General features: G+C 43.3%; 4 protein-coding genes and 2 long non-coding RNA genes across 12 annotated transcripts; 3 read left to right on the forward strand and 3 right to left on the reverse strand.

The window, feature by feature from the left end:
• Positions 1–28,340: 28,340 nt before the first annotated feature.
• CDC123 (cell division cycle 123) lies at positions 28,341–105,589 on the reverse strand. Of its 4 annotated transcripts, XM_053251344.1 has the most exons (14): positions 104,829–105,544; positions 99,865–99,987; positions 97,578–97,649; positions 94,578–94,641; positions 93,455–93,487; positions 88,892–88,987; positions 78,823–78,929; positions 66,198–66,246; positions 65,463–65,538; positions 63,409–63,531; positions 60,517–60,545; positions 39,755–39,880; positions 35,303–35,440; positions 28,341–29,560 (listed from the first exon to the last, which is right to left on the reverse strand). In XM_053251344.1, exons 2-14 carry the CDS (start codon positions 99,936–99,938, stop codon positions 29,528–29,530), a joined length of 1,020 nt encoding a protein of 339 aa, XP_053107319.1. In that variant the 5' UTR covers positions 99,939–99,987; positions 104,829–105,544; the 3' UTR covers positions 28,341–29,527. The 4 variants fall into 4 exon arrangements, with proteins under 4 accessions (XP_053107319.1, XP_053107321.1, XP_053107320.1 ...); XM_053251346.1 differs by lacking the exon at positions 97,578–97,649 and having other exon boundaries at positions 104,829–105,589; XM_053251345.1 differs by lacking the exon at positions 93,455–93,487 and having other exon boundaries at positions 104,829–105,579.
• A 19-nt stretch (positions 105,590–105,608) lies between these two features.
• Positions 105,609–148,256, forward strand: NUDT5 (nudix hydrolase 5). Of its 3 annotated transcripts, none has more exons than XM_053251348.1 (9): positions 105,609–105,764; positions 117,429–117,536; positions 120,234–120,301; positions 133,745–133,797; positions 139,406–139,513; positions 140,467–140,562; positions 141,371–141,472; positions 143,346–144,629; positions 146,086–148,256. In XM_053251348.1, the coding sequence occupies exons 2-8, from the start codon at positions 117,474–117,476 to the stop codon at positions 143,369–143,371; spliced, it is 516 nt and encodes a 171-aa protein (XP_053107323.1). In that variant the 5' UTR covers positions 105,609–105,764; positions 117,429–117,473; the 3' UTR covers positions 143,372–144,629; positions 146,086–148,256. The 3 variants fall into 3 exon arrangements, with proteins under 3 accessions (XP_053107323.1, XP_053107324.1, XP_053107325.1); XM_053251349.1 differs by having other exon boundaries at positions 105,620–105,764; positions 117,432–117,536; XM_053251350.1 differs by lacking the exon at positions 105,609–105,764 and adding an exon at positions 119,128–119,188.
• A 545-nt stretch (positions 148,257–148,801) lies between these two features.
• SEC61A2 (SEC61 translocon subunit alpha 2) lies at positions 148,802–167,308 on the reverse strand. The gene is made up of 12 exons (XM_053251342.1): positions 167,156–167,308; positions 160,171–160,238; positions 159,274–159,339; positions 158,624–158,702; positions 157,484–157,615; positions 157,243–157,352; positions 155,734–155,887; positions 153,630–153,790; positions 151,297–151,494; positions 151,008–151,199; positions 150,784–150,860; positions 148,802–150,133 (listed from the first exon to the last, which is right to left on the reverse strand). Exons 1-12 carry the CDS (start codon positions 167,160–167,162, stop codon positions 149,947–149,949), a joined length of 1,431 nt encoding a protein of 476 aa, XP_053107317.1. The 5' UTR covers positions 167,163–167,308; the 3' UTR covers positions 148,802–149,946.
• Positions 151,490–157,517, forward strand: LOC128325693 (uncharacterized). The gene is made up of 3 exons (XR_008307563.1): positions 151,490–151,628; positions 152,252–152,426; positions 156,854–157,517. It is a non-coding gene; the product is annotated as an uncharacterized LOC128325693 (long non-coding RNA).
• A 43-nt stretch (positions 167,309–167,351) lies between the features above and the next one.
• LOC128325692 (uncharacterized) lies at positions 167,352–171,480 on the forward strand. Its single transcript, XR_008307562.1, has 2 exons — positions 167,352–168,035; positions 171,143–171,480. It is a non-coding gene; the product is annotated as an uncharacterized LOC128325692 (long non-coding RNA).
• Positions 171,481–186,182: 14,702 nt separating this feature from the next.
• DHTKD1 (dehydrogenase E1 and transketolase domain containing 1) lies at positions 186,183–227,630 on the reverse strand. 2 transcript variants are annotated; one of them, XM_053253427.1, is made up of 17 exons: positions 227,370–227,630; positions 216,118–216,273; positions 211,050–211,261; positions 207,651–207,845; positions 206,208–206,477; positions 205,124–205,295; positions 204,455–204,653; positions 202,881–203,193; positions 201,107–201,191; positions 198,197–198,336; positions 197,678–197,828; positions 196,736–196,842; positions 195,437–195,601; positions 191,938–192,020; positions 189,996–190,165; positions 187,983–188,068; positions 186,183–186,782 (listed from the first exon to the last, which is right to left on the reverse strand). In XM_053253427.1, exons 1-17 carry the CDS (start codon positions 227,569–227,571, stop codon positions 186,681–186,683), a joined length of 2,808 nt encoding a protein of 935 aa, XP_053109402.1. In that variant the 5' UTR covers positions 227,572–227,630; the 3' UTR covers positions 186,183–186,680. The 2 variants fall into 2 exon arrangements, with proteins under 2 accessions (XP_053109402.1, XP_053109403.1); XM_053253428.1 differs by having other exon boundaries at positions 216,118–216,187; positions 227,370–227,628.
• Positions 227,631–228,751: the final 1,121 nt, after the last annotated feature.

The raw sequence follows: 228,751 nt of genomic DNA on the forward strand, positions 1-228,751 counted from the left end.
TGGATCCCACCTTCTTACCCAAGGTTAATTCCATCTTTCATAGGAGCCAAGATTTAGTATTGTCCTCCTTGTGTCCTAGTCCTGTGCACCCTATGGAGCGTGCTTGGCATACTCTGGATGTGCGTAGGGCACTTAGATTGTATATTAAAAGATCCAAAATCTTTAGAAAGACGGACTCCCTTTTTGTTTCCTTTCAGCCATCTTCCCTAGGGACCAAGGCGTACAAGGTTTCCGTGGGTTGATGAATCAGAGCTGCCATATCGTTGGCTTATGAGTCTCTTCACCTACCTGTTCCTTGTGACATTTCTGCCCATTCCACTTGCAGAGCCAGCACTTCTGCAGCCTTTTCAGCTCGTGCCCCCTTGGAAGAAATTTCCAAGGCGGCAACTTGGGCATCAGTGTCTCCCTTCATTAGGCATTACAGGATTCCGTCTTTTCACGCTGCTCAAGCGGCAATAGGAAGGACGGTATTGCAACAGGTTGCCTAATTATTCGCTCCCACCCTTGGGATTGCTTTGGTACGTCCCGTCACGTTAGGATGCCCTCCCCATACCAAGGAAAAAGAAACATTGGTAGACTTACCATGAATGGTTCTTTTTCTGGGTATGGGGAGGGCATCCGGCCCACCCGCGAATGTTTACGACGGATATTCAGGGAGGTGGGGCGACTCCCAGGGTTGCTTAGTTCTTTGCTGTCACTGTTTACTGTACAACTTCATCCCTTGTGGACTATTTTTTCTCTCCTTGCTCTCTGTATTTTCTGTGCTCAACAGTCCTGGAACTGGGGATGAGTGACAGCTGTCTGGATACATATGATCGACCTGAATTTTGATTGGTCCTGTCTCGGAGCATGCAGAGCTTGATAACCCGTCACGTTAGGATGCCCTCCCCATACCCAGAAAAAGAACCCTTCACGGTAAGTCTACCAATGTTTCTTTCATTATAGCAGAGTGCACAGAGGCACAATACAGCGGAGATAGGAAAGTGATGAGTTAGGATCTCTAATCTAGCTAGATAGCTGGATGCAGATGGATTCTGCATCTCTGCACACATGGTGCAGGGGAGAGGAGCTTGCATGTTGCAAGGTAGAAGGTACAGGAAGAGAAAAGGGGAGAGAGGAAGTGCAAAGCAGGGAGGAAGGAAGTTAGCCCCTAAGAGTAGCAATCTACATTCCAAAGGGATAGTGTCAGAGCAGTAGAGAAGGAATGACCAATGTCTTGACCCACTAGCCCTCTGACTCACTAGTCTGTCCTCCACTGTCTTTGAGACAAGAGACAGCACATAGTCCTTGACTTCCAACATTAAAAAATAATTTAGGATGATGTTCTATTGTGGCACATAGGTTGTAGATAGATAGATAGATAGATAGATAGATAGATAGATAGATAGATAGATAGATAGATATTTTACTATGCTTTTTGTTACCACTATTCAGCCTCATTTAAGATTTCTTTACTTCATGAGCTGAGCTTCAGTGAGAGGGGGCATTTTAAAATCTTGTCTCTGGGCCTACTCCAACCTTGCTACGCCCCTGGATGACAATGTATGAGAGGAGCACTGAAGGACGACAAGAAGCTGCCTAGTGGTTAAATGAATACTTCACTGCAGAAAATTTAGAGAAGTACCTACATCTGACCCAAGTCTTTTGGGGGAGGACCTCTGAGGGGCTATGTCAAATAACAATGGCCAAGGATTTATAGCGTAGGTAAATCAACTATACACTAGAACTAAATGATATTCACCAAAAAGTTCCATAACTGAACTGAGAAAGATTTTGTTAATCTTTTAACAAAAATGTGTAACATAATTAATGCCAATTTCACTACAAGAGAACTTGTAAGTGCAACACCAATATTTAATAAGGCATCTGGAGTGAATCTAGGAAGCTACAAATCTGTCAGCTTAACTTGTGTTGCTAAGTAAATTGGTAGAAATCATTATCAGAGTCATTACATAAAACAAGCGTTAGTGAAGACAAATCAGCATGGTTCTTCAAAAAGAAGTCCTGTATCAATTCATTGATAATGGCCTACATGAGGAAAATTACTCAAAGTAGTTCATTTCAATGGGACTACTCTGAGTATTTTCCATTTAGCCAGCACCAACAAATCTGTAGAAAAATAAGTGATCTCATCCCTGAAAGACTGAATGCCACATATTGTTTGGAACTTAGCAAATATTTTTGCTACTACTAGAGACAATTGTGATACTGACATCAGGGGCGCAACTATTGGTAGGACAGGCAGGGCACATGCCCTGGGCGCCACTTTGGGAGGGGGCACACCAAGGTGCCATGACCCCCCCCCGGCGCCCCCACCCAAATCAGTGAATCCATAAATTTTTTAAATCAACTTCAAGCAGCCGATGCGGAGCCTCCTCCTCCCCCACCCCGTGCGAGCTCTTATTCGGGCGGGCGATTTCCAACCAGCCGCGCCAGCGCGGTGCCCCCACCCCCACCTGGGCTGGCTCCGGCAGGCTGGCTGGGCGTTTTCTCACTGCTGCCGGGCAGGTGCGGCATTGTTGGTCAACTCATGCATGCATGACCTCTCTGACGGAGTCCTCCTAGTGCTCCCCGCCCACCACTCTGAGTCTCTGACTCACGTGCATGCTCGCTCCTCAAGTTGATAGCATGCACGCACGTGCTGTTGAGAAGCGACGAGGAGAGGGTGACGATTGTACTGTTGCCTGCCTGTTGCTTGCTCTTGCTGCTGCTCCGAGTGGGGAAGAGGATCTGCTCCAACAACATCACCACCAGCACCATCAATAAAGTTTTAACAGGACAGGAGGATCAGGTGTGTTTTGTTTTGTTTTAAAATTATTACTATTATTACAACGATGTCTCTCTTGTCTTTAATTATTGAATCTTTAAAATTCTTGTTGGGGCTGCCGGGGGTGTCTGGGCTGGCGGGGGGCAGCAGTGGCTGCTGGGCAGCTGGAGAGTGGGTGGTGCGGGTGCGGGAAGGGCGGCCTCCCGAAAAAAGCGGCGTGGCGCGGGGCCGTGGCATCATGGGCCACCACGCTGCCACTGTGGGCGGCGGACAGAGAGCAGCGCGGCCTCTCCCTCCCCCTCCTCCTGCCCCCCAATTGGTTGTTGCTGGTCACAGTGGTCGGCAACCCTAAACACTCCAGCCGCCGGCGGCGGCCTCCCCTCGCCCCGTCCCCCCTGCTGCCCTTCGCTGTGGTGGGGTGGGTGAGCTGCGGGTGGGGTGGGTGAGCAGGGGCCAGGGCAGGGTCCTCCTTCCACCCCCCGGCAGCGGCGGGCGGCGGCTACGACAGGAGCAACGCCGAGGCCTGCCGTCCGGCCTGGCGTCGCTTCTCAACTGCGCAGGCGCGCGCTGCAGTTGAGAAGCGACGCCGGGCCAGACAGCAGGCCTCGGCGTCACTCCTGTGGTAGCCGCCGCCCACCACTGCCGGGGGGTGAAAGGAGGACCCTGCCCTGGCCCCTGCTCACCCACCCCACCCGCGGCCAAGTTATGCAGTCAGGCAGAGATCTACTTATGTCTTGCTATTGTAGAAAATACAACAGCTTCAGTGGTGGTGGGTGGCAGGGAGAGAAGCTGGGATACTTCTCAAGGAAAAACGTTTCTCTCTCTCCAAGATATTGTCTGCAATAGGATTGTGGTGCAAGAGACTGATATATTCTGAAACATGCGTGTCAGATGTTCGGGGGGGGGGCGCAATTTCAGTGCTTGCCCTGGGCACTGTTTTCCCTAGTTACGCCTCTAACTGACATGCACTCATTAAGAAACCAGCAGAAGTCACTGGAGCTTACCACATGAGTTGGACACATGTTTTTGTTCAAAGACTTCTCTCATACAAATTCTTCTCCTTGTATTGGAGATTATTGGACTTCTCCAAGCTACAGTGTCAAAATTAGCCCAGAGTTCCTAGATCATAACTGGGCACAGAGTAAAATGCCTTTATAATCTGCTGGGTTGTGGCAGCAGTTTCTTTTTCATGGTACATATGGGATCAATCTAAATTCAAATGGTGTATCAGTTGGAAGAGGCTGAAAAAGCAATATTGCCACCTGGTGGCAAAATCTTTCAGTAATTTGTACAAAACCTATGTTTACAATTCAAGGAATTTATTAGGAATCTATTATACATAACCATGTGTTAAGCCACTAGTTTTCATGTTAAACTGTAAATCCTTCAAATCAATTGATGAAAACTTAGTTTGATAAATTTTGTCACACCCATTTCCATTTGAGGTTGTGATTGCATTCAATGCCACATTTTCCTCCAAAGGATCGCTTTATCTGCACACTGGTTTCAGTTCAATCTACCCTCTCCTCCTCCTATTATTTCATTTTATTGGAGGATCCATTTCTGACTGGGTGAAACAATGAACTTTACTCTACACAACAGACTCCATAAGAACAGGTTAAGACCTTTAAATATCTAGGGGTTGTTTTCCAGGGCTCTACAAAACGCCAAGCACATCTGCAATATGTTACCCAAAATGCACATAAATCAGCATTGGCCATTCAATCATATTTCCATCAAGATGGGGCTCAATTTGTACCAGCCGCCGTTAAGCTATTTATGGCTAAAGCCTGCCCTCAGTTGCTCTATCGGTCGCAGTTGGGCCCGTATACTAACTGCGTACCTCTAGATGTAGTTCAGACGAAGTTTTTGAGATCTATCTTACAGATTCCTAGATGTGTTCCCAGTGTAATATTGAGGGTTGAAACTGGTATGCCTAAGATGGAAACCCAGATGTGGTATTTCATTTTGAGCTTCTGGTTAAGGTTGGCTTTTTTCTCTACAGGCCTTGTTCACCTAATTTTTATGGATAAATTTAACTCTAGTTGGAAGCTGTCAATATCTCATCAAATAAGTTTATATGGCTTTAGTCTGGAGTTTTTTTAGAAATGGGTTTTTCTCGTGCAAGACTGATACTAAAGCAGCGGATCTATGACATGGAAATGCAGACTGATCGATCTCTAATCTCTAAAGAAGTTTTTCTGGGATTACAAATGTATAATACTAAACCTGCGAATTACTTGGACAAGATTACGATTACCAAGTACCACAGGATGTTCACACTGGCCAGATTCAGCTGAACTAGAAGGTAAATTTAGAGGGATACCAAAAGAGCAGAGACTATGCCCTTGCGGCTCTGGAGAACAGGAGTCTATCTTTCATATTTTACTCCGCTGCCTCTTCTATAGGGATTTTTGATCTCGTTATATTTCCTCATTACTGGCTGACTTCCCAGGACATACAGATGTATTCTATGTCACAACTATCTGCTCTCAGATCAGAAGGAGGAAGTAACAATTAAAGTTGCTAAGTTTTGTGAGGCAGCTAAGAATGCTAGACAACAGATGGTAAACCAGATTATGCAAACTGGAAACTGCTGATTAGGATGAAATATATTGGATCTTTGTATATATTACTATTATATCATTTGTGTATTATTATGTATGCTTTAAATTTTGGTCTATGACCGTAAATAAACATGACATGACATGACAACAGACTCCATATATCCACAAGAGCCTGAATATATCCTTGCATGCCTTTGAACCTTTCTGTGAAGCCTTCCTTGTTGTCCTGCTTCTACATGCTGACATGTCCTTCCCCCACTGAAACCTGAAATGATGCTTTTGAAAGGCTGAAAGCAGCTGAACAAATTAACTAAATTAATGTTTAATCAAAATGATTGTGTGTTGCTTGACCATGGAGAAAAACAATTGGCAACAATCTTTCCCCCGCTTTCAAATTGCAATTTGAAAGATTAAAAACACATTCTTCTCTAACATCAGAGACAACTTTCATATCACCAGATGTCAAACACACAAGTACAACATCAAAAACAAGATTCAGTGTCCAAATAAGACAAGCATAGCAACAAATCTGCTATATTCAGGCCTAGAAGAACTTAAGTAGGCCACTCCTTCACTGTTCACTCCAGCAGTTTATGTACCTCCTACTTTGCAAAAGTCTCTCTTTCAATAGACTGTGACTGTCCTTCAGGCTTCTTTCTTTGGCACAGGCTTCTTCTGACTCAGGCTTCTCTGGGTCTCCCTCGAGGCTTGACTCTCCTCCTCTCATTTTAAAAACTTTCTCTCCAGTTTTCTTTCATTAACCAATGAAACTGATTTCTTCTTTTGCCCGGAAACAGCCACCCAGATCCTTCTGCCTGGATACAATCCAAAATAACACTCTCTCTTTCGCCCTGGATACAACTGATCCACCTTGTAATGTATAGATAGAAGTTGCATTGCATTGTCTCAGACTACTACAGGGGGAAACAAAATGCACCCTACACTTCTTTCACTTTTTCCAAAATGGAGGACTGAATAAAGTTGTGTTTGTTCCTGGAGGAACATAACATAACATTGTGTCGGAAGAAAAGGAGCACTAAAAGGATCGGAATTTAAGGGATGAGTTAGATCTTCCTGTGCTGGATGGGGTTACACTCCCCTGGAAGGAGCAGGTGCGCAGCTTGGGAGTACCCTGGACCCAGGCCTCACCCTGTTATCTCAGGTGGAGGCTTTGGCCAGGAGCGCTTTCTATCAGTTTCAGCTGATTCGACAGCTGCGTCCATCCCTTGAAGAAAACAATCTCAAAACAGTGGTGCATCAGCTGGTAACCTCCAGGCTCGACTACTGCAATGCGCTCTATGTGAGGCTACCTTTGTATGTAGTTCGAAAACTTCAGTTAGTTCAAAATGTGGCAGCCAGGTTGGTCTCTGGGGTAACCTGGAGAGACCATATTATGCCTGGCTTAAAACAGCTGCCCTGGCTGCCAATATGTTTCCGGGTGAAATACAAAGTGCTGGTTATTACCTTTAAAGCTCTGAATAGCTTGGGTCCAGGCTACCTTAGAGAGTAGGGGTGTGCACGGAACTGGCTGGCCCAGTTCAGTTCGAATCCAGACTGGACTCAAACCAGACCGGCCAAGCTCGGTCGGGCCCCCATCGAACCCCCACCCGGCCTGGTCCGGGGCATGGTTCATGATTTTTTTTTTTTTAATTAGAAATATTTTAAATACGAATACATTTTAGATGGGAAGTACCTGAAGGGGTCTCCTTTTTTTTTTTTTTTTTTACAAGGGGAAGAGGAATAGATTCACAGAGCTCCTCAAAGCACAAGAATTTTGGCGGAAATACAAAATTTTTTTAACTTCTGAGCACCCAGTGCCTTCAACACATAACTCTAACTAGCCAAGATAGATTATAAAATAGCTTCATGGAACGTGAATGGATTAAATAGCAAAACCAAAAGGCTAAAAGTTTTTAATTTTCTTAAAAAACAAAGCTTGGACATTGTATGCTTACAAGAGACACATATTAGAAAACAAGATAGAAAATATTTAGTTAATAAGGCCTTTCCTCTGACAAGAAAAAAAAAAAAGAGGCGTAGTGTTTTATGTGAAACAACAATTTGAACCTATGTTGATTTTTAAAGATGAAGAAGGTATGGTGCTAGCTTTGGAAATCTTAGTTTCCGGAATCAAAACGGTCATAATTGGAATTTATGCACCCAATTTAAAAAAAATAGAATTTTATAAATATTTAGAACAGAAGATGGCTGAGGTATCGAATGTTAATTTAGTTTTACTGGGAGATTTTAATGGGTTTGTTTCTACATCCTTGGATAGAAAATCTGATACGTCTGAAAGGAATCTCCAAGGCAGGCTACCTAAAGCTTTTTTTGATTTAGTAGGACATATGGATCTCTACGACTTGTGGAGAATCAAAAATTCAAATGCAAAGGAGTATACCTATTTCTCTGAAAGATACAAATCTCATTCAAGGATAGATATGGTCTGGACATCTAAATCTATTACACCATGTATGAAAAGAATGGATATCTTGCCCAGAACCTTTTCAGATGATAATGCAATTTGTTTTGCATGGAAGAAGAAGGGAACGGTTTCCATTCACTGGAGACTGAATGAATACTTGCTGGAAAAAGTGGAAGTTGTGGAGAAAGCCAAAAGGAAGTTAAAGGACTATTTTGAACTGAATTTAAACCAAGGAATGGACAATAAGATAGTTTGGGATGCAGGAAAAGCGGTTATGAGAGGGTTTTTTATACAGCAAAATGCATACTTTAAAAAACAAAGGGGACTGAAAAAAGAGGGATTATTGATAGAGATTTCTAAAAAAGAAAGAGAACTTCTATGGGCTAAGGACAAAAAGAAGATTACTCAAGTCATTAAAGTGCTTCTTCAGCAGCTCTCTATGTTACTATTAAATGAAGTAGAACAGAACTTAAAATATGCGAAGCAAAAGTCATTTGAATTTTCAAACAAACCAGGCAAGTTGCTGGCTTGGAAAATTAGAAGTGAGAAAAGGAATAAGTACATATCCAAGATATCAACAAAAAATGGGCTTTCCTATGATGAAAAGGAAATAAAAAGGGAATTTTTAAGATATTATTCTGAATTATATAAATGAAATAAAGTAGAAGATATAAAAATCGACAAATTTCTCAAGGCACAAAATATTCCAAAACTTTCTAAGGACCATATAGAAATTATGAATGCACCGATATCAACAATGGAAATAACAGAAGTAATAAAGCAAAGCAAAGCTAATAAGGCGCCAGGGCCCGATGGGTTACCAGCTTCGTACTACAAATATTTTAAAGATCAAATATTACAGCCTTTGCAATGGATGATGAATGATATTTTGCAAAGAGGAATTATGCCGGAGTCTTGGAAGTATGCCAATATTGCAGTAATTCCAAAACTGGATCAAGATTTAACACAAGTCAAGAACTACAGGCCAATTTCACTCTTAAATAAAGATTATAAACTTTTTGCTGCCATTTTGGCAAGGAGAATGAAGGTTGCATTAAGACTTTTTATTCACGAAGATCAAGCAAGTTTTTTGCCAAAACGGCAATTAAGAGATAATGTGAGAACAGTTTTGAATGTATTGGAGTATTATGAAAAGCACAATGATAAACAGATAGCTATGATCTTTCTGGATGCAGAGAAAGCATTTGACAATGTCTCCTGGCAATTTATGTGGAGGCTACTGGATGTAATGGGAGCTGGTAATAATTTTATTAGGGCTATCAAGACAATATATTTGGATCAATACTCTAAAATTATTATAAATGGGGAATTATTAGATAACTGTAAAATACAAAAAGGAACTAGACAAGGCTGTCCACTTTCCCCATTACTTTTTATATTAGTACTGGAAGTGCTTTGCAGAAATATTAGAGAAAATGATCAAATACAAGGCCCGAAAGTTCGGAAACAAGAGTATAAACTTAGAGCCTTTGCGGATGATGTAGTGTTTTTTCTAGAAAACCCATTAGAGAAGATCGGAAGACTTTTTCAAAAAATACAACAATTTGGCCAATTGGCCGGGTTTTATATAAATAAGACTAAAACCAAGGTGTTGACAAAAAATATGGACCAGAAATCTAATGATAGATTTTTTGAAATAAGTGAACTGAAAGTGGAGAAGAAAATTAAATATTTGGGCGTCTGGTTGACAAACAAAAATTCTTTGTTGTTTTCAAATAATTATATTAAAATATGGAATATAGTAAAAACCGACTTGCAAAGATGGACTAGAATGAACTTATCTTTAATGGGAAGAATTTCAGCTGTGAAGATGAATGTTTTACCTGAAATGTTGTTTCTTTTTCAGACTATTCCTATAATTAACACGTTAGCTTGTTTCAAGCAATGGCAAAAGGACATAACCAAATTTGTTTGGCAAGGGAAAAGACCAAGAATTAAATTTAAAAATTTAACAGATGCTAAAGAAAGAGGTGGTCTTACCCTGCCTGATTTAAGGTTGTATTTTGATGTTGTTTGTTTGACGTGGTTAAAAGAATGGATAACATTAAGAAATCCCAGAATACTTGATCTGGAAGGATTCGATAGAAGGTTTGGATTGCATTCATATTTGTGGTACGATAAAAGTAAAGTGCATAAAGACTTTCTTAATCATTATGTAAGAAGGAGTCTAATGAGAGTGTGGGTAAAATATAAAAAATGGTTGGAATCTAAAACTCCATTATGGCTATCCCCAATTGAAGCTTTAGCACGTAAAGAGATAAATATGCAATCTGAATGGGGTACCTATAGGGATTTGTTATTTTTCCAAGAAAAGGGCTGCAAATTAAAAAACCTAATTGAAGTACAAAATTTGGTTAGTAACTGGTTTCAGTACCATCAGTTAAATGAAATCTATAAGAAGGATCTTAAAGTTGGATTTGAGGATCAAATGTCAAGATTTGAGAAGGAGCTGTGTGAAAATGACGAAAAATTAGTTTTTAAGATGTATAAGTTGTTGCTTTTGGAGGAGACAAGAGATGAAGTGGTTAAAACGACTATGATAAAATGGGCTCAAGATGTGGGTCATAATATAGATATGGCAGCTTGGGGAAAATTATGGAAAATGGATTTAAAGTTCACTGCAAGTTATACTTTAAAAGAAAATTATTATAAGATGATGTATAGGTGGTACTTGACACCCAAAAAATTAGCATTAATGTATAAAAATGTTCCAAACAAATGTTGGAAATGTGGACATTGTGAAGGAACTTTTTTTCATATGTGGTGGTCTTGCGGGAAGGCAAAGGCCTTTTGGGTTATGATATATAATGAGTTGAAGAAAATTTTTAAAATGACATTTCCTAAGAGGTCAGAATCCTTCCTGCTGGGAATAACGCAAGGAGAGTTTTCCAGAAGAAACTTAACATGTTTTATGTACGCAACCACGGCAGCCAGAATAGTATATGCGAAGAAATGGAAGGACAATGAAATGCCCTCAAAAGAAGATTGGTTGATAAAAATTTTGGAATATGCTGAGATGGCAAAACTTACAGTACTGATAAAGGATGAAAATTTGGAATCTTTTAAGATTGGAAACCATTCTTACTATACTTAAAGAACTATTTTTCTAATATGGACCTTTCAGCAGGGTTTGAAATTTAGTAATAATAGCAGGTTGGGTAGAGCAAAATCGAGTTTGCAATGTATAGGATATATGTTTTGAATTACTATAGCAATGGTTGACTTGTATAGTTAATGAATCACGCAGATTGATGAGCAGGAAGTCTACATTTACTTAATTAGATGTAACGGGATTGTTAAGATATTGTAAAAACCAATACAAATTTTAAAAAGCAAAAAATAATATTTTAAATACCTGTAGCCCCTTCGAGAGGCTTCCTGTAGGCCACGGGGGGGGGGTCCATGAAGGTACCTCTCCCCCCGCCAGCCTCTCAAATCACCTCCACAGTCAGGTAAGTTGAGTATTTTCAGCCCTTTCAGACCTCCGTAAAGGCACACGGTGGCCATTTTGGCTGCCACCGTGCATACGTACATGGCCTGGCATGGCCTCTGGCCTCGCAGAGGTCATTTGTGCATGCACGGTGGTCATTTTGTTTTTTCCAAAATGGCCACTGTGCATGCGCAAATGACCTCTGTGAGGCTGGAGGCCATGCCAGGCCTCACAGAGGCCATATATGCATGCACAGCAGTGGCCAAAATGGCCACCGCGTGCCTTTACGGAGGCTGGAAAGGGCCAAAAATACTCAACTTACCCAGCTGCTGCGGTGATTTGAGAGGCCGGCGGGGGGGAGGGGTACCTTCACAGACCCCTCCCCCATGGCCTACAGAAAGCCCCCCAAAGGGGCTACAGGTATTTAAAATATTTTTAAATTTTAAAAAAAATTGCGGACCTGCCTGGAGGTTTGTTTCTGGTCCAGATGAAATCGGGGGCTGGGGGCTGATGGTTTGGTTCGATCCCAAACCCCCAAACCTCCGGACCGGACCGCTGGACCAGTCCACACATCCCTATTAGAGAGCGCCTTCTTCGGTATGATCCCCATCGCTTGTTGAGGTCATCTGGAGAGGTCCGTCTCCAGTTACAACTGGTGCATCTGGTGGTGGCTCGGAACCAGGCCTTTTCTATAGCAGCTCCTGGTCTATGGAATGTACTCGCGGCAGATATCCGCAGTTTAGGCTCACTGTCGGCCTTTAAGAGTACCCTAAAAACCTATTTGTTTGGCCTGGTCTTCCAAGGCTTGTAAAGTGTTGTCATTTTTAAAAAGTACTTTAATTGGTTTTAAATTATTTTAATTGTTTTTGAATTGTTTTTATATTATTTTTTGCATTGTGTTTTGAATTATGTGTTGTTATGTCTGTTGTACACCCAGAGCCTCTGGATGGGGCAGTTTATAAATGTACTAAATAAATAAATTATAAAATAAAAGCTGAAGATGCCATGCAGATGGCCTCCAGCACCAGGCAAGTACCTCCTATGGAAAGGGAACATTGTTGAAAATTGGGCCCAGTGGAGGGAACTCATGGAACTCATTTTTGCAGCCCCAGAAACAGATCAGTGGACTGACGAGCAAAAGGCTGCACAGTTCCAAATCAGCAATGGGCAGGAAGGCAGAGATATCTGCAGGGCCTGAGGAGCTAGTGCAAACAATCTGCAGATGACAGAAAGAGGTCAACAGTTTGCATTGTTTGAAGCATACTGCACACCAAGAAAAAACATTTCCATACAACAGAAATTGTTTTATGAAAGGCAGCAAGGGACAACAGAAACAGTAGATGGGTGGGTCACACAATTATGCCTCCTAGCTAAAGACTGTGCTTTTTATGATAGTGATCAAATTCAAAAGATGCAAGAGAAATTATTGCAGGTGGAGGACTTAACTCTATAAAAAGCATTAAAAATAGTCTCTTGAACACAGATGAAAATATTGCAAAATAAATCCCAAGAAGTGCATGGGATTAAGAAACAAGGGGCAAACCACAGACAGGCAGAAAGATAAAACTGCTAGGCGCATAAAACTACTCTTGAAAAAGTCGAGACAAAAAACTGTAAAAGATGTAGGAAACCACACAGCAAAGTGGAGAAATACCCAGCATGGGGAAAAATTTGCCACAATGGTAAAAAGAGAAACCATTTTGCACAAGTAAGCACGGCAGAAAATAAAATTCTGAGAAAAGTACATGAAATACAGGAGAGGAATCTCCAGATGGAAGAGGCACCACATCTTAGAGATGTGCATGAATCGAGATTTGTGCACTGATTTGAAGTTCAGCTCAGGCACCTTTAAAAGTGAGGAGAGCAGGTCTGCATGCTCCCTACCACCTCTTGTCCAACAGCAGCTAGCAAATGGATGCCAAGCATGCGAAGACCTGTTCTCCTCTCTTTTAAAAGTGCCCGAGCTGAGCTTCAAATCAGTGCACAAATCTTTGCTTGTGCACATCTCTAGCACAAGTGCATTATTTCTGGCAGTAGTAACAAAAGGCAGAAAAAGAAGAAAAAGAGGCAAAGGTGGCTATAAATATAGGCAGAAATAATAAAAACAAAAATAGGCAGAAATAAGAAAAATCAGTTTAAGTTTGATACAGGAGCTGATGTCAACTGCATACCAGGAGAAATGTACAACATAATTTTTGTGGATGAGGCAGAATTAGAGACTACAGATATACCAATCCTAACAGGATATGGAGGGGATTCATTAAATGCACTTGGCAGATGTACTTCGAGATGTGAGTACAACAAAACAGTGTATCCTCTAGAATTCTGTATAGTGGACACTCCCACAAAAGCACTTCTAGGATTAAGCTCATGTAAACAATTAAGTTTTTTTAACCAGTTTAAATTGTTTTAATGTTTTAATTTTGTTTTAATTTGCATTGTGTTTTTTGTAAAATGTCTAGAGACATATGTTTTAGGCAGTTTATAAATATGTTAAATGAATGAAAGAATAAATAAATATATTTGTTGTCCCAGAACACACAGAACAAAGAAAGAGGTTAAAGAATGCTTTCCAGAAGTATTTACAGGTTTAGGCTGTGTACCAGGCCAATGCCATATCAAACTGAAACCAGATGCTAAACTAGTTATTCCTGTACCAAGAAAGGTTCCTATTGCTCTTATAAAGAAAATTGAGAAAGGAGAGCTGGTTTTGTGGTTGCAAGCATGACTTGTCCCCCTAGCTCAGCAGGGTCCACCCTGGTTGCATCTGAATGGGAGACCACATGTGTGAGCACTGTAAGATATCCCCCTCAGGGGATGGAGCCGCTCTGCAAAGAGCATCAAGGTTTCAAGTTCCCTCCCTGGCATCTCCAAGATAGAGCTGAGAGAGGCGCCTGCCTGCAACCCTGGAGAAGCTGCTGCCAGTCTGTGTAGACAATATTGAGCTAGATGGATCTATGGTTTGACTCAGTATATGGCAGCTTCCTATGTCCTATGCACACAGAACATATGGGAGCACTGATGAAGCCCACAGAATGGGTAAGCTCTATGATAGCCATGGAGAAGAAAAATTCTGAACAGTTATGGATTTGTTTGGATCCAAGAAACTTAAATCAGGTCATCATGAGAGAACACTACAAACTTCCTACAAAGCCGTACTGGGGACACTGAGAGGGCAGTGGAATGTATGTGGAGAGGGTGCTGGGTTTTGAGCAGAATGGGTGCTTAAGAGTGGGAGTATTCACTGCTGCCGACAACTCAGCGGGGCACACCGGAAATATGCCCTGCTGCCCTGTGGGCCAGTCCGAGCCTGACTCTAGATGATAGAAACACACAAACTGTCTAAAGCCAAATATTTTAGAGTACTGGAAGCACAATCTGTTTACTGGCAATTGAAGCTATATGAGGAAAGCAGTAAAGTGGCAACTTTCAACTTCCCATTTGGTCACTGGTGCTTCACCAGATTATCTTTTGGAATTTCCTCAGGTCAGGGAATTTTTCACAAAAAAGCCCATTAAATACTGGAAAGGTTACAAGGTGTGGAAATCATTATTTATGATATATAAGAGCCCCTGGTGGCGCAGTGGTAAAACTGCCGCCCTGTAACCAGAAGGTTACAAGTTCGATCCTGACCAGGGGCTCGAGGTTGACTCAGCCTTCCATCCTTCCGAGGTCGGTAAAATGAGTACCCAGAATGTTGGGGGCAATATGCTAAATCATTGTAAACCGCTTAGAGAGCTCCGGCTATAGAGCGGTATATAAATGTAAGTGCTATTGCTATTGCTATTGCTATATTAGTGTATGGCTCCACCCAAGAGGAACATGACAGTAGTCTGAAAGCACTTTTGGAAAGGTACAGAGAGAAAAACCTGAAATTAAACCACAAAAAGATAGAAATTGGAGTCAACAGCGTAAATTACTTTGGTCACTGCTGAAGGAATAAAACTAGACCCAGACAAGATTGCAGCAATAAAGCAACTGAGAATCCCAAAGTCCAGATCAGAGTTGGAAACTATAATGGGAATGCTTAACTACTTAGCCAGATTCTTTCCAGGATTAGTACAAGCAACTACGCCACGGAAAGAACTATTCAAAAAGAATGGGTTTGGAATGAAACTTATGACGGATTGTGAGGAGCTCCAAAAGGATCTCTCCAAACTGGGTGAGTGGGTGACAAAATGGCAAATGTGGTTCAGTGTTGGAAAGTGTAAAGTGATGCACACTGGGATGAAAAACCCCAACTTCAAGTATACGCTGATGGGATCTGAGTTGTCGGTGACTGATCAGGAAAGGGATCTTGGGGTTGTGGTGGACAGCTCGTTGAAAGTGTCCACTCAATGTGCAGCAGCTGTGAAAAAGGCCAATTCCATGCTAGGGATCATTAGGAAGGGGATTGAAAATAAAACTGCTAATATTATAATGCCCTTATACAAAACCATGGTGCGGTCACACCTGGAGTACTGCATACAGTTCTAGTCACCATATCTAAAAAAGGACATTGTAGAACTGGAAAAGGTGCAGAAGAGGGCAACCAAGATGATCAGGGGCCTAAAGCACCTTTCTTATCAGGCAAGGCTACAACACCTGGGGCTTTTTAGTTTAGAAAAAAGACGACTGCAAGGAGACATGATAGAGGTCTATAAAATCATGCATGGTGTGGAGAAGGTGGCTAGGGAGAAATTCTTCTCCCTCTCACATAACTCTAGAACCAGGGGTCATCTCATGAAATTGATTGCCAGGAAATTTAGGTATTTTTTCACACAATGCATGATCCACTTGTGGAATTCTCTGCTACAAGATGTGGTGATAGCCAACAACCTGGATGGCTTTAAGAAGGGTTTGAATAACTTCATGGAGGAGAGGTCTATCATCAGCTACTAGTCAGAGGGCTATAGGCCACCTCCAGCCTCAAAGGCAGGATGCATCTGAGTACCAGTTGCAGGGGAGTAACAGCAAGAGGGAGGACATGCTCTCAACTCCTGCCTGTAGGCTTCCAGCGGCATCTGGTGGGCCACTTTGTGAAACAGGATGCTGGACTAGATGGGCCTTGGACCTGTTCCAGCAGGGCTGTTCTTATGTTCTCTACAGTGTAGTTTATGATGATGTCATCCACCCCTAATTCAAGATGCTGGATGCTTGAACGCTTAAGGTGCAAGTGGGCTAACTTGTGAAGATGGTAATTAATAATCACTAATTATCAATTAAGATGATAGTGAAAGGAAAGTTGGCACATTAGTTCTTACCAGAACTTTTTTTAATCTTACAGTGAGGGAAATAAGTATTTGATCCCCTGCTGATTTTGTCTGTTTGCCCTCTGACACAGAAATGACCAGGCTATAATTGGAATGGTAGGTTTATTGTAGCTGTGAGAGACAGAATAACAACAAACAAACCCTCAAAAGCCCAGTACCCAAAAGTCAGCGATGGATTTGCATTGTAGTGAGGGAAATAAGTATTTGATCCCCTATCAACCAGCAAGATTTCAGGCTCCCAGGTGTCTTTTCACTATATGCAGGTAACGAGCTGAGATGAGGAACACCCTCTGTAAGGGAGTGCTCCTAATCCCAGCTTGTTACAGTACCTGTATAAAAGACACCTGTCCATAGAAGCAAGCAATCACTCAGCTTCCAAACTCACCACCATGCCCAAGACCAAAGAGCTGTTGAAGGATGTCAGGGACAAGGTTGTAGACCTGCACAAGGCTGGACTGGGCTACAAGACTATCGCCAAGACATTTGGCACAATAACTCGCAAATGGAAGAAACACAAAATAACTTTCAATCTCCCTCGGTCTGGGGCTCCATGCAAGATCTCACTTCATGGAGTTGCAATGATCATGAGAACGGTGACAAAGCAGCCCAGAACTACATGGGGGGAACTTGTCAATGATCTCAGGGCAGCTGGAACCATAGTCACCAAGAAAACAATTGGTAACACACTACGCCGTGAAGGACTGAAATCTTGCAGTGCCCGCAAGGTCCCCCTGCTCAAGGCAGCACATGTACAGGCCTGTCTGCAGTTTGCCAATGCACATCTGAATGATCCAGAGGAGAACTGGGCGAAAGTGTTGTGGTCAGATGAGACCAAAATCGAGCTCTTTGGCATCAACTCAACTCGCCGTGTGTGGAGGAGGATCAATGCTGCCTATGAGCCCAAGAACACCATCCCCACCGTCAAACATGGAGGTGGACACATTATGCTTTGGGGGTGTTTTTCTGCTAAGGGGACAGGACACCTTCACTGCATCGAAGGGACGATGGACGGGACCATGTACCGTCAGATCTTGGGTGAGCACCTCCTTCCCTCAGCCAGGGCATTGAGAATGGGTCGGGAATGGGTATTCCAGCATGACAATGACCCAAAACACACAGCCAAGGCAACAAAGGAGTGGCTCAAGAAGAAGCACATGAAGGTCCTGGAGTGGCCCAGCCAGTCTCCAGACCTTAATCCCATAGAAAATCTGTGGAGGGAGCTGAAGGTTCGGGTTGCCAAACATCAGCCTCGAAACCTTTCTGACTTGGAGAGGATCTGCAAAGAGGAGTGGGACAACATCCCTCCTGGGTTGTGTGCAAACCTGGTGGCCCACTACAAGAAACGTCTGACCTCTGTGATTGCCAACAAGGGTTTTGCCACCAAGTACTAAGACATCTTTTGTGAAGGGATCGAATACTTATTTCCCTCACTACAATGCAAATCCATCGCTGACTTTTGGGCACTGGGCTTTTGAGGGTTTGTTTGTTGTTATTCTGTCTCTCACAGCTACAATAAACCTACCATTCCAATTACAGCCTGGTCATTCCTGTGTCAGAGGGCAAACGGACAAAATCAGCAGAGGATCAAATGCTTATTTCCCTCACTGTAACTGTTATGAGATCCTGAGTATGCACTCTTACCCAGTACATTTAAAACACATTGGTAGACCACAGGAATTATAATAAATAATAATAGACCATGGAATAATTGAAATCAGCCCACCTAGGTTATAAAGGAGCTGAAACAACTATCAGCTGGACCGTGAGGCCGCATTGTCCCGAAGAATGTTTACTTCACTATAAATAACAATGACCCCAAACAGTGCATTTCAAATTATACTGAACTAATTTGAAAGGGGACTTGGAAGAATATTTCCTTAGTTTTGACTCAGATGGCAGAAAGGTAGAAACATATTGTGGCATGGCATTAGTTGATTGTTCCTAGGCTGTAGCTCACTTTATTTTTAAAACAGCTTTCATAGGCACAAAGTCATTACATCTCTCATCCCTCACTGCAAATGCCTTAGGCTACCTACCTTACTATGCAGCTCTCGTATACAGAGCGACACACAAAATAATGAAAAAGCACTTCAAAGTGTAATAATAAAAGTAGACTTCCATGGCAAAAGCACATAATTTATAAACTGCCTTCACAGCCATTTGCCAGAGGTAGTAATTAAGAATTATCTTGATTTATGCTTCCTTGTAATGTAATTGATTTTACAAAAATTAAATGCAGAGCTTAGAGAGAGTTAGTTGATCCCAATAGTTTGGAAACATACATCAAAGAGAGCTAGCATCCAACCACCTAGAACCGCTGCAGGACAAATTAACATTCAGTAGTGCAGCTGGAACATTTCTTATGCCCTCAGATCTAATAAACACAGAAAAAATAGATCACACCAGAACATTTGGGTGTGTTATTTCAGCATGGTAAAATTCCAGTAGAGAACCTCGACTCCTTCCCTTAGGATTACAGCTATTTTCAGCTTCCTGCAGTCCAAAAAGGTTTTCTGGCTTCCTGTTAAAGAGGAAAGATGTCCCTCTCTTTAGGCTTCCGTGTGGCCTGGTAATAGATGGGACACTATTGGTAGGCAACTGATCCAAACACCTGGAGTATAGCTCATACCCTGCCAGGGTAGGTGCTGAAATCGTTTTGCCTAGTAAAGGATGCTGAAGGAGAGATGGCAGTTTTGGATTTGGCTAGCATACTGTTGACTTGGAGAGACACGATTGATTTATGACAGGATCTGTTTGTCCATGTGTAAAGAAACAGTGTGTTACAAAGATACTTCTATGATTTACATAAGGAGTCTTCTGTAATCTCTTCTTCAAAGAAAAAATATCAGCATTTGAAACTCATGGCAAGTGACAATTGGATGAAATAAAATCTAGTAACAGACACAAAACTGGCAAAGATGTAGCAGAAACCATATAAAAGTAAGTAGAACGGAGCATTGGTTACTCACCATGAAGGCTCCTTCTTGTCCAAGGGCGTCTCACATGTGGGTTATCTTGACCCAAGTGACTATGATAATTAGCTTAGCTTTTCAGTTCGGGAGGAGCAAGCCCCTCTTCAGTTCTTTTAGTACTAGAGGCGAATGGTACATCAATGAAAACAGGAACCTGGTAGACACCTTTGGACTCCGCAGCAAGAAGGAGCCTTCATGGGGAGTAACCAGTGCTCTGTTCTCTGCTGCTCTGGGTCCAAGGGCATCTCACATGTGGGGACATACCACAGCCTAAGCGCAACCAGGGAGGGTGCCAGTGACTACAGTGTGGTAAGTATCTGCTGGAGGATCCTCCTCCTGAACGCTGCCTGGGCAAGAGCAAAGATGTCTAGTTTATAGTATCTAGTAGAAGTAGAGGGCACCCGCTAGGTTGCTACTCTGCAATGTCCTGGATGATGTGTTAGTAGGGGGGGGGGCGCAGATGGTTGCTGCCCTAGTAGAGTGGGCAAACAGCTTGGCGGGAGCCCTGAGGCTTTGTGATTTGTAAGCCAGAGTATACACGCCTAAAGCCACCTAGCTATGGTGGTAGGTGTGGCTGGTTGTCCTATAGAGAGAGGCAAGAATGAGAAGGGACTCAAAGGTTCTAAGTGTTATGTCTGCTTCATGCATGTTTTAAGGCACCTGCGGATCAAGCTTATGCCAAGCCCTTGCTCCCCAGGTGAACCAGTTTGGGAGTGGGGCAAAAGGAGGGCCAATAACATCCTGAGACATGTGGAAGGAGGACCAATAACATCCTGAGACATGTGGTAAGGCTACTGTTGGTCGGGGGGGGGGAGGGTGTGTGTGTGGGCGGGGGATCAGCTTCACAGAGACCTCCGGAATACTCAAGAGGTTTATGTACAGATAAGGCCCTGAATTCAGACACTCTGTGTGCCGAGGTAATGGCCCGAGGGATCCCAATTCAAAGGAGAAATATGGAGTGGAATTGAGGACAGTGGCTCAAAGGGAGGGCTCTGGAGAGCCTTAAGGATAGTATGTAATGTCCAGGTAAGGAAAGGATGGACCACCAGAGTAGACAGTAGTGCCCTTCAGGCCACAGGTTAAATGGAATTTGGCAACGCCTGGCGCCTTTAGAGGTTCTTGAGATTAGGTCCACTAAGGAGATGCCTTGGCAGCCTTAAGGTATTTGCGGAAAGCCCCTTGTCCGGTCCTTCTTGCAGGAACTGTAATGGGTGGTTCATGGAGGCGGACCCCTTGGGGAACCCATGGCAGGTTGACCAGCACAGGAAGGTACTCCATGTAGATTGGTATATCCTGCTAGTGAATGGCCGTCTGGATGCCAGCATTGTGGTGAGAACCCAAGCTGAGACTCCATGTTGTGTTAGCAGTAGACGTTCAGTTTCCAGGCGGCTAGCCCTAACCATCCTGGACCTGGGTGCCAGACCCGACTTGTGCCGCAGGAGAACTGGTGCCAGCGGGGGGGTGGGGCTGGGGTGGAATGCAACAGCAGGCCCTCCAGCCGTGGTGGCGATAGGAATCTGCCGCTTCTGCCTGTTGGTAGGGGAACCTCATGAAGAAGCAAAGCAGTTGTGCGTTTGCTGGAGTCGCAGATGGATCCACCGTCAGTGTTTTGAAGCGTTCTATGATGTGGAGGAAAACCTCCGGTCAAAGACACCATTCCCTTGGAAGGGGGACTGAGCGGATCAGCCAATCTGCTACTGTGTTCAGGAAGGCCCTGTACATGATATGCCAGCAAGGACACCACATGGTGTTCCGCCCAGTGAATAGCAGCGCTGTTTCCGCTTGCAGGGACATGGATCTGGTTCCCCCTTGCCAGAGCACGTTAGCCTTTGCTGTGGTATTGACCGTGCGAAGGAATACGTGTCAGTGAAGTATCATGGTCTCGAACTCGCAGAGGGCTAGCCGAATGGCTCTGAGCTCGTCAGTTTATACTGCGCTGACACTCTGGGGTTGACCACTTGCCCTGGATGGATCGGTGTTGGCAGTGCGCTCCCCTGCCCCTCCTGCTGGCACCTGTGGTAACAAAGATCCTGTGGGGATCCAGGAATTTCTTCCCCACCCACAAGGGTGGGACGGTGGTCCACTAGCGCAGAGTGTGAAGAACACCTTGTGCTGAGAGACGTGTATGTTGGATTTCACTGCAATGTTATTATTATTTTGTATCCTGCTCTTCCTCCAAGGAGCCCACAGTGGTGTGCTACATACTTAAGACTCTCCTCATGACAACCCTGTGAAGTAGATTAGGCTGAGAGAAGTGCTCAGCAAGTATCCTGGCTGAATGGGGATTTGAACTAGGGCCTCCTCGGTCCTAGACCGGTACTCTAACCACTACAGCACACTGGTTCTACCCCGCATGAATGGGTAGCAGGAACCACTGAAAGGGTCTCAGATGGGAGCACCGCCAGGGGATGGAGTGTAGACTTGCCACCATCAGGCTCAGAAGGCTGGATAGGTCCATGAGAGGCAAGAAACAAGAACCCAGCACCCTGTGGACCTCCTATTCCAGTGTGCGTTTGCGGTCCTTCTGGGCTGACTAATGTGACTTCGACTGGATAAAGGAGACCATCCAGGTACCCAGAAATCCATACACCCCCATAGTCTGAGGTATGCTATCACAGAGGCCAGGACCCTGGTGAGGATGCCCGGCGCCAAAGAAAGGTGCTTTGGATTGGTAGTGCACTCCCACATAAAGGACATGCTGACTGCCCTGGTGGATGAGTACATGTAAGTAAGCCTCTTTGAGGTCTGTGGACATGAGGAGGGCCAGATGATGTAGGGCTTCTGCAATGGATCTTAGTGATTCTGTGCGGAAGGTGTGCTTGCACACAAAGTGGCTTAGATGTTTTATGACCAACACTGCCCATAGTCAGCTGTTCTTTTTTGGTAGAGTCCCGAGCCTTGCTGGTGTCTTGGAACCCGTTTAAGGGCTCCTATTGCCTGGGGTGGCGAATTGCCCCCTGCAAGCCCTGGTGCTTTGTTTTCGGCGGGAGAGGGAGGGGGTAGAAACCTGTGAAGTGGCTGGATGGTGCACCCTATGGAGTAGCTCTCTTTTACTGTGGAGGTCCTACTCTCAGATGGCTGTCTGGTCGTCCTAGCTCTGCCCCAGTAGGGACAATGGGTTCTTGACCCCCTGACTCTGCCCTCCCAGGGGAACTGAAGCGAGTGAAAAGGGCTGAAATGACCACCTTCCTTGAAAGCGGTCCTGTCTCTTAGCAGAAGAGGGCATGACTTCCTTTAGCTCTTGATCCTAGTAGCATTTCATTTAGGGTTGCGTTCCCACATAGCTTGTGCTATCATATGGAACAGAGGCCACGATTGTCCTGGATGCAGCATCTACTTGCCACAATTTAAGCCCCAGATTGTGCCAGCCAATCACTAAGGCCATAGTAGCTTTGAATGCAAACGCAGCCCATCCAGGGCAGTATCCAGATGAACGCTTGTGCCTTGTGCAGTTTTAACAGCGTGTGGCACAGCCTGACCAGATAGGAGGGGGAATCTTGAATTAATCGTCCAGTCAGATTAGAGAAGGCTTGTGCTACCATAGAGGTTGCCGTGGAGGCCCAGAGAGCTGTTTACTCATGTGTGTGTCTTAGGGCCCCCTCCATACATTTGTCTGTGGGATCCTTAAGGGCGGATTCCCCTCTCTGGTCAGCACCGAATTAGAATTAGTTGTACCACTGGTGTCCCTGTAGGGAGCGTAGAGAATGTTTTGCTGCCCTCTTGTTGTAAGAAGCAATCTTATTAGCCACCATGATAGTCCTCTTGAGGGGTGCGGTCAAAAACCATTCAGATTTGTCCGCTTCCATGAACTGATTAGGGGGTGGAAGGGCTATGCTAAACTACTTAGAACCTGGGAAGACCAGTGTGCTGTTTGCCCGCTGGTCGGGCTTCCTGAAAAGCTGTAGGAGCTGGGCCCAGGGCGTGTATGGTTTTGGCCATAAGTGGGGCCAGATCCACCACCTGGAAATCGCCGGGGCGCCTCAGGTAAATCTGGCTCTTGGACACCAGGCAATTTGCCCTCACACCTATGTAGGTCTAGGTCCTCCTGGCCTATCGGTATAGTTGGTGAGTGGAGATCCTCAATGGAGCTAGAAGGTCCTTGTGGGAGAGGGGGCCCTTGTGGGGTTCCAGTGGCCCAAGTTCCCCATACTACTATGAGGGGTAACCCTGGGGTCTGGGGACCCTTGAGCAGATATATCAGAGGCATGAATGCTGAGTTCCCTTTGTCTAGATCTGGGTCTAGTCTTTTGGATCTTTTACCATGTCAATTCTAACTTTGCACTTCTTAGGGGCTGGAGTCTCAGAGGGAAAGGAAGCCACACTGTAAGAGGAAGGGGAGCCTGCTTGATCCTCTTCCATTCTTGGTTTTTTATTTTATTTATTTATTGGGTGTGTGTGTGTGTGTTAATTTTAAAGGCAGCATAACTCTCAAAGATTCTGCCGATAATCCTCAGTGCACCCCCCCCCCCAGGTATGTAGCATATCCCCAGGAACATCAATTAGGCCTGGGCTACCAGGTACTTTTGGATCAGACTAGATGACCCTGTGGAACCCACAGTTGGGAGGTAATACTATGGTAAAAAAAAAAAAAAAACCAGCATGAGCAGAGCTCACCAGTTCCTCCAGTGCCGTCAAGGCTGAACTCCTGGTCCAGACCATATGCGTCCACACATCCATGATAGCCGCCCCAGATCTGGCTGCTAGTGATGTGCACGGTCCAGAGAAGTCCGGACCGGCACCGAAGGGGGGCCTTGTTTTTAGGGCGGGGAGGGCTTGCTTAGCCCTCCCGCCTCCTTGCCCCCGCCAGCGCCCGTATTTTCTAGTATAGGGGCGCTGGAAGCCAGCCGCCCCCGCCCCCGCAGCGGCGGCGAAGGAGCCCCCAATGCCAGCCCTCCCTCCCTCCCAGCTAGCTGCCCGCCCGCCCGCCCGCTCGCTCACCGCTCACCGGATAGGAAACGAGAGGAGCTCCAGCACAGAGCTCCTCTCGTTTGGAAGGCCTCCGGCAGAATGGTGTTTTGCGCGCGCCGCAAAGCACGCCGTTCGCCGGAGGCCCGGTCTACCCGCCGGGAAAGGGCCGGGTAGACCGGGCCTCCGATCGCTGGGTAGACCGGGCCTCCGGCGAATGGTGTGCTTTGCGGTGCGCGCATGTGCGCGCGCGCGCGCAAAACACCATTCTGCCGGAGGCCTTCCAAACGAGAGGAGCTCTGTGCCGGAGCTCCTCTCGTTTCCTATCCGGTGAGCGGTGAGCGAGCGGGCAGGCGGGCGGGCAGCTAGCTGGGAGGGAGGGAGGGCTGGCATTGGGGGCTCTTTCGCCGCGGCGGCGGGGGGGGCGGCTGGTTTCCAGCGCCCCTATACTAGAAAATACGGGTGCTGGTGGGGGCAAGGAGGCGGGAGGGCTAAGCAAGCCCTCCCCGCCCTTAAAGGCATACCCCCCCACCCGGACCCGAACCAGGCAGGGCCGGACCGGTCCGGCAGTTCGGCCATTCTTTGGAATGGCCGCCGGACCGGTTTGGGCACACCACTACTGGCTGCTGGCACTTTCTTGTGGGCCCTAGGGCTGCCATCGCCAGCAGTAGAAAGTCTGCCTGGCCTTCTGCGCACCCTGGTGGCCGCGCTGGGTGAGTGGGGATTGCGGGTACTGCATGCTCAGCAGTCACCCCAGCTTTGATCATTGGCGCCTGCTTATGGGTCTTAGAGCCCGAGGCCACCATTGCCAGTGGGAGTGTGTGTGTCTGCCCAGCCTTCCGCACACCCCGGTTGGCCGCGAAGGTGAGTGGGGGTTGCGGGCAAGTTTTGGCTGCTTTCCTGGCAGCAAGAGGGGTCGGGGAATACGGAGGCGGAGGCACTGCCCGGCCCGCTTCCCCGCCCAACAGCTGAGGCCTTTTTTGTTCAGGGATGCCACCAAACAGCTGGTCGGCAGCATCCACATGCTCCAGAAGCTGCAGCTTAGTGAAATGCTCGCCCACAAACACAGGCTCAGCGGCGGTGCTGCGGGTGGCAAGGAGCAGGCCGGCTATCCAATTCAGACCCCCACAGAATCCGTATGTGTAGTACTCTGGGGTGGGGGGGTCTTCCCATAAAATTATACAGCCCAAAGCAGGGAGGGAGGGAGGGAGGGATAAAACAACGAACAAGGAAAGCGAAAGTAAAAGTGCTGGAGTGCTGAGAAGAGCTGCCTGGAACCTTCAGAGGACTAAAAAGAACTGGGGAGGGGCTTGCTCCTCTGAACTGAAAAGCTAAGCTAATTATCATAGTCCTGCCTTGGAGTCATGTGGGTCAAGATAACCCACATGTGAGACGCCCTTGGACCCAGAGCAGCAGAAAAGGCAATCTGTTAGGCCACTTTGAACACATGCTACTCCCTCATTCAAAGTTTCCTCAACGGATGGGCCCATAATACCCCTTAAATTACATACGGGCTACTTTACTTATGGGTTGTCATCCTCCTCCTCCTCCATACAGCGCTTTAGAATGTTGAAAGCATTTCACATGTACTATTGTCTTGTACTCCAACAACTCTGTAAAGTAGACCAGTATTATTGCAGATGGAGGCTGAGAGAGAGGCTTGTCTAGCAAGCTCACAGCAAACATGAGACTTAAACCAGGGATTACCCAATTTGTACCTTGGTCTCCTAGTCATGACACAACACCAGTGCCACAAATGAGAATGCAGTTGGGATTTGTGGCATGGCTAGACAGCAGCGGGAATGCCAGTGGGCCAGGCCATTGTATGAAATTAGGTCTCTGCTCCTGCCTCTCTTGTGCTATACTGCTTGCTCAGTAAATTAAAGAGGCAAAACCCACAAGACAGGGATGAGGGCTGCATATGCTGTAGGTTAGCAATCTCTCATACTTAGGACTTGATTTGCTGCAAAGTTGCCAAAACAGGTTGATCATCATTAGCTTAAGTTTTATACATCAATCCAAAGCTTGAAAAGGTCTTGAACATGTCCTGACTTGTTAAGATTCAGTATTTGGCTGAAGATCTGTATGCATAAAAGCCAGTCTCAAACATTTGGTCCCATTGCCCAACACTGTCACTCTCTAGGGTGACAAAAAAACAACACAAGGCAAGGCTATGCAGAGGACCAGGCTTGACTCTTAACAAAAGGGGTAGCCCTCACCTCAGTGGTGTTTCTGAGTGCAGCATTTCACTTGCTCCTACATCAATGATTGGCTGTCATTTGTTCCTATGGGGAAAAGTAATGTGATACACTTGCATGTAAGAGACATACAAAAACAGGAGGGATTGAGATGGCAAAGAAAAAAGGCCAGGAGACTTTTCAGGAGATAATTACAGTGTAGGGGAAACCAGGTATGAAGAAGGATGGAGATGAAGGAGTGGAGTGGAGTAGAGTAGAAAGATATTGTGGTAGGGGCTGAAACCCTCTTTCTTTTCAACCCTGTCTCCTTTTATGCCCATGCAATTTCACAAATCAATGTAACCATCATTCCAAAAGGAGGTTCTCCTTTTGGAAGCTACTATGTGCCACACAACAATTCCCTCCAAACATCAAAGGAAACTAATTCTATACCCGGCATTACATGGGATGTGCCAGATGGAATTGAGGTTTAGTTTTCTATTGAGAGAGAGAGAGAGAGAGAGAGAGAGAGAGAGAGAGAGAGAGCAAAAGAGCTACATAAAACCACAAACAGTCCCAATGACTGTTTTATCTCCTGTAGATCGGGAAGGCAAAACAAATGGTTGCTATGAGAAACTAATTGTTATTCATGGATCCAAAACTGTATCAAGTATTAAAGTGGAAGATATGTTGCAGAGACAGAAGAATTACAAACACCAGGATTTTTAATTGTGTTATTGCTTTACACAGATAATGAATTGTGCCCAAGAGAGCAATAAATTACATCTGTGCACTTGGAATGGCTGCAGCCAGAAGTCAAGAGCAATTGCTCAAGCAACATATAGAAGTAAAGAAGCAGAGAGACGGAAAGGACCACAGGCTATGAAACCACGAGGGCTGGGTTACAACAAAGACATGCATATTCATCCTCTGATGATTTCAACATCAATTGTTAGGTTGCATTTATGATGGCCCGCACCCACCCAAACTACATCTAGACATCAGTATGATCCAGATGTTATAAAATTGGAGTGCTGTAGCGGCACTGCTGTACAGCAGCACGAAGAGGGAGGAAGTCCCACTCCCGCTGTGTCAATCACCCTTGCGCACCACAGAGGAAAGAGCCCTAAGCATGATGATGCGTGCTTCCCTGATTGCAAAGCTAGATCAATCAAGCCTCGCAATCACAGAAGCGCCCGTCACCACGGGTAAGGCCCTTCCCTCTTCAGGCAAGCCCCTCTGTAAGCATGAGTAGTGGGGCGCAAGAGTGATTGATACATCAGGAGTGGGACTTCCTCCCACTTTGCGCTGCTGTACACTGCTACAATGGTGCAATTTTATAATGTCTGAATCAAGACTCTTGTAAATCATCTCAATTGCAACTTTTTTTAAAAAGTGCCAATTGACACATTCAGCTGCCAGTATTAATTATACAGGAATAGGGTATAAAGAAATTAAATTATGTACACATCTGCAGAAAGCAGCCCTAAGCCTTCCCTCATCCAGGTACCCCCAGCAAGTATGGAATCCAAGTCATACATGCAGAAAGCAGGTGCACTTACAGAAAGCCATAGCTTCAGTGGACTCACACCAAAGACATGTAAGCCATACGGGGCAAGGAAAAAAGGTTGTGGTTTCAGTACAACTGCAATTTTAAAAAACTTTTCTTTTGCTAATCATGTGAAGGAGCAAGGAGACATATGCAGAGCAATGAAGCCCTCTGCCCCAAATATCCTAGTCACAGCCCTCTTCCTCTCCTCCTCACTCTTGCTTTACCATTGCACTATGCATTGCCTGCGCATTTAAAAAACAATCTTCACAGCCTAAGAGCTAAATATTGCTTTTTATTTTTAAAGATACAAGTGAAGAGATGCTAAATTCTGCATCTAATACCAAATTCAGATCCAATGCAAGTAGGGTTAGAGTAATCCTAATTCAGTCCTACTGGGGATTCTCCACAGCAGCCACAGAGGTGGAAGAAAAATGTCTGCCATAAGTGACCAGCAACCACAATCATATACCGTGAGTGTAAAGGAGCAGGACTTGGGTTTGGCCAGCAGGAAGAAAGAATGGCTCCCTGCACATCAGTGGTGCTCCCCAGGTCACTAGTGATTTGGTTGTTTCCCATCTCTCAAGTCATAGGATCCCTTCTACTGTTGTCAGCTTCCTTGCTAAGCAGTAAAATGGGGCCTAGGCAATGCTACGGTTATAGAAACTCTCTCTTGGTCTTCTGTTGCAGCTTTAAAGACTCAGTATAGGTTTGGAGGGCAGCACTATGGCTCTGCCATTGTGGAGGAGGAGCTGACCACGCGTAGAGAGGAGCAATTCCTTTCCCCCCCCCCCAGTATTTATTTGCAAGTCTGCCAAACATATATTTATTCTGTTAAATAAAAGATACCCAGAAAATACCCACAAAAGACTGACATTAAGGCTGTTCACATAAGCAGCCCTACCCGGGCTTGCACAGCCTACCGGGGTAGGGCTGCTTGTGTGAAGCGCTGGGATTGGAGCAGATTCTGGCACTGCCTCACCAGGTAGCCCAGTTTTTGTCCCCAGGCTTTTACTGAGGAAAGAGGGCGCACATGCCCTCTTACCTCAGTCCCCGGCCATGTGCTTGCTCAGGCTGACACAGAGCTGGGCACCTAGAGCACCCGGCTGGTGGAGAAATCCCTCAATGCAACACGCTCCTCATACAGTGCATTGAGGAATTTCTGGACGCCGGGTTGTGTTTTCCTGGTCTCAAGAGTTCCGCACTGCTCCAAGCAGCACAGCTTGTGTAGACGTGTGAGTGGCACAGCCAAGAGAACAACGATCGTCTGGGGGAAGGTAGGTGCGCTCCTGCTTCCCCCACCCTGTCTGGCTCACAGGTTGTGTCAATGACCTTATTGTCTTGATTTTGTGAGAATACAAAAAGCAGATTTTCTCTGAGCTGGTGCTGTTAAAATGTTAGCCCCCACCCCCCACCCCAGGAAGCTCTGGGCTCATTTCTTGCTTCAATTTCACCCCATACTTCATAATTCTTCATCATCTTGCTGATTTCGTTTCTGGTAAGACAAAGAAAAAATGGAGTTAACAGCTTAGAGACAATTTAAAATTGTAACTAAAAAATCTGGGCATTCAAACAAACAACAAACAGCTAAATAAAATATATTTCTAGGGCATATTTTAAAGCAAAGAGACAGCACTTAGTTATCACTGGCTTTTAAAATGAACTACAGTAACATTCATCTCATCCACAATTAGCAATAGAGGTGCTCTTTGATTATCAACAACAACAAAAAAAACACCGAAAGCCACAGAATTTCAGGGAGGAAAATCAATTTTCAGAGGATACCAACACCAAAATAAAAAATAAAAAAGACTGTGAAAGGAAACCTCCTTTAAAACAGAATACTAATATTTCTTTTTTCTTTTTTAGTTGAATTATTGTTCTCTGGAGACATAATTATCTAAGTTAGTTTGGAGGCTTGCTATAGATACCAGAGATTCTCCTGTTCAAACCTTCTCTTCTTTCTGAATTGATGGATGCATCATTAAATATGCACACCATTTAGTATTTATTTATTATTCATATTTATATCCCACCCCTGCCCAAGGAGTTCAGAGTAGCATACATGGGACACCCCCTTTTGTCTTCCAAATAACTCTGCAAGAGTGCTCAGGCTGAAAAAGTGTGACTGGCACAAGGCACTCTGTGAGCTCCATGGCTGAGGGAGGGCTGGATACAGGTCGCCCTATCCCTAATCCAAAAGACTACACAATGCCATTTTTTGGCTAGAATGTAATGAATGATTTGTCAAGCAAGTTTGCAAATAGATCAACAGGACTGTTGATCCATTATTCTAGCAGTTTTCATAATTTTCCATTAAGGTGATTGATTAAGTGCCGTCAAGTCGGTGTCAACTCTTAGCAACCACATAGATAGATTCTCTCCAGGATGATCTGTCTTCAACTTGGCCTTTAAGGTCTCTCAGTGGTGCATTCTTTGCTGTCGTAATCGAGTCCATCCACCTTGCTGCTGGTTGTCCTCTTCTTCTCTTTCCTTCAACTTTCCCCAGCATTATGGACTCCTCAGGGGAGCTGGGTCTTCACATAATGTGTCTAAAGTATAATAGTTTGAGCCTGGTCATTTGTGCCTTGAGTGAAAATTCTGGATTGATTTGTTCTATGATCCATTTGTTTGTTTTCCTGGCTGTCCATGGTATCCTCAAAAGTCTTCTCCAGCACCAAAGTTCAAAAGCATCAATGCTTTTTCTATCTTGTTTCTTCAAAGTCCAGCTTTCAGATCCATAGAGTGTAACGGGGAAAACCATTGTCCGAACGATTCTAATCTGTGTAGGTGTAGACATGTCACGGGATCTAAATATCCTTTACAAGGCCTTCATTGCAGGCAGCGTATTTCTTGACGGCTGGATCCTTTACTGTTGATGGTCAATACTAAAAGGCAGAAGCTATCCACCACTTCAATGTCTTCAATATCAATTCTGAGCCGGGTTGCTGTACCCATTGTCATTAGTTTAGTCTTCTTGACATTTAATTGTAGTCCCATTTTTTTCACTGTGCTCCTTGACTTTCATTACTAGAGCTTGCAGATTATCTGCATTCTCAGCTATCAGAGTGGTGTCACCAGCATAGTGCAGGCTATTGATGTTTCTTCCTCCAGCTTTAAAACCACACTCATCTTCTTCCAATCCAGCTTCTCTCAGTATATGTTCAGCATATAAATTGAATAAAGAAGGAGAAAGTAGACAGCCTTGCCTTACTCCTTTGCCAATCTGGAACCAGTCTGTCCCACTATGTTCCATCTAGACTGTGGCTTCCTGCCCAGTGTATAGGTTTCTCATGAGAACAATGAGATGTTCTGGGATGCCCTTTTTCCTAAGGATATTCCTTAACTTGAAATAGTCGACACAATCAGAGAGTTTTCTGTAGTCAATAAAGCACATATTGACTTCTTTCTGGTATCCTTTGGCTTTCTCAGTTATCCAGCGTGCATCAGCAATGATGTCTCTTATTCCTTAGCCTTTCCTGAAACCAGCTTGAACATCCAGCATTTCCCTTTCAACGTAGGGCTCTAATCTGTGATGGATGACCCTGAGCATTATTTTGCCAGCATATGTAATTAAGGATATTGTGCAATGGTTTGCGCAATCTGTTAAGTCTCCTTTCTTTGGTATGGGTATGTAGACTGACCTCTTCCAATCTGTTGGCCACTGTGTTGTTTGGCAAATTTTCTGGCATAGCTTGGTTAGAGCCTCGAATGATTCTTCTTCTGTTGCCTGCCATATTTCCGTAGGTATTCCATCAATTCCTGTAGCCTTCCAACTTGGTAATTACCCAAGTGCTGATCTAACTTCATCTTCCTGTACTAGAGGTTCTTGCAAGTAGGGAATATCTTCTAGAGTATCTTGGATGTTGATGTCCCTGCTGTACAGATTTCCAGTATACCCCTTCCATCTCTGTTTGATCTTCTCTGAACCAGTTACTACCTGTCCTTTGGCATCCCTTAACAAACCAGTTCGAGGTTAGAACCTCCCTCTGAGTTCAGAGATCTTTTGGCAAACTTGTCTTGTTTTTCCATGTCTATTTCCATCCTCAAGGTCTTTACAGATGTCGTAGTATTGCTCCTTGTCACTTCTAACAGCTTTCTGACATTCCTTTTTAAGTTCCTTCCTGAATGAGGTCTTTGTCTTTCTTGACTTTTTCTTCTCTCCTCTTCTGGGCAATTTCCACCATCCATTTTGCTTTCTTAAGGTACCAAAAGTCATATTATAAACCAGCCCTAGTTCTTTTAACTCTTACTATAAGTACCAGAAAGGTTCTAACAAAAAGCTCTCATAATCTCCAGGCTAAAACATAACAACAGCCCTGCTGGATCTGGCCAAAGGCCTATCTAGTACAGTATCCTGTTCCTCACAGTGGCCCACCAGATGCCTCTGGGAAACCAACAGGCAAGAGCGGAGGGCATGTCCTCTCTTGCTGTTGCTCCCTTGCAACTGGTATGTAGAGGCATCTTACCTCTGAGGCTAGAGGTGTCCTATATCTACCAACTAGTAGCCATTGGTAAACCTGTCCTCCATGAATTTGTCTAAGCCCCTTTTAAAGGCATCACCACATCCCGTGGCAGAGAATTCCATAGATTAAATGTGAGCTGTGTGAAAAAGTATTTCCTTTTGTTGGTCCTAAATTTCCTGGCCTTCAGTTTCATGGGATGAACCCTAGTTCTAGTGCTCTGAGAAAGGCAGGGAAAAAGTTATCTCTGTCCACTCTTTCTACTCCATGCACAATTTTATACTCCTCTATGATGTTTCCCCTTTAGAGCCTTTGGTGAGGAATTTTGCCAAAAACATTTTTGAAGTCCAAGTATACTGTGTCAACCAGATCACCTTTATCTACATGCCTGTTGACACTTTCATTGGGGCTTTTCAATTAAACTCCGTGCTCCACCACAAGAAGCCTTTTGTAAGGTCTGAAAGCATGAACTGTTCTTAGGCAGGGTTTAATTATACCACATACTGGGGCTGTTCACATGAGCAGCCCTACTCAAGCTTGCAAAGCCCTACTCATAGGGCTGCTTGTGTGGAGTACAAGGATTGGTCCTGATCCCAGCGCTACACTGCTAGATAGCCTGTTCTTTTTACTAGGGCTAAAAGTGGGGTAAGAGGGTGTGCACGTGCCCTCTTACCCCATTCCCTGGTTGTGTGGCGGCAGCTTGCACTGCCTGCAGCCCGTCCTACCAGAGAGGCTGGGAGAAGGGGTGTCCCAGCCTCTAGAATGACTTTAGTGCACTGTGCAAACATTGTGTGCTTTCTGTCCTTCCCCTGGCCTCTCTCTCACAGCATCGCTCATTGTAGTGGCAACTGTGTGGCCACGTGGCAAGAGAGAAATCAATGGCTAGTCATGTGTGGGGAAGGTAAGAAAGAACCTGCTTTCCCCTCAACCCCACCCTCCTCGGCCCCAGGATAAACAGTTGTGAGAACAATCTTGCTGCTTATTTTAAGTAAAGTGATGTTCTTTCAGAACAATACTTCTAAATGATAAAATTTGCTTACTTTTTTTCTGTAGTCACTATCAACTGAACAACATGAAAGTACTCCATGAAACGTGTTTGATCAATTTCAATCTATGCTGTTCTAAGTGCCTACTTCTTCCTTGTGCCTGAGGTGCAGTGTGATTAACCTTGTTAGAATGTCACACAGGCAACCAATTGATTTTAAAGGAAAACCCTGATGCCTTCCACTGTGCAATCAATATACTGAGAACAAACTGGCAACCACTCAGCTGCCTCACCAACCTTTTGGAGTTCTTTGAAAGTGTCAACAGGTGTGTGGATAAAGGTGATCCTGTTGACACAGTATACTTGGACTTCCAAAAAGCTTTCGACAAAGTTCCTCATCAAAGACTCTTGAGAAAACTTAGCAGTCATGGGATAAGGGGACAGGTTCATGTATAGATTGGTAAGTGGTTGAACGACAGGAAACAGAGGTAGGAATAAATGGACAGTTCTCTAAATGGAGGGAAGTAAGTAGTGGGGGTCCCCCAGGGATCAGTACTGAGACTGGTGTTCTTTAACTTGTTCATAAATGATCTAGAAGTTGGGGTAAGCAGTGAGGTGGCCAGATTTGCAAATGACACCAACCTATTTAGGCTAGTGAAATCCAAAACAGATTGTGAGGAGCTCCAAAAGCATCTCTCCAAACTGCGGGAGTGGGCAACAAAATGGCAAATGCAGTTCAATATTAGCAAGTGAAGTGATGCATACTGGGGCAAATATCCCCAGCTTCACATATATGCTGATGGAGTCTGAGCTGTTGGTGACTGACCAGGAGAGGGATCTTGTGGTCATGGTGAATAGCTCGTTGTGCAGCTTGTTGTGTGAAAAAGGCCAATTCCTTGCTTGAAATCATTAGGAAGGGGATTGAAAATAAACCTGCTTACAGTATAATGCCCTTATACAAACGATGGTGCAGCCACATTTGGAGTACTGTGTGCAGTTCTGGTCACCATATCTTAAGAAGGACATTGTAGATCTGGAAAAGGTGCAAAAGAGGGCAGCCAAGATGATCAGGGACCTAGAGCACCTTCCTTGTGAGGCAAGGTTACCTAGGGCTTTTAGTCTAGACAAAAAAGAGATATGATAGATGTCTATAAAATCATGCATGGTCTAGAGAAAGCTGACAGAGAGAAATTTTTCTCCCTCTCTCATAACATTAGAACCAAGGACCAAACTGGCCTGGTTGGGTTCAAGGCCGGTTTGGCCTCGAACTGGGCCAGCCAGTTCTGTGCACATCCCTACTATACAACTGAGCCCTGTCCCATATTATACATGGGAAACCTTTTTAGTAGAAAGAGCACCAGAATACATATACTCTATTCTATATGAAGAAGCTCACCTAAACGCCCATTCTCTATTAAGTTATGAATGTTTTAAATAATCTGGATCGATTCAAGCATGATCATCTCTTGCTCACTGTGCAGCAAGTGGCTACTTGTGTGTATGAATGGGCATCACAGATTAACTTCCACTGTGAAAATCTTTGTATTACCTCACAGCACATTATATACAATGTTCTTTAGGGGAGGTTGTTCACACATTCAGTTCATCAAGTGGCAAAGTCATAGTCATGAGAAATCAAACAATGGACATTAATATGTGAAATAGCCTCTGTCACAGCCTGAACACATGAATTGTTCTAAATTCCAGAGCACAACAAACCTAAGTACTTTTTGCATAAAACAGCCTTACACACCTAAAGACAAACCCCTTTGCTAAAAAATGTGCTTACCAGTTTGAGCAGGTCAATTAATTTGTGAACATCTTCTCCAGTAGAGAGGTCTACAAAGTCTTTGGGTAGTCTGTAGCTGAGATAGGGACTAGGCTGTACTGTAAGGTTACTGTTTGTGCAACGGAATGATGGGTAGTCCTAGTAAAGAGAGCAAATAACCACATTTCATTATGAGAAGAACCATCTGCCTGCAACCTTGGAGTAGCCGCAGCTAAGCTAGTCCATGTGGACAATACTGAGCTAGATGAGCCAATGGTATGACTCAATATAAGGCAGCTCTCTATGTTCCTATCTTGCTATCAATTTACGATCGCTGTTATGTGAATCCATAATTCACTTTGCTGAAGTGATAATTTGACAATTTAGTCTAGAGTATGACCACAGTGGTTTTTCTCTTTTTACAGGAGGCCCAACTCACCTAGGTAGTTAATCAATGGCTCTATTTGTGCACATTATTTACTATGTTTTCTCTTAAGCATACAAGTTTTAGGAAAATATTTCAAAATATTTTAAATAGTTGCTATAGGACAGAACATAAAGATACTTTAAAGTCCTGGTCAATTAGAGTTGCTGAAAGGTCATTTTGAGAATGGAGTGATGAGTGGACAGCTAAGGACCCAACTTCTATCTCTAAAAAGTGGCTTCCTGACAGAACATATGCCACTGCCTCCACACGTTTCTATTGCCCTTTGGCTGGCAATGCAGGAGATGGGCAGGTGGCACTCCTTGCAGAGGCAGGGGCAGACCTTACCTAGGAGCCTCCACAGTTGCTTACTGTGTAGGGAAACTGCACTTTCAGCATCTGAGCTCCCAAATGGAACTGGGAAACACAGACAGCTGGGAAACACAGTGGAAGGAAGCAAACCTTAAGAAGTAAAACATTGCTAAATGTACAAAAAAGGAAGTTCACAAATTAAAGTGAGCAAAGATGAGAATTACATTACTCTTCAAGAATGATGTTAAGGTATAGTTTTTCACTAGGAAAGTGCAGTAAAGTTAGGGAAAGAAACATAAAAGTAAACATCAGCAACAGGCACCGGAGGGATGCTGTGCTGGGCATAGATAGGGCCAGTTGTTCTCCCCCTGCTAAATACAGAGAATCACCATTTTAAAAAGGTTCCTCTTTGCTCAGTCAGCAGGAGTTATTTTCATGAATTGAGGTATTACCCCTGCTAACTGGGCAAAGAGGCACCTTTTACCGTAGTGATTCTCTTTATTTAGCAGGGGGAGAGTAACTGGCCCTATCCACCCGCAGCACAATACTTCCAGTGACTGTTGCTGGTGTGTGTCTTATGTTTCTTCTTAGAATGTGAGCCCTTTGGGGACAGGGAGCCATCTTATTTGTTATTTCTCTGTGTAAGAGCCATTTTTGGAAGGGCGGTATAGAAATTGAAATAATAATAATAATAATAATAATAATAATAATATGGGACTTCCGACTACAAACAGACAAACATCTGCCACACAATACACCAGATATAACTGTAGTCGAGAAGAAAGAAAAACAAGTCAAAATAATCGACATAGCAATACCAGGGGATAGCAGAATAGAAGAAAAAGAAATAGAAAAAATCACCAAATACAAAGATCTACAAATTGAAATTGAAAGACTGTGGCAGAAAAAGACCCAAATCATCCCAGTGGTAATTGGCGCCCTGGGTGCAGTTCCAAAAGACCTTGAAGAGCACCTCAACACCATAGGGGCCAAAGAAATCACCATCAGCCAATTACAAAAAGCAGCTCTACTGGGAACGGCCTATATTCGTCGACGATATCTATAACAATTGACAATAAAATTCAGCCATCCCAGGTCCTTGGGAAGGACTCGATGTCTGGATAAAACAAACCAGGCAATATTATTAATATTAATAATTAATATTAATCATAAATATCAATCTTATTAATATTAAAATAATATCTTTATTTAGCAGGGGGAGAGTAAATGGCCCTATCCACCCCCTGCACAGTACCTCCAGTGACAGTTGCTGCTATCTATCTTATTTTTTTTTTTAATATTGTGAGCCCTTTGGGGACAGGGTTCCATCTTATTTGTTTGTTATTTCTCCGTGTAAACTGCCCTGAGCCATTTTTTGAAGAGCAGTATAGAAATCAAATGAATGAATGAATGAATATCTCACACTAACAAAATATCTTTGGATTTTGACATAGTAACCTGCCATGCATGTGTCTCACTCAACAATACCTAGATTAGGAGGGATGTGCACGAAACAGATTTTGCATGTTGTTTTGAGAGCAAAACAAAATGCAGACGGTCAAAATGTTTCGTCGAAACCACAGTCGAGCTGGTTGTTTCATTGGAAGCAAACTCAAAAAATTTCGAGTGTTTCCGTCATAGGGAACAATGGGGAAATTCCAAACACCCCATTGTCCCTAGGAACATAGCTCCATGGTTCCATAGCTCCTAGGAACACCAAAGTGGGTTGGGTATAGGGCATGAAGAATGCTACCTACCACCCAACCCACAAAAGAACTGGACAAGTGGGTAATTTTTAACCTTTTTCCCTGAACCCCCATGGCATCCTATGGGGGTTTGGGGGAATGTTTAAAAATTGGTTTAAAATTTCCTACTTGCCCAGTTCTTTTGTGGGCTGGGTGGTAGGCAGCACCCTTCATGCCCTACTACCCAACCCACTTTGGTGTCCCTAGGAGCTACCCATGGAGAACAATTGAATGTTTCTAGTTTCTCCATTGTTCCCTATGGCTGGAACAAGCTGCACACAAGAGTGCACACAAACTTTGCACTGCAATTTGCAATGCATTTTGCAACCCTGCCTTGAAAAACAATGCAGAAGCATAAACAGTAAAAGGAAACCTGTCCCTCCCAACACAGAACACACATTTCAAAAGACAGTCCAAAAATGGCTAAAAAAGAATCACTGACCCAGAATCCACTAACAGATACCGTGCCTGTGCTGCAGTAACATCACTGGCACAAGTTGCTCCCTCACACACAATTAGGGCTCCTTACTTGCTAGGATTGCAACAGCTACCACAGCAGCAAGCATAGCCATAAGCTCAACTAGAGCAACTTCAGCCACATTTTGACTGAATACATCTTGCAATGCAGACTGCAGAGTAGACCAGAGCACTGAGAGAAGCACAAGTTAGTCTCAAGGCCAGACATGGAACGTATCACAGCAATCACCAAGAAACACACACAGACACAGACACAGACACACACAGAGCTGCCACTGTCCATTTCCCACCACAACACTGTCTCAAACAAATTTTTATTTTTTTATTTATTTGATTTCCTTCCAAAATGGCTCAGGGCGGTTTACAATTAAAACACACCACTAAAACAGTAAAGAGCTAAAACAAATTAAAAAACAATATAACAATTAACAATTTAAAAACATTTTAAAACAACAATACAAACTACAACTAAAAGGAAGGAAGGCACCCAAGTTCTGCCTTGGTCAATCTGAGATCCAGTAAAACCAGACAGTTATAGCAGCAATAGCTCAGCTTATTACACTCAGTGCTGAGAAAAGAAAACCACAAAATCAAACCTTCCTTCCTCCTCTCCTAATGTATCCTCTTCAAGAGAGGCACACTACAAGGGTTCTCTCTGCCTCCCAGACCCTTCAAATACATTTTAAATTTCCTCCTTCTGGGCTCCTCCCCTGCCTCCCCCCAGCCAATGGGGACACAGTTGCCCATGACAACACTTGATTTGTATGGCAACAAGCCAACCAAGAAGCAAGGAGATAACAAGCCAATCAGCAAGGGAAAAGCAGGCTTCCAAAATGGTGCTCAACGTTTCAAATCAAAACGGGTTTTTTTTTCTGAGCTCGAAACAGGCCCTTTATTTAAAGGGTGTTTTGTTTTGAGCATGAAATGGCCAATTTCAAGTTGAAACATTTTGCACATCCCTACTAGATAGGTAGGATATCATTGCTAGGTAGGCCTAGACCACTTGTGAAGGGGCAAATGAGGACTTGGGGCAAAACAGAGTTACAACTCTCAGTTCTTGGATAAGCTGCTCATCCCTACCTGAGTGAAATTGTGCTTCGTTGTACAAATGAGCCTCATCAGCACATGCACACAGCAACATTTAAGGGGAACTGCTCAAGTTGCAGGATGGCCTGCCAGGTGCTGCTCACAGATAATCAATTCTCATTGAATATTTCCATGAGTTACACATTCATAACATCACTTCAAAATATGAACCTGTGAGCAGAAAATGGACTCTGCCCTGTAGCATTCATTAGCTGTATGAATTCATTCTACATCAATGGAAATTTAATATATTTGTTTCCAACAAGACAAAGCTACTCAAATGGATATTTGAACACAGCAAAATGCAACCTGATGTCAGGTGTGTATATGTGTGCGCGCGTGCATAGGCCTAATGAAACCAGTAAGACTTGCTCATTATCTTTTTTTGGCAACATTAAAATGTGTTATCCCTTCTGTTTTTCCTCTTACCTGTTCCATGGCTGCACCTTCACTCTGATCATCTTTCAAACTGTTCCCAGACAGCTCTTCCCATGTAAACAGCAGAGAATCCGTTACTTCACCAAATGGATTAAAATCAATTAACCACACTCTTCCCTGAAGAAAAATGACAGGCAAAACATATTTGTTTCTACTGATCAAGAAATATGTAATTATGTTTTACATTTATGTTTTAAATGTAATATGGGCACAAATCAAGCTGCCATCAGATTTGCATGCTCAACTAAATGTACCTGTATTTTAAATCATTTTCAGATCCTTTATAAGTAACAGAGCCCTGCCCCTTCAAATAGTTATTCTCTCATTAGAATGAATCCAGACACGAACACAAAGTTCAAACTTCTGCATAGACTTTTAAAATGAGGCCTTGGAAGCATATTGTCAAGATGCCATTTTCCTGGTACAAACCTATATGGAGCTAGAGATTACATTCAGTAGTTAAGATTAAAAGCATCTAGGAAATTTGTTTACAGCCAGTGAGCCTGCTTCCTCTTAGGTAGTTCCAATTAAAATTCACAAGACTGGTGGGTGGAGAGTGGGAAGGTTTACAGAAGTTGACCACACAACAGCTACACACCATCCAAGATCTGGTGCAGACATAACATCAGGCTCTTTTAGCTGTGGTTGAGAATGGAAGTGGGCCTTGGAATTGCACCCCCCCCCCCCAGCGAATTCCTTCCTGCCGCCGTAACCACAGTCAAAGCATACACTGGCATAGACATTCACTGTGCTTTATGCTAATTAAGTTCTCCACTTAACTAGGGTGCTCAGAGCCAAACTAATCATGATGTGGGAAATCTATTACTCCTACTTTTATATTGGTTTTCAACCAAAAAAAGATATTCTCAAAACAGTTTATATAGGGAAAATAAAATAATGGTGCCGTCCCCAAAGGGCTTATGTCTAAAAAGAAACCCGAAGTAAATACCAACAATAGCCACTGAAAGGATGCTTTGCTGATGTTGAATAGGGCCAATTTCTCTCTTGCTGCTAAATATAAGAGAACCACCACTTTAAAAGGTGCCTCTTTGTCCAATTAGCAGGGATCTCCTGATGTTTTTTTCTTTTGCTAAAAATAACCACAGGGGGACTGAATGGAATCATAGCGCTTGCAGGGGTGGGTGGTGGGCGTTGTCTTACAAATGGCCCTTACAGTATCTGATTGCTTTTAGCAAAAAAGACATCAGATCTATCTGTGGATTTCCGACATAGAATCTAGAGTGGTCTTTATACATGGTTTCCAACACTTGGTTGAGTATGGAACTTGGACACCCCTCACCATAGTTATCGTGAATGTAGCGGTGTAGCTATAATGTAGGGGTGTAGCTATAAAAGGGTTCAAAGAACCCAGAACCCCCAGCTCCTCCCAGCTCCACCTCTTCCTATTTTCTTCATTATCTCCCTCATTCTGGGGGGCTGCCAGAGAGGGGTGAACACAGGCCCCCTCTCCTCTAGCTACACCCCTGCATGAATGCATGGTTAAGGAGGGAAAGGGAAATATGGAAGAGAAGGAAGTGTACAAGGCTGCGACTGAATTCAAGTTTCTTAGCTGCAGCCAGAAGAGTCTTGATGTTTTGTCTGCACCAGCCACTATAGGAAACTAGGGATGTGCACGGAACCGGGCGGGGGAGAGTGCACTTACCCCTCCCCCTGCTTTCCCCCCACCAGCGCTCATTTTCCATAAAAGCCTTTGGGGCGACAGTGGACCTCCCTGCCGCCCCTTCCCCCCTTCGGCTGGAAGTACCAGGTGAGCGAAGGGGCAGCAAGGAGGTACACTCTGCCCTGAAGGCTTTTATGGAAAATGAGCGCCGGGGTGGGGAGCAGGGGGGAGGGATAAGTGCACCCTCTCCCACCCTTAAAGTGGCACCCCTCTGGTTTCGAACTTCGACACCCCCCCACCCCCAGTATTCGAACCTGTTCAGAGGCCTGTAAAAGGGCCTCCAAACAGGTTCGTGCACATCCCTATAGGAAACTGCAGTGTGGTGAAATTGTACATAAAGTCACTAAAATGCATCAAGGTCCTTTTGGATGTTGTACAGCACATCTTTTCTTTTTCTAAACATTATTTTCAATAGTCTACATTGTAATGAAACCTAATGGATCAATGCACTGCTAAGCAAGAATATTTTGGTTGCACACATATTTTATTTAATTATTTTTATTTTTTACATTTATATCCCACTCTTCCTCTGAGGAGCTCAGAGCAGTATACATGGTTATTTTCATCCTCACAACAACCCTGTGCAGTAGGTTAGGCTGAGAGATACATGACTGGCCCAGAGTCACCCAGTGAGTTTCATGGTTGAATGGGGATTCAAATCCGGGTCTTTCCGGTCCTATTCCAACACTCTAACCACTACATTATGCTGGCTCTTCATGCTATGACAATTTCCTAGATGTAGAATAGATAACCTAGTTTCCTGCTTAAGGAGAAAGCTTGCATGGTTTGGTAATCATCTTATCTTCAATTTTCTTCGCCTCACTATGTCCATAGGGGTCGTCTTTATCTGTGCCATGTTTTATAATGCATACACATTTTGAAAAAAACTTTGCAATGTTTATCTTTCACTCCAGTGCAACTGTTTCCTGAAGAAAGATTAAAATTCCAAAGTGTTGCTCCTTATGATCGAGCAATATGAAAATATGACTTTTGCAGTTCAGTATTTAGAATACAGTGCCTATGGCTATCCCAACCTCTGTGGCATGAAATAGAAACAAAACCTACAAGGTTCGCTCCATGGCAATGGAAGAGTAGAGCTTGCTGTAGCTACAGATCAAGGATATCTCTTGACTTTGGAGATAATCCTCCTGCTGAAAGATGGATAGAATGGAGGCAACAGTCTAAGATGCAAGTATGTTCTTAAATGTATTTTTTGCCTTATCCCTGCAGGTTCAATGCTGGAGGATCAGAAACAAAGATTATATGCATGGAGCTTGAGGGTGGGGGGAGAATGGTAAATAAGCTGTAGCTGAGGACAGTCAAGCAGGATAGTAAGATAATTTGTCTATCAGTGTATTTTAAAAGACTTATTGATGGGTATGGGTGTGTGTGTGTGAAAATGCCACAAAAGTAACTTCTAACACAACACTGTACATATCCCTGATTATACATTAATTAGCTACAACAGGCAATGAGGCATTTCTACATCCTAGACAGCCTCCCGATTATATGTCCAATTCATTTTAGGATACAGTACCTCATACTTTTTTATTTTTAAGGCATGGGTGGGAGATTAAATGTAACAGGCAAATGAATTAAAAAGGAGCTGTCCCTGGGACAGGTAATCACAAGAAAAGCCTGAGGTGCATTGAGAATGAGGTGTCTTTGAGAGAAATGCTGCTCGAATTTCAATTTCACCAAGATCTAATAGTCTGTTCCTGCTGTTATATAACCAGCCAGCTCACAAGCAGTTATGCACAAACACCACCACCCTTACACATCAACCGGCTATAGATGTCCAATCAGCAGCAGCTAACCAGAGACACATGCCTAATGTTTGCCTCTCCTGCCAGCAATATTCAGTAACTTTAGGTACAGAGCCAATGAGAAACAGCAAGAGAAATAGCAATAGCAATAGCAATAGCAATAGCACTTACATTTATATACCACTTTATAGCCGGAGCTCTCTAAGCGGTTTACAATGATTTAGCATATTGCCCCCAACATTCTGGGTACTCAAATAGCCACTCTTGCTGCCCTAATCAAATCTCCCAGCAAGCAGATATCTGACTTTTCCTCTACCACTTTGAAAACATGTCTAATTTATTCAAACCAAAGAGAAAACTTTAAAGAAAAAGAGGTTGCTCACCTGTAACTTATGATCTGGTTGTATTCCTAAGGAATGGGTTCTGCACCTGCGCAGGGACCTCATGGGTAGACTGACTAGCTCCTCGTGACGCCCACTCCGCCTTGCACATGGTTTGTACTTTGGTTGAAATTGGCAGTTGGGGGCGCCATTTTCTCAGTTTCTGGCAGACTGCCATCTCCTGACAATCTTACAGTGACTACTTGGTAATTTCTCTTTTTACTATTGTTCTGTTCCTACTGTTGCAGGGAGTTTTGGGAGGGTCTTAGGAATACAACGGATCACTATCAGATCACAAGTTACAGGTAAGCAACTTGTTTATTTGGATCATGGTCCATTGCATTCCTATAGAATGGGTAATTAGCCTGCTTTTCACCAAGGTGGCCGGCACAGTAGTCCCTAAAGCCTATGGCAGCACCCGTTTTAAAACAGTCCTCCCACAGTCCATCCGCTTAGCAGATCAATGGCATAAGCTTAATAAACAGCTGTTGTGGGGACCATGTGGCAGCTGCGCAAATGTCAGCAATACAGATTCCAGATAGATGGGCTGCTGAGGATGTGTATGCCCTAGTGGAATGAGCCCGTATAGTACGTGGTGGAGCTTCAGCCTGCAGCTTATACAGGTGAAACTCGGAAAATTAGAATATCGTGCAAAAGTCCATTAATTTCAGTAATGCAAATTAAAAGGTGAAACTGATATATGAGACAGATGCATTACATGCAAAGCGAGATAAGTCAAGCCTTAATTTGTTATAATTGTGATGATCATGGCGTACAGCTCATGAAAACCCCAAATCCACAATCTCAGAAAATTAGAATATTACATGGAACCAAGAAGACAAGGATTGAAGAATAGAACAATATCGGACCTCTGAAAAGTATAAGCATGCATATGTATTCAGTACTTGGTTTGGGCCCCTTTTGCAGCAATTACTGCCTCAATGCGGCGTGGCATGGATGCTATCAGCCTGTGGCACTGATGAGGTATTATGGAAGACCAGGATGCTTCATTAGCGGCCTTCAGCAATTCTGCATTGTTTGGTCTCATGTCTCTCATCCTTCTCTTGGCAATGCCCTATAGATTCTCTATGGGGTCAGGTCAGGCGAGTTTGCTGGCCAATCAAGCACAGTACACTGTATACTTTTCAGAGGTCCAATATTGTTCTATTCTTCAATCCTTGTCTTCTTGGTTCCATGTAATATTCTAATTTTCTGAGATTGTGGATTTGGGGTTTTCATGAGCTATACACCATGATCATCACAATTATAAAAAATTAAGGCTTGACTTATCTCGCTTTGCATGTAATGCGTCTGTCTCATATATCAGTTTCACCTTTTAATTTGCATTACTGAAATTAATAGACTTTTGCACGATATTCTAATTTTCCGAGTTTCACCTGTATGTTTGCACTATTAACTCCACCAACCAATGTGCAAGCCTTTGTCAGGATATCGGCTGTCCCTTGGCTCTTCCCTTATAGGCCACAAACAGCTCTTTCTAATACTCCTGGTTGCCTTGAGATAGTACAGCAGAGTACGTCTTACATCCAGATAATGCAGCGCCTTTTCCAATGCTGTTTCTGGCTTTTGGAAAAAGCTGGCAGAATAATATCTTGGTTTAAATGAAACTGTCACTATTTTTGGATGGAACTGTGGATCCAGGCACATGACTACCTTTTGTGGATAGAGCTGAGTATAAGGAATGTCCAAGTGCAATGCCCTCAACTCACCAACATGTCTTCCGTAGTGACTGCTATAAGAAACACCATTTTCATGGTGACCCACTTTAGTGAAGCTCCATTCAGAGGCTCAAAAGCATTCTCCATGAGTGCTGTTAAAACCAAGGACAAACTCCACTGTTCCACTGATTTTCTTATGGGTGGATATAAATTGTTCACACCTTTCAGAATTTTTTTGCAGTCTGGATGAGAGAAAACAGTAGCATCCCATCCCATTCCTTATGTTCTGAAGAGGCCAAATGCACTTGTGCCTTGGCAGGTGATGGTTGCAGTTGTTTCTCTGTTTCCAGTGGACAGTACAGCAGATCAAAGAGTCTGTTTGTTTTGGTCTTTAGCAGCCCTTTGGTCACTGTCCAAAACCTCTATTTCTTTGATAAAGCTAGTACTGACGTCATAAATCCTTCCTGTTGCCTATAATTGGGCTTTTGGCTCCCATATGGCCGATTACGTAATGCTGTATAGGTTGCAGAAAGCGTAGCCAACAACATTTTAGCTGTATATTTTGATTTTTTTTAAATGACTCCATAGTGGAGCCCTTTCCCATTGTAGGCCAAGTTTTCTATGTGATCATACATATCTTGTTGCAGGTTTGCAGATCTCAACCATGCGTGATGGCGCATTGTCACTGCTGTTACCATGTGACTCCATCTCAGCTAAATGTTTGAAGGTGCTGAGCTGCTGTCTAGTGATGGCTGTTGTCTTCTCATACATTTCAGCAAATTTGTCTTGAAATTTCTCAGGGTTCATTGCAGTAGAGTCCTGGAGTAATACACCCCACAGGTGATGATTATATCTGGCCATGCAAGCCACGTAGTGGGCTATTTTAGTAGCCAAACTAGAGTTGGAGCAGACCTTCTGTCCCATAACATCCATTTTTCTACCTTCCTTATAAGAAGACATCATATGGTGACGGCCCTACTTAGAGGTGGACGAACAATCAACATCCAATGAGTTTGGTATCGGGTGCCATCAGAGGTATGTATTGTTCTCTTCTGGTTTCCTTTATAAGCTCTCTAGGCGCTTTGATGTTGGTGTGGAGGTCTGTAGACATCCCAAGCAGACTGCACTGCCTTACTAATCACAGGCAGCATAGGGAGTGCCATGGATGCACCATCTTGGAGGCTGCCATCATGTTATAAACTGGGTCTTTTAAGATGGCCTCTGGTTGTTTTAAATCCAATCCCAATGCTTCCGCCATCTCCCTAATTTGGACGTGGTAAGCCTTTAGTTCTTTAGAAGGCGATGTAGTTGTTTTAGGTGGCACATCAGATAGCGGGTCTGGGTCAGAGGGATGGTCCATCTGAGTCTTATTCTGTAGATTCAGATGAATAACCATCTTCTCCACTTTCTACTGACAGCACAATTGGAGATGCCTTTTTTCCTTGGCAGTAATGGATGCCTTGTTGTATTTACAGGCGGCTTTGTTGGAGCCACTGCAGTTTCCGTAGGTAGTCGCAGTGGTGTTGGAGGCTGCTCCAGTATCACTGGGTGATATGCTTTCTCAGCTATTGTCAGGCAAGCGGTAGACACAGTAGTAGTGCTAGCGGTGGGTTGCTACACACCCACTTGATGCTCAGCAGCCATTAAGGTCACTGCAAAGCATACTGTGCCTCCCATATTTGGAATTCCGCATATTCTTTGGGCAACACATTCATTGGTGTAGCAAAAACCACATCAATTTGTGTTCTGTCTGACCTTCAATGGGTGACTTCCATGCTAATGCAGTATGCATAGACGTTGGTGATGGTACTGATGGTCGAGTAAACAGTCCCAAAGACCTCGATACTGTTGGCTCTGGAATTCACAATGGTGACCTTAAACAAACAGGAATTGTAGACACGTCGTTATAGTGCACACAGGCAACACCGATGGTGTTTTAGGTACAGGCATTGGAAACTCCTCAACATCCTGCTTGATGTTGAGACCATTACTCAAGAAACCATGGGATGTGGACCCTGAAGGGGTGCTATTTGAAGAATCCAGCGTAGCTAGCATAGTAGTCACAGTGTTCAGATCTAGAGTAACATCATCATGAAGATGCTCAGTAGAGAAATCAGAGTAGCCCCTCTGACCACAGGCTGTTGACGCAAGGAAGTCAACAGTGACTGCACCAGCATTTGAGCTGGAGACAACTGTAGGGCTCTCTTGGGCAGAGCCAAGCCCTTTGAAATGGTCATCAACATTGTAGGCAGCTCCGAAAGAGCAGTCAGTATTGACATCAAGTCTATGTTCTGAAGATCAGCCCCAGTCAAGCCCATGGTTGACAATGAAGACATAGTTCCTGACATCAACCTTAAAGGTCATTCCGTCAACATGGACAGAACTGCTGACGATCTTGTTGGTGGGCTATAGCCTTGTAGAGATGTGAGTGAAGGTGTGCTGCTCTTAGATTTTGACTTGGTGCGATGTTTTCTTCCTAGGAGAATCCATTTCCTCAGCCAAGGAGCACCTCCTCTTTTTGTCTTTATGCCAGTGCCAACTGCAATACCTCTTTTGGTCTCTTGAATAGGGGCTCCGTATCCCCAGCAGAGGTTTTAGACTTTTTTTTTTTTGCAGATTCCTGCATACTCGATGTTGACTTCAACATCGAGCTCAAACCCGACCCCAATGTCGAGGGGTAGTTTGGCCTTGGCATCAGCGGGTGTAACGCCTTGTCGTAAAGCGCTGCACGGAGTCTTAGTACCCAATTTCTTTGCATTTGCTTTGAAAATGAGCAGCATATCTTGCACGCCGTTGGAGTGTGCTGCTCCCCTAAACATAGCAAACATGAGTTGTGGTGGTCTGTTGATGGCAATTTTGCCTGACATTCCACACATCTTCTGAACATTTTCTTGGTTTCCATAGCAGTTAAAGGCATGCCCTGAACGTCAATAGTTAAGTTCCGAAAATGCCAAATCTAGTCCATTATCCGTTAGAAGAATCAAATTCAGTCCAAATCAAATTGGAGAGACAAAACTAATGTCTTTTCTTTTCTTTCCAGTCAAATGAATCTAATTAAACCGAGGAGCCAGCAACGAGGTGTTGACGCATTGGCAGTCAAAAGGTAACTGAGAAAATGGCGCCCCAACTGCTGATTTCAACGAAAGCACGAAGCATGTGCAAGGCAGAGTGGGCATCACGAGGAGCTAGTCAGTCTATCTGCTGTCTCTGTGCAGGTGCAGAACCCATTTCTTAGGAATGCAACAGATCACGATCCAGATCTGCCAATATATTACACAATCTCTGATGACTTATATGCTTCTGCCATTCCACTCTTGTTATAACCCTATGGAAACATCTGCTCAAATACAAATCATGCATTGCTTCCAAGAAGCACTTTGCTTGAGAGTCCTATGCGTCAACATTGATAAGGCACTTCCAATGGAAGCAGATCACTCATACGGTTCCAACAGCTGAGTTTCATCCAGGTTTTAAAAGGGCGTTTCTACAAGATGGCAGATTAGTGGCACCCTAAAATCCATGTACATTGGTTGCAAGCCAACATACAAACCCACCATGTGAAGTGATGTTACTCAAACCTATGTGGGTTTCAGTTTATTGTTAGCACTGTGGCAATGTTGTCTGGTGGTGGTGGAAGCAGCTCTAAATTAGAGAAAAACATACACAATGATTTTCAAATGAATACAAGTGGAGGATTGGGCTATTGATGGCTATTAGCCATGATAGCTAAGTGCAGCCTCCATGTACAGAATCAGCATACCTCTGAAAACCAGATGCTGGGAACTGATCATGGGGCAGCTATGGTGCCTTCATGCCTCGCTTACAAGCTTCTCAAAGGTCTCTGGAGACTAGGCACAGATGGAAACAGAATGCTAGCATTAACAGATCTAGGTCTGATCCTGCAAGGCAATTCTTATTTTTATTTCTTTATTTATATTTAATTGATTATACTTGTACACCGCCCCAAACTTACATCTCTGGACGGTTTACAGCAACAGAAATTAAAAACCTTAGAACAATTTAAAACTACAAATCTAGTTTAAAAGCTTGGCTGAATAAATGTGTCTTTAGAGACTTTCAAAAAGTTGTCAGAGATGGGGGAGGCTCTTATATCAGCAGGGAGCACAGTCCAGAGTTTTGGGGCAGCAACAGATAAGGCCTGTCCCTGTGTAGCTACCAAATGAGCTGGTGGCAACTGCAGACAAACCTTTCCAGATGATTGCAATGGGGCTCATAGTGAAGAAGACATGGAGGCTATTCTCACAAACACGCAAAACTGGGCTAAGGGAGCCCAGCCTGTTTTCGCACAGTTGTGTGCAGAACCGGGAGCCAAGTGGCTCCCGATTGCTAGCCCTCCTAATTCCCCCTTCCTTTAAACAAGGTTAGTGGAACTAGTGTTCTGCTAACCCCATTTCCCTGATTGTGATCTGCCACGGCACAGTTCCGCACCGTGGCAACTCATGAGGAGACCCTGACAGGGATGCTACAACAAGCCTCCCAGTGTCAGGGGCTCCCCAGAATGCCCTGCACACTCATGCGGGGCATTCTGGGACTTCCAGGGGCCAGGCGACCCCCAATCCCCACCTGGCTACTTGATGGAGCCAGTAATTATGTGGGTGGCCGTTCCAGTTGCCCAGTGAGGAGGCAGCAATTATCTGCGGCGAGGTATGTGCTTTCGGGCTTTCTCCCTGCAGAAGCGGGTAGCCTCCTGGAGTGATCGTGAGGATCGCTTCATTCTCTTAAATACCCGGGGCCTAAGCTAATTAGGGCTTTATAGGTTATAACAAGCACCTTGTATGCTGCCCGGAAATTTATTGGCAGCCGGGGTAGTTCTTTTAATATATACTCCTATAATTAATAAATTATATAATATGATATCTCCACGATGACCCAGAGACCAACTTGGCTTCCACATTCTATACCAACTGCAGTTTCTGGACTATATACAAAGGCAGCGCCACATAGAGCGCACTGCAGTAGTCAAGTCTGGAGGTTTCCAGCACATATACCACTGTTCTAAAGTCATTTATCACATGAAACAGATGCAGCTGGCATATCAGCTGAAGCTGATAGCAAACACCTCTAGCCACTGTCTCAACCTGAAACACCAGGGAGAGTTTCAGAATCAGAAGCACTCCCAGATTGTGTAATTGTTCCTTCTGGGGAAGTGTGACCCCATCCAGAACTGGCAGATCAAAACTGTCTCCTGAGTTCCAACCCCAGACAATAAGCACCCCTGTCTTATTTGGATTAGATGTTAAAGAGCATAAACCTGAAACAACAAGTTAGACACTGGCAAAGCAACATTAATTTTTGCCATATAGCAAACAAATGAACCTGCCCTGACCAGTTCAGCCTTCCTCAGCATGCATAACACACGTGCCCTTTGCTAATATAGGGCATCTTGTTATGTTAAAGACAAGATTTAGACCAAACAATGCTGGAAGTCTATATTTTGGACCCTTATTACACTGGGAAACACAAGATATTTATTTATTTTAAAAAATTATATACCACCTCCTCCAAAGACTCTAGGTGGTGAACAACAATACCAATAGCAATTAAACAAAATGAAACAAAACCAAAACCAAAATAAAAATTAAAGGGCAATCACCTAGCAAAACCTGGCAATCACCTAGGTTTTAAGAGGGGCTTAAAAGCAGCTAGGGAGGGGGCTGAATGAGTTGGGTGGTGTTGGGGAGAGTGTTCCAAAGAAGAGTGGCGGCCACAGAGAAGGCACTCCTACAGGCCCAGGCACCAAGCACTACACCAGGGCCAGGGACACTAAGGAGGGCCAGCTGAGAAGACCTTGTAGAATGGGATACAGCCAGCTGAGAGATGTGATCCCAGAGATATACAGGTGCATAAGGGTTTCGTAGGTGAGAACCAGCATGTTGAATTGGACCCAGAAGTGAATAAACAACCAGTGCATCGACCATGAAAGAGATGTAACACTATCAAATCTATGGCCACCCATGAGGAGGCGGACTGCTGTATTCTGGACTAGTTGAAGCTTCTGAATCATTTTCAAAGGCAACCTCAGGTAGAGCACATTACAGTAATCCAAATGAGAGGTGACAAAGGCATGAGTTACTGTTGCCAGGGACTGCAGGTTGAGAAAAGGCCGTAACTGGTGAACCAGTCAAAGCTGGCCAAAGGCACCCCTGGCCACAGCCTCCACCTGCTTTTCAAGCAAGAGCCGCAAGTCCAGAAGGACCCCCAGATCATGAACCGTCTCTCTCAAGGGAAGTGCAATCCCTTCAAGAGATAAACTCACACATGACAATTGGCCAGATCACAAACTGAACAAGAGCAACTTGGTCTTGGAGGATTACATCTGAGCTTGTTTGAGCCCATCCAGGTCCTAACTAGGGGTGTGCACGGAACCACCAATTGCGGTCCGGCACTGGGGTGGGGGGTGGGTCCCCTTAAGAGCGGCGGGAGGGTTTACTTACCCCTCCCGCCGCTTTCCCGATGTTGCGCCATAAAGTTTAGAGTAATTGGGGCGGCAGGACACCTCCCTGCCGCTCCTTCCCCGACGTTGCTTCAAAGGACTCCCAGGAGTCCTTTGCGCGCGCGTTCGCGCACGCCACAGATATGTGCGTGCTCGTCTCTGTGACGTGCGCGCGTGCGCAAAGGACTCCTGTACGCATTGTCACCAGGCAGACAGTTCACAATCAATGAGCCCTGGTTCAAAGGGACAGACAGAGAAGGGCCAGGCAGTTGAGCAGCGTGTATGACGGGTTAGGCAGAAGACAGTCAGGAAGGCCAAGGTCAGAACCAGTCAGAGCAGGAATCTAGAATACAAGGTAGCTGAACCAATCCAAGAAGAGTTCCAGGTTAGCTATTGCTCTGACAGGGACCTGAAGGAGACTGCAGGCTTGTACAAGCAGACCTTGTTATCCGCAAAGGTTAGGTTCTCGGCCCACCACCATGGATAAGGAAACTGTGCCGACCTCCTTGCTAAAATTTATAACTTATCCCTGTAATCAGGCTCTGTATTGGAGGACTGGAAAGGAGCAAATGTAACACTGATTTTCAAAAAGGGATACGGGGCAATCCATGAAATTACAGGCCGGTTAGCTTAATGTCTGTTCCAGGCAAATTGATGGAAAGCATCATCAAGGATAAAATTCTAAAGCACACAGAACAACAGGCCCTGCTGGGAGAGAACCAACATGGCTTCTGCAAAGGTAAATCTTTCTTCACCAACCTTTTGGAGTTCTTTGAGAGTGTCAACAAGTGTGTGGATCAAGGTGATCCAGTTGACATAGTCTACCTGGACTTCCAAAAATCTTTTGACAAAGTTCCTCATCAAAGACTCCCGAGGAAACTTAGCAGTCATGGGATAAGGGGACAAGTACATGTGTGGATTGCTAACTGGTTGAAAGACAGGAAAAAGAGGGTAGGTATAAATGAAGAGTTTTCATAATGGAGGGAAGTAAGAAGTGAGATCCCCCAGGGATCTGTACTGGGACCAGGGTGGATTTGATTTAAATCAAACTGATTTAAATCACTAGCAGGGTGGATAAAAATAAAAAAAATCCGATTTAAATCAAAAATCCGATTTAAATAAAAAAAATCTGATTTTTTAAATTTAAATCGGATTTTTTTTATTTTTATCCACCCTGCTAGTGATTTAAATCAGTTTGATTTAAATCAAATCCACCCTGACTGGGACTAGTGCTTTTTAATTTATTCATAATGATCTAGAAGTAGGGGTAAGCAGCGAGGGGGCAAAATTTGCATATGATCATAGGGTAGCGAAATCAAAAAGATTGTGAGGAGCTCCTAAAGGATCTCTCCAAACTGGGGGAGTGGGCAAAAAAAATAAAAAAAATGGCAATGTTGGCAATACTGGGATGAAAAACTCTTAATTTCAAATATATTCTGATGGTATCTAAGCTGTCGGTGACTGCCCAGGAGAGGGATCTTGGGGTCATGGTGGACAGCTCATTGAAAGTGTCCACTCAATGTGCAGCAGTTGTGAAAAAGGCCAATTCCATGCTAGGGATCATTAGGAAGGGGACTGAAAATAAAATGGCTAATATTATAATGCCCTTATACAAAACTATGGTGTGGCCACACCTGGAATACTGCATACAATTCTGGTCACCACATCTAAAAAAGGGGCATTGTAGAACTGGAAAAGGTGCAGAAGAGGGCAACCAAGATGATCAGGGGCCTACAGCACCTTTCTTATGAGGCTCTAGTTGGCCTGGATCCACATCCAAAACCTACCTTTGAATAATGTGCATTTGAAGGCACGCTTGCGGCAGTATGTAAGTAGTGGCCACCATGTGACCCAATAGGAACTGTATCGAGTGCATGGTCTGCGGGCCGCCAGCCAAGAAATCTATGGCCAGTCTCCTGAGCATAGATATGTGAGCGTCTGGAAGAAAGACCTTTTCCAGTGTCATGTCGAATATCAGCCCTATGAACTATATCCTGTAGGTCAGTTCCAACTGTGATTTCTTGAAATTGATTTGGAAACTCACACCCTGCAGAGTGCCTATGACCAACTGTAGGGCATCCAGGACCACCCACCTGGTGCTTGCCAGGATGAGCCAATCGTCTAAAAATGTCAGCACTTGCAACCCTCTCTCCTGCAGGAAAGCCACCACTGGGGCCAGACATTTCATAAAAATTCTCGGTGCCGTCTTGAGACCGAATGGCAGGGCCTTGAATTGATAGGGGATTCCCCCCAATCTGGAAGCACAGGAAGCGCCGATGTTGGGGGTGTATCAAGACATGGCAACATGCGCCTTTTAAGTCTAGAAAAACCATCCACGTGTCTTTTTCCAGGATGGTCATAATGGTCGGTACCGATAACATCGCAAATCTTTCGTACATCAGATGCCTGTTTAGGGCCCTGAGGTCCAGTACAGAACGTCGACCTCCATCTGGTTTCGGTATGATAAAGTACCAGGAATAGAAACTGGAACTGTCTGGATTGGCAACCTTCTCAATTGCATCCTTTAATAGGAGAGTAGCGATCTCCTGGTCCAACTCTGGAGTGCACAGAGTAGTCACGACCCTGGACACAGGCGGCGTACTGCAGAACTCGAGGGCATAGCCCAAACATATGATCGTAATGGCCTACTGGTCCATAGTCACTCTGTCCCAGCTTGCCGAAAATGGGGCCATACGAGTTCGGAAGTGCCCCGAGTCATTGTTTCTTTTGCAAAGTACTTGGGTGCTGTTTCTGATAGGACAGCTTACTGGGCTGGAGGCCCAACTTGTATCTCTGCTGGAACTTGTTGCCACGAAAGGAACATTCAGATAGAGATTGCTGTTGAGAAGGGTTCTTTTATGGTTGATAAGGCGACCACCTGGAAGTGTTTTGTGGCTTAGGATTTGAGGACGACTACTACATCAAACACACTGTGCTCCTCAACTTCTGAACCTTCTGAAGCATATCATCTGTCTGCCCTGCAAACAGGCTAGAGCCCTCAAAGTGTAGGTCCTCGACCCTAGCATGGGCCTCGTAGTTCAGTCCAGATGACCGTAGCCAAGTTTGCTGTCTAATCGCCACAGACATGGCCATCACTTAGGCTGCATACTCCAGCGAGTGCCTAGCCGAGTAGAATTCCTGCATGGCCACTTGAATAGCCTCTCTGAGGAATGCCTTGGCCGGATCTCTTGTCTTGTGGCAGGAAATCCAAGAACGGACCCACCTTTTCCACACAGAAAGTGGTTATATCGGGTGTTATATATCAGGCATTGCCTGATAGTCAGTCACCCTTAAGTGGAAGGCTGAGGCCAAGTATAGTCTTCTCCCAAAGGAGTTTTCTCAGCTCGATCCTGAGGGGAGTGTTGCGGAAAGCAGGAACGCAACCTCCCTTCCAAATGTGACGGGGGCTCACACCAGCCCCTTCCAGCACCAGGCATCCCATACGAGGGGCCTTCCATGTAACGAGAGCCATATCGAGGCCTACCATAAACAGAATGGTCCAAACAATAGTCTACCTGATATCAACTATACAATCCAGAGTCCTGGCGCCAAGCATTATAGGATGGCTCAACTGCCACCAAGGGAGTATGGTGCTCTGACGCTCGGTACTGATCTGAGTAAACGGACTCATGACGGTCCCAGGCCTGATCCTGCCTATAATCTGATGAGCCCTCTTCTAAGTCCCAACGATCATTGTGGTCCCTAAGAGGGATGTACTCCTGTCGCCTCCGAGGTGGCCAAGGACGCCTAGGGGAATATGCCTCCCTGTCCAATGAAGCATAACCAGGTTCATTAGATGCCACAGAACGTTCTCTACTCGAGCGAACCCAAGCAGGGACCAAGTTCAATGAGTCCTCCTCCACATGCTAACTTGGCAAAGAGGCACTTTTTAATGTGGTGATTCTCTTTATTTAGCAGGGGGAGAGTAACTGGCCCTATCTACCCCCAGCACAGTACTTCCAGTGACTGTTGCTAGTGTGAATCTCGTGTTTCTTTTTAGATTGTGAGCCCTTTGGGGACAGGGTTCCATCTTATTTGTTTGTTATTTCTTTGTGTAAACCGCTCTGAGCCATTTTTGGAAGGGCAGTATAGAAATAGAATGAATGAATGAAGTTCCATACTGCTCACATTGCCAGGCAGTGGACAAAGCATCAGCACATTAGTGGATGGTGAGCTAACTGTGCACTGCATTCTGTTAAGACTACAACTTGGACATAGCTGTCCTCCCTGCGACTTGTTCAGCTTAGGAGGACATGCACATTCACCAGTTGTATCTTCTTGCAGGAGATGGTGCTCTTCTGAAGCATTCTCTGAACACCAGTTCCTTCATCAAGCAAAGGGGTGGGTGAGAAACCTGGAAATGTTGTGTCTCATCATCTTCCTCCTCAGAGTCTATGGAATACAGCACGGACTGAAGTGTCTGTCCATGGGCATCCACAACCTGCACAAGCATAGGTGCATTGCACACTCTGTCTTCCTGGAAAGCCTGTGGCAGCAGCTCTATCCATATGCTCCACAGGAAGAGGGACCCCACATAACTGACTTGCCACCCCAGAGCAACTTGGAACCTCTGTGCCCAGAGCCTGCAACATAGACATGGCTGGATGCTGCGCCATGCCCACAGTTGCTATTGAACTACATGGACGGGCAAAAGAGGCGGTGCTCCCTGGCATGCTGGTTGTTATGGATGGTCCATAAACATATCAGAACCAGAGGTACCAACTCAGAAATATGTGAAATATAGGCCTGTGTCTGATTTCATTTTATATTAAGAAATGAATTAACTCCTGAACTCAAGGTGATCTGGCATACTGCTCTCCCTGCTCTGTGAAGGGAGGAGGCAATCCAGCATTGTATTGTAAAAATGGATATGCAAGGAAACACAAAAGCCAGGCCTGAATGCTGAATGCTATATCCATATGCTAAAATGCCACTGACTACCAGATGTCTGTGGAAGAGGCCAGGGGCTGAATGCCTCTTTTCTGTTGCAAGAAATCCATGCTAATTCTTGCCAAAGATTAACTCAATCGCTCTCTATAGAGATTCAGCATAGGAAGATGCATACAGAGATCCACCTGTAGACTTTAATTCTTACCTCACTGATGCTTCTGCCCTAGCCATGTTACTTTAAATATTCTCTTGTTACAATTACACACTAGATAGAGGTACACAAGAAATAATGTAATTGCTGTCTCACACAAATTCTCTCACTAACTCCTGACTTTTAACACTTTTTGGGGTCAAACTGGCATTTGGAGGGAAGATGCAATTTGTAGCTCTGAAATGCAGATTTGCTTTGGGCAATGTTCCCCCCTTCCTTCCTAAGCGCACAGTTTATGGAAGATGAGATTGAGATCTCTCTGAACTGACCAAATATCCTGAGAGATTTTTGGTAATTAAAAGACAATATTCAGAGGATAACAGGAATAAACGCCTTTTGTGATCCAGAAGACTCAAATGGACATCAAAGGATGGGACCACTATAAGAAGGAGTCTCTGGACATGGCAGATTAGCAATCTTGTGCCTTCAGCAAGATTTGCTCACAGCAATGCCAGAGTTTGCTGCTAAGCCGCGGGGCTAGAGGCAGGAACTTTGTCCATGGACAGGAACTGTCTCCTACAAGCAGACTTATGCCTACGGGCAATCTTGCTCACACAAAGATCCCAGAGGTTGCTGCTAAGCCACGGGGCAGAAGCAGGAACTCTGTTCATGGACAGGAGCTGTCTGTGACTTCTACTGCGCAGTGAGAAGTCAAGACTTCTCCAGCCATGGTGCTCTGGCTCTCAGCCGTGATCTGAGCAACTGCAAACGCTCCTGTCTCCTGCCAAGCGCCTTGCTCCTTCAAGCTGAAGAAGTCCACCGCTCTCAAGTCTCTCTGATCTGGGTAAATATGCTGCTCCATTGCAAGCCTTGGGTCCCTCCATCCTTTTCCCTCCTCCTCCTCCCCCCACCCTTTCCTCTACTGATTCCTGAACTATGCCAGCCCTCAGCTTTTCTCCCCCCCCCCGCTTTTCCATCTATGTCTGAATTGTATTAGGCTTTAGGAAGATTTAATGCACACACATATGGTAGTTAGGAACACGCTGAATATTGGTGCTGGTTAGGATATTCTGTTTAGATGCGGTTAGTAATATATTGATAGAGTGTTCTGCTTTCTGCTAGATTATATTGTTACTCTTTTATACTCAATAAAGCCCATTGAATCTTTGAGGATTGGCTTGATCTCCTTTCTTCCTTGCGCCCAGATCCTACATGGTCATCATATAAAAGAACTTGGTCACTTGGTGACACTATGAGCCAGGCCTAATTTGGTATGCTAGCTAATAAGCAGATTTAGTATATAAATCAGGCCTGGACTGTAACATGGCCAGCCATGCCATCTGGCTTGCCCATCAGCCATGTCATCTGGCTTGCCCTTTGTCTCTTTTGTGGGATGGGGTGTACACTCCCAGCGGTGCTCCCGGGTGTTATGTCCCTCCTATCCAGGAGGACTGATGCCAGCTGGTCATAGTGTGTCATGGTCCTTGGTTCCAATCCCAACATCTTGTTGTGGGTGGTCATCTCTGAATTTCTTCTTTAGGTGCTGGAGTCTTGCACTGTGGCCCAGTGCGTTGGAATCCCCTGTGCAACATCTGCCTAGATATCCAGTTGAACATGGTCTCGTTCCTGCTGCAATTGTGGCTGGACATGGCCAAAGGCCCAGAGGTCCATACCCGAGTTCAAATCCCCATTCAGCCATGAAACTAGCTGGGTGACTCTGGGCCAGTCACTTCTCTCTCAGCCTAACCTACTTCACAGGGTTGTTGTGAAAGAGAAACTCAAGTATGTAGTATACCGCTCTGAGCTCCTTGGAGGAAGAGCGGAATATAAATGTAAAAATAATAAATAATAATAATAGGTTCCTGTGTAAAAGTACTGTTTTTTCCTTTGTGGAAACACCTCAGGGACAATTATATTAAGGCCTGCAAAGTACCCAGATACAGTGGTGACTAATAACTAGGATTCTGCCTATGTTAAAGTCCAGTCATTTATAATAACGGTTAGGTGGCTGGTCTTGGACAATAATTATAGATAGATACTTGTTCTTTCAGAGACTTGCCTTTGTAAGAGAAAACATCTAACCACAAGATAAATATTTACAGGTGAATGATTGACTTTTAAAAAGGCAGAAGCCATGTACTTATGCAGGAGCTAAAGTTGCTATGCAACAATCAACCAATTTCAGAAATTCTTTATGATTTAAGCCCCAGTAATTCACAAAAAAATTAAATCATGCTGTATAATACATTATTAGCTTAGTCAAAAGTGTGCATGAACAAAGTAAATGAGGGTAGAGAAGAAAAGGAAGATTTGACATGGCAAGCTTGAAGTGGCAATTTTAATTTAGTTATTTTTTTATTTACGGTCAATGATTTAAGATATATAGGAATATATAACTTTAATTAATTTTAAGATATATAGGAATACAGCCATTATCACCAGATAAATTAACATGGTTTTAAATAAAAAAATTTTTATGATGATCAACATGATAAAGAATATGAGGTATGAGACAGTGATTCTACTGGCCACATTTGGCTGGACTAGCAACGTTTTGTTTGCCCGTTGAGCAAAGCCTCCAATATTTTCTTCTTCAATGTCTTCAGTGGCCCAGGACCAGTTTATATAACTACTAAGTAAATATGTTTTTGGACTGCACCATTTCAGGCTTGAGGTAGCAATATTGCATGTTTGAATGCACCTCTCCCCTGTGCCCGCCTAAACACCTGGTACATAAAAATCAAACATGGCCAGGGAGAAGGGTTCAGCATAGCCTTCTTTGTGACATGCTGTTTTCCTACACAGGAAGGATTAGTTTGCATGCACACTCTAAACCACCATCAGCACACACACACCCTGCCAAAAGAAAACTAAAAAAACAAAACCACCCACCAATTATGCACAAACCTTCAACCTAAAGTCAGACATACAGTCCAAGAAAAGCTTTACCACATTATTTTGCTGATTGTATAAACTGACTCTAAGCTTGTCAAACCAGTTTTGACTTTAGCCTGTGATTTCAGCTATGTAACAAAGCTTAAAACAGTTATTTCCAATAATGATCTCTCTCTTTAATGAACACTGGGTGCTCTCAACCCCTAGGGTGCACCCAGCTTGGATCCCAGCTTGGATCTCAGCTGTACTATCCATTTATGCAAAAGAAAGGTTCAATGTGAGCACCACTAGGGAGATAAAAATTGACATCAGCTTTGATCGGAGAATCTCAGTTTGTATTCCTCTCCAGCTGTCCAGCCCTTAACAAGAGGGAATCTATATTATTTATATGCTAATAACATACGTATTGCTACTAGCATTTTCTTCCATTTCAGATGAAATGGATTTTTGTTTAAATATAGGCTCAGATCCAAAGAAGCTCTTACTTCATTCTATATGCCCCCAAGGACAGAATCTGTATACCCAAGGATACGTTCCTCGAATAAAAGCTCCTTGTAGCACATGAAAAAACTCTTTTTAAACCAAGGGAGAGTTTCAAAACTGCCTGTGAAATGCTGTTCAAAGAAAAAAGTGAAACACCCCACTGAGTCCTCTCAAACCCTTGGGTGCTCCTGAAGCAGCTGTTTGGACCCCAGCTGTTCTATTCAACACTTGCTAAAAAGTGGCTTTCAAAAACAGTGAGTTATGGGTGACACTCTCTCTAAGAACATGGCAACTTTGTTTTATGAGTGCACACTGTTCTTTTTTTAATGGAAAGGCAATACAGAAATACAATAACAGAAGTATGGTTCACTTACCATGCTGTCCCTATAGACATCAAACACAACTGGAAAGAAAAGGGGAGGGGAGAAGGAAAGAGGTGAGGTTAAACAGATGTTGTATTTATTTATTTATTATTTATTTAACATATTTTTATACTGCCCAAAACTTACATCTCTGGGCAGTTATTTATAGAATTGCAATCCACAGGTAAAGGCCACTTACCGCTTTTTGGGTTTGTTTGTTTTTTATTAAAACCAATGGCACTCTGACATTACAGTGGCAGCATGAGAAATACTCAAATACAGCTGTCTCCCACACCACAGGGGTACAGTGAGATGCTCTGGGCCACATGAAAGAAGTGCATCCTCCGGCTATTTCTGCCAGTGTCCAAGAAACTGGCACAATGTCACGGGGAGGAGATGCTGTGTGGGTTCTTTCCTTGAGGCTCAGAGCACCTCATGTTACCCTGGTGGTGAAGGAAGGTGGTGTGCTACTGGCTCCAATTCCACCAGTATAATGTAAAAAAGGAACGCAAGAGGTTTTTAAGTGTATACTTTAAAAGGTAAAGCACCAATGCAGCACATTTCTCTTTGCAAACACTTGTATCATACAGGGCCTGCTTGTCAGGAAGTCAGGAATGTAACTTATGCATGCTTACTTGGGAGTTAACCTAACTGAAGTGGAATTTACTTCTAAGTAAACACAAATAGAATAGGCTTTCCAAGCTCAAATTCCACTGTTTTCAATTGGATCTGAGTATACTTAAATTCCTCTGGACTGTATCCTAGATCACAAACTTATGATCTTTTGGTTTCTGACATGTTAAGTGCATTTGCTACATAAGGGCTTCCTTTCATTCTTTGTCAGAGAGCCCCTCACAGGAAACCCCTTCAGGGCATTGACTTTTCTTGACCCTCTAAGTATTTCCTCTGAAATATTCCCAGGAAATCTTGTTCCCAACCTAGTTTAGAGAGTATCATGTTATTAACTTTTGAGATATCTGAAAAATCCTAACTGACAAGAATTCAAACATTGCTCTTTAATGCAGTACATGAAATTATAGCTTTATGTAAACGGTACTTTTGCCTGACCAAACAGTAGATCTCCCAGGCAACTCTGGATGCCTTATACATCAGTAGTCAAGGCAACCACTGGTTCTATAATACACTTTTTTAAAAAAATACATTGCCATGCAATTCCCATAATCTCCCACAGCGAAATGTTTGAAATTTAACATTATTCCAATGGCAAACAGTTTGTAGAGATAAAAGATTCAGGGCATCCACAGTGTAGAAAGCTTTCTGCAGCACTATGAAATACAAAAATTCACAATTCTTTATTTCTCCTGGCATAATAAGGGCAAGAAACTGACAGTTTTTCAACTTGCAATAAAATGGTCCAATTAAAAGGATCTGTAGTGGGACTGGTGATTTGTTTGTTTGTTTGTTTTTAAACATATAAGTAGTTTGGAGCTGGGGTGAGCGGTGAGGTGGTATGCCAAGCATACCAAATTATTCTGCATACTTCAAAGAGGACCTCTAAAAGTTGGGTGAATGGGTAACAAAATGGCTAATGAGGGCCAATGCAAGCATAAAGTAATAATTATTGGGGCAAAAAATCCTAAAAAATATATACATTGAACCAATCTGAATTGACAGTGATTAACCAGGAAAAAGATCTTGAGGGTGTGGTGGATAGCTCAATGAAAATGACAACTCCGTGTTCGGCAAGGTAAAGAATAGGGTAACTACATCAGAGGGCTGGAGCACTTTCCTTGAAAGGAATGGTTAGAGAGTTTGGTGCTCTTCAGTTTAGAAAAAAAGATGACTAAGGAGGAACATGACAGGTATATATAAAATTACGCAAGGTGTGGAAGAAGTGGATAGAGAGACATTTCTCTCTCTCTTTTGTACTACCAGAACTAATCAAATGAAATTGATTGGAAGGAGATTCAGGACAGAAAGGGGAAAGTACTTCTTTACATAACAAACCAAAATTAGTTCATGGAATTTTCTGTCATGAGAGATGATGCTGGCCACTAGCTTAGATGTGTTAAAAGGGGATTAGACAAATTCGTGGAGAAGAGGTCAGTCTCCTCCTGGCTACTAGTCATGATGGCCATGTGGAACCTCCAAATTCAGAGGCAACATACTACTGAATTGCAGTTGCTGGGGAGGGACAGCAGCAGGGCAAGTCTACTGCCTGTATGACTAAGCAACTGCATTTGGCTAAGCACAGGGTTCCCGCCCCACATTTTTATCATGGTTGTTAAAGTGGATTTATATCTATGACTTTTCAGTCATCCTGAGAGATCCTTTGGCATTGAAAGTGGGTGGGAACACACATATTTCTGCACACAGATCCCTCTGCCTAACAGCATTCAGTTTTTAAAGTCTGCTAAATATCAGTAGGAAATTACTTAACCAAAGTTCACTATTTGCATCCATTAGATGTCATATGTCCAACCTTCTGTTTAATTTAGAACAGTATTCATTGTTGCTAATGAAGAAAAGAAGAGAAGACACTGCTCCTACAGGACAGAGATAATAACTACTCCTAGAAAGCTGAAGAAAAGAATCAAGTCTTACTTGAGAAACTGAATGGGTGCTTGGTAAAGAACAACTAATTAAAACCAGAAAAGTCTTTGAAGCTGCATGCATGGCTAAACAAGCACACAGATTTTAAACTGAAATGCAATTCAGTTATGTGAATGGCTGCAGGAGAAAAGCTTAAGAGACACTTCCAGCTACAAGTAGGATCATTGCCCCCACCTCCTACCCTGTATGTTTTCCTAGCTTTGTAGGATTGCAGCCCTAGCTATTTTCAGCAGAAATCATCCAGCAAAGAGGATATGGCATTTCATGTTTCCAGAATCTCTCAACTTTAAAAACCACCTGTTTCCAAATGAAAGCTAAAATAATACTTACAGTCTTCGTCAAAGAATTTATACTGTATGTGTTTCTTGAAAAACTCCTGTATACATCGACATATCTCTTCTTTTTGTTTAGAGATATGTTCATAGTATTGAGTGTAGTCTCGCTGGGATATACCTGTCAAGAAAATGTATATTAAACAACCCTAACTAGTGGAATATTTAATTGGAATGCAAATATGTTGGTGGAGTAGTCTGAAATATACTTGCTGTGATATTTTTTCTGATAGACCAAAAAAACCCCGTTTGTTCTTTTTTAAAAAAAACCTTACATACACATAAACCTATGATAGCTAATCTTTTTGAAGGTGAATCCCACAGGACACAAGCAAAGATTCATTTTTTAAAATTACCCCTTTCTTTTACTCTATCTTCAAAAAATATGGCATTTGAAACTACTGCTAAGATAAAAGGTCTGTATGTTTTGTACTGAGATTACCCCAGATACACTAGAAATCTGGCACACTTCCAAAACATATTTTAGAAAGATAGTAGATATATTTTAATAAGACAGCAGTACCAATCTAGAGGCTATTTCTATGTTGCATAACTTGATGCCTCAGAGATACCCAGAGATGTAGAGGAATTAAATCTGGCTAATACAGTTCTTAGCAGACAGACCCCCTCCTGGTACAGAACCTATGAAACATTATTAAATAGAAATTTACTTGACTCAGACACTATAAAACAAACTGGTTTATCTGTTTGATCACTCTTGCAAATAAGGATTTATTTCTATCCTATTCTTACTCCAAAGAGCTCAAAATGGCATTTTAACCTCACAACAGCCCATGAAATAGGACAAGATAAGAGAGCGTGACTTGCCCAATGCCATCACATTGCAATATATCAATCATAGCACCACACTGTTGCCAGTTGCCCATTGCAATTGCCTCCCTCTCCCTTCCTCCAGCTGCCTGTATGCAATCTCTCTCTGCCTGAGGAAACAATGAGGTAGTGTGGCTGCCAACAGTCTGGAGTTAGGCTCCATATTCAGCCAATAAAGCACACAGATGCATTGGAGAGTTAAGGCTGCAGGATTTCTCTGCCTGTGGTTCAAGCTGCTGACTCCTTTTAGCAGAGACAACCTGGCAAGTTCCACATTAAAAGGCTGTGCTAGAATCAGTCTACCACAATGCCTTTAAGCAGAAAACTAGAAATGCTTTAGACAATGGCTGACAACCACACTAACACTGTGCACACGGAGCTCCAAATTATTAATTATTATTATTATTACTATTATTAATTTGATTTCTATACCGCCCTTCCAAAAATGGCTCAGGGCGGTTTACACCGAGAAATAGTAAATGAATAAGATGGATCTCTGTCCCCAAAGGGCTCACAATCTAAAAGAAAAACAAGATAGACACCAGCAACAGTCACTGGAGGTACTGTGCTGGGGGTGGATAGGGCCAAATTAGCTCCAGATTAGTTAGCTGCTGCACACTAATCTCTCCTTTCCCCAGAAGCACTCTGTGCAACTCACAATTATATCCCTGAGGGTTGTGCAGCCCTCAGAGATATCATTGCAGGTTGCACAGCATGCTTTCAGGGAATAATCATAATGGGAAGATTGGCAAAAATTGTTCCCCCTGCACTTGAGCACATGCTTGGGCCATGTTAGTATGGATGTGTGCCCTTGTAGTTAGCTTTCTTTTACTCAGCAACAGCTGAGGTGAAAATGCACACGGCTGAACATGTCAGATTTAATACAGGTCCAGAGTCCAAGGAACACTGGCAGCTGGAATTACAAATAAATACATACATACATAAAGATGTATGTATCAAGCTTCTGATAATTCAGAACGAAAAACAAACCAATTCTACCAACATGTGGCAACATTTTATTTAGGGGCAACAGAAAGAAAGGTATCACAGCTAGGTCTTATGTAACTATTATATTAGATGAAATTTTATAAATATGGAAATCTATCCATAGTTAGTATATAACTATCTGAACTTCGAGAATCATGTTGCCCAGTATGAAAACAAAGAAAAGCAAGTCTGAGAAACCACAATGAATTCAACGGCCATTACCAATAATCTCACCTATAAGTTTATTTTCCTTGACAAAACATCTGAATTCTGCCCCAGGAATCAATTCACACCACTTTCGGAGTACAAGCTGTTGCAGAAAAACAAAATAAAAAGACTTGATAACTATTCATTAACATTAAAAAATCAACATCTGAAATATTTAAAAAGATTGTTTAGATATCTAGAAACAAGACTATTTTAATTTGGGCAATTATCTCAGCAGGATAGTTGCAATGCTGTTTGAGTAAGATATTGTCACTTATTTTTTGTGACAAACACTAAACTATTATATAAAGATAAGATTGTTCTTGCTGGGATCAGTCAAGAGTCCATCCAATCCTGTTTCCAACATCAGCCATCCAGATATTCCTGAAATTCATAAGCCGGGCACAAAAGGTGATGCCCATCTCCTGCTGATTGTCCCCGTCTGGTGTTCAGATATATACCAAGAGTAATGTAAATGGACTCCAGTTTTCAAGAGTGCCCAAAACTTGGCTCAAAGAGGAGGCATTTTCTATACTCCCAAAAGATGTTCACAAACAAACATAATTAGTTCAAACTTAGCTGAAGTGACAGCATTTATTATTTAATCAGAGAGAGCTCATCCAAAGGAAAACCAAAGAAGTTTGCACAATTCTTTGCAGATGAGACTTAGCTATTAATAGCAACTGCATTTAAAACAAACAAGAAAGTAAAGCTTATGTTGTATGTGCAAATATCCATCTAGAAAGAGAAGCTTTTTCTTACTTCATATTCCAAGTTGGGGTCAGGGGAGTCATCATTGCAATGAATAAATCTGAAGGGGAAAGTAAAGTATACACATGAGAAATGTTTTCCATTATCTTATTTGTTTTCAAATGAAGAACCATGAGCGTGAACATCTAGCATGAAAATCTCATGAATGGCATCTGAAAAAATGTTGATCAAAAAGTAAAATCAAGATATGGAAGAGAACATTATATTCTCTCTCTTAACTTGAGTGCAGTGTTCCATATTGCACAAAGCAATATGATTATAAACTATTCAGCATGAAACCTTTTTGTAAGTTTTCTAAGGTAGATTTGCACTGAAAGGAAAAAATATTTATTAGACTTTCACTCTTGATTTGAACCAGCATTCTTTTGTGGATGGGAAAAACAGGTTGCTCACCTGTAACTGATGATCTGGTAGTGATCCGTTAACATCCATTAGAATGGGTTCTGTGCCTATGCGGAAGCCTCTCTGTGTGGAGTTCCACAGCTCCTCTTGGCGCTTGCGCCCTGCCCCACATGACCACGTGGCTATTTAAGGCAGGAGGAAGCGCCAGCACTTCAGTTCCTTGGAGACCGCCAGAGCAGATGAGCATCTTTGGAGCATTAGGTAAGTTCTACTACGTAGACTTGAGCACTACTGTGGAGGGGAGGTTCAGGAGGGTCCAATGGATGTCAACGGATCACTACCAAATCATCAGTTACAGGTGAGCAACCTGTTTATCTGGAGCATGATGCGTTGAAGCCATTAGAATGGGTTTAGTTAGCTCCTTTAGGAGGAGGGAGCAGTAGTGTTACTGTAACACCCTTTTGAGAACTCCTCTCCCAAAATTTGCCTCTGCTGCAGAAAGCAAGTCAATGGCATAATGTCTCACAAAGGGCTGTTCAGATGACCACGTGGCAGCCTTACAAATGTCCCAAAAGGATATGCCAGATAGATGACCTGCAGAGGCACCATAAGCTCTAGTTGAATGTGCCCTGATAGACTTAGGCAGCTGCACCTTTTGCAGGTTATACGTCATTAAGATTGACTCTACGAGCCAGTGGGACAGTCTCTGTCTAGACAAGGCTTGTCCCATCGTTTTCCCCTTGTAAGATATGAATAGTTTTTTTGACTTTCTGATTGCTTTTGTCTTTGATAGGTAGAACAAAAGAGCCCTCTGGACATCCAAGGAGTGTAGGACCTTTTCCAGAGGCCTGTTCGGGAAGTTGAAGAAGGTGGGCAGCACGATGTCCTGGTTTATGTGAAAATCTGTCACAATCTTTGGAAGGAAAGTAACGAAGCAGCACTTTATCTGGGTTGAAGTGCGTATAGGGTCCATCCATCCTCACAGCCATAAGTTCACTTACCCTGCGGGCAGTGGTAATAGCCACCAAGAAGGCTGTTTTCAGGGAAGTCAGCTTTAGACTTGCAGTCTTCATAGGTCCAAAAGGCGCCTCTGTTAGTGCTGGTCACGTGGGATGGCAGGGCGCAAGCCCCAGGAGGAGCTGTGGAACTCCACACCAACAGACTTCCACACAGGCAAAGAACTCAGTCTAATGGATAGTGCAGTTTCCTCTTCTTCTTTTCCCTTCCCATCAAATTAGGTTGCCCATTGGAATTCTGAGTGCTATCTGGAATGTAGTTGCACAAGCATTTGTGCAACTTGCCAATGCCTATGACATCTGACATTAATAAAGCCTTTTGTTAGAGAAGTTCTATTTTCTTCTTTACTACACTTACACCTCATTCTTCCTCAGAAGAGTTCAGAGTAGTTTACACGATTGCTGCTGGTCTCCCAGCCCTGCAACTTACAGAGCCAGACCTGCTTAGTTTACTTCAGCAGTAGAACAGTATCATGTGCCTCCAGACCATTCTTGGAGAGTTGGAATATGCTTAATTCGAGGACAGTTTTAGATACACTGGCAGGAACTGCTAATTTCTATAAGGCAAGGGGATCATTTCTTTCACACATCAGTGATCATACTGTGAAACTGCACTATCTAGCTTACAGCATAAAATCCAAACATCCAGGAGTACTAGCTTTCAATTTGAAATAGAAGAGCATGTTTCAAGCACTAATTGTTACAGACAGAAGCTTGAAAAGGTGAAGGTTATATCTGCTAAAGGAATCAAGACATCCTTTGAAAGGATTTATTCACACTTGGCTCTCTATTCCTATGGATGTCAGTCCTTGTCCATACCTTCTGCCCACCCATATTTCATGAGTAATAGTCCTCTTTCTCTTCTACTATTCCACTACTACACTAATTAGCTACTAATACCTAACAGAGTACAATAGGCATGGGGACTAAAATATGTTAATAGATGGAACTATGAGGTTTGGGGGCATGTTATATGTTTGCAGGTTTTGGAATTGTTCAGTAAGGAGCAATGATAAAATACAAATTGTTCAGTAAGGAGCAATGATAAAATACAATGATAAAATACAATGAATCAGGGCCAAGGGCTACCGAGTCCAGCATCCTTTCACACAGTAGCCCACCAGATGCCTCTGAGAAGCCAACAGGCAAGAGCTAAGGGCAGGCTGTCTCTACTATGTTTTGCCACTGCAACTGGTATTTAGAGACATCTTGTCTCTGAGGCTGGAGATGATGATGATGATGATATTTATATACCACTCTTACTCCAAGGAGCCCAAAGTGGTGTACTACATACTTAATTTTTCCTCACAACAACCTTGTGAAGTAGGTTAGGCTGAGAGAGAAGTGACTGGCCCAGAGTCACCCAGCTAGTATCATGGCCGAATGGGGATTTGAACTCGGGTGTCCCCAGTCCTAGTCCAGCACTCTAACCACTACACCACGCTGGCTCTCGCTATAGGAGATGTCCTATAGCCACCAGACTAATAGTCATTGATAGACCTGTCCATGAATGTGTCTACATTTCTTTTAAAGCCACCAAGGCTAGTAGCTATCACCACATCCTGTGGCAGAGAATGTCATAGATTATGTGTTGTGTGAAGAAGTACTTCCTTTTGTTGGTCCTAAATTTTCCTGCCTTCAGTTTCATGGGATGATCATCCATTGATTTTTAATTATTATTTTTTAAAGTTTTACAATGTTTTAAAAAATTCATTAAAAATAAACAGGTGGACTAATCACTTTGAACTTCCACACATTTACTGAATGGGGGAGAAATTACTAAAGGGGGAAAAAAACCAAAGCAGGTAGCCATGTGGGCAACAGGACACTCAGTCTTTGAGCACTGGATCCTTTCAGACATTGTTTACGCATTTTCAAACATCTCTATATCCAAAAGAACTAGAAAGCCACACTTTTACTAGCAACTAAAATGGGTCTGGCTCTGGTTGCTCTTGAGCCATTGTTTATATCTGCCACCCAGAGACGTAAGTTCGGGCGGGGTATAAATTTAATAAATATATAAAATAATAATATTGCTACTTCTAACAATGAAAACCCCATTCTCCATTCTTTGTGGGTTCTTTACAATTGAGCGAGTGTGTCCAATGAACACAGGTCACCACTAGGGAGCACTGTGCCCAAATTTCCAACATAAATAATAATTTCCCTATAGGAATCAATGGGAAACTCAAAAATATTAATAAATAGTGAATGGCCAGGCAGAAATCTCTGAAATTCTACATGATGTTCCTAAATTAATATAGTAATAAATCTGTGGTTCAAGGAGTTCAGTCCATCCATTGATTTTTAATGAATTTTTTAAAAAGTTGTTTTTAATTTTTTTTAATTCATTAAAAATAAACAGGTGGACTAATCACCTTGAACTTCAACACATTTAATGCTACCACCATGTTCTACTCCCATATGAATTTTGAGAACTTTCTAACCAGCTTGAATGCTGGACAGAGTGGAGAATTCAATTCCAGAACTTTTTATAACTTTCTGCTATGAAACACATAAATTATGCTTTTAAACTGGCCCTACCCACCCCCAGCACAGTATCTCCAGTGACTGTTGCTGGTGTCTATCTTATGTTTCTTTTTAGATTGTGAGCCCTTTGGGGACAGGGAACCATCTTATCTATTTCTTATTTCTCTGTGTAAACCGCCCTGAGCCATTTTTTGAATGGCAGTATAGAAATTGAATAAATAATAATAATGATGATGATAAATAATCAATCAATGAGTGAACCAATATCACTGAAAGTCCACATACATAATGCTATAATCATGTGATAGCATTAAATGTTTAATTTAACTTAATACCATCTCAAATTTCAGAGCCTATAACATGAAAACACAGAATATAAGAACAGCCCTGCTAGATCAGGCCCATGACCTATCGTGAACCAAATCAGGGACAGCTTGCTAAAGAGGGATCACCACGTGCTTGGGCTGTGCTGGTGGGGGAGCAGTGGCACTGGCAGCCGCACTGGGCCAGTAAGCACTTTAAACTACTTTTCTCACTGCCCAGCCCGCCCCAGTCACCCTTTAGTGGATTCCTCCACCCCTTTATTTGAAAAGGGGAATCCTCACTGGATCCTCTTTTACAAGTATAGCAGCTCAAACTGCTGTACCAGTTTGGTCAAATGGGCTGGCCAGTCAGTTCGACTGAAGTGGTTCGGCAACAGGTGGTTGGGTTTGAATTCAATCCGAATTCTAACCAAACAACTTTCCTTGTTTTTCCATGTCTATTTCCAGCCTCAAGGTCTTTACAGATGTCATTGTAGTATTGCTCCTTGTCTCTTCTAACAGCTTTCTGAAATTCCCTATTAAGTTTGTTCCTGAGGTCTTTATCTTTCTTGACTTTGATTTCTCTTATCTGCTTGGAAAACCCCTGCTAACTTGGCAAAGAGGCACCTTGTAATGCGGTGATTCTCTTTATTTAGGAGGGGGAGAGTAACTGGCCCTATTCACCCCCAGCACAGTACCCTCAGTGACTGTTGCTGGTGTGTGTCTTATGTTTCTTTTTAGAATGTGAGCCCTTTGGGAACAGGGATCCATCTTATTTATTTATTATTTCTCTCTGTAAACTTCCCTGAGCCATTTTTGGAAGGGCGGTATAGAAATCAAATAAACAAACAAACAAACAAACCTAGTCTAACCCTTGTCTTCTCAAGGGCTTGCTCCAAACTGAGCCCCCACAGGAATGTGGTACCTCCCACAAGTTGTATGACACAAGCAGTTATTAATCTTTATCTGAGTTATTAATCTTTTTTAGTTCCCCATTGATCCCTCTGGGGAAGTTATCTGATGGGGCTCATGTTCAATTCTTACACACAGGCCTTTTTAGAGTTTGCTAACTCCAATGGTAATCTACCTACTTATTATTTATTGTTCAATGTTTATACTGCCTTTCATAAGGCACCCCAAATGCAGTTTACAAAAGTTAGAATACAAAATCATTTAAATAGTAAAAACCATCACACACACACACACCAACCAGCAACCATAAAATACACACACACCAAAAACCCCAGCAACCATAAAAATGACAAACAGAAGCAGGAGAGCTGAGAGACCTGGCAGCCCCTAAGTCTAAACAAATAAAGAGGTCTTCAGTTTTATGAATTTTTCTTCAAAGCAGCAGCAGGTGTGAAGGAGTAGACATCTCTTTGTCCATTAATCTACATGAATCTAGATTCTGTTCCCACTTCTTTCTTATGTTGGCAAGTCACAATCTCTTATCTCATTCATTAGCCAGCAAAAATTTAAGTATTTCTAAGCCAAGCCTACATTGCAGGGTTATTGCAAGGATAAAATGGGTGTGGGAGCATTATGTGCATTTCCCTGAGCAGCTTGGTATGAACAAAAAAAGTAACGCAACAAGCAATCCTCTCACTGCCAACAAATATGTAATGTGCTTATATTATCAAAGTAATTTTAAATATATTAAATCCTGTTACTTGCAGAAGAAAATGGCATGAGTATAATACCATTTCTATTTCTAAAGATAACCATAACAGTAATTAATAATAATAATAATAATCTTTATTAGCCTCCCCATAACAAATTGTTCTCCAACAAAGCTGACAAAGATTTTCTATGTCAGCTGAACACTGCCATCTTTCGGATATTAAGCGGAAGTAAAATCAGACCACTTGGCCCTCCATCCAAAGCATGCCACAGAAATATCTACCAGAGAAAAACCTTCCTCAGACTTTACACTTACTGTCCTTTGTACTCATCTGAATGCATGTTTCTTAAGTCTATTAAAGCTTTTAATTCTGAAAAAGGTTCATGCTGCACTAATATTTTTGTCCAGGGAAATTCTGAGCCTCTTGGCATTACAAGTTAAAAACAAAACAAACCAAAAATTCCTTTCAAGTAAACTAAGCTTCACAAATGCATGTTTCAAAACATATTTTACCACAGAAAGCGCAGGGACTGAAAATAGTATTAGCTGATCTTAATTATTATTATCCATCAGGCCATTCATATGCCCCAGGAAAACATCTGAGGAGGAGGAGCCCACAGACTCCTGTACTGCAGAAGACCAGGTGTCAGATTTGGACCTGAAACCAACATCTCATATCATTTCCTTAAATTCTCACATTTCCCTGTCAATCCTTGCCTGAAGTGACAAAAGAATAGGTCCACCAACAAAGACCTGAGACTACTGAGCAGGAGTACAAGGCATCAGACCAGAGCATGGCTCCCCTGTTGACTATCCACTGCATTTTGATCTAAGGACTGGTTAACACACGCAGCAAAATGAGGTGGCAGATTCCCAAGGTGGTAAAGTGGGTTGTACCACTTCAGACTGCAGGTGGCGGACATAATGTTTCAATGCTCCCCCACCCAATTAAATACTCCCTGCAATTAAAACACTAGAACATTCAGGGTAAAGGTTTTATCCTAGTCCATTCCCTGGTGTGCTAGTATTCTGCTTGCAGCAAGATTTTTTTTCATAGAGGTGCATTTTCCCCCCACAGAGGTGTATTACTCTGGAGTACTACTGTTCATTGTACCATCTCAGGGCTCTGCCATCTCACTACACTTGTTCAGCTGCTTGAGTACACCAGGTCTAAGATACAAGGGCTCAGTTGAGCTCTGCCACTTGTCAGAACAATTTTTCTACCAACTTGGAGCTGTCCATGGTTTGTCAGATCCCAATGGCACATGATTCCAACCAATTCTCAGAGAATTGCAGAGCATCTGTGGGTCCTGGCCAGCTACAACAGGACAAGTCTTTTACATGTGTGAAATGACCCTTCAGCAGTGGCATTGCACAAGCAATCCTTCCTTATACAGATATCTCTTCAGCATAGGAAACCTTCATATAGGAGTATGTGACAGCATATGACTAAATAAAGCCCAATGGGTTTTGCCCCTCTATTTTTAAACTAAAAGTCTGTTCAAGTAACAGAAAATAACAAATCAAATTTTCATCTGTTCAGCACTTTCCTTCCAAGTCACAATTACATTTTTAATTTTCTCTTGCCAAGGGGTCATGGAGCTCAATCAATATTGCAATTAATGAAGTGATTTACCAGGTCTGTTCACTTAGGCTCTGGCCGCCTATATTGATGCAAATCTAGAAATGGCATGAAGAAGTGAAACCAAATCTCCAGTAAATTATTTGAATGCCTTTTGTTTTCACTAATGTATTAAGAGAAGAAGCTTTGCTTTTATATTAAATTGTGCTTGTGGCAATGAAGTCTTGCCTTGAATGCCAAATTCATCAGGGAAGAAGAAGGGAAAAATAGATGGGGGATAGAGAGAAAAGACCTTGCAGTAAAATGTGGGGACTCTTGTTAGGAAGACTAGAATGCAAACATTTGTTCTTAATACAGCTATCCTTTAGGTAAGCAGAGTTAGGAACACAGGAACATAGGGAGCTGCCATATACTGAGTCAGACCGTTGGTCTATCTAGCTCAGTATCGTCTTCACAGACTGGCCGTGGCTTCTCCAAGGTTGCAGGCAGGAGTCTCTCTCAGCTCTATCTTGGAGAAGCCAGGGAGGGAACTTGGAACCCAGATGCTCTTCCCAGAGCAGCTCCACCCACTAAGGGGAATATCTTACAGTGCTTGCACATCAAGTTTCCCATTCATATGCAACCAGGGCACACCCTGCTTAGCTAAGGAGACAAGTCATGCTTGCTACCACAAGGCCAGCTCTCCACTCCCAGTCTTATATTCTGTAGCCATAACAATCAACACTGTGAAAACATGACATTTATCTAAGGTAGGGAATAGGACATACAAATAGGAACCCGTACCTGACTTCAGAAAGGAAACCTACAGCCTGATCCCAAGAGCTGTGCTGACCTTCCTCATGAAGGGCAGGAGCACAAAGCAAAGATTCTTTGGCTGAAAGAGCAGGATCTATTTTTTCTTCTACATATAAGTCAGGGCTGCTCAAATTTGGCCCTCATGGAGATGTTGGCCTACAACTACCATAATCCCTCGCTATTAGCCACTGTGGCTGGGGATTCTGGGAGTTGTAGTCCAAAAAACAGCGGGGGGGGGGCTAAGTTGAGCAGGCCTGATATAAGTAAATTAATCTTCCATGGCCCAGCATTCCATTGAAAGTGTAGTTTTGCTTGGTCTGTGCTGGACTGATGTTTCTAGTAATCAATGTGCCTTTGGTTATATTAGTTCTAATGCTCATCTTGTCAAATGGTATAGAGCTAACTTAACCACTGGGGTACAATTCATGACCCCATTTTGAAGGAAAGATGTGCAAACATGTTTTTCTAGTAATTAGGGTGTCTTTGACCATGTTTGTACAAAATCTTGGTTTTCTAGGTCATGTAGAGCTCTATAATAAATTTGAAACTTCCATGCTGTGGCAGTTGGTGCTCATTGGGGCTGATGGTATGGAGGGCAGGGCAGCAAATGGTAGGAGAAACCAGGGGTAACAATAGATGAACAAATGATAGGCAGAGCTAACAGTAGTCAAGGCCAAGGTAACAAACAATGGAGTCAACGGCAGTCACTTCTCTCCCTTTGCACAAAGGGAACTTCCTTCTGTGAATGGAAGATGTTCTTGGGACCTAGTGGGACTTGCTTCTGAAGAGACATACCCAGGATTGTTTTGTCAATCTATTCAAAGTCATTGTGCCTATAATTAAGATACACTTTTAAGACACAGTACTGGCTGATATCCAATCTAAATTATTAATGACTAGCCCAACTGAAATTAATAGGACCAGTCATGACGATGTTGCCTCATTAATCTGAATGGGACTTACTAATGAATAATTTAGTCTAGCAGTCAGCCACTATGTTCATTTGAGTCAACTTTTTTCCTTGTCCAATCCCAGGGACCATTTGTGGTGCTACCCTTCCTTGCTGCTCTTACACCTTATGACTAGATACATTTCCCCTGTTTTGCTGAACTTGAATTAATGCATTTTGGAACATAATTTAATTGTTTTGTAAGAATGTCAGTTGGATTTCTGATATCAGAAATCCAACTTTACTAAAGCATGCAGTCTGAGAACAAAGTGAGACGATTCTCACGAGCAGCAGAAACTAGGCTAAGGGAGCCCAGCCTGGTTTCTGCTGCTTGTGTGCAGCATCATAACAGTGTGGCTCCCAGTGGCAAGCCCGCCTAAATGCCCTCCCCCTTAAATGAGGTTAGCGGAGCAAGCGTTCCATTAACCCCGTTTTTTGGGATGTGTGTATGCAGCAGCCACACAGACACACTCGGGGAGAAGGGGATCACAGGAATGCACCGCACACTCATGCGGTGCATTACTAGGGCTCTGGTGGGGGGGGGAGCTGCTGGACGAGCTGCAGGCGGGCACAGGAGCACCCAAGTGAAGCTACCACTCGTCTGGGCGGGCGATCCGCCTGCCCAGGTTGGGGTGGTTGATCATCTGGTTGAGATGCCTGCTCTCCCTGCAGAACCTCGCAGAACCTCTTTTGGCTCTACACACAGATCGTGTGCAGAGCCTTACTAATTTATTCTCAGGAGGTCTTAACCCTCCATTCTTTCAAAATTCAGTCTACTCAGAAAGCTCAAGAAAAGGAAAATTCCTGATTCTTACGGGATCACAAGGCAAACCACATCTCCCAAGGTAATTCTAAAAGAAGTGGGAGGAAAACTCCAGCCCATGGTTTTCTTCAACCAATAAAGTTGTTTACTTGCCTCAACCAAAACCTCTATCATTCACACCAGCACTTGGCAGCCAGCAATTTAGTGCTATTTTCACTCCTTGACTGGCTGAGGAGTAAAATAATTATGCACCTAACCTGTTTAATTGTAGGTGTCGGTGTGGAAAGCGGCAATGCCGCTCCCGCCCCCCCAAGATGTTATTTGGGATGGAGTTCCCAGATCTTGTGTTATTTTGGGATGCAAATCTCTTGATTTTGTTTTATGCATTTTATTTTATGTGGAAACCCAGGTTCTGTCAAGCAATAAAGCAGTGTCTTGCACTCAACACACCATTTGTGCTTTGCTTCTTCATCTCAGGTAAAACAGCACAGTTATAGTCCAATTCCCTTAATTTCCCCCACATCCATAGTGTCAGAGCTGAGTCATGGGCTGTGGCTGCTAGGTGGTGCAAGCTTAGCAGCCAGTACTGTACTGGGAGAGACAGCCACCCACTTGGCAACTGAAGCAAGTTCTTTCTGTTCTAAAGACAGAAAGCCTCTTATGCGCTTCCTGTCTGTAAGAAATCCAATAATGGGTCTCACAGGGCAAGGCCAGCACAGGATCTGGAGATTCAAAAGCTGTCCACCGAGCAGCAAGTCACCACAATGGTAAGTAGAGTTTCAGCCACAGGGAATTCTGAAACAGAGGCGGTTTCCCTATATTCTCTGCTTCCCCTGAAACCACTAATTGACAACAACTCTGGATTCACTACAGTTACCGGTAGTTATCCCTGTATCTACTCCCCTACTCCCACAATATGTTTTTTACTGTAGGCCAGGGGCATAGCTAGGGGAGAGGGGGCCTGTGTTCACCCCTCTCCTTTGAGACCCCTTGAAGTGAGGGAGATAATGAAGAAAATAGAGAGGCAAGCTGCGGGCCTTAGGAGCTGGGGTGGCCGGGTTCTTTGAACCCATCCGCTCAATTGTAGCTACACCACTGGTAAGAGCCAAGTTTAGATGAGATGTGGAGCTAGGACTAAAACCTGGTTTTGCATGTTTTTTTCTAGCCTTAGGCATGTGTACTTCCCCCTCCCTTTCACAAATAACGGAAGGAAGTATTCTGCTTCCAGTCCTGGAACAGAATAAGACAGGATCAGCTGTGACAGTCCAAACTGTGTAATCCTGGCTTATTCTAGCCAATGTTTTTAACCAAACAAGGATCTGAAGCTGGAATTGTAGAATTCTTCCCCTCCTTGCATGTGGAGGGAATAATGTGCACCTGAGGCTAGGGGACATCATGCAAACCCAGGATTTAATCCTGGCTCTGTGTGATGACTAAACTGGGCGAGAGAGAGAGAGAGAGAGAGAGAGAACAAATTATGGCCACACAAACCTAAAAGACGACATGCATACGGCCTGAGGACACAAGAACATTAGAGATGTCTTACTGGACCAGACCAGAAGTCCATCTAGTTCTGCATCCTGTTACCAAAAGGGCCAGCTAAATGCCTTAGGAAATTCATGAGCAGGGCACAAAGGAAAGAGCTTTCCCCTGTCGTCAGGGATAGACATCTAGTATTCAGACATATACTGCTTCTGAATATGAAGGTTCCATTTAACTGTCATGGCCAATATTATATTGTAAAGCCTTGCCACAAACAGCATATTATTTATTTATATACCACCCTTCCAAAAATGGCTCAGGGTGGTTTGCATCAAAATAAAAACAATTAAAATCAATTAACTATATATGTCAGGAAGGAAAGAGTATGGAGATAGATGAGAGAGGGCAGAAATGGTGGGTGGGGAAAATTAACTTCACATTCAAATGTGGGGTCCTTGATTAGGAGAGTAGGGAAAGAGTGGGATTAAAGTTTAGTAACTTGCAAGAGGAAGGTGAAGGAAATGAACAATAGAGACAGCTAAGCAAGGAGTAGGCCGCTAAGCAGGGAGTAGTAAGCAAGTGTGCACATCATGCAGGCATGTCGAGTGCAGACATGTCGAGTACTTCTGGTTACTTCCAGTAAAGGGAGCAATGGGGAGGCAGAGAGATACGCTGCTGCCCCAATAGACTTTTAGGAAACCAAGTGCCAGCAAGGGAAACGCGGGGGATGGTGGTAAATGCACCCTCCCATGCCCTTAAATTTATCCCACCCCCAGCATAGAACCAGCCCCCACCAGATCTGTGCACATCCCTAGCGGGGAGGAGATTCTCTCATGGTCTGTTGATTATGGCAGTGGGTGGGTTCATTTTCTTCACCTTCCTCTTTTTTTGTAATAAACAGAACATTGGCTTTAGATCTCCAATAACTGTTGACAGACCTCTCTTCCTCGAAATTAAAGTCAACTATAGTTAGCTCTACAAAGATAAAACAAACTACCAGCAAATTCATTAAGCAAAGTTGTTTTTAGATATGCAAGAGAACAGCATGACTGGCAAAAACTCTTACTATTTATCTACAGTACAGTGACAACAGATCCAGTCTGGATTTCAGCCAAAGATTCAAATTTTCAGAAGAGGCAGCAATTAAAAAAGAGAGAGAGAGGTGAAAACTCAGCAACAGAACATCACACACCAAGATTGTTCCTAATCTCTTTTACAATAATTGAAAAACTCCCATCCTAAACCAAACAGTATAATACAATTATACTCACGGTTGAGTAAAATCTCGAGTAATGAAATCTGAACTCTTGAAAAGTAAGAAGATGTCGCTGAGGCATTTACACTTCAGAGAACTATTCATTGCGATCCAATAGGCGTCCTAAATGAGAAAATTGTAAAATCGTTCATGTTGGCATCAAACATTAGCCATTGAGCCTGGATAAAATAATGGATTTGAATAGAGAAGCGACTGTTTCTCAGCCTAATGCAAGTAGAGATGTTAAGTTCTAGAAAAAATTGGGGGAGAAATTGATTTTTCCATTTTTTACACAAGGCCAGAAATAGAAAAAAATGGAAAAACTCTAATGAAATATTATCTCTTAGAACAATGAAGTTGTTAGAAGCTCTCCTAGAACAATGCTTTACAAGGCATGGTTTTAAAATATTGTTATCATTTGCTGCCTTTAGGCCTGTGCATGGCGAAAAACGATGGATCAGTTCCACCCAACCCAACCCAACTTCACAGAGAAAATGTCAGGAAAACTGACATGGACACCCTGAAACCATCGGACTGGAATGGATCCAACATTTTATAGGCATTATGTCAAGCCCTTCTCCTCCCCCACACTGCCATCTTCCCATCCACCTCCCTTTTTCTGCTTCTCCATGCTTCCCATTCCCCTCCTTTACTAGGACTTGAGGGCCGCAGCACAATGTCGCTTCTGGAGGATGGAGCCAGCTGCCTGGCTAGTTGCTTGCCCCTTGCATGGCTTCTGTTTTAAAACACACATTGTTTTAGTTAAGGTCTTTATGACCCTGGCCAGTGTGGTGGATTGTGGGAATCATAGTTCTTTTAAGGGATCCAGTTATAACTGCATCCCTGAGAAGAACTACACACTCCACAATCCACCATGCAGCTGAGGACTTAGAAAAACTCAAAGAAAATAAGGGGGGTATTTCCACACACCCATTCCCCCCACTCCCACTCCATGGCTCCTAAATTCCTGGAAATTTTACATCTCTAAATGTAACTCACAAGGCTTTTCTGAGATAGAATAGGATAACCCCATGTCCTCAGTTGGACATGTTGGAGAAACAGCAGGATACAAATAAAATGCCATTGGGAAATGCTGTTTGGAAGGCTGGATTACAGTTCTATTAAAGTTGGCCAGCTTCCTCTGACGAACAACTTTTAAGCATTACTGTGCATGGAACGCGAGCTAAAATGCACACTGACAGCTGAAGGCAACAATTTTAATACCAAACAAAAATTATCTTTACTTCCTTACAATTTACTGTGTACAACCCATCAATCTAGGAGCTAACATGGGGGTGGGCAAACCTGACCCTCCAGCTGCTGTTGAACTGTAACTCCCATGATGGAGTTGTAGTTCAACAACAGCTGGAGGGCTAGGTTTGCCCACCCCGGGCTAACACTTTAAAGCCTAATTCTATGTATGTAGATGCAAAAAAAGGTGGGGGGGGCACTGAATTCAGTAGCATTCACCTGAGCACAGGTCTGTAGCCTTCATGAGAAAGCTAATGCACAACTTATTTACAGTTCAGTGCTCCATACCTCAGCCAACATCAGATTTGGAAACTGTACCGAATAATATTTTTAGCTTTCCACTCAGAAGTGGCATTCAGAAAAACTTGGTGAATTCTTTTTACAACCAGGGGGTTTATCCCTAGGCTGGTCTTCCTAACTGAGGGCATAACTGTGTAAGGCTTTCTTCAGGGTTCAGATACGTCCCTTCAGTCAGCCTGTGCTAATCATGTCTTATCTGTGTAGCAAGTAAACACAACAGCAGGATTAACACAGGCAATGTTCTCTTATACAATCCAAGGTACAATGTCAATACAGAGTTGCCCCATACTACATTAACTTTCTTTGTTAGGGGACTTCAGCCAAACCGGAAGTTTTAAAAGATCTTTTTAAAAACATATGATTCCAGCAGCTTATCAAAAAGGAAAATTATCACTTGCAGATTCCTATTAAAATTATGATAGTGCATGAACGAGTCAAGTAGCAGTATACAGTACCGCATAATAAGTTTGACTACAAACTTTAAAAGTTTGCAATTTATTTGTTTGTAAGTGTTTATAAGTCACTTGCTTATAAGTGACATAGATTTTAAATTGCTATGTCCAATGTCAGCTAAATGATTTTAAGCTGAAATTGCCTAGGCCAAATGGAATAAAAATTCTTGTCCAGGCATACATGTCTGAAGAAAGAAATAACTGTAAAAGTCATATTTTCAATCTGATTTTTAAAAAGTATTTAATTCCTGTTGCATTAAAACAAAATCCACACAAAAAGAAACTCTCCTTGTTGGTGGCTATTTTCGAAGCATTCAAACTCAAGTGTAAGGAGTTAACAAGAAGGTGCAATGCCACATATTATATGCTGTATAATACTAGGGAGGGAGCATAGTTCAAGAGCAAAGTAGATGTTTTATATAGAGAAGATCGTAGGTTCAGCCACTGGCTTCTCTTGTTAAAGGGCTCAAAGCAGAAAGACTGGGAAAGACCTTTGCCTTGGAGGTCTGCTAACTATATCAGGCAAAATATACCAAGAGTCAGATCAGGTAGGTCCTTACAAGGTTTCTCCTTATATGTGTACCCAAAGGCTCAATTCACTCATGGGGGAATTCTCAATTCACTAATGAGATCTCCTTCACTGGTGAAAGGGGTTTCCTTTCCACCATCATATGGAACAGTCAACAAGGTTAGATTTACTCACTATCATTTTGCCCCAGATTCTCAGGCAGAATCAGCTCCTCAGCAACCCACCGCATCTATTTATTTAAAGCAGCAGTTCTTTACTTCTTCCATCAGCAGTTGATATCCTCAGACTACACAAAGGAAATTGTTAGCAGACAAAGAACTGCTCTTTTAAGAAGCCAGAGCCAGCAGGTGAGGACTGACAAATTGGTGTTGTCTGTTATCAACTCCTCCTGCCGTTTTTCTGTTAAAAGTGAGAATTCAATTTAAAGCATTGCTCCTAGCACCACGGTAACCTTTTATGGCCACTAGAGGCACGATGAGTCATGTTAATAGATCTCTCTTGGTCAGTTAATAGTCAATTAGAATTGTTCAGTTGTTGAAAGCTAGTGCCTGTTCGGGTATGTTGTTCAATCTCTCTCTCTTAGTATGAGATGTTTAGTTTCTTAATCAATCTTTGTTTGTTTTTGTTTTTAACTCAGCCTACTCTACCCAGATAATCTCTTGGGCTAGACTTCTTTACCACCACAGCATACTCTGCTGGGTGAGGACCAGTGTTCCCTCTAACAGGGATTCCCATATGTTGTTCACTACAACTCCCAGCATTCCCAGCTGCAGTGGCCTTTGGCTGGGGATTCTGGGAATTGTAGTCCACAGCATCTGTGAATCCCTGTTAGAGGGAACACTGGTGAGGACTTTAATGTTTCCCTTCACACCCCTCAACATTTTCTCCTGTTGAGGATGCAGAGAAGGATGGTCTGAGGTAACAGTAAAAAGCCCCCTGAAGTCTCTCCTGCCTTCCCAACAGTTCTGAGCACTGGTGGAAAGGAGCCCTTTCCCTTTCTCTAAATCCCAAAAAACAGGTTGCTTACCTGTAACTTATGATCTGGACGTGATCCGTTGTATTCATAAGAACTGGGTTTCTGCGCCTGTGCAGAGACCTCCCGGGCTGACTAGCTAGCTCCTCTTTGCGCCCCGCCCGTCTGCACGTGCCTTGCAGATTCCGTTGGAATTGATGGTTGGGGCGCCTCCCCTTCAGTTTTCTCGCAGACCGCCATATAAGTGACGATCCGCACACCAGCATCCACTAGTCCATGCACTCTGCAGCGGGGCCGGCTGGGAGGGACTTAGGAATACAATGGATCACATCCAGATCATAAGTTACAGGTAAGCAACCTGTTTATCTGGATTGTGATCCATTGTATCCATAAGAACTGGGTGTTTAGCAAGCTACCCCATAAGGAGGCGGGTGCAGATGACCCCCAGCTATGCCAACACACGTTTCAACACTGATCTTCCAAAATTCGCCTCCCTAGCCATCCACAGATCCAGAGCATAATGCTTTACGAATGGTAGATGCGATGACCACGTCGCCGCCAGGCAGACATCTGCCATTTTAATGCCTGACAGATGTGCCGCAGACGTTGCGAAGGCCCTAGTAGAGTGAGCCCGAACCGTCTTCGGCGGTGTTATCTTCTGGCTTTTATAGGTGAGGAAAATAAGCTCCACTAGCCAGTGAGCAAGTCTCTGGCGAGAGATTGGACGGCCTTTGCTACGCCCCCGGAAGGAGAGAAAAAGCTTTTTACTCTTCCTAAAGTCATGAGTTCTCTCCAAATAATATAGGAGTGATCTATGCATGTCCAACATGTGGAGGGCCTTCTCTAAGTCCGTCTCCGGACTACTGAAAAAAGTTGGCAGCATTATGTCTTGATTTAGGTGGAATTCCGTTACCACCTTCGGCAGGAATCTCGGATTGAGACGCATCACAACCTTGTGTGGATAGAATTGAGTGTAGGGTCTATCCATCCGCAGGGCCGTCATCTCGCTCACTCTCTTAGCCGATGTAATGGCTACCAAGAATGCAACCTTCAAGGTCAGAAACTTTAGTGGAACAGTCGCCAGTGGCTCAAACGGTGCCTCCGTTAGGGCAGAGAGCACTAAGGACAGACTCCATTGCTCCATTGGGCTGCGCACAGGCGGGTAGAGGTTATTAACACCCTTCAGGAAACATTTACATTCCGGGTGGGAGAAAACCGTGGACCCATCCCATCCCCTGTGCTTTGACGAGATTGCAGCCAAATGCAGCTTAATGGAGACATACGCCAATCCACTCAGTTTGAGCGATGTCAGGTAACGTAGCACATCCCGTGGGGTCGCACGCAATGGCGTGACACTCTTCCCCTTCATATACATCTTGAAGCGGTTCCACTTGCAGGCATAACTGCATCTTGTCGACGCACGCCTACTATTCAGTAAGATGTTGTTTAATAGTTGATTCTCCAAGCGGTCAGCTTGAGAGAGTGCACATCGGGGTGTAACACCTTTCCGTGTTCTCTTTGTAAAAGGTTTGGAGCCTTGGGGAACTTGTGGAACACCAAATGAGACATTCCCAGAAGTGTGGCAAACCACGGTTGGCGCGGCCACCAAGGAGCCAGAAGTATGCATTTCGTTTGGTCCCGCAATATCTGCGCAACCACACGACCCATTAACGGCAGCGGGGGGAAAAGATATAACAACCCCGTCTTCCAGGCCCGTTGAAAAGCATCCCCCAGGGATCCTTGGCCTATGCCCGCACGCGAACAATAATTGACACACTTTTTGTTGGCAACTGTGGCAAATAAGTCTATCAATGGGACCCCCCAGATCTCGAATACCCTGTCGAGATACATCGGGTTGATTTCCCACTCGTGTCTTTGGTTGAAACTGATGTCCCTGCTGAGCCTGTTGGCCAAGCAGTTGTCTACACCCTTTATGTGTATTGCCACCGGGTGAATCGAATGTCGAATGCACCAGTCCCATATTTTTCTCGCAAGTAGGCAAAGAGACAGTGACACTGTTCCCCCTTGATGGTTGAGGTAGGCAATCGCCGTCGTGTTGTCTAACTCCAGCTGTACTGATTGTCCCCTTATCATAGGTTCGAATGCCCTTAGGCCCTGGAACACCACCAACAGCTCCAAGTAATTTATATGTTGAAGTCTCTGCAACTGGGTCCATGTCCCCTGCATGCATACGCTGGCGCAATGCGCACCCCAGCCCGTCATCGAGGCATCTGTCGTTATCCGGGAGGTGGGCTCCTTGGACACAAACTCGACTCCTTTGCCTAAATTGCCCATGTCTAGCCACCACCCTAGGCTGGCGAGGACATGTTGTGGTAATGTCAAGTGCATGTTCTGGCCATCCACATTGGGTCGGAAGTTGTGGAGAAACCAATGCTGCAATGTGCACATGCGGAGGCGCATGTGCGACACTGTTGCAGTGCATGATGCCATCAAACCCAACATCCGCTGGATTTGCACCGCTGGCTGCCGTGGAGTCCTCTGAAAGTGACGTATGATTTCGTGCATTTGGGGTAATTCTTTCCGCAGGTAAGAACGCCCTGGCCAATTCCAAGTCCAGCACCGCTCCGATGAAGTTCACTCGAGTCATGGGTTCGAGTCTCGACTTCTTCCAATTCACATTGATGCCGAGGCACTCCAATAAGGCTAGCAGCATCTGCACTTGGCGGGTAAGTAAACTCCTGTCGTGGCTCACCACGAGCCAATTGTCTAAATACGGATACAGCCTCAAGCCCTGAGTTCGTAGGTGGGCCACAACCACCGCCATCACCTTTGTGAACACTCTGGGCGCAGTAGAAAGTCCAAATGGAAGCACCACATATTGATAAATCTGTGCCCCCACTGTAAACCGGAGGTACTTGCGGTGACTCTCCTGGATCCCGATATGAAAATATGCGTCCTTGAGATCCAGAGTAACTGCCCACTGTTCGTTTACCAGCAGAGGCAGGATTCCCTGCAGTGTCACCATTCTGAATTTCTTGTCCGAATGAAGAGGTTGAGCCCCCTCAGGTCCATTATGGCTCTTATTCCACCGTCCCTCTTTGGTATCTGAAAATACCAGGAATAGAAGCCGGTCAGTCTGTTTGCCCAGTGCACCCGCGTGATCGCCTGTTTCTCCAGCAGCACCTTGACCTCCTCCCGCAACACCTCTGTGGCTGGCGTATAGACCAGTCCAGAGAAGGGAGGCCTCGTCTCGAACTCCAATGCATATCCAGTCTGCACTATTCTTAGTACCCACCGGTCGGATGTTATGTTGTGCCATGCTGGCGCACGGCTTGCCAGTCTGATGTCGATCCTGGCAACTACAGGGCCGATGTAGTGGGTCCTGGATTGTAGCGTTGGATGTAATTGGCTGCTGTAAAACTGATGCAGTGGATGAACAGTCCCGTCAAAAGCTCTTGCTGGAGGCGTCCTTGTCGCCTTGACGAGCTGTTTTTCCTTTTTGTTTTTTGTTAAAGCCCTTACCGCGCTGGTAAGGTCTGAATTGCTTTCGGTATTCTTTGCGGTCCCGATACCGATCACTCTTTCTCTGATAATAAGTGCGGCTCCTTGCAGTTGAGCTGGAACCGCTCGAAGGCACCATAAAGGTGCAGGCCGTGAATTTAGATTTCTTTAACGTCTCCATTGACGTATCCGTGTCCTCATGGAATAAGCCTTTGCCGTCAAATGGCAAGGACTTGACTTTCTCTTTCATGTCTGTCTGCAGGGTTGCTGAGCGAAGCCAAGCATGCCTGCGCAAGCTCACTGCAGTCACCATTGCTCTTGATTCCGTCTCCGACAAGTGTTTGAATGCGCTCAGTTGTTGGCGCGTTATTGCCGTTGTTCTTTCGTACACATCATTAAATCTCCATTGGAAGTCCTCCGGAGATAAAGAGGATGAATCCTGTAAGAGCGCATCCCAAAGTAAAAGGTTATAGCGTGCCATACACGCTGCATAATTAGCAATACGAATTGCTAAACTGGAGGTGCTATAGATCTTTCGACCCATAACGTCAATTTTCCTCCCCTCTTTGTCAGCAGGCGTGGAATCCACTCTTGGTGGATGAAGCGCAACTGACAACCAAGGAGTTCGGTATAGGATGGCGCAACAGGTAAGAGTTCTCTCCTTCAGTCACCCTATACAAATTCTCAATGCGCTTGGAAGTCGGAGCCCCGACCCCCACTGAGTCCCATGCAACCTTCGCAGCCTTGTCTATCCCAGGAATCATGGTGAGGGCAACAGGATGCAAAGTCTTAGACCGCCTCATCATATTATAGACTGGGTCAGCAACGTCCGCATCCGGAGAGCTTACGTCCATGCCCAGGGCTTCAGCGATGTCCCTTATGAGGATATGGTAAGCTTTCAATTCCTCAGTTGGCGAGGTGGATAGCTTTGGTGGCACATCCGAAGGGGGGTCCGACCTACGGCTGATATCATCCCTGTCAGAGGCCGGTCCTGACTCATCGTCCTCACTGTCATCAGAGGGTGAAGATGATGGTTCAGAAGGAGGAGGTGTTGCCTTCCTCTTTCTTTTCCCAGCAGGTTTTTCTGGCATTCTCGTCTGGACCACAGGTAACTGTGAATTCCCTGGAAGGTAAGTTTGAACTTGCGCCAATGGTGCTTGTATAGGTAAGTTCACAGACGCCCCCTGATGCTCTGCATGCGCCTGATCTGACTGCAGCAGCGGCTGAGCAAGTTGTCCAGCCTGCACAAAATTCTGCGGCCCCTGCACTGGTTGCATTTCTACCTGTGCCACCTTCCAACGCAAGAACTCTGCATAATCATCCGGCACACCATGGCGGAAACCGCAGGAATGAGTTGGCTGTAGCATCGTAGAGCACCCGACATCGGTTCGCGGATCCTGGATCACTGCTGGTGTCAGTGAGGCAATATGAGGCAGAACAGCCAGTTCCCCACCTCCAGGACCCTCGTCTAAGCCTGTCAACAGGAAGCCGCGATACGTCGCACCCGAGGGGGTACTCGAACTCGACTCCAGCAGTTCTCTAAGTCTGTCCCCGTGTGTAGCCAGACTCGGAGTCCTCGGCGTCGAGGGGGACTGTGCCAGCGTCAGTGCCGGTGACAAAAGATGAGGAATCCTCCTCAATGTCGAAGCCGTCAACACCGACGAAGGAGCAGTGCTCACATTCAAAATCTGCTCTGGAACCGTGGATGCCGACGGAGGAATGGCATACACCGCCTGGGCAGTTATGGGAGGCTCCGATGCCGAGACTTGCAAATGCCTCGACGCCAGCGCCGACGCCGATGTCAATTCCAATGTCGATGCCTGTCCCAGACTGACTTGGTCCAATCTCGACGTCGACGCTGGTTTCGATGTCGAGACAGAAGTCGATGTCGAAGCCGAAACCATCCTGACCGTCGATACCGAAGGTGTCGACGTTGAGGCTGTAGGGGACTCAGCCGAGTCCACGTCGTAAATCTGTGCTGCCGTCGGTGAGGGAGTTCGATGTCGAGACTCCTCACGATGGCGACCTTCCCTCTCAGAAGCATGACGATCTTTATCCTTATGCTTCCGTTTTTTTGAAACCTCCTTTGGTTTCTTAAACAGAGTGTCAACAGCGGTTTTAGACTGCGTATCAGCAGACCCACTGGAACCCAATCCCGGGGAGCCTGACGCATCGCACTCCTTCGACATCGAAGCTCCCGATGTCGATCTGGAACTCATCGACGCCGACGGACGAGGAGTTGGTGGTCGAAGTGCCTCCTCGTATAACACTGCTTGAAGCCTGAGAGCTCTATTTTGTCTAGTCTGTTTTGAAAACGAGCAGCATATCTTACACGCCGCCATGTTATGATTCTCTCCTAGGCACATCAAACAGACGTCGTGATAATCAGTCGAAGGCAACTTTGCTCGACACTTTTCACACTGTTTGAAGGTCTTCTTAGCTTCCATTGTCCAATGCCGTTCCGAGTCAAATTCAGTAAACAATCTTAGGAACAAACAAAGCAGAGTCCATAATCAAGTCCGTTCGCCGTTCTGAGTCAAAACCGTCCTGTACAAACTTCGTAGTTAGAATCAGAGTCCCAAAATCAAGTCCGTTGTTCGTTCTGAAGTCAAACAAATTAATCCGTTCAGTAGAGGAATAGTCAAACAGTCCGAAGTCAAATTTTAGATAACAATTGAGGAGCAACAGCCAAGAGGTGTAAGCGCTTTGGCGGTCAAGAGAAAACTGAAGGGGAGGCGCCCCAACCGTCAATTCCAACGGAATCTGCAAGGCACGTGCAGACGGGTGGGGCGCGAAGAGGAGCTAGCTAGTCAGCCTGGGAGGTCTCTGCGCAGGCGCAGAAACCCAGTTCTTATGGATACAATGGATCACAATCCAGATCAGTCAGAATAGTAGATCGCCATCCACATGTTCCCTCAGTGTGCTAATCAAGCCAGAGACTGTACCCTGTGCCAACGACTGTGCCAGATATGTAGCAGAAGCCCTCCACTGGAAACAGCCCTTGCTCTACTAGCTCTTTTCAGCATCATTATTCCCTTTCACTTCCCAGACAGTTCAAATAACTATTGACTTCTAAAAAATAATTCAAGTTGGTTTAGGATTTAATTTGTGTTCTCACCCTTGGAGCACTCCAATTGAGCTTAGGAAAAACACTACCTCCCAGGGAACTGATTGCTTCTTGAACTTTAAGTGCAAATTCAGGGAATTCTGGTGCCTGGATGGAGAACAAAAAAGTAAAGATAGTAGAAACAACTACAGAGTAGGTTTACAGTTGAGATTGTCATGTAAAATCAAACATTAACATCAGCAGTTAGATAAACTTTAGAACTGAGACTTGATAACCAATTTGAAACCTCAGATTTTTTGTACCCAAAGTCCTTAAATATCAATTTACCTAATTTATTTCCCCACTATTTGGATTTTGAAATCCTGTGTGTGATGAAATGAGATTGGAGTATAGAGATATCTAGATAGGAATGGGTTAAAATCGCAAACTAAGTAGCGATGTTTACAAAACGGATTTTGTGTTTTGTTTTGAGCTCAAAACAAAACTCAAACAAAACATTTTGTCAAAACAGGAGTCAACCCGGTTGTTTTGACAAAACAGAACTCGAAACATTGAGTGTTTTGGCCATGGGGGAAAATGGGGAAACTTGAAACACTGCATGCTTCCCCATGGGGAGCTCCTAGGGACACCAGAGTGGGTTGGGTGGTAAGACATGATGGATGCTAGCTACCACCCAACACAAAAGAAATGGATAAGCATGCAATTTTATACACATTTCTCCAAAACCTCACAGAATGTCAAGCCAGTGCCAGAAAATCAATCAGCAAGGAAAAGCAGACTTTCAAAATGGTGCTTGAAACATTTCTAATCAAGACGGGGTTGCTTTGTTCCAAGCGCAAAACAGGCCCTTTATTTATAGGGCGTTTGGTTTCAAGCGCGAAATGACCCATTTTGAGTCGAAATGTTTTGCACATCCCTAATACTAAGTGTGCCTGGCAGAAACAAGTCCTGCAGTTGTGTCTGGGAAACCCCCTAGAGGAGAGCAGTTAGAATTCAGTTAGAGAAGTCCATTGGAACTGAGTAGTAGGGATGTACATGAACAGGTTTGGAGGCCCTTTTATGGACCTCCGAACCGGTTCAAAGGTCCAGCAGTTCAAAGGTGAGCATAGCTTTAAGGACTGGGGAGAGTGTTTTTACCCCTCCCGCACCACATTTCCCCTGCCGGTGCTGTAACTGAAATCAGCCCCACAGGGTGGCAGTGTATTTCCTTGCTGTTAGACCAAAAGTACCCAGAAGTGCTTGGTACACGTGTGCACGTTGCAACATGCACACGCATGCACGTGTGCAAGCACACCAAGCACTTCCAAACCAACATACACTGAGGCAGCAAGGAGGTATGCTGTCGCCCCACGGGACCGATTTCAACAACAGTGCTGGCGGGGGAAACGTGGTGTGTGTGTGTGTGTGTGTGTGTGTAGGAGCACCCTCCTCAGTCCTTAAAGCTACCTCCACATTGCATACCACTACTTAGAAGACACAGAGACAGGGTGCCTGTAGTACAGCCTCAGAGTAGGCTGGTATAAAAAGAACCTGGTTTGGTTCAGTGAAGTAAATATAAAAGTTGAGAGAAAGCCCAGGGAGAAGGAAAGAGAACAAAGTTGGGTTCTGAGTACAATGTTTTAAAAGGATCAGTTATATGGGCTTGGGAAGGAAACAATTATAAAACCAAGGCTCATGAAGTACATGCAAATATTCTATAAGCACAATCTTGTAACTAAGCATGCAAGCTACCCTACTTTCCAAATAGAGACCCAAGCAATCAACAGAACTTGTATAATGAATAAACCTTTACTTTATTCAACATTAAAGGACCTGAGAGTGACTATGTCTGCACCCTCACACCTATATCAACACGTTACCAAACCTGAAGACCCCTATAAAGAGAGAACCTGATTTTTAAGAGTATATATGGTGGCGGTGAAACAAAATGCTGTTGGGAATATTATAAAGGAAAAAACTTTAAAGAAACCTTAGTATAAACACACAACCCCCCCGCTCATCCCATGATGTAACAGAAAAATTCAGCATTTTTTTTAGAACATAGAAAGAAATGTCAGCAATGAAACGCAAATATCCATATGACATATGAGAATTTTAACTATAATAACCATACATGCAAAAGTGCTATAGAAAAATAGATGCATTGCGTGTATGTAAATAATTTCTCCACACCGTCTCTTAGTCATGCTCAGAATGCATCAAAGAAACAGAAGAGAGGAAATTAGAGGAAAAGGGCTGATAAACTTTCAGTGCTTCACTCTCTCCCCCACTGCAACACAGGTGCTAGTTTCAAAAATAGGATAGAGGCAAAGTCCCACACTTCCTCATAACTGAAGCCACTACCATGGCCAAACCTGCTATTCTAGACTAGTCTTATCTTATACTAGCTATGATGAAAAACTGTGGTGATAAATGGGGTGAGGGTGCCCAGGGCGAGGGGCAAGAGAAAAATAACGGAAGGGGACAGAGCCACCCTCCCACAAAACCTGCCTGTCAAGTTTCAGTTTTTTACAAAGTGATTAACAAAAACCAGGACTTCACCATGAGGAGATTGTAATCCCAGTGAAAGATACTCTAGGTTTCTGTTTTAAAACACAAACCTAAACCAACTATGCTTGTGAACATGTGAACACAGTGAAGCACACTGCTACCAGTGGAAAATATTTTTTACAAAGTGTTAGTTGGGGGAAACCAACCTCATCATGATATTTGATGATGCTCAAGGCCACATTACCAACTCTTTGCACCAATGCTGTCCAGGCGGTTCATACTTTACCAGACTTTATTACATTAAGAATAATGTATGTGAATGAGGCCTTACAAACACATCTTGGTCTGCTCTTATGATGACTTATGGCCAAAACAAAGTACAATGGAATTCAACTAGAAAAGTCCGTTGGAAGATGACTGCTTGACTTTGAACACTTGATTCCCCAAAAATGCTTTCAACAACTGTAGTCAAATAGACTTCTTATGTTTTAAATACAATACTATTCACTTTGATGAGTAAGACTGCACATAATTGGATATTATATTTAGTTTTAAATGAACTACCAAGACAAGCTATTGGCTGGGTTCAGATATAATGCAAAATCATGGTGTGCTATCCACAATATACTAATTGTGGTTTTGCAGTCATGGTTTGAGCTTCTATAAATAAAATAGGCAAACCGTGGTTTAGAGCTGCTTGTCTCCCCATATGGCTCAGAACTTTCATAAATTCACTCCCATCTTCATGGTACAATAGTCTCTGGAGATGGAGCAATGGCTCTAATTGTGGTTTATTAATGGTCTGCGAATTCAGGCTTAGTGTAAAACCAGTCAATACAAACTGGTTTGCAAATCAACTTCAAACCACCTCCAAATTCTGGTTTGTCATCCCCAAACAAACCACAGTTTGAGTTCAGGTGTGAAAGCAAGCCATGGTTTCTAGGCCTATGTATTGGCATATCCAATTCTGCGTGGTTTAGTGGTTAGAGTGCTGGACTAGGACCGGGGAGACCCGAGTTCAAATCCCTATTCAGCCATAAAACTAGCTGGGTGACTCTGGGCCAGTCACTTCTCTCTCAGCCTAACCTACATCACAGGGTTGTTGTGAAAGAGAAACTCAAGTATGTAGTACACGGCTCTGGGCTCCTTGGAGGAAGTGTGAGATATAAATGTAATGATAATAATGATAATTATTATTATTATTATTATTATTATTATTATTCTGATAAAGGTGTAGCACACACTTGGTGTCACACGGAGGGAGGCATTCCCAGTGCAGCCAGTTCGGTGCAGCACATGCCATTTCTGGTGTCAGGGGAGCCTCTTCTACAGAATCGAAGCCCATGGGGACAGGAGGAAGGTGTATGAGGATGGCTGAGAAGGTTCGTGGGGACACCTGGGAAGGGTAGTTCCTCCCAGTACTTTCCCCATGGGGAAAACAACATCTCTGCCATCCCCACATGCTTCTCAGCTATCCCTGTGGGCTCTAGTTCATAGAAGAGGCTCCTGCGGTGCTAGAAATGGCAGGTACTGAACCGTGCTGGCTGCACAGAGAGTGCTCACTTCTGCATGGCACCAGTGGGTGGCATGCATTCATCACAATCAGACATTCTGGCACACATGCCTAATGACTTTGCATTATGTCTCAGCCCAGCCATGGCCTTTTCTAACAAGTAGAGCTCATTTCCAATTTCTTACTTAAAGAAAAGGGCATTCTTCTGCAGCTCTGGGTGGCCTGATAAATGTTAGTACCAAAGGCAAATAAAATGTACCTTTCTGAATATTTCTCCTACAGCTCAGCTATATCACCCCCAGCGACTGTTGCTGGTGTCTGTCTTATGTTTCTTTTGGAGACAGGGATCCATCTTATTTATTATTTCTCTTGTAAACCACCCTGAGCCATTTTGGAAGGGCGGAATAGAAATTGAATTAATAAATAATAATGATAATAATAACATCAACAGCAACAACATTGACAATAAAATTCAGCCATCCCAGATCCTTGGGAAAGACTCGATGTCTGGATAAAACAAACCAGTCAATAACACCTGTCTGTGTAAATAAATAATAATATCCAATCACCAAGATTTCTGCAATTAAAAACAATTAAATAAAGAGTCTTACCGTAAGTGTTGTAGTATTCTCATCATCAGACCACTGAAGAATCAAGACAATGAACAAAGCAAAATAAATTGTGTTGTTTCTTTAAAAGAAGTCCAGAATGTTTCTGCATGGAAGTTCAAATAATATCTCTGCAAAGTTGTTCCCTACTATAGCTTAAAGCAATGAAGGCCAACTTCTTCAGGATGGGGTGGCAAACTCTCTCCATCCAACTTGCTCAAGGGTCAGTGCTCTGATTCCTGAAAGTGCTTTTGTGATTAGAGTTTGGCTAAAGAAGGACTAGCCTTGCCCTCATCAAATGAAGAACTTCACTTCCCAATGTGAAATGAGAAAGGACCACAAAAGCCTCTACGGTATTGCTCACAAGTAGCCTTGCTCAGCACTCACTCCATGGCTTGGTAGATGCTTTCTCCTAGTGCAATACAAGAAGATGCCCTAGGCTTCTTTACCAACACGCAGGAAGCAGCACATGCTGCTTTCAATGTGGCAGGTGCCCCTCTTGGGCAAAATAAGATCATACCCCAGAGGCTTCTGTTATGCCCACATTTTGTGTTAGGAGGAGCACTTGCCAGCTCAAGAGGCCCATTTTCCATCTGACAGAAAGCCGTGTGTGTGTGTGTGTGTCGGCGGGGGGGGGGGGAGGAATGTGGACTCTAGTTAGGCATCCTTGGCTTAAAGAGAGGAAAAAACCCTAACCCACCAAGTCCATATAGTTGGATCCTCTGTTTCCTCACAACTGTTGCTAATTCTCAGATCTTTACATCCTTTTCAGTCAAGCTGAGAAACACTACCAACTCTCTCTGATAGCAGCCAAAAAACACAAGACAGACAGAGCTATACTATAGTCACCATTGGGTAGGGTTGCCAGATGGCAACTCAGAGACTCTCTCTGCTACACGAAGCAGGATTTCAGGTGTACTGCATAGCAGACAGGGGCACATAAAAGGACTAGGAGAAAACAGGTGGGAGAAGCCACCATTGCCTAATCTCCTGATTCAGCAGCAAATTTAAAGATAAGGGGGAAATCGCCAGGTTGCAAGCTGGCAACCCTATCTGTGAGGTGGCGCAGAAATCTCAGCATACAATACATGATCCTACATATAAAGTTACAGCTGTCTGTACAAACCTGTATTTCATCCATTTCATTGTCATTGCCATCAACATCTGCAAAATAGGTAGGGGGATCTTCCCTAAAACAAAAGCAGGAAAATGGAAGGCTCTTTACAACTGCAAATAACAGAAAACTAGACAGTTAACATTGTAACAAGTTAAGTTTGGAAACACTTCATGTCTGTTTGTACATCACCTAGAGATGTACATATCAGGCAGAATGAAAAATATGATAGATAGATAAATAAAAAAAATACAGAACACACCAGTTAAAACAATGAAAGTACCTTATCAATTAAAACTTTATTCCGGGCCTTGACCAGCTAAAACTACCACACAGTACATCGCAACTAAGAAGTATACAGAACCAAGCTCAGCACAGCGTAAATCATTCAAAGTTACCAGCAGCCTTACAGTTCAAACTTAATTTAAGTTAGCTCATGCTAGGCAAAACATGCAGTGGCACAAAATCTGGCAACACTAAATGTAATTGATGGGTTCTGATCTGACAGGAGGAGGGTGATATAAACTTCATTGGAGCTATCTGGCAAGGTCTTTTTTTCTTTTTTTTAAAAGAGTATTACAGATATCCCATTAGAAAGCGCAGTGAAAAAGGACATGGGCTACTGTCTCTACTACGTCTGATCTATACAGACATGGACATTCAATATATGGGATTTTATGAAATCCAACCTCAGGCACAGCTGAGGGGTGGACACTGAGGCGAGCCATGGTAAATGCCCTCTGATGTTAAGGAACCAGGAGCTTAGTAAGATATCTAGAAGGCATGATATGATTTGTTGTCCACCCTCAACTGAAGTAATACAGGGCCAGGCTCAGGTTATTTTGGCACTCAACATCCAAAGTTCATTGTCTGAGGGTGATTTTGTCCTGGTCATTATTTATTTTAATTTACCATCATATTTATATACTGACTGACATGTGCATCCCTAACGGGTGTACATAAGTTAAAACTGTATTGTACATAAGTTAAAATATAAGAACTATAAAAAAAAGATAAAATGATTAAAACAATCATATCCCAGATAGATCAGAAAACCAGGGGGAAACCTGTATGATGCAAGTTTCCCCACCAAATTCTGCTTCCAAACAGATGGGAAATCATTAACTAACATTAACAGGACTAAACTTACTGGGGAAAATATTATTTTGAGCCAAAAGTTGAAGATTAATAGCAAGCCCTAGTCTCCACCTTCAGTAGGCTTGCCTCCAACTGCAGAGCTACTGCCTCAACCATCAAATAACCATTTCCCCAATTTAAAAAGTCATTTAAATTCCCTCATTGTTTTTCACATTTGGCCATTAGGAAACTTTTTGATACATCCACCCAGCACTTTTCCTTGTTCCGTATAAGCCAACAAATGAATTTGCTCAAACAACTAGGAGAAAGGACTTTAGTCATTGTTTGCGAGGGGTGGGGGAGAGAAGAGAAAAAGACACAACCTTCCCTCCTATATTTGTCCCATAAAAAGCCAATGAAATGCATCCACTCCTTTGGTTTGTAAGGACCAAAAGGAGACAGTTAACATCGCCGGCGGGGGGGTGGGGGTGGGCATTTGGATGGGACACTTGACCTCTTCCGTCACATACCTTTATGCAACAGAAAGGGGTCAAATGTCCCCTATAAACACAATGGTTTTCCCAGCTTCAGCTATTTTAAAAACATCAACTTTTAAAATTGTGGTAACTAGGGTTGTTGAGTCTGAAGCTGAAAAACTTCTGCTGCTACCTCCCAGTACCTGAGGGTTGGAGTAGGAACCCCATTTCCCTACTCCATCATCACACAGTGAACGATAGCATTAGGTAGGTTAGGGTGGACAAAAGGGTAGATTACAGTATCTGAGAGGGAATGGGCAGGAGCTGCCATAGCTGCTTTTTCTCTTACTGCAGCAGGAGATTGAAAGAAAATTGACTATTCTCTGATTTCAGACCTGGCAAGCTGGGGTGTGCATGGACTGCAATTCATGCACCAGTCCGAATTCGGACCAGTCCATGGTCTGGAGACCTGGTTCAGTCGAACCTTGAACTGGTCCGGACGTTTGAGCTGGCGCCAGGGAGAGGGTCAATAAACAACATCTTTAAAAGTAAAGACAGAGGGCCTTACCAGCATAACTGCCACTTCAGGCAGCTTCCTGCTGTGGAGGTGCTCCCACATAGAATGTGAGGAGGCCAGGTGAGTGATGGAGCTGTGGAGCACAGGCTGCGGGGGGGGGGGGGGGAGTACCACCACAGCAGGAAGCTGACTGGAGCAGTGGTAACACAGGCAAGGCCCTCCATCTTTACTTTTAAAGGTGCCTCTCGCTGCCCCCTCCCCCGACAAGCTGCCTTGAAACGCTGCTTTGAGGTTTGGCCAAACCAGGCCACCGGCTGTTCTGAATTTGAACCAGTGCATGAACTGTGGGGTCCACGCAAACTCCTACTTGTAAATCTAGTGGTCACTATGAATTGCCATGTTGCCATGGACATTTGGTGGTCACACCTGCAGCCATTGCTAAAGGCTAGTTTGAAAACTGCTGTTCTCGACATCAGTTTTAAAACTAGATAAAGCATAGTATGAATCATTACATTCTGACTTAAACACCATACCAACCATGGAGCTGGAAGACTGGAGAGCAAAAGCTGAGTGCCATTTCTTCTGAGCATCAGAGAAAATCAGAACAATCCATTCATATTTAACTTTAAAATACCTATAGGCTGACATTTTGACTAACAAAGCACTTGCAGAAGGATGTTGCACTAGTGCAAAGCCGTTACACTAACTACTTACGCTAAGTTTGGAGCATTTGTTCCAGACTAGTGTTGTGTAACCACAAGCATGCTTGTGCAACCGTTGCACAACCTGTGGGGCACCTCATTTGTTTTAAAGAGAAATTTTGTGCACAAACACTATAACACAAGAGCAGAATTCCAGTAATCCCAATTGTTCTATCTCAACTTTGTTACACAAGTGTTTTTTTAAGTCAAGCTGTCAGCTTTAAGCAACAGATATTTTTACCTTCCTGAAACTACCAAAGTACCATCATCCAGCAAGTAATCCTTCACATTCTGTGGCAGTGGAAGTATAATGCTAAATGAATAATGAAAATCCATTAGGATAACACAAACACTTGAAGACAGAAAGTACACTACAATGTTTTTTTATGGGTGTTTTTTTAAGGAAAAAAATACAATTATATTTCAACTATATTAAATTATACCAAATGAAAAGTCTGAATATTATCTTGATCTTACAAAAATTAATAAAAATACTTTAAGACAATTTTCCATTTTCTGCACAAGTGTTTGCGGCTACTGTTATTCAGTATTGTTTGGAATACAGCTCAATTCAGAAGATATATATACATACATACACACACACACACATGAGAAAGATCTCCATGAGCTCCAAAAATGAGAATAAATTTGAGGAAACAGATAAATAGAAAGTGGGGCAGAAAGAAATATATAAAGATTTTGTTTTAAAAAGCAAAATACAAATGAAGTAAATATATTCATTTTAGTCTTCAAAATTAAAGAGTATTTCTGTTGTTTTAACATTATTTAAATGAATACGCTAGATTCATGATAGAGTTTCCAGTCCATGAGTTTTAGAACCTAATAATTCCTATGGCATAGGAACAAACAGCCATCCACATTTCCCCATGTCATTTCTATATCTACAAGTTTGCTGTAAGGGTGGTTCACACACAATATATATTTTTTCTCAATGAGCAGCTGTTGTCTTCCCCAGCAATACACTTACAAGGACAAACAAAACGAGATGTGAAATATCACAAATACGATTGTGAACTCCCATATGTTGCAAATTCTGCAATTGGAGGAGCTGGAATAAAGTACCCTAGCTATTACAGGTTGACTATATCAAAAATTATCTCATATTGTTTGCTTATGCAAATGTGTATCCAGAGGCAGCCAGGACTGCTTGCAAGAACAAGAAACATATTGTGAGACTCTTCCATAAGTACTATGCAACACTGTAGGATGGCAAAAAGGAATGAAAAACAAAATATTTAAAACAAATGTGAAAGTGTGTATCTTTGTCATAGATGAAGTGTGCATCTTTGTTATATACACAAAGATTTACTCATTTGCACTAAGCAATTTAGATACTTTTATTGCTGGTGATGTTTTATTTGTTTACACCAATACAAACAAAAATACTTATTCTGGAAAATTTAAACTGACTAGTGTTATCTTCCATAAAAATCATAGATAAACTGACTAGTGGAAAAAAGCAACCTACTTAATTGTTGTTGCACATGCGAGGTAGGCTGAAGTACTGTCTTTTTATCCACCCAAGTATGTGGGGAATGCAACCCTGTTCATTTTCTTGGACCTCTCCATGGTTTTCAATAATCATCACCAAACGTATCTTTCTGGGTCAAGAATTGGGCATACTGTATTCCAGTGGTTCAGACGGATCAATTCCAGAAGGTTTTTGTTCTGCCTTACAACAATGGCACTATGGGTGCCATAGCACTTAGCAATAGCAATAGCAATAGCAATAGCACTTACATTTATATACCGCTCTACAGCCGGAGCTCTCTAAGCGGTTTACAATGATTTAGCTTATTGCCCCCAACATTCTGGGTACTCAATTTTGTCCCCCAAATTATTGAACATCTATATCAAACCACTGGGAAAGGTTGTCATGGATTTGGATTGAAATGTCATTGAGCTGTAGATGACATTCAGCTTTCTCTTGCTCTTTTTAATTAGAATTAAGTGAAGCAATGGAAGTGATAAATGAGTGCCTGGAGTCAGTAACAACATGAGCTCTCTTCAGGAGAAAAGTGGAGTGAGGGACAGGTCTGACCCGACTGAATTGTTGGACTCTGAGGGTTTTCCACTGTGTGTGTGGATGAGGGAGTTGCTGTAAATTATATATGTGCTAGAATCATTGTTATAATTTCTTCCCCTTCCCTCCCTCTTTTTGTTGAATAGACCTCAGATCTAGTTATATAGATTTGAAAGGATCTCACTGGATTCCCCCCGCCCTTACCCCTGATAGAATTAGAGTAGGGTGGGACAGCACCACACTAATCTGGGGTTTCACTGTTTTATTCATCACCCCTCCCACACCTAATTGAGCTCAGGCCCTACCATCTCATTCACAACTGGAGAGGTGCTGAGTCGGAAGGTAAGCAATGCATATTCTGTTCTAAGAATTATTCATGGATGCCAAGACTTGCATACCTAGATAGAAAATGGGGAAGAAGCACAATGAAGTACCCCAAACACCTAGTCCACAAAACACCTCACCTTCATGGATTTGCACTCACCTGCAGATAGTTTGGCTTTTGAATTGTGGGTACCACAAGGAGAACTGACAGTTAAGCACTTGCTCCTTCTTCATCCTTCTGCACTTCCTCACCCCTTGCTGTGTACACAGTAGAATGCCAGATCTGAAGAAAAGAAAAGACATGAATAAGACACAGAACATAGGAGGCTGCCTTATACGGAGTCAGGCCATCAGTCCATCTAGCTCAGTTATTGTTTACTGACCGGCAGCATCTCTTCAAAGTTTCAGGCAGTAATCTTGCCCAGCTACATGGAGATGCCAGAGACTGGACATGGGATCTTCCGTATCAAAATAAAAAAATTAAAAAAAAATGACCTACCACTGAGTCCCATTCCCCATCCCCAAAGGTCAGTGCCCACCCAAGCAGTGACCACACCAAGTCCTGCTTAGCATCAGCAAGGTGGCCTTATTGTGTGCCTTAGACCATGCTCTGAGACTCCCAAAGCTAAGGCACTCCACTCATAGCCGAAAGACAGAACAAAAGAGGCAAGGAAAAACAGATATCACCATTCTGATAGAGAGTCCAGGAGCTGTAGTAATGCTGTCTAAGGAAAAGTAACATTATGAAACTTTACTGACTCTAGAGGTCCTTTTGATTATTCATCCCATAAATGTATTTATTTATTTATTAATTAAAAATTATTGTATACCGCCGCCTCCAAAGACTCTAGGCAGTGAACTATAACAATAGCAATAATTGGGGGAGGGGGAGGGCAAAGGCCTGACAAAAAAAGGTAGGTCTTGAAAGCCACTAAGGAAGAGGCTGAATGAATCAAGGAGGAGGGTGTTCCAAAGAAGGGGGCAGCCACAAAGAAGGCCCACCTATGGGCCTCAGGCACCATACACTACACCAGGGCCCAGGACACTAAGGAGGGCTGACTGAGAAGACCTCACAGGACGGAATACAACCGGCTGAGAGAGGTAATCCCAGAGATATACAGGTGCTAAGCCTATAAGGGTTTTGTAGGTGAGAGCCAGCACTTTAAATTGGACCAGGAAGCGAATAGGCAACCAGTGCATTGACCATGAAGGAGGTTTAACACTATCAAATCTATGGCCACCCATGAGGAGGTGGGCTGCTGCATTCTGGACTAGTTGGAGCTACTGAATCATTTTCAAAGGCAACCCTAGGCAGAGCGTGTTACAGTAATCCAAGTGAGAGGTAACAAAAGCATGAGTTACTGTTGCCAGGGCCTGCCAGTCTAGAAAAGGCCGTAACTGGCGAACTAGCCAAAGCTGGGCAAAGGCACCCCTGGCCATGGCCTCTACCTCCTGTTCAGGCAGGAGCCACAATTCAAGAAGGACCCCCCAGAACACTCACCCCCAAACAACACCAACTGGAAACACCCAGTGAGATAGGACCAGAGCCACTGAAGAACATTGCCCTCAAGGCCCAGCCCACTTAGGCTTACCAGAAGAACAGCATGGTCGATGGTATCAAAAGCCACTGAGAAATCAAGAACCACCAAGAGAGGTGCGCTTCCCACATCAAGGTTATAATATAGGTCATCCAACAGGGCAACCAATGCCATTTTAGTGCTGTGCTGCGGCCTGAAACCCTATTGGCAATGGTCCAGAAAATCAGTTTCCTCCAGGACTCTCGTCAACTGAGCACAAACCACCTTCTCCAAAATCTTACCAAGAAAAGGAAGATTGGAGACCAGACGATAGTTATCCAGACTGTCAGAGTCAAGAGAAGGCTTCTTCAGGAGAGGGTAAACCACCGCCTCTTTCAGGGCTGATGGAACAAACCCCTCCCGAAGAAAAGAATTAACTGTATCCCGAAGCCAGGAAAGAACATTCCCCCTCGCAGCCCTAACGAGCCAGAAGGGACAAGCGTGCAGGCTAGAGGCCGCTTTGCCCATGTTGGTGAGAATTCGGTCCACGTCAACAGCCTCAAGAAGCTCAAAGGAATCCCAGATAGTATCACAAGACCCAGTCTCTATTACCTTAATGGATACCTTCGGTCGGAGTCCAACTCCAACCAAAGGCAAGCAACTTTATCAGCGAAAAACCTGGCAAACATGTCACAGCGGTCAGATGTAAGATCACCAGAATAATCCCTTCCCAACAAAGAGCAGGTGATTTGGAAAAGGGCCGCCAGATGGGAATCCGCGGATGCAATAAGCGGGGAGAAATGAGCAGATTTCACTGCCCTTATTGCCACTGTATACTCCCAAACATGGGCAAGCAACTGTGCTTGATCGGCTTATGTCTTACTATTCCTGCAGTGGCACTCTAGGCATCTTTTGGCTCACCTCACCTCTCGAAGTTCCTCAGAGAACCAAGGAAGTCAAGATCCACAAGCCCTAAGAGGCTGCTTAGGAGCAATCTCGTCAAGCACCCTTGTAGCTCTGATGTTCCAGGCCTCAACAAGCAGCACCTGCGATTGCTGGGAAACTCCCCAAGCAGCCTCTGAAAACCATAAAGTGCCTGGGGCGGACCATCCGAATAGGTCCATTGTTCCTGCGAAGGGAAGGAGCGGCAGTGATCCGCAGACGAATTAGGGAGTGATCAGACCACGGCAAGGGACAGATGGATAATTCCCATTTTAAGATCACGTTGCCACTGCTCCAAGACAAAAAACAGGTCTAAAGTGTGACTGCCAATATGAGTCAGGCCAGAGATAAGTTGCAACAAGCTCATGGCTGCCACGGAGGCCATGAAAACCCAGGCCATCATTGAACCCTCGCCCAAGGCCAACTGGTTGATATTCCCCAGAATAAAAAAGCTGGGGTTTGTAGGCCCACAACAAGGTCAAGAAGCTCAGGAAGGGTTGAGGCCGGCAGCGGGGTGGCAACAGCGGGGTGGCAATACAAGCAACAGACCAAGCTTATCATGAAGACCCTAAGGAAAGGCACTCACAACCTGCTGCCTGCAGGGGAGGGCCCCTAATCAATGCGAGATTTTCCCTATAAATCACTGACACTCTGCCTCCCCGACCAAGGCTCCGGGGCTGATGGAACACACAGAAACCTGGTGTAATACAAACCAAGTCAGCCTGCTCCTCCAAAACAAGATCAAAGATGGAAGAGGTCTAGCTGTGAACTGACCTGGTACTGAAAAGCAGCAACCCGAGACGTTGAGAACCTGCTCCCAGAGAAGAGGAAGGAAGGTCCTCTCTCTCCCACATGTATAAGTAGCATTGCCAACAGTCCCGTATTATAGGAGAAGTCTGAGGTAAACATCTCTTGTCCCATATAGGAGGCTGTTTTCCCCCATGTTACTGGCAGAGCCTTGGGCTCTCCCTCATCATTCAATGCATTTGTATTGAGCCCTTTGAAGTCTTTGCATTGAGCCCTTTGAAGTCTGGGTGAAGTCCATATTATAATGTGAAAGAAACAACAAAATTCACAAAAGAAGCCCTACTTGTTCTGCAAACTTGCAGGAGCAATCGACTGGGTTTATTTACATCTTGCAAGTTGCTTTAGTTATCAAATGTAAATAGTCCACTTCTGTCAGATAAGGCAACCTTTCAATTATGCTTTCAGTGACAGCCACAGCAAGATAAGAGCGGGGATGGTGTGTGTAGTCATGTGCACGGACCAGTTCGGAGGCCATTCTAAAGGCCTCCAGACCGGTCCGGGCACGGGGTGGTTTTGGTTCGGGTGGGGGGGTTCCAATAAAAACAGGGGGGGCTCTACTCACCCCTTCCAGTAAAAAAACGTATTTCTTGTACTAATTGGGCGGCAGGGTGCCGCCCGCTTCAATCTCCTTGCGCGGGCTCCTCGTATCCATCGGGGCGGCAGGATGGCTCCAGTCCCTGCCGCCCCCTTCAAGTTAAGTCCCCCTCGGCTGGCGGCCGCCCCCTGAAGTTCCCCAGAGGTCTCCCGCCACCCCCTTCTTTCCAAAACTACCCCCATTACCAGAGGACGGCAGGAGAACTCCCTGCCGTCCCCTTCCCCCTTGCCGGCTGGGCTGCAAATGGCTTCTAGGAAGCCTTTCGCGCGCGTGCGCGAAAGGCTTCCTAGAAGCCATTTGCAGCCCAGCCGGCAAGGCGAGCGGACGGCAGGGAGTTCTCCCGCCGCCCGCTCGCTAAAGTAAGCGCTTACTTTAGCGAGCGGGCGGCGGGAGAACTCCCTGCCGTCCGCTCGCCTTGCCGGCTGGGCTGCAAATGGCTTCTAGGAAGCCTTTCGCGCACGCGCGCGAAAGGCTTCCTAGAAGCCATTTGCAGCCCAGCCGGCAAGGGGGAAGGGGACGGCAGGGAGTTCTCCTGCCGTCCTCTGGTAATGGGGGTAGTTTTGGAAAGAAGGGGGTGGCGGGAGACCTCTGGGGAACTTCAGGGGGCGGCCGCCAGCCGAGGGGGACTTAACTTGAAGGGGGCGGCAGGGACTGGAGCGATCCTGCCGCCCCGATGGATACGAGGAGCCCGCGCAAGGAGATTGAAGCGGGCGGCACCCTGCCGCCCAATTAGTACAAGAAATACGTTTTTTTACTGGAAGGGGTGAGTAGAGCCCCCCCTGTTTTTATTGGAACCCCCCACCCCAGTGCCGGACCAGTTCCGTGCACACCCCTAGGTGTGTGTGTGTATAAACCTGACACTTGCTCTATGTCTAAGTGGGATGGTCCATGTGCACAAGAAGCTTTGAGAAATCGTGAGGCTTGTGTTGTTTTGTTGTTAAAAATGCATTGCTACTCAGGCTTCTGATTACTCCTGGGATGGCACCCCCCCACCCCAATTCTGCCCGGTATTCAGGCAGTGGAATGTTGGGAGCCCTACGAAGGAATCCTTAAAGGGAAGCACATTCAAAACAGTTGTTCCACACGGCTTGGGTCATTATATAAGCTTTGGTGAGCCAGAGTCCATTCATCAGATGCTGTCACAGCCCTGTTGGGAGAGACTGGTTTCTAAATCATTTAAATGTGAAGCGCTTTGAGCACTCGAAGAAGCACTGTAGACATTAACTATCCTGATTATTACACGCTTTTGATAGATGTACAGACCTTCCCTCCTCTCCGTTTTCTCCAAGCGCCACACTCGCTCCCTTTTTTTCTTATCAGCTCCGCCGTCAGCTATACCCGCTTCTAGCTCCCTTAAACCAATCAATAGCGGGACGGGATACCGAACGTTACTCCGATTGGGCTACGAACGGACAAGCACATCGGTAAACCAATCAGAGACTCTCAGCTTAGACAGTCGCATTGGGATGACGCCAATAGTCATAGGGTTAATCAAGAAGGCTGACAATGGTTGGGCTCACTATATGACAAGCATATCGCTGGGCCAATCAATGGCAGAGTGTGAAGACGGAAGAAAGAAGAAACATGGAGAGAGAACTACCCATCGCGTTGTCTTGATAGGGAACTTCCGGGGATATATTGAATGCCAGCCATATTTTTGTCTTTCTCGAGTCGGAAGTAGCCCCTAAAAGGGATTTGGCGAAATCCAAGATTTCATTGTAGCAGTAATTCGGCAATAGTTATGCCCGTTTGACACGAAAGCTATCTCAAAAAGAGAAATACTTTCCCATTAGTTGAGGTCTTAGTTCATTTGAAAGTTCTCCTGGATTTTCCTGTTGATTTCTAGGCACATTTCAAGCGGGTCTATTCTGGTCGTTTGCTCAGGTCTTGCACAGGCGCATTTCGGGCGTCAAGTAAGAGAAGGTGTTACTACAGTACTGGGTTCCGTGGTTTCATCTAAAGCAGGATGGCTTTAAATGCGCATGCGCAACTTTTAACCTCTTACCCATGACTGACTGCTTTATAAAGGGAGTAGCCATTCCTTCCCACTAACGTCAGGCAGGCTACGCAAACGGGAGAGTGCTGAGACGGTGGCTTCTTGCGCTCGGCGTTCGGTTCCTGAGTCGCGCGTGCCACCTCTAGCCAATTAGCTGGGCGGGACTCATTCGGCGTCTCCTTCCCCTGCCTGAGAAGGTCAAGGTGAGCGTGGCGGCAAGTGCAGGCGCAGATAGTTATGGGAGTCTCAGAGTCGCCAAGTCCGCCAGTTTAGGAAAGGTGGTGCTTGACAGTCTCTCATCTTTATTTCCTGCAGTTCAGAGCTGGAGCGATGTTTTTAAAAGTTCTGTTCGGTTATGTGATGAAGAAAGAAAGAAAGACGAGTCCTTGATCATATGCAGAGTGCCTTCGCTTTACCCACTGAGTAACTCAAATGCTCCTGGGCTAAAAGATTTCTCGTGAAGGTTACTGTAGTCTTACCTTTCCTGGAAAGGCCCCTGTGAGTGACTTTAACAAGGAGACAGACACAATAATTAAAAAATCAACAATTGCAGCCTTTCCCAGCATAGAAATTCAATAGCACGAACACTTTCATTTCTACACGCTTGGGCTGCATTTCTATGCACACTTACTTGGGACTGTAAGGTAAAGTGTGCTGTCGATGCGGTGTCAAGGCCTGGCAACCATAGAGCCCTGTGGTTGTCTTTGCTAAAATACAGTTTACCATTGTCATCTCCCATGCAGTATAAGGTGATGCCTTTCAGCATCTTCCTATATCGCTGTTGCTCGATATAGGTGTTTCCCATAATCTGGGAACATAGTCTGGGAAACATACCAGTGGGGATTTGAACCTGCAACCTCTGGCTTGCTAGTAAAATCATTTCCCCACTGCATGAGCCCCATTAAATTGGGCCTATTTCTGCATCAACAGTAAACAAATTGAATCGTGCTGTTCAATACAGGAACCTCAGCTTTGGAGAGAAGAGATTGTAAAATAGTGGAAGAGAGCAGGGAATATATTGTACGATGTAGCTTATAGGTGTTGCGTGTGTGTAATTTATAGTAGCCATCTCAGAATTATTAGTTGTATGGTGGAGCCCCTATCTCCCCCCATAATCCCTCCTTGCACTCTGTGAAAACTCTGGCTAAAAATTCAGGAGGCATAGGTAAAATTGAAAGGCAGAAAGACTTGATCCTGCAACAGACTCTGCAAATACATTGCTTTTGAATAAGACAGCACTGAAAGATGTATATTAGTGCAAATAGGACAGTTTTCATGTTGCCCCTACTCCATACTGCTGAGTTTCCAAGCCTGAAACAAGCTTTCACCCAGGAACTATTATACATGTGCTAACCTTGTGTCAACTCTAGAAAACAAATACTGCTTCTTCAGTTAATTCAGTGCACAGCTCTTGGGCCTCTGCAAACCCATCCCATGCAGAACATTTCAGGCCATCTTCTTACAAATGGCTACCCCAGAAGGGTAGCCATGTTAGTCTTGCAGGAAATAAGGTCTTGTGGAACTGTATTGTAGCATTAACTTTGAGTTTTGTTTCTTTCAAATGTTTTTCTTCAATTTAACAAGTAGGTGTTAATGTTTTGTAATTCCTGTCTTATTCACCATGAAAGAAAATAACAAACAAACAGGAATAGAGGCTCCTGTTGAAAGAGGAATAATATTCTAAAATCCTGCAGTGTGTTTGAGGGCTGCCACTTTTTATTTTACTTTTTTTTTTTGCTGGCTTTTCTCCTGTACCTTTAACAGCACCATGGAATTTAGCAGAAGCAGGAACAGCAGACTTAAAGCAGGCCATGCTTTTCTTAGCTTAGGGGGAAGCTTCACCAGTGTTTGGGTAGCACCTGTTATGAAAATACACAGGGCCATTTTAAGAAGGCAGGGAAGCCTGTGGATATTGCAAGAACAGTCTTTGCTTATCCCTTTTCAGCTATCTGTATCTAACATAAGTAAAAGTAAAGTGTGCTGTCAAGTTGATTTCGACTCCTGGCGCCCACAGAGCACTGTGGTTTTCTTTGGTAGAATACAGGAGGGGTTCACCATTGCCATCTCCCGTGCAGTATGAGATGATGCCTTTCAGCATCTTCCTATATCGCTGCTGCCCGATATAGGTACCGGGGGGATTCGAACCTGCAACCTTCTGCTTGTTAGTCGAGCATTTCCCCACTGCGCCACTTAAGATAATAGAGTCTAGTTATTTGCCCTTAAGAAGTAGAACTAAAAGAATATTGGAAATCCCCACATGACTTTGATTGACTGATTGACTGATTGAGTGCCATCAAGTCGGTGTCGACGCTTAGCGACCACATAGATTCTCTCCAGGATAATCTGTCTTCAACTTGGCCTTTAAGGTCTCTCAGTGGTACATTCATTGTTATCGTAATTGAGTCCATTCACCTTGCTGCTGGTTGTCCTCTTCTCTTTCCTTCAACTTTTCCCAGCATTATGGACTTCTCAAGGGAGCTGGATCCTTGCATAATGTGTCTAAAGTATGATAGTTTGAGCCTGGTCATTTGTGCCTCAAGTGAAAATTCTGGATTGATTTGTTCTATGAGCCATTTGTTTGTTTTCCTGGCTGTCCATGGTACCCTCAATAGTCTTCTCCAGCACCAAAGTTCAAAACCATCATCTGCAAAGGCTCTTAGTTTGTATCTTTGTGTCCCTATTGACAATCCTTGTATTTTGGTCTCTTCCCTTATCATCCTACACATAATTTCCAAGACCAATATAAATAATAATGGAGACAGGCGGCAACCTTGTCTAGTACCTTTTTGAATACTAAAATAATCTGTAAGTTCTCCATTAACCTTAATGTTTGCTTTTTGTTCAGAATATATAGACCCAATCGCCCTTATATAATTAGCTCCAAACTCTACAATTTCCAGGGTTTTCAACATAAATTGCCAGGATATGTTATTGAAAGCCTTCTCTGCGTCCAAAAATAACATAGCCAGTTGTTTATCATTATGCTTTTCGTAATATTCTAATACATTTAAAAGAGTTCGCACATTGTCCTTTATTTGCCTTTTTGGTAGAAATCCAGCCTGATCTTCATGAATTAACTCTACCAAGACCCCCTCCATTCTTTTAGCAAGTATAGAAGCAAATAATTTATAATCATTATTAAGTAAGGAGACTGGTCTATAATTTTTAACCAGAGTTTGATCTTGGCCAGGTTGTAATAGTCGCCTGCCTCCATGAATCAGGGAACCAAGCCTTCATCATAATTTCATTCATTGTCCATTGTAATGATTGAGACAATACTTCACTAAAAGCTTTGTAGTATATAATAGAGAGCCCATCTGGTCCTGGCGATTCCCCCCCCCCCGCCCTTTGCTCATTTAACAGCATCCTTAACATCTTTGTTGGAAATTGGAAGATTCAATATTTCCCGTTGTTTAGGGTTTAATTTTGGTAAATTCCTTAATTGTAAGAATTGTTCTGCTTTATTTATATCAACCTTTTTTTTTTGATAAAACTCCTTATAATATTTATAAAATTCTCTTTTAATTACTGACTGTTGATTAATAATACCACTGGACGTACTCAGACTCGTTATATAATTCTTTTGCTGTTCAACTCTTAATTTCCAGGCCAGATATTTACCTGGTGTATTTGCCTGTTCAAAAGATTTCTGTTTTAGACATTTTAAATTTCTTTCCATCTCCTCCACCGTCAACATGGAATATTTCTGTTTTAATACCTTTAATTGTTGTATTAAAGTTTAAAGAATATAGATTAGGTCCTTGTTCTCTTGTTTCTTTTCCCCCCAGTATGCATTTTGTTGAATAAAGAAACCCCTCATCACCACCTTACTTGCGTCCCATACTATCTTCATTTGTAGATCATTCTTTAGGTTTATCTCAAAATATTCTTTAAGTTTTTATAAACCTAATTTCACAATTTTAGAGTGACTCAAAAGGGACTCGTTTAATTTCCATTGATAGTTTTTCTTTATTCCAATTTTCCACTTTAATTCTATAAGATTATGGTCAGAAAATATCCTTGGCAATATATCAATATCTTTGATTGTTATCAACACATCTGCATTAGCCCAGATCATATCTATTCTCGTGTGCATTTTATGTCTGAAAAGTATACTCCTTAGCATCTGTATTTTTGATTCTCCATATATCATGTAAACCAAAGTGTTCAACCATATTAAAAAAGGCTTTTGGTAATTTCCCATCATTTTTTCTCAAGTCTATTGAATCTCTATCAGCCTGCAATGAGACAACTCAATTAAAGTCTCTCATTAATATAATCCGTTGCCTATCTGTTTCTGTTAGTTGCTTTCCAATTTTCTATAGAAATCTGCTTTTGCCTCATAGGGGCATATATGCCCACTACTGTATATTTTAAGTCTCCAACCTTTATTTCTACTATCAAAACTCTTCCATAATCATCTTTATATATCAGTTTTGGCTCTAAAAAGTCTTTTATATAAAAGACTACTTCCCCTTTTTTTCTTAATATCTAATGTTTCAAATTGCTGGCCGAGTGCTTTGTTTTGTAGGTATTTTCTATCTCTCCTTATATGCATTTCCTGTAAGCAAATAAAGTCTTATTTTCTTTTCTTTAGATCATGGAAAAATTTCTGGGCATTTAGTTCTTATATTTAAACCATTTACATTTAAGGAAAAGAATTTTATTTCCATACCGACTATTTATTTGTTTTGCTAATCCCTCCCTTATTTATTGCCTTGTGTCTTTTGGAGATCCCCTGAGACCTGAAGATCATTCCTCTACCTGCAGAGAAATTGTTTTATTTTAGAGTCTTCGGTTAATCTATATTTCTTATTTTTATAGGTAAAGGCAACCCCTTGAGGGAACTCACATCTAAAGGGGATTTTATTTTGTTTTAAAGTATCAGTCAAATCCCTGTAGTCTTTTCGTTTCCTAAGAAGTCTCCTTGGGATTTCTTTCATCACCATAATTGTTTGTCCATTAATTTCCTATTTATTTTGAAAATGGGCTTGTATAATACGGTCTCGGGTAGATTTTGAATTAAGTTGAATTATGCAATCTCTAGACACTTTGTGGGTGGCTGCAAAAGTGGCATTTACTCTAAAGGCATCTTCAATAAGTCCTTCCATATTAAGTAGATCTATTTGCAAAAGTTTGGCTAATTCATTTGTCAGCAAATCTGCTAAATTTTGAGTTGTGCTTTCTGGAATTCCCCTTATTCTAAGCATTTTTTCCCTCTGCACCAGTTGCAACATTGCAAGTTGATCAGCTAACTCTTCATTTTCCTTTTTCAACTCCGTTATCTCCTGATCTGCAGCGTCTACTTTTTTGGAAGTTTGTTTAGTATCCTCCACTATCCTTTTATTTGTTTCTTCCAAGTTGTTACATTTATTTGAGTTGTCTATAATCCCTTGTTTCATCGCTTGTACCTCCTTATTCAACTGCAACATACCTTGCTTTAAGACCTGTGAATCTGCTTTTATCTGTTGTATGTCCTCTTTAAGAGTTTGCATATCATGGACCATAGATTGTACCACTTCGTTATTTGTGTCTAATTTACGATTAATGGTTTGAAGTAACTCCCAAATTTCACCAGTGGACCTATCCATTTGGGGAATTGTTCCCACTGATAGTTTTCTGGCCATGTAAGTTTGTGGTCCAGTTGGAGTTTTCTTATTCTTAGACATTCTAATATACTAACCATAACCTACAGTAACATATTGGATGTTTACAACAAAATTAACTCTTTAAACAATATGCACCTCCTATGACTACAAAAGGGAAAGTGTAATTTCCACTTTAATTCCTCTTCACCCTTTGACTCTTTTAACTCTTTTTTGCTCAAGGTGTATCCGTTTGTTCACTCTGTAAATACAGTCACAGGCCCCCTTCGGCCCAAACTCATATGTGTAGACTCACGTTGAAAGTCAACTATGCCCCCAAAGTAGGTGGGAGATATACTTCACACTCTTCAAAACACCCGGAAGTTCACCGTATTCACCTCGGTGATCCCCAGTGTCGAATCTTTGCACTTATGGCATATTGTGAGCTAACAACATAGTAACCTGGGCTACTTTGAGTAACTTTAGCAAGATTTGGATTACTTTAGATTACTTTAGCAGATTTAATAACCATTTGAAAACACAAAGGCAGGGGTGGGCGTTAGTCAGCCCTCTCTTCGAAATTACTACAACGTTTTGGCTCCTCTTCTCCTGTAGATGTGCTTATAAAGTTTTAGTCTCTCTCCATGTGGGGCTGTGATATTAACCATACCTTGACATCCAGAGGCATCCAAAAAGCATTGTTTAAATAAGGTTCTATCTCACAAGTTGTTGTTTTCCTTGTTCTTTTAGATGAGATTCTTAATAAATTCTTTGTTGACTTGTTGGCATTTGGTAGAAGTTGCAATGCTTCTGAGCTTAGTGTCAAGACAGCCTGAACTCCACACTGTAGTACTCTCCTTGACTCTAGCCCTGTTGCTCGACTGGCACAAAGAGACCTCGGCTTCCCTGCCCCCCTTTGCAGCAGGAGCTAACTTCTCCGGGCTGGTTGAGTCTTCTTTGCCTCCAACTTTAATCCAGTGGGGTGGGGGGTGGTTGTTGAGACCCCCCAGTTGCTTTCTGCAGGTCTTCTCTCGGAGACTCCAAGAGAAGCGTCTTGCTCGGTCACCGTCGGAACTGGAAGTGGTTGTTCAGGGCTTTAGAAGTCAATGTTAAAACCTTGAATCAGGCTTGATGGTAGATTGGCAACCTGTGCAGTTCCTTTAAGACTGGTGTGATGTGCATCTGGCCAAAAGAGCCCATCAGCACTGTTGCTGCATTCTGCACTAGCTGCAGCCTCCAAACTGTCTTCAGGGGCATCCCCACATGAAGTGCATTACAGTAGTCCAGTCTGGAGGTTACCAGAGCATGGATCACTGTGGCCAGGCTATCTGTCCAGAAAGGGTAGTAGCTGGTGGACAAGCCTGAGCTGAAAATAGGCACTCCTGGCCACCTCTGCCACCTGGGCCTCCAGCGACAAATCCAGGAGTACACCCAAGCTACACACCTGTTCCTTGTGGGATACTACCACCCCCTCAAGAATAGGATATCTCCCCACTTCACAGACTCGAGAGGCCCTGACACGCAGCACCTCCAACTTATCTGGATTCAGTTTCAGGTTATTGGTCCACATCCAGCCCATTATCACCTCCAGGCAATGGTCAGGCAACTCAACTACCTCTCCTGACTGAGATGGAATAGAGAGAGAGAGCTGGGCATCATCAGGATACTGGTGGCACCTTCTGATGACCTCTCCCAGCGGCTTCATATAGATGTTAAAACGCATAGGGGATAAGATCGACCCCTGAGGAACCCCACAGGTCAACTCCCAGGGAGCTGAACAAAATTCTCCCATGACAACTCTTTGATATCGACCCTGGAGATAGGAGCAAAAGATTGCAGTGCCTCCAACCTTCAACTCCTGAAGTTTTTCCAAAAGGATACCATGCTCAATGGTATCAAAAGCCGCAAGAGATTGAGGAGAACCATCAGGGTAATACAGCCCTTGTCCCTCTCCCAGTAAAGGTCATCAACCAGGGCAACCAAGGTCGTTTCGGTGCCATGACCAGGCCTGACGCTGGACTGGAATGGATCCAAATAATCAGCTGTCTCCAAGCATGCCTGAAGCTGAGTCACCACCACCTTCTCGAGTTCCTTGCCAAGGAAAAGTATATTAGCAACCGGGAGATAGTTATTCAATACTTCCGGGTATAGGGAGGATCTCTTAAGGTGGGGCTGCACCACCACCTCTTTAAGAGCCGGCAAGGATCCAGGAGACATGTGGTTGGCCGGACTCCCAAAAGCAGCCTATCCACATCCTCAGACCTCAACAATCGAAACTGATCCATAGTAACTGAACCAGACAGTTCTCTGGCCACCTCCATCAGACCATCCTGAGACATAGCCTTGAACCCATGCGGATCTGAATGATTTAACCTCAAAGTACTTCACCAGTTGATCACAGCAGGCCTCTGATGGCACAATCCCATTCTTTTTCCAGTCTAATGTCACTAGGCTGTTCACCACTTTAAAAGCTCTGCTGGACGGCTACTTGAGGATGCAATAGTGGTGGAGAGATAGTTCTTTTTTGCCGCCATCACTGCCACATGGTAGGCACAATAATGTGCTCTAACTCGTGTTCGATCAGACTCGCATCGGGAAGTGTACCCCCTGCGCTCTTGCTATCGGCCCTCCTGTTTCATTACCTGGAGCTTTGTAGTATACCAGTGTGCTCTACGAGTCCCATAAGAATGCCGAGGACACTTGGGAGCAATAATGTCAATGGCCCTAGTCATCTCACTATTCCATAGAGACACCAGGGCCTCAGCAGGACCACCATCCATGCCAACCGGTAATTCCCTCAGAGCATCCAGGAATCACTTTAATTCCATAAGTCTCCGCGGGTGGACCATCTCAGTGGGTCCCTCATCCCTACCAGTGAATGATCTGTCCATGACAACGGGTTCACCACCAACCAACCTATCAGAGGATTCCCACCAACCTGCTCTGTAGCAAAGACCAAGTCAAGGGTATGTCCCACTGTATAAGTTGGCCAATAACATATTGGGACAGCCCCATGTCTTCGTTTATTTTAAAAACTAGATGTACTGGAGTCCTTCAGAGCTAAAAGGAGACAATAGTTAAATGTGGTGTGTTGCATCAGTCTCAAGGTGTAAACACTAGCAAATTATATAGTCAAATGTTGTATGTATTTTTTTTTTTTTTTAAATGTTGTATCCATCCACTTTGGTTTTTTTTTCCTTTTCTTTAGAAAAGTCTCATACATGGGATTTGGCTCAGTTAGTTTCATCAGCAGGGTCAGGACAACTTTAATTATGGCAACCATTGTGGCTCAGTGCTACTCCTGTAGTAAAGCTGAGCTTTTTACAAAAGAGAGTGAACAAGAAGTTTCCCTTTCCAGGTTTGCCTGGTGTCAAGCCTGCTTGTTACTTCACAGTACTTCCCAGCCTACTCCTGAATAGACCATGCAGGAAAGGCTCCAGCCCATTTTTGGAAGATTTAAAGAGCTATACTAAGAATATTAATATATTGTCCTTTCTCTCTTTCTTTCTTTCTTTTTTAAAAAACACCCCACCATTCTCCAGTCTACATAGCAAATGAATAAAAAGACAAGTCCCTGTTCCAAAGCGACTTATGATATATAGAGAAAGAAACACAAGGAGACCAGAGCAGCAGCTCCTGGGAGGGATGCTGTGCTGGGTTGAACAAACACAGTTCCTTGCTTCCTGCTGGATACAAGAGCTGTCACTTTAAAAGTGCCTCTTCACCAGTGTTCACTCTCATTTTTTTCATCTGTGTGCAGAATAAGTTTTGTTCTGCGTGGCAGTGTCAAAGCTGTGTGTGCGCACGTGCATTCAGAGTGGGGTTTCCTGAGTCGGCCTGAGTGGGATCTAAAATTAACTGAGCAGACACCAAAAAACGTGTGAGCACATGCACGCCTTAGAGGGAACACTGCTCTTCACCCTGTTTTAGTTAGCAGGGCTGTTTTCCTTCCAGCTGGTCTGTCCCAACCCATCATGGGGAACAGATCTGCTGACACTGAACAGCTCCACTTCAAGCAGCAAGTTGGAAATCTACCTATCAGCAGATCTGCTCATGTTCATGGGGCCTCTTGGGATGCTTCATGAGTGGATTCCGCTGGCAGAGAAAAACACCAGTTTCCTGCTTGAAATGGAGCCATTCCAAGCCAACAAATTTGCTCAGTCTCTTTATTGAGAGAAGATCTGCTAGCTGGGAGTTAGCTCAGTTTCATGCAGTAGGCTGGAGCCCTTTCTGCCAGCAGATCTACTCTTGGGTAAACCATCCATTCTGCCATTTTATACAGTTTACTCACAAGTATAAAAGAGCAGCAGCAGCAGCCTGTGAAGAGAGGAAGGAACAAATAGGGACAACTTGTTCTTTCTCCTCCTAGGAAAAGAACCGACTGGTGCAGAGTTTGCCCTTATAAAGTAAAGGTAAAATGTGCCGTCAAGTCGATTTCGACTCCTCGCACCCACAGAGCCCTGTGGTTTTCTTTTGGTAGAATACAGGAGGGGTTTACCATTGCCGCCTCCTGCGCAGTATGAGATGATGCCTTTCAGCATCTTCCTATATCGCTGCTGCCCAATATAGGTGTTTCCCATAGTCTGGGAAACATACCAGTGGGGATTCGAGCCAGCAACCTTCTGCTTGTTAGTCAAGCATTTCCCCACTGTGTCGCTTAAGGTAACCCTTGCCCTTATAAACTGTAGGATAAATTGATCTACAGTATGTTGAGGTACTGATATTTATTTGACACATTGTGCAAAGCATTAGGAGGTTGCCCTATATGAACCTCATTGTAATAAAAGGGAATAGTTTACTGTGACAAATGGTTGAGATCAAATTGTGTCTTTTAGATAAAACAGTACTTCAATACTTGATACACTTAGCAAACTAAACTATTAACAGCAGATAACTACAAGATTAAACTGTGACAAGGTTGTTGAAGTCAGAATGTTAAAACTATACTACAGGTTTTTAACACTAATTATTGCAGCCATTAACTAGATTCAAAGAGATGATTCTGCTTCTGTTGGGCTGAAAAATTGTTCAGGACTGTACTTTGCACTGGGTCATTGCACTGTAAATAACAGTACAAGAGGGCACTCTGTCCCTAGCTTTTCAATGTGATAAACTTCATTTGGTGCCTTCTTACCTGGTTTTTCAGTTGCGGTTAAGTTGGCGTAGGCTTTCTAAAATTTCTGTTGCTATGTTTGTTTAGCATGAATCTCCTTTGACCAAACTGTGGTTGTTTATGATTTTTCACCTGTATAATACTTCTGACAGCACCAAATTCATTTGTCCATTTGAACTCATTGATAGTTAAAATATAATGCATACATGAATGATCCAAAATTACAGAATTAAACCTAATGGGACTGTATTGATCTCATTGGCGTAGTATCTAACTTGGATCAGAGAAGAGTAGAGAACAATATTGCATTATTCAGGTTTTTCTGTGTGTGTGTGTGTGTGTGTGTGTGTGTGTGTGTGTGTGTGTGTCATGTCAGTGCATTACTCATAATAGTCATTGTTGAGGGAAATGAGTTTTAAAAACACTTACCATGCAATTAAGAGAAATTTAAAATATTTTAATCTTTTAAGGCTGCAATCCTAAACACAACTCCCTAGGAGTAAGCTCCATTGACCTGTATCTGGGTCACCCTGTACTTTGCATCTGTATATAATAAAAACAATGCTTCTATTTTAAAAAACCCATCTCTATATGATTGGTTTAGATAATACATGAAAATAAAATAAATAAAATAGAAACAAATAATAAATGTGCTAAATAATAAATTGCAGAAGGCACCATTTTAAAAGAGATGTTTCCCGATTTCTCTCTGACAAGAAGGAAGCTCTCTTCTAAAATGTTGGCTTTCATCTGAGGTTTTTGTGGGTATTTGTAATTTAAAAATAATTAACTGGGTTTGGGGTTTTTTTAACTGCCCTGTTAAATTGAGAATTAATTGCCTAAATAATCTGAATTCATTTCTTAATCTTAATTTTGACCAGGACTCATCCTCTGACCTAATTTGGATGTTCTGGCAATATTCTATTGATCAAACATTCCATTGAGATGAAAGCAGAATATTGCCTAAAGATAAAACTTTGCCAGATACAATTGGCTGATGTACGTCCAGTCTCTAGTCAAATAGTCTATTACTCATCTGATTTAAGGACTACACTCGATGTTAATATTTGCTGCAAGGTTGATTTGTGAAGTTAGAATGAAAAGGATGAATGGTCTGACTTTAGGATTGAAAAGTAGGACTGAAAGCAAATATTGACTTTGGTTTGTAGTAGGGTGGACTCTGTGCTGGAGGTGACAGACCAACATCCCTGAAAATGGAAAAAGAAGCACCTACTGAGGCTCTGAAATCCATTCAAGAATCAATCCTTAAAGAAGAGGTATGTACTGTTTTGTTTTCGGCATTTTATTTCCAAGCACCATTATTGGGTTGACATACGGAACACAGCATATTCTTCTCTACAAATGTGATACTTCCTACTCTGAAAATGCTGAAGAAGAAAGTATCTTAATATGTCTTAGGAGGACAATTTTCCATCCAAAGGTCTTGGAAGTGCTACTTTTGATCAGGATAAGGAAGCATATGCATTTAAGAGTTTCTGATCAGAATGTTATGCAATACGTAGCTACTGTAGTCACAGTCAGGCACACTTAAGCACTGCTTATCCAATTGATGGAACTTGTACACTGTGATCTGAAGCCAAGGAGTTGGCCCTAAATATGGTATAAGTAACATTAACTGAGTAATGGATGTCAGTGGTCATGATTCTACTGACTCTTAAGGATCATGGACAGGGTCTAACCAAGAGATGTGCTACCATGTCCAATTTTTCCTCCAAGGAGCTCATACTTTATTTATTTATTTATTTATTTTATTAAAACATTTTTATACCGCTCAAAACGTACGTCTCTGGGCGGTTTACAACAGAATAAAAACAAAGTAAAACATTCGTTAAGACAAAAATGGGAGGGGGGGGCACACAGACATTACAACAATTTAAAAATTTTAAAATAATATTTTAAAACAGCATTAAAACCATTAAAACAACATTAATTAAAAGCCTGGGTGAAGAGATGTGTTTTTAAAGACTTTTTAAAAGCTGTCAGAAATGGGGAGGCTCTTATTTCACTAGGGAGCTCTTATTTCACTACATGAGACTTGTTTTCTCTTTACAGCAATCTCTCATGTTGGACAGGACAGGATTGCATGAGTGCAGAAGTCCAGTGTCCATTGGAAAGATAATTTGTAATGCTGTTGATGCTCACTCTTGACTTTTTTCTTAATTGGTGCTCTTGGCTTCTTGTGTATATGTCTCTATAATATCACTTTTTGCTTCTTCTCGTGGAACATTAAAGGGCCTACCTAATATTTAGTTTAGTGACGTCTTTTCCTTTCCCTTGATGGCAGAAATAAACCATATATCCTTTAGCTGCTAGAGCAAATCTGCTATCACTAGTTGGAGTAATGATTTGCCATTTCTGTCACAACACTGTAAAGGTCATGATCTAGCTCGAGTTTTCTGTGTATGTTGCAAATAATTGCTCAATCTTCAGTGTCAACCTTTTAATATGTCCAATGATTTATGCCCATACTTGGTCTGAAAAATGTACTCTGTGTGTGTAAGTGTGAGGGAGAGAGAGAATGGTAGTGTTCAGGTTTTTCCCCGTTGTCGTTAAGCAGTTAATCTAAAGCAGTTTAAAGTGAGTCCCAGTTTGAGCAAGGCCAGATGGAAATTAGACATACCTTCCATTTGTTTACTTATTGAACTGGGTCAGTAGTTGTTTCCTCACTGTGTTGCTGGTGTGTACCACAGTGAGGAAATTTGTACCTTTTTATGGAACATTCTCTAAATGTCATTACTTTCTTGTATCACAACTGTTTGCTCTCTCCTACCTTGTTTCTTCATTTGCCTATTCATTTGATTTTTGCTATATCCTTTCCTGTATTTTCTCCTTTTTCTCTCTTTCTAGCTGGAGTCTCCTCCTAAAGTCACAAATGATTGATGTGGCTGAATGCCTATTCTTTGGCCAGGTTTGCTCTGTCAATAAATTGTTAGTGGCCCCTGGAAGTTTGGTTTTCTGTGCTATCTCCTGCTGCTAAGTGTTGTCCTCCTAATGCTCTTATTCCAAGTAGGACTGTAAGCTTTAACAAACTAATCAGTGTGATGAATCTACTAAACATTAATTAGATTTCTCCCCCCCACCCCACAATTAATTGGTGACATAAGAACTATCTTGCTGGTTCAGAATAAGCCCCATGTAGTCCAGTCCAATATTCGTGGGTTGTTTTTTTTCATTAGTTGGTAGCCCAAGTTCTTCAACGCTATTGGCTGTGCTTAACTTATACAGCCACTTGGAAATAGATGCCAATCTCCTGGCCATCAACCTTGTCTTCAATCATAAGCAAAGATAACTCCATTGTGCAACTGGCAAATAAACAGATTCCAACCAGCCTACAAAAGCAACTTAGGGGAGCCATACTGATGAAAGGAGAATCCTGTCACAAGTGAATTAATGGCAAGAGTTGTTTTGAATTTGATATCATGTCATATTTTCTTTACTGGGCACTTCTTGCTTTATTTATATTCTTTATGAAAGAATGTAATTTGTAAAATCTATTCGTAGTGGGCAATTCTGTATTCATTTCAACTTATAGATACAGCACAAGCCCATTATCTCTGCTTATATGTAGGTGAAATTTTAGCACTATCCATAGAAAACACCTCAGCTGTGAAACACCAAATGGCTTTTTTCAAGGATGCAAAAGCAAAATGTAGAAGGCTCTCTTTACTCTGAACATGTCTGCCATTGTTTATCATGAATAATTGTTCAATAATCCCATGATATATAGATATTTTCATCATAGCTATAATTTTGGTAAGGGCAAACAATTGACCTTTTCCATCTCTGGATAAAAATTTTTGTCACCACCAAAGTTAAAGGGAATATTGCTGTTAGCTTCAGTTTTTCTTGGTAGCTATGATAATGCTAATGGGAAAGTTTTCACATTTGTTCAGAAGTGGCATCTTTACAGTGACAATTCCTCATTTGTTTAATTGATGATTCTCTGTTTCTAGACCATTGCAGAAAGAAAATGGGTGAAGCTTGAACAGACTACTTATGTTGATTCCACAGGTAGAACAAGGTAATTACTTCCTCTCTGTCACTCCATGATCTTGTAGATGTTATCTAAATTAGAATTTTTCAGATTATATTCCTGGAAACTCTAGGACTTCTCAGGGACTTCTAAGTGGGAGGATACCAATGGTGGACAGATTTTTCCAACACCTTGCCCATTCCAACCGGCCATCCCCTGCACTGAACACTCATGGGAGAGTGTTGGAGGTGTCTAGAATAGTTCACGCAAGGGATTAGTGAGGCTCGATAGGCCTGGATAGCACTCTACATGAATTGGCGAAATCTAAAATTATGGCCCAGAACTCTCTGCAACTTTCACAAATTCCGTGGCAATTGATGCAGAAAGGGTTCCCTGAGAGTAGAAAGTTAGAAATCCATTGTCCTAAACAAAACTAGAATTTGAGGAATTGTAAATGTTCATAAGTTCCAGTATCTTCTTGATACTGTTGTTTTGAATTTCCCCTACCTAGTGGATCAGAGATCCTATATATAGCAGAGTGAAATTGCTTCATCCATTCAGTGAGAGACCATACTCAAAACCATCTTTTCATTATGCAAATGAAATCACTGACTGACATCCTGACTAAATTATGCAACAGAAGTCCCATTGAAATTAACAGGGCAAGTTAGTAATGGGATGCTGGAGTTCCCAAGCTAATTGAAGAACCTTAAGCCAAACGTGGTATGTCCCTCAGCTTGACCTACGTCAGAAAGTCTCTGTGAGGATGCACATGCTGCCTGGAGCTCCTTTGAAGAAAAACAGGATATAAATGAAGAGAAATAATTTCAGTAGTTTGCAGCAAAACAACAGCCCTGGGGGGATTTTGGGCAAGAAAATTGTCCAAAGTGGAAGAGTTAACCTTACCATGTGCCATGTTTTCATTTATTTATGTGTCATGTTTATATACGGCCTTATATGTGCATCTCTAGGCGGTGTATACAATTTAAAACAGGACAAATAGTTAAGCCTGGAGTTTACCAGCGTATGCACAACTTATTTTAAGGTCATTTACCTTTTTCTGTCAAAGCTGATAAAAAGCGCTTCTGGCCACTGCCTCAACTTGAGAAATGTGAGAGAATTTTGGATCCAGGAGCACTCACAAGTTATGTACCTGATCTTTCACAGGGAGTGTAATCCCATCCAGAACATGCAGAGATAAACCATCTCTTGGGTCCCAACCTCACCCCCACCCACCCCACGCCCACCTCCAGACTGGCATTGAGGGAAGTGATGCCATTTCCTGATGAGGTCAGTATGGAGTAATAGATAGGAATATACAAAGCTGCCACATATTGAGTCAGACTATAGGTCCATCTAGCTCAGTATTGTCTACACAGACTGGCAGCAGCTCCTCCAAAGTTGCAGGCAGGAATCTCTCTCAGCCCTATCGTGGAGATGCCAAGGAGGGAACTTGAAACCTTCTGCTCTTCTCAGAGCAGCTCCATCCCCTTAGGGGAATATCTTAGTGTTCACACATTGTCTCCCATTCATATGCAACCAGGGCAGACCCTGCTTAGCTAAGGGGACAAGTTATGCTTGCTACCACAAGACCAGCTCTCCTGGTCTTGATCTGGGTGTAATTAGCATATTGATAACATCCTGCACCAAAACTCCTGATAATCTCTCCCAGCAGTTTCATGTACATGTTAAAGAGCATTAGATACAGTATGGAGCCTTGTGGAACTCCATACATTAGTTCTGACTTAGCAGAACAGCAGTCTCCAAGTGACACCATTACCAGAGAGATGGGAACAGAACCACTGTAAAAAAAAAAAAAAAAAAGCCATCCAATCCCACCCCCTTCAAGTGACCCAGAAAGATACTGTGGCCAGTGTGCATGTTGACGCCGTGCAGGGCTTCTTGGGATGTGCGCCACCCCAGCAGGAAGCTGCATGGGGCGGCAGAGAGCAGGTAAGGACCTGCTCTCCTCTTTCTTAAAGCTCCCAGGCCCTGCTCCCAAAATTTTATTCATTAATTCATTTATCATATTTTTATACTGCCTGATATGTACATCTCTAGGTGGTATACAAATCCCAGCATTAAAAATCACAGGTTAAAATAAATAAAACACGATAAAAACAATATAAAACAAATTAATAAAATTATCAAAATTCTAATTAAAAGCTTGTATGAAAAGGAAAGTCTTGAGGGTCTTCTTGAAAACAAAAAGAGAAGAAGATGATCCTATTTCAGCAGGGAGCATATTCCAAAGCCCTGGGGGAGCCTTAGAGAAAGCCCAGTCCTGAGTCGCCACCAGATGAGCTGGTGACAACTGTAACCGGACCTCTCCAGAAGATCGTAAAAGGAGGGCTCATGACAAAGGAGGCACTTTCTTAAATATCCTGGTCCCAAGCCATTAAGGGCTTTATAGGTAATAACCAGCACTTTGTATTTCACCCGGAAACATATCAGAGCAGACACAGCTGAGAAGGTGAGGAAGCCTTTCTAAACATCTAGCCTTTCCCCCTTCAAACAAACTAACAGGAAGAGGGGAGTTTAGCAGGGGCTGTTTCTCTTTAAGGGGTAGGTCTTAGTCTCTCTATCTCTGTGTGTGTTACTTGTTAGGGTTAAGATATCACAGGGCTAGGGGTTCTTAGGGTTACCTAAAGGCAGTGTTTACTCAGTGGTGGAGGTGGAGTCAGCTAGGGCTGGGAGAGGCCCACATTCCTTTCCTGTGACTCACATGCTGTGTGACAGTTGGAAGGCTACTCTACATATGAGGTGAAGGCCCGAGAGCATAGCGAACAGGGATAGCAAACAGGACATAGGAGTTTTGCAGGAGTTTAGTGGGAAGTGTGCGGGGGAGCCTGGAACAAGCCCCTGCGATCACAAGGAGCCTGGTGGAGAAGAGAACGTAAGTGTATATCCCTCCCTCGTATCCCTCATATTCTTGGGAAAGACTGTTTGGGCAGTTAAATAGTTGACCATTACAGCTGCGACCTATCCTAATAAACTATCTAATAAACGGACAATAAGCTCCCTAAATACTGTAAAGAGCCAACTAAAACTGTATGAAGATAGGTCAGCAGGGGAAGGGGCACTTCCCAGTGTATTGCACAGAGTGCCACATGTACGACTATTTGCCCCATGGGCAGAAGTCATGGGTGTGTGCTCGGTGTAAGGAGCTCCTGGCTCTCAGGGAACAAATCTGTTCCCTTGAGACCAAGGTGGCGGATCTGGAGAAGCTCAGAGAGACAGAGAGGCATGTGGACGAGACCTTCAGGGATGTGATAGAGGCATCCCACTCCAGGGCTGGTAGCTCCTCCTCTGTCAGGGAGAATGAAGGTCTTGGGCAAGGAGGACATCGGTCTGAGGAAGAGGGAAATGCTCCTTTAGAAGGGACCCCTTCCGTGGATGAGCCCATATCCTCTCGCACAGGGGATACTCCTCTGGGGGGTGGGGGCCTCCTTGTAGTGGGTGATTCGATCATTAGAGGGATAGAGAGATGGGTTTGTGACCCGTGTGTTGACCGCACGGTGATTTGCCTGCCTGGTGCGAAGGTTGCGGACATTACGCAGCGTCTAGACAGGCTCGTAGGCAGTGCTGGGGAGGAGACAGCTGTCGTGGTGCACGCCGGCACCAACGATGTGGGGAAATGCAGTCGGGAGGTCCTGGAAGCCAAATTTAGGCTGATAGGTAGCATTTTTAAGTCCAGGACCCCCAAGGTAGCATTCTCAGAAATGCTCCCTGTTCCACGCGCAAGTACAGTGAGACAGGCAGAGCTGAGGGGCTTCAATGTGTGGATGAGACGTTGGTGCCAGGAGGAGGGGTTTAGATTTGTTAGGCACTGGGACACATTTTGGGGCAAGCAAGGCCTGTACAAAAGGGACAGGCTGCACTTGAACCAAGATGGAACCAGACTGCTGGAGCTTAAAATCAAAAAGGTTGCAGAGCAGCTTTTAAGATGACACTTGGGGAACAGCCGATGGGAGCTGGGCAGTATCCTGTTTGGCAAAAGCCATCCTTTAAAGTGTGAGGCTGCAAAGAATTCAAATAAAACAGAAGGGGACAGAGCAGAACCGCATAAAGAGCAGACGGGAGCCTGTGCCAGCAGATCAAAGAGTCAAAAGAATAGCATACATCAGGGGAGAGATTCAGCGTATAGGGGCTTGTATGCCAATGCCAGAAGCCTCCGAGCCAAGATGGGTGAGCTGGAGTGCTTGGTTGCTAACACAGAAATAGATATAGTGGGCATAACAGAAACATGGTGGAACAGTGAGAACCGGTGGGACACTGTTATCCCTGGGTATAAACTCTATAGAAAGGACAGGGAGGAGCACCTTGGAGGAGGGGTAGCACTGTATGTTAAAGAAGGGATAGAATCTAACAAGCTAGAAAACCTAAGTGGACTGGAGTCCTCCACAGAAACCCTGTGGGTGACTATACAAGGCCGGAAAGGAAACGTGCTACTGGGGACGTGCTGTCGCCCTCCGGATCAAAATGCCGACAGTGACTGGGAGTTGCAGGAGGAAATCAGGGAGGTGTCAAGGAGAGGCAGGGCTGTAATAATGGGTGATTTCAACTACCCACACATAGACTGGGTAAATTCACATTCAAGTCAGGACAAAGAGGTCAAATTTCTAGACACGCTGAATGACTGTGCCCTAGAACAGTTGGTCATGGAACCGACCAGAGAGAAGGCGACCTTGGATCTAATTCTGAGTGACACCCAGGACCTGGTGCGTGATGTCAGTGTCATCGACCCTTTAGGGAACAGTGACCACAGTGCCATCAAATTCAGCATACATGCAGGGAGAGAATCACCAAGGATGTCTAACACAGATATTTTGAATTTCAGAAGAGGAAACTTCTCCAAAATGAGGAGTATGGTGAAAAGAAAGCTGAGGGGGAAATCAGGAGAGTCACTTTGCTCCAGAGTGCATGGCGTTTACTCAAAAACACAATACTAGAAGCCCAGTTAGATTGTATACCCAAAAGGAGGAAAGGTACCACTAAGTCCAGGAGGATGCCAGCATGGCTAACGGGTACCGTCAAGGAAGCCATAAAAGGGAAGAAGACTTCCTTCCGAAATTGGAAGTCCTGTCCAAACGAAGAGAACAGAAAGAAACACAAACTCTGGCAAAAGAAATGAAAGGTGACAATAAGGGAGGCAGAAAGAGAGTTTGAGGAACATTTAGCCAAAAGTATCAAGGGGAATAACAAAAACTTCTTTAAGTACATCAGAAGCAGGAAACCTGCCAGGGAGGCAGTTGGACCATTAGACAATGAGGGAGTGAAAGGGATTATTAAGGGGGATATGGAGATTGCAGAGAAGCTGGATGAGTTCTTTGCATCTGTCTTTACGGCAGAGGATACTGAGCATATACCTGCTCCTGAACCAGGCTTTTTAGGGATGGAGGCTAGAGAGCTGAGTCAGATAGAAGAGACAAGGGATGATGTTCTAAACTGTCTGGAAAAACTGAAAGCTAACAAATCACCAGGGCCGGATGGCATCCATTCAAGAGTCCTCAAAGAACTCAAATGTGAAATTGCCGACCTCCTTGCTAAAATATTTAACTTATCCCTGAAATTGGGCTCTGTACCAGAGAACTGGAGAGTAGCAAATGTAACACCAATTTTCAAAAAGGGATCCAGGGGCGATCCGGGAAATTACAGGCCAGTTAGCCTAACGTCTGTTCCAGGCAAATTGATGGAAAGCATCCTCAAGGATAAAATTGTAAAGCACCTAGAAGAACAGGCCCTGCTGGGAGTGAGCCAGCATGGCTTCTGCATCTTGCCTCACCAACCTTTTGGACTTCTTTGAGAGTGTCAGTGAATGTGTGGATCAAGGTGATCCAGTTGACATAGTCTACCTGGACTTCAAAAAAGCTTTTGACAAAGTTCCTCATCAAAGACTCCCGAGGAAACTTAGCTGTCATGGGATAAAGGGACAAGTACATGTGTGGATTGCTAACTGGTTGAAAGACAGGAAACAGAGAGTAGGTATAAATGGAGAGTTTTCACAATGGAGGGAAGTAAGAAGTGGGGTCCCCCAGGGATCTGTACTGGGACTGGTGCTTTTTAATTTATTCATAAATGATCTAGAAGCAGGGGTAAGCAGTGATGTGGCCAAATTTGCATCTGATACCAAACTCTTCCGGGTAGTGAAATCCAAAACGGATTGTGAGCAGCTCCAAAAGGATCTCTCCAAACTGGGGGAGTGGGCGACAAAATGGCAAATGCGCTTCAGTGTTGGCAAGTGTAAAGTGATGCACATTGGGATGAAAAACCCCAACTTCAAGTATATGCTGATGGGATCCGAGCTGTCGGTGACGGACCAGGAGAGGGATCTTGGGGTTGTGGTGGACAGCTCGTTGAAAGTGTCGACTCAATGTGCGGCAGCTGTGAAAAAGGCAAATTCCATGCTAGGGATCATTAGAAAGGGGATTGAAAATAAAACAGCTAACATTATAATGCCCTTATACAAAACTATGGTGCGACCACACTTGGAGTACTACGTACAATTCTGGTCACCACATCTTAAAAAGGACATTGTTGAACTGGAGAAGGTACAGAAGAGGGCAACCAAGATGATAAGGGGCCTAGAGCACCTTTCTTATGAGGCAAGACTACAACACTTGGGGCTTTTTAGTTTAGAAAAAAGACTGTGGGGAGACATGATAGAGGTCTATAAAATCATGCATGGTGTGGAGAAAGTGGAGAGAGAGAGAGATCCTTTTCCCTCTCACACAAGACTAGAACCAGGGGTCACTCCATGAAATTGATTGCCAGGAGGTCTAGGACCAACAAACGGAAGTACTTTTTCACACAACGCGTGATCCACTTGTGGAACTCTCTGACACAGGATGTGGTGACAGCCAACAACCTGGATGGCTTTAAGAGGGGTTTGGATGACTTCATGGAGGAGAGGTCTATCAATGGCTACTAGTCGGAGGGCTGTGGGCCACCTCCAGCATCAAGGGTAGGGCGCCTCTGAGTACCAGTTACATGGGAGTAGTGGCAGGAGAGAGGGCACGCCCTCAACTGTGGCTTCCAGCGGCATCTGGTGGGCCACTGTGCGAAACAGGATGCTGGACTAGATGGGCCTTGGGCCTGATCCAGCAGGGCTGTTCTTATGTTCAGTGCAGGAGTCCCCACCCCCAGAACACCATCCTGAAGAGAGCAAAAGAGCAAATTGTGCATGTGACCATGTGTCAGTCCAGAGACCAGTTGAAAAGACCCATAGTTGTCATGACTGCTATGAACTCCTGAGCTGCATCTGACAACCCTGTTCCAAAAAGAACATTGAAGTCCTCCACCAACAATCTGGGCAACTCCAGTGCCAACTCGACAATCTGGTCTGTCTGCTCAGTTAGGGACTCTGTTGGGCAGCGCTGTGATCGGTATACCAACAGAAGTCCCAGTCTATCCTTGGTCCCTAGGCTTAGGTACACACATTCGATATAAACCAATTGCCTGACAGGTATACTGGTAAGGGTGATGGTATTCTTACAGACCACAGCCACTCCACCTCCCTGGCCACATCCTCTCACCAGTTCCACCACAGAGTAATCCAGTGGAAGAAGCTGGGACCGCTAGCCTCTTGGAACTTGGGGGCACGGTTATATGGTGGCTCCGTTCCTACCTAGGGGGTCATACTCAAAAGGTGGTGCTGGGGGATGCCTGCTGTACCCCTTGGTCTTTGGCCTATGGGGTGCCACAAGGATCTATTCTGTTTCCCGTGCTGTTTAACATTTACATGAGGCCCCTGGGAGAGGTCATCCATAGGTGTGGGCTGCGGTGCCATCAGTATGCTGATGACACCCAGCTCTACCTATCTTTTAAGTCAGCATACACCAGTGGAGGCAGTGGATGCTCTGAACCGGGGCTTGGAGGCTGTTCTGTGCTGGATGGGGGCAAGCAAGCTGAAACTCAAACCAGATAAGACGGAAGTGCTCTGGGTTGGTAGAACTGATCATATGAGTAATGAGGTAAATTTGTTCTTCGACGTGGTCTCTGTGCTTTACACGAATGGGCTTTGCGCCTGCGCAGAGACCACATCGGAGCTTCCAAGCTAGAATTGTAACTTTTGGCGGTAACCCCGCCCCCTCAGTATATAGGCAGCTGCGTGGGCTTCCCTCTCCAGTCTTTCTTCGTCCACGATCGAAGACACATCGCTGAGCTGCTCCTTGCTAGACCTTTTTTGCAAGTACTGCATTTCTCCTTCCCCTTTTCTCCTCATTTCAGCTCAGTACTTCCCTTCCTTAGCGTTTTTATTTCGTCCCCGGTTTCCCCTCGGATATCTCCTTAGTTTCGTTTCCCACCCTGTCGCAGCCTTCAGGCCCGGCGTGCTGCGGATCCTTCGCCTCTGCTTTTCTCAGAATACCTTCAGCCTATGGCAAAGACTACAAAATTTAAGCAGTGTGGTTGCTGCAAATCCAAGATCCCTTTGATTGACAGCCACAAGCTCTGCCTTTTTTGCCTCGGTGAGTCCCATAAGGTTGGCTCTTGGCTGCACTGTGTGGCCTTTACCAAACAGGCGTGCAAAAATTGAGCCTCTTGACTTCGTTCTTGGCTTTGGGAACAGGCGTTCCAGACTACGGGCTTGTACAAACTGTCCACCATGCAGGTTTCGTCCAATACCTCTCCTGCAGCCTGGGGCTTACAGCCCATTTCGTTCCCTCCAGGAGTCTCAGCGACTACCCCCGAGGTGAATATACCCATTGATCCCGTGGCTCAGGCTTCAACGTTGATACCAAGAAGTTCGGTAGCAGTGTCTACTTCGACGGTGGCATTGATTGAACTGCATTCTGTCCAACCAGCCAAAAAGAGAAAGGAGGACCATTGCGCTCCTTCCGAACCACCAACAAAGAAACAAAAGTCGACGCACGATACCGAACGTCGATCCCTACCATCATCTCCCTCCTACAAAAGAACCAGTGGTTCGTCTCCATCGACCTCAAGGATGCATATTATCACATCACCATCAGACCTCAGTACCGTCATTTCCTCCACTTTCAAATAGCAAACACTTACCAATTCTGCACCCTCTCCTTCGGACTGGCATCCGCGCCCTGGGTGTTCACCAAATGTATGGCCCCAGTGGCGGCAGCCCTACAACAACAAAATATCCAGATTTTTCCGTACCTCGATGATTGGCTCATGGTGGCCCACAACCCCTTCTCAGAGACCTCCACACGGTCATCACCTTCCTCTCCAACCTGGGCCTTCAGGTGAACTATGAAAAATCAAAGCTCACCCCTTCCAGAACGATAGAATTTCTGGAATCCTCTTCAACTCCATTCAATCCAAAATCTTCCTGCCTCAGCGCAGAACTCAAGCCATCCTAGATTTGTCAACCCACCTACTCTACCACCCTATCCAGTCAGCACGTACAGTTCAATGCCTGTTAGTACATATGGCTTGCACCACCCAAGTCCTCCCTCACACCAGACTCTTCAGCACTGGTTCCTCTCAGTGTTCTGTCCACACGAGGACTCCCTCGCTACCACCTTAACCCTTCCGCCTCAGGTTCTGCACTCCCTCCTGTGGTGGATGGACCCGATCAACCTCACTGTCAGCTCCCCCTTCCACCCTCTGCGTCCCGCCCTTATACTCACCACAGATGCATCCATGAACGGTTGGGGTGCTCACGCCAACAGTCACAACATCCACGGCATCTGGACCTCGACCGAAGCTACCCACCACATCAATTATCTCGAACTATTAGCCATATTCAAAGCCTTGAGAGCCTTTCTTCCCCTGATACGAGGCTCCCACGTCCTCGTTCAGACGGACAATACTACCACCAAAGCTTACCTGGACAGACAGGGTGGCACTTCTTCCAGCTCCCTCCTGTTCCTGTCCATAGAACTATGGCTCTGGTGCATTCACCACAGCATCACGCCCCTGGCAGTCCATATACAGGGACAAGACAACGTCATGGCAGACAGGCTAAGCAGGACTCAAACATCATCACATGAATAGCAACTACATCCCCCCACGCTCTGCTCCATCTTCCGCCGCTGGTTCCTCCCAGAAATAGACCTCTTCGCGTCAGAGGCAAATGCGCAATGCCACCATTATTGCTCCAGGTCCGGGATCGGACCCAATTCCCTGGGGGACGCATTTGCCCTACCTTGGACGGAACGCCTAGTCTACTCCTTTCCTCCAATTCCTCTACTTCTTTGAGTCCTTCAGAAGATCTCCCAGGACTGTACGCATTGCATCATCGCCCCGTGGTGGCCCAGGAGGCCCTGGTTTCCTCAACTCCTTCGTCTGTCCAACCATCGCTATCACCGCTTCCCACAAATCCCTCACCTCCTCTCCCTGCAGAATGGTCGCCTTCTCCATCCAGACCTACAGTGTCTCCACGTCACAGCCTGGCACATAGTCCCAACCTCCTGGCGGACCTGCTACAAATAGTCAAGGCCTCGCACAAAGCCTCCACGGTCTCCTCCTACTCCCACAAGTGGACTCATTTCCTGAACTTTCTAAAGGACAGGGACATTCCCATACACTCTGTTTTGGTAGAGCATGTTGGTTCATATTTACTGTCTCTCAAACAGGCCAGACTTAAGATCCCGTCCTTGAGGGTTCACCTTGCAGACATAGTGGTTAACTCTGCTCCTTCCACACCCTCGTGGTTCCAACACTCTACTATCAAGCAGTTCCTCAAAGGACTCACTCACCTTTATCCGGACCCACCAGTCATGGCCCCGGCTTGGGACCTGACTTTGGTGCTCTCTTCTCTCATGAATGCTCCCTTTGAACCCATGGCTACGATTTTTCTCGGCCTCTTTTCCTGTAAAGTAGCCTACCTCACGGCTATCACCTCGGCCAGGCGGGTCAGTGAACTCAGGGCTCTTAGAGTTGACACTCCATACTTGATCTTTCACAAGGAAAAAGCCGTCCTTTGGCCGGACCTTGCCTTCCTTCCAAAGGTAGTCACGTCGTTTCACCGTTTCCAACCAATCTCCTTGCCCGCATTCTTTGCTGAGCTGTCAACTGTGGCCGAGCAACGCCGCCACACTCTGGACGTTCGTAGAGTGCTCGCCTTTTACGTCGACCTCACCTCCACTCTTCAAATCTCCAATTCTCTTTTTGTGCTCCACTATGGCCCTAACAAGGGCAAGCAGGCCTCTGCACAGACAATATCCAAATGGGTGGTCCACACCATCTCCCTAGCGTACCAGATTGCCAAGAAGCCTCTCCCGCTCACTGTTAAGGCACATTCAACAAGAGCAGTTGCGGCGTCTACTGCGTTTGACAGGTCTATCCTGCTGGATGTCATCTGCCAGGTGGCTACGTGGGTGTCAAAGCACTCATTCATACAACACTACGCCTTGGATGTCCAAGCCAGAAAAGACACGGCATTTGGCAGGGCGGTGCTACAATCTATCTTCGCCTGATCCCGCCTCCAGGTGAGCATGGCACAGGTGCAGCTTGCTATGCGCCCATTCATGTAAAGCACAGAGACCACGTCAAAGAACGACAGGTTGCTTACCTGTAACTTGGATTCTTTTAGTGGTCATCTGTGCTCTTACATGCCCACCCATCCTCCCCTCTTCTCATGTCTTTTCTGCTAGTCTCTTTCAGATTGCGGACTCAGAAGACTAGAGAGGGAAGCCTGCGCAGCCGCCTATATACTGAGGGGGTGGGATTACCGCCAAAAGTTAGAACTCTAGCTTGGAAGCTCCGATGTGGTCTCTACGCAGGAGCAAAGCCCATTCGTGTAAGAGCACAGATGACCACTAGAAGAACCCAAATTACATGTAAGCAACCTGTCAGTCTCGGAAGGGGGCACGCTTCCTCTGAAAGACAAATTTCACAGCTTGGGGGTGCTTCTGGACCCAACACTGTCCTTGGAAGCGCAGGTAGCAATGGTGTGCAGAAGCGCCTTTTACCAACTATGGCTGGTACGCTAGCTGCGACCCTACTTGAAGAAGTCGGACCTAACCTCAGTCGCTCATGTTTTGGTAACATCCAGATTGGACTACTGCAATGCGCTCTAGGTGGGGCTGCCCTTGAAGACTGTTCAGAAGCTTCAGCTGGTTCAGAATGCTGCTGCAAGGATGCTCACGGGTGCAAGTTGCTTCACAAGTATTACACCCATCCTGTGTCAGCTTCATTGGCTACCGGTGCGCTTCCAGGCGAGATTCAAGGTGCTGGTATTGACTTTTAAAGCCCTACATGGCTTGGGGCCAGGGTACCTGTCGGACCTCATTCGCCCATATGAATCTGTCAGGGCCCTCTGCTCATCCTCTCAAGCCCTGCTCGTGACCCCACCACTAACAGAGATCCGGTTGGCGGTGACTAGAGACAGGGCCTTTTCGGTTGTGGCCCCTTGGCTTTGGAACCCCCTCCCTGAAGAGCTTTGCCATGCTCCGTCCCTCAATGTTTTTAAAAAAACATTTTAAAACGCACCTTTTTAAGGGGACTTTCTAATGCTCCATTATTTATTTATTTTTTGTTATATCTGGTACGTTCTTTAGCTTCTTCAGCTTTTTATAATTTTCAGTTTTGATTTGAACCTAATGTTGATTGTGGTTTTTAAGTTAGTTATAAGTTATAAGTTTATTCGGTCATTGACCAGCAAAATTGTGGTTTTTAATCTGACACCTTATTTTTGTTTAATTTAGTTAATTTTACTACTTTTATTGTATCTTGTCTCCGTCATTGCTGTGAGCCAGCCCGAACAGTAGTGCACTGGAGGGGTGGGGTATAAATATTTTAAATAAATAATAAACCACTCCTGTATTCTACCAAGAAAACCACATGGCTCTGTGGTCGCCAGGAGTTGACACCAACTGAATGGCACAACCTTTCCTTTCCTTTAGTTCTGCCCTTATAATTTTCTCTTCTTATTCCCAGGGTCACATGTATGCCATTCCAGAAAAGCCATGGAGTGTGACATTAACTTTGAAATTCCACTTCCTAAGAATATCAGCTTTAACTTTAAAAAAGAGAGTGCGTGTTTCTCATCCTTTTTGTTTGGCAATGCATCTCAGAAGCCAGAACAGTGGCTGAAGATTTTTAGTGGTCAGAGGCTGGGACTTCAGAGCCCTGTATAGATCTTTGTTCTTCTCCATGACTAACCAATGAAGATGCAGAATAAGAAAAATTTGCAGAATCAGTTATGCAAAATAAGAGAACATGCATTTTACATCACTTATACAGATTTCAGCATTCAGCTTTTGTGAGGGGCAACAATTGGGGTTAATCGTGCAGAATTTTTCTTAATTATTTTTAGCACAGTCTAAACCTAGTCCTGCTTATGCCTTGATCTTGGTTGTGAAGTAGAAAATTGCAGAGAGAAAGCAGCTTCTGTTGAAGAATAGTATTGGACTATAATACTAAAAGAAAATGTAGTTTTGTAGTTAAAAATAATTTTAAAAATATTACCTGTGCAAAGAAACAGCTTTAAAAAAAATCACTGTTTTGGAAGTAACCCATCTGCTTTGATTTTGTCTCCTTCTCCTCTCTCCCATCACCCTCTAATTTACACAGAACATGGGAATCTGTAAAACGTACAACCAGAAAAGAGGGAGCTTCAGCTGATGGTAAGCAATTGCTCTGTCGATGTCCAACTCATGAAGTTGAGATTATTTTAATGAAAAGTGGTATATAAATCAAATCATTCAATAAATAAACTAATGAATACACAAAAAATGTGTCTTAACCACCTTTTAAAAAGTTATCAGAGATAGGAAGGCTCTTATTTTGACAGGGAGAGCATTCCAAAGCCTCAGGACGGCAATGGAGAAGGCCTGTCCCTAAGTAGACATCAGACGAGCTGGTGGCAACTGCAGATGGACCTCCCCAGATCTCAGTAGGTGGCAGAACTCATAACGAAGAAAGCGTTATGAAATATTTTACTTCGACTGGTGCGCCAGCTGTATCCCTTTCTTGAGAAGGCAGATCAGGCCACAGTTACCCCTGCCTTGGTTGCATCATGGCTGGATTACTGTAATGCGTTCTACATGGGGCTGTCCTTGAGGAAAATTTGGAAACTGCAGCTAGTGCAAAATGTGGCAGGGTTTTATCTGAAGCTGCCTGCTGGGTTCATATTATACCCATGCTGAATGAGCTGCACTGGCTGTCAATTTGTGTCAGGGTCCAAATCAAGATGCTTTTAAATAGATAAATAGATATTTATTTAGTTATATATGTATGTCAGTGTTTTATATATATATGAGCCCCTGGTGGCGCAGTGGTAAAACTGCCGCCCTGTAACCAGAAGGTTACAAGTTCAATCCTGACCAGGGGCTTAAGGTTGACTCAGCCTTCCATCCTTCCGAGGTCGGTAAAATGAGTACCCAGAATGTTGGGGGCAATATGCTAAATCATTGTAAACCGCTTAGAGAGCTCTGGCTATAAAGCGGTATATAAATGTAAGTGCTATTGCTATTGCTATTGCTATATATATATATATATATATATATATATATATACACGAACAGCCAATAAAACAACAACAAAGTAAGAAAAGAACGAGAGAGAAAAGAGAAAAACATTTATGACATCTCTTGATTATCTACTGTAAAACATCAGCTTGGATTCCATTTCACCATGCAGGCACGTAACAACGATCGGGCAAGGGGAGACAGTTGTCTGGGGGCCCCACTGCCTGGAGGGGCCCCCCAGAGGCACCTCACGTGACTCCCCATTGCCCCCTGCCCAGCCCCAAGGCCCCTCAGCCACTTCCCCTGTTCGCCGTCTCTCCAGCTTGTTCTCCTGGCCGGCAATCGAGCAGCAGACAAGCTGCAAAGAGCTCCTTTTCTCCCGCCTCTCAGCTGATCGGTGGGTGGGCGGGGCTTCCACGGAGGCCTCGTGTAGGCCTCTGTGAAGCCTGAACTCCAGTAGGGCCCAAGCCAGCCAGGAAGGAGGAAGCAGCCAGAGTGGCCACCACTGTGCTCTGCAGCAGAAGACCCGTTGCTGCCAGGTAGAGTGTGAACTCCTTTTTGTGGTTACCTCCCCCCCCCCTCCGATATATAGGCATCTGCTTGCCATAGGGCTTTGATATGGGGGGGGAGGGACTGAGAAGTCTCTGAATATTTATTTTTAAACAGCTTGGAAAATTTGCTGGCTTAAAAAAAAACTATCTAAAAAGTCCTATAAGTGGCTTGTTTCATGGCAAAAAATTACAAAAACTTCTGGAAGAAACAGTATTATATTTATTTTATTTATTTATTCATTCATTCATTTATAAATGCACTTATGTTCAAGTTGTTTTGCAACCCAGAAGGTCTGAGTGAGAACTGTGAAGCATGTCTTGTGCTTTTATTTTATTTTATTTTTCTTGTGTGTGAACTGCTCCCCAATAACTTGCAGGGACTTCAGGGTAAATCTCGCCAACATGTGAATGCAGCACCTCTATTCCAGAGGAGATGTGTGTTAAAGGGCTTTAAAAGCCTCCTGTGAAAAACCTCCTGGAATCAAACTTGACTGAATTTGTTCAGAATTCTGAGAAAACAAACATAGGCTCACCCTGCATGGTTGAAAATCCCCTTTGCTAATCTGCTGCGAGGGGGCCATTTTAATCATTCATCTTTCTAGTGTGTTCTAGGCATTAAAAGTAAAACAAATGTATAGTACTCAATGTATATCACTATATATTGTGACGTGTGCATGTGTGTATTCAGTGAAATGTATTTCCAGACAGCATACTTATTTTGGAATATCAGACTTAAATCCTTGGGGGCCTGGGGTGTGCGGAGGCCCTGGATTTGGGGGGGGGGCCATTTTAAAATCTTGTCTCTGGGCCCATTCCAACCTTGCTACGCCTCTGTCCCCATGATATCTCCTCCTGTCACGTAGGCAGCTGAGTAACATATCTACGTATCAATACAAACATCGAAATTAAAGATATAAACTTATAGCCTTGTTTACAAAGAAAATCCAAATCTTGGATGTGGCATTAAACCATGAACAAATTATAATGTATACATGGTTCCCACGTTGAAACAAATTTATCCTCTAATTTGTTCTTTATGTATGAAATAATCTTCACCATTGATGCATATTCCCAAAGCTCAAATTGCCACTCTTCTATTGATGAAGAGGATGCTGATTTTGATCTTTAAAGTCCTTAACAGTTTGGGCTCTGGATATCTGAAGGACTGCTTGACCAGATCATCAGAGAGAGGCTCTGCTCGTCATGCCAACAGTGAGAGAGGCTTGGCTGTCAAGCATGCAGGGCAGGGCCTTTTCAGTAATTGCCCCCAGGCTTTGGAATGTTCTCCTGGCTGGCATCCGTTCCTCAGCTTCCATCATAGTTCTTAGAAAACAAGTAAAAACATGGCTCTTCAGCCAGGCTTAAAAAAAAAGAGTACAGTTTTTTGCTGCTGCTTTGTGTTTTGTGTGTGAATGTTCTATATAGGTTTTTAAACTTTTAAATAGAGATATATTTTTATATTTAATAGCTGTAGTTTTTGCTTTTGAATTGTGCATTGTTTTAATTATATTGTAAACCGCTTTGGGATTATCTTAATGAGAAGCCATATAGAAATCACACAGTCAGTCAATCAATAAACTAGAAACCCAGTCCTACTCTAGCCTTTCCAATGCTGGAGCTGGCCATTTGGTTAGCAGATGGTAGAGGTGCTCCAAGAAGTGCCACTGTTGCTCACTACACAAACAAACTCCAGACCTTTCCTCCCCTTCAGGAGAGGAAGGCTGAAGCTGAAGATGGGTGGTAGAGGCGCTCTAACATATGGGTCTGCCATCCAAATGAGGCCAGCCTTTGGGCAGCAGTGGCTTTCTAAACACCTCACCTGCCTCACATCAAACCTCCCTGTTCTCTCCCCTAGCTCCTAGTTTGGAGGAGGTGGGTGGTCCCCTATGGTTGGGCTTCTGAAGTCCTCAGATGCCCAGCACAACTGTAGGGGCCCTGGTCACCTCCTTTCCCAACTCCAGACTTGGAGCTGGGAGAAGGGATTGGGGGATTGTTCCAGAGAGCATACCATGAGATCAGGAACCAATAGCTATTTACTCAGTGAATATCCCACTGCCCCCCCGCCCCCCTATGCTTCCTCATCATGGGTTGGGGAGTGTGTTTTTGGGAGGGATGAGTGAAGTACGCCGGGAGCTATACTCCCAGTAAGGTCACTCCAAGCGTGAAGGTCTTCCCAGCTGCCCAGCTCAAGCAAGCACCTATATTGAGCAGCAGCGATATAGGAAGGTGATGGAGGCAGACGATCACTTCAGTGACAACAACAAAGGCATCATTTCATACTGCGCTGAAGAAGGCAATGGCAAACCACTCCTGTATTTTACCAAGAAAACCACATGCATAGATAAAATAGTAATATGGTTGATGTAGTGCCAGATGATGGGCCCCTCAGGTCGAATGGTACTCAACATGCTACTGAGGAAGAGCTGAGGATCTCTCAGAGTACCGATGGTGTTTATGACACAGATAGATTAAAACATTCTGGACATCTAGTGACTGATGTTGCCATGCGGGAAAAGAAAATCCAAAACTGCAAAGACAGAATTACAATGGGAACATCGAACATAAGAATCATGAATATAGGAAAACCCAACACTGTGAAAGATGAAATGAATCAACTGCAGATTGACATGTTGGGCATTAGTGAATTAAAATGGACTGGAATAGGACACTTTCACTCAGAAAATCATACCATTTACTACTCAGGACATGAAAAATAAAGAAGTAACAGTGTTGCTTTCATAGTCAGGAAACATATAGCAATGACAGTACTTGGGTACAGTGCGGTCAGTGACTGACTAATTTTAATTAGATTTTATGGACAGCCCTTTTACATGACAGTTCTTCAAGTTTATGCCCCAACGACTGATGCAGAAGAAGAGGAAGTTGATGAGTCTTATGCTCAAGTTCAGTCAGAAATTGACAGAACACGCAAGCAAGATGTGCTACTGGTGGTTGGAGACTGGAGAGCCACAGTTGGAAATGGTAAGGAGGAAAACAAAGTTGGACAGTATGGCTTAGGAAACAGAAATGAAGCAGGAGAACGACTTATTAGTTTCTGTCAATCCAATGATCTCTTCATTGCTAACACATTCTTCAAACAACCAGAGCAGTGCCTATAAACATGGACATCACCAGATGGAATACACAGAAATCAAATTGATTACATTATTGGTTCAAGGAAATGGAAGAGCTCTGTTATAACAGCAAAGATGTGGCCGGGGGCCAATTGTGGAACAGATCACAAACTGCTTGTGTGCAAGTTCTAAGTCAAGCTAAAGCGGAAAAACAAAGCTATCCAGCTTCCACGATATGATCTTGAGAATGTACCTATCATTTTCAAGGAGAACATCAGGAACCATTTTGAAGTTCTGAACCTCATTGATAGGGAATGAGAGGAACTGTGGAATGAAATCAAAGAAGTTGTTAAGGATGAATGAGAAAAGAGACTGCCAAAAACCAAGAAACAGAAGAAAGCAAAATGGATGTCAGAACAGATGGTGGAATTTATTTTTATTTCATTTTATTGATTTGATTTGATTTCTGTACCGCCCTTCCAAAAATGGCTCAGGGCAGTTTACACAGAGAAATAATAAATAAATAAGATGGATCCCTGTCCCCAAAGGGCCCACAATCTAAAAAGAAACGTAAGATAGACACCAGCAACAGTCACTGGAGGTACTGTGCTGGGGGTGGATAGGGCCAGTTACTCTCCCCCTGCTAAATAGAGAATCACCGCGTTAAAAGGTGCCTCTTTGCCAAGTTAGCCAAGAAGAGGAGAGAAGCCAAAGTCAAGAAGGATAAAGACCTCAGGAATGAACTTAATCAGGAATTTCAGAAAGCTGTTAGAAGAGACAAGGAACAGTACTACAATGTCATCTGTAAAGACATTGAGGATGGAAATAGATATGGAAAAACAAGGAAAGTTTTCCAACTTTCCAAAGTTTTTTCTTTTCAGAGAAGATCAAATGGAGATGGAAGGAGTGAGTATACTGAAAATCTATACAGCAGGGTTATCAAGATCTGAGATACTCTAGATATTCCCTACTTGCAAGAACCTCTAGTTCCAAGTTGATACAGAAAGTGTTCTCTGAAGGTAGGCAGTTTAAAAACCATTCTTCTAGACCAATAGTCTATCATGAGTGAGTTGCTGATCTCATCTGTTTCCATTCAGTCTCATGTCCATGTGTTTTCAAGTCTTTTATCTATATTGGCAGGTGTTGCTGTTATTCCTTTGTTACAAAGAACCCTCCATCATGACTGCCTTGTCCTAGTGAAACAATTTAGGCCTCCCATGGGAGGCTATTGCTTGGAATTCCCTGCAGGTAGGTGACTTGTATACCTTGTTTTTTGCTTGTTAACTTTCACATGAGACCCTTCTGTCTTCTGCACAGATGTACGCTCATAAGTAAACAAGAATTCTCATTCAAACTCCTTATGAGAATGCTGCTGGAGGCATTGCATCTCCACCCAGAAATAGCACCTTTGTAAATGAATATAGAAATGAGTCTGTCTTTTTTCTGCCCTAAATTGGTACATAAGACTTCCAGTGCATGTACCTGTGGAGTCTGCATTGCCATCCATGTACAAGAAACTCTTAGAAACTGTGTTCTAAGCCCCAGTTTATATTCTGAACAGTTCAGTTGGTATTAGGGTAATTGGAAGCCATCTAGGGCTTATGCAGGTGGATGCTCTCCTTTGCATCTTATGTGCTGTTCACAGGTATGAGGATGGAGAAGAAAAGGGGCTTCTCAAGCTTACAGACTAGGTAAAGACTTTGCCATATATATTGATTATAAATTGATTCCAACTGGACAAAAAAGCCTGCCTTGTTTTTTGTGCTAGAGACATTGAAGCCTTCCTTCTAGCTATGTAGAGAAGCTCTGTCCAGGCCCATCTGATGGGACTGGATGGACACTGCCTACAGGTTTTCAAATGTCTTTTTCCTAGATATGAGGGTCAGAGGCTAGTTTTCTTTCACTTAACTGAACCAATTCCAAAGACTATATAGTCTGTACTTTCACACTCTTTATGCCAAAATAGCACAGATTCTGCTGTGAACAATCTTGCTGATGTATATTAAGTCATTGTGAAGAACATTTTACATATGTGGGTGATGGATTTCACCTGCATATGTATGGAGGTGGTGGTTGGTTTCTAATCAGAGCAGCTGTTACTGCAGCCAAGCAGTTTTTATTTTCTTTTGAACTCTGGTTGCATTGCATCCCTAAGTTTTGATATAACTGATTATAGTCCTAATAGAATATTTGTATTGCAGGCTTAATTGATGACAATGAAACCCCAGAAAGTGCTGCTTTACGTGAGCTAGAGGAAGAAACAGGATACAAAGGGGAATTGGTTGAATGTTCTCCAGGTATTCTCTGTATTTTGTCTTACTGTTTGAAAGAAAAGAAAAAGATTTTGTATAGAATTCTTTTGAATGCTCAGAGTCCTTCACATATATCACCTAAAGTAAGAAATACTAAAGGTCAACATACAAAAGAATGAGAGTGCATTTATTTTAAGAAATACATTCCATAATTAGGATATGATCCAGAAAAATTCTGTGCTGGCACAACTGCCCTTGCAATAGCAAGCTCTAAGACACCCTGTTTCACGGCTCAGCTGCTGCACAACAACCATCAGTATTGCTTGTGCCACTATCAGAAGGGCAACAAGCGTCCTGCGTAGGGAATGGGGTATAATAAGCATGTCACTGTTCTGGTGCAGGATGGCTCTTGGGATTATTCTCACCAATTGCAACAGCACCTTTTGTTGTTGTATGATGTCTGGGATACTTGGTTTCTGGACTCCGGGTATTCTGGACTTCAGGTTTGCTGGACCTGATGGATCTGGGGGCTAGTATCAGCATAGTGTGGCTCAGTGCTCTGTAGTGTAGTAGAGTTGTGGATCTAGCCTTTACTGAAGAGTGGATTCTCATCCAGATTCTGTGATGTGCCATGTAGATTTTGATGATTGGGTTAAGCTTTGCCTCCAGCTAAGTTGACTATAACACCCATTACCCCCTAGCCACAGTGGCCAATAGTTGGCGATGTTGGGAATTGTCATCCAGCAAGAGTTGGAGGGCCAAATTCTGCACCCTGGCCTACTATATATACATCTAGATTTGGATAGGTGTTTTCTTGTTTCTGAAAATAATCATGCGATGATTATTTTTGTAGCTTTATGCTTGGACCCTGGATTGACAAACTGTACCACACACATTGCAACAGTCACCATCAATGGAGATAGTCCTGCCAACTTGAAGCCCAAACAGAAACCTGGTGAGTCCATCACTTGATATGCAGGAGAACCTCATTATCTGCAGCGGTTTCGTTCTCCGATAATGAAACAATGGATAACAAGGCATTAAAGTCAATGGGATTGGGGGGTTTAGGTTCCTGGAGGCTGCAAAAAGGCAAAGAAACTTGCCCCAAAATGCAAAAAAATAAAAACGTGAAATAAAGTGCCCTACCATGCTCTGCGGGCCTTAAGCAGTCCAATGATGGTGCCCTAGGCCCAAAGTCCCAATTTTTCTGCAGAAAATCATGGGTGTGTGTGTGCTATTTTTAATCAAAATAAGCCATAAAATGGTGGCCAGAAATGACCTCCAACGACATTTCCAGCCACCCCCAAACTGCAGATACATGAAATCAACTCCTTTTTGGCCATTTTGCCCACCGTGTATGCCAAGGTGTCAATTACCCAACTGTGGATACGCAAATCTATAGATAGCGAGGTTCTTCTGTACTCTTCTTTCACATCAAATCAAAATACCAAGTAAAAAGACTAGGAACATAGGAAGCTGCCTTATACTGAGTCTGACCATTGGTCCATCCAGCTCAGTATTGTCTATACAGACTGGCAGCAGTGACTTCTCCAAGGTTGCAAGCAGGAGTCTCTTCCGGCCCTATCTTGGAGATGCCAGGGAGGGAACTTGGAACCTTCTGCCTGCAAGCATGCATGTGCTCTTCCCAGAGCAGCCCCATCACATGAGGGGAATATCTTATAGTGCTCACATGTAGTCCCCCATATAAATGCAACCAGGGTAGACTTTGCTTAGCAAAGGGGGCAATTCATGCTTGCTATCACAAGACCAGCTCTCCTCCTCCTCCTCTTTCTCCTCCATTCTATGTAATTATTTATTTTTATCTTTTACATTTATAATCTGTTCTTTCTCCAATGACCCCAGAGTGGTGTACATAGTCAAGTTTCTCCTCACAGCAACCCTGTGAAGTAGATTAGGCTGAGAGAGATGTGACTGGCCAAGAGTCACCCAACAAGTATCATGGCTGAATGATGGTTTGAACTCTGGTCTCCCTGGTCCTAGACCAGCACTCTAGTCACTACACCACATTGGCTCTTAATTAGGGTTAAATACATTTCCACTGGTCTTAATTTGGGGGGTGCAATTGTAACTTCCCACTATAGATTTGTGTCAACATAATTAGAAAATATAGATTGCCTAATCAGCAGAAACCAGCAGTTATTCTACACATTGTACAATATGAGGTGGTAGCACTTTTGTGGATTGTGTGCATACGTTGAATATGTTTCCTCCTTCCCTATAGTATATCCTAGTACCTGTTAAGAGGAACTTGCCTTTCTCCTCTTCTAGCCATGTGCTAGTCCTAGCATATGGGAAGTGGGGGAAGAGAGGGTGAAGATGGCAGCACTGCAGTTTGCGGGGGTTTCACTTGGAAAGGAGGGAAGCAGCTGTGGTTTGAGGAAACGGGGAGACTGAAAAGGCATCAGTGCGAGGGGAGAAACTTGGGTGTGGGGAAGTTGTCTTAAGCTGGGAGATTGTGGGGGGCGTGATTAATAAAGGAATAGGTCTGGGGATAGGGACTCTGGCATCACAGTTGGGAAAGGATGAAACTGACAGGCTGATCTCTGTGAGGATGCTGGAAAAAGAAAAGTGGCTGTCTTGAAGGGGGTGGTTCTCTCTGTTGCTCTCTCAGAGATGTGATTGGAATATGTAGCTTTTGAGCTTGGGAACTTTGGCCACTATGCTATATAAGTTACAGTTGTTTTAACTGTAAACCACCCTGAGCCATTTTGGAAGGGCGGTATATAAATCAAATAAATAAATAAGTGAAAGAGTGTTGTGTGATAGAACATAATTTCCATTCTGTTTGTTTTGTTTCCTATGTACAGAGGAAGGAGGTATGTTGAATGCTTAAGTTGCCTATGGCTGGGATCACAGATAAGTATGTTAGGTCTTTTTCATAATGTGCTTCTCTTTGAAGCTTTCTACAGTTCTTTGGACTTGTGATCAATAGCTATTTTTCTGGATAATCATCAAATTCCAATATTTTTCAGTAACATACCGACTGTGTGAGGAGGAAAGTTCAAAGGGAGTCTTTACTATAGCTTATTGAGAGTTTTATATCCCACCTAGGATGATCTGCAAGAAAGGGACCTTCCGTTTTAATAAGTTTGGGAAATCCTCTGCTTTCTCCTGATTAGGTGAAGGGTAAGGGGTCCTGCCATAACAGCAAATGCATTCACCCAGTGGCAAGCTACCAAATGCGTTTGTTGACATCTGCTTGTGCAAGAATTCAGTTGAAGTTCTGTAGCAGCTCTCTTGCTTCTGTTTGTGCAAGAACTCTTGCAGAAGCAGAACATCCTTGGATTTAGTTTCATTTATGTTCAGTGCCCAGCATGAAGTGTAAAATGGCGCTTGCAGAAGATACACTTCTGTGAGCTTAAAGGCTCCTTTGGATCCAGCTGCATATTTCTTGCAAATCATATTTGAAAGTGAGAAGAGGGTTTATATGATCCTTAGTGTTCTTAGCAAATAAAAATCAAAAAACCACAGCTGCAAAGTTGAGTCCACTGTCTAAATTGAGGATCAGAACTGAAGCCCCTGCAGCCAGATCTGCAGCTCTGAAGGATGCCAACTTACCCTGCAGCTGCGAGCTTGAAGGCAAAAAAGCATGGAGAAAGTGGCAACTGTGGTAACAGAGCTTGCTGGCAGTTCCTCTTTAGGGGGTGAAGGTTGAAGCACTCACACTTCTCAAGGTGACCTAGGAACACTAGTTGCTGGCTAGGGTTCTGTAGTGTAGATATAGTACAAGAAACTTTTTTGTTCTCCAACTTGTTGATGGTGGTCCAGCCATTAGAAGGCAAGCAGGCTTTTACCAAAAGATCTGGCCTTGGTTGGAGTGAAGAAGCCTTGGATGCAGGAGACAGTTATGTTGACTCTGAATGTGACTAGCTACCACCTTGGGGGTTTGGGGGTTGTTGGTTTTTTTGCATTTTAAACTATTGAGAATTCATTTTGTTCTTAATCTGATTCAGACTAAAATGAAGTCACTTTGTGGAATGTAGCATGAATTACAGTATTTCCTATTTTCTATTCTCTCCCCCCCCCCCCCGCCTCAGAATTTGTGGAAGTTGTTACATTACCAAAGAATGATTTATGGCAGCGAATTGATGGTAAGACTTCTGAGATTTTCTGAGGATGGGGTGATTTAGTGTGCCAAGGAAGAAAGTCTTCCTAATATGAGACATCCTTAGTTACATTGCATCAGTCTTTTGAGCAGTGATGGCTTAGTTGCAATTTATTAGGGATGTGCAGAACATTCCGGCTCAAAAACAGGCCATTTTGTAAGTTCCAAGCCAGAACACCCATAAGATGAAGGGTCTTTTTCAAGCTCAGAACAGAACAATCCTGTTCCATGTTGGAACGTTTCCAGTGTTCTGAGCAGCACCAGTGTGAGCTGCGGGTGGTATCTTAACTTTCATTACCTGTTTACCGCTCTCATCTGCCAGCCCTTGCGAGCAGTGGTGCTCCGCCTGGCATCTTGCACTGAGGCTGCACCATCTACGGCGCTCTTCTGGTCTCTGTGCATGTGCAGCAGCCATTTGTGCACATGAAGATGGCTGCTGCGCATGAGCAGAGGCCAGAAGAGTGTTGTAGGCAGGGCAGCCTCAGCATGAGATGCCAGGTGGGGCACCACTGTTCGCACGGGCTGGCAGGTGCGAGTAGTACCGAGGTAATGACTTTTAAAGGCACCTCCCATCACCCCTCACCCTGGATCGGAACCCTCAAAACACAAGCTCATTCCATCAAAACATCCGGCTTGACGGAATGCAAATTCTGTTCTGTGCACATTCCTACAACTTATATATGCCAGCAAACTGCTTTTCGATTCCTATGTCCTCATTAAGTTGTGAAATAGATGCTTAAGAGAGGATTTGTAACCCTGATCTGCATGTCTGAAAGAAGACTAGGATAGAACCCTTCTCCTTGTAATACTAGTTCTTCTTTGTGGAATTTTTTTTTTAAATCTGGGGAGTACTCAAACATAAAATTCCCACAATTGCCATCCTAAGTAGTACAGTCTACCAAGAGATGCATTATGCAGTTATTCTAATCTTGTGGTTCTGTTTTAATAAGGAGTTTGGTAGTTTTGTGGGAGTAACCACTGAGTGCATACCTCACTGTCTTAGTGGGGTTTTTACTTTGTGGCTTCATGTGAATCCATCTACATTTTGGTAGGATAAATCTACCAATGGATTCTTGGTAGAACTTAGGTAATACCAGAGCTTGTAATAACTTACAGTCATGGCTCTTTTGTGTGTGAAGAACTTTATGGCCCTGACTTCTGAATTCCGGTACTCTTCAGGTGGACTGTAAGTGGGGTGGAGCCCTGGAAAGGGTACCCACCCATTCTAGCAAACCATACATAGCATTTTATCATTCTTGCAGCATACACATGTACTTTTTGGCTGTAGGCCAAATTTCTCACATTGATGCAGTAGTTTTATTTGCCTTCCACACACATAGAAGGTGTCAGAATGCATATACTACTTGTGTCCTTTGAGACATAAGGGTTTGGCCTGTCTGGTGTGTACTGCCTTCAAAAACTGTTTTTCTTTTTCTTTTCAGAGCTGGTGGCAGAGCAGCACATTATAGTGGATGCAAGAGTATATACGTATGCCTTATCACTGAGACAAGCAACAGATAAGCCATTTCAAGTGCCATTCATGAAGTTTTAGTGCACAATATATTGTCCTCTCAAAGAATTTTCCTGTATCAAGTTCCAATCAGCAAGATAACAGTAATCATTTTTAAAGGCATCTGTTTATAGCATCTTACCTTGAATAATGTAACTGACCTATTTACTGTAGAAAATTTTTTAATTCAACTTCTTACTGTAGAAAATTTTTTAATTCAACTATCAGATCAACTAGAATTGTCAGAAAATAAATATTCTACCATCTGTCAGTATATAAGCATAATTATGTCTTGACTAGAGATGAAGCATTTGAGCCTTTTCTCTGAAATTAGTGTAAGGAAATTCTGCCTGATTGGTTTGGATCTATTTGAAATGGTTTTGTAAGTCAAGATTGTGTTTTTCATCTCAAGCCTGCAACTTCAAGATGAAAACCATGCAGTCTCAATGCATTACTGAAGCAGCTGCATATGCAGCTTAATTGGTTTAAAATTATAGAGTAGTTTCATCTAAGGACATTAATTGGGACTACTCTGAAACTTAGTGGTTACAGCATTACAGTGTTTTGGTTGCACTTACATAGAAGTCTGACCTTTCCCTATTATTACCACCCACCACCTCAGTTGTCTGTCTAGTGGGTTTGAAGTCCAGGTTAAGAAAAGCACACATACAGCTGTTGGATCTGTGGAAGCAGCACATGATGTTGTCCTATCAGTATCACCACAGGAGCCGTGTCCTACTTGAATGCTTATTTGTTTGCTGCTTGTTTTTGACTAGTGGCAAATAGCATCACCTTTTGGGAGCGAAAGTTAATGTCATAGTTAAGATACTGAGCTGCAAAACGATTCCTTGTCCAATTCAAGCAAACCAGTATTTCAGCCCCCATATCTGCAACAGAATAATATTGCTCTACTCTTAAAGGAGTATTTAATGATCACTGAGACAACATGTGACACTTTGAACAAGCATCATTTTATATTTGAAATTTTCTACTGATGTTCCAGTCTTGAAGCAATTGGGACTTAAGTCAGTCCAGTAATTTGAGAGAACACAATTTCTGAATCTTTACATACAGGTAAGGTTTTTTGTGTTGCTCTGAAAGTCTTACTTAAATTTAACTGATCAGTAACTGTATCTTAAGAACTAAACCTGGACTGAAACGATATCCGTTCATAGTTTTGTTATTTGAGAGAAATACTGCAGCAGTGCCGTTCTCCAAAAGTACTGTTACGCTTGTGCACTTTCATGAGTAGAGACATTAGTCAAATCTTTCAGCAGTTCTCTTGATTAGGAATCCATCACTCCACTGCACACATGAAAGAATAGAACCCAAGTTCTCATAAGATTGTATCTTGGTCTGTGGAGGCAAGGATGAAGCTCTCCTAAGGACCTATCTTTAATCTATTGATCCAGCTGTGCATAGCAACAGCTGTCCAAAATCTTTCCTATTCCACAATTAAATATACCTGCAAAGCATGTGTTCTAGAGTTATAGCTGTTGCTTCCTTCACTCTCCACCAGTGTGTCAATACACAAGAGAGCCAACTTATAAGATTACAATATTGCTGAATTATTTCTTTAAGAATCTCAGAGTACAACCAAATCCTGTTTGAAAGATGGTCTGAACACACCATCTGAAGGACCACTTTTTCTCTTATAACCCCACCCCCCCACACACACACCTTTTAAAGTCCTTAACTGAGTTAATACAACTTCAAAAGAAAAGGACCTTTTGTATGGTGGCACTCCATTTATTGAACTGCCTCTGATATATTCATTTGGACCCCTCTCCCATGTTTTCCTGATGGCAACTGATTAAGAGTGTTTTTTCAAGCCTTTGTGGAGATATGGAGACATTCAGATTTACTGCTGCTATTAATATATAGCAAATATAACAATAGTTCTACAGTGATAGGTTCACTTGTAAGCCACCTTAAGAGGCAGGGTGTGATTTTTAACAAAGGCAAAAAATGAACAGGACTGGCTACAACAATCATGACCACACAATGCTGTTTATATACCTAAACAGGGTTATTGCACTGAAACAACCTGTAATTGTAAAGCTGAACTCTTTAAGGCTGCCAGAATTAAAATTTTAAACTCTTCTTATCCTGTGAAAGTGCTTAATTCTTATATTGAAATACGGATTGTTTATACTGCCTAGATGTGTATATCAGGTGGAGTATAAGTAAATGTGCTGCATGTGGTTTATAAGGCAACAACAACCCTCAGTGTAATTATATCTATGCTGATAGGAACAAGGACCATCCCTGATACAAGTGACAAGAATATTACTGGATAGAAAGTTTTGTGAAGCTCTATGAACACAGTATACAGAAGTACTTACTTCTAAAGCTCACAAACAATCCTAGCAAGAAAAAGGAAGTAGAGGTAAGCAAGCCTTAGGCAAGCCACTTTGTCTCTGTTCCCAAATGAAACAGAACACTAGCCTGCCTTTTAGACTGTAGTAAAAATTAGAGATATTTATATAGAGCATGAGCCAGCCAAAGTTGAGCCCTTGTTCTTTTATTCCAATGAGTGAGAAATACAGGCTTAACTTTCCCTCATTGAAACAAATGGACTTTGGCTAGATTTTGTCCACAGTGCTAAGTATTAAGAGTAAATATAAAGAGTAAACCAGAGCAACATGTTAATTAAATAAGTTTATTGTCTAGTGTTTCCACTGGTTAAATTGCTGCCAAGAAGCACAACAAGGTAGTTTTCTTCAACATGACTCGCTCTTGTCTCCACTCCTTTCACAAAAGACACTGCTTTCAGACCTACGCCTTCCCTTTTTTGCAGCAAAATGAAGTTTCAGCAGCATAGGGGAATTTTCCCTCCCCTCAAAAGGTCATGAGTCAAAATAAATTAGAAACCATACATCTACACTGAGGCAAGAGCATTCACCAGGCTGCCAGAGGATAATTGCAATCTTGGGAGACTTATAGCCTTGCCCACACCATATGCCTCAAGTTCACAAGCAAGTTGGTCAAAATGCTCACCCACCTTCCTGGATCAGAAGCATGGTGCTGACAGGATAACACCACAAAGTAAAAAGTACTGAACATACACCAGAGGGGGTTAGAGTAGTACCATTTTAAAAAGCATATAAATAATTCATTTAGAATATAGATTTGGGGGGGGGGTGTTATAATTTCAAAATAAGCTCAGGAAGTCTCTGGTGGCAATTTGGAACTTTGTGGTGGTTCTGTCTTGCCAGTGTCCACAGGTACACTTAAATCTCAGAGGTCATGCACACGCCCTCCAACATCTACTGCCATGGGCTGTGGGGAAGACAAGCGCTCACCTGCTTTCCCCAGCAGACAAGAAGCAGCTGCCCTCCCTTCCGCCATGTGCCCACATGAACAGTGGCACAGCGACAGGAGCTGGGAGCGGAAGGACTTCCCCCACCCGCATCCCAGAGTGCCACATGAAATGAGCATGGTGGCTGCTTTCATTAGCCTCATAATGTAGTGTGCAAAGTGTTACTAGTAGCAAAATGGGCACCATTTGACTGTTTCCACTGTAGTGTTCGAAGAGGAACATAAATGCATTGGTTTCCAGCATTATAGGCAACACTAGAGTTTTTTTTCTGTATTTTTAACCAATATGTAAACTTATTATTAAGGCAGCTGGTACTGGCTGCACAGGCATTGTGCAATGCCCATTATGAGAAATGGGACACACAGCACTTTAAAAATTGTGTGTGCTGGGGGAGAGATAGCATTATGAAACTAAAAGGTTGCATGTGGTCAAAATACAGCTCCCTTTCTTACAAGCCACATATTTGGACATTTAGAAGAATAAAGCACCCACTCCTCCAACCTCTGCCTGTTCTTTGACAAAGATCTCAAAATATTGATAAATAATGGTGACTGCTAGCAGAATGCCAGTGCCTGAGCCAATGGCTCCAAGAAAGTCAGCCAAGACAGAGAGAGCTCCAATACACAAGCCTCCAAATGCAGCTGCTGTAGGGATGTACCTGAGGGAGAAAAAAGAAAGAAAAACTCAACTTATTAATCTTTGCATTTAATCAATTCCAGGCAAACATGTGCCTCTTGATTCATCAGTAAGGCTGACAACTATCAAAGTCTCTAAACTAGAAAAATATTTAAGTGGTTCAGCTCTAGTATGATCACTTCCATCCCAATATCCAACACTAGCTATCTAATAGTTTTCATGGGCGGCTATTTTAGTTTGAACTTTGTTTTGTTTTACAATTTCTTGGTTTGTTTTAGTGTTAACCTCCTAGAGACTTTGGTAATGGGCAGTATATAAATAAGTTAAATAAATAAATTTCTTAGTAGTATTCCAACAACAGATTGCAGCCTTTTGCAATCTGAAATAAGTTCTCCCAGAGGAGAAAAGAATAAAGAGTTTACATTGGAAAGATCCTACAGCTTGCCATAAGCATATTTTCGAATGTTCTCTTGTGACTAAACGAATAATAAACCAACTTAATAAAATAGTATAAGACAAGTGAACAGCTTGAAGGCAGACTCAAATTTTGCAATAGAGAACACTTTGACTCCGTCTGCAAGGAACACCAGACTTTTATAAACACCTTCCTGCAAAGATGGAAACGCAAAAAGGGAGAGCTGAATTCAAAAAACTTCCATTTCTGTTACCTACCGGTTTAACTCATGAACCATTGATGTGTCCCTGTGGCCTCTCATCACCATTTGCTGTTCTTTCAGTTGCTTGGCAACCTGCAGGGACACATGTGTATCAGAGGATTGCAGTGTTTCATAAGCAGTTGATAATCAGCAAGTAGCCTTTTGGAAAAAATTACAGCAGCAAGAGTAGTGGGGGTAGGGGGGAGAGATAATTTAAAGAACTATCACAAGAACACTTACATCTTTTGCAGATGATCCAGACACTTCAATCCACGTCTTGGAGAAAAATGCACAGGAGCCCAACATAAATATAATATAAACAATCACATGGATAGGATCCTCAAATATAGCACCCATGGATTCTGGGGGAGAGAGATAATAACAGAGGCCTCCAACAGGGTAGGAGCGTGCTGGACCACCACCACTAACATCCTGGAGAGGCAACAGTAAACACACTAGCATTTACAGATTGACAAATAAAATACTGCTACACATGAAGGCAATATTTTAGGAATGGTTGAATACATACCGCCCACTGTCCAAGTAAATTTACCAAGAAGTTGCCACTAAACCGCACAGACAACATCTGAGAAATAACATAGAGGTTGGAAACTAAGGCAGACTGAAGTATGATGGGAATGTTGGAGGTGTAGAAAAGTTTGATGGGATAGCTACTGTATTGTCCACGGTATCGGGCAGACTTGATTGGGAGATCAACACGAAATCCCTAAAGAAAAAAAAGATACAATTAAGCTGTTAAGACAAGCCAGAAGTGCATTTATTTAAAAGTCACAAAAATTAATGAGCAGCTTGAAATGTTGGACAAGACCGTTTGCTTTCCTGTTACAATTGGCAGAACTGGTAAGTCTGTAATCCTGATATCAAGTCAAATGTTTCTCATGTCATGCCTGCACATCAAAAATCATGCCATCTATAAGAGCGGAAAACAATATGACTGGCTATTTTGAATCAATTTGTAGCTCCTCACTTCTGCAACATTTTACTACATGCAAGTCTTCTCTCTTGCCATCCTCTCTCTCTCCACTAGTATTCCCCATCTCTCAGACAACTCCTCAGCACTTCTTCTCCAGTCCCAACCCTCTTTATTTAAGCTCTTCTGCTTCTCGGGGCCTGCTGCCTTCTCAAGTCCCTGGACTTTTGTTATCCCTCTCCTATCTTAGGCCCAACTGCCACATCAAAATTTCAAGCTGCTCAGCCATTGCCAGAGGCACACTTCTGCATGTCCCTTCCCTCTATGACATTAAAGCCATTCAAGCCAAAGGCCACCTTCATCACCATCACCACCACCACCCTTGGCACATTACAACAGACTTTGTCCCATTATCCAGAGTAAACATGCATGGGAGGTGGCTGTAAAACGAGTTTCAACAAACTTAGGATTTGGCACAAGCTCTGGACTAACCAGGGTTAGATGAGGAAGAATGCAGTTTAAGTTTAGCTTTTAAAACTTATTTCCATTCCAGAATATGAATACGTTAAGAATATGGACCTGGGTCCAAAGAACTGTGAAACTACCTCCATGGACCCAGAAAGGCTTCCCCAATGCATGTGAAAATGAAGGGGCTTTCAAAGTACTCCGCAGTGTGGCATGTGGATCTGTCATTTAAAGAGTGGAAGGAGAGGCAGAAGGCCCACAGTGTATGTGCGAATTCCTGAACATGCCTAAAGTAGTTATTTGGATCCTGGCCATGCCCTCAACCTTCTCCACTTCCCCTAACAATACCTGAACTCAGGGACTTCCCATAAAGCTGATCAGCAGTAGATTCAGAACACACAATGCATAATTATCTTACAGAGTTCACTTCTACAAAAGATAGCAATGGCTATTAGCTTAGATGGCTTTAAAAACGGCATGAGATAAATTCACAAAGAATAGATCTATCTGTGGCTATTGGCCATGACAGCTAGATGAAATATCCATGTTCAGAAGCAGGGGCATAACTACTATTAGGCAAGGGGAGGCAGCTGCCTGGGGGCCCTCACGCCTCGAGGGGCCCCCCAGAGGCAAGTCACATGGCTATATATTGTGAAGTGTGTGTGTGTGTGTGTGTGTGTGTGTGTGTGTGTGTGTGTGTGTGTGTGTGTGTCAGCGAGGGGCCCATTTTAAAATTTTGTCTCTGGGCCCACTCCAGCCTTGTTACGCCCTTGTTCAGAAGCTGTATAACTCTATATACTAAATGCTAGGGAACAAACAGCATGGGAGGGCTGTTGCCTTCAGATTTGCCTTATGTGCACCCTGTTGGAAATGGGATATCAGACCAGATGGACCTGTGGTTTGATCCAGCAGGTCTCTTCTTATGTTATTAGAATTTGATGACAATGCTAAACATCTCAGAACTCTGTAATTCCCAACACCAACACCACTGTATTTATAATTATACTTATATCCTGCTCTTCCTCCAAGGACCTCAGAGCAGTTTACAAATGCTTCTCAAGTGGTCTCCCATCCAGGCAGCTTACAGGGCCAGACCTGCTTAGCTTCAGCAGTAGAACTGGGCCATGTGCCTTCAAACCATTATCTGGGTCAAGTCACACAGCTGCATATTTTAGAAACATTCATAAAGCAAAGCAGCATTTATTCGAGAGAAAATAGCTTTGAATGTTACTTAATATGATGCCACCCCAACTTGTGAGCCGTTTTCCTAGTACAAATTTAACTCGGAAAAAGAAATCCTGCAATTCTCAATTATTGACGTAGTCCCACTGACAAATCTACAGTTAAAATTCTGGGAGAAGGTAAGAAATTCACTGATCCTTTAGACTGTTAGAATTACTTGCATCACAGTTCCTCCCATAATTGAAAAATGATGCTATAGTAAGTATAATGCAGACTTAACCTACCTGAAAATATATGACTACAGCGAATACAAATACTGTAGCAATCAGATTCATAAGATTAGGCAAATTCTGGCGATAGAAAGCCTCCCGCAAAGCACGGACTTTGTCAGTTCGTGTAGCCAAAAGGTGGAACAATGCAATGACAGCACCCTCAAACTCTGTTCCTGTAAATACCAAAACAAAACTGGATTAACTCCTGTAGCTTTGAAATATATATAGCACTATCTTAGCAATATTTTCACTGTTAACAAGTTCATTTTAACAAAAGGAAACAGAATGCACATACAGGAAAGAGGATAATGGTTGGCATGTTACATGAATACGAGAATGATGGAAGATTGTATGCAATCAAAATAAATTGTGCTGAACTTCTACAGGGATTAGAACACACAAGTCAAATATAAATCACTTTCCAATCTTTTAATGCTATATAACATTCTTTGTTTCATCAAAGTTTGTTTGTAATTCACAAGCCATACTACTACACCTCTGGGTAGAATCATAATTTATGAAGTATGCATCCCAAGAAGCAGCAAAAAAAATTAAAAATTTGGTTGAGATCCAGTTTAGACACTAATTTTCAACTTTAACTTTTAACTTTAACTTTAGTTCACTTTTAACCTGTTCAGATAGATTTCATGAAAAATAACATCAAACTTTTGCTTTCAGTGCAACTCAATAAAATGAATACAATGATGATGATTTTTTAAAAACTATTTTGTTTTTTAAGGCTTTTACAAACAGAATACATACAAGAAGATAAATACAAAAGCTGAGTTCCTGATTATTAAGTCACTTATTTTGAACCAGTTACAGCTTTTTGTGTTTAGGGATTCAGGTTCAAGACAGCTAAGATTTTTGGTTTGGGTTGAATTCAGTTCACTGAAAAAATGTATCTGAATCCTTTCTTTTGGATTTGGCTCCCTGCCTAGAAGATAATTACAACAATTTCTACATAATTCACTGTTCTGGTCTTGTGGTAGCATGCATTACTTGTCCCCTTAGCTAAGCAGGGTCCACCCTGATTGCATATGAATGGGAGACTAGATGTGCGAGCACTGTAAGATATTCCCCTTAGGGGATGGAACTGCTCTTGGAAGAGCAGAAGGTTCCAAGTTCCCTCCCTGGCATCTTCAAGATAGGGCTGACAGAGACTCCTGTCTACAAACTCGGAGAAGCTGCTGCCAGTCTGTGTAGACAATACTGAGCTAGATGGACCAATGGTCTGACTCAGTATATGGCAGATTCCTGTGTTCCTAAAGCATTCTGTACAACAAAATAACCTACCACAGTATATAACATCTCCAGGTCAGTTTTCCTGACAAAATTCTATTCCATCACTGTTGGTAGAGGAGGGGAAGCATGTAAAGTAATCTAGGAAACCTTTATTGTTTATGGTAACCAATTGTTTTGTTACTAATATTACCATATCACTCCTATATTGAAAAAATTACACTGACTACCGATAATTTTCCAGGCAACATACAAGGTACTGGTTATTACCTATAAATCCCTAAACAGCTTAGGCCCTGGGTATTTAAGAGTATGTCATCTTCACCATGAGCCCCACCGTCTGTTAAGATCATCTGGAGAGGTTCATCTGCGGTTGCTGCCAATTCGCTTGGCAGCTACTTGGGAACAGGCCTTCTCTGTTGCTGCCCCTGGTCTTTGGAATGTGCTCCCTGTTGAAATAAGAGTCTCTCCATCTCTGGCAACTTTTAAAAAGGCACTGAAGACACATTTATTCACCCAGGCTTTTAATTAGATTTATGGGTTTAAATTTTTAATGTTGGTTTTAAATGATTTTAATTGTTTAGTTGATTTAGTTTTGATTTTGTTAATTGATTTTAATGGTTTTTATTCTGATGTAAACCACCCTGAGCCATTTTTTGAAAGGTGGTATATAAATCAAATCAAATCAAAATCAATAAAGTCTAGAGAATGGTATATTGTACCGTTACTTTAAAACTGGCATGATGCCAAGTTTTCATTCAGACACAATCAGTCTGATACCTTATGGCAGCTAGATCCTTGGCTTCTCACTATACTGATCTTAACTTACAAGCATGCATCCGGCCCAAACATCAGCTGTTAAAAAGTACTATACCTCTGCCAGTGTTGATAGTAGTAGGACTAAAGGCCTTCCAGACAATGGTTTCACAGATGTTGGTAGCAATAAAGAGGGAAATCCCAGAACCTAAGCCATAGCCCTTTTGTAGCAGCTCATCTAACAGCAGCACAATCAAGCCGGCAACAAACAACTGGGGGGGGGGGGAGGGGGAGACAGCCAAAAGGTCAATAATTTTGCTTTAACATGTTGAGGCACATTTATTATTAAATCTGCAATCCCTTCTAATTATTCTCAAGGGCAGCTGGAGTCATCAGCAACTTTTATGCAATCCTTAGCATATATAATCAAATGTCTACCTCACTGAAATCTATAGGAACTGACAAAGATAATAAAAGTTAGGATCAGGCTGCTGAGCATCAGGCTGCTCCAGATCTTCATGGAGTACATTTAAGGTTCCGATTCAATCAGCAGCTGATAAAATAAGCCAAGTTCAGGTTGCATCTGATGTTGAAGAAAAGTTAACTAACACATCAATCCAGAGGACAGGGATTTATCAAGCACCATTTACACCTTTTATTTTATTTTTTATTATCCCAAGTTATTTAAGCATAGAAAACACATGCCTTCAAAGCTTCCTGCTTATTTAATAATTTACAATTCCAATGAGACCAAACAACATTTATAGTGCACACATTAACCAAAAGAGCAAAAGAGTGTAATGTAGCCTAACAGCTAAACTGAAAGCAATGAAATAATAGGTTCCAACATTGCCCCTGCCATGAAATTACGGGTGTCCTTCAGCTAAGCACTCTCAGCCTTAACTGTTCGGCCCAAACTTCATCTGATGAGTGGGGGAAATTCTGGCCTAAATTACAGTGTTGTAATGAGATAAAAATTTATCTGAATAGTTTTGAATCTGAAATCTGAATAATTGACAATGTGTGTCAATTATTAACTACTTTTTAAAAAATGAACTACTTTTGCTCATTTTAAAAAAATGTTCCAGAAGAAAAGTCATATTGCGCCAGAAGTAGTCATTCTAGGACACACCTGGTTGCTCCTAAATACAGCACTCCTCTTTTCTTAATAATGTCTATAATACTAGCATGAGATATCATTATGCTGTGACTTTCACTTCACTGTCTTCTACTTGCAGGGAAGAGGAATTCACAGCATGGTGATGTCATGTCACATATTTTGAATGGCTGACCAGACATTACCAGGGGAGAGAGGAGACGATGATGTGGAGCTGCTGCTTTCAGGATATACTTTATACTGTACACAAAGGACAAAGCAGAGAGAAAACATGGGCACCTGAATGGATCTAATGAGGCTTTTATGAACGAGACCGTACACCATCAAATGTCAGTTAAGTCTCTGAGGTACCATGGCACTATTTTCTACTAAAAAGAAAAAGAAATTTTCAGCTTTCAAGTCTGCTTGTATGGATTTGCCTCTGGTTTTAAATATTAAGACAAAGACAGTAAATTTAGAAGTCATCCATCTGTACTTTGAAAATAAACAACTGACTATTTGAAGGCATACCTGAATTATGATAAGGAGACAAATTCCAGCCCCCATTTCTGCAGGATCACCATACATCCCAGTCATGACATACACAATTGCCTGCCCAATGGTAATAATCATTCCAAACACTGAAACAAATAAGAAAGACATTCCCCATTTATATATGATTTACTACACACAAGATAATCTAGACTCCAATACTACATACTGATTAACTAGGGGAAAAGGAGGATTCTCATGGCATGCAAATTTTGCTCACGCTTCTGAGCGCCATTGAATAGGGCTCTGTCTTTTGGTGTATCACCAACTTCAATTATCTTAGCTCCAGCCAGCAGCTGCATAATCAGTCCAGATGTCACAATAGGAGAAATGCCCAATTCCATCAAAGTGCCTGCAAAGGAGGGATAAAAGAAGAAACCACCACTGAGAGTTCTTGTTTACAATTCCTTCATAATGTCAACTTTCCACATGTTCTTCTACAGGAACAGTCTACAGTTTTCACATATAATTGTTCCTGTACATAATCACAGTACTGGGCTTTAATACCATATGCAACATGACAATCTGGACAATAAAGAAATCAAGGATATTTTCACAAATAGCATTAATACCACCTTTTAGCCTGAGAGCACACTAATGTGTGTTCGAGTGAGGAGAGAAAAAGAAGATCAAACATATTTCTGAAATACTCTCCTCCAGGTCTCTTAATTGTGATATAATCTAATTTTTAAAAACACAGCATAATTTGATGTCAATGCACACAAAAAGTAGAAGAGCTAGAAAACACTGTATATGATATGACATGCTATGGGAGTGCATGTAGGTTCTTGAGGTTTGCTTGTTTTCTACTGTATAGCTTTATTTGATAATGTTTCTAAGGAATCTTATGCCATAAACAGGAGTCGATACCTTAAAATGCCAGGATAGGAATCAGCAACTAAAAGTTGTGTAACAAAACTCTCCCTTCTCCCAGAAATACTAACCAGCTCTCTCCCCTGCCAGTTGCTAGGGCTTTGGCCATAAGACTTTCTCGTAACCACTTTGGGGCACTGGAGAAGAGGGGAGAAGCAACCCACTAGTCACCATTCCCTCCTCATCAAGGTTATCCAGAAAAAGTAGTTGCTAATTAGGTCTCTATGAGATCTCTCCCAATGATTAAACAGAGATTTTTTGCAGAAGGTGGATGCACTTCAATTTGCAAACTTTCCATTATTCTCCAGGTACTTCCCAAACCCTAATACAATGTTACTATTTAGCATATCAGTACCAAATCCAAAGGCTATAATTTCAAGATTACATTACCTATCCTAACAGTATGATCCCAACCATGTTTACTCAAGAGCAAATTCCACAATACAAGCCAGTGGCTGAGAAATTGCAAAATGACTGATAAACTGACCTCGGTTTGATGCTAGAATGACTCTCATCCAGTAGAAAGGATCTGCTGAGTCTGAAGACATTATTCCAAACAATGGTATCTACAGGAGTCATAATAATATTTATGCACCAATATTTAATGTATTGGGGGGAAGGACAACAGTATGATGAAAAGTGATCTTCTATTTGTTGTACAATTTTAGATAGAAATGGTATCATTCAAGAAATTATGATAGTCAGAATTTTTATTTCAAGCCTTCCCTATTGCAGATAAGACCCTGAAAACACGAGGGCCTGAAATATTCAAATTTGAAGTAATTTAAGACCCACTCCACCCCCCAAGTTATTTTTAAGCTAATTTTTTTTAAAAAAACAACACTGGCTGCCATTATGTTTCCTGGCCAAATACAAAGTGCTGTTTATAAAGCCCTAAACAGCCTGGCTTCCCCAACCTGCGGCCTTCCAGATGTTGCTGAACTACAACTCCCAGCATCCCTAGCGACAATTTATTCACATAACTCTGTATGTGAATGATACATGATTTTTTAAGGTTGTTGATACGAGGGTTCTCATCCATATTTTACTTATGGTAAACAACATATATTTTGCATGGAAATGCCCCTTAACTGCTTTCAGCATTTTTATACTGGTTACTGTCACATTGATACTTACCTGGCAACATACTAAAAAAATAAAGAGGGTGATAGCTGTCCATAAAACTTTTTCTCGGAACTGAATCTATAGGGCGGAAAGATCAAAGAGCCATAAGGTGTTACAGCAAAAAAAGTCTCAACTCTAATATGATGCAACACAAAACAAAGCAGTACTATAATGAACATAAAACCCTCAATATTCAACTATTTGGCATTATATACCTGCACTCTCCAAAATGTCATAAATGACATGGGGCAATCCAATGAAAGCTGGAAGCTCTTGGGGTGTTATTTTGTGGCATAGGAAACCTAACTTCTTTGCATTTCTTGTTCTTTGATAGCATGTTAAACACAGCATTCATATCTTAACAGTCCAGCAGATACACAAGCTCCACACAGAAGCCTGCTTCAGATGTTATAAAACTGGGTATGGTGTACCAGGTGGAGGAGGAACAGGAGCACACCAACTAGACCTGGCCCCATGCCAACACACTTCTTAACCATGTGCCCCCTGCTCCAGTATGCCCAAGAGTAGCACTTTTCTTTCTAAGGAGGGCAGCACTGAACCTGAGGAGATTTCATCCCTGCAATTTAGAACCCTGGACAGGGTTCCATAAGACATGGTCAAACTCTCTGAAGGTTCACAGCACTGCCATCCTCAGACAAGAACTAAACCTGGGGATAGTAGACGGCATAGTTAAGGAATTAGGCAATGTGGGGCTAACTGATGCACTCCTCTTCCTGTGAATGTAAACTGTACTCAGTTTTATAATGCCTGATGAGGGCTAGACTATGGGATTTGCTTGCAAGTAAGTTTGCACAGGACTACAGCCTTATTAAGTTTTGGTTCAAATGTATAAATCCACCTTGCACAAGCAAAAAAAAAAAAACCCCACTACAAAAGATGAGCACTTACTTTTCTTTCAGGCTTCTGGATTTCTGGTAAAACTGCACAGAAGGGCTTAATAACTTCTAGAAATTTGACTGTTAAAGGAGGGGAAGGCATTAAAGAAGACAGTTAATAGCATATATTATGATAAAACACACTGTCCAACCCAAGGTAAAAAGTGTAAAACACTGAAGGATAATTTTCTCATGTAAATTTGGATTCTCAAAGTCTGCAAATATGTCTTAGTCAGATATCTAAGAAACAAAATTCAATAATCGGTTTTACATAAGGCATGTGTTCATCTCAGTTTTGCTCAGCTTCTCTCTTATATATTAGTAAAATACAAACTTTAGCCATGACCCGGGCAAAATGGTAAGCACTTAAGGCCGAAGTTCTATGTACATTCACCTACAGTAAGTCTTAATGAATTCAGTGAGACTTACCAACAAATAGAAACACACAGGAACAGGATGGAGATATTGACCTCATTTTCCACTAAAGCCAATGGAGTTTTAACAAGTTTATCTTTTGTACAATGGTGTGCCTTTCTACACTGCCCACTTTTGGAAGGGCAGTATAGAAATAAAATAAAATAACTAAATATTTTCAGTTGCCTATAATGTATCGGGAAACTTGATCTCTTTGCCCATGTGTAATTCATTGTATTTGGAAAAACAAAGACTCATTAAAAGTTTGCACACTTACATGAAAGTAAGCCTTATTAAACACATGACTTACTTTTAAGTAAATGTACACAGGCCTGCATGGTCATCTGTGGTTATTTTATCTAAAGTTATTTGTCCTTAAGAACAAAAAACAAGGTAGATTTCTTTTTAACTTTGTTGAATTGCAGAGTTTCTAATTATTAGAAGCATATTAGTGATAATTATTCATAGGTATTAATGCATAGTGCTTCTAGTTCGACCAAACTTTAGCTCAGGCCTGATTAGCAGTTATAAGACAGTAGGCCTCTTGTCCTCAAGAGTGACTTTATATATGGGAGATCCAGTCGGAAAGCAGTAAACAACTATTGTCATGAATCAATCAATAACTTTGATTATTTTGTTACTGTTCTGAATTTATGTATTTGATCTTTGATCAAAATGAAGTTTGATTGATTGACTATTGTCATTAATGGGTATAAAAATAATTGTATTAGATCATTCGGTGTCTGTCGGAATCTCGGACATAAGATCTATCAGTCCCAACTGGTCGTAAAGCTGTCTTGTTGCTTCACACTTGGATGGTGGTAAGATCACAAATAAAGCCTTGGTAGAATAAACCAAGTTCTCTTCTTTACTTGAGGCATTCTAAGAGCAGCTTGCAGACATATCACCGCCTGGGATCAATAGGCACATTACCTGAATAGAACCTAGTTTTTTAACTAGATGCTTCACCTGAGCCTGGCCAAGCTCATTTGAACCGTCTAATCAAATTGAACACAACTAAATAATTTTACAACTTGATCAAATATCCAGGCTTAGGATAAACAGCATGTCAGTCTCTGCAGTGGTGATGGGCCTACTAGAATGGTTCAGCCAAGAAGGTTATTGGATCCAATAGGATTCCAAGAAGCCTTGGAAGGATTTTAGAGATGGCTTTGCCAGCAATTCTGTTGATGCCCTGGTGGAGAGTTGAAATAGTGAACTCACCAAGGCAGTAGACTCTATCTCTTATGCAGTTTCTCTGACCCACTTCCAAATTGGCCCTATGGTATTCAGAAGAATTATGGGAACTAAAGCAGCAAGGTAGACAACTGGAGAAAGACTTGACTTGAATCCAACATAGTGCTGGCAATACATGCAAAGAAGCAGTTCTCTTCTGCCTGCATTGTTTTGCAAGCTCAGAAGAGTTGTCTAGGGTTATGAGGGGGCTAGTACATCCCCCCCGCCACTGAATCTGGAACCATCAGTTACCCACTGTGACATCTTTAATGACTTTTTGCAGATAAACTCTCTTGTATCCAGACTGAGCTAAATACCATGTCTATTGCAGAGTCTATTATGGAGGTGTCCAGCAACTCTTCTTATGTGATTAGATTGCATCACTTTCAGTTTGTGACTCCTAAGGATATATACAACCTGCTTCAGATGGCACGCCCTCCCACCTGCTCTCTTGAACCTTGCTCACTTATTTCACCTGGTAATCAGATTATTGGAGAGGGTCCGATTGCCTTCTTCTCTTAAGGAGGCAGTTATTAGACATCTTCTGAAGAAGCCTGCACCAGATCCCTCAGAGTCAAGCAAGTATAAGCCCATCTCCAACCTCCCATGGCTGGGCAAGGTGACTGAGAGGTTGGTGGCCTCTCAGCTCCATATAATCTTGGAGAAAACAGATTAACTAGACTAATTTCAAACCAGTGTTTGCACAGATTATGGGATGAGGACTGCCTTGGTTGGCCTGATGGATGATCTCCAACTGGAGATCATCACAATAAAGGGAGTGCGGCTCTGTTGGTCATTTTGGATCTCTTGGTGGCTTTTGCTACCATCTAACATGGAAATCTTCTGGATTGTCTGAGGGAATTGGGAGTGGGAGGCACTACTTTGCAGTGGTTCCATTCCTACCTCTCAGGCAGATTCCAGAGAGGTAGGAGACCACTGCTCTTCAAAATGAGAGCTTTTGTATGGAGTCCCACAAGGCTCCATACCATTTCCAATGCTTTTTAACATCTGCATGAAACTACTGGGAGAGATCATCAGGAGATTTTGTACAGGGTGTTGTCAGTATGCTGGTGTCACTCAACTCTATTTATCCATGTCAACTTCATCAGGAAATGGCATAACTTCCCTAAATGCCTGCCTGCAGGCAGTAATGAGCTGGGTGAGGAATAACAAACTGAGGCGGAAACCAAATAAAATGGAGGTATTTATTGAGCGTGGCAAGAACTTAGTAGGCAATTTTAATTGCCTATTTTATTTTTTATTTTTATTGCCTTTTTATTTTATTTTATTTATTTATTTATTCTGTTGTGAACCACCCAGAGACGTAAGTTTTGGCGGTATAAAAATGTTTAAATGAATAAATAAAATTTTGATGTGTCTGTTCTGGATAGGGTTACACTCCCCAAGAAGGAATAGGTACACAGTCTGGGAGTACTTCTGGATCCAAATCTCTCTCTGATGTTTCAGGTTGGGGCAGTGACCAGGAGTGCTTTTTATGAACTTTAGCTGATACACCAGCTGAGCCCATTTCTTGAGATAAATGTCCTTAGATCAGTAGTGTATATGCTGGTAGCCTCCAGACTTGACTACTGCAGTACACTTTATGTAGGGCTACCTTGTACATAGTCTAGAAAATGTAATTGGTGCAAAATGCTGCAACCAAGCTGGTCTCTGAGATACCGTGAAGAGACCATATCACTCCTGATTTTTTAAAAAACAACATTGACTGCCATTATGTTTCCTGGTAAAATACAAAGTGCTGTTTATAAAGCCCTAAACAGCCCGGCTTTCCCAACCTGCGGCCCTCCAGATGTTGCTGAACTACAACTCCCAGCATCCCTAGCCACAATTTATTGGGTGGCTCAGGTCAAGTTTAATTTCCGGACTGCAGGAGAACCTCCCTGCACTCACCCCCTTAATTGCTTTCAGGTGCAGAAGCCAGAGTGGACATGATTGAATCAAGTGCAATTCTTTTTCAAGAACTAGCCAAGTATTCTCCAAGTATGTGTTGGCACAGTGGATCAGGTCAAGATATCACTTCTTCCTAAGGAACATAGGATGCTGCCATATACTGAGTCAGACCATTGGTCTATCTAGCTCAGTATTGTCTTCACAGAATGGCAGCGGTTTCTCTAAGGTTGCAGGCAGGAATCTCTCTCAGCCCTATCTTGGAGAAGCCAGGGAGGGAACTTGAAACCTTCTGCTCTTCCCAGAGCAGCTCCATCCCCTAAGGGGAATATCTTACAGTGCTCACACATCAAGTCTCCCTTTCATATGCAACCAGGGCAGACCCTGCTTAGCTAAGGGGACAAGTTATGCTTGCTACCACAAGACCAGGAAGTCATTTCCTTCACTAAAGACCATGTTAATGGCTGGCTCAGGGCATAGGAAGCGAGCTTGTTAACATTCGTAATCACTTCCAGGTATTCTAAAAAGACACAAGATAAACCCTGATGCACCCATTGTATTTTATCCTACATGGGTCTCTTAGACCTATTCAGCTTTTGTCCCAAAAGGAAGTACACTCAGCAAATTTGAATAGGGCAATGATGCATCCTGGGCTTTGTCCCTTTGGTCCACCTTTTCAAGGTGTGATCAGAATAATGCTACCAGGTAAGATTTTTGCTATTAGTAGCCTAGATACAATCAATCGGTGTGTCTCTCCCTCAGATTCACCAGCTGCTGTTGCATCTTGGCATTAGCAGCTTGCCTTGGTTTGTGCTCCTATCCTACTTGTCGCCTCCAGACCAGCCCTTTTCCCTAGCCCAGTATGCGCAGCACTCCTGGCTACAAGATACTGGTCCCTTGAGATCAGACCCTCTCCCGATTTTTCCTAGTTTCTGGACCTCCGCCTGGTCCCTGGGTTTCCGCTCCTGCCTTTTGCCTTCTTGTCTGCCCTGGAGGAGAGTGGTCCCTCAGTGTCAATTGAGCCACTGGGGTACAAACACCCCATTGGATAGATTTAGGTAGTATATAACATCTGCTCTCAAGCCTCTTATTCCCCTCCTTTCTTGCTCCTTCTAAAATCCAAAACCTGTTCTCTCCAAAGACCGTTTCTCTCTAATCAGCCTTGATTGAACTTAATTCGGAAACCCAAACCAAATTGCCTCCTTGTGAGCTGTAATTTAGTCCTTTTAATCTCTTAGTCTTGCTAGTTTTGTTAGTTAAATATTGTTGCCTATTAATCATTATTTCTCTCCCTGTATCCCTAAACCCTCAAATAAACCTGATTATACTTTTGAACTTCAACTTCTCTGTTCAGTCTTTTCTGTGACCAAAGCTTTGAACAAATGTATTCTGATGGTGGGCTACTTCATTCAAGCTTGCAAGTTGCCCACACAAGCCTAAAACATAGCCAGGGGTGTTTGCCAATTCCCAGGGGCCAACAACATTAACAGCCAGGGTATTTAAGAGAAACCCTTTGTTGTTATGAATCCTGACATCTATTCAGATCATATGAAGAGGTCCATCTGCAGTTGCCACTGGCTTCTCTGGTGGCTTCTCAGGGACAGGCCTTCCATGTTGCCACCCCAAGGCTTTGGAATGCCCTCCCTGCCAAAATAGGAGGCTCCCCATCTCTGAACGTTTTTTAAAAAGACTCTCAAGACACACTTATTCATCCAAGCTTTTAATTAGATTTGTAAGATGTGAATTTGTTTTTAAACTATTTTAACATTATATTGTTTTATATTTGTTGTGAACCACCCAGAGACACAAGTTGGGGCAGTATACAAATATACAAGAGAAATAAATAAAAATATTTAGATTCTCTCTTTCCTTTGAGAATACACGAGGTTTCCCCCATTTTTTTTACAATACAAGCTTCTGATGTAGGTAAGAGGCTAAGAGACAATGACTTGAAAGCCTTGGTACTATGACAATGGAATCAATATCAGATTATTTTCCCCCTGCAGATTGTATTACATACATTCACTACAATTTTTAATATGAACGATCAGTGTCATAATCTTGTTCAAAGACACATTTATAAAGCAAAACTATATTCATTGTACCTAGGCTATGCCATACATATGTGCCCTGAATTCTTTGGCTAATGAGTCTCAGATAGTGTACTCTAATTCTCAACCAAGTAACTGCTTCCAGATAGTCACACAGTGCTGCTTCTACCTGCTGCTTCATGGAAGTAGCAGTGTGCAACTGCTCAGAAGTAGTTTTAAATCATTCCACAGCTGCTCTGTTGTGCTACACCCTTGGAGCAGCCTTTCAGGTTACACTGCAGCCCCAGCAGGTCCCCAATGCCAACAGTCTGCTGGGAATATGTTTTAGACCAAATCAATGTGGATAACTGTGCTTCTAGGTTGGACAAATAACATGTTACTTACAAAGGAAGCAGAAATTGCTAGAAGTGCTGAGTCCAAAATGTTACCAGCCTAGCTAAATTTTAGTGGGGATGATTCAAGAATGTTTCAGTATCAGATAATAAAGCTCAACTTGAGTATAAGTTTATTCTGGACATGCAATGTAAGCAAGATTAGTTAATGGGGCTTTTACAGATGGAGCAAATACTACTTAGTATATAGAACATAGTCCCTTTAGAAATGGACCAGATATCTTCAGATCCCTGTCACCTCAGATGCTATAAATTCAACAAGCATCTCATCTTCACAGGGTAGATATAGCAGTATCATATTATACTGATCTGAACATGCCAAAGGGAGGGAGGGTGGGACAATATATTTTACTGAGCCAACTTCTATTAAGACAGATATTTGCACATTTATACAAAACTCTCCATCAGACAAAATGGCAAAGTACCAAAACATGTACAAGAAAGGCAGTTTTCTTACTACCCTTCTGCCTGAAATAACTTGGTGAAATATGGACATCTGCATACTTAATACACCAAAATGATCTGGTCCAGTAAAATATATTACTTTCACATTGTGTATATTAATTCAAAACAATTGCACCAGACAGAGGAAAGGTGTCATCTTTGTGCTCTATGTGGGAGCTTCTAGCTGCTGACCACTGTTGGAAACAGAATACTAGCATTTTGGCCTGGCCTTAATGGGTGGCTTTGGGCTAGTTGCCGTCTCAGCCAAGCTCGCTCACAGGCTTGTTTTGAAGCTAGTACTCCAAGTTCTCCGAGAGAAGGGAACAAAAATGAAGTAAATGGGATTCTGCAGAGGGCACCTACACCCTCTTCTCTCTCTCTCTCTCTCTAATTCCCTCTAGACCACCCACTCTCTCTCTGCAATTTGCCAGACCTTGGCAACTCACACTCTCCTCAAGTCCCAGACAATAACGAGTTAAGGCACCCCGCTCCCCTTGCCCCCTCCCTGCCCCTCAATGAGCCACCAGCGTTACCGCCCTGCTCCGCGACTCACTTCCCATGCTGGCGGAGGCGGCGCCGAGAGGCGGGATCCGCCTGCTCTCCAAATCCGCGTTTTGCAGAGAGAGGATTCCCTTCCCCGCCTCCGGCCTCTTCGCCGCTCCGAGGCTGCCGGCCTCCTCTGCGTCTCACATGACCGGTGACGTGATTTGCCGCCCAACGATGGCGCAGCCATATAGATTAAAAAAAGAAAGAGTCACGCAGCACACAGCGAGAGCGCAGCCCAGCTACTCAGGAGCGCCATTCTCAGGTCTTGGAGAAGTGCGTCCATGAACGAGTTAAAGTTCCTCCACTCTCTCTGAGACGGGGCTGCAAAACTTGAACCGGAGACTGCGCATGACAGGGATGAGCGTCATGTACTGTCCCCCCCCCACCCCGCACACACCTCCGTTCAGCCCTGTCTAGCTGCAGATCAGGTTGTTGCTTTTTCTGGTGCTCTTCAACTGCTGTAAATAATTACTCCCCCCACCCGCCCATCTGACTTTAGCCAGGCTGGGTGGGAGGAAAGGTGCTGCTCAGCTGGCGTTTTGTTTTTCTCAGTCATGTCCGCAACAGACAGCCCCACTGAATGAACAGAGCTTCGTCTGAACAGCCTATCTCCCCTCATGAATACCAAGCAGAGACGCTAAGCGGACAGAGTCGAAGGCTGCAACGCGCCTTCGACTGGCCCCATCCGGACTGGGCCTCCTCACCTTATGCCCCCCTCCTCTTGGGAGCGAGTCGGGACCACAAGTGTGGCACCTCTCAGCTCCCGAACCAGCTCTTCCCCCTGGCTGGAAGGCAGTTCACAAGCACAAACACGCGCTGGAACTCCCACAGGAAACCGTAGGCGACAGAACCAAGAAGTGCAAGGGAACAGCGCGGGGCAGAGCCTGGTGAGAATGGGGGCTAAAAGCACCAAACCTGCTTTTAGCTGGCTTGTCTGGAATGGAGGGTGTGTATTCACATATCGGTCAGATGTATCCCAAAGTCCCTGTGAGCTGTCAGGGAGCGCACACTACAGGCCCTTAGGGAAGCCAGCAACAGCCCATATTCGCCCAGCCCTGCACCTTTCGTCTGCCATCAGATGCAGGGGTGCTGGGAGTGGCTCTCCCTGCTTTAAAGGCAGGGATAAGCGTTCCCAGCCAGGTTGGGAAGCTGGCACTTGGCTAAGCGGCTCAAAACGGAGCCCTGCTTTTTAAAGCAGGGAGAGCTGCTCCCGGCCTGCTGCAAATGTGCGGCCCATTCCCAAGCAAAACCTGACGCGAGGCTCAGACCTTGAGGGGCGCAGCCTGGGTTCTGTGAATCCGTTCGTGCAATGGTGATTCTGCCCCTGCACTCCGCCTAAATTAGCTGGCAGACACGTTAATGTTTTACTTTGCGTGGATGATGCCACATTAGTCTCAAGAACTCAAACTGGCCTCAAAAGAGCGTTACAGGCGTTGGCAGATTATTGTACCACCCAGGCGCTATACATAAATTATGATAAAACCAAAATTATGGTTTTCTCAAATAGACCTAGAAATTGTACTTGGCCCTTAAATGGTCATAAATTGGAGCAAGTGAGGCAATTTAAATATTTAGGATGGGTTTTGCAAGCAAATAAGAGTTTCATTACCCATAGGGACTATGTAAGCCTCAACGCCCAAAAAGTTGTCTCGGCGATCCTTTCTTTATATACCAGAAAACGTGCCCAATCAGTTCAGGTAGTTCTTGAACTTTTCAAGGCCAAAGTTTTGGCCCTACTTATGGTGGGTGCGCAGATGGGCGCCTATACTATCGGAGGATGGAAACTGTTCAAACTAAATTCCTCAGGTGTACAGGTGAAACTCGAAAAATTAGAATATTGTGCAAAAGTTCATTAATTTCAGTAATGCAAATTAAAAGGTGAAACTGATATATGAGATAGACGCATTACATGCAAAGCGAGATTAGTCAAGCCTTAATTTGTTATAATTGTGATGATCATGGCGTACAGCTCATGAGAACCCCAAATCCACAATCCCAGAAAATTAGAATATTACATGAAACCAATAAAACAAGGATTGTAAATAGAACAATATCGGACCTCTAAAAAGTATAAGCATGCATATGTATTCAGTACTTGGTTTGGGCCCCTTTTGCAGCAATTACTGCCTCAATGCGGCGTGGCATGGATGCTATCAGCCTGTGGCACTGCTGAGGTGTTATGGAAGACCAGGATGCTTCAATAGCGGCCTTCAGCTCTTCTGCATTGTTTGGTCTCATGTCTCTCATCCTTCTCTTGGCAATGCCCCATAGATTCTCTATGGGGTTCAGGTCAGGCGAGTTTGCTGGCCAATCGAGCACAGTAATCCCATGGTCATTGAACCAGGTTTTGGTACTTTTGGCAGTGTGGGCAGGTGCCAAGTCCTGCTAGAAAATGAAGTCAGCATCCCCATACAGCTCGTCTGCGGAAGGAAGCATGAAGTGCTCCAAAATCTCCTGATAGACGGCTGCGTTGACCCTGGACTTAATGAAGCACAGTGGACCAACACCAGCAGATGACATGGCTCCCCAAATCACAGACTGTGGAAACTTCACACTGGACTTCAAGCATCTTGCATTGTGTGCCTCTCCATTCTTCCTCCAGACTCTGGGTCCTTGGTTTCCAAATGAGATGCAAAAGTTGCTCTCATCAGAAAAGAGGACTTTGGACCACTGAGCAACAGACCAGTTCTTTTTTTCTTGAGCCCAGGTAAGATGCTTCTGACGTTGTTTGTTGTTCAGGAGCGGCTTGACAAGAGGAATACGACATTTGAAGCCCATGTCCAGGATCCATCTGTGTGTGGTGGCTCTTGATGCACTAACTCCAGCCTCAGTCCACTCCTTATGAAAGTCCCCAACACTTTTGAATGGCCTTTTCTTGACAATCCTCTCCAGGCTGCGGTGATCCCTGCTGCTTTTGCACCTTTTTCTTCCACACTTTTCCCTTCCACATAACTTTCTATTAATGTGCTTTGATACAGCACTTTGGGAACATCCAACTTCTTTTGCAATTACCTTTTGAGGCTTTCCCTCCTTATGGAGGGTGTCAATGATGGTTTTCTGCACAACTGTCAAGTCAGCAGTCTTTCCCATGATTGTGATTCCTAATGAACCAGACTGAGAGACCATTTAAAGGCTCAGGAACCCTTTGCAGGTGTTATGGATTGATTAGCTGATTGGAGTGGGACACCTGGAGCCTAGACTGTTGAACCTTTTCACAATATTCTAATTTTCTGGGATTGTGGATTTGGGGTTCTCATGAGCTGTACGCCATGATCATCACAATTATAACAAATTAAGGCTTGACTTATCTCGCTTTGCATGTAATGCGTCTATCTCATATATCAGTTTCACCTTTTAATTTGCATTACTGAAATTAATGAACTTTTGCACGATATTCTAATTTTTCGAGTTTCACCTGTATACTGAGGGTTGCCCAGTCTGTCCCCAATGCATGCCTCAGATTGGAAGTAGGCTGGCCTACAGTTGAGGCCAGAATTTGGAAGGCTATGTTCAGCTATTGGCTTAAGCTGTTTTTCTGCCCTGATGGGCTTGCCCCGCTAGAAGATCCTTTTAAGACCCGCTGGAAATGGGACATCAACAATAAATTGAGCAGGTTGGGTTTCTCCTTTTCGGTGATTAGACAGGTGGGCCTTGACAAGGCCTCAGACGCCATAATCCAACGTATGAGGGACATTGCCAAGCAGGAGGATGCTAGCAAAATAAGATCTGGGATTTTTATGGGGGCCCAAATTGATAGACGGCTCCCGGCTAGATACCTGACAAAGCTATCTTTCGTTGAACATCATAGAGCAATGACTGCGGTTAGACTCAATGCCCTTCCTTCTGCCGTCCTGGAAGGGCGATTCCAGAAAACCCCCTATCTCCAGAGATTGTGCCCGTGTCAAGCAGGAGGGGTTGAATCCACTGAACATGTTTTGTTGAATTGTTGTTTTTATAAGGATCTAAGAGAAGAATTAATTTTTCCCCTTTTAAGAGATCATAGATTGACCTCAGGCCAGGAGAGAGTGGAGTTTTTACTCGCAGATCTGGACGATTTCATCTCTGCAAGAGTTGCCAAGTTTCTTTGCATTGAAAGTAAACTTCGCAGAAGATATGTTGAGATGGTAGATGTGGGCATAGCACATTAGGAGAGTGAACAGATTTTATTTATTTGAAACTTTCCTATGTATGATACTGCAGCTTTTATTGTATTGCTCCTATTGTAGTTTCTTTTGATGCTACTGATGTGATGAGATGTATAGTTTTCTGTGTGGTTCTGTTGTAATGAGAAGCCGTTGGCTGTAATAACAATAAAGTAAAGTAAGCACTCCAGACATGCTTCAGGTTTTTCAGTGCATGTTAGAGCATAGCTCATTTATGTCTGCGAAGTTTTTCACACACGGCTTTTAAAGCACTTGAACTCACTTCTCCTCCAGAATGGAGGGGGTGCATCCACATATTGACCAGATTTACCCTGAAGTCCCTACGAGTTATCAGGGAGTAGTTCACACACAATTTGGGTTTTTCACTGCATGTTAGAGTATAGCCCGATTTAAATCCAGGGTTTAAAAAAATCACTATTTGTGTTGGGTTTTTTGGGATGAGTTCACAGTAAAGCTTTCCCATAAACTCGCAGTAAAGCGTGCTGTGTGTAAAAGGGGTAAAAATATCAACTTTTTGCATCAGTTTTTTTGGGGCAAAGTTGAACCCACAATAAACTGGCAGTAAAGCCTGCTGTCTGAAATGTTCCATGTGCAGAATGAGCCCTTGCCCTCTAGTCCATGGCACTGGTTCCTGAAAGTGGTAAGCACTGTTCTCTCTAATTTTTTTTATCTGTGTGTGGAATGAGTTTTGTTCTGGGCAGCAGTATCAAGGCAGTGTGTGTCCATGTGTATTCAGAGTGGGACATTCCTGATTCAACCTGAGCGGGATCTAAAATTGCAGAGAGGAGAGCTGGTCTTGTGGTAGCTAGCATGACTTGTCCCCATAGCTAAGCAGGGTCTGCTCTGGTTGCATCTGAATGGGAGACTTGATGTGTGAGCACTGTAAGATATTCCCCTTAGGGGATGGAGCTGCTCTGGGAAGAGCAGAAGGTTTCAACTTCCCTCCCTGGCTTCTCCAAGATAGGCCTGAGAGAGATTCCTGCCTGCAGCCTTGGAGAAGCCACTGCCAGTCTGTGAAGACAATACTGAGCTAGATAGACCAATGGTCTGACTCAGTATATGGCAGTTTCCTATGCTTCCTATGTAACTGAGCAGACATCAAAAAATGTGTGAGTGCATGCAGGTGTGCATGCCTTAGAGGGAACACTGGTCGTAGGGGAGGCACTGGATAAAGCTGCTACCCAGTTTGATGTGTGGGAGACTCCTCTCACTGGGAGAATTCTCAGCCCCTCAGGGTGGAAAAAGAGCCCACCAAAAACAGTTCAGGCCACCCATACCTGTGTGGAGAATAATTCCAACAAAGGGCAGTCTCATGAGGTGCCCTCTTAGCACACCCACTCCTCCCACTCCCAGGGGTCTGATTATGAATCTCCTGACCCTATCACAAGGTTTAGAAGCAAAAAGAGCCCTCTTCCCTCCTCAGTTCACAACTCTGGGACACCCACAGGCAAGCCAGGATTCTGCACCCCACGGGGCTTTTAGCTCGCTTCTCTGGAATGGAGAGTGCATGTTCACATATCGGCCAGATTTACCCCAAAGTCCCTGTGAGCTATCAGGAGCACTCCAAACATGATTTGGGTTTTTCATTGCACATTAGAGCGTAGCCTGGTTTATGTCCAGGGTAAAAAATTCCACGTGTAGCGTCGGTTTCTGGGGGGCAAATTCAAACTCACAATAAAGCCTGCTGTCTGGAAATGCTCCAAGTCTGAGGTTTCTATTACAGACGAGGAGAGCTGATCCAGCCATCCTCAGTTCCACCCTGTCTCTTTCTGCAAGAGGTTTTTGGACTTTTTAAAGAGGGGTGTGTAGGGTTCTATGAAGCTTGAAATTCAGCTCCCTGCTTCCTTTTCCTAAGAGTCTGAGGGAGAGTAAGAAGTGTTCCCCGCACAATAGGGTTCTTCCTTGACATTCTATATCCTCAAGTATTTCAAGTTATAATCCATAAAAATGAGAATAAGAGCTGCAGATCTTTGCTACAAAATGGCCAGAGGTGTAGTCCAGCCAAAATGTGGGAACACCATTCCTGCACTTCTCCCCGAGACTCTCCCTGGCCCAGGTCCCAGGTGGCACTGGTGGGCACCAAACTATCCTCCCCAACTGTCCGTCCACAATGTAGCATAGAGCACACATACACAGTCCACTTGCTGCTCACAGCTCGCTCTGTTGCCCAGTCCCCTACACAGCCTCAGCACCTCACCAAAAAGGCCCCTCTGTGGGTGCAATGAGTGAGCCAACGAGCAAGCAAGCAAGCAAGGCTCGTCAGGGAAGGCTCCCTCGCTCTCCCTTCTCCTCAGTGCATGCCTCCTTGCCTGCTTCCTTCCTTGGCACTCAGGGCAGCAGACTGGAGGAGTTTGCAGCTGCAGCAGCAACAGATCTGCACCACCCTCTGGGGATACTCATTCACTCTTCTCATTGGGGCTCCAGCTTACAATAAACTGGGGAGGCCTCGATGGCAGTCGGGACCCCACACAAGTGGGTTCAGAACAATGACGTCTTCCCATTCCCAGCTCCTGCCCAGGCTGCCCACAAAGTTGGTGGTACTTAGTATGGTGCCCAGGTGGGGAGGCTGCTCTTGATCCCTCATACGCGCCCCCACACACACCTTCCTTCTCTCCCTACAGAAACAGCTGACTGGCAGGTGCAGAGGAAGGGGGAAAGAGATAGTGAACAGCTGCATGATGCTTCTGTTGGATTTCAGCTTGTCAAAGGCTAGCAGCAACTTTAAGAAATGTCTCTAAATACCTGTTGCAGGGGAGCAACAGCAAGAGAGAGGGCATGCCCTCCTCTCTTGCCTGTGGGCTTCCCAGAGGCATCTGGTGGACTACTGTGTGAAACAGGATGCTCAGCTAGATAGGCCTTAGGCTTGATCCAGCAGGGCTGTTCTTATATTCTTAAGGAATGGCAGTGCCTAGATCTCCCACAGCGTTTTACCAGGAGGAAAAAGAGAAAGCAGCTGCCAAGCAAGGAAATGAATGTTGTTGGGGGAGCCATACAGAGAGAGAACGAAGAAATGAGGGAAGCAGAGAGAAAGGGGGAGCAAATGTGTGGGGAATGTGGAGGGAAACTAGAGAGAGGGGAGAGACAGAGGAAATTGGAACTTAATGAGATTACAACTGTTATTCAAAGGTGTACTGACTCTGAGGGAATATTGGGGGAAACGGGAGAGAGAGGAGGTGGTGTAGGAGATGGGGGGAACTTCTTGATGATATTACAATGGTTATTCAAAGGTATACTCCCTCTGAACCTGGAGGATCTACATAGCCATCATGACTAAGAAGTAATTAGACATATTCCTCTGTGAATGAGTCTAATGCTTTTGAAAAAGTCACCCAAACTGAGTTAGTTGAAAAGTGTGTCCCTTTCGGGTAGGCCCATCAATAAGAGAATTCTTATAGTATTGTGTTTAAAACTTAAGTTTCTTTGAGCAAGGTGTTTTGCCAAATAAATGTTTGAAAGTCAGACCATTGGTCTATATCCAGTTCAGTACTGTGTGCACTGACTGGCAGTGTCTCTCCAGGCAGCGCGGGGATCTTTCCTATTCGTAACTGGAGATGCCTCTTGTTTCAGCCAGCTCGATGGCTCTGAGCAATGGGGATGAATAACCACATGAGGTTCACACTCTGTAGGATTAGGAAGCTATCCTTGACATTAACAGAACACCCCTGCCCCCAATTTATTGCATCTATCTAAATGGGCGGTGTGGCTATGGGGGTCTACCAGTTGGCATGGCTTTGGGGGCTGTCATGGAGACTGCCTGCACTTGTCAACTTGCAACTACTGTTGGAGATGCAGCTCCTGCATGGCATCAACTCTTAGCACCAGCAACCCTGTTGGCCACTAGGGGCATTAGGGGTAGGGACAGCCAGTAAGGGCATTCCCCCCTCTGACTATGCTTTCTCTACCCTGATTCCCCTTTGTTAGACTGATAGTCTCAGGTTTCATTCTCTCACCTGAGAGACAGACTTCCTTCTTATCCTTTCCTTCTTCTTGTATGTAGCTAGCAATGAAGCATGTATCCCCGATTAATTTCCTAAACATCTCCAGACAATATTAATTAGCAGTGCTCCCTTACCTGTGCACTTTTGCTGTAGCTGGGGCAGATATAGCAGCCAGGAATCCCATCCCTCACTGGATCTCAGGCTGGCCTAGAGTTGCTATGCTCCCCCCACCCCCGAAATTCCGGGTTTCACCCAGATTTTAAGCATCTCACTCGGATTGCTTAGCCCACCCAGATTTACCCAGATTTCAGCTTTCATTTAAAAAAAGAAAAGAAAAGCGGGGGGGGGAGCTAAGTTCTAGCCCTTGTAGAATCGGAATTATAGAGCAAAACGTGCTGTCGCTATTCTGCTAAAAAATTATGTTCAAGACAATTTACAGAATATGCAAATTAGGCACCCAGATTTGGAAAGCCAGAATATAGCAAACCTAGGCTGGCTTCAATCCAAAGCTAGTGTCTCAAATAGATCCCCGCAAACAGTCATGCAAGCCCTGGCCTTTTGAGTTGGAGCTCAGCCCTGGCATAGGATTGCCTCTGCTTCTGGGGTCCCAGAGCAATGGAGGAGATTTTAGGATAGGATAGTATCCCTGCTGGTGGGGCATGGATCCTCAGGGCTTCTCCAAGTGGTAGACTGAAGTAGAGGCAACAAGCTCTGGCTGCTTAAGGTCAGATTGATCTAGGAAATTTTCATTGGGGCTGGAGGTCATGGTAGGGGTGCTCTTCTCTTCCTTATCCTCAGAGGTTTTCTAGGTCAGTCTGGGTGGATCCTGACAGTGGGTCAGGAAGAAACAGCAATATCATCAGCAGATACAATGATCAAATGATGTCAGCCATTACATTCAGTAGGCAGCACCCATATTGGTAATGACTTACCACTATTGAAATCAATGAGGCAAGTTAGTCATGACCATTTTTAAAGTCCCATTAATTTCAATGGGACTTAGCAATGACGAACATAGCCTGGATTCTGCCCTATACCATTAAGGACCGAATTAGACCAAATCAGATTCACCAACAGTTCCAGACAGAGAAAGGATGAAGGAGAAGGAGCATGCCTGCTTCTTCCTTCTATGCAACCTAATTACCTTGGAGTCCTGAGTATCAGTCCTAATTACTGCTAGGGATTTCCTGTAAAGTTGTTGGATTGTGTCGAGAAATTTACCACCTACTTTTATTTTACTCAGCAGCTGAATAAAGAAGTGTCATTCAAAGTGATTGAAAGCTTTTAAAATTATTATTTATTAGCATCCAGGAATAGAATGACAAGTGAGTTTCTCATTTTCTGAGCCACATGAACCAAATTGAATGAACTGTTGGCCAGGTATGAAGCCTACTTTGGCAACCTGGATGTAAGAATAAATAATTTAATTCATCCTGGCTGCCAGAATTGTCAAGAACTTGCCATCTTGTTTAAGTAACACAATTGGACGTCAAGCCTCCAGTTCAGTGTCCCAGCGAGGCTTATGCACAACAATGATTCTTGACAAATGCCACATGGCAGGAATGTTGTGCCCTACTAAAATATCACTTAAGAGATAGATATATAAGATCAATACATCAGCACATATGGCATCCACTTGTGAATCTGTTGTGATTTGTTAATTTCCAAAACATATTCTTTATTTCTTCTACTATAATATTTGGATAGAGAAGGTATTAGTGGACAGGATCAAATGACCACAAACCTGCTCTGTTTAAGATATTATTAATCCCAGAGACATCAGATGATTCTGAAGTCAGAATGTTTATTACTTATGAGTCATGTACCTCCCACCTAGCATCAATATAGTCCATTTTACCACAGAGAAGCTTCTTATGTACTTGCTTTGTTAATAATTTTAGTTTCTGTTGCCAGACTCAGAATTTTTGCCGCAGACACACCAATGTGCTCTGTATTTTGGCTGTGTCTAGCAATCCATGTTTTTTGCTTGCTGAATTAACATTCTGTTATGAATTTTTTCCTAACTGGGCTTTTTCTTCACACAGTGAATGTTGGGTTTCTGCATTCATTTTCTTAATCACTAAACTAGCTAATATACTGCCCACTCATTGCTGCCTTCATGGCATTTGAAGCAATAGCCAATGGAGGCAAGGCATCATTATTTGTTAAAGTATGACTCAATTTTATCTTTGAGTTTAGTCAAGCTCTGTCTATGAAATAGTATTGAATTTGAGGCACCATGTAGATGAATAGCATAGCACTGATCCTTAAGCCACTTCAGAGTGGTTTCAACAGGAGCATAATTGGAGACAGAAATGGATCCCACCCCAGGATGCAGAAGTGTTCCCACTGAGGGCCAAATCAGCCTTTAATTATGGGTTCTTCCAGTCACATATAAAGCAGAATGAAGGAATAAAAGGGATGAGGATTCCCAACACTTCTGTATTAATAGAACTGAAGATTATGGGAAGGACTTGAAGGCCATCTATAATCTTAACATCCTTCTGAATACCTCTGATGGATAAGGTCTTAAAAACCTTCTGAATAATACCTCTGACAGATTAGTTCATACAAACAAAAATTATGGTAGTGAGCAAGATACATTTACACCTTGCCTTGTCTTGCCAGCAATTCAGCCATGGTGTCATTCCATTCCACTTGCTTATCTGGCATTCTGTCAAGCTAGACACAGATTTCATTTCAGTTTCTTCTTCTTCTGCAGAATGTGACTAGAAATGTATTGTAGCCATGGCTGTGAGCTGTCTTTGTTTGCCAGATAACATCCTTATTTTAAATAGAATATGTTTCTTCTATCTGATATAGCAATACAGTTATATAAAGTGACCATCGCCCAAATTGTCCAGAGCATCTGTAGCACAGCAACATTACAGTATTGATGTAGCATCCCAAATATGATGCACCAGCTTAACCCGTACAGAGCATCTGCACACTAGTACTTGATTGCTCCCCTCACCACCCCCCCACAGACTCCTCACCTCAGAGTTCTCTCCACCCTCACCTGAGCTGTACTCTTGCTCCTCCATCCCATTGCTCCATCCCCCTCACCCCTCTTGGTCATGGCTGCAGCATTGCCAGTGCCGACTGGCCAAGCTGCAACCCCCTGACCCCAGAGACCTCCCCACCCTCACTCAAGCCCCACTCCTGCTCCTCCCAGCAAGAGTAGCGGCAGCAGTTGACCAGGTCCTTCCTCACTGCCTCTGCCACCATAGCTGCTTGTTCCCCTCAGGATGTTGACAGGCTCGGGTCCATCCCTTGCCTGCCTCCCTCCCTCCGCCAATGGCCTCTGTAGCTCCAAGCAGCAGTGACGGTTAATTGGGCCCTTCCTCGCTGCCACCACAGTCGCCATGTCCACTCGTTCCCCTCAGGCTACTGACAGGCCCAAACCCGTCCTTCAACTTTCCTTCTTTCTCTCTTCCCCTTCCTTCTTTTTCTCTCTCCTCTACTTGTCCTTCCCCTCTGTCCTTCTTCCCCTCCCTTCTTTTTTTCTTTCTCTCTCTCCCTCTTCCTCCCTGAGTTCAGATGTTGTTCATCTTGTTTCCTCATCTAATTTGTACAGTGGCAGCCTCCTTCTCCTGAAAGGGCTCTTTCCTCCCTCACAACCCCTCTTTGCAGACCTTTGCCCACTATCCTTTTATATATATAGATTCTCCTCTCCTCTACAATCTTCCCACCAGTAACATCTGCATTCTAACTGACCTTACCCATCACAGGCTCCTCTTCCCTATCTGCATATGGTTACCTCTGACTGGTAAAGAACTGTGTGGGTGGGGCTTGCCATGCACCATTTGCCACGGACCATAGCCATATATATCTCCAGACAGTATGTTAGGGGCTTAGATATTATTTTGGACAAACTGCAGTTCTTATATGATAAGAAATAAAAATGCTTATCTGGCTGTCACACAACAAAAACCGGTGGCTATTTAAGAGGGGTTGTTGCTCAGTGATGAAAAACACACTTTGCATGCAGAAGCCTCTCCACCTGCCCTCACTCAATGTCTGGCTTCTTTCTTTAAAATTCCAAGCAGAAGAACTGGGGAGGGTCTCTCTCTCTCTCTCTGCCTGAGACCATGGAGAGCTGCTACCAGTCACAGTAGACCATACTGGTCTAGATAGTCCAATGGCCTGACTCAGTATAAGGCAACTTTATGTGTTGATGAACATAATTTTTGCCTCAGCAACCCTGTGTCGGATGATCTCTAAGATTGTGTCTTGTGGGTAATGAATATTTATTATAGTTTTTTTCTGTGTAAACCATTTTGAAATTTTTTGTTGAAAAGTAATATATACATAATAGTAGTAATACTGGGTGCTATCTTCTACCATTCAGGGCAAGTTTAATGTGAAGCAACAGCATTAGGAGACCAACTAAAAGGGGAGGTGCTGTGTTCTTATTTTTATTCTTCACTTTGGAGTGTCATTTGGGGAAAGCAAACTGCTGGGAGAGGAAGGAGGAAAAAAGGATCGTCCTTTTGACTTGGTTGTGCTTCAGGTACAAAAATATGCAGAAGTATTGCAACTGTCCCTGCCTTTCCCATGGCATGTTATCAGACCAGCTGCAGACAGAGGCACTCTTACCCCTGGACTTTCGGGCTGAAGTCCAGGGCCTCCACACACCCTGCGGGTCCCCAAAACCTCTTTAGTCTGTCCTGGGTGGTGTGGTTGCACTGGGCAGCTGAGCGTGACTGTCACCTGTGCCAGATGGCCAAGGGTGACCACTGTTTTAGAGGCAGCGAGGGAAGTGGGGAAATAAATATGTGGGATGGGAATCTGTTCAGTGTTGAAATCTTTCTGCTAAAGCATATTTGCATAAATATGCCTGTTTTATATTCTTACATTCTTGTGAGTTCAGTTGTTGTTTGTGCCCACAAGAACCCACATGTTAAAAATACTGCATGTGTCATGGTAGGTGTGTGTGTGTGTGTGTGTGTGTCTGTGTGTGTGTGTGTGTGTGTGTGTGTGTGTGTGTGTGTGTGTGTGAGAGAGAGAGAGAGAGAGAGAGAGAGATACTTAACTAGCAACCGTGGGGGGGAGTGGGGGCTCCAAAGGCCTTTAGTTCCAGGCTCCAAAATTACCTAAGTGCACCTCTGGCTGCAGAACACATCAGAGTCTCCTTTGGCTTTGTATAGCTTAAACAGTAATGCGAAGTAGAGTGAATTTTCTGCTTAGTGGGCTGCATGCAAAACCAGCAACTTAAAAAAAAAAAAATCTTTTCCTCCATTGCAGTAAAAACAAAACAAAACACATTCAAGTCTCCAGGGAATTATTCACACATGCCTTCATGCTACCTGAAAAGGTACCTGAAAAGCGAATCTGCTTCACAGCAGATTTGCAAGATGTTTAATTTGGGGGATTAAATTGACAGTTCACATAGCTGTTGGCTCCTCACCGCACTCCCTGGCAGATTTTTTTCCTGTGCATTCCCACCTACAGGTTTTTCCTCCAACCAATCACAAATCACACCATATAGGAAGAAGCAAGAGAGTGGTTTTTGTTTTTGTTTAAGTTTGACAGCTAAGAGCAGAAGGACGGCATGATGAGTTGCCCCAGCTGGATCAAACAGCAGGACGCTTCACTCTTGCCTTTGTGACTGCCTTCATCACCTCATGTTCCCCCCCACAACACAAACACCCCTAATGGAATCAGCTCAGACAAAAAAGGGCTCTGGTTACATCCATTCTGCATATCTAAAGCCTACGTAAAACAGGAAGACACACATTTTGCAGTTTGTGCTTGTGTTTAACTCAGAAACAGATACTCAACAGAGTATCACCAATCTGCAACAACACTCACCCACCCCAGTGCTTGCAATTGGAAATCACTTAGAGCAGACCATACCCAAAACAGCTGCCAAACTCCCATTCATTGAGTTGAAAAATGTCGATTTACTGGCATGACCACCCCACACATAACAAAGAAATTGTGGTTCATAACAGAAAGCCCGTCCCCCCACCAAAAGCCTCTGAAACTAGAGGACTTTTAAAAGCTGGACATACTTTGGGCTAAGCCAGAATGCGCAGCCTTCATTCAGAGAAAACAGAGACCTGTCTGTCCTGGTCCCAGATAGCCCACAGGGACTTCGGAGTAAATCCAGCTCATATGTGGACTGGCACACACCAATCCAAAGTAGATTTGATATAAAAGCTCTGTCTGTAAAGCCTCCAGGTGACCCAAACATTTCCTTTTTAATGCAGCTGAACATATTACCCTGCCAACTCTTCATCATCCCCTTAGAAAGCAACAACCTAGCAAAACCAGAAATCAGTTTGGCAATTGCCATACTCCAGAGCCTTTGGAACTTGGGTCTAAACTATGAATAATACAGGAGATCTGTAACTCAGTCTTCTAACTCCCCCGCACCACCTTTAAAACAATCATGGGGGAGGGGGATTGTGATTGGAGCAGTGGTCCTGTGACCATGACACCATTTCCCCCAATCTAAATCCACCCCACTACAAGTGCAGAAAAAAATATAGGTACCTAATCATCTTCTCTAGCCCAGCCTGGATAACTGGAAGACCGACTCTACCTAGCTATTGTTCTGCTGTTTTGCTTCATTTGTTCCTTTTTTGAGTGCCTGACAACTCCACCCATGAGCACTAATTGCCATCTGCCCTAGCTTGGAGCCACCTGTGAGAGGGGTGACTGAGTTTTGGGTGCTTATAAGGACAGAAGGCGCACTGGTGGCACAGCTGAAGCCAGCTGCCAAAGGGCGGTGGCCTTTGGTGCTGGGCCATCTGTGGGACTGAGGTCTGGGGGGAGGTTATATTAAGGTGGGATTGGAGATCTGGGCTTAAGTTTGTTAATCGTCCTTTTAGTGGATTGTCCCCGGCCTTTTGTCATCATGTGTTTGGGCTCTCTGGGGCAGGGTGATGTGGGAGGTGCAGCTATTACTGTTAGGAACATAGGAAGCTGCCATATACTGAATAAGACCATTGGTCTATCTAGCTCAGTATTGTCTTCACAGACTGGCAGCGGCTTCTCCAAGGTTGCAGGCAGGAATCTCTCTCAGCCCTATCTTGGAGAAGCCAGGGAGGGAACTTGAAACCTTCTGCTCTTCCCAAAGTGGCTTCATCCCGAGGAGAATATCTTGCAGTGCTCACACATCAAGTCTCCCATTCATATGCAACCAGGGCAGACCCTGCTTAGCTATGGGGACAAGTCATGCTTGCTACCACAAGACCAGCTCTCCTCTGGTTGTGGTGGGGAATAGAAGAACTGGTGTTGGCAGAGCAGCTGGCCATTACAGGGGAAGGGAAACTAGTAATTTAGTAACTGTTTTCACTTCTGGTTGCGCTATCAGTTCTTAGGCTTCGGGGAGCAGTTCCAATTACCCACAGAACCTGGCCATGCTCCTCTGCAATGCCAGGTTGGTTCAGAATAAGACCATGGATGAGATCATGGATGAGAGAGCTGACCCGGCTTGTATAACTGAGACCTGGATGGGGAGCCTAGTGGCCCAGTTTGGGCCCGGTTTCTCCCACCAGGCTACTCTGCTGTGGAGCAGGCTTGGGGAAATGGGCGGTGTGGGAAATGGAGTGGCTGTGGTCCATAAGAATGCCTTTTCCCTTACCAGGGCCCCTGTGTGACAGTTCACTTATATTGAGTGTGTATTTTTGCGGCTGGGTTCTAGGGATAGATTGGGGATTCTGTTGGTGTACCATCCACCCCACTGCCCAACTGACTTCCTGAGCTGACGGAGTTGGTCTTAGAGTAGGTGTTGGAGTCACACAGACTTTTAGTGCTTGGGGACTTCAATATCCAGTTTGAGGCTGACTTGTCCGGTGCAGCTCAGGAGTTCATAGCAGCCATGACAACTATGGGCCTATCCCAATTAATTTCAGGACCAACTCATGTTGCCGGTCACAAACTCAATTTGGTCTTTTGTTCAGATCAGGGGGGTGTTCCATGGGTGGGGGATCTTGTGGTTTCCACATTGTCATGGACAGACCACCACCTGGTTAAGTTTGGTTTCACAGCCACGACCCAGCCCTGCAGGGGTGGTGGACCTATTAAAATGGTCCGTCAGAGAAGGCTGCTGCACGCAGTAGGATTCCAAATGGCCTTGGAGGGTTTCAGTGTTGGTGTTGCCAATGATACTATCGATGCCCTGGTTGGAACCTGGACTAGGGAACTCACCAGGGAAGTAGACAGGATCACTCCTAAGAGTCCCTTCTGACCTGCTTTAAAACTGGCCTTTTGGTATACAGAGGAGTTATGGGGTCTGAAGCAGCAAGGGAGGTAACTGGAATGCAAGTGGAGGAGAACTCGGCTTGGGTTTGATAGGACACAACATAAATCTCATTTGAAAGTTCATGTGGAAGCAGTGTGTGCAGCAAAAAAAATAAAATATTTTTTTGGTCTGCGCACATTGCTTCTGCAGGTTCGCATTCAGCAGAGTTGTCCCAGAATCAGAGTTTGATTCAGGCTCCTTCCACTGAACCAGTCCCCGGAGACTATGTTCTTCTGTAATGCCTTTAATGGGTTCTTTGCAGGCAAAATCACTTGTATTCGGGCTGACTTGGACTCCACTGTTCTTGCAGTCTATTAAGGTAGTGTCCAGCAATCCCACTTGCAGTATTAGATTGGATCAGTTTCAATTTGTGATGCCTGAGAATGTGGACAAGCTGCTTGGGGCAGTGAGTCCTACCACTTGCTCTCTGGATCCCTGCCCAACTTGGATGCTTCTATCTAGCAGGGAAAGTGTTCCCCTAGTTAATATCATTAACTCTTCGCTGAGGAAGGTTAGGATGCCTTCTTGTTTGAAGGAGGCAATGATTAGACCACTTCTTAAGAAGCCTTCCCTAGATCCCTCAGTGATGAATAGTTATAGGCCATTCTCCAATCTCCCCGAATTGGCAAGGTGACAGAGTGGTGGCTAACCAGCTCCAGGCAGTTTTGAAGGAAACCAATTATCTAGACCCATTTCAAACTGGCTTTAGATCAGGCTATGGGGTTGATTGGCCTTGTTCGGCCAGATGGATGATCTTTATCAGGGAATCGACAAAGGGAGTGTGACTCTGTTGGTTCTTCTGGATCTCTCAATGGCATCCAATACCATCAACCATGTAACCTTTTGGATTTCCTGGGGAATTTGGGGATAGGAGGCACTACTTTGTAGTGGTTCCATTCCTATCTCTCAGGCAGATTCTAGAGGTAGAGCTTGGTGATGGTTGCTCTTTGAAATGGGAGCTATTATATGGAGTCCCTCAGTGCCCCATTACGTCACCAATGCTTTTTAACATCTACTTGAAACTGCTGGGTGAGGTCATCAGGAGATTTGGTGCAGGGTGTTACCAGTACACTGATGACACCCAAAACTATTTCTCCTTATCATCATCATGAAATGGCATTTATTCCCTAAATGCCTGCCTACAGGCAGTAATAGGTTGGATGAGGGACAACAAATTGAAGCTGAATCCAAGCAAGATGGAGGTGCTTATTGTGGGCAATCAGAATTTGAGGGATGAGTTAGATCTTCCTGTGCTGGATGGGGTTACACTCCCCCAGAAGGAACAGGTACGCAGCTTGAGAGTGCTTTTGGATCCAGGCCTTACCCTGGTATTCCAGGTGGAGCCTATGGCCTGGAGCGCTTTCCATCAGTTTCGGCTGATTCGCCAGCTGCATCCATTCCTTGAAAAGAACACTCTCAAAACAGTGGTGCATCAGCTGGTAAGTTCCAGGCTTGGCTATTGCAATGCAATAGCCAGCTATGTGGGGCTGCCTTTGTATGTAATTCAGAAACTTCTGTTAGTTCAAAATGCAGCAGCAAGACTGGTCTCTGGGCTAACCCTAAGAGACCATCTTATGCCTGTTCTCAAACAGTTGCATTGGCTACCAATATGTTTCCAGGCAAAATACAAAGTGCTGGTTATTACCTTTAAAGCCCTAAATGGCTTAGGTCCAGGTTACCTTAGAGAGCACCCTCTTCTGAATGATCCCTATCGCATGTTGAGTTCATTCGGAGCAGTCCATATCTATTTACCACCAGCGCGTCTGGTAGCGACTCTGAACTCCTGGCCTATGTAATGCTCATTGTTGGCCTTCAAGGAGAGCCCTAAAGATTTACTTGTTTGGCTTGGCCTTCCAAGTTTTAAAAATTGTTTTTGAGTACTTTTAATTGGTTTTAAATGGCTCTAAACTGTTTTAGATTTGTTTTTATATTGTTTTAAATATTTGTTTTAAAATACTGTTTGTTGTAGTATTTTACCTGTTGTGCACCGCCCAGAGCCTTTGGAATGACATTTTTTTTGTCACTGCTGGCACATGAACAGAGTTGGGAAAAGAACTTCACAACCTATGAAAGGCCTGGACTGCAGATATAGAGAATGCGATGGAAACATTTCAAGACAGACTGAAGAACTGCTAAAAAGAGGGGGGGAACCCACTAATCTGACAAGATTATATCTGCACAACAGCACTGCAGTTCTTCCTCATAAGACCTCTTCCAACAAGTTCCATTGGAGGAGGCCTTAGTTAAAAGTGAAAAGTTAACTTTTTAACTAAAAAGTTAAAAGGCCTTAACTCTTGAATCTAGATCACAAAATAGCAGACGAGGTGGTAAAACCATTCCTAGCTTGTACTGTATCTGACAGCAAGTGGAGAACTGAATGATCAATCGCTATTCCATATTTTAAAAATTCCCAACACAGAATTATAGATATTATGGAGCTCTAGTTTAGCTTTTTCCTTGGTATACTGATTTTGTATATGCAGGAAATGTTTTTCATGAGGACACATTCAACCAAGTGATTCCCCCACCTGGAGTCTGAAGAGGTACAGTCCATTAAAAAAAGAAACAGCCTTGTTTTTAGAGCCACAAGTGTAGTAGTCTATCATGGTTTAAAACTTCTGACCAAATTTAAACATAAATCCAAAGTTCAGTGTGAAAGGAAAACAGTTATACAACAAATTATGAATGAAAGTGAGCTTTTATTCTCTCCCAAACATGTTTCTTAAATATAAATGGAAAAACTTAATCTTCCCAGTTCAGAAGTTTTATTGGGTATTTTTGGTTTTTCTTTCAGAGTTTTGCCATCAATGCAACATGTACAAAAATGGAAAGTTGTTATAGCTTTGGTGCAATCTTAGATTTAAGGAACTGCATGCCCTTTGTAAAGATTTTTTTAAAATTTAAAAATGCCATTACCAATCACATTCACAGGTGAGGAAATCTCAATGATCATGATCCAGCCAAAATTAAGTGCTTTTCAATCCCATTAACTTTAACAGGAGAGATTTAAGCATGTGAGATTAACAGGACTTTAAAAACATTCAACTGTGGCTGGCTTGTGCCCTGCAGGGTTAAGCAGTACACCTCACAAACAAGTTCAGGCTCATAGTATTCTTATTTGCTTGCTAGAACAAAAGGCCTCATGTCAACATCTAAAGAATACAAGGCAGGTAAGTCTCAAGCAAAGGTTTTGATGAGAAGGTCCTCCTGTTGTTTTTGATGTAATGTTCCAGTGCCCACTGCTGGTGCCGGTAACGGTGGTCTACTTATGAGATGAAGCTGCAATTCAGTTAGAAGAGAAGAAGATTAGCATTACAAAAATGATCCTCATTTGAGCAGGATTAAGATTACTACGCTATTCATTTAGGCTGCCATCTTGCATACTGCTTAAATCCCACTGAAGTCAATGTATTTAAAGAGCCCAGCTGTGCACATGATTGTAGCCTTCAGCATTATTCTACAACCAGTGATACTCAAGCCCTCAGGAAAGTGCTCAAGATATACTATATAGCACAGGACTCACAGATTTCTTTACTTTCTATAATTGGGGGTTTGCCTTGGCTTCAAGCATACACATAAGGGGCCAAGATATTAAGACACCATCAGACTTGCTGAGCCCTTCCAGCCTGCCACATGCCTAGTAGCAGTATGTAGTAAACGGCTGCAATCTTATGCACACTTATTTGGAGTAAGCTCCACTGACTTCAGAGGGTCTTCTGACTAAATGTGCAGGATTGCGCTGCATAGCATGTGCAACAGACCATTGACATATTACCACCCCTTTCAGAATCAGGGCTCTTTTTTAAGGACAGTCTTATGTATTTTAAAGGGGTGGACCCCAATATATGTTATAGAATCCAAGTCCTTGGAACTGCTAGATTACAAGGTCTTTCACACAACCAAACTAGTAGGGATAGGGTAGGTGCAGTTGGGAGGCAGGCTCATACCTGCCTCCTCTCAGATGACCAACGGCTCTTCCTTGTTCTGCCAATCGTGCCCACATGAACCGCATAGTGGCGAGTGGCAGGGCTGAGATCTGGAGGAGAAAATCCTCTGGTATCCCACAATGCACTGCATGAGGAGCACAGTTCATTGGAGTTCTGCACTGCGGGGTGCTCCTTCCACCTGGCTCTATGGATGCCCAGGCAACCAGCAGCCCAAGTATCCACAAAACTGGGCAGTGAGATAGAAGGGCACGTGTGCGTCCTTCTACCTCACTTTTAGCCTGGGTAGAAAACCCAGGTTACCTGGTGGAGGAGCACCAGGATCAGTCCCAATCCCAGCGGTTCTCATGGCCAGCCCTACCCATGCTAGTGCTGCCCTACCTGGGTAGGACTCCTCGTGAGAACAATCTCTATGTTGTAATAAAACGAGCAAATCAGTACTAACCCATTACAATAGCAAGTATGGCAAAAACTGTTTTTATGCATATATGCTCAACTATTTGCCGCCGAATTTCAAGGAGTACCAGAATTTTACCTTACAGGCGAGTTGCTTTTCAAACCTTGGTGACACAAATGCCCAGGGCCCCATGTTCTGTGGTTCCTCTTGACTCCAGATAAATGCTACAGAAGAAATCAGAGGTCTCATGTCAGCTTATTCCATGAATTCCATTCTGAACCTCTACACAGGCTCTTCTGCTTCTCTGCTCCATATCTTCTGTTATCAAAAGCCAGGAACAAACACACTTGAACAGCTGAATAGTGGTAGCATTAAATTATTCCCATGACAACTGCCTTCATGTGGATCAATCTGAAATGGTTTCCACACAGAGGTCAATTTTGTGCGTATCATCTTAAGAGGGTCTCAGTGGTGCTGGGAAGGATCTCTGCTAGTCAGAGCTGACAGTCCTGGTTTTCTGCCAATAGACAGAGAGGCCATTGGGGGCGGAGAAGGAGATTCAACTGACCAATTCAACTGTGACCAGATAGTACTACGGAGAATTTAAGATTAGCAGTAATTAATGTAGGTTAGTGGTTGACCTGAGGCCCATTATTCTGGTTTGCTTGTTCTTTTATGGACCATCATGTAGGTACACTGTGCTTGGGTATCCCACCTGAATAGGGAACTATTTGGCAGAGCAAAAACCATCAGGCAAGGACTAACATGCATTATCTGCCAACTCTCTACATGTCCGGTGAAACCTAGTGGTCATTGTTTGGGTGCAGGGGTCCACAATTCCACTCATCGTAGCAAGAATGTTTCATCACCCTCTGGTGAACATGATAAGCCGTAGACTTCCTTCCAATTTTAACTATAGAGCAGGAGAGCATTCCCACAGTAAATTTATTTGACATATTTATATACCACCCCAAACTTGTGTCTCTGGGCGGTTTACAACAAAACAATACAAACAAAACAAAATAAAAAGGTTAAAACATTACAATAATTTAAAATTTATATTGTGCTTCAGAGATGCTGAAAGTACCTAAGTACAATGCAGCTGTACCACAGCCCTCTCTGTAGTTGGGAAGAACACTGGTAATACTACTACCACTGCATTTCTGGTGCATACCACAGAAAAAGCCCCAGTCCTCCTCTCCAGCTTGGTGCTGGATGCAGTGGGGAGGATCGTCCTATAATTTTGCTGCATTTTGGAGGTGCTTCCTCATGCTCAAGTTCCTAAATGACATTCTGACATTCTTGCAGTCTAGAGAAAAGCCTTAATACTAATAGTCTTAAAATACAAGAATCTGTCCTGGTGAGTGTACTTGACTGTGTTCATGCAATGCTCACTTTAAGGGATTCCTTAGAGGCCTATCAAATCAATTTTCCCACAGTTCACATATTTCCTGTGTGGAGGATGTTAGGGCCTCTCTTCTAGGTTAGGGCCTCTTTTCAAACTCATGGCCAAGATTCCGTTAAAGGAACTCTCTCATGTGACTATGTTCCTAATGCCTGTATCCTCAGTCCAGATAGTTTCAGAAACAGCACTCGTGTTTTCATAAAGATAGTTTCACCTTTCATTACGACAAGGTGGTTCTCAGGAAATATCTCACATATATCCATAAGGTCAGCTCCAAAGGAATGCTATTTTGCAGGTCTCAAGACATCCCCTTACCTTTTTTTCCTGTCCAAAACCCTGTACATTTCTAGAGAAAAAGAGTGACAGTCTCAATGTCTAAAGGCCAGTGTGTATTTACACTGATTGCACAGCCCATCTCAGAAAGATGGGAGGTCCTCCTTCAGAGAATTGTTGCCTCTTCAATATAGACAGACACTTTAAAAGCCTCCTGCTCTTTTGCATTTTCTACTGTTACTTCCATTCTGATCTCAAGGACCATCTAGAAGTTTAACAAGGACCAAGAGTGATCAACGGACCACAGTTGAGAAATTTAAAAAACCCTATAAGTTTGATAGTACTAAATTTGAAAGCCTCTGTGCTAAAGGTGTGTAAAGAACTACAGCAAAGTAGTGACAATAGATCAAAACCTCCTAAATGAGCACTTTGGATCAGCAGATTTCTGGGCTGGGAAGCAAGAACCTGCTGACCTTTGGCATTTGTAAATTTGTTCATCTCCTGCTGCAGAGTTTCCAGTGGGAAAGGACACAGTTCTTCTAATCTGATAATTGCAGTATTCTGCTTCTTTTCTTCAAGCGCCTCCCGATATTTTGCTAGAGCATAGTAATGTTTCCCAGAACAGAGAACCACTCTGCTGACACTATAGGGCAGAAAGATTGAAATAATTTCAAGCATACCAAGTCAAAGAGAATGATATTAAGAGAATTTAGTTGCACATAACACCATTCCTAAAAATATATATATTAAGCCTATTCGCACGAGCAGCCTCACCCAGAATAGGGCAGTTCAGCCTGGGTTGGGCTGCTCGTGTGCAGCACCAATTCCAAGACTGCCCTCCTGCCTAACCCAACTTTTTACCCCAGCCTCTAGCCAGGGTTAAGGGCATGCTGGGATTGTGTGGATACTCAAGCTACATGCAGCCCAAGCATACACAGAGCTGTGTGACAAGAGTAACTGGCTTTGGGAGGCTCCCTCAATGCACCACACTCTTGGTGCAATGCTTCCTCCTCTGGCCCCCTGCTCTGCCGCTCACTGTGGTACTGCTTGTGTGCCACAGTGAGCAGCAGAGCAAACTAGGGGTGGTGATCATGTGGGGGTAGGCAGCTAGCCCTCCCCCACCAGCCCATTGCCCACCAGCATTGACAATCATGTGCAAGACTTTGCTGAGTCTTATTTTTGTTATCCTGTGCAGCTGGCTGATTAGTTAACTCAAAACAGAGTAAATGTGGTATTGTGACTACAGTGTTGATTATGAACCCAGATTCAAATCTCTGATCATTTGTGAACCTCTCTCAGCTTAATCTACCTCACAGGACTGTTGTGGGATTAAAACATCACTATGAATTCCTTGAAAGAGCAGCAGGATACAAACGTAATGCAAAATAAACAAATGATTCTGCTTTTGAGGACACAGGCACAAACATCAGAAACATATCAAAATATGGGCACAATCAATCCTTAAAGCCACAAATGAGTGGTAAGGTGCAGATTTCTCTGCACACACAAATGGAGACTGCGTGTACTGTCATTGGCACCTGCCTCTAGGGAACAGCACATGTAAGGATTATCCACTCCACCACCCCATGTCCATGCTAGATGCATATCTCCATAGCAGAACATGGCACAGCAATAGCAGGCCTTTGTCTGCTTCTCAGCTGGTAGGTAGCTATCCACAATGTTAAGTTACCCCTGGTAACTGACCAGAGAGGCATCTTTTAAAATGGTTACCCTTTCATTTAGCAAGAGGAGAGCAACTGGCCCAATTCACCCCCAGCAAACCATCCCCACCAGAGGCTGTTGCTGGTTTCTACCTCATGTTTCTTTCTAGACTGTGAGCCCTTGGAGGACAAGGAACCATTTTATTTATCTATTATCTCTCCCCCCCGGCCCATGTAAACCACTTTGAGAACTTTTGTTGATAAGTAGTAGGGATGAGCCCGGACCGGTCCAGAGGCCATTCTGAAGGCCATTCCTGCCGCCCCAAAAGCTTTTCAAAATGAACGCGCCGGCGGGGGAAATGCAGCGGGGGGGGGGTAAGTACACCCTCCCCTGCCCTTAAAGAGCCCCCCACACCAGTGCCGGACCGCAGCTCCGCAGTTCCGTGCACATCCCTAATAAGTAGTATTTGCAGTAGTAGTAAGTTCCACAGAGAAACTCTATGGACAAAGCTAAACAAAGTGAAAGGCTAAACATTTCCTCCTTTGAATTAAGTTAAATTAATAAATTAAGAACTAGGTAAATAAACACAGTATATTTTACTATGACGTTAGATTATTAGATCTTACTCAAATCTGTGACTGAAACTTAACTTTTACACTCCACTATGAGCCATAATGCTATTTTACTGCTTATTAAGTTTCTATACTTTTTAGAATATTGAATACTAAAAACGAATACACTGTTTCAAGTTACTTTTTAGGATCCACTGATGAATCGCCAATGACTGGTCTGAATGTTGTTCCTGGGGCCATTTCCTGTAAGCTTGAGACAGCAGCCTACAATTTGGGTGGTGGGGGGAGAAATATACATATGCATGTTAAATATATTTCAAGAGGTAGGTATTTAATTGATGATGTAATTTCTGGGCAAGGCAAATTTCTGAACCATTTGATTTATAAGGCAAGCTTTAGATGACTTAGAAACAAGTGATAATTCTAGCTACCAAAATTGCTCAGGTCTGAAATTCTTGATAAATATTCATGAATAGTCAATTGTGAGACAAAACAGCTATCATGTGGAAAACAATACTCCCAAATTAAACTTCTGTCATATCCTATTATGAAATGCATGGTTGCATATATTACTGTTGCGGTTCTTTGGTAGGAATTAAGGAAAGGGAGAAGAGAGGAACAAATTGAGTATTTTTCTTTTCTTTCTGGCATTCTTCTGGTGCTGAATTTGCCAGTTTTGGCAAGAAAGAAGAACCAGAAGATGCAACTGAGCAATACAGTTTTGTGTTCCGCATACCTATGTGAAAGCAAATCCCATTGAAGTGGTGTGTCTTGCATATAAATGTTTAGGAATGGATTATAAGGCAAATGAAGTGTTCAAGGGTAAGCTTGGAGAAAGCTTATTTAAGTAATAGTGTCATGGGGGGGGGGGAATCTGTTAGACCCTTTTTGGGTCCTTGTAGGCTAGGTTATAAAACAGGCAGTTTCCCCGATAATCACAACCACAGGCTTAAAAGTACAAATAAAAATATATTTTATTTAATGCAATGAAGAGGCTTGACTATGATGCTAACAAGGGGATTCTCAGGTTTCACAGACTCTTAAGATATTCAGGTGTCTGGGCTTTAATACTTTACCTTTGCTATACTGTTACTTAATGGGTACTTACTACTGTTGGAGATGGGGAAGGGAAGCGGTAAGTGGTGATTTGCTCAATGGAGGGGGTTAGTGAAAGGATCTGACAGAGCTTGGGGAAAGTGAGAGAGAGGTGTCAGTACCAAAACCAGCCATGAGAGGGAAAGGAGAGAAAAGATCGTGAGGAGTTCAGGGAAAGGAAAAAAGAAAGATCAGTTAGAAGAAACAGCAGAAGAGTGGGATGGAGAGAGAAAGGCACTTGAATGAGTTTGGGTGGAGAGGATGGGGGAAGTCGGTCTAGGGAACAGTTAAAGAGGTGAGTGAGGCAAGGAGCAAGACCCGAGCAAATTCAGGTGGGAAGGGGTGGAAGGCCCAGTAAAAAAAAGAACAAGCAGGAGCATTTCCAGACAAGGCTTTTATCTATCTATTTATTTATTTATTATTCAATTTTTATACTACCCTTCCAAAATTGACTCAGGGCGGTTTTAGTTCACTTCTCCTCTGAAATCAAGTGTGTGTGTTCACATACTGGCCAGATTTACCCCAAAGTCCCTGTGAGCTATTGGGGAGCACACCAGACACAATTCAAGTTTCTCATTGCGCTTTAGAGCATAGCCCAATTTATGTCCGGGGTAAAAAAAAATCCACTTTTTGCTTTTGGGGCACATTCGAACTTGCAGTAAAACCCATGGTAAAGCCTGCTGTCTAGGAAAGCTCCAGGAGAGTGAGAGCAAAAGGCACCTTAACAAGTTTGAGTGATGAAAGAGGGAGGAGTCAGTCCAAAGGACGGGTTGAGAAGCTGAAGAAATGACAGAAAGGACCCGAGTGAGTTTGGGTAAAGGAGGGAGAAGAACCCGGTAAAAAGAATCATCAGGCAAGCAAAAGGCACCCAAGCAAATTCAGGTGATGACAGAAGAAAGGTTTGGTCCAAAGAGCCAGGAGAGAAGTATGAAAGACCCAAGTAAATTTAGGCAGGAGGAGAGTGATAGACAGGTCGGAAGAACTGTCCAAGCATAGAGTGGAGGGAGATGGAAGGAAAGGGTTAAAAAGTTGCAACAAGAGTGAGTGAAGGAAGTTGACTACAGGGAAAATGGCTTCCCTGTGGAGGAGAGCGGCTGCCAGCTCTCCTGCGGGAGGCAAATCTAGGGGCTAAACTGATGGTAGCGTGGAGAGGCTTCTGGGAACCAGGAAGTATAACTGAGGAAGGGAGCAGCACTGTGTAATTATAGAGGCTGTCGTGGGGCAATCAGGGTATGAAGTTGCTAAAGTCCAGTGATGAGGAGGAAGAAGAAAAGGTGACTGTGTGAGCGAGTTCCTTCCAATTCTTGGGGTCACCCAATGGATGTTCCTGGCCAGAGGATGCAGCTGGATGCTGTCCTCCTTAGATTTTGCCCAGGGCTTTCTCACCACAGGAGAGAAACCAGAGGAGAGATTTCAGATCTAATAAAACATTCTAGCCTAGTCTGACACATGCACCATATGCATCCCTAAGGAAGGGAAGGAGGAGTTGGGGAGGAAAGATGGAAATTCCCAGGAGCAGAGGAACCAGGGGAAGGCTCCCTGTATGATGTGCAGGAGGAAGCCAGGTTCTCTGTTATAATGATGGAGAAGCAGAGGGTCAACCACACTGGCATGGATCCCAGAGGCTATGTGCTTTGGGGGGCTTGGCTAGCTATTCTTATGGGATAAGGAGAGAACCTTCTAGGGTCTCCTTTTGGGTAATGATTACCTGTAGAAACGTCTGGTTAGAAACAATGGGACAATGGATTCAAAAGAGCTAGATGGGAAGATTGGCTTATCTTGATTACTGTAGAACTATTTTAAGCCCTTGAGCTCAAGCAGATCCAGAAGAGAAACTGATAAGAAGAACCAATAGGTTTTAACACCTAAGTGAAGAATGTAGAAGAGTGTAGGGACATGCTGGAAGGGAAACAAGCCATGGAGACCTTAATATTAATGATTTGGGGTCTCGTTAATATTGAGAACGGCCATGTGAAAAGTCTGGTTTGGAGTGCTGGGAATCTTCATGCAAACTCCCATAAGGGCAGGTTGTGGTGACCGACCATGCATCCTCTCTTGCTAGTGCTAAACACTAGCATCTTCCTGTATTGTTTCATTCAAATACAGGCCAGGCATCTCTGTTAGGGGTGCCAAGGTAGTTTACAGACAGTCCCAATTTTGGACCCCGTAACAATACTAAATTATTTTCAGTAATGCAATAGGTGTAAAATACATTTTACATTCACACACACACACCCCTTTCAAGCATTTAAATCTGTTGAAGCTATAGCATAGGATCAATGCATATATTACTGCTATCATGTGGGAGCCACCTCCTTGTGGCTTCTTCCTATGTTAATCCAGTACATAATGGTGAAGAAGTCACATTAATATGGTAATCCCACACCAGAACAGTGTTCTCTGGTAATGTTCATGTGGGCATGAACCACAGTACTGGCCCTGCCCACAAGGCTCTTTCAAGCATACAGTACCAGAACTACATAGAAAAGACTCACAGGTGAACAGCTCCCACATATTAATCAAATCATGTACTTCTTAATAAACAAAAGGAAATGGATAGCAACCAAAGCAGGAAGTCTACGCACAGGCAATCTGAGCAGAATTTTGGGAGAAGCAACAATTAGTGGTTTCCGGAAGTTTCTGACCATCTGTCTACGGAGTAAGTGGAAATACTGAGCTGGTGTTGTTGGGTGTACAACAGACATGTTGATGTGGTCACCATCAACCCCCTCCTCAGAGCTATCACACATCTATGAAAGAAACAAATTTGGAATAAATTGTAAATGCAAGTTACCACCAGAACCTCAACACGAGTAGACAAAATTCCTTAAATAAATAAACAAATCCGAGAGTAGGAAATTTTTTCAAAAGGTGGCCATTTGAAGTATATAAGGGCTTTCAGATCAGAAAAGTTGTGGATTCATAAGAGGATATTATAAACCCTAGAAAAGAAGTTCATCCTTGCTTTTAATTGTATCTTCAGAGTCATCTCTTTTTGTTAACCATTATGTAAAATACAGTGTTAAATGAGGTCAGCTCTCTGGTGATACTTCAACTACAATAGCACATTTAACCAGAGTGGCCAGATTGTGACATGGTGCCACAAGAGGCATGAAGGACAGTCTCTGGGCCTGTTACAGAATAAAATCAGTTCTGTCTTGCCTGGGAGCAGCATCAGCAGTCTAGAGGCAAAACCGCACAATGTACAGGCAGCTACATGTACTGAATTGGACACTGCAGCAGCACTTTCTCATGTTTTAACTTGATTTGCTTTAGACTTTAGACTTGATCCTTGCTAGAAATACTGACATTAATAATCTACAAAAGTCAATTGCCTAGAATAAATCGTATTGTAACAGAGCTCCAACCAGCTGAAATCAACTGCAAGCTAAGATGAGAAAAACATTACCATCAGAAGTCTTAGCAGAACACTGGTTCTATATGTAATTATGATCCATCACACACTGTTTGAATCAGTAGCAAAGAAAATCCTTACCAAACACTAACAGATGTTTAATAATTTTAAATTGTTCCTATAGATGTTGATGAGGATATGTGCCCTATGTAGATTTTCTTCAACCATGGTGGAGTGAGATCCAGACTGAAATTATATTGACTTAAAGTTCATATAATAAACAGGATTCTAGATCAATATATTAAGTTCACTCCAGTGGGGGCTCCAATGATTTCCAACACACCTTGTTTTCTATAAGGATCAAATAGGCTGATTATGATCACACTTGGATCAGAATTTAGATTTCCAGACTTCCCTCAAAGGCAACTCAAGTCTGAGACCGCCATCAAGTACACATGAGGGCATGCAAGAGGACAGGTTCTCTGAAACAGTCCTTTGGGATACACCTTTGTAGAGCATGACATTTTACCTGCAAGAAACGTTCAATTCGGCAAGAAGAATGTTCTGGTCCTGCACCATCATAACCATGTGGAAGAAGAATTACTATTCCACTTTGTAAGAGCCACTTTGCTTCTCCTGGAATAAAGAGAGGAGAAGGAAATAGTGATTCATTTAAATGCCAAAATAACACATTACCAGAGTCGTAAAGTGATCCATGACATTTCTCCCATCCACTATGAACTGCTTCATATGTTACAATCTCACAGGTCAAGCAGCTGAAGTGGCTGTCTAATTGCTGTTCTTACAGTGGAAAAAATCCCACTTGTGATGCACTTCAAAAGAACAGAAGCCAGCTTTTATTAACATTAAATGAAACTCTTCTTTTATCTTTTGTCAAGGTTAATATATCTACCCAAGAACTGTGCATGCTACTTCAGAAAAACCTCCAAACAGTATATATTGCAATTCTCAATGTTTTGTGTCCTTTCTTGGGCACACAGTATACCCAGTGATGGAGCTGTTTGCCTTCTGCTTGACATGCTAACTGAAATTCAGTTCTGCTGTGTCAGAGTTCACATGTGCATGCCCATCATTTGATGACTGCAACATCAAGTGATTAATTATGTGTGTGAAATGGCCACAGAGGTCACACACCACCAGCAGAGCTTTCTTATAATCATTACAGACCACTTCAAACACAACACTACTATGGAAGCAGCTGCAAATCACTAAGTGATTAGTCTTCCAGTGATTTATTCCTTCGTTCATCCACAGAATTAAATCCCCACCTTTCAGAAATGTACTCAAGAAGGCTTACAAAGACAAAACATTAAAACTATTCATATAGCAACATAAAAAGAATATGTGTGAAGTGATGCAATACATGTGTGTTGTGCACCAGCCCTTAAAGTAAAAGAGAAAGAAAGAGAGAGAACATACTCTCTTTTAGACAATGGCATTTGTATCTTACCTCCAGAGATAAATGTATCAAATATTATCTGAGCTCCATTAAAGAAATCACCAAACTGAGCTTCCCATATGGGCAGCAACTGGGGACTTTCAATACTCATTCCATATTCAAAGCCAAGCACAGCTTCTTCAGAGAGGGGGCTGTTGCTCACCTAACAGAGAAAGTAAGAATTCATCAGGAAAGAGATTTTTAAGGAAGTAAGCATTTTTAAAAATCCAATTGTCTTAATCAGAATTGTTGCAGCAGTAAACATGGTTTTTTTGTTTTGTTTTTAACGAGAATTATTGCAAAAATTGACTAACATATTGGGGAAATTATATGGTGCCCTAACATAGGACAATGTGTGAAGCCTTGCAAGTCCACAAGGTTAAGATTATGGACTTTATTAAAAACAAAAACAAAAACACCCCAAGAAGAATACAACAAAGCAGCTTTTCAGAAGCACACCGTGTCATCACAACAATAAGGCAGTCAGGCATGCCATCATAAAATGCTACTCAGTTAAAAATTACATTGTACCTCAAGAAAGCCTTTCTGATCTGGTGACATGTGATTCAAAGGGATATAGGTTTCATCGGTTTCTTGGCACACCAACATTGCATGCCGCTGGCTGAATGTTCCTCTGCCAACATCTTGACCACTCAGACGAATATTAAAACCTTTGTATAATGTAAAGATATAGAATAACTTTATAACTCTTCAATAGATCAAGAAACACAAGATGTCTTGCATCCCAATGCATTTTCCGCAAATCAGCTGTAACTTTTGTTCACAAGTCTCAACATCGAATTTGCTTTCTTCTTGCTGAATCATTTCTTTGTTCAGTTCTTCTAGCACTGGCTGTTCCCAGCTATTCCTTCTGGATACATTTGGGTACCAATTGCTTCCAAACCAGTTTTCAAACAAAAGAGCTATATCTGTGCTGGTTATCTGGAGCCAATCTAACCTACTCTTGCTCCTTCAAGTGGCTGAATGACCACATGGTAACAGCTGATAGTGCTGAACTTGGATGGGGGGAAACCAAGTTCAGATCCTCACTTAGCTTGCTGGGTGGCTTTGGGCAAGTCATGCTCTCCTAAGTCTAACCAACTTCAGATGGATGTTGTGGTGATAAAGTAGGATAACTGTTCACTCTACTCAGAACTCCCTGGTGTAGTACAAGATATAAATATTTTTGGAAATTAAAAACTCCCAATACAATAGGTATTTACATATAAAGGTCCACATCAACCTGTGTGGTTAAATGTTTTCTTAATCTATATGAAATGAGTAAGTAAGTAAAACTTTATTTTGGTCGTAGACCAGCAATACAACAATATAAAACAAATAAGAAAATAGTAATAGTAGTAGTAGTAGTAATAATAAATAATAATAAGGTAATCATATAAAAACAGACTACATTTATACACATTTGGCATATTATATAACAGTATTTGGCCACAATATGAATAACATCCGAATTAAGATTAGTGAGCAAATAGTTTAAATAAAAATAATCTCCACGACCCAGAAAATTAATCAAAAGTGGGGCAGTTAGTTGGCGTCTTATGTCTCTGTAATAATCACAATACAGAAGAACATGAGCAGTTGTTTCAATATATGAAATGAATCAGAACAGATCAGAAACAATTTTACAAGTTAGTGGCTGACATTCTTCACAGTGAAATCCTGGCATTAGCAAGCCACTGGGGCTGCTGAACATGTAAAAGGCAGCCCTGGGGCTGTTGAAGTGGGCTGTGGCAAAACTCCTTAAAACAGCATGTGGGCACTTGCTACTGTCATTGTTCCCAATGGAAGTAGAGCTATAAAAGTGCATGTATGCTGTTTTAAGGAGTTTCACTACAGCCGGCCTCTGCAACAGCCCAAGGGCTGTCTTTTATGTGCCCAACAGCCCTGGAGGTTTGCCAGCACCAAGGTTTCATTACACAGAATGTTGGCCAGTATTAAAAAATACTGATAAACTTGATTCACATTTTAAAAGCAACCTTAGAAGACATGTGTAAGGAACAGAGAAGTCAGCACATGTGAGAGGAATTATCACTGAGTCACCTCTTCCTGTTACCTGCCAAGCTGACTGGATTTAAACTTTATTAAAAAGGAAAAGAAGAATCTCTGGTAGATTGTATCGCTGCCACCAATTGCCCCTTTGTAATTTTCCCTTACTGGAAGAGAGCAATAAAACTTCCAGTTCCAACCTTGCTTTACCTTGCTAACAGGCAAACATAAAAACATGGTTCCAATTATGTATGCTTAAGTGGAGCTGTAGTCAGCTGTTTGGGGGCATGTGGACTAGAGGCTTCACCTCCCTCCTCTCCCAGACTCAGTCAAACAGTCTGAGAGGGCTTGTAAAACAAAGAAAACAATTCATTGCTTTATTATATATATATATAAAAAGAATAAGCCAGTTCAGGAATTCAGACGTAGCTGTTGCAAATAATATTAGCTTAGTGGTTGCAAGAGTTCTTTATAGAACACCTGGGTGGTCTCAGGTGGTGCTTAACTTGTTCATTGCTAGACTGAAGTTGAAGATAGGTAATTGCAAAGTTAGATACTTGAAAATACAAAGCAACACACACAAAAGAAACTAACTTCTAATGCAAGTCCCACTAAAACACTTTTCCCTACGTCTAAAGCTCCGAAGCCATAAGCCTTGGCTCCTTCCCCTTGGGCCTCACCAGGACTTAGGTGAGACCAAGCCTTGCAATCTCTGGACCAGGGACTTTCAGAACTCACCATGTGAGGACTTACCCAGAAACCCCTCTGAAGCCCTTTAGTCCCGCCCACCTGGTTAACCAATTGGGTCATGACCTAGGATCTCCAGTCTGTCAATCAAGGTCAACTGCTTCCCCCCCCCCCCAGTTAACTCTATCAGTGCTAGCTGGCTGCCCACTATGAAATACATACTGTTTTTTCAACAGATACTGGTCAGCTAGAACAGGTCAAGTGATATCTCCCAAAGGATGAGAAATATGGGACAAAGGGAGTAACAGTTGTGTATTGTTATTGTTAATTTGATTTCTATACCGCCCTTCCAAAAATGGCTCAGGGTGGTTTACACAGAGAAATAATAAATAAATAAGATAGCTCCCTGTCCCCAAAGGGCTCACAGACTAAAAAGAAACATAAAATAGACACCAGCAACAGTCACTGGAGGTACTATGCTGGGGGTGGATAGGGCCAGTTACTCTAACCCTGCTAAATAAAGAGAATCACCATATTAAAGGGTGCTTCTTTGCCAAGTTAGCAGGGGTTAACTTAAGTAAATATACCTTAAGTAAATGGATACACAGAATTCTCTCTCAGTAATTTAGCAATTCAGTCATGAACTGTTTTGTCAGGGTTGCATATAGTCAAGCCCTTTAACATTTATTTTGTTGGTGCAATGTAATACACAGGTCTAATGATGGTCTTGCAGTTTAAAAGGCCTACCTTGACAGAGTAAAGTACCAAAGGCTAATGCTTCAGCTGTGGCCCAGTCTAGCTTTACCCCTTCTTCCATTTTCAGCATTCTTGACTGTTGAAAAACAAAACAACATATGCCAAATCTCAGCTTTGTTGCCTTGACAACTGGAAGTTTTACCAGCTTCTCTCTGTTTTCTGAATTAAATCCGTCATAGAGGTTGTTCACATGAGCAGCCCTACCCGGGCTTGCACAGCCTTATCTAGGTAGGGCTACTCGTGTGGAGCACTGGGATTGGGTCCAATCCTGGTGCTGTCTCACCAGATAGCCTGAGTTTTTTTTACTTGGGCTTTTACTGAGGTAGAAGCCCAGCCCAGTCCCCAGTGGTGTGGCTGCTCGGGCAGCCTACAGCCCAAGCAGCCACAGAGCCAGGCACCAGAGCCCCCCACAGCGGAGAAATCCCCCAATGCACTGCACTCCTTGAATGGTGCATTGTGATAGACAGGAGGCCGCAGCCTGCTTTCACCCTGTCCCCTCACTGCTCCTGGAGCCGTTGTGCACTGGCTGTGGCACTGGAAAGCCCAAGAGTGGCACTCATTGTGTGGTGGAAGGAAGGACAGCACCTGACTTCCCCCCAGCCCTCCCCAGGCCAGGTAAGCTTTGGTCCTGTGTACGACCTTATAGTCTCTTAAGTTTTTTGCATGGCAACCAAGAAGGCTAGATATATTTAGGTTTTAAGAAATGGGATTTTCATAACTTTAACCTATTTTTACCTAATTTAATTATACTTATTTCATTTTAGGGTAGCTCACTGTTTGAAATTTTTATCATCATTATGTTTTAAATTTTGTTAATTTTTTAAAAACTAATTCTAATTTCAGCCTGTTTTAATTACATACATTCAATTATATAACTGTAATCAATTATATAACTGTAACTTTCTCTTCTGTTTTGGCTTGTGGCGGTAACATTAAAGAACTTTAGGGTAGCTCAGGTGGGATGCCCAGGCAGTCTCCCATCTAGGCATTAACCAGGCTGAGCCCTACTCAGCTTTAAGAATGTTACAGCAGCACATACCTTCACACCTTTCTCTGGCCCTTCACCAATTGCCTCATTTATGACCATTAATAGGGCTCATTCCCACATTGAGAGATTTCCAGATGCAAAACAATGATCCAGGAGGACATACAAAGGTAGTGTGTAAATAGTTCATACAAATGTCCTAATCCCTTACAATGACATGAATGATGACCCACTGTTGCTTAAACTGAAGTAATCAAAAGATGTTTGAACCACTTTAGACAAATAGACTTGTTTCTTCTGCTACAGAAATGACTTGCAAGATTAACTTGGTGCCCATAATCAGGCTGTGTGAATTGGCTAATGACTGTAATAAGGTTTAATCACTTCTGCTGCACTTCATTTACAAGTTTGATTAAACAGTGGCGGCCAATTTTAATAAGCAACGGTAAATGTTAATCAATGAGGTGACATTTCACTTTTTACTATAATAAAGGGAAAATGGAATGAAACACAAATATTAAAGATGACTCTCTAAGAAGAAGAAGAAGAATTAGTAATGTTTGTTTAATTAAACTGAATTCTTACACTTCCTAATACATCACAAAAGGGCACCTATATTGAGGCTTAGGTAATGTGCAAATATCTTTTAATTTAACTATTCTAAGCACTTCAAGAGTCACCAAGTGAAATCACAGAGGAGGCAAAATCTGAACAAGAAACACTCTGCTTTCAAATATCAACATACTTAACATTTTAGTGTGGAATTAATAAGCCTCAAACCTGGGCATATGTCTTCAGAATGTGGCTATGCAGCTGCAGTTCCTGTGGCACTTCCACAGACTTGACCCCAACAAACTGAAGGAGTGGAATCGCAATGCCTGTGTCCCAGGTAGTAATCCTTGCCGATGGTTCTACCATAATACTCCAATGAGCCTGAAGATTGGTGGATGGAGGGGTGTACAAAGTCATGTTGGCAAGATGGTCATTCAGCTTAGAGTAATAAGAAGACTTTATCTCAGACACTTCTTCTGCAGTCATGAGTCCCTGGGCTACTAAACACTCTGTGTAACTGTCTGGAATACTCTTACGGGATCTGTCAGGGGAAGCAAGATATTACAATATATTAAGTTACCTCTTGTTGAGACCACTCCAATCCAAGTCTGCCTGTAAATTTTCTGGCCTGCTTCAAGATGCATTAAAGGAGAATATGAGCAGGACCTCACATACTTCAGGGAGCATCTTCTCCCATATTATCTCCCCTCACTTTTAAGTTCCTCAAGTGAAGCTCTGTTTGTGGTTCCATCATTTATGGAAGTGATATCATAGGCAGCCTACAGCAAGGCTTTCTAAGTGACAGCAACTACTCTTCAGAATTCTCTGCCAAAACAGACCCTCCCTGTCATATGTTTTCCACCACTAAGAAAAGACAATGCTTATTCTAGAGCAATTTGCTGCATGTTCCTACCATTAGTAATGTTTATTCTATTTGTATTTGGGTAATCTTGGAAAAGCAACAGATAAACAATATAATTTACACAGGCACAGTATTGCCTGCAGAGTTAAAGTGCGGTGTACAAATGCATTCCACTATTTCAATTCTGAACATTCTGTCAATTATAGAATCCATTCCAGCTATCCAATCCACTTGGAAGCTGACAACGAGTAATCAGGTGACAAGCACCACCATCTGTCCAAATGTGGTACAGATCCATTGAGAAATGGCAGCGATAAAAGCATTTTGAAAATAGACCCATTTGAAGTTATTTTTCCACAGGTATATGGCCTGTATTTGGCCAAGGAATCCATTCCTTCCCCCTATTAAATCTATCCAAAAATTCAGAGGAGTATGAACTTTTTTTGTTTTGAAAAAAGTATGTCGAGAATTTCTTGAGTTATTTGCCTCTGAAGTCCCCATTAAAACGGGGTAATCAAGTCCTGGCACACATCACAGCACAAGGGATGAACTTTTGCTGGCTGAAGGGAGAGACTGCTTGCTTGCCTACTGCTACCGTAATTTCAACATGATGGGAATGAAGGCTGTATCTGCATGCTGCTCTCTGTTGTCAGACATTTTTCCTGATGCAAAGGGACCTTTGTTACCCTTGTCCTGTGGCAAGGGTAACATAGGGGGTTGTTTTAATCACACACTATTTTTCAGAAAGGCTCAGTGATCTCTAGTTGGATTTCCCCAGCCCTGCCTAACCCTCCAATTTACCATCCTCCTCATCCTTAGACAGGAGGGTCACAAATAGAATATAACTGTTCTTGTAAGAATATTTAGAAAAGGCATTGCTAAAAGACCAAGAAAGCCCAAACAGGATGTGTCATATCTCCTCTGCCATAGTAAGCCATACCTGATGATTTTATACATGGTGGGGTTAGTGAAGAATGGCTCATCTAGTTCATTGTGACCCCATTGCCGGTAGCACAGCAAATCCACAATCACATCCTTGCGGAAATGACGCTGGTATTCAACAGCCAATCGTGCAGCTCGGGTGACTTCTTCAGGATCATCTCCATTAACATGGATAACTGCACAGCCAACTATCTTACCTAAAAATGTCAAAAAGACCATGATAGGTCCACACATATACAACTCACAAAGCTAAACACAGCTCACCAGAAATGTATGGCAGTCAACAAAAGATTGTACACACTTTGGGTTTTTTTGCCTGCCTGGGACTGAAAAAATAGGATGGGTTGCCAAGCACCTGGAGGTTGCATGCTGTGCATGCCTGAATACAATACAATTAAATAACTTGAAACATATTAGACCACCTATATTTAGTTATTTTGTAATTTCACATTCACTTACACTGTCCCACCCTAAACATGTCTGACTACTGTTCTTGTCTTTCTTGCCCACCCTGTCTTTTGGCAGAGAATTCAAGAATGATACCAATGGCTAGATTGTCTTACCCCTGTAATGTTTACTTTCAAAACTTTCATCTAACATTCACAATAGGAGTATTCACAATCCTTTTAACTTATAACCAGTTCCCTCAGAAAACTGTGATACATACCAATATCACTACAGTACAAAGAGGACCTCCCTCTGTCTGCTGGAGTGGTATAGCCCAGCTGGTTGTTCACAATCAGATGAATGCTTCCACCTACTCTGAAATGTGGTAGATTGGAAAGTGTAAAGGTTTCAGGAACAATTCCTTGACCAGAGAAAGAAGCATCACCATGAACCTATAATCACAGAGGAAAATAAAGTTGTGTCAGTAACCAAGGCCAAAAGACTCACCTTTGTTTGTGAGGGAAAACTAAAATATTGCAATTTAGAAAATATAATGCTAAAGAAAGAATCTCCCCACATAATTATCTGCTTTTGTTAGTTATTTTCACTATGTAATAGATGTTAGACCAACTTATCCTGAAATAATGCATAATGTATGTAGCTTTCAAGTATTTGCATCAACATAAGAGGAGCCTTGCTGGATCAGGCCCATGACATCCTATTTCCTACAGTGGCTCACCAAATGCCTCAGAAGGCCCACAAACAGAAGATGAAGGCATGCCCTATCTCCTGTTATTGCTCCCCTGCTACTGGTATTCAGAGGTGTCCTTCCTCTGAACATGGCATTTCCTAGAGAAATATACCAGCTGAGATGGCTTACATAACGTTTTGAACCTAGATCCTCTGTCAACCCCTGTTAACTGGGCAAAGAGGCACTTTTAAAAGGGATGGCACTCTTACATTTAGCATATCATCTCTCCCAGTGGGTTCTGGTTGTGTCTCACTTGTGTTTATTTTTAGATTGTGAGTCTGTTTTGGATACAGAACCATTTTTCATTTCTTTTGCAAAGTAAGCCACTTCAAGAACTTTTGTTTGTTGAAAAGTGGTATATACATTTTCTAAATAAATAAATAATAAATAAAAGTGGATGTATCTAATTATACTTATACCCTGCTCTCAGAGTAGGTGACATAGAGTCTGACCAGACTGTCACCTGCTTAACTTTAAATAACTTTACAGCCTCATATGCCTGCAGACTATTCTCTGAGCTCAGATAACTTGTCTATCAATGGCATTATGTCACAAGTTCTCCAAATTTTTAAACTACCTCTCCCCCAACAATTTCCATTGAATCTCAAAGTACCTGCAGGCAGATGACTTTGTCTCCAGGTTGTGCAGAAATATCTAGAGAGTAATCTCCATCAAGCAATGATTGTTGTCTCCCCCTTGTTTTGCCAACTGCCACTGGGTTAATGGCTTCTAGGTGGGAGGGGTTTGGCAACAGGATGGCGTGAATAGGGCGGTGAGACCCGAAGTCCAGATCTACTGAAGCAGACAGGTGGGACAGGACATCTCCAATTGCTGGGGAATTCTCTGGAAATTCACTCAAGCCTTGCATTTTACGGAACATAAGCTTCACAGTAGGATATTAATATTAAGTTTAGATGCATTTTCAGATCATATTGAATGCAGATGAACAACAGTTGTCTGTTTCAAGAGTTCCCAAATGTTTGGGGCACTGCACATGTCTTCTGACCCTGCTTTAGTGTTTCAGATCTCATACAGACCTCTCCCCCAATTTTTTATCTCAGCCCAACTTCATCCACAAAGATAACCAAAGCCCCCCTGCATTCTACACTCAGTCAGAAATCCCTCCAAGAGGGGGACAGGATAGATAGGTGACTTGCCTAGATAGAGGCTACCCACATGGAGTGTGTTGAAAATTATTTCTGCATGGCAGTGGCTCCACTAGGAGGTCAAAACATGTGAAATGCTTACCACACAAAATGGCTGAATAGCCTGAAGATTTCTTTATCATGTTTATATCCCATACTTCCTTTAGAGAATTCAGGAGAGCATACATGGGTTATCCCATTTTATGTTTATAACACCACTGTGAAATGGGCCAATCAATCTCTCTTATGAATCTTAAGGCTATCCATTGAGGATCATAATTCAGTGGAGATTTGAACCCAGATCTGTTTGACCCAACTTCACCACTCCATCCATACTCTCTGGAGTCTTCATGCCAGTGTCTGCAACACCAGGGTGCACTGGCATGGAATCTCTCAGGATGGCACCAAACCACACAGGAAGCGGCTTTCAAACACAACCTCTGCATGGAGCCATTGCTATGTGAAAGCATTTCCAGTGATCCTTATATGCCAAACATTACTTTTGAACTAGAGCCTAAGTAGCCATGTCACAGAGGCAATGCTGGATGTTCTGCTATTTCTGTTTAACACTTAGTTTAATACCTCACAGTATTAGGCTCTGTTTCACCTCCAGTTCTTTGGGCTTTCCAACATATTAACCTTTTTCAGAAGGCATTTCTCAAAAATGACTTCCAAAACTGCAGAATAAATTTATTGAAATATTTAATTGTTGAAATATAAATTTGTTGAAAAAATGTGTTGAAATATTTGTGGTCTCACATTTGGGTTGGCAAAAGAGGATCTAAACACATTTAAGAGGGGGGAAATCTAAGGCCATTAGAATTAATCAGCCTTTACCACCAACTTTATAGGGATGTGTTTTTTTCTAAACCTGAAGTTAGTCATGTCCAAAAGAAAAATCTGTTGCTTACCTCAGGTGGAAACTGAAGAAGCCCCGTGAGGAGATTGAGTCTGCCTCGATGAGGCATTCCAAGAACAATATCTGTCACTCCACTGTATGAGCACATTTTCAACAATTCATGAAAAAAACCCATCATGCTTTCTGCTCCTTCACCACCATATCTTTTCACAGTGGCAAACTTTGTGGCTAAAAAATGATCAAATTCCTGTAAAATGCAAATTGTGAAGATTTTAAAAAAGAAAACTGTATCTTTGATAGTGCCTCAAGCCCAGTACAGATCTTTAACAATCCCAAACTTCTAACCATGATAAGGAGACAGGGAGTGTGTCACATGCTTGTGCTCTCCCTTCCTTATCCCCCCATCTGCATGAATTTCCCTCTCCCTTCCATGGTTTTCTTAATGTAGTATTATGCATGCATCAGTGGTAACCATGGTTAATCCTAGCCATGACTGACTTTAACCATAGTTTGTGAACCCACTCCAACCAAAGGTTTCAAACTACAGTAATGAGGACAAGCTTGGTTAGCACAGATACAGACAGTTAAAGCAACCTAAGGAAGGGAGACAAAAATTTGTGCAGGACTGGAAAAGAGAAAGTATGCAAACCCATGGCATTTTCCTGATGTGTAAAGCAAAAAGAGAGAGATAATTCAATGTCTAAAAATTATAGAAGATTGACAAAAATATAGAAGGTTAAAAAAAATGATTGACTCCATATTGCTTAGGATCCACACTGATTTCATTCCCAATGCATTGCTCAGTAAGATTAGCAAAAATTACAGCACTTGTATTGCTATAGGAGGAATCCAAATGTATGTTTAAAAGTTTATAATGGGTATATATTTTGTAAGCACAGACATGGAAAAACATAATACCACTGATTTCTGGAGCAGCTAGATAGGGGTGTGCACAAACCGTTCGATGCCAAACTGGTTCACTTTGAACTGCGCCAGTTCGGCAGCTCGACTACGAACCAAACCGGGGGTGGTTCGGTCTGTGATCAAATGGAACCAAGCCTGGTTCATGGCGAACCAGTTCAGCATTGAAGAGAGTTGGGGTGGCAGCGAGAAAAGTAGTGTACAGAGCTTACTGGCCGGCATCACCACTGCCCCGCAGGCACTGCCCAAGCGCATGACGATCCATGTTTACCGAGCCGCCTGCATTGCAGTAGCACAGTTGCAGCCTCCCCGCATGCATGGAGGCCATGCAAATGGCCTCCGGGCATCTGCAGAGGCCGCAGCTGTGCTGCTGCCATGCAGGCGGCTTGGTAAATACAGATTACCGTGCGCTTGGGCAGCGCTGTGGGGATGAGCAGCTGCACTGCACTTTACATTACTTTTCTCACTGCCTCCCCACAGCCACCCCTTCGTAGACTCCCACATCCCTTTACTTATAAAGGGGAATCCTCACTAGATTCCGCTTTACAAGTATAGCTGAACCGCCAAACAGGTTCAGTCAAATGGACCAGAACTGGTTTGGTGGCATGCAGTTTGGTTCTAATTGGATTCAGATTCGAACCTAACCATGAGTTCTGGTTTGTGCACACACCTACAGCTAGATTATTACATCATTTAAGCCACTGAAAGAGATCTTCTGGGCAAAATATACATGGTAAATGACTACATGAAATTTCTTGTATTCCAGAGTGAATGGACAGGCTGACATTTTTGTAATAAGGATTTGGTTTGTGTGTTGATATAAGCTTCTTCAAACATTTAAAAAGCATGGTGGGGGGTGGGCACTGTACTTGCATACAGCACCCTGAGAACATGCCCTCAAGTCCCATTCTGGTGCTGATGCATTCAAAAAGCATCACCAACCCTCTGTACTCTCCATGAATTTGAAGAGGCAAGCTTCATAAGCATGATGAAGATTGTTTCCATGATTGGAAGGCTCAGGTGCCTTTGAAGTGCAAAAGACTGGGATCACAATGTATTATAACTCTGTTCTATGGATGGAAGTGCTTCCCATGTCTTTTTCCTGCAAAAGATTACTTGTGTAGCTCAAACAAATGGATATTTCTGTTGCAACTAGACTCTCCAACCAAACTAAACTAAACTTATCTAAAAGGGAAGGGAGCCTGTAGTGATAGTCAGGCATGAGGAAGGACTAGGCCTCAATTAGAGTAACTGCTTGGAAGATGGGCCTCTCCAAATAAGGAACAAAGCTTGGGAGAATCAAACCCCTGTGGTCCAGTCGAGAGTAGGCAGCAGGATTTACTGAACAACCTATAGAAAAGTAGGGGAGGGATGTGTTAGAGGGCAGTTCTGCCCTAGAGGTTAGGGATGTGCATGGAACAGTGCCAGGCGGTTCAGTTCAAGTCAAAACCAGACTTGACCTGAGCAACCTGGTCCGCATACTGGTTCTGGCGAACTGGCCAGCAGTTCAGTTCATGCATAGAACCAGGTTGAACTGGTTTGACCCATTCTAGAGCTTGTAAAGGGGAACCCATTAAGGATTCCCCTTTACACACCGCTACTGGAGGCCTCTCCATGAGGTCTGATCACATAACTCTTCTGTGGGGGAAGAGTGGGATATAAATATAAAAATAAAAATAATTTTTTAAATTTTTAAAACTACTGTAGGACAAAGGAAGTCTAAAAGCCTTGTGCTGGGAATCAGCTGCAAGTTCCTTACCTGGAAGTAACTAGGAAGGAGAGGGACCAGTTTAGCTAGACGCATCAGGGAATTTATTTTTGTTTAAGTGCTTGGATCTGACAGCATGGTTCTTGTAGTTCCTGGGGAAGGGTTTTACTTGAATGGAAGCATCGATTGTTGATGCCTCTATAGTTTTCCTTATCATCTAATTATTAATAAGCCCTGGCTGTTAAAGAGTGTTATTCCTTATTGAGTCCTGCCCTAGTCACATGCTCCTGAAGGCCTCAGACTACTCAAGCCTTTCTTGTAGGGAGGGGTTTTCCACCTTACTGTCCCAGAATATTCCCTTGGAAGGGTGAATCTGCTGATATAAAAAGTGGATAGAGGCAGCCTACCTGGGACTCCTCACAGCTAAAGCAGGGATTTTGTCTCCCCTCCTGATCGTTACATAGCCACTAGACCAAAAACATGCATTTTTGTAGCACAGAAAGCATTAAATTGGATTATCAAAACTGTTGCCCATAAAAGCATCCTTAGCACTAATAGAACATGCCAAAAGACAATTATGTTCATATTCCAATTCAAGAAACAAAGTATTCATTGGCATTTAGTTGAGGGGAGAAAGGGCTTCATATCTTGAAAATATCAATTGCATTAAGATATTCCACATTTTCAGCCAGATAATTGAGCAGCTGCCTTTTTTCATACTAATAAACTAATAAACCTTTAATCACAGTCTTAGGGGTTTTTGTTACCAACAGGATAAATGACTCTCTCCCCTTCCCTCTCCCACACTTTTATACAATTCACCTGAGATTCTAACATGAGCTTGGACAAATGCTTTTTTTCTTCAGTAGTAAATGCTTCCTGTTTCAGTTCTTCAAATCGTTTCGCAATCCATTCTCTTTCTTGCAAGCTTGCCAACTGGCTAGTTTCTATAGATATGTGTTCACAGTACATATGGTCCAGATAAGACAATACATCCTCTAGGGATGCTTTATCCTTTCCCATGTTCAAAAGCCCTGGAATAAAAGTTATGTCATAGATTTACATTTATCCTCTAAGCAAACAGGAACACCATCAAGCACAAAGGTGCTCTTTCATCACTGTGTCAATAATCTTAAAAAATTTCACAGTCCTCCTTTTAGAAAAGTAATCCATACATGTTCTGATGTAACACATTGCCAGGTGATAGATCTGCAATTCCTAAATGTCAGATGAGAACACACATAAGAACAGCCCTGCTGGATCAGGCCCAAGGCCCATCTAGTCCAGCATCCTGTTTCGCACAGTGGCCCACCAGATGCCATTGGGAGCCTACAGTCAGGAGTTGAGGGCATGCCCTCTCACCTGCCATTACTCCCCTGCAACTGGTACTCAGAGGCACCCTGCCCTTGAGGCAGGAGGTGGCCTACAGCCCTCCGACTAGTAGCCATTGATAGACCTCTGCTCCATGAAGTCATCCAAACCCCTCTTAAAGCCATCCAGGTTGTTGGCTGTCACCACATCCTGTGGCAGAGAGTTCCACAAGTGGATCACGCGTTGTGTGAAAAAGTACTTCCGTTTGTTGGTCCTAGACCTTCTGGCAATCAATTTCATGGAGTGACCCCTGGTTCTAGTGTTGTGTGAGAGGGAAAAGAATCTCTCTCTCTCCACTTTCTCCACACCATGCATGATTTTATAGACCTCTATCATATCTCCCCGCAGTCATCTTTTTTCTAAACTAAAAAGCCCCAGGTGTTGTACTCTTGCCTCATAGGAAAGGTGCTCTAGTCCCCTGATCATCTTGGTTGCCCTTTTCTGTACCTTCTCCAGTTCAACAATGTCCTTTTTAAGATGTGGTGACCAGAACTGTACACAGTACTCCAAGTGTGGTCGCACCATAGTTTTGTATAAGAGCATTATAATGTTAGCCGTTTTATTTTCAATCCCCTTCCTAATGATCCCTAGCATGGAATTTGCCTTTTTCACAGCTGCCGCACATTGAGTCGACACTTTCAACGAGCTGTCCACCACAACCCCAAGATCCCTCTCCTGGTCCGTCACCGACAGCTCGGATCCCATCAGCATATACTTGAAGTTGGGGTTTTTCGTCCCAATGTGCATCACTTTAAACTTGCTAACATTGAACTGCATTTGCCATTTTGTCGCCCACTCCCCCAGGTTGGAGAGATCCTTTTGGAGCTGCTCACAATCCGTTTGAGATTTCACTACCCAGAAGAGTTAGGTATCATCTGCAAATTTGGCCACGTCGCTGCTTACCCCTGCTTCTAGATCATTTATGAATACATTAAAAAGCACCGGTCCCAGTACAGATCCCTGGGGGAGCCCACTTCTTACTTCCCTCCATTGTGAAAACTCTCCATTTATACCTACCCTCTGTTTCCTGTCTTTCAACCAGTTAGCAATCCACACATGTACTTGTCCCTTTATCCCATGACAGCTTAGTTTCCTCAGGAGCCTTTGATGAGAAACTTTGTCAAAAGCTTTTTGGAAGTCCAGGAAGACTATGTCAACTGGATCACCTTGATCCACACACTTGTTGACACTCTCAAAGAAGTCCAAAAGGTTGGTGAGGCAAGATTTACCTTTGCTGAAGCCATGCTGGCTCACTCCGAGCAGGGCCTGTTCTTCTAGGTGCTTTACAATTTTATCCTTGAGGATGCTTTCCATCAATTTGCCTGGAACAGATGTTAGGCTAACTGGCCTGTAATTTCCCAGATCTCCCCTGGATCCCTTTTTGAAAATTGGTGTTACATTTGCCACTCTCCAGTCCTCTGGTACAGAGCCCGATTTCAGGGATAAGTTAAATATTTTAGCAAGAAGGTCAGCAATTTCACATTTGAGTTCTTTGAGGACTCTTGGATGGATGCCATCCGGCCCTGGTGATTTGTTAGCTTTCAGTTTTTCCAGACAGTTTAGAACATCATCCCTTGTCACTTTTATCTGACTCAGCTCTCTAGCCTCCATCCCTAAAAAGCCTGGTTCAGGAACAGGTATATGCTCAGTATCCTCTGCCGTGAAGACAGATGCAAAGAACTCATTCAGTTTCTCTGCAACCTCCATATCCTCCTTAATAATCCCTTTCACTCCCTCATTGTCTAATGGCCCAACCGCCTCCCTGGCAGGTTTCCTGCTTCTGATGTACTTAAAGAAGTTTTTGTTATTCCCCTTGATACTTTTGGCTAAATGTTCCTCAAACTCTCTTTTTGCCTCCCTTATTGTCACCTTGCATTTCTTTTGCCAGAGTTTGTGTTCCTTTTTGTTCTCTTCGTTTGGACAGGCCTTCCAATTTCGGAAGGAAGTCTTCTTCCCTTTTATGGCTTCCTTGACGGTACCCGTTAGCCATGCTGGCATCCTCCTGGACTTAGTGGTACCTTTCCTCCTTTGGGGTATACAATCTAACTGGGCTTCTAGTATTGTGGTTTTGAGTAAACTCCATGCACTCTGGAGCGAAATGACTCTCCTGATTTTCCCCCTCAGCTTTCTTTTCACCATACTCCTCATTTTGGAGAAGTTTCCTCTTCTGAAATTCAAAATGTCCGTGTTAGACATCCTTGGTGATTCTCTCCCCGCATGTATGCTGAATTTGATGGCACTGTGGTCACTGTTCCCTAAAGGGTCGATGACACTGACATCACGCACCAGGTCCTGGGTGTCACTCAGAAGTAGATCTAAGGTCGCCTTCTCTCTGGTTGGTTCCAGGACCAACTGTTCTAGGGCACAGTCATTTAGCGTATCTAGAAATTTGACCTCTTTGTCCTGACTTGAATGTGAATTTACCCAGTCTATGTGTGGGTAGTTGAAATCACCCATTATTACAGCCCTGCCTCTCCTTGACGCCTCCCTGATTTCCTCCTGAAACTCCCAGTCACTGTCATCATTTTGATCCGGAGGGCGATAGCACGTCCCCAGTAGCACGTTTCCTTTCCGACCTTGTATAGTCACCCACAGGGTTTCTGTGGAGGACTCCAGTCCACTTAGGTTTTCTAGCTTATTAGATTCTATCCCTTCTTTAACATACAGTGCTACCCCTCCTCCAAGGCGCCCCTCCCTGTCCTTTCTGTAGAGTTTATACCCAGGGATAAGAGTGTCCCACTGGTTCTCACTGTTCCACCATGTTTCTGTTATGCCCACTATGTCTATTTTTGCGTTAGCAACCAAGCACTCCAGCTCACCCATCTTGGTTCGGAGGCTTCTGGCATTGGCATACAAGCCCCTATATGCTGAATCTCTCCCCTGATGTATGCTACTCTTTTGACTCTTTGACCTGCTGGCACAGGCTCCCATCTGCTCTTTATGTGGTTTTGCTCCATCCCCTTCTGTTTTATTTGCATTCTTTGCAGCCTCACACTTTAAAAGATGGCTTTTGCCAAATGGGATACTGCCCAGCTCCCATCGGCTGTTCCCAACTCTGCTTTATGTTAATGTTATAAGTCTCAGTCTATACATATTTAATCTACCCATCAAAGTAGTTTTATTAGTTTCCCCTGCTAACTGAGCAGAGAGGCATTTTTTAAAAGTGGTGATTCTCTTTATTTAGCAGAGGGAGAGCAACTGGCCCCATCCATCCCCAGTACAGCATCCCTCCAGTGGCTATTGCTAGCTTATGCTTCTTTTTTTAGATTGTAAGCCCTTTGGGGACAGGGAGCCATTTTATTTATTTATCCATTCATTCATTCGTTCATTCACTTCTATGTAAACTGCTTTGGGAACTTTTGTTGAAAGTGGTATATAAATATTCATCATATATATTACTTTGGACATTGCCTGTCTGTTTCAATCACTGATCTGGCACTGAGGGTTCTCTTCTCAGGATGTACACTGCACTGAGTATTTCAGGAACCCCAAGAGTTGAGGGAATTATATTGTTCTTGCCATGTTAGTATTGTCCTTCCCTAATGGCTAACAATAGTGATGGGCGAAGAAATTATGTCATTCACTGAAACCATGTGGTTCTTTATAGATATTACCACTACATTATGTTCACACAGAAGTTATTTCCACATTGCGACGGGTACATATGAATCACTATAATATACAATATTTGCATACCAGAGATTTCATAGACTGAATCACCTACAATTTTGTGTCACAGTTCTCTTAGTAACTTCAAAAAATGATAAATATAGATTATTCCTAGATATACAAAATTAAATATGTATAGACTGAGACTTATAACATTAACATAAAGCAGAGTTGGGAACAAAAACTGACTATCTTTTGATTTATTTATTTTTCATTTCAGTGCTTTAGGCTGCAATTGTATGTGCACACATCTGGGAGTGTCCTACTGAATCCAGTGGTATTTACTTCCAAATAAGCATCAGTAAAATTAGGTTGCATATCATTGCACCTTGGCATCTCTTACTACAATATTTAAAAACTATTGCTTACTACTATTCTATATCCTGCCAGAGCAACAATAGGTTAGAAAGATATACACATGCTGAAGCAGGGTTTCTGATGAGACCAAGACTATGTGGCTCAGTAGAACACATCTGGGTAAATGTACTGCATAGCATATCACTCCACAATGACTAACGTGCATTCAATTTTCCCTTCCCCAACAGTGTTCTCTATAACAAAGGTTTCCAGATGTTGCTGACTACAACTCCCAGCATCCTTAGCTGCAATGGCCTTTGGCTAGGGATTATGGGAGTTGTAGTCAACAACTTCTGAGAAAGCCTGTTACAGGAAACACTACCCCTCATCTGATGTTGACAGCATGTCCAATAAACAGTAGTCATGAAGCCCATCTTGTTGAGCTTCCTTCAGATGAACTAGTCCACTAAATCATCAGCACACATTAACCAGAAAAAGCTCAATGTACTTAGCGAAGAAACTATTTGTCCAGCTTAACTAAAACTGATCCTACCTGTTGTATTGAAGGGTCCTTGAAGAGCTTCTGTCAGAACTTGAATTTCAGGTACCATATCCATCACAGCCTGGCCAGTAAATAAAGGGTTAATTTTAGCAGCTTTGTGGCCATGCTCATGGTATGCAGCCACTAAACGAGCCAGCCCATGATCAACTGAAGAAAAGGAAACATAAACCACTTTAGCTAGTGTGTAAATGCATGGCATCATTTGAAACAGTGCGGAAGCAAGCTAAAAAGAGTTCAAGTCCCTCCAGATTTACTGTCCATTATGCTAATTTGATATTAAACATATACCAGTATTTTCAGCTGATGGTATTTCAATTTTGATGTTTCCACGGGAAATTTTTTCCGCCAATACAGAACTCTATGGATACTCTAATGCATCCATGGAGTTTCCATCTGACCAGGATGTTTCATTTGTTTTAGTAAAAAGGAGTGTTTTGCATGCTCAAAGGCATATATACATGAAGCTGTCAGGGAAGTAGACAAGGAAGCCCTAGCATAAACTGAAGCTCAATGAACACAATGAATACTGGTAACTATCAGCAATGTAGCTGTCTTTTGAGCAAACATAATAATTTACAGTTAGCTTATTACAGGGCTGCACAACTTTGGACCTCCAACTGTTGTTGGACTACAACTCCTATCATCCCTGGCTACAGTGGCCAATAGTCAGTGGTGATGGGAGTTGTAGTCCAACAGCAGCTGGGTGGCTGAAGCTGCGCAGCCCTGGATTATTACTAACATCTCATGCGCCAATGCTGGCAAGCAAAATTTCTAGCACAACTGAATATATGAAGGTGCCTAATGCCATTAGTCTATCTATCTCAGTATTGTCAGTTTAGACTAGCAATGGCTTTCTAATCTTACCGGCAGGTGTCTACTAGAGATTCTTTGTTATCCTACCACTCACTTAGATTTATATAACGCCCTTCCAAAAGTGGCTCAGGGTAGTTCACATTAAAATAAAAACAAAAACCCATTAAAAGCACATTAAAATTACAATTAAAACTAGATAACATTGAAACTAAATATCAGTAAAAGACAGGCTAAAATGATGGGTCTTTGTGGCTCTCCTGGAGGCTTCCAACAAAGACAATCCACTTATATCCATGGGGAGCACGCTCCACAACCTAGGAGTGACAACAGAGAAGGCCCTATCCCAGGTTGCCACCAGATGAACCGGTGGCACCCGAAGATGAACCCCTCCTGATGATCTCAATGAGCGGTAGGGATCTTGTAGAGTTAGGCGCTCCTTCAGGTAACCCAGGCCTAGGCCAGTCAGGGCTTTAAAGGTAATAACTAGCACTTTGTACTTTGCCCGGAGACATACTGGCAGCCAGTGCAACTGTTTGAGAACAGGCATCATGTGGTCTCTCCGGCATACCACAGAGACCAATATGGCTGCCGCATTTTGAATTAACTGAGGTTTCCGAACAACATGCAAAGGCAGCCCTACATAAAGCGCATTGCAGTAGTCCAACGTGGATGTTACCAGCTGGTGCACCACTGTTTTCAGGTCATTCTCCTTAACATATAGGGCAAATAAATAGATTGAATAAAATACCAAATAGAACACAACAGAGCAATAGAAACAGTCAATTAAGATAATATCCACCTGAATTCCCAAACACCTAGTTTCCCTGCTAACTGAGCAAAGAGGCACCTTTTTAAAGTGGTGATTCTCTTAATTGAGCAGGGGGAGAGCAACTGGCCCTACCCAACTGAAGCACAGCATCCCTCCAGTGGCTGTTACTGGTGTCTATTTTAGGATTATTTTATATTGTGAGCCTTTTTGGGACAGAAGCCTTATTTATTTATTTATTTATTTATCTATCTATCTCTATGTAAACCACCTTGGGAACTTTTGTTGAAAGTGATATATAAATATTTGCCCCTGCCGAAGTAGTAATATTAGTAGTGAAATATAAAGGTGTTTAACTGCTTTTCAGATGGTGAGTATATAACCAGTCTAGTGGGCTTCCTTGGAGAGGACATCCAAAGCATGGTGGTTATTGAGAAAGTCCTGCAAATTTAATTTCAGACAAAGAAGGGATTTGGCACTACAGATGTGAAATTTCCAGAAATTTTAAGTCATGAAAAAAGCCTGGTTTATTTCAATTCCCATCCCACAAAGGGAAGTTTTTGGGAAAACTGAAATATATGCAATACTTTTTTTTTTAAAGCACACTTTACAGGTCTAAAGACACATTTTTTCTTTAGGAGAATTTATTATGAATAACTTGCTTTGCTTATAACATTAATCATGTTTGGTATATTACATTTTGAAGTATAATTTATTGAGACCATTAGTCCAAAAGTAGAAATTTACTTTTAAATGTTATTTAATTTTTATTACAAATGGACTGTAATCTGCTGAAGCCAGTTTCTTCTGTTTTCAACATCAACTTATTACCTGCTTCTCATAAACTGTTTTTTAAAAAAACCAGTTTCAGAGAAGCAGGCAAAAAGTTAATGTCAAAACAGAAAAAAACTGCCTTACATGCAGTGCAGCGCCCTGCCATCTGAAAAGTGGCGTGAGCATATTTACTCCCTGCATCCTCAAACCACATCCTCGTGTCTGTCAAGCTTGCAGAGGCTCTCTCACTACTGTGTCATTGCTGCAGTGATGAGCTTCCGTTATTCCCAATAGGAAGCTTGTTGCTGCAGCATTGATGCAATTCTTAGGCGCCATGAAAGCCAGGTGAGCTTGGTATTTATTTATTTACTACATTTATATCCCACTCTTCCTCCAAGGAGCACTCAGTAGAAATGATAACATGGTTTGGGGATGCACAGAATGAGTGTGTGTACCCAACTCTTGGATCAGTGGTGTACTGTGCTGTATCTAAACCACTATCAACACTATAAATAGAATAAAGCAAAGTTTAACATAAACAAAATTTAGGCTGCTAGGTAGCATTTTGAAGTCCAGAGCCCTGAAAGTAGCATTCTCAGAAATGCTACCTGTTCCACGTGCAGGGCCAGCAAGAGTGGCAGCGCGGAGGGGTGTGGATGAAATGGTGGTGCCGGGAGGAGGGGTTAAGATTTGTTAGGCACTGGGATACATTTGGGGGCAAGCAAAGCCTGTACAGAAGGGACAGGCTCCACTTGAACCAAGATGGAAGCAGACTGCTGGTGGTTAAAATCAAAAAGGTCACAGAGCAGCTTTTAAAGTGGCACCTGGGGGATGGCCAACAGGAACTCGGCACTATCCAGTTCAGCAAATGCCATCCCTTAAGGTGTGAGGGAGTAAATGCTTCAGATAAACCAGAAGGGGACAGAGTAGAACCAGATAAAGAGCAGTCAGAAGGATGTGCTAGCTGGTCAAAGAGATCAAATGGCCATAAGAAAGATAGCACAGACCAGGTAAGAGATGCAACATATAGGTGCTTATATGCCAATGCCAGAAACCTCAAGGAACAGATGGGTGAGCTAGAGTGGTTGGTTGCTAATGAAAACGTAGATATAGTGCGTATAATGGACACATGTTGGAACAGTGAGAACCAATGGGACACTGCTATTCCTGGACACAAATTCTATGGAAAGGACAAGAAGGGGCACTGTATGTTAAGGAAGGGATAAAACCTTACAAGCTAGAAAACCTAGGAAGACTGGTATGCTTCACATAACTTCTGAGGGTGGCAATACAAGAACTGAAGAAATGTGTTAGTAGGGACGTGCTATCACCCTCCTGACCAAAATGCTGGCAGTGACCAGGAGTTGCAGAAGGAAATCGGGGAGGCATCAAAGAGAGACAGAGCTGTACCTTTAGCAAAGGCTGCGGAGGCAGAGACATCCAAGGGGTGATGGGGGCTCCTCCAAGCCCCAGACTAGCCTCCTGAATGACAGCCCAGGCCGGCTACAGCCCGGTTTGGGCCTCTGTGCACGTGTGAAGATCTGAACAGGCCTGCAGCCGGCCCAGGCTGTCATTCAGGAGGCTGGCAGGGGGTTTGGAGGAGCCCTCACCAATGCCTCCGATGTCTTGGCCACTGCCTCACTACCTCCACTGTGGCCTTGGCTAAAGGTACGAAGGCCCCTTTCTCTCTCCCACCCCACTGACTGGCCGTAGGATAGGGAAAAGGGAATGTCCCCTTTACTTCTAAAGGAATCCTTGAGGATTCCCCTTTACAAGTATCCTCAAACCAGCCCATGAACTGGTTCAGCCCAGTTCGATGGCCAAACTGGACCCAGTACAGCTGAACTCGGAACTGGAAGAGTCAATTCAAACCGAACTGGACAAACCAGTTCCATGCACTTTGCTATACAGAATGCATGGAGTTTATTTAAAACCACAATAATAGAAGCCCAGTTAGAATGTATACCAAAAAGGAGGAAAGGTACCACCAAGTCTGGGAGGATGCCAGCATAGCTAATAAGTAAAGTCAAGGAAGCTATAAGGTGTGTGTGGGTGCTTCCTCTTCAGAAATTGGAAAGCCTGCCCAAATGAAGAGAACAGCAAGGAACTCTGGCAGAAGAACTCTGGCAGAAGAACTGTAAGGAGACCATAAGGGATGTGAAAAGAGGGTGTGAGGAACATTTAGCTAAAAGTATCAAGGGGAATAACAAAAACGTCTTTAAATACATCAGAAGCAGGAAACCTGCCAGAGTGGCGGTTGGATGGTTAGATGATGAGGGAGTGAAAGGGATTATTAAGGAGGATATGGAGAAGATTGCAGAGAAGCTAAACAAGTTCTTTGCATCTATCTTCACGGCAGACAATACTGAGCGTATACCAATGCCTGAACCGAGCTTCTCAAGGACAGAAGCTAAAGAACTGAGTCTTATAGGGTGATGAGATATGACGCCCTAAACTGGAAAAATTAAAAAATAACAAACCACCAGAGCCAGATGACATCCACGCAAGAGTCCTTCAAGAACTCAAATGTGAAATTGCCAAGCTTCTTGCAAAAATATATAACTTATGCCTACAATCAGGCTCTTGTACCAGAGGATTGGAAAGTAGCCAATGTAACAGTGATTTTCAAAAAGGGATGCAGAGGGGATCCGGGAAATTACAGGCCAGTTAGCTTAACGTCTGTTGCAGCAAATTGATGGAAAGCATTCTCAAGGATAAAATTGTTAAGGATAGAAGAACAGGCCCTGCAGAAAGAGAACCACCATGCAAAGGTAAATCTTGCCTCACCAGCCTTTTGCAGTTATTTGAGAGTGTCAACAGGAATGTGGATAAAGGTGATCCAGTTGATATAGTATAGACTCTTGAGAAAATGTAGCCATCATGGGATAAGGGGACAAATTCTCATGTGGATTTGTAACTGGTTGAAGGTCAGCAAATGAAAGGTAGGTATAAATGGACAGTTCTCTAAATGGAGGGAAGTGAGGCCCCCCAGGAATCTATACTGGGGCCACTGCTTTTTAATTTAGTCATAAATGATCTAGAAGTTGGGGTAAGTAGTGATGTGGCCAAATCTGCAGATGACACCAAACTATTTAGGATAGTGAAATCCAAAAGAGATTGTGAGGAGCTCCAAAAGGATCTATCCAAACTGGGGGAGAAGGCAACAAATTGGCAAATGCGGTTCAGTGTCAGCAAGTGTAAAGAGATGCATATTGGGGCAAAAAGAAAACCCAGCCTCACATATACATTGATAGGGTCTGAGCTGTTGGTGACTGACCAGGAAAGGGATCTTGGGGTCATGGTGGATAGCTCATTGAAAGTGCCGAATCAATGTGCGGCAGCTGTGAAAAAGCCCAATTCCACACTTAGAATCATTAGGAAAGGGATTTAAAATAAAACTGCTAATATTATAATGCCCTTATACCAAACTATGGTGCGGCCACATTTGGAGTACTGTGTACAGTTCTGGTCACCATACCTCAGAAAGAACATAATAAAACTGGAGAAGGTTCAGAAGAGGCCAGCCAAGGTGATCGGGGACTAGAGCACCTTCCTTACGAGATAAAAGGCTATGAAATCTGGGGCTTTTTAGTTTAGAAAAAAAATAACTGAGGGGAAACATGATAGTCTATAAAATCATGAATGGTATGGATAAAGTTGATAAAGATATTTTTTTCAATTTTCAAGCAAATTCTCATCAGATACAAAGATACTCATCTCACTCAAGCAAATTCTCATTAGATACAAAGATGATCTTTGTATCTGATGAGAATTTGCTTGAGTGAAAGAACATTCTAGAAGGGTTTGTATGAACATTCTAGAAGGGTTTGTATGAGGACATTGAAGAATGTGGACCAGTGCCATTTCACCAAGACAAACTTCTACTTGAAAAAGATATTTCGAAACGGAGGTCACCGAGTCACCATTGTATGGACTTTACTTATGCATCCTATCATTCTCCACATCATGAACTTTATTATTTCCCCATGATTTACAATTGTTTCTCCAATATCATTTATCATGGCTTCAGAGGCACACTAACCCCCGGACCTTGGGGACCAGGTCTGGTCCTTCAAGGTATGGGGGGTGCTTCATATGGCCGGGGCCAGGGGCCTCCAGCAGCCGCCCCACATTCGCCAAAGCGCCACTTCTTTAAAAATGCTTACCGTGGCAGAGGGATGGCTGCGGGGAGGGGGGAGTGTAGCAGTCCTTCTCCCTCCCCCCTCCCCTGGCAGTGGCAACCAGGAGAGACACTGGACCCATCCATTCGGGCCAGCATCTTTAAGAAACTGCAAGGCACACCTGCGCAGAGGAGATCTTAGCCAACCCATGCCGTCACAGGCTTGCAACAATCTTTAAACTGCACAGGCACGCCTCAGTTTCTTGAAGATGCTGGCCCGAATGGATGGGTCCAGCATCTCTCCTGGTTGCTGCCGCTGGGAGAGTGGGGAGGGAGAAGGACTGCTCCACTCTCCCCCCCACTCCCCGCAGCCACCCCTCAGCCGTGGTAAGCATGTTTTTAAAAAGCAGAGCTTTGGCGGGGTGAGATTTCGGAGGGAGGGTCTTCTGTGGGGCAGGGGGGGCTCGTGGCTGGGTGGTCCAAGCTCCCCAATTACTTTGGTGCACCCCTGCATGGCTTTGTCTTGGTATACATTGCATATATTTTTCACAACAGATTTATTGGACTAGGTTGTGTGTGTTTAGTTTGGTGGGTGGATCTTTTTTTGGGGGGGGTTGTTTTTGTTCCCCCCCCCCTACATAAATAATCAAGCCCTTCACATTTAAGGTCACTACTGATAGCAAAGGGGCTACTGCCTTGTGGCAAGGGGAATAAGTGAGCCCAGCCTTCCTCCCAGCTTTGGAGCTAGAGAGGGAGGCAGAGATTACCCCTCTAACAGTAATCCCTTACAGCAATCCCCATCCCTCCCTATTTCCAAAGTTATAAGGAAGGCTGAGGCTACTGAATTGTCATGGTGTACAGAGTACCTTGGCTACACAGGGCCAAACCAGCAACCCTGCACTTCCCTTTCCTGTGCCATGCGGTAGCTGAAGAACCACGGCACACGTACAAGGCGCCAAGTAAGCAGACGGGCATCTCACCCATCTTTCTGCTGGTGGCCATGCCCCTGCATATGATGTCATATGCAGGGTGTGTGGCTGGCACATGCTGACACATGCGCACATTAGCAGAGGGGTAGGGGGCCGCTGGTTGAGCTCATCCCATGGCTGCTGGGACCACAACTGTGGCTCAGCAATCAAGACCACCGAACAATTTAACTTTGTTTTAAAATAATGTTTTAAAGTTTTAAATTGTTGTAATGTTTTAACTTTTTGCTGTCATTTATTTTAACCAATGTTTTAATTTCTTTTTGGTCATTTATCCATTTTAACTAATGTTTTAACTTTTCTGGTTTTGTTGTAAACCACGCAGAGATGTAAGTTTGGGGCAGTATAAAAATATGTTAAATAAATAAATAAATAAATATTGTGGAGCGCTGCAGAACATGTTATAGTACGTACATCAAACTGGAGGTCATCAATGCATTGTATAATACAGTGGGGCAATTCCATGAAATTGCAATTCCATGACAAAGAGATGAAACATTAAAAATGGTGTAGACCAAAGCTGGTGTCAATTTGCAGAGATATGTCTGAAAATCAATACTTTATATATATTTAACCTGTGCCTTAGCCATAATATTGGACATGAAGTCTGAAATGCCTAATAAAAATCAGCACTCATTGACAACAAAATACTAGTTTATTAAAACATGAATAATAACGAGAAATAAGTTACACGAAATGTGTATGTATTCTTAAGGCAGAAGCCAGCAGGTCTTTGAGCAAGGGCCTCTGTGTTACTGCAAGGCAAACTCTCTCATTGACCCAATATAAGACATCCTTGTATTAAGACAATTTTTGCATTGGACATGATTTAAAAAACATCCTTGTATCAGACAATTTTTGCATTGGACAGGATTAAAAAAAAAATTGTAAAATGTCACTGCATGTCTTATTGGACTGACACACTGCCCTAAATAGTTCCTGGATATACAAATGTGGGTGTGTGTTAGTATAATGTAATATTATGTATATGTAAAAACCATTACTCTGCATAGGCACCTAGGTAATTTTGGAGCCTGGACCTAGAGGCCTTTGGAGTGCCCCCCCCACCCCTGCAAATTAAGCATCATAATGCTCGGCTGGGTGACCATACCATCCAGAACAGACTAAAGAGAATTTTGAGGCCCCCTGGGGCTGTGGAGGCCCTGGACTTCAGCCCGGAAGTCTGGGGTAAGAGCACCTCTGGGCAGAGGTAGGAATAAATGAATGTAACAGGATGAGTAAATAGTTCTGCACAGAGTTAGCAGGAAAATCTAACAATTTAGGACAGCCACAATAGATTGTAACATGTTGCAGAAAAACTAGTGATTGGCTCAGTTGGCTGACATTGGTCAATTTTTTTCTGTGTCAAAGTCAGACATTGATGTTTCTTTTCTTTAGAACCACAGCACAATTTTCCTCCCCCCAGTGGAAGATCAGTGTTGGACAATGAGACAACAAGTGGTTCAGAAATTGCCAGATGCTGTCACTGGTTTCAGGAACTTTTTTTGACAGCCATCATGTAAGCTACGTGAACTGAATTCAGCATATCAATTTTCCAAATGCAGTGCCTCAAAGGTAACTAACGTTTTAATGTTAAGGTTAAATTAATGTTAAGTAAATTTATGTGCTTCAGGATCTGCTTCTTTTCATTAATTATTTACCTTGAAGAGTAGCAAGCAATACTACAAAATGACCCTGTGACCACACAAGAGAATTCGTTTACTGGTGTGTTTGCTTTTCTTCTGATTCAATTAAAAGTTAAGAGAAAAATTAACAAGTGCAAAACTTTGAATACTGAGTGTGGTTTACAGTGAAAAAAATTATAGCCATTGGTTCAAGATTGTGCACTGGGGGCTGAATTTGCACATACCTGCATCAAGTGTAGAAAGGGATGGCCAAAAATGATGATTCTGTTATCATCATATTTTGCACATTTCAGACTCCATCTATAATATTAAAGGATTTTTCAAAACAATATGGCCTTATAGTAGGAGACATTATCTTGCCTGTGAGTAAATATATCGATTTGAAAATGTGCTCCTGGCTAAAAATATTGATTTTTTTTTCCACTGAAAAAACAGTAATATGAGAATTCCATTACCCTTGGAATTGCCCAGTAGCTAGGTTATCCTTCTCTAGGAGTGGCTGTAGTTGGTGCATCAGCCTAAACTGATGAGATACTTTTGGTTCCAACTTGTGGAGCCAGCGTGGTGTAGTGGCTAGAGTGCTGGACTAGGACCGGGGAGACCCAAGTTCAAATCCCCATTCAGCCATGATACTAGCTGGGTGACTCTGGGCCAGTCACTTCTCTCCCAGCCTAACCTACTTTACAGGGTTGTTTTGAGGAGAAACCTAAGTATGTAGTACACTGCTCTGGGCTCCTTGGAGGAGGAGCGAGATATAAAATGTTAAAAAACACACCCCCAAACCCCCTACAACCTGGGAATCCAAGAGCAATTCTGGGTCCAGCAGCACCAGGTCCTTAGGCGGAGACTGACTTAATTTAGAACCAAGGAACTATGAGCTTCCAATGTGTTAGACTGCTCATCAACATCTTTCTTGTTTGGACTGAATTTCAATTAATTCACCCTCATCCAGTACGTCACTACTTCTAGTTATCCATTCAGAACTTCTACCAACTTGCCTGGTTCTATTAGAAAGGAGAAACAGAGCTGGGTGTCATCAGCATGCACCCGGCATACTGATGACACTTCACCCCAAATCTCCTGACAACCTCAAACAATGGTTTCAAGTAGATATTCAAAAGTATGGGGGAGATAATCAAAGTCTTCACAGTCCCCCATAGGACAACTTCCACAGGGTAGAGCACCATCATTTTCTGGGACCCAGCTAACACAAAGGAGGTGATCTACCTCAGTGTCCTGCTAATATCTATGTATGTGGGTGTTGTTGTCAGTCAGTTTTTATTACAACCGTTGGCCAGCAAAGGGAGGTGTTGTTATTTTTAAACTATTATAGTTTGTGTATGGAGAGGGCAAGGTGGGGAAGCCTGTTAGATCCTGACCAAAACTTTAGAACCATCACACACCAGTTTTGCTGAAGGCAGCAATCCTGCACATGTTAACCTGTAAGTTAAGAAGACCTAGGGAAAGCAATAGGATTTGATCCCACATATAAATTTGCTTAAAGATCAGATTACATCTTGGAGATGGCACAGCAGGCGAGGAGCTTGTTGGATCCTTTTAGGTTTTTCCCCCAGAATAGGGCCGCGGAGGAGAGCAAGTATGAAGACAGGCAGGTACTCATTATAAAGTGTAGTGTAGTGAAGGCTTTGAGGCTTGAGCTCACACTGGCTACGTTCCAAAATGTGTTTGCAGGGCAGTGAATATGTGTGTTCAGAGACATTTTTTTCAGGACAGCGAACATGGCCTGAGCTACGCATGTGTACTCTGAAAAGGCCACTATATTCAGTGAAAATTACTCCCAAACGTGCTCATAGGACTGCAGTCACAAAGCGTCTGTCTGGCTTCGCTCTAGCAGCACAGTTCTGAGAGTAAGACTCCATGAAGTCAGTGGGACTTCACTTTTTAATAAGCATGTATAGGATTAGGCTGCAAGTCTATTTCTCTTGCGTTGCGTATATACAGAAAAGCAAGGAATAATTATAATAACTACTATTATTATCCTCTCTGTTCCCTCTCCCACTCATTTGTGAATACAATGTAAGGCTGCCTCCTCCCTTCCCCGAAGATGGAAAGAGCAACAAGCTGAAGGCAGCCCCTTATGAGTGTCCTGCAGGAGCACTACCCAGGCACCCGCTGACCTGCTCTCCGGGAGGGATCCCGTTGCTCTGCACCGTCGCCAGCCCCGCTCTCCACCTTGCGGCTCGGCCTGTAACCGTAGACACCCCTCTCGGTGCGATACCATCGCCACAGGGAGAGGAACGCCGCTGGCCTCAGCAGCCCAATCTCGCTGCCCAGCGCTAGAGCCGGCGCGGAAGCCGCCAGCCCTGCCACCCCAGCCATTCCACTCCGGACTGCCCCTAGCCAAACTGGCTCCGGAGCCAGCAGCCAGCCATGGGCAACTCCCCTGATTCTGATTGGGCTGGGAGAGAAAGAGAACAGAGACCCGCCCATTATAGGAAGGGTGGTTTATTTGGCTTTTTTCTTTTTTCTTTTTAAATGCTTTTGAATCAGAGAGCGAGACCAAGACCGCAAAGGCTCTGGATCGTCTCTGGAAATAGAGAACAGAACTATTGAACAGAACCAAACTGCTTCCTGCCTCCATCCCACTCCTAACACAATCTGAATCAGGGCACGAGGACGGAGGATGGGCTCTGCGTGTGCAACCCGCGTGGGGCCTGCCTCCTCCGTCTGTACGCCTCCTTCCAGCTGCAGCGAGAAAGCACCCAACCGCAGGTGGTGGTGGGGGCAGCCACTTGGGGGACAGGTAGAAAGCCTGTCCAGCCACAGATGGTTGGGGCAGAGCAGAAGTGCAGCTAGGTAATTTTGGAGCCTGGACACGCCACCCCCGCCACACACACACACACTCTCTCTCTCTCTCCAGTGTTCCCTCTAACAGGGATTCCCAGATCTTGTTGACTACAAATCCCAGAATCCCCAGCTTTTGCTTGGGGATTGTGGGAGTTGTAGTCAACAACATCTGGGAATCCCTGTTAGAGGGAACACTGCCCCCACCCTGCTGAACCCCCCTCCCGCAAGTTAAGCATTGTCCCTCTACCCACATACACACACACACACACCCCATGACAGTATTTTTAACACATGAGTTCTTGAGGGCACAAGCAGCAACTGAACTCACAAGAATGTAAGAATATAAAACAGGTATATTTATGCAAATATGCTTTAGTGGAAACATTTCAACATGCAATTTAACATATCCCTATCCCACATGTTTCCCCCCACTCTCTGCTCTGTCTCTAAAGAGGATTTGGGCTCCCACCCTGGGGTGCAGGAGGCCCTGGACTTCAGCCTGGAAGTCCAGGGGTAAGAGCACCTCTAGGTTGGGGGTGGGGGGAAGAATATATTTCACAATATTTCTCCTTTCAGAAACATATAAAAATTCACAGTTCTATTTTGGTTTCACATAACCTGTGCCTGAGAAGAGGCACATTCCACCGACTCCCCAAGGGTCAGGGGCACCCTGGGCAAAGCACATTTGGTTTCCCCTTGCATTTCCCTGTTG

The sequence above is a fragment of the Hemicordylus capensis genome, chromosome 5 (assembly GCF_027244095.1).
Source record: "Hemicordylus capensis ecotype Gifberg chromosome 5, rHemCap1.1.pri, whole genome shotgun sequence".
Classification (NCBI taxonomy): Eukaryota; Metazoa; Chordata; class Lepidosauria; order Squamata; family Cordylidae; genus Hemicordylus; species Hemicordylus capensis.

Bases quoted from the DNA above. Each gene is read 5' to 3' on its own strand.
- DHTKD1 (XM_053253427.1), bottom strand. From the start codon at position 227,571: ATGGCTGGGGTGGCAGGGCTGGCGGCTTCCGCGCCGGCTCTAGCGCTG. The intron at 204,654-205,123 runs GTATGTATCACA...TGACATTTTTAG, and splicing joins TTTGTACTGTAGTGATATTG to GTAAGATAGTTGGCTGTGCA. The intron at 192,021-195,436 runs GTGCGTAGACTT...CCCAAATTGTAG, and splicing joins AAATTCTGCTCAGATTGCCT to GCTGCTGTCTCAAGCTTACA.
- CDC123 (XM_053251344.1), bottom strand. From the start codon at position 99,938: ATGAAGAAGGAGCAAGTGCTTAACTGTCAGTTCTCCTTGTGGTACCCA. The intron at 66,247-78,822 runs GTGAGTATAATT...TTTCCCCTTCAG, and splicing joins ACTCGAGATTTTACTCAACC to ATTTATTCATTGCAATGATG. The intron at 63,532-65,462 runs GTGAGATTATTG...TTTTCTTGACAG, and splicing joins CAAGGAAAATAAACTTATAG to GTATATCCCAGCGAGACTAC.
- SEC61A2 (XM_053251342.1), bottom strand. The intron at 155,888-157,242 runs GTATGCCTTCAA...CCCCCCCCCCAG, and splicing joins GTCTCCTTATCATAATTCAG to TTGTTTGTTGCCGGCTTGAT. The intron at 150,134-150,783 runs GTAGGTAACAGA...TTTCTCCCTCAG, and splicing joins ATGGTTCATGAGTTAAACCG to GTACATCCCTACAGCAGCTG.
- NUDT5 (XM_053251348.1), top strand. From the start codon at position 117,474: ATGGAAAAAGAAGCACCTACTGAGGCTCTGAAATCCATTCAAGAATCA. The intron at 117,537-120,233 runs GTATGTACTGTT...CTCTGTTTCTAG, and splicing joins AATCAATCCTTAAAGAAGAG to ACCATTGCAGAAAGAAAATG. The intron at 141,473-143,345 runs GTGAGTCCATCA...TCCTATGTACAG, and splicing joins GAAGCCCAAACAGAAACCTG to AGGAAGGAGGTATGTTGAAT.